Source organism: Coloeus monedula, assembly GCF_965178545.1.
Source record: "Coloeus monedula genome assembly, chromosome: 1".
NCBI classification, from domain to species: domain Eukaryota; kingdom Metazoa; phylum Chordata; class Aves; order Passeriformes; family Corvidae; genus Coloeus; species Coloeus monedula.
Genome location: NC_138781.1, coordinates 148,498,555 through 148,758,944, shown reverse-complemented (window position 1 = coordinate 148,758,944; position 260,390 = coordinate 148,498,555). Strand labels below are relative to the sequence as shown.

At 40.9% G+C, this 260,390-nt stretch overlaps 4 protein-coding genes and 1 long non-coding RNA gene across 6 annotated transcripts; 2 read left to right on the top strand and 3 right to left on the bottom strand.

Annotated features, from left to right (window-relative positions):
- Nucleotides 1-32,029: 32,029 nt before the first annotated feature.
- Nucleotides 32,030-37,304, bottom strand: TRIB1 (tribbles pseudokinase 1). The gene is made up of 3 exons (XM_082282666.1): nucleotides 36,899-37,304; nucleotides 36,212-36,504; nucleotides 32,030-34,194 (listed from the first exon to the last, which is right to left on the bottom strand). The coding sequence occupies exons 1-3, from the start codon at nucleotides 37,202-37,204 to the stop codon at nucleotides 33,726-33,728; spliced, it is 1,068 nt and encodes a 355-aa protein (XP_082138792.1). The 5' UTR covers nucleotides 37,205-37,304; the 3' UTR covers nucleotides 32,030-33,725.
- On the top strand, nucleotides 36,625-41,142 carry LOC309573603. Its single transcript, XR_014226441.1, has 3 exons — nucleotides 36,625-36,733; nucleotides 38,170-38,241; nucleotides 40,840-41,142. It is a non-coding gene; the product is annotated as an uncharacterized lncRNA (long non-coding RNA).
- A 5,388-nt stretch (nucleotides 41,143-46,530) lies between these two features.
- Nucleotides 46,531-177,434, bottom strand: NSMCE2 (NSE2 (MMS21) homolog, SMC5-SMC6 complex SUMO ligase; the record flags this gene model as incomplete). The annotated part of the gene is made up of 7 exons (XM_082295016.1): nucleotides 46,531-46,934; nucleotides 50,130-50,236; nucleotides 50,575-50,660; nucleotides 114,617-114,770; nucleotides 149,941-150,047; nucleotides 173,636-173,783; nucleotides 177,231-177,434. 7 exons carry the CDS (start codon nucleotides 177,432-177,434, stop codon nucleotides 46,814-46,816), a joined length of 927 nt encoding a protein of 308 aa, XP_082151142.1. The 3' UTR covers nucleotides 46,531-46,813.
- On the top strand, nucleotides 177,413-202,421 carry WASHC5 (WASH complex subunit 5). 2 transcript variants are annotated; one of them, XM_082294810.1, is made up of 29 exons: nucleotides 177,413-177,550; nucleotides 178,390-178,690; nucleotides 180,572-180,717; nucleotides 181,777-181,861; nucleotides 182,129-182,229; nucleotides 183,150-183,342; nucleotides 183,922-184,074; nucleotides 186,616-186,729; nucleotides 187,284-187,455; nucleotides 188,283-188,410; nucleotides 188,721-188,850; nucleotides 189,673-189,785; nucleotides 190,412-190,578; nucleotides 191,213-191,288; nucleotides 191,983-192,093; nucleotides 192,208-192,348; nucleotides 193,741-193,821; nucleotides 194,460-194,561; nucleotides 195,188-195,367; nucleotides 195,786-195,910; nucleotides 196,296-196,458; nucleotides 197,169-197,271; nucleotides 197,382-197,461; nucleotides 198,780-198,883; nucleotides 199,340-199,469; nucleotides 199,582-199,678; nucleotides 200,079-200,232; nucleotides 200,833-200,920; nucleotides 202,003-202,421. In XM_082294810.1, the coding sequence occupies exons 2-29, from the start codon at nucleotides 178,505-178,507 to the stop codon at nucleotides 202,057-202,059; spliced, it is 3,480 nt and encodes a 1,159-aa protein (XP_082150936.1). In that variant the 5' UTR covers nucleotides 177,413-177,550; nucleotides 178,390-178,504; the 3' UTR covers nucleotides 202,060-202,421. The 2 variants fall into 2 exon arrangements, with proteins under 2 accessions (XP_082150936.1, XP_082150937.1); XM_082294811.1 differs by lacking the exon at nucleotides 183,922-184,074.
- A 19,756-nt stretch (nucleotides 202,422-222,177) lies between these two features.
- Nucleotides 222,178-235,409, bottom strand: SQLE (squalene epoxidase; the record flags this gene model as incomplete). The annotated part of the gene is made up of 11 exons (XM_082286097.1): nucleotides 222,178-222,370; nucleotides 223,161-223,248; nucleotides 223,720-223,816; nucleotides 224,875-225,017; nucleotides 225,571-225,666; nucleotides 226,466-226,637; nucleotides 228,271-228,384; nucleotides 229,587-229,683; nucleotides 232,319-232,499; nucleotides 232,790-233,042; nucleotides 235,116-235,409. The coding sequence occupies 11 exons, from the start codon at nucleotides 235,407-235,409 to the stop codon at nucleotides 222,178-222,180; spliced, it is 1,728 nt and encodes a 575-aa protein (XP_082142223.1).
- Between the last annotated feature and the right edge of the window lie 24,981 nt (nucleotides 235,410-260,390).

The window sequence follows — 260,390 nt, the reverse complement described above, 5'->3', positions numbered from 1 at the left end:
AACACAGCAATCTAGCACATATACACAAGGCACTGGAAGAAACTTCAGCTGTAATCTGAGGTCTTCAACCTGTTAGACCTGCAGGTGTTATAAAAAGGAGCATTTAAACAGAGATACACAGTCAGGACAGAGCTCTGCGTTGAAATGCAAACAGTGAAAGATTCTTTGCACCATCACATCGGGCTGGGTACCTTTAACATGAGCAGTGTTTTAAAACAATTTACAAGATTAGATCACAGCCTCTCAGAGTGCTTGATCAGACAGCAGTGTAAAAAGCATAGCCCCTGGATCTCAGGAACCTGCTGAAACAAGGAGCAACAGCAGAGAGCATTCAGGTGTGAAAGAGGTAAGTAGGACCTGGGGAAAAAAGCTCTTCTCTAGCGTTTCCTGTCCTTTCTAGCAATGTGATGCTAGTTAAGGACACTGGCATAATCTAGCTCCAAAATGCATATTTGCAAAATGCTCTCCACAGAGACAAGAACTGTAGCAGTGTTCTTGTTACTCATCTGTCTCCTGATACTGAGAAATGTCCACCAGAGAGATGTCCCCTGTATCCATTCAATCTGGTCTCTAACGCCAACAGAGGTGATGATTTGCATATAGACAGCTTTCTACTAGAAAACTGCTGTTCATTCTAGAGCAGAGAGCAGCCTTCTATTGGTAATTAACGATTCATGTTATTTAGTCAGCCAGCACTCAATGCAGTGGTGCCATACACACCATTCAGATGTGGCACAACCATTCAGAGGTCATGCTTTTCTGGACTTCTGCAAGCAAGGCCCCTCATTTTAAAAAAAAGAGTCTCAGGATTGCATAAGAAAAAGAGAAGACCATGAAGAAAAACAGGATGGATGACATGGAACAATACAGATTAAGAAACATCTGGAGAGTTTCCTGTGAAAGTTTTCCTACATGTGAGACAAAGTAACAAAAAGGATAAATCTCATTTGTGCTCCACCTGATTCTCAGTGGAACAGCCTGACTGAGCTCTCTCTTGTCCAGAGTACAATCATGGACACCTAGTTCATGGCAATCAAAAAGTCAAAAGTATACAGAAATAATCAAAAACTGAAGTAGCAGAAGAAATTACAAGATACTGGATTTTCTCTGCACACAGGTAAGCTTAGGTAAGGAGCAGACATTCGCTGAAGAATACATTGCCCCACATGTACGGACTCATCTCAATGCCAAGTATTTCCTTTCCAGTCTGCTCCCAAGAAGGGTTCCCACTGACTCACCACTCAGAACAAGCATGGAATTTCCATGTGGTTTGGGTCCTCATTGCATGAGCTTCTTGCTCCAAAACTCATTGTCAGAAAGCTTTCTCCTGAAATCCATCTTCATATTCCCTTTCTCTGTCTGCCATCCTCCCATGCTGCATATTTTCCTTTGGTCAGAGGAACCAAAAAACTATGTTTGCCCACCAACCATATTAGCTCTCCTTTAAAGCTGCAGTTATCACTCTCACTAAGCAACACAGGCATGGGGAGCTCAGGGCAGGGGGGAAGAGCTGAGGTGTTCATGGCACAGCAGTGAGCAGTACCACTGGGAACCACACAGTACTGGAGAGCCCTAATGAAATACGTTGGCACCAGTATAAACCATTGTCTCTTTGATTACAAAATGGCTGTGTTGAAATGACTGCCAGGCCCTGCTAAAACACCAAGCTCTTATATACCACTTGTCAGCCATCATTTTCAAAGCACTTTCAGAGGGTGGGAAATGATTTATGCAAGGTCACTGAATAGAAGCAAAATTAAACCCCTCTGTGTCTGAGTCATCTGCCAGCATCCTAACCACTGAGATACTCCAGGAAACCCTGGCTTCTTTGTCATGTTAGCCATCTACAGTACAGGATATAGTAACAACTACAGCTACAGCTATACAGCCGGCATTTTCCCAGAGTTATCAGGACAGCTTTAGTGGTGCAGCTCTGAAGCACTACATGTGAGAAACAGATCTTCTCATATGCAGCAAAACAATGCAAATCACAGCATATATTTTCTCTGAAATCTATGGGACAGAGGTGCTCAGTAAGGCCACACTAATTTAACATTTAATCTTAAAGTCATCGAAGTAGGAAACTAATAATTTGCGTGGTAGAAGAAAAACTGCAAACTCTACAGTTCCATGTGGTTAATGATCTTTCTATGACCTTTCAGTTTTGCACCTCATCTTTTATTTAAACTGTTCAGAGCCATAGGGTTTTATATGAAGCATACATCTGTATTTCTTTTCTTAAAGCATTTCAAGATTAAAGTGAGATGTTTTGGTAAGGAAGTCAGAGAAAGTGACACTTAATGTTTGTCTCTAAGCAATTTTACAGAGCTAAGCAGGGATTCTGCACAATAAGGCACAAAGGAAGCTGAGGAATAAGGCTGCAGTTTTGGGCCTGCCGAGTAATGTCAGGTTAGCCATTTCACCACTCAGCTTGTGGTACTTTGGTAGGCTAGGGAAATGGTTATCTCAGCTCCCTGTACTGTGAATGGAAAGAGGTAACAGTGCCAAATTACAACCTAAACTCAGAGGCAGAGCTATGGAGAACTTAGGGTAACATCTCTATCTATAGGTAACTAGATGTAGTGATAGAGATGTAGTGAGGACACTCACTACTGAAGTTGGGTGGCCTGGCTTCACTCCTTTGTTCAAGGTCACCCCTCTTGAATATGTCCATTTGTTTGACAAAAGAATTAGGAACCATAAACTAGTTCTCAAGATACCAAAAGGTATTTTCTTAGAGGAATAGACTGAAGGACTGAATGGGACAGGATTAAAAAAAAAAAAAGTAAACTAAACTTTCAGTCAATACACAGAGTATTCAGAAGCGGGGAGATCTGGAAAGCTCACTTTAATCTGCAGGGTATTTGTACATCACATTGCTTAGCAGAAGCCAGAAACTCAGGCTGAGGACATCACTTTGAATATCTCCTTGGGAAGCAGCTTCACCCAGCATCCTAACATGCTCACTCCCACTGCACAGCCTCCACTGAAGTACTGTGTGTCACTCCTTCGGTTTTCTGGAACTGTAAACTCATCCCATTCAGTCTTCTGGGAACTGTAATTGCCATTAAAAAATGTAAATAATAGTAGCTAAAAAACTAACCCATAAAAAGCTTTGAAGTTTGCTTACAAATAAAATGCCTTCATAAATTCTCCCAATCATGTTTGTGCTAAAATATTGACTTTTCAGGGAGGTAAATATTTCTCCATTGCTTATTTCATAGAAGCTCATTCCTGCTGTTTATTCACATGCCAAGGCCAGTTAGTACTGCTGCAGAGCATATAATCCCAGGCTAGAGGCTTCAGTACAGTTCCCAGCTTGTTCCCCTGAAGTTAGCCAGTGGCAATACTTTCATTAACTTTGGGGAGAGCCAGGTTTTATTTGCCTGCCTGTAGTGCTTCAGTCTTTATATGCCTTACAGAGTGCTTCAAAGGCTGTTGTGGTCTTCAGAAAGACGTTTTTTGCAATCAGAGCTGATCTCTCTTATGTCCTGTTGCCGGACTGTGGTGCCTTGCACAAGCCATTCTACAAAGTTCCAATCATTTGTTTTTCCAGGGTAACAATCAATTGTGGAGGATATTTGCAGCTGAGTCACTTCTAGCAAGGGCAAAAGGTAACGCCTGTTTGTGCAAGTGTAAGCCATATCCCTTCTTGGGACTGTGCCATTTGACTGTGGAGGATAATTTTGCCCATCCTTCTCTCCCTTATATCTTGTTCAGGTTTTATTTTTCATGTCTTATTTGCAGAGCAAGGGAATTCTGACTTCTTTTTTTATTTTTATTCCTGTGGCTACATCTCAGAGAAACCATCTCAAACACTGGACAAGTTTAGATAAAATACAGCTATTGATGCAGAAGAATAACCTCTCCTATCTGTCCTAGCAGAAAAGAAAATATTTCCCCAGAAACAGAAAAATAAACCAACCTATTGTATTTCCCTGACAAAGTCACTTCCATATCCTCCAACTCACCTCACTCATTTCTAGCTTCCTAAACATCCTCCCTCTCTGCTACACCAGGAAAAGAAAGAACACCAAAAACACTGAACTTGGGCCATTCCCAGGCATGGAGAAGATGGACCAAAACCAGTCTTCTCAATCCAGGGCTCAGCCAGAAGATTGTTGGTGCCTGAGGTCACAACCCTATTGCGAGAATGAGGAAAAACTCCTGCAACTGATGAGCTTCTGCATCAGGTTGAGGCAGGGAGAGAAGAGAGCTACACAGCCACGTAACTGCTGACCTCATGATGGGAGACATATGCTTACTGTGTGCAGGCTTGGCAGAGTGGAGGCAAAGATAGATCTTCCTCAGCCAAACCCTTCCTCTTCCCTTTCCTGCCCTCAACATTTCTTCAGCTGAAGGGAGGGGATCGAACAGCCCAAAGAAACAACAGAACTTAACTAAAGGTATGTTGTAAGTCAGTAGTGGACATATGACTTGAATCAGCCTTCTGAATATCCATGTTCTACACACAGAAAGGTTTACTTGTCATGCTTTTTCTTCTTTTTCATTTCTACCTTCTTTTTGCCTGTTTCCCCTTATTCATGTCCTCTGCAATCCCCATCCTCACAATTTTACCAGACATTACCTCCCTTTACAACCCCAGCAGGAGTTTCTGATGATTCTCCTTACCAAGCTGAGATGGAGGATTTTGGGAAAGGTGAGTCAGTTTGACTGTGGTGGACTGAACTCAAAAGTTCAATGCAACACCTGCACAACTCTGCTGGCTTTCCTGCCAAATAGAAAAATTAATTCAGGTACAACCCCTGTGTGGATGCAGTGGCAGATGTGTGGGATGGACAGATGGACTGAAAATAAGGAGAGCCATACCCTAATTCTCTATTTTTTTCAGACCACAGTCGGGACGTTATTCTGACTGCTGAATTTCCCCACATTGCAATGTCCCCCTTCCCCACACACTGACACACCTTTACGTAGTGTCAAACTTCATCCTTGCAAAAAAGGAAAGACTGACCTGGGATATGAAAGTCAGGCACAGCCTTGACTACAGTGAACATAAAATGGTGGAGTACAGGATCACAACCTGGACTTCAGAGTTTCTGCACTTACGTCAGCAGCAAAAGGAAAACTGGGGAAAACATACACCAGGTGCTGAATGGGGCAGGAGGCCTGATGAAAAGGACATGGAAAATGCTAAGGTACTTGATGCCCATTTCACTTCACTTTTTATTGGTGAGACCTGCCATCAGGAATTGCAGGGCCCTGAGATTAGAGGGAAAGTCTGGACCATGAAAGACTTACCATTGGTGGGTGAGGAGCGAGTTAGGGAATTTAAGGAAAACATGCACAGGTCAATGGAACCTGAACTCCAAGAGCTGAGGGTGCTGGCAGATGTCATCATTAGGCCATATTCAGTTATCTTTGAAAGGTCAGGGCAAACTGGCACATTCCTGTGGGTCGGAAAAAAGTAAATGTCACTACTATCTTCTACAAGAGCAAGGAGGAAGAGCTGGGCAACTACAAGTCTCACTTCTGTCACTGGGGTGGTGATAGAAGAAATAATCCTGGAAAATATTGCCAAACATATGAAGAAGATGAATAGACGTGTTCAGCATGGATTTATGAAGGGGAAATTATGCTTAAACCAAATAGACTTGTGTGATGAGATACCTGGCTTGGTAGATGAAGGGACAGTAATGGATGCTATTTATGTTCACTTTGGCGAGACTCTTGGTACAGTCTCCTATGAAGTCCTCGTAGATTAACTGATAAATACAGATCAATTAACTGGATAGTGATATAGACTGACAGTTTGCTAAATTGCCAGATTTAGTAAGTTGTGATCACTGTCACAAACCCAGCTGGAGGCCAATCACTAGTGGTTTACCCCAGGGATTGATACTGCAGCCAAAACTCCAAGATATTCATTGATGACCTGGAGGATAAAGCATCATCAAGAGTTGACCCTACCACTCTGCTCAGCTCTGGTGGGACATACTTAGAGTGTTGTGCTGGGTGTACACTGAAATGAATCCAGAGAAAGGTCAGGAGGTTGATTAAGGAATTGGAGCATAAGCTGTATGAGAAGAGGCTGAGAGAACTGGGACTGTTCAGCCTGGAGAAAGCCCGGAAGCATCTTATTCTGAATGAATCTTATCAAGAATGAATTCCTGATGGGGGGTTGTTAAGAAGATGGAGCCAAACTCTTCTCAGTGGCATCCAAGGACAGCACAAGAGGCAATGCAGTAAATTCCAATAACTGAAAATAAAAAAGTGTGGTCAAACACCAGGGAAAGTCACGCAGAGGCATTGTGGCATCTAAATATCTGGATATATTAAAAACCTGACTCGACATGGCTGAACTATTTCTAGTTGTCCCCACTTTAGCAGAGGGTTAGCCTAAGCCATCTCTAGGTGCTCATTCCAGCCTCAGCCACGATGTGATGTTGTGATACTGGATTGCCTACTATATGCCATCCCATACAGCCCAAGTAAACCAAAGCAGAAGGATCTCTAAAAATGATCCTTCTTGTTTCAAAACAAGGCCCTCTAAAAACAATAAATGGTATCTGTGTAATTTGTGTCCTGTTTTCCTAGCTTGTCCTTCAAGCTCTGCTATTGATTCCAGTGTTTCATTGTCTTTATTCATTAGGTTGCATGGGTTTTTTCCCAATGGCTAAACTGAATCTTTTCTAATAAAAGTTAAGCCACTCTTTAAGTGCACTATACATTTAAGAAAGATTACTATTCTTTCTGTATTTGAGGAATGCTGTTGTTCTCCCTTTCAGTCTTCTCCAAGTTGAGTACAATTTTTTCTGTCTCAGCATGACAACACAACTCTTTCCAGATCTCTGATCATTCCTGTTTCCCCCTTCTGGCCTCTCCCCAGCTGACCTGAATCTTTACTGAAGTGCCCCAGACTCAACATAATACTGAACCCAAGGCCTCACCAATGATAAGTGGAGCAGAAGGATGACTTCATCTGTCTCACAAGCTGCATTCCTCTCACCAGAACCCAATACAATGTCTGCCTTTTTTTGCAATCCCATGACACAGCTGATTCATGTTCAGCATGTGATCTACTATAACCCTAGAGTCTTCTCTAAAGAGAACTGCCAGCTAAACAATTGTTCCCTGTCCCAAATTGGTCCAGTTGCTCTATTTCTGCTTGGGTGTAGCATTTTGCACCTGCACCACTGAGCTCTTCCTTTTTCAACCTATCTCTACAATTTGTCATAAACATTTTTAATTCTGACCATGGCTTCTCACATACACTCAGCTTTGTCATCACCCATCTGGTTATAGAAGAGGGTGAACCAGCACAGCCCTTTGCAGAACTCCACCAGCTACAGTTTTCTATATAGATGGTGATTAATTTGTAGTTAAAATAATAGTGTACTGCACAAGCACAAGCCAACAGTCACTGTTACATAGTGACTTATTCTAGAGAGAATTTGTCTGTTGTGTCAGATGACATCAAGACAAAAATCAAGATGGAAGACCCTTACCTTCTCCCCATCCCCTAAACCACTTGACCTACTGTAAAAGGAAAGATCTGCTTTACACGGCTTGCTTTTGATAAATCCATGTTGACTGCTGCCCATCTCAGGCTTGCAAACAACTTGTTCGATACTTTTTCTGGAGTTTTCTAGGGTCTGGAAAATGGACATCAGTCCACCTCTTCCTTCTCCTCTGTTCCCCATTTTAAATGAATAACCAGTCAATATTGCTCAAGATTACCTACTTTACGGAAGAGTCTAGAGGAAAAGTATTCAGGAATTTGTGTCAGAGCTTCAAGCTGGAACCTCAGGGCTGGCCAGGTCTGTGAGACTTTTATTCCAGGTCCAAGTCTCTGATCCATGAGTTGGTCCTCCTGCCTGGCATAAGGCAGAGGACGTTGACCTACTTATGCATGGGTAAACTTGAATACAACTTTCAAAATTCCCACCTCTAAATGTCAGTGCTTGAAGAATAACGTCTGACTTGCAGAAACTGATAGTTCCTGTGCCAAAACCTGGAAAGATCAAGAATTTTAAGATGCAGGTATCTTAGACTTAGTACTAGAGAGTAATTGGTTTTAAAATAATATATGTATGTCCTGGCATTTAATTATGAATCTTACTACTGCTCTGCTTTATTACTTTCTTGAGATAAACTGGTACATTTTATCATAGGTTTCATTTATCAGATATAGTCTTAAAAATAAATTATGTGTGATCCTGCAGAGCATGTGCACTTCCAGGCTGGGCTGCCTTAAGCAGTCAAACCAAATCAAGCTGCTCCAGGCTCTGCACTGGATCTAATCAGTTACAGAAAAGAGCAAAATCTCCCACTAAACTTTTCCCCTCTCTCACCTTTCCCCTGACTAGCAGATTTCTCTCCAGTTTTATACTTGATGGCTCCCTGACAGGTTTTGTTTTCCAGCAGCCCAACAGTCACTGTCCCTGTTTTCCCAGAGATACCATTTCAGTGCGTCAATGTTCACTATCTATCCATGTCACATTTAGCTTTAATCCTTCCTTAGATTTTTGTTCCAGACCTTTGCAGTCAGTACCTGTTGCAATGGGGGGTCTTGCAAACTTAGTTAAGCAACCTGATTGTGTTTGATGGAAGTATCTTGAGTAAACAGTTCGTTATGTACATGGCCACTTGCTCAAGAGGTTGAAAAGTTGCATTACTCATTTACACATGGGATGTTTTGAAAATAAAACCCAAAACACTGCCTTCTTATCAGATAGCATTTAACTCATTCATGTTTGCAAAGGATGATTCTGAAATTCCCTTTCTATAGTTCCTTTCCTCTTATGACTGTTTATAAAAGGTGACCAAGTCTATGACTACCCCCAGAAGGTAGCTGTAATTAATCAAAGCACAATTGAGGTACTAACATCCCACCTATCTGAAATCTCCCTCTAGTTTCAATTGAACAAGGCTTTCCCTTCCACTTCTTAGCCTAAATTGTTGCTCTGGAATGTTAAATATTTGCCACAGATCACTCCAAAGCTGGCAGTACTTCAGCAGGAGATAAAGTGACCTCTGGGAATTATTTGCAACATTTTCAAGAAGTTCTGAAATCCTACAAGGAGGTTAAAAAAAGGATCTTTACAGAGAATAAGATTTTCTTCATGATTAATTAATAAGCATTATATTCATTTTGCAAACAGAAAACCCTCAAACTTACCTGCATACCTAAACTAGAGCAAACTGGAACTGAAGAACACTTTCAAAAAAATTATACTAACATCATGATGCCCAAATAAAGGGCTCAAAACCCCAACTGGGCTGTCTGCAATTACAAGTGAGGTCATGAGTCTGACAGAAATTCACTGTAATCCAGGATATATCCTGGTCCTGGGGGTTGTGCTGAGTGACCAGCACAGCAGGAAAGAGTCTAAGGAATGTAGTCCCCAAGTAACCATGCTGATCAAGAGAGAACACGCTAAAATGAATTAAGTTGCATTTGAAATCTTCCTTGCTATTAATCTGACATGAATTAATGGGCAGTAAGGAATGTAATAAGCTGAAAAATATGAAAAAGGCATATTTTGCTAATAGAAAAAAAAATCCTATTATGATACTCTATGGGAAAAAAATAAGTTTTTTGTTATAGTGCTAATTCGCACTATTCAAATAATCAGTTTAAATCACCTGCTGCTATGTTTTTAGTGCTGTGGATCAAAGATAAATAGGCCCAGCCACAGTCCTCCATTTTTAACCATTCCTGTTCTTTTTCCCTCCTGGACTTTCAAGGATTCCACTTTCTAGCTTGGCAATGTTGTCTGAAAAAAAGTTGAGTAGCCAATTTTCTTCACTCTCACATCCATCTGGCCAGGCAAAATGAGCCACAAATTTCAGAAACTGCAATAAATATGAAACAAACAAACAAAAAAACCCCAACCCAAACCACCATGGAAATAGCAAATACAACTACTCCTATTGAATTCTGCCAGCTTTAAACAGACCCCTGGAGCCAGGTTTTCAAGTGTTTATTATGCACAATTACTGCTGGTTTGGTTTTTTTTTTTAAAGGTACATATTGAGTGAGCACCCACCCTCTTGTAAAGACCTGGCATATGCAATTAGTCCAAGCAACAATTGCGCAATCCTAATTACCTGTTTACACACACTTATATAAGTGGTCACCACCAAAGGCCATGTCTATACTGGTAAAATAAATGTTCCTGGGACCACTTCTGGCCCTGAGGCCAACCAGCATGTCTGTACAGTTAAATTCCCATATCCATCAAGACAGAGCAGCTATATCCAACCTGTTCATTGAGAGCTGAGTAGCCTGTATGGACTCCCAATGCTTTGGAATTGTTTGGAAGCCTGCTGGTTAACACCATCCAGCATTGCACAATGGAACATTTTAACTATTCAGTACCATGGATGATTGTGTATCAGAGCCCAGGAATGTGTGCTGTTTAATACACTAATATGGACATAGCCTGAGAGTCAACTATGACCTGAACATTTCATGTTAGATGACAATTTTTTTTTTATTCAGAGCAAAAATAAATGTCCCACTGTAAAACCAGTGAAGACTATGCCTCTCTATGGATTTCATTCAATTTTGGCTTGGCTGCTAGAAAATATATGTATTTATAGTGCATATTGTTAGTATTTTTGTTGCAGATTTGCCAAGGAATACCAGTCAGGGACAAGGACCCTTGCAGGAGCTGCAAATGCAAAACAAGGAGTGCCTACTTCAAAGGTTGCAAATTCAGGATATATTATCAACATGTATGGGACTGACTGCATTGGCTGATGCAGATGCTGATGCAGATAGATGGGAGCTCTCACTACCCCTGCTAATCCCAGGGTTCAACACGTGGGAAGCACAGTGTTGAAAGATTCATTTGAGCTGGCCAGGAGCCAGCTGAAGTCCAGATGTAGTCTAGACAAATCAGGCTGTAGCTGCCAAGAGCCAGAGCTTGGGAGCTCGTAGGCAGCACTGTGTAAATACAGCCTGGCTTCTCCAACCTGGAGCTAGACAGACCCTGGCTGTGCCATGTGGCTGTGCCAGCTGGGTCTGCCCCACACTGAACCCTGTGTCATGGCACAGATGTGCTCCCGCCCCACATCGATCTCCTGCTGCAGCTCCTGGCCACTGTGGGCTGGACATGTCCACGTTAGAGCAACTGGGTCAGTGTGTAACCACCTGCCTTCAGCTAGAGCTGAGTGCAGGCTGCCAAACTCACCCATGGAGCTCCCCCAGCTATTTCTGTTCTAAGGGCAGCACTACAGGACTGCCCAGGGCATGAAGATGTGTCACTGGTGGGGAGAGCCCATGGCTAATGCATGTGACTGAGGCAGAGAGTGACAAGTTTGCAGCTGCACAAACCTAAACTAATCTTAGTGCTTGGGCATAAATGAGGTAAATTTGTGCCTGACCCATGCATGAATGAGAATGTTATTTTGCCATAGGCATTAGTTTTAATATTGCAAATTATATATTTTATAAAAGAAAAAAGGGAAGGTATTTGCTCTTTGTCATGCCCTTTGAAAATTATTGATTTTTTTTCTCTCTATGATAAACAAAAAAAAAGCAGCAACGAACAATCTGGAAAAATGACACAACTTGGTAGCAGCAGTAATAGAGCTTCCTGCTTTCAGCATCACAGCCTTGGCTGCTGCCGGCCTGCTCACAGCCTCCCCACGCACTGATTACATTCTCTATATCAATTCATGGATTTCATTGAGCTACTGCTCCTGAGAAACTCTTGATCCTGTAGCTCAGCTGGGGAGCCCACATCCATGTGAGACCGTTCCTATGGCTGCAATGTTGGGAGATGCTGTTGGCTCCAGGGCTGCTCATTCTGAAGCCTCACCAAGAGCATCTGCTGCCCACGGCTTCTTCACTAGAAAAACCCTTTTAAAATCTTAACTCCTCATCTGAGTTCAGAACTGGGCATTTTGATGTCCTCCTCTACTGCTGAAGAGCTTTAGGGAGGTCTGAGCCCAGGTGAGGGCTTCCAGCTCTGCCCTGCTGGCACAGCTGCATTTTGTGTTCAGAGTTTTGTAGCACTGCTGCAGCTGCTGAGTTTCTGTGCTCAGTAACACCATGATGAACCCAGGCTTGCAGTACCTCAGAAGAACAGCTTTAGAATTGGTTCCTTATTCCCTCTAATTCTAGTGCTTCTGAAGGAGCTCAAAGAAATTAGTATTATTTACAAATATGGCAGGAGATGTCTTAGCATGCAGCACACTTGGGTGTCTGTGCACCAGATGGAGATAGAGAAATGCTGCCACTCCAGGACTCTCCCATCAATCTGGTGCTCTTGAAATTTGTGTTAAATTCTGCTTGGAGGAAAAATATTAGTCAGGACCCCCACCTACTCTCACAGTGAATTATCTCAGTCAGGAGCCAGTACTGAGATGTACGTTGATTGTTTTTAAATTTAGTTTCAGGTTCAGTAGGGTGCCAGGGGCTGTGGTGTACTGCTTCCAGGAAAGGGTGATTCCCACTCAAACAGGTACCTGAGAGGAGGGAGGAAAATTGGCCATCCACATGTGAAGGACACTATGTGAGTGTTCATTAGACAGGGGCAGAGATGAGCCCCAAGGAGGTACAGAGGGGTTTTAGTCAACCAAGAGCTATCAGCCCAACCTCTGAAAAAAGAAGCAATTTCTGGGAAAATGGGTAAACACTGCCACGCCCTCTTAGTTGATGTCCAGGGGCAAGCAGACTTTGAAACTGTCTGGATCCACTAGGATGAATATCTCAGGAGTCTGAGAAGAATGGCAGTCCCTCTTTCTCCTCCACCTCACAAGAGGCAGCAGATGGTCATTATGTCGGGGACAAATTCTGCAGTTCATACTAATGTAAGCAAGGGTGGTCTTCATCTCTACCCTTTAGAAATGAGTCCTGGTTATTTTTTCCCACTGTACATCTGTGCTTTTTTTCCGCATCTCCTGCCACACTGGCTGGGGCTCCAGCTGGGGGTGATTTTGAGATAACTGGAAACAATAAGGCTTTCCTCACCCTAAGGTGTGGTGAGTGAACAAAGAGGGTATTGAGACACCTCAGCAAGTGCCCTGGTCTGATGCCACGACCAGCAAACCTCCTTGCCCAGTCACCACACCTCCACAGGGGTGTCTCCAATGACCAGGAAAAGAGACTCACAATGCTGCAGCAACACTCCAGCCCCAGCGTCCCCAGGGCTCTCCCAGCCCAGCCACATCTCCTTTAGCTGTTACCATGCTCAGATGCCAGGGCCTCCAGAAAATCTGACCATTGCCACTGCAAGAGATGTCCGCGGGCTCAGCCCTGTGCTGGGACCTCAGGAGGCCGCAGCGGCCTGCGCCAGCTCCATACCTGGGCTTTGCTGCAGTCGTATCACTGGAGGGGTTAGAGTTTCTGCTGATTTTCCTGGGCAATTGGCTGTAATTACAGCATGGAGAGTTACTGATGAAAACAAATGCTGGCACATATTGTTACAGGGCTGCAGCCAGGAGGGCTTCCCAATTGCCATCCAAGGTTGTCATCTCAGCCTCCGTGTGGGAAAGTGCTGAGTTTCAGCTCCCCTGCCCCTGAGGACCCCAGCACTCAGGGGGGACTTCTATCCACATCTTCACTGCCTCTGCTCCTGCCGTTGTCCCCAGTGGCACCAGTGACAGCCCTGCCTCAGAGGGACTTGCTTTCCTCGGGGGGAGGGGGGGGGTGGAAAATGGCCTCTTCATCAGTGGGGTAGGCACAGGAGCCCAGCTCTGAACCCTGTCCTTCCAGAGCATCCCCAGCATGACACTTTCTGCCCTGTGTTTTGGTTATTAATCACAGGTTTTAGTGGGTTTTTTTAATTAAAGGCCCAAGCAGGTCCAGCTGTCGGCTGTTCCTGGGTTCTCTGGGTTGTTGAGCCTGGGGGAGATGTCATAGCTGGCAGCTATCCTACATCAAGCACAGGCACTGCAGAGGAAATAAAATGAATCTTGCTGCTTTCCAACAGATAATTAAATATTTGCAAGCCTGTTATTTTACCTCTTTTACCGCTTCTTTTTTTAATAAAGACTTCTTCACCATCACCTTCAGAACAGCTATTGCTTCCCTCCCTGACATGCACTGGCCTGGCAGAGAGCAGCACTTGGAAGGAGAGTGCAGAGCAGCTCTGCCACAACCATCGTATCCCTGAGAGATTTCTCATTTCCTCTCCAGCCTCCCCAGGACAACACAGGATTCTGCTTGCAGCCTCACAGACAGCCCACAGCATTAAACCAGGTATCAGCTGTTGCTGACAGGGTACTAGGAAACTTTGAGACACAAGCTTCCCTCTGCCAACTGCAGAAACAAAAAACTAATGCATATAATAAATTTTGCCTTATCTAGCTTTTCCCTAGACTGTGTATAACAGTCACATCATGATATCCTGCAAGGTGATGTTTCCTGTGAATAGTCAAGTTGTCAGGAAAGAAAACAAAGCAAGTGAAGTGATAAATTAGGAGCAAATACTTGATGAGCACATTAGCATACAAGAACTTGTTTCTTTAATCTTCTATCAAACATTTAGTAACAGGGCGTGGAGGTGTTAAATGAAGTGCTGTTCCAGTTATTTGATGGTGGAAGTTGATGCATGTGCTGGGAGGAGAGCAAAGTCAGTGCTGGCCAGCAGGAGTAGATCTTTTCAGCCCTGCTGATGTCAATGCCTGCTCCCTGCATGGAAAAGATGCAACATGTGTTAGATAAGTGAGTCATCCCAGGTCATGCCTGAAGCCAGCAACTGCTGAGCTCTTTTCCAAGCTCTGCTACTGATTTGCTTGATGGCCCTTGTGGGTTTGTCAGGCCAGAAGTTTGTTATTGCACACTCAAACTACCCCTTAAGAAAGCAACTGGTTTCTTGGCATCCACTGCTACTCACAGCTTCCTAAAATAGCAGCCCGTCTCTGTTACCTCCTTGCTTTCCTCCGTGGATAATGGAGACAATTGCTCCAATGCATCCTAGTGGTGTGCAAACAGACAAGATCTTGCCAAGACAAATGTGTAACGTTAGGATCTCTAACCCTTTGCTGTAGGATGGAGATGTTTGAGTCACACAGACAGAAGCTACAGAAACACTGAACTCCCTGTGGCTGGCTTCACCCCCTCAAGCATCCCTGGGCTGTTGCTTCCCCATTAATTCCCCATTAATAACTACGTTTTTACATCTGTCACTTGGCCAACTCTTAGCTTATACCCTATTCATCCTGTATAATATGAGCTCATTAATCAACCTGTCATGTGGTGGAGAAAGCCAAGAATACTGTGTGAACCAGATCTCTAATCTTGTCCAAAGGAAAAGGCAACAGGTTTCTTTGACAAGACTTACCTTCCACAAAACCCCACTGATTAGCATTGGTCTTATTTTTAACCTCTAATGGCTTGTTGTGGAAGGCCTGAATGAACTTTTGGTGATTGTGTTGAGGAATACTGTGCTACTCACCAACCTGTTGCTCCCGGTAGTGTCCCTTCTACACCTATTAAGTTCCAGAGCTACTCTGTCAGTTTCCCATGTCTTTAGAATTCCTCTAGATTTGTAAATATAAAACTTTACCACATATTTTAGTCTTCTCCTTTAAGACACAAAGATAGCCAAGCCAGATGATGTAAAAAATGTTTAATTTTAGCAGATGCTGCCTCACATCCTCCATTGTTCCAGATGGTAAATGATGTACTCACTCCATCTGCAATATCATAAGGGATGAACATCCATCTCCTTCCCAAATGCAGAATAGAAGTAGACTTTTTTTTTTCCTTCTTCTTTTTTTTTTTTTTATTTTTTTGGAACACAGTTTGTGATTTTACCATCTGCATTTGGCAATTAATCTATACAGCCATGGGGATGAGTTTGGGAGAGTTTGGGAGAAGAAGCAACATTGTTCCTGACATTATTATGTGAATGTTTTCCGCATTTCTTTCACTCTCTTGGCTGTTGATAGTCTATTAATCCTTTGGTTTCCTTCTATCAATCACTTACATTGTTTTAACTTGTAATTTATGATCACCGTTGTTCTATTTCCTGTGAGTTTTGCCTGATTTATACATAATTTCTTTATGTTATATTGCTCTTTCTACATCTCTTTTAAAACAGGCTATTTCTTACCCCACATATCTGTTTTTCATCTCCATGATATCATGGTTTGTTGAACAATCAGTAGAATAGTCTTGGATATTTTCCAGTTTTCATTAACACTTCACATTTTATATTTATGTTTCCAGTCAAATATGCCAGCAACAGCTTTAAATATGAGCAAACACACACACACAAATGAACACATAAACACAGCACAACCTTGACCTCTTAGACATAAGGGGCCCACAAAAAAAAAGGTCCTGTTAGCAATAATTTGTTAGAAGTGGGAACACCAAAGAACAGACTTGGCAATGTGTTGTAATGACATCAAAGTGAGAGAGTGCATTTAACCCACTGTCAATATGGTGAACAGGCCTTCAGTCATGTCATTACTAAAAAAATTTTGTGATCTTTGTTTCCTGGATGGTGCTCTCTGCTGCTCCACAGAGGTCTCAGTGAAGTCATGTGATATACCCGCCTATGTCTCATTGAAGTGACAAAGTCTGTCAGTGTGTGCTTGGACTTCTGACAATGACACACATTCCTCAGGTCCGCTGACTTCACCAAGGGCACCAGCATCACTTGGATTTTCTCCTGAAGAGGCCACAGCTAGAAATTTGATCACAAGTTCACAAGGGCTTAACTTGCCCGATGGCTACTAATGTTTCATTGGCAGAAACCCAGTCTTCGATGCAGTCTCTTCCAGTCTTACCGGGCCATACACTTCTCTATGGCTTAACTGTTGTTCCACCACAAGCTTTGCCAAATCCTCCACCTCCAAGATGCCATCTTCATGGACAAGCCCAGATGTCTGAAGCATTAAAAGCCATTGATGAAGTGAAGATTCTCAAGCATCGTAGATGTGGAGGTCCTCCTCCCCACACAAGGCAGCAATAATATCCCCTTGGGTTTTGGGTTCAACTTTGTTTGTATTTCTGAATACAGAAACATATGGGTGTTTACATTCACAGATATGTCTGTGCACACTGCATACATAGGCTGATAATTAGTGCTCTAATCTACTTGAATGAGATAAATCTAATTTGATTATGGTCTGTGGTACAAAAACAACTTCTAATTTTTAGATTGAGTGATTAGTCCATCCATTTCTGTCAGAAGGAGGCTCTCTTTTGAGCTAGCCAGAGCTCTTTGAAGTTTAAGCAATGAACCCCTACTTTTTGAAACTCTGGGGAACTGCTGTTGGCTGTATGAAATGATCCAACTAACAGTGAATTAAAATCCTGGTGTGGTTTCCTCCTCTGAGCTGTGAAGAGGTGATTGGAGGACTGAACGCCCTGTTCTCTTGTGCAGTGTGGTGGTCTTTTCAGCCACCCATCAGTATCTCATTTCCAGTTTTATTAAGTGGAACTTCACTCCATAAATCACATCTCATTACTTGCAATACCAGAAGGAAGACATTTCCTGCTGGTACTGGGCACAAATGCTGTGCAGGCTTTTAGAGCCTGGCAGCTATACAGAGCCCATCCTGGTGCGGGAGCACAGAGGTCCTGGATTTCTGAGAGCATCAAAATGCTTTTGACTCTGCCCCTTTACAACTGACCTGAGTAGAATGCATGTGTCCACGTGGATGCTATTCAGTTGATTCAAATCAGGAAGGTAGGACAAACTAACAGCAGTATGAGGGGAGGACAGCAGACAAGCTGCTCCAACATGCGTCTGCAGGGCACTTGCCCCAATGCCCAGAACACCTATGTGCAGTTTGGGGTTTAGTTTCTGTGTGCTTTTCAGGTTGAACATTTACCTGTACTTAACAACTATGTGTCAGTATCTGCTGCATTCCCCCCTGAGTGTCCCAAACAGTCCCCTCAATAGTACAGTAAACAGTTGCTTTGTCTTTTGTCTTTATTAGTCCCACAGGAGACAATATTGCCTTTTCTTATGACCCTGTGCTCTTGCTGGCACAGCTGTGTTCCTGCCAGAGCACGTATTAGTTCCTGAGCTCAGGGTGCTTACAATGTGTTTTGTTACGTGTTGACACAGACACACACGCTGGTTTACCCTAATGACGTGGGTCTCTCAGAAAATGGAGAGCTAAATTCTAGGTGGCCATGGGGGCTACACAGGATCCAAAATACTGCAGGATGTCTCCCTACATCTCAGAGTCGATTTCAAAGGGACAGGGAGGCTAGAGCAGGGGCAGGGGAAGAAAGAAAATGAAAAAGGTGATTTACAGGCCTAAACAGTCTTCTGGAACTGGTGGTCATGATCTGGCTTTCCCTTGCCAGAGAATGGTCTTTGCCTAGCTGAGCTGCCCATCCTGAGAGCATGAGAGTATCCGAGCTGTTCTCAGGTCCTGCTCCAAATCCCCAGTCATGGTGACACGGGCCCTGCACTCTGCTAGCTTCAGTTTCATCATTCCACACATCTCCTGGCACAGGCAGGCATGGGAAGCAATTCTTGGCAGCTGCCTCTGGAACCACATTAGTACTGTACTATAGGAGTTAGTGCCACCAAGATGTCCTCATCTTCATCAGAGTCTGTCAAAGGGAACTGTTGCCCTTCCTCCAGGAGAGACCGCAGTAGTCAGCAGCACAGCAGGTACAGAAAGCAAAGCCTAGCATCGAGAAGGGATAGACATCTGCTTCAGCTAGGAAGCCTGGCTGTCTACAAAGCAGCTTAAAAGGTTATCCTAGGTAAAAGCAGGCAAACAAAGCAAATTTGTGGGCTTGTTTCCGTGGATACTTGCCTGGAAGTGGAGGCATCCTTTAGAAGTTCATAGCCGCAGTGCCATGGATTGTTATGAATCACTTGGGACAAATACATCCTCAAAGCAACAATGACTTTTTAGTCCATTGTAAGTAGCTCATGTGTTGATGTTTTAGAGAATAACATTGCTTAATGTGTTTATACTTTCTGAAGGATGATGCAAGAATGTCTCTTTATAAGGTAACCAGTTCTTGTGGAAAGATCCATATGGCAGGTAGAGCATTCACGGCACTATTATCCAGAGAATCCTGTTGTCATTTGCACAGTTTTTCTTTCAGGTGTTTGGACACACACTTCGTCACTGTTACTTTTTTTAGTCCAGCAGATACATGCATGGCATCCTTTTATAGCCCATTCCAATTTTGCTTGCCGCAGAGGCAAAACATTTTTCAGAACTTCCAAAAAAATTTAGTAAGCTCCCTTATGTGTGTTTATGTAGCCTTTCATCAAAGACTATAGAAAGAGGCCATGTGGTCTTGTGGCTAGATCAAAGCTAGAAAGCTCCTGAGATCTAATCTGGGCTGAGCCAGTGACTCACTGGGTGGTTTTGGCAAGTCACATGATCTGTTTGCTCAAGTTCTATCCAGCTGAAAAAAGCAGGCAAGAAATATATGCAGAATCCAACCTGAGCTTTCCAGCACACATGTATTTACAGGAAATAATCTAAATTGATATACCACACATGCAGACTGGAGTTAATACTCTGTAACAAAGATACCAGGCTCCTGGCAATACATACTGACTTTTGGCCTGTGGCTCTTACATCTGCAGTTCTCAAACAATCTCAACACATGCAGGACTACCTGAACAAGAGCCTGCTTACATTGGGGAATCCTTAGAATCTCGCTCTGCAGTCATGCTTTTCACTCCATTCTTTAACCCACATCCAATAGTGGGTATCACACATTGTCCACTGCACTGGCAAAGGAGTGTGTTCAGTTCTCTTTCCAGGCTGACAAGTTGAGAGTTGAGGCTGTTCAGCCTGGAGAAGAGAAGTGTCTGGAGAGACCTTATAGCACCTACCAGTACGTAAAGGGGCAACGAGTGAGCTGGAGAGAAAATTCTTGCAATGGCATGTAGTGATAGGATAAGGGGGAACGATTTTAAACTGAAAGAGGGTATATTTAGATTGGACATAAGGAAGAAATTCTTTACTGTAAGTGTGGTGAGACAGTGGAATGTGTTGGTCAGAGTAACTGTGGATGCCTCATCCCTGGTAGTTTTCACGGCCAGGTCGGATGGGGCTTTGAGCCACCTGGTCTAGTGGAAGGTGTCCCTGCCCATGTTGGAACTAGATGATATTTAAGATCCCTGCCAACCCAAACCATTCTGTGCTTCTATGATTCTATTATTTTATTACCCTTTTACCAGAGTCTCTCAGGACTCAGCATGCGAGTGCACAGGTCCTTCATGTATGCGTACAACAGCGTTTTTGCTTTGCACGGGCCTGCAGCCTGTAACCCTGCTCTCAGGCTACCTCTGAGTGGGAAAAGCCCAACTCAGCAGCTGCCTGATCCCAATCTCCAGTTAGTATTTATCCAACAATTCCTCCTGGAGAGATTCTCCACTGGCAAATTATTTCCCTCATGTGTTTTTCCCTTACACCTGTTTTGAGGCCGAGAACGTTAGGAAGGCAATCCTGATCCTAATCAGGATTGTAATCCTTTCAGCCCAGCACAGGATGGTGTGAGCAATCTGTTTGCCTGACAGTTATAATACCTGGAGGATGATTGTGTGCCTGGGGTTATGCTGTCGTGTGCAATGGTGTTGAGTCACAGGCCAGGAGGTAGGAAGGGGAGTAAAAGGCTAAAAGTAAAAAGTTCCTACACAAATCCAAGATTTTCACTATTACAGAACCCCTCCCATTGTCTGCTCATGCTTGAAAGCCCAATGAGTGAGTCCTAGGGTGCTTCTTTGCTTTCATTAGACTGGGTGCACCCTCAGAGTCATGAGACCATGTGCCTCACCACCCCTTTTTCTCCCTTCCCCAGTCTGAATAATCCAGGAGGCTGAGCTGCAGTCACTTATTAAGGCAAGGGACAGCAGGAGCAAAGTGGCCAATGGCCTGGCATCACCACACAGTTATAAAACACAACCAGCATTCCAGGCACTCCTGGCATCACCTAGAAAATTTCCACCTTCAGTTGCCCCAGTCCCAGGTCTCCCCTCCACATCCTCACTCTTCCTCTCCCTGCCAATGCACCAGCGGGTTCTCAAGCACATCTTGTGCCAACACACACCCTAACACAATGCAACATTTCCACTGCCAGAACATCTCATGCTGAACATGGGTGTTCCCATGACTCTTAAACCTCCATGGGCTGGTTTTACTTTCAAAAATGGCCATTTTCTCTTATTTTCACAGTTATTTGCAAGTGAAGCTGCAGCTGAAGAGCCCAGAGGATGTTTCATTGCTGGAAGTAAGCTTTGAAGATGTTTTTGGGAGCAAAAAGAGATTCAGACCCTAAGTCTAAATCTCAGAAGCTGTTTTGAAGTACTAAGGAGCCATCCAGATTCATCTGCAGGGAAGGGAGTTTTGAACCAAAACTAATCAAAGCTCTTAAATGGATTAAAACCCACTCCTACTTAATACCCTGCCACTGGCCATCCTGCTGATTTTATTCTAAACCCAAAAGAAATTCATATGCTTGCCCCAGGGGAAATAAAACCAGTTTTCTGTGAAAATAAGCTTGTATTTGCCTGATGGGCTGTGACCAGGTTTTGGTAGTAGGAGGGCAGGCTTCAGGAATGGCTACTGTGAGAAGCTGCCAGAAGTTTTTCCAATGTCAAGCAGAGCCAATGCCAGACAGCTCCAGGATGGACTCACTGCTGGCCAAGGCCAAGACATTCAGGAATGATAGTAACACCTCTGATATAACATTTTAAAGAAGGAAAAAGAGTTTTTGCACAGATATAACTGCAGCCAGAGATGAGCAAGGTGGGAACATGTGAGAGGAACAGCCCTGCAGACACCCAGGTCACTGCAGAAGGAGGGGCAGAAGGAGGTCCAGGCACCAGAGCTGAGATTCCTCTACAGCCCATGGTGCAGCCCATGCTGAGGCAGCTGTGACCCTGCAGCCCATGGAGGACCACAGGGATGCAGAGATCCACCTGCAACCCGTGGAGGTGACCTAGGCTGGAACAGGGGAATACCTGTTAAAGGTTTCCCATGGGAAACCTGTGACCTGTGGGCAGGGACCTATGGACCCATGGAGAGAGGAGTCATGTTCCTGGTAGGACTTGTGACCCTGTGGGGGGCCCATGCTGGAGCAGCCTGTCCCTGAAGGACTGCATCCTGTAGAAGAGTGACCTGTAGAAGAGTGACCCACATTTCAGCAGGTTGTGGAGGACTGTTACCCATGGGATGGACTCATGCTGGAGAAGTTCATGGAGGACTGTCTCCCATGGGAGAGACTGCACACTGGAGCAGGGGAACGACTCTCCCTGAGCAGTGGCAGAAACAACCTGTGATGAACTGACCATAACCCCCATTCCCATCTCCCTGTGCCACTGAGGGGGAGGAGGTAGAACTTGGGATGGAGGTAGGGGTGGGGGTAAGGTGTTTTTAAGATTTATTTTACTTCTCATTATCTTGTTCTGATTTTGTTAGTAGTAAATTCAATTAATATCTCCAATTTGAGTCTGCTTTGCCCATGACAGTATTTGATGAATGATCTTTCCCAGTCCTTCCATGGACACAACAGGACTGCAGGGACTCCTCAGTGCAGGGCTCATCCTTCCCATCGCAGCAGCCACAGCCAACCATCCCCACTGCCCTAGGTGGATCCAGAGCCACAGGACTGCCGGGTGCAGGTTTACAAGTCAGGGTCTGAAACTAGAAACAAAACATCATCAAATTCCAGTACTGTTGTCATCCCCTGAACTCTACTAAATATATTAACAAGCAGTAGCACAGTAAATTCCAAGATGCAGTGGAGTAATTAAAACAATAAAATCTTCAAGATTGAGATAATGTCTTTTGTAGTCCACCCACAAGGTGAACAGAAAAAGAGATCTTTACATCTGTATCAGCTCTTCAAAAGAGTTTCCTGGAAACAGCCTGGGAAACAGCACCCTTTCCCTGCACAGAAACAAGAAGGGACAGAAAGGACAGAAAGTTCTGTCTTCTGCAGGGTTGTAATCCTGTCCTGCTTCTTCCCATCTTCTTATCTCATCCCCTGGTTCCCCCAAAGCCTCTCCAATAAACCTTCCATACTGGGACTCCTTGGATCTGACATGAGCAATTCTTGCATTTTGCACGTGGCTGAATTTCACTCCAGTGAGTAAAAAAAACCCAGCGGTTGAATTCGGTAAAAGGAACTTCCCATCTCTGTGTCAAGTATGGCAAGAGTCACAACTTCTGCCCCCAGCTCAAATGGCTCTGCCCTGGACAGAGAGCCCAGAGCGGTGCTTTACTTTGCACAAAATGCTGACACCAACAAATACCATAGTAGTGGAAGTAACTTTAACAAAACCCTGCTGGCTAGCACAGCACTTCTGAACCCCAGCTGCCTCTTTTTTTTTTTTTTTTTTTAAGTTGTTTTGAAAGTTAATTGTTGAGCCTCACAGAAAAAAATAAAAAATTGGAGTTGGGCAACTATGCCAAGGTTAAATTGGGTCAAATCCTGAAATCCTGACTTCAGGCCAGACTCTACAGTTCCCATTGATTTACACAGGAATGTTGCATGCACTGGAGAATTTCTCCCTGGTTTGCTCCTCCAGCTCTGCTGAGTGAATGCTGAGTTTGAATCTCTAGGTTTGACCCAGTAGAATGGCATTACAGATTGCAGGCCAAACCTGATTTGCTTCAGATTACAGTGGTTGTGTTATAACTTATGCCAGAGCAAAACTCCTGAGTATATCCTAAATGTAGCTGCATTATAGTACATGTCAGAGCAAAACTTCTAGATACACCCTTACGATCTGGGTGGGGATTTTCTGCATGTGGGATCCATGGAACCAGATACCCCAAGCATGGAAACTGGATCATCCCTGAAAAAGGCTTGGTGGGGCTGCCAGGGTTTAATTGCAGCTCTCTGCTTGCTCAGAGGCATCTGGTTTGAGTGAAGGCTCTCGAACTCGCACCAATGGGGTAGGACCCACACAGGCTCACAGCAGAGAGCTCAGTGCCCTGCTGATTGCTCCCATCCCTGGCTGTCTTTGCTTCCATAACTTCTTGGCATTTTTTTGCAATTGACACTTTGCTAGCAAAGGAGGAGCAACTGAGATTTGAGATGACTCCATTGGTACCATGCGGTGTGTCCTTGTCACCAGGAGCATCCTCAGCTGGCCCATAAAGGAAAGATCCAGCTCCCCCAGGCTGCCCAGCATAGAGGAAGATAAGAGATGAGAAGTTGTTTTTGCATGATTTCTGAGCATGCATTTTCTATACATACTCAGAGTGATTTATTTCTCCTTTTTTGAATGGCTGCAGTAGTTCAAAGGATCCAGGCTGTATCACTAATCACATACTTTTTATTGATTTGGTTGATTGCTTCTCAACTTAACTCCTCCCTATTAGATCTTGAACAGAAGAATTTCTCCCATTGTTTTTGTGGACAACCCACATCCTTTGGTAGCTGCAAACATATATAAGGAAAGTGAATTATCCAGTCCATTGGTGGCTTATCCCGTTGAGTGTTTTATGTTATGATCACTGGAAGAATCACAGTGCTGACCTGTACATTTTCTATGTTTGGCATGTGGTGAGACTAAATAATCCTGTCTGTTGCAAAGTCACTCATGCTAGTTGTTTCCAAATGAATCAATAACCCTTTTAAAGCCACAGCTGTGAGAACATCTACTGCTGTGATCCATCTACCACTGGCTTTTTTACTGCCTACAGTCATACCCAGCATCTGTTACTCTGTGCAAGTCATCCCATTGACTCTGAGAAGAGCTGGGGGTGTTCGGGGCTTTGTGTTTAAGTGGCAAACCATGGACACGCTTCCACTTCCCCAGTGCTGGGAGTCCATGGCAGCTGGTGTGCTTTCCAAAATGATTCATCCTGACCTTTGCTTGAGACATACAATGGCTTCCTAGCAAAGATGAACCAGATTTCTGGAAGAAACACTACAAAACCATAGTGGAAAATTTCCAGAAATAATTAAATGCAATCATTTGCAAGGGTCAAAAGATCTGGACACCTGTTTCCTGGAAAAGCAGTGAGAAGGGAGGGGGTGGCTTGACCATCGCTCAGCTGTCCCAGTGCCCAAGGAAGATTAGCACCTGAGTAAAGGGCAGGTGGCAGGTGCTGAAGACAGCAAGACTGAGGTCAAACTGATGGGAAGAAGAGACATGAAGATTTTATTGCTTTACTAGAGGCCTCTGCACAGCATAGATTAATGGAATAGCTTGTGTTGATAGGGACCTTAAGTATCATCTTGTTCCAACCCCCCTGACATGGGTAGGGACACCTTCCACTAGACCAGGTTGCTCAAAGCCCCATCCAACCTGGCCTTGAACACTGCCAGGGATGGGGCATCCACAGTTACTCTGAGCAATCTGTTCCAATGCTTCCTGAGCTTCACAGTAAAGATTTTCTCCCTAAAATCTAATCTAAATCTACCCTTCTTCCATTTAGAACCATTGCCCCCTCTCCTATCACTACACTCCATGACAAAGAGTCCCTCCCCATATTTCCTGTAAGGCCCCCCGTAGGTAGAAGAAGGTGCTGAAAGGTCTCTCCAGAACCCTCTCTTCTGCAGGCTGAACAGCCCCAGCTCTCTCAGCCTGGAGAAGTGCTCCAGCCCTCTGGTCATTTTCATAACCATCCTCTGGAATTGCTCAGCAGGTCCATGTCCTTCTTATATTGGGGGCACCAAAGCTGAATATAGTATTTGAGGTGGGGTCTCACGAGAGCAGAAGTGAATGGATGTGGTTCTGATCAATCTTGCTGTGCCTTCTTACTGTGGAGAGACTTCCAGCAGCTTGGGATGTGTGTGCTGGGAGTCCCCAGCAGCTCCTTCAGCTCTAAGGTCACAGATGCTGAAGGCAGACACAGAGCCACTTCGACAAACCCATCCTGTAGTGGTTCCACTGAACCTCTGACTATGAGGTGGGAGACCTGATTAGCTCCAAACCCCTTTCCCCATGTCACAGCTGCAGGGATTTTGCCGAGGGAGGCTGTAAGCCGTAATAAGCAATCTCTTCTATCAGCACACAGCCTGAGCTCCCTGCACCACTCTGCCTGTCACTGGGTGAGGCCTTTTCCTCTCAGGCTCTGACTCATGCCCACATGCGTGAGCAGGATGTGCATCACGGGCCAGTCCCAGGTCAGCAGCTCAGCCCACAGTGCCCTGCGGAGCAGCCCTGCCTGGGCCCAGCAGCCAAAACGCTGCCAGCGATCCAGAGCCTTGCCCAGGGCTGGGAACAAGCTGGATGCAACTCCAGCATCTTATCTCCAGCACACCTAGGCATCCCAGGATGGACCACCTCCTGCCAGTGGCTAATACTGGCGGTACTGTCTGTCTACAGGCAGCAAGGCTTGCCTGAGGAGCCTGCAGGCAGGGGAGTACCTCCTATCTGGAGTCCAGGTCCCATCCTGACACGACAAAAAGCACTCTCCCTGCAAAGCCACCCCTGCCCCTTGCTGGAGGGAGATTGCTCAGGGCTTTGGCTGTGGTTGGTACACACACATGAAGAGCTTGGGCCACAGCACAGCATGTAAAGTTGCTCCCTCTCCACCCGAAACACAAATCCTGCTTTTCCCCATGTGCCCAGAAAGAAAGAAGAAGAGGAGATTCAGAAAAATGCTATTAAGTCAGGAAATCATTCTGGAGGAGGGGGAGTAGTTCCTCTAACCTTGCACATGGGGAAAGAAAACTATTTGCTGACTTTGCCTTATTTTTTAATTTATTGTTTTGCTAGCTGCTCAGATGAAAGGACAAAACTGCCTGCTGTAATGAGGCAGCCAGTCAAGCATGCCTTTGCAGCACGGAGCATCTGGCTGGGACACTAGTAACAAGTAGTGAATAGTCCAAAGGGTTCACAGGACACATCCTTTCAAATCCCTCTTTGCAACAGAGAAACCAGGCATTTGCTTCTTCTTCCTCACATGAAAATCCAAAATCTCCTGGAGATCATTGCCTTCGGCAGACAGGGCCCTTACATATCAAGGATCACAAGACCCATGATAAAAAATCCCATGAGTTCACTGATTAAGCCTTTCTGTCCACTGGGCTCATGTCCTCACCACTCTGGGTGCTGCGGCTGCCTCTGAAGGCTATTGATGTGCACAGAGAGAACAGTGTCACCTCCAGTCCCCATGGGGAGTGAGGGCAGCAAAAGATCCTTCAAAACTGGGCCAGCTGCTCCTCTTCAGTCATTCCAGTCATATTGCTGTTGTTTGAAGCATATTCACCTTCCAAGAAAGGTAATTTATTGAAGCAGTGGAATTCATTGCTGCAGGATTTTGAGACCTCAAGGTACAGATTGAGTCAAAGCAAGGGCCAAGCAAGGCTTCCAATCATAGGAAGGTCCTTGGAAGATACTTAAATACAAAGGTGGGTATCAGTGGGCCACAGTGTCATAGAATCATGCAATGCTTTGGGTTAGAAGGGACCTTAAAGACCCTCTAGTTCCAAACCCCCCACCGTGGGCAGGGATACCTTCCACTAGACCATGGAGCTCAAAGCCTAATCCAGCCTGGCCTTGAACACTTCCATGGTTGGGGCGTCCACAGCTTCTATGGGCAACCTGTTCCAGTGTCTCACTATGTTCCCAGTAAAGAATTTCTTCCCAACCTAAATCAACCCTCTTTCAGCTTAAAACTGTTACCCGTTGTCTTATCACTCCAGTCCCTGATAGCAAGTCCCTCTCCATTTTTCCTGCAGATTCCCTTTAGGTACTGGGTCCCTGTGCTGCAGGAGTGCCTGCCATACTCCCATGCACATCTGTGCATCAGATGCATCAGGCATCTGTAGTGCTTCTCCTGAGGCCAGATAGACCTGTTGGCCTGAGAGCATCCTGCCTTCCCCCAGATCCAGGCAGCTTGGACATAGGCATGAGGGCAGGGAGGAGCAGGGTTCCCCACCATTCTTGTCAGCCAACTATTTCACACATACAAAAACCAGGTGGGTTTTACACTTTTGAGTGATGTTTGAGGGTCATTGCCCCCTGCTTTGCAACAGAGGCTGCTGGCTGAACTTTGTGAACCTAGTTCTGCTGCCATTGCTCACTGGAGGAAACACTTGGTCATACCAGGTATCCCATTACCCATCTGCAAAGTTATTGCCATTGGGTGTGCAAGTCTTGCACAGGCTTTTGCCCCAAATTGTGCGGGTATTGTCTCCAGTTGTTACTACAGCAAAGGAAACTCACAGTATTTGAGCCTCACTGAGACTACGAATCTAACAAGTTGAGACTTGCCAGGGATGTTATCACAGGGCCCAACAATGGCTTTACACTCAATTACATTTATGGTTTCTGTGATTCATCTAAATGTTTATGGCTTTTTCACTACCAGAAAGTTAAGAAAAAAAAATTTTTTTTAATGAAAAGGAAAATAAAGTTCTGTAATAAACAATTTGCTGGTGCAAGGCTCCATGTGAGACAGGAAAGAAACTGAGCAACTACCTTGGGTGGTGGGGAAGAGCCATTTTCTGTGGTGACCAGAGCTATATTTGATTTCTTAGGCAATGTCAGCTTTTGCATGCTACATTCTTTGGCTAATTGCCAGCACAATGTGTAATACTTTAGCCACACTGTTGTTACTTAATCCTTTCCTAATCTGCAATTTGCGCAAGAGGAGTAAAATCTAAGCAAAGCCACTGAGAACATCTCCACTAATAATTTATCAAACTCAACTTTTGTTGTTGGCAGGAGATGGTAGTTGGTGGAGGTGAATGTTTTCCCACAACAGCGCCGTATCATAAACACAGGGCAGCTGATTCATGCCACACTTATTTTCTGTCATCCACCCTTCGTGTCACCCTGATATTTCTTCGAATGATAAGCCCGTGTGTGTGCTCACAACACACCGCCAAGGTCCCAGTTTCATCTCTTTCTGCAAATTACACATTAATTAACCATTAATAACAGTGGGAGTTGCATGCAGAAATCCACACCCACCATGATGAGACCGTGCCCTTGGTGAGCAAGTGCCTTTTTAATCACCTCCACCTCAGTGCTGGAGCTGCCTCCACAGCCCTGCGAAACAAACGGCCCCAGAGAGGGAAGCACCCGGGCGCTCGCCAGCTCTAATCCTGCCTTAAAGAAAAGTGTTACCTCTTGCTCTATGAATTTTATTTATTTTGGTCCTCTGGGCAGTGCTTGCTGTTGTTAGAAACATGATTGCTTCATACAGTTATGTTAATGTTTGCATTTGACAGAATGTAATTGATACTTCGGCTGCTCCAGTTTCAAAGCCAAATTAGGAAATGAAGTGCTGCACATTAGCTTGTTTAGCTGGTTAAATACTGTAAATAAATACATGCAGGGCAATGAAAACTAATGAGTTTTCTTTAAGGCATTTTCTAAATAGCTGGCTTCACATAAAGAAAAAAAAAGATGCTGCTACAAACTCATATCCTGAAGGATCTGTCATTTTGCAGCAACAAAAGTTGATTCTGTCTGAAATCTGAACTCTGGATTTCACTTGGAGAAAAGGATTTTGCAAGTTATGAAGGAATCATGGCAAGAGCTGTTTCAAATTTCATGGTACTTTTATCAACAGTACTTCTGAGACACGTTGCATTTAACACAGCCTTTTTTTGCAAGGGATTAATTGAGACCATGGTTATATGTCAAGTTATTCTTCTCAATGCTTACCACAAAAACATCTTTGTAAGAAGTATTTGCATAGGATATTTCTTTGTGCTGCTAAATCTGTGCACTGCCATAATGCTGAATGTTAGGCTTTTTTCCCTGACAGAATGCAATAGTATAAAAAAGTAGGGAAAAAATCTGGTTTTGTATAAAGAGATAATCTGTAGAAAATTCCTTGACAGAATGCACTCAGCACTGCTGGGATAAAATGTGTTTCTCAGGTTTTCTGTCAGGCCTGCCCTCAGTGCATTAAAGCAGAACTAGAGGAGAGCACTGCGCTGGCTTTGTGATCCAGCCAAGGGCAATGAATTTTCCTCTTGTACATCAGTAAAATGACCCTGTTCTTTCACCCCTTTCCTTTCATAAATACTACACTGATGCAGAAGTGCCTTTGCCTGAATTGAAGGTGTTCTCCTAAAATCAGGGCACTGTTTAGATTAGGTAGATCTGAATGTCCAGCAGTCCTTTTTAACTGCAAATAACCTCAGCAGTATCACCTGCTTGGCAGAGATATTGACCTTAAACTTGAGCTTGCTGAGCTGGCTGTTTTACACGGCCCTTTCAGAGGAAGCTGGTTTACAAATTCTGCTGTGCTACTTCAAAAGAAAATTACTGAACTGGTGCTTAAAATGCAGCTGAAGTATTGAGAGTTGATAAAAATACATATTTAGGAGGTAAGATTTATCCTGACTGGGAGGTGGTTAGATGCCGGCTTCGGATGGAGACCAGGATGTTGTGAAAAAACCTCAACTTTTCCTGTGTTTTTAGCAACAACAGAGAAGGACTGAAGGCTTCCAGCACTTTTCAGAGAGGGCAATTTCAAGGTGAAAATGGTGACCAGGTCTGCAAAATACATAAGAGATTCATATGGTCCTCAGACAAAAGGACCATTTAAAAATAGACAAATTATGACTCCCACAAAAAGAAATGTGTGCATTGCATAAATCAAAGTTCTCACACCCACCATCAAAGTTTAATCACTTAATATGCTGGTTCTTTCAACACGCTCTGAAACTTTGTATACAATAATACAAACGATGGGGTAACAAAGCAATAGCAATTTATTCTGCTGTACAAACGGATGTTGCATTATAATCCCTAAAGCAATATAGAGGCTGGTTGCAGATGTTACTACCATTTGGCATTTAGTTTAATTGCTCTGCAGCACAGCTCATGTGAAACAAAGTCACAGGATGACCTACACATTCACCTACTAAGGGTGGCTTAACTGCAAGGGATGTTTTGAAAGTTTTCAAGGTTTTGCTAAAATACGAACCTCCTGCAGTTGTTTTGAAAGGATGCATCAGGGCTTCTATCCAAGCCTGAAAGCATGGTAGGGCAGGGGGTAATTTAATCAGCCAGGCTATGCAGTGCACATATTTTTACAAGTCTTGCAAGAATAACATCAGTAAAGTAACTTGAGATATTTTGGTGTCTGACATTCACTCAGCAAGTGCTAAGAAAATATGCTTACTGCACAGATCACTGGCTTCTCAGAGTGGGAGTCAAGGTACCTAATGAAAGCCATTGCACTTTGCTTTATCACTGACCAGGTCCCTACTCCCTCCTTTTCACTTTCCACTCCCCTTCTAAAAGCAAAACTGTTTTTGAAGTTGCTCCTGCTCAAGAAGCTGCCTGGAAGCAGTTGCTCCGCTGAACAGATTTCAAGCAAAAGGACAAAGTTAAACATGAGGCAAAGTATAAATAAAAATCAAGACTCTCTTCCTCCTCCTTTCCACTTGTGAGCGATGATCTCACCGCTCCGGGTGGATTGCAAGGGTGGCTTGATCTCTTTCAGGAACGCACATTCTCTAACCTTGATACTGCAGCTATTTATACTTCTCCCTTCTCACCACAAAGAAAAGCAGCTTTAATAATCTTTCCACTCGTTTTTGATGAGAGCACTGTGTGGCCTCTGCGCTGCTTCCCAGCAGCGGGGTCAAGCCTCTGCCCACAAGCTCCAGCTCCCTGTAACACCAATGCTCTTGGTTGCTGCCGCTCCCAGCTGCTCACTTTTAGACATCCGAGATCTGATTTTCCACTGGCTGGAGCATCACATTGCCAGGCACACAGGTGCAGGATGACAGCCCTGCTGCACCACAGCATCTTCTGCTCACAGGGCACAGAGGGAAACAAATGCATGGGCTGAAAGGCAAGAGGGTTTCTAAAGTTCAGAGGCAGAGCTGTAACTCCTGTTCCCCTTGTTTATCAGAGGAGTAGGATACCCCATTTCACATAACCCTGGGAATGTCCCAAGCCCTTTCCACCTCACAAGAGGCAGGATCCATCCCCTGTCCCCACTCTCCCTGGGGATTCAACCCCAGGCTGAGTTACGGGAGCTCAGGCTAAGGCATGATGGAACACACACAGACTGTAGAAGAGCTGACAGTCTCTGAGGCCAAACCCCATTTTTTCAGATAAAACCAAACTGAAACTGAACTGCATTCCTCTTGAGACACCACAAGAAATGAGGACAAACATTATGAAACCAAGTTTATTAAAACTTTCTACAAGTCAGACTTTATCATCCAGGTTTCCACAAACATATACATATGTACAAATTGGACATAGTGTTTTTAGCTTTTCTGGCAGAATTTTCTACCAATATATACAAATGTACTGTTTTTATAGAAGGGTTAAACTGTATCACAGATACAAATGTCAAGCAATCATGAGAGGTTTAGTGCAACGGAGAGCTGGAGCGCTCTGCTCTTAATGCTCATGATTCTGTCAAGTTAGTATTGCCAACATTAATTCACATTAAATTGCTCTTCGACACCTCTTATTAGGACAAAGTACAACAAAACAAGAAAACAAAACCCCAAACAATAAGGTATGTACAAAGTACACAGTCCATGAGGTATACATGGTATTCTCGCAACGTGTGGTGGAACTGCAGCTTGCCAGGGTTAACCCTTAAAATGACTTCACTCAAACTGGGTGGTGTTGGGAATGTGCATCACCCACCTCAAGGCCATTTCAGAAGCCGCACTCTTGCCTAAGGGTGAATGGACATCCCTGCATAAACCACTGGACACATGTGAAATAAAGCAGAAATTTTAGGCAAGACTAAGCTTTACTTACCCCCAACCCAGGAAGCTAATGATTTAGATATATTCATTATCCACACATATTGAAAAGACTATAAATAATCATGCAAAACGGAACAAAACAAAAAGAAAAAAGGTGGGGGGAAGGGCTGGAGGCAAACAGCATACCTGAATAATCAGCTAGGGGTGTAAGGAGATTTTACTCTTAAGACTAACTTTTTGGAGGATGAAGGGGAAAGAGGAGGTGATGTGGTATTTTTATGAGTTGAGCCGGTTGGAAAACATGGCCATGTTTACAGATACTGTACAAGACACCCCAGATCCTTTTCCAGGGGAAGGCGCCCCAGCTGATAGTGTTACAGTTTGGTAAACGGATACATTTTGGCACTCGAGCTAACAAGACCTGCTATTTGACAAGCTCGCTGAGGGCACAAATTTATATAGGCTACACCGTGGTAACATGAGGCTTAAGTCTATTTAAAATGCTTTCCTGGTCAGTGAATGGAATTGGAGGGGATCTGGCTGAGAGATCCACTGGTTTCTGCTTCAGAAAGAGCCACAGCAGTGATTTGTCTTACAGGTGGATCTAGGAGCTTCACACCTCTGAAAGCAGGATCAGCTGGAGGACCAGCAGCGAGCAGAGAGCTGGCCATGGTGGGCGAAGATCTCCCTCCCTCATTAATGAGTGCTTACAGTCACAGAGCTGATTTGTGAGCTGGCTGCTGGGGCACGCCAAGTTGATTCCCCTTTTAATCATTTCTGTCAGATTTGTTTAGGTAGAGGCGCACCTTGTGCCCCTCTGCCCCTACACATCGTGGCCAGGGCTCCACACCTCTGCAGCTGCTGCAGGAAAGCAGAAGGAGCTGCCTTTCCATCCCACACCTTGCCAGATGTAGGACTCTGCAGCCAAGATGCGACCAGTTACACCGGAGGAGATGCGGGAGGCAGAAGACTCAAGACAGTTCTCCGGGGCTGGTGGGACCGACCAGCAGAGCAAGAGGATGGAACTCTGAGTACACTTAGGGAGTGGAGATCTCCAGGTTGGCATTCATTTAGACAAGGTCACTTTTCTGACCATACTGGCACTTTAAGATGCTGCTGAGTTTGCAGACATGGAAAAATGAAACCCTACGAAGATGCCGGAGGTAAGAACTGACGAGGTTTTTGAGATTCGGGGTTAGCAGAAGAAGGAACTAATATCATCACTGTCTCCATGATATTCTGGGACAATCTGATCTGAAGTTCCCGTCTCCTGGTCTGTATATCCAGGCTCCAAGACTGCGTCAAACCAAGGGTGAAGCAAGATCTCTGGAGCAGTGAGTCTTTCAGAAGGCTCCCGCCGCAGGAGGCTGCGGATGAGGCAGCGGGCTTTGGGGGAGACGTGGTCAGGAATACAGAACTGTCCACGCCGGATTTTGGAAAACAGAGTGCTAGGGTCCGAGTCATGGAAGGGATAGCGTCCCACCAGCAGGGTATAGAGCATCACTCCCAAACTCCACACATCTGCTGATTTTCCAGAGTAAGTCCCTGTTGTGTTTAGGATCTCAGGACTGACGTATGCTGGGCAGCCGTGCTTGTCTGAGAGTGCATCGTCTTCGCCTTTGATGATGTGCGTGTCTTCCAGGCTCTCCAGACGCAGCTGAGTCCTAGGGAGGCAGGAGAGGAAGCCACAGGTGAGAAACACACAGTCATGAGCAAGCACAGCAAGCCCCTGCCATGGCCCCATGCTCTCTTGCATTGGCACTGAGAAAGGAAACACTTCTTAACTTGCAGCAGAGAAGTTGCCCAGACTCCTGGCCATGTATACGTGCTGCTGTGTACGTCGCACCAGCATTCAGTGACACTCACTTTTTTAAGTGAGGACTTAAACAACACAGAGGGCTCTTGAGGAACACCAAGCCACCTTCTACCCACACAGTTGCAGCGCCACTGCAGGGGGTTAATTGGTGACATGGCACCACACCATGTGCCGTTCAGGCTTTCAGGAAACAGCATCCAGTTGCATGATTCCCCAAACCACAAAGCCCAGCTCCCCTCTGCACTGGTGAGGATCATTGCCTTTCCTGAGCTTTTGTTTTTTCATTTTAGTTTGTAATTTATTATTTTTGCCTTTCTGGAGAGTATCACTGCACCCACCATATCCCAGGCGGGGATAGGTCCACCCCAGCCTCCTATTTTGGAGGGTAAAGGGAGCTCCATCAGCAGGGAAGCCATCAGCCAGCCCTGGAAGGGCTCTGCACTGCCTGGCAGCCTGCTGGGGTGTAGATATGTTGGCTGCAGCCTGTCCTCAGCCTGACCTCGGCAAATACCCATTGGTTCTGCAAACGGAAAATATGACTCAACGAGAACCGTGGGCCCGGGATTGGCTGCGGGAGCCCTGAAACTGCACCTGTGCGAGAGCCTGCGTCGCCTGCCATTGCTTAACCCTCTTCTTGCCAAATGTGATGCACATGACATCGCCTGTGCAACACGTTATTTCCAAATGAGCGAGACTGTGTGCAACGTAACATTTCAACAAATGTTTCATCTTCTTATGGGAGGGAAAAGCTGCAATAGTTTCCTTCAAAGGAATAGCTTTACGTGTCAACATATGGCTGTTTCTGTTTCAGAGGGGCAGTGCTAGTTAACTTTCTTATCACATCCGTAAAAGGTATCCTGAAGAATCATTAGCCCAGTTTGACAAAACAAATAAAATCCCTTTTCTTCTCCATCACTAATATCACCTTACACTATTATGATAATAAGCACAACTCCATTACAGCTTTTATTTAATTTTTTAACATTCCTTGGGATAAGCAGCTAGTCAAGGGGCAATTTTGCTGATTAAAAATGTATTTCTGACTCTGCCATGTGCAGTGAAGCACTGCAAGAGAAGCAAACACTCCAGGGGAATACTGCATTATTTCCCTAATCTAAATTTAACAACTAGATTCTATGATCTCCTCTATGAACCTATGCTTTAGGCTAAGTTTTACTAAAGTGATTTTCTTTGATGCAGGATTTCCAAAGCGTTATTTAACCATGTCCCACCTTCCCTGCTGTGTGTGCCCACATGCACGGGTACAGGAGGAATGGAAAGCACGGCAGTGGAGCAGGGATAAAAGCCTCGAAGGACACAGCAGCATCACCCTGATCAGCAGAGTGGTTCAGCAAGGAGACCCTTCCCAAGTACTGTGGCTCCCCTGTGGGTCACAAGGCAACTCTTCCGAGGAGGGGCCAGCGCTCCAGTTCTTCACACCTCCTGCTCCCCCAGCCGGGCTGCTTCCTCTTCCCGGCACAACACCTCAGCATCACCCCTCTCCCCCTCTGCCTTTTATTCATTTGACACTGAATGAGTGGCACACACGACATCTTCTGGCGCTAACAAGCATCCGAACTATCATCCCTTTGTCTGCCAGCGGGTTTCACTGAACTTCTGCTGAATGAGAGGAAGCTCCCGGCCAGCTTCCTCCCTTTCACCAGTCAAGATCTAACTAAGAGGGAGTGCGCACCGGTTAGATCCGTGACCTACTACACACACATGATGGGGACCTACGCGGATTGCTTGCAGGTGATGCCCGGCTGACAGGGCTGTTTCCACTCCCTGGGACGCTTTTTGTGTCTCTGGATGTGGCATTCCTCCCTCCCCACTCACCCCAGGGCTGGCTGCTGACAGCCACTCACCTTTCTTCATTAGAGAAGACAAATTTCCTGAGCTTGAGGTCACCAAGTACGATGGCTGACTGGTGGCAGTGAGCTACAGCGGAGACAATCTGCTTGAACAGTCGGGCAGCCTCCTCTTCCCGCAGCCTCTTGCAGCTCCTCACGTAGGAGTGCATGTCCCCAAAGTCCTTTTCAAAGAACACATAGGCCTTGGTGTCCCCGAGAATGACTTCAACAACCCCGGTGATGTTTCTGTGTGACGGCAGCTGAATGTAAGGTCGAATCTTGTCCTGGTAGTGTTTGAGGGGGAACACCTGTATAGAGGAAATTAAACCCAAATTCACTCTCAAGGGCGTTGAAAGCTGCAGCTCGCGTAGCAACTCTCCCCAAACAATGACGAGGGAGCTGGAGGGGAGCCAGGGCTCGGCAGGACTGGCAGAAGCGGCTACCAGGACTCTTCCTGTTCGTTTTATATTGCAAGGCTGGGGGGGAAACTAAAACAAACCACCATTCCCACAGCCTTTGGGGGGAAGGCGCTCCGAGGTAAGTCGGAGTCCCAGCTCACTCTCAGCGTGTGCAAACCTCACCGGGGGCCGGCCGGGCGTTCCCAGCCGGGGAGCAGCGGGAGGATGTTCGGCAGGGCTGTCCCCGGCCGGGCGCTCGAACGCGCCGCCAGGACCCGCTCCCACCCACTCCGCTCCCGCTCACCTTGCAGCGCAGCTCCCGGCCCGAGCTGACGCTCAGCGCCCTGGACACCTGCTCCCGCTCGGCCAGCGGCAGCAGCAGGTACGAGGCGATCAGGCTGGGACCCGCCGCGCCGCCGCCGCCGGCGGGAGAAGCGGGGGCACACGGCGACCCGGGAGCGCTCAGGCAGTCCGGGGGGCCGCATTCGGCGAGCCGAGGGCACTTAGCGGCCGGCGCTTCCTCGGCGGGGCCGTCGTGCAGGGGCTGGAGGCGCTTGGCCGGGGCGCTGCGGCAGCGGGCGGCCGGCAGCAGGGACGCGGGGCGGCTCATGGGGGGAGCGGAGCGGGCGCGGAGCTACAGGCGGGCGCTGCGCGCTGGGCGCATCCCTTCGCTTTCCCCGCCGAAACCTCGGGCCGTGTCCACCATCTGCTGCCGAGTCCGCGCTAAAGTAGTTGGAGGCTTTAAAAAAAAAAACTAAAAAAAAAAAAAAAAAAAGAGGTGATTCTCCTCCTCCTCCCGGCCCTGACGCACGGGGAAATGGGAGGAGGGAGGCTGGGACACGCCTGCTCCGCTCCGCCCGCTGCGCGCCGCGCCCTGGCCGTGTCGCGCAGCCGGGCGGGGCGGCGGGGGAGCGGCCGCGGGTCTCGCTAGGGTCGGGCGGGGCGGCGGAGATCCTCTTCGACCTTAAATAATTGTGGCGAGAAAGCGAAGCCACCTTCCTTTCCACAGTCTTCTCGTCCATACAGTTGCAGGTTCCCAGTCCCAGTTCTTGCTTTTCACTAATCAGTAAATAACCATTCCTCAGCCCAAGGTTTGCATCACGACGCGGTTGTGTGAGCATAAGCGTTTGCTCATAAGCGTAGACGTAATGTGCACCATCAGAAATACTTGGCACTGGGTGTTTCCCATGTTAAAACTATCTGCTGTCCGAAAAAGGAATAGCTCAGAGAGCCAGGCAGCAGCCAGCAGCTGAAGTGACCTGTGAGGAGCAAACAGAAGAGCTCCACAAGGCTCAAAAGTGTGGGTTTAAACAAGTAAATAGACCTGCAGCCGGGACTTGTAGTAAATGGAAGAAAAAATGAGACAAAACCAGACAACAAATCATCCCTGGAAAAAAAGCAGACAGCTGTAGTTTTGACAAGAGTGCTTCAGGAGGAAACTCTCCAATTTTCTGTTTACATATATGCAAATTTTCTGTAATTCAGTTCTGAGGCTTCCCTAATATTAACACATGGACCCTGTGTTTGTTACTCAGTTGGATCAATTCCTATTCCGTTTTGGTGTCCCCTACCCAGGTCTGTACGAGCAGCAGAGAGGGCTGAGGATGGGCCCCCCCAGCTCTGAAGCCCGTGATGCCACGCGTGCAGGTATTTGCTCAGATTCCTGATAGATAACTGCACAGCAAACCCGTGCATGCCTTCAGCTACTTCTAGTGTATTTTAAGAAACACATGAAACTCTTGTGCAGGATGACTCATAGCATAGCAGTCCCATTAATGCATTTAAACATAAAACGCATATGCCATAAAGGGATATCCCAGGGCCTGCATTTCTTTCTTTTTTTTTTTTTCCCCCAGAAATACAATTCCGTTAATGCGTCCAGATTGTTTCTGAGTGATTCACCACAACCCTCAAAGCACACTATTTTATTTGGTTCCTCTTATAGGTAAAACACACGCAAGTATCCATCAGACCTTTTGTTTTACTTTTCCCTTCCTGGAAGCTTAATGATTGAAATGCTGCTGCTGGGTGAACTTACCTGGTAGGATGCTGCATGTGTGGGCTGCTTCCTACATCTGAGATAGCACAAGGTGTGTGTGTGGGGGAGTGTCAGTACCTTTGGGGACAGGGGAAGGGTGCAGACACATCAAAATAACAGTGGACCTGGAAAAAGGTACTCATGGGCAGTATTAATGTGTCCCAGTGTCCCCTGTAGCTTTCGCAGAAGTGAGATGCAGTGTGAGCAGGAATGAAGGTGTCAGTGTCATCACCCTCCCAAAGATCCCCCTCTCTCAGCTCCCGTGTCAGATCACTGTCTCTGCTGAGGAGAAGGGCCATACTGAGGATCTAATGCACACATTGTTGGAAGCTGTGTCCTTCATCTGCCCAGCCTCCCATCCATTTAAAACTTCCTAGGTCTATGCCATGGGGACACAGTGGCACCTGAGCACAGTGCTTGGTTCAAGCTACTGGCAGCCAAATGGGGGATGGCACCCACTGGTCCTGAAGAAGGGGAAAAAAGCACATCTTGTCATCCTGGCTCCCCCCAGAAACACCCAGTGTGTGAGAGGAGAGCGGAGGTACACACAGAATTGCACCCCACAGTCCTGCCACGTTCTCCTGGTGCCTGGGCAGCCTTTTCTCACAATTGCCTTTTCCAGCAATTTTGTGCTCTGTATGGGTGCCCTGCTAACTGGAGCACAGAAACTGGGCATGCAGTCCCCAAAGGCCAGGAAAATATAACCCCTGGGGAATTTATCCCAGAAGTGCTGGTGGGTGCCCTCTTCTAGTTGACTGTATAGAATAAACTACAGTTATCTGTCTACATATGACTGAGACAAACCAAAGCTTAAATCTCCCAGGTCTTTGCAAAATGGGTGCAGTTCTTGAGAGAAGGAAACCTTTGTTGCTTCTTCAAAATGCCTGGCATGCTGTCAGGTACTCAAAGCATTAATGTCATGACTAAACATACAGTAAAAATTACTACTCAAGTTAGTCTTATGTTTCAGGTACAGAATATAAGAAAAGGTCCATACCCAGACTCCCCTCTATCCTCACCAAATTAATTTCAAGATGCAGAGCAGAGAAGTGATTCCGCTTTGGCTTTTCTTCTTTTTCTAATTTTGGCCAATCCCCAAAATGCCAAAAAAAAAAAAAAAAAAAGAGATACCAAGGATGGTATCTGATGGCTTGCATGGCATGCTCTTTCTCAAAGGGCTGAAACCTGTCCTCCTTGCCCATCTCTGCCAGTGCTTGCATGCAAGCCTGGTTTGGTTAGGAATCAGTAATGAGAACAGGAGGAATTCCAGGAAGAAGTCTGTGAAGAACTGTTGCAACATTTCAGTATTCGATTTTTGCAGAATATGGGGCTACCACACAGCCTTGTGTTTGTTGCAGGTCATGCCACTGGCTTTTAAGCATCCAAGCTTATCTCCTGCATTAGTCTCCTCCTGAAATCAAAAGCTATCTTTTGGGGTCTTCCTTCCACTCCTTGCACAAGCCGTCATCATTCCATCTCCCCCTTCCCCAAAAAAGACTTTTCAGGGTCTACCTGCTTAGCATATATGATGAATACTATCATGGCAATTCCCAGTTGTGCCTGTGGTGAATTTGAGCTTGAATGGCTTTACAGCCCTTCAAAATGAACCAGGGCAGTGTTAAATATCTCCAGTGGACAGCACTGAAAATCACTATGGAGCACAGATCAGCGCAGTTACAGACCTCATGCTGGGATAAAACACTGACTCTGTGGATGAGTCCCACTATCCAAGTGCCATATAAAATAAACTGCTGTGAGCCAGCAGAATACAAGGAACCATCACTCAGCCCTGATGCTCCAAAGGGACTTGGTACCTGTGAGGTGGGCAGGGATGACCTTTGTGAAGTACAATTCAGTAGTCTTCATGCTTGGCAAAGGACAACAGTGTGCCAACAGGCATCTTCCAAATACTAACAAAGTCTGAGGAGCTCTCAGTCAAAGGACATTGCAAAATCATTACAAAATGTAGATCCTTCCTTGGAAAAGGCCAGTCAAAGCAAGCAGGACTGTTCGCTGTCTCCTCACTTCCTGGAGTCCCAGCTGCTAGGCAAGGATGTGGGACTGCAGCAGAAAAAAGAGCATGTGGGATGTGTATCACAGAATGGGCACATCCTAGCAGAGGGAAGGGTCTTGTCCAGCACAGAACTGCCAGAACTGTGGCTAGGTGAATATTGCTCTTCATGTATTTTTTCTCTTTCTTGAAACAGACAAGCAGCTTAGTGCATCTGTGAGATGAAGATGGAAGAATCCAGAATTCCTGGTGTTCAGGCATGGACCTTCCCTTTCCTGTTATTTTATTTAAGGGAATTTTTGTTGCGTGGTTTTCAAGCATCTACCTGTCTCACCCTCAGCCAGTGCTTATACTCACCTGAGCAGCTGCTTTTCCTTAGATGCTCACAAAATTATTTCTGTTGCTCCAGTTCTCTGACCCTTTATAACTGGAGCAGCCAGAGGCAATGAGAATTGTGTAACCATACCCCACTTCCCAAATGCTTGGGACAGGTCTGGTAACTTTGATAGTATGTCTCATGGGACACACAGAATAAATCTCTATTAGATTAGGGCACTTATAAATAAACTGGCTGCTTGCTACAAAAAAAAGTGAAAAAGTCATTATTTTAGTTACCAGATGAGAGAGGCAAGGCAGACAAATATTTTGCCTAATATTAATCTATCAGGCAAATTATGAAAAATAAATATCCTTATTTTACAAGTTATCTCAAGCCATATGATGAAACTTAAACTCCTGCTGGATTGAAAGCCAGCAATTTAAAACCAGCATGTCATCTAAAATCTACTGGTGTATAGAATTACCCTGCACAGATGGGGCTCAAAGAGTAGTCATATGGCCAGGTGATAAAGAACTAAAAGTAATGTTTTTTATAGCAGAACGGCATCTGTGATAACCCACAGCCATCCTCAGACACTGTGGAACTTGGCGGCAGATTCACTGCTAAGACATAAAACACATGATGAGCACGTAGTGACATCAAAAGGAGTGCAATGTAATGGTGTTCAGATGTCTCCCCTCAAGCCCACACAAAAGCTGCTCTGAGGGCTGCTGTAGCTCGGAACTCTCAACAATTCCCTTTTGATAAGCCTGTTATTATCAAATCCAAGGAGTCTTATGAGCAGCACCTCCTGACTTTGTTCCTCTGTGAACTAAAGAGCATGAAGGCTTCTTCTGTTGCCTGAAAGACGTGTGAAGGTTCAGGTTTTAAACCTCAAATCCTGTTTTTACTTCAGAAGTTGATTGCACAAGCGGACAGTGAATGAGTGTCTCCGTTTCCCTTGCGGTCAGAGAAGATCCTATTCATACTGAGTTTACAAGCAAACACTTCCTTTGGTAAACTTCCCATGCAATTCAATTGATGTGCGTGCTTTCAGGCTCTTCTTTGGGTCTGGACTAACATCAGAACAAGCAGGCAGGCTCTCTTCTCAGCCCACCACAGCCTTTTCTGCAGTGCTTTGAAATGATGAAACACACTGTGTTTTCTGCACACGGCTGCAGTCCTGTCAAGTCACTGGGATTATTCATGCATCAAGAGGCTAAGCACATACATGGGTATCTACTGGATGATGTACATCCATCCCAGAATTTTACTTCCTTAACAATCAATCTGATGTTTTTCCTCTTTATAGTTACTGGCTAGGAGCCTAGAATCTGCTGGCACCTACACATAGGATTCTCCTCTGAGCATTCTGTGACCATATCGGGTGTTTGAAATATTATGTATTAACAGTAAGTACTTTATGACCAGAAAATAAAATATTATTTATGGAAGACTTGGAATTCGAAGTCAGTACTAGTCTGTACCTGTAGTGAGGAGTCATCAGCTTAAGGCTTTGGCTCTAGTAACAGAAAAGAAGACCTGTCCTTGGGATGTTCTAACATTTTTCATTCCAGGAAGCCCTTTTCTAAGTGCATCTTTTTCACTGTATAACAGAGCACTATCCATTATGCAAATGTTTAGTTAATGGACACAGCAGGAACCATACATGCAGATTTTCAGGGAAGGTGAAGATTAAGATTCACATGAAATGGCAGTGAAACTTTATTAGTTGTGCAGTGAATTCTAAGCTAGTTCTGGCCACAATACTAGAACTATTCCTGAGAAAAATGTCATGAGGTACTTGTGACCACAGGTAGGTAAAACCTTTGTCATCAGCCACTCATGAGGAAACATGAGTATCCAAGAGGACATTGTCTAAAATAAGGCAGTGTGTTGGCCTTGGCTGTTGAGTCATCAGTATCACTTCCTGCAGCCCCTGCTTTTGCTCCGGGTATTTCTCAAGGGAGCACTCTGACTTAGACTTTTGATTCTTCTAGAATGAATAAGATCACAGCTCCAGAGCAGTAATGATAAATATGTTCTTGATTCAGAGGAATGTGCACTCCTTTTAGCACAAGTGTGCTAAATCTTCCATGAGATGCCTGCCTAATTAGTTTTTATCTTTATTCGTCATGGCTTCACTGATTTGAAAATTTCAGAGTCTCTAGTTGTAAAATGGAGAATTCACAGGAAGAATCTGTTCAAGTGAGAGAGCAAGCTGTGTCAATGGCTCATGCCTTGGGGTACCACTGAAAGCTGTTTTATGTGATTCTCTCTTGCCTTTTCTTTAATTCAGTATTTGCCTAGACATTTCTTTAATCACTCAAAATACTATGTCAAACTTCTCTAGCAGAGACAGATTCTCACCAGTTTTCAGTGGCAGATCCTTCTCAGCTATGCTGAGGTTTGCTGCATTTGTAAAGCACACCTTACGGAAAAAGAAAAAAAAAACACCTGACCTCTGAATTTCTTTTTTTAAATATCATTGCAAAATTTCTGACGTCAGGCAATGAGACACAAATTACCCTGTGAACTGTTAACATATGCCTGTTTACATATGATATCTTATAGCCAAAGCAGATTAAGATTTGAAGGTTTAACTGCTGTTGAGTTTCCACTTCTGTGAATCATGCAGATCATACAGCTTATTCATCACAGGCACTTATTTTTATTCTTTAACTCTTTCAAGCTACTTCTCTCCAGAGCGGAGTTTAGGGGGAACATGGGGTGAGTGGGAACAGAGAGGTCACAACTGCTTAACAAACCCCAAACTTTGCCAGTGAAAGAGCAAAGAGCTGCCATTAACTGCAGCCACCCCAGTGAATCAGTAGTGGTTTTTAACTTGCACCAGGTGAGCTGACAGGCACAGAAGCCTTCCCCAGTTGCCAAGGTTAGTTTGTCCTTCCACCTAGTTAAGTGCCAGCTGCAATGGATGCTGATTCCCAACCCTGGAATATTCCCATTTAAGGAGGAAAATTACTTGTAAGAACCAATAAGAGAGAACTAGCCATGAAAAATTCAACAGGATGGCTCAAGTTCCAGGTTCAAAGGAAAAAAAATCCTTCATCATACTAGGATTCTTTGGATGCTATGTTATCGTTTAAATTCAGAAATGCCAAATGTTTTGGTGAGAACTTCATTGATTTCAGTAAACACAGGCAGTTCATTCTAGCACTTGAATCAATGTGATGCATCACTGATTCTAATGGGACTCAAGTACTCTCACCAGCAACCCTGTCACAAGTGAATGAGTGTCTGTCTTTTTCTGGGTAAGATGGCCATATTTGAGAAGAGAAATCTCTGCTGGTAAAAGAAAGAAATCTACCTCTATTTAAATACGCACACCTCTTCACCTCGGATGTGATTGTTATTAAAGCTAGGCAGGTGAGTGCTGCCAAAAATCAGTCCATTTCTTTCAGGTGAAAGCAAGAAGGATTTCAGAACTTAGACTACACTTCACTTGCTGTTCAGGTTCTCTGATTCACTGACACCACCTGGCTCAAGCTAGCAAAGGAGAGAAGGTATTTTGAAGCAGGAATATGAACATCCAAAAATACCTTTCCTCTTAGATTGGCAATAAGTGACTGTTTGACTATTTGTTCTTTTCATTTAAAGTGTTGCTTCAGATTTGTTTGGGTTTTTTTTTCTCCCAGCTGCATCATCTTAAGCAGGCAGTTCACCTTATTACCTCTGGATTAGCTAACACAGGCTGAGTGCAGCACTATGATGGGTCAAGCCTCTCTTTTTCACGTAGGACAAGGTGTAACCAAGACAGCAATCTCCCTCACAGCATTACTCACTGGAACATGAGGGCAATGAGCCATATCAGGAACTGCAGCAATCCAAGGCTATACTGGTACAAATGCCACAGGTAGCAAACCAAACCTGCTGCCACCAGTTTGTTGGCAGGAATTAATCTGGGTATAATTTACCATTTATAATGTTATGTGTTATTGGAAGGCACACTCAAGCAACCCAGACACCTACACAAACCAAATTTGATGTGCAACACTTGTGGCCATGGAAAATGTATGTAAATCTTTGCATCTGAAAACTTGGGAGGCTGGTTATCACTAGGGATTGAGTTAGATCCAAGAGGACAATGTTAATGCACCTCTGCCAGAAACTGCAGAGCTTGTTTAACCAATGGAAGTTTCTGTTTCTGATTGTTCTGCTTAGAAATGGTCTGAGAATAAATTTAACCACAAACTTAAAGATAAAACAAAAAGGACGTTCCCGCCCCCCCCCCCCCCCCTTTTTTTTTTTAATGCTACTGTTAACATCCTCCCTTGTGGTATTTAACTGAAAATTGGTGACCCACCTTAAAAACTATAGGTTTGAGACCTGAGGTGTCTTAAAAAGGACCTGATTTTACACATAAAAATACAAACAAGTACATACTGCTCAACCACTCCCAGTCTCTTTCAGCTGTTTCAGCTGGGCTTCCATGGCAGAAGCACCCACGCTCACTGCTGAGCTGTGAAAAGATGGACCTCGAGGGTTAGACCTCATAATGAAAATTACCCATTAAGTGTTTTGAACACAAAAGCCCAGTGCAAGTAATAATGGTTCAGTTCTCTTTTTCAGCTATGAAATCAACAGATTAATATTCTTCAATTACAAAATAACTATTTTCAGCTTGAAGTGGTTTGTACTCTTAAGTGCAGTTGTAGTTAATAATGGTTTGTGAAAGGAGAGCTGTTAGCAAACAGTAACCCAGAGTGAAAACCTTAGCATATGGGTACCTCAGCTATATTTTACATGAAATGTCAGATTGTAAATTCAGAAAAATTACATAGGAAAATACCATCTAGTCCACTAAGGATTCCAAAGCTCAAAGAAACCTGTATTTTCTGCTTACATATGCCAAGAGATAATTGCCACCTGACTGCCAAGGCAGCTCCTTTTACCTATGGCTATTTCTAACTCATGTATATAGTGCCTTATCTGCTAGATGTGTTCAGATCAGTTGAGGCAATAAATAGTGTCACAAAGTTTAAGTTCTTTTCTGGATCTGTGCCCAAAAGCATAGATGCCTGAATCTTATATAAAATGAGATTAACTGCTTTTCAATCCAAGGCATATGGTTACAATATATTTGTACTATTTACAATTTAGTTATTGGAATACCTCTGTAAATAACTGTAGTCTTCCAGCCTACAATATTAAGGTAAAGCCTTCTGGGACTCCCAAATGCAAAAAGCCTGAATCAAATGCTTCTGAATTTCAAAAGAAAAGCCTAGGTTAGGGCAGAGAGTTCAAAAATTGTAAGAACAAGGCCAAGATCCTCAAAGCTGAGTGGTTGTTTTCTGTGTCCACAAACAAGGTATAAGTGTACAACACTTTCTGAAAATTCATCTTTGAGGTTTGTGTTAAAACATGGGCATAGTCCCAAGCACTGAAAATCCTTGGTCACAGTGCCCTACTCCAAGTAGTCCCAGTAGTTACAGAGACAGTAACAGAACTATCTGCAATACAGAGCAACACATTCACCATTACATGCTGGCAGAATCTGCATCTCTAATATGCTGAAGAAACTAGCACATTGACAAGTTTAAATGCTGCAAAACATGCTTTATTTACCAAATGCAAGCTTTTAGAAATTCAGAAAGGTAGAAAAAAGCCAAACAAGTTAAACTGGAATTCCTTATATTCCTGAGTTAAAAAAATGCTTTCGATTACAGTAGAGACCTACAACTTTGCTTATAAATGAAACATTTAACGATGATTTACCTATAAATGAAACACTTAACAAATAACAATCAGTTACACAACCTATGTAGAATCAACAACTTATCTCACAAGACCTCTAATAACAAATTTTCTTTGTGGCAGTAGCATATCCAGCTCACGTGTCCAGTGTTGACCAGCTTTGTTTGTTCTGACTGTCAATCACTCTTTTAAGTGCTTCATCTAGCACAAGATCTGATCCTTTTACATCAACATGGCTACAGCCCATTTTAGGGCATCTGTTAAAAAGAAAAGAGAGACTTCATTAAATTGGAAGAATTGTATTTGTCAGATATAGGATTTTGCATAACATCTGCTAGCTAATCTTTTTACGTGGGATTCACTCTCTCTGTCAGTTCCTTGTTACCTCTTGTCCTGTTCACTGGCTTTGTGTGGGAAAAAATAAATCTATCTCAACTGGTGGGAATCATCAGCTGAAGGAAGGAAAGCAGGAGCACAGTGAGAGATGGAGCCTCTCACCTGTAGATCACTCTCTTGCTTCATGCACACAAGCTGCCTGCATCAGCAATGATATCAGCACTGCACAGACACCTTTCTGTGTTGCTTTCTCTCTTTGCAGTCCTCTACAAACTGCAGGTAAATACCTCTTCCCTTACTAATCTGCAATGGAGAAGTATAATCTTCACTGGCAGATAAATGGGGAAATTATTTTCTAGGGAAACAGATAAAAGGGAATAAGTCTTGCAACAACTGACTGGTGATTCAGTGGACTATCTAGTTGGTGTAAAAATCAACCTGACATTTTATGAGCTGTGAAAGCTCAGAAAGGAGAAATGGGGTCAAATTAACAGCCTCTAGATGATAATCAAATACAAAATGTCTTACAACTACTTGGAACAGCCAGATAAAGACAGCAGGGTGAAAGACATTCAGAGACCAAAGGTCATTTTCCTTTGGCAGTGGCCCAAACATGCACAGATGGTACCTATAGTCAGAAGTAACACTTTTCCTGAATTTTTCCTCTCATAGGAGTAACTTTTCTCTGAGGTGCTGAACTTATTTACACTCAGTACTCATAACTTTTACTCCAGATTTGTCCACAGCTTACTGTGTTTGTCAGAGATCAGTCATTTAATTGCTCTGTGCCTCAGTTTTCCCATTTATCACCTTAATACAGCAATAGCTTGCCAGATTAATGAATAACAAGTGCTCAGAAAGCTTCCCACATTTCCTGTAAGCATTAGTATGTCCTTCCAGGCAGTGGAAAATACTGAGCAAACCAAGAGACGTAAGAGTTGCCTCAAGGAGTGTGTGACAAGTCTATCAGCACAGGGCTGTGTGTACGTCAGCTGACGGGCTGGCAGGCAGGCACTGCACTGCCCAGGGCACTGAAGGGATCCTGTGGATTCAAACTGGGAAGGACTTGGAGGAAACAGCCACTCTGTGTCTCCAGAGTGAGCAACAGCTCTGATTCCAGAGTCAGGATGGTGAGGATCCCATAGCAATGCCCTGCTCTGCCAGGACACCTGCTCCCACAGGAATATCCCTGGCAGGAGCACAGCCCAGCACCAATGCCTTGAGAATGGGATAATCAAATAGGGAACTTCTTGCAACAGCTGGCCTGTCTTACCACCACAGTAGATGATGGGTTTTCAAAAGTAACTGCATTTTCATGAGAAAGTTTAAAATTACAGTAGGTTGGTCAGACTGGGCAGAGAAAACCAAGGAGTCCTTCTTAATTTAGTTACAGTGAAGCTGTGGCATTGCTGTGTGTGTGCTTTTCTAGCACACTGGAATAACTGCTGTAAAAATGGTAAGGCTGCAAGCTAAAAGCTCCATATTAAGAACTGCCAGTGTTCAGACCGCACAAATAACTTCAATTTGGGTATAATAGCATTTAAAGCGATCTTGTATGTGTTGTACAGCTGATAAGATTTTTTTAACTCCAGAGTTCCTCTAATCTTCCATTTCTTAAAAGGTAAAATAAAATTCATGTGACTCTATTTGTTTTTCAGCAGTGCTGAAACTTTTGATCCACTACAACGATTTCTCCTAAATTGACATTCTTTTGATGGATTTAACAACACAAAGAAATATTTAGATGTGAACATCCTAAATTCAGTTCCATATCAGAGAAGGTATTCTTGTCATGGTTTTGGGCTGCTGAGCACATGCTTTTTAGCCTCTCCCTATCCTCCAGAACACTCACTTTCCTCCAACTTGAGAGCTATTTCCCAGCTCCTGTTCATTTTTCCAGCCAAGTCTCTGTCCATCCATGTTGCTGGTTTTGTTGTTATTCCCAGGATATTGCACCCATTCCACATTTTCCCCTAGACTTCGTAACACAAGTAAGGTACTTCCATCTTGTTCTTCAAGCTGCCTTGACACTGAGGTAGTGGCTGGGTTTCCCAGCTGATGCTTGGTTTTATAGCAGTGCTTTCCTGTAGCAGGGAAGGAGCATGGAATAAAACCTCCTGCTCCACTTTTGTAATCCCCAAGGAGGACTGTGTAGAGCCTAAGAGAAATGCCAGAGCAACAGATGGAGGAAATAAGCTGCCTGTGGCATTATCTTTAGGGAAATCAGGTTGCTGGTCCCTGACAGACCTTCCTGAGAAAACTGCACATTTATTAAGAAGCCCACAACTGGTAAGTTTCCATGAAATCATCAGCCCCAGAACATGAGGCTCTAGCATAAATGGTGTAAAAACAAATGTGAAATCAATGATGAAATTATATGTCCTCTCAACTTGCTCTAAAAAGCGTTAGTGTTTGAGCCTCTTCTCTTTTTCGTCTTTTTTTTTAAATTTTTTCTTGAAATCATTCTAATTTTCAAATTTACTGTGGAGAATTTGAGGTTTAAAAATTCAACTGTTACATCTTTTCATTCAAAAAAATATGTCCCATGTGGAAAAGTGACAGACTGCTTTGGTGATATAAGGAAAGAATTATTTAACTGCATCACAGTGGAAACTGAACTGCACTATCTGATCACATTCTTAAATTCTGTTCTACCTAAAATTTTGTGGTTTATTATTTCTCACTTTAACACTCAGTTGGTTTCATATTTCTTAGCTGTATTGGAATATAATTGCAAAAAAAGGTGCACGGAGGAAATTTTTTTTCATTAACTTCAAGGCTTGCTACATAAGCAGTGGGAACAAAATCAACAACTAGATTTTAGGAAACTGAAGTCTCTCTTTGTTGGTCATGGCTATATGAAATCTTACTTCTGTTGTGCAGTTACAAGTAGCTGTAACTTACCCACACAATTCCTGAATATTTCCTTACACATTGTTTTCATTAAAAAGAAAAGCTCCTTCATGTGTCTAGTACTAATGAGGAGACTTGGGCAGACACTGAGGTTTTACTTCCTGCATCCTTGCCAATCCAAATACATTTCCTAGAACAAGTGGAGTAAAATTCCACTTACACAGCAAAGCAAACAGCTTTTCCACACATTCTTTTTCACTTACCGGACGTTTTTCTTTTTCTGCTTTTGAGTCTGGATCATTTCTAGAATGGCATCTTCTTCATAACTATGTCCACAGACTTTGTTTCGCACTGGCCTCTTCATTGTCATCTGTATTCAGTAAGAATTGATTTAAAGGAACGGATAATGCCCATGAAAATGCTGCTTCTGAGATTTTATGTGAAACAGTGGGAAGTGTGTTTGCCATTCATACATGGCATTCCATGTATGGAATTAACAGGATGAGGTCCTGCATGGTAAGATGCATTCCTACTTACATGGGTTTTTTTCCCAAGCAATAATGTTCTTCTCTGATAATGCTTAAAATTTATACTATTTTGTTGTTAAATATATTGTTGTTTAACAGGTACTGCATATTTGTAATAAAAAAACAATGAAGAATATGAAATAACTATTTCCTTATTAGTTACTGTAGCAGTGATACATACCTGGGTAATGGGACAAATAAAGTTCATCTGACTCCGAGTCACAGCTATATCTTCATCAATTTCTTCAATGGTGTCATTACCATGATCTGATTTATGACAAAGTAGAATGGAAAAAAAGAAAAAAAAATTATTTCATATTTAACATAGATTGCCAATACTTAAAATAAGCTAATAAAATCCAACATTTGCCAAGGACTATCTCACAGTGATATATAAAATGCCACAGCACATTTCTGCACCAGTCCATGAACAAGACTGCAAAAAATACTGTACGATAATGTCTTGTAGAAAATGTGGATTTTTATATTGTAACCACTTTGTGGTTTTGTGTGGCTATGAACAGCCAGTGCTACAAAGAAAGGCTGGGAAGGAGAGTAGTCTGGCCTGAAGATATGCATAACCTTTGGTATTTACTATTCAACTTCACCAAAGCCCAGCAACACACAGATGAGTCCCCAAAACCTAAGAAAGGATGAGGTAGAGCAGATCTGGCAGTCCTCCCCTCAATATCAGTTTGTGTTTGAGTGTCGTAAGTGGGCTTGCTGTATAGCCTGTACATACTGTATACACTTTAAAAGGAATTTGTACTGTTTATCATAATGCATCATTTATAAAGTGATGCTGCTGTATTTTGGTAAGACTATAATTAGTGAAAAACAAAAGCCAAAAGTGTTATGGACAATAGAAATGCTATTGAAGCAACCTTAAGGAGGAGGGGCAGAATGAAATACTGACAATTCCCAGAAAACACCCAATGGCCCAATGCCAGGGAATGAAGGGCAGACAAACAAGAATAAATCCACCTAGAGCTGGAGGAGGTGCAGGCCCCCACCTTTACCAGAAGAAGAAAGCAAGGTATAAGCAACTCTGTGCTCCCAGGGGCACACCAACTAGTGTTCCATGCAGAAATTAATTAGCCAGAGTCGAAAGCTGAGATGCAGGAGCAGCTAACGAAGAGACAAATATATATATATTTATATATATTTATCTAGAGAGAGGGAGCTAAGTATAGCCATAATGAAATGTATACATGTTGTTTTATTTTCTAGGTCTGCTCTGTTATTGTAAATCTAGGCTTTTAGTTGAATGCATTTGTTTATCTTTTAATCTTATCTGGTAATAACAGCAAACTTAACACCTGCCATAGCTTTCCATTCCTTTGGGGTACTTCTGCAATGCCTTTGCAGCAGGGCCCTGGGGTGCAGTCCTCAAGGTGTCCCAAGCAAAGAGAACATTTTTCTCTCTAGCTGCACTCCAAGGGAGGAGTGAGAAACACAAGTGAACACAGAGAGTTTAGAATTAGTTCATGATTTGCTTTCTACAACATCTCAGCTTGGTTCCCTGTGCTGCTGTTGCACACTATCAGCCAATCTTTGCGTCCCTGGTATTCAGTCTTCCACATCTATTAAGGACCAGTGTTTCCTAACTTATGGTCAGTCCTGCGTGCCTGTGTGATACCATCACCTTCCGGATGATACCAGCAGACATCACCCATGGAGCAACCAAAACCTCTCACACCCAACCTAGACTGAGCTCACTGCCCTGTGAGCCAGCACAGCTCTGGCTGGGGGACTCTTGGCATTGATGTTGCAGCCATTGATCCACCACAGCACCTCTTGGTATGCCAGGCCTATTTCCAGATCTTTCCTTCCTTCTTAAAAGAGTTTGCTCTTCTTTCTATTTCAATATTCCAAGCATTCAGGAATGTTTCTGACCCAGGTACTGGGGTTGGAACTAGATGACCTGTAAGGTCCCTTCCAACCCAAACCATCTTATGATTCTACTCCTGTGAATACCACGGGAATACTCAGGCAACTGTCAAGAATATTTCTTTGTCTTCTACTAAGGTCTCATTCAATCAACAGGGTGTGGATTCTGGGGAAAAGGAGCTCAAATGTCCAATGTCAATCATAATTTCACAGCTTTGATCTCCAAGAATATTAACATATCTTCATCAAATACTGACCACTTAACAAAGGCAAACACTTGCAAATCAGAAGGAAAAAGTGGGCACAATTTAACTGTAAATACCAAAACTGCAATGATATGGACACCAGAAATGCACTTGCATTGGTCACCAGTTTTCAGAAAAAAACTCTGTCACATATTATTCTTAGATTGCTCATAAATATGGTTTATTCTATCATAAGCACACAATAGTTGAAGACAGTAAAACTTTTGGAGGGAAAAAGGTTTTTTTAATTAAGCTTTTGAAACACAAAGCAACGGGTGAAATCCCACTAAGACAGCAAGGCTAAGCAATATTGAAATTATTGGTAGGTGGCAGCTTTGACATGGGCTGTTTTACTTAAATATCATAGTGATTTTTTTTTCTGTAAGTAATGCCAACAAAGAACAAGAGATTCAGAATGTCCTTAAATTCATGTATCTGCAAATTTTGACATACTGCAGCTCTAATCTTTCCTGTGGAAAACATCTAATTTTTCTATGTTGTACTTTGTTTCAACCCATGAACTTGGCATGTAATTCCAGTGTAGCAGGGCATAACGTCAGTCAATGACATTAGAAAGAATCAGTAATAGCAAGATCTAGGACATGCAATTGCTTACAAAAGATGATTTTTTAAAAAAATCAATATGTAGGTACCAAGGAAGGTGGCTGAAGTTTTAAAATGTGGGGCTTGTGCCTGTGACTTTACTTCTCAAGCCCAGCACTGTAAGTTATGCATGTAAGTGGCTTTTTCTGGAAGAGTATTCACCTGTGCAGCACCTTCTGACTTTGCTAGAGTCACCACTTCCCTCATCACTTCTGTGTATGCTTACTTAGGTACAGACACAAAAATTTAGCAGACTGTGGTGAAGCATCCAAGTTCAAAAATATGAGCTCAAGCTTGGGTACTGGTGCTTGAGCTGCCCCTGAAGGCCTCAGGTCTCAAAATTATGTGAGCTAAATCCGAGGCTGGGGTAATTTTTTTCCCATACTGGCTTTGGAGGTGATTCAGATGCCTCATTTAAAGGCTGAAATTTCTTGAGTTGAGACCTAGTCCTTGTAGGTGGGGTATATTAATCTTCTTGGATTCAAACTGTCCTCTTGCTGCAAGCTTATCTTAAATACTTCAGCTTGCACTTCATTTGCAATGATTTTGTATACAGTCTATCATAGTGGGGCCCTGGCTTCTAGAGGTGATCACTGTCCAAATGAATCATTATTTAAAGTATTTCCTTTTCATAAGCAGCAATATTTTTTAAAACAAATATGCAAGACGGGGATGATGCAAGTAATACCTCAAGCATGTCAATAGCAAATTAGCATAAATCAGATAAACCACCCACGGATTTGTTGTTATTGCTTGATGTTCTACATTACAGGAGAAGAAAAGAAAGTAACTTTTTTCAATAACAGTAAATTTTGCAGAGATTACACAAGACACATATACATCCTAAACTGGTCACTAAGATGCTCTAAACTGTAGATCTACATCTATCTGTAGACTCATATTGGAAGATGTTTTCATTAAGGTCAAAGGGATTTTTTTACCAAATGAAATGTATAAAAATTTGGAGGATCTAAATTGCAAGCCTGACTATTCTACAGAAAGAAATAAAAACACTGAATCATACATATTTCAGCTAAGTTTAGGTTATATTTTTAAAAAATTGAATTTTCCTCGCAAATTAAAAGCAGATGCAGAAACACTAAGTTATTGTTCCCGAAATTGAGATGTTGTCTTAAGTAACAGAAGTGCATACATCTATTTTGGTAGTCTGAGAGATCACATTTTAAGTGCCTTAACAGTTTCTAGTTTTCCATTCCAGCCAACTGAAACATGTTATGAGTATTAGTAACACATTTTCTATCTGGCTATCCCAGCAATGATGTTTACAGCTGTTGCAATGAAACTGCATTCTTATAAAGATATCTATTTTTGGTAACATATCATAATGAATTTTGCAACTACCAACTGTTTGTTTTACTTATTCAATTTTAATTAAAAGCTGGTATTAATTTATATCTCTATCACTTTCATCTCTTGATAATATTGTGACTAACATGCCTTAGCTCAGTTTTTACTTACTCTGCTGAGAGAGACTGAGAACTTTTAGGCCAACTTTTAAAAATAGGAAAACCATAGTGCAGAGACATTAACTGCTGAATTGTGAATGATACTAAGCATAGATAATACACATCTTAAAAAAAACAGGAGAGGAAAGATCCTCTCCATTGCCATTGTTATTTCTACAACCAAGAGACCACTGTCTGCTCACTGCTCCCAGTGTCAGCAATGCCCTCTCCCCAATTTCTGTTTCTCTAACCTGATTCTCAGTGAGTACATCTTGCAATGTAAACTCAGTTGACTTCTTTCCTTTTGTGCTGGGCTGTTCTGCCTTCTCACCTGCCACAGTCAGACACTAATCCTGGGTATCAAAGGGTAACGTTAAGCATGTGGGATTGAGTCTTTGTAAGCCTGAGCCACCAGACAGACAAGGTCTTGGCTCCCAAGAGTGTCTATTGTACTGCTGACTCCATAGAAATAACAGCAACTCATCCAGGCTGGGAAAAATCCTATCTCTGAGAGCTCCAAGAAAAACATGAATGTTATGAGGGCAAGTCGGATGCCAAGTGTTTCTGCCAGCAGGGCACAGAAAATAATGAAAGGGGGAGGTGAAGGACATCATCACATCCAAAAGCTGTGCTCTAAGAGTCAGAGCCATTTGGGGTGAGGAAGGGCCAGGTCCAAGTCCAAAGGAAGGACCATGGCAATTCCCAGTTGTGAGACCACCATGGGTAATGCTTGAAAGTGGGTCAGCATGCCCATCGCTGCTCTGAATTTGGGATAGCCTTCAGTCCAGAGAAGCAGACCAAAACAACTGTCCAATGTCCTTCCTGAGGGATGGATCTGCAGTAAATGCTGTAGGACAAGTGAAAGAAGAGGGGAAGCAGAGAGTAATACCTTCCTGGCAAACTCTCCCAGTCTAGCAATTTGTGACCAAGGACTTCCTGAGTCAGAGTTAGTATCTTCACGCTTAATAAGCCCTGGAGTTTTCCTTCAATTAATTTGTCTAAACTTGGAGAGGGGAATTTCAGCCTGGACCTTTCAGCTTGATTAGAGACGGTTATCTTTGCTAGAAAGATTAGCAACAGTTTAATTTTCCTTGAAAATTACCGCAGAGGCTGCAGGTTACAGTTTAATTTGATTTTTAAGAGGGAAAATAAGGTGTGCAAGCTACAGCTGCAGTCAAACAGTTCAAAGGCTTTCTGCTTTTTGCCAGAGGCATGTGATAGTTTAATTTGCCAACCAAGTCAAACTAGGCTTTCCATTGAAGTACATTACAATTTGATTACTTGCTGGTGTTGCAATACAAAGTTGATCTAAGGAAGGTGGCCTCTAACACATTGCTCTAGATTGCAATTGCAAATTTACTTGCTCCTGCCCAGGCCAAGCAACTTGCTGGTAATTTACTGCCAAGTTCTTTGTATGTGCCCTGTTTGACAGATACTTGTGTAAAAAGCACATGGACGTGCATCTGGTCAATCAAAAACAAGATGACAATCCTGTAAATATAAGCCACTCTTAATTTTCCTGGAGAGTGAAATACAAATTAGGTGAATGAATTAGCAAATTTTTAGTTCCTTTACGTAATAGTGGGGAAGGAAAGGATAGTGTCTTGCACCAGGCAGCAATCCTCTAAAAACTCCTATAATGCCATCAAATTCACAGCACTTGTGTATTTTAAAGTATTTTGTCCCACTAAGCTACAGGTCTTTTAAAATACACTATTCTAAATGGAAGTACTATTCCCATTTTACCCTTTCACTACTGGGTAGAGCTGCTTGATGCCAGTTTTCCAGAATGGCCTTAAAATTAAGAGAAACTGTGATTTGATGGAAATGTTATTGGACAACTCTTACAGAAACGTAAGTGAAGGAGATTGAAAGACGCAGCTAGATAAAATTTGCTGTTTAATATATTAATAATAAAATGTGATTTCAAATCCTAGGGGGAAAAAACCAACAAAAACTCCAGAGGTGCCCTGCGAAACCTTCAACTCACACTTATCAATGTGAGGAAGAGATCAACTTTGCCTTTAGATTCTGGGAAATTCAGACTGTTGTGCAGTGGGAGCTGCGTCTCTAGAATAGAAAGGATATCTTTGATTATAAACCACACAGCTCAAACAATCTGGTAGGCAAACAGAGAGGCAGCTTTCTTGCTCCCTCTGTTATTGCAAAGAAATGTGAGAAATCCACACTTCAAGGACCTTGGACGACATTTTAAACTGCAGTTTCCTCATTGCTGCTGCCTGGACTCAATCTGAAGAAGCTGCTGGGGGAGATGAAGATTATCTAAAAAGATGTCATGAAGGTTCATCAGTAAGCTCAGAGGAGCTGCTATTTCTGGAAAACCTAAGGTGGTCATATTCTTCCATCTTAACTACTATCACCCACGATGACATGTAAACTTAGGAAGCAAGTTAAGCACCAAAGACTTGCTGAATTAAACCAAACTTATAAACAGACTGCTTAAATGACCAGGAAGCTCTAGGTATACATAAAAGTGTGCCAGGCATGTGACAATGGAGCACCAATACTAAGGATGCCACAGTATAAGCAAAGCAAGATGAAAACTGGAATATCTTATGAGGAAAAAATATATCAGACACAAGCTACTAAATTGCAAATATATGTAAAAAACATTTTTATTACTTGGGCTTTCTCCTGCTCTTCAGAAGAAAAAAGGCAGAGCAATCACTGCTTCATGCAGTATAATTTCCATGCTTAGAGAGAGAGCATCATTTCATGTATCAGAGATGAGAAGAGTATCACATACATTTAAAAAATGAAGAAATTCACTCCAGGCACATGAAAGAAAAAGTTGCAAAAGATGCACCAGGAAAAAAAAGCCTACCATTTCATTAGAAGATGAACCACTTTCCATTACTAACATTGTGGTCAGAATCTGGAATGTCACTGATGCAATGCTAACCATCAAATGACATGAACGTGTAGGGCTTGCCTACACAGGGAAGTTGTTGCAAAATAAGCGAGGGTGTGAATACAGAATGCATTAACTACTTGGCACTAACTCAGTGTGTGGACACTCCTATTCTGCTAGGAGTGCCTTTTGGCTGTTTAGCCTAATCCACTTCCACACTGGACTTGAGGAAGGCACTGTTAATCCTGGGCTGAAGTAGTGAGAGGACAGCTGTTGGTATTGACAGCAGAGGGGAGCCCCATCCATTTATGCACAAGTCCCTAGCAGTCCCTGGATGGTCTATTCTGTAAATTTAACTCGTATTTTCTCAGAACAATCCATGCCAAATATTCTCTACAAGCAGAAGTCATGTCTATGACATCTCTGAACAAAAGGTAACATCATGTCTCTTGTAACCCCCGTGGCTGGGAGTCACTTTGCCTATTTCAGTATGTCACTTGTGCATTCTTGTAGACATTCACTTCAGAAAAGGTGAACTGGTGACGGATTTTCAGGTGGAACAAGCTTCTGCTAGAATATGCTCCTGAACAGAACTGTTCCAGGGTAACAGAAGGACAGAAAACAAAAAGAGCAGTGATGGGGCAAGCACACCAGGCAGCAGTGGTCCCTAGCAGTCCATCCAACAGGCTGCTATGGAACCAGTGAGCAGAAAACCCCCCAGCTACCCCAAATGATCATACCCCTAGAAGATTATCATTCAGATTACCATTTCAATCTGTCTCTTCACAAGACTTTTTGACAAAGACTTCACTGTTTTCCTATTCTAAACAGCTCTCTGAAAACATTAAAAAACACCTCAGAATAATGTGCCCTGGTGCCAGGAGAGTTGTGAATACAGACACATGGAGTTTGTCATGTGTTGGGGCACAGGTAGGAATATTTATGAGCTATACAGTGAGAGGGATAAAGCTGTAATCCCTGAACACTAACCTGTTGATTTTTTGATTGGCAATAATGACACCAACTCAGCAGCTCTGAAACTGCACAGAAAGCACAGGAAAGAGCACTCTGTCACCTTTGAGAATGGGAAGGTTTATAGTACAGAAAACCAGCTCCACTACCCCCTTCACCCAAAGGAAGGTGGGAAGGCACATGTGCTTCTCTTTATCAGGAGAAGACTGATGTATAATATTGCTCTTGAATGACAACATGAGTACAAATAAGAAAATGTGAAAACAAAATGGTGGGAACAAAATACTCTTTTTTCCACCCCCTAAATGCTGAAGCACTTAAAAGAATTTTTCAGGTGATATATTTTATTTTAAAATTAGTGTTAATGAAGATAGCATTTGCAATTCTCTTCTTGGTGATGCATTTCAATTCTTCACCGTGCTTTCTAAAATTCTTGCTTACTTCCAAAATGAATTCACTTAATTTTAAAATGTAACACCAAGTGAATATAATTCAATGTGCAGTGAAGCACTATATATATCCAAATAACCTTTTGAGCTTTATTACTAGGATGTATAAAAAGAGAAGTTGTGTTCATCTCCCAAGCTTTTCTAATAGAAATATTTTTTTCCCCAGTATTTTGCATATAAACTTTACCATTCCAGTTATTCTGAATTCTGCAGCTTTGCACTGCCTGGAGTACCTCTGGGATGGCCTGTCACTGCTTCAGGCACTGGCTAGGTACTTGCTTGGGGCTGCATCTCCTGCTCTGCTCCTGCCTTGGTTGCCAGCCCATAGTCCTGACAACCCCCTTAAAAGAGGAATTTTTCTAAAGCCACAAATCGTTTGTAGAAGTACTAACACCCAATTCCTTCTTCTCTTGAACAAAAAGCACTATAGAAAGAGGTCAATTACACTACTGTGACCATTTCATTGGTGGAAAACTGAGGCACAGGGCAGGAATACATCCAGAACCACCAGCACATTATGTGTTAGACCATTGTCTTTCCCATTAGACCACACTGTCTTACCCTGAGTAACTAAGGCTACGAACAATTTCCAAATACAATCTCAGTGAATGCATTAAAAGCATTAAAAGCAAAAAATACATCACGGAAAAAAACCAATAGTATCTTCTAGTAATTGCACAGTATCTGGTTGTTTATTCTAAGAACACCAACACTTGCACTAGAGAACGCATGATAATTTTCTACTGTCATATTTATAAAATAATACTTCTTTGCTAAGCTACATGAAAAAAAAGAGAAAAATAATTTATCAAAACAAAATAAGAAATAAAACTGAGTTGTCGTTTAGGGGGTTTTTAAAAGGGACTTACAGATCGGCCATTACTCAATCATAAACCATGCATGGTTTTCATTTAGATTAAAGCAGATAATGCATGTGTGTGTATGAAGACATTCTGCATGAACTATGCTGTGCACACTGAGCAGATCTTTATTGTAATAATCCTCAGTAAATGTTCCCTAAAAGAAAGAAAAAAAAAAGTTCCTAATCCAAATATACAGAGCATCCTCCAAAACAATGTCATGGTGGGCTTGTGCAGACAAACATAATGTTGTCATTGATTAGGAACAGCGCAGCAATGATTTTTCTCAAGCTGTCCTGTGATGTAGGATTAGGCTTCTTGAGTGGTAGTCAGTAGAAAAAAATCTAATGTTAGAGCCCTGAGCTGTAAGTAGTCATGCATTAGAACTGCAGAAGCCTAGTAATTTCTGATGGTAATTAGTAATTAATTTTAAGTCTGATTGATATTTATTTTAAATGCCTTTCTGCAGATTCTCATTTGCCAGGAGTGTAACTGGCAGAGTGCATCTTCCTTAATGCTACATGCATCAGAAAACTATTATCATTCTATCACTGTCACTTTTATCAAAAAACATGCACTTCTGACTTCACCTTGACATTCTGCATGGTGCAGACAACAATCTAGAAATGACTGTGCTTCGTGGCAAACATGCTGGGATGACTGTGAGGGGCTTAACTGACTAGGCAAAGTCTTTTAAACCCTCAAGGTCTCTCCATGCCTACACTTTCTTCTCCAGATCAGCTTTAATAGGGGAGTGAATTGGGACAGAGAAAGGACTTAAACAGCCTCAGCACAGATGCACACAGCAGCAGAAACAAGAATGGCAGAGCAGGACAAGCAGAACAAGGGAAGCTCATGTTGAATTGATGGGACAGCAGTTGCAGTGTCACTGGTGCTTTGTAATAGGGATAACAAGCACATAGCTAAATCACAGGTCATCCTGCACAGTCTTCATCTTTCTAGCAAAGGAGGTAACATTACACTTGTTGTTTTAGTCTTATAGTCGTTACCAGAATGGAATAACATTATAGTTGTCCTCTTAAGAACTATTAACTTCCCTTGCACTCTTTGGTTGGCACATCAGCCCTTGCAGAAACACATACAATCTCAACACATATGCTGAGGAAGATTGAGGGTTTATATCTCAAAATAAACAGTTTAATATAAGTGAAACAATCAAACTGCACTAATTACAGAAGGAAACCAAAACTGAATACAAATGAGGAATCACCTTTTTGTCAGTGCTTCTTTCACATCAGAAATCAAGTACAGCCTTAAAACTCAGAATTTAGGTTAGCTGTGTTGTACAGGTAATTTAAGATTCCTCCTTTTTTACACATTTGGCTACAGCTAGTAAAAATATGGGGGAACTGGGTTCAGTAACTGGAAGGAATGGAAAACTTTCAAGGACTAAATCAATAAATAAAAGGGGTTGGAAGAAAGTTGGAGAGAGACTTTTTACCAGGGCCTGCAGCAACAGGACAAGGAGCAGAGCTTTTAAATGGAAAGAGGATAGATTAGATTGGGTGTGAGGAAGACATTCTTTACTATGAGTGTGGTGAGACACTGGAACAGAGAAGCTGTGGACGGATAACAGCTTACCAACCCCACACCTGAAAGTGTTGGACAGGTCTTTGAGCAGCCTGATTTTGCGGAGGATGTCCATGGGAGAGGGCTGGAACTAGAAGATCTCTAAAGGTCTCTTAAACCCAAACCATCTGTAGTATTTCCCTGATTCCAAGCATTTTATTTACAGATACCAGCCATGGCAGATAACAGCTCTTTGAAATCAAATACCACCTTGGCATGGCATGCATGCCAATACTAGAACATGTAACACAATTTAGAACACTATTTGTTAGATCAAGAAAATGAAAAGCATTTGTAGTAAAAACCATAAAAGGAGTCTATCCTTTTAAAAATGCAACAATAGAAAATGCTAGTCACAGACAATTGGCACAGTTAAGCTCCTCCCACGACAAAGCACACTCAGCTTTAACTGAAAAACTGCTGAGATCATACACTTCCTAGAGCTGTCCTGCTGATCAAGGAACAGCACCCCATTTCACATAAAGGAAAACATATAAAGTATCGAAAGGACTCTTCAGAGGGCACATACTTGAATAATAACTATTTCTAGCCAGGGAGTACAGGGGAATCTGGAAAACAGCAGCAAGTGCATGCTGCTTTTGTAAACATAGGAAATGATCACTTCCAAACTTTCAGCTGCTTGAGGTGCTGGCCACCCATACATGACAAACCTAGCAGGGAAGAGTCACCGTGTTAGTGACACCCACAGGTATGTGGAAAGGGCAGTCATTTAGCAGTAAGCAGAGTTCCTTGGGAAGTGACAGTCTTTGCAATCACGCATTCCTGGGTTACTACATTTGGCCTCTGGCTTGTACAGCACAGAGCTTGAAACCAGGAGCTCGATTATCACTGACAATGCTGATCTGGAATTTCAGGAATGGGTTGTAGTGGGTCCCAGGAAGCAAACAGCACTTACGAAGCGAAGAAGCACTCTATGCCTTTGCCAAGAGAGAATGTTATGTTGCTCTGAGATGTTGCAAGAGCATGAAAGCAGTGTGGGAAAAGTGCAAACAGAGCTGGTGCAGTAGGAACTACACACGGAATCACATTATTAACCAGGGAGGCAGGAAGGTGTATGGAAATTCACACCACTCAGTGCCTGAAAATTTTCTTCAGCAAATTATTTAACAATTGGACTCTAAGCAGCTAAAGGATAACAAGGTAATAGGAGGCAGTCAATAAGTTTCTTGACAAATCAAATCACGCTGAACTGACCTAACCGGCTGCTCTGATAGATTAACTGTCCCTGCTGGACGAGTGAAGTCAGCTAACCTACATATCCTGATCTTAAATACAGCTTTTGGTGTTTTCCACATGACATCCTCCCAAGTAAAAAGAAATCAGTATACATCTTCACCCAGATCCAAGAAACAACACAATAATTAGGCTTTCTTCTGATTACCGTTTCTTTCTTTGCTAAAACAGAACACTTGGCATAACAATCATTACAGTAATGCCTAAAAACCATAATAGAGATTAAACAAGATTGTACAAGACACTATGCACATTCATGAAAAGACAATTCTGGCATTGCAGAGCTACAGTCTAAAACAATCAGGACAGACAAGGGAAGTATTTCACCAGCACTGTCAGAGATGGGAAACTGAGGCAGAAAAAGATTAGGAGCCTGATTTTCAAATGAGCTCAGCGTATTAATTGCTGAGCTTGCTTGAAATTCTGGCCATCATCAACATCATGGAAATCACTAGATACTGAGCTCCTTTGAAAACCAAACTTCAATATGAAAATTTGGCCCCAGAGGTCTTTTGAAAATCAACATCAAGAGGCTTACCCAAGGTCACCCAGGAAGTCAGTGGCAGGGCTGGGAACTGAACTCACATCTTCTGACTCCCACTCTGGTGCATAACTAATGTTGCCCTGTGTTCTTGTTTTAATTAGCTATGGGGAGATCTCAAACCAGAGATGCTTTTGAAATGAAAGAAAAGAAAATCCTCACAACTGCATTCAGTTCCCTTTCAGAAGCATCAGCACAATGGGCTTCCAGCAACTCACAAGCAGGAGGGATTTCTAGCTTCTTCCACAAGTTTCTGTTTTCCTCAGAGAACATATATCATTTGTTGTTTATTTTTCATATATAAAGGTATTAATTGGCAAACATTTATTCTCTAATATTTTTTTTTTTTAATTGCAGTATGCCTGTGACCCATACAAATACTTTTCCAGTGACAAACGAGGATAGCAAAAGGAAGCCTGCAGAGTGCAAAGGTTCCTAAGGATTAGTAGACAACCTCTGGGGCAAGGAGTGGAGACTTATGCTATTGCCTATTATTACTACTTTTTCCCTAGGTAGAGAGAGTTGTTTGAAGTGGTTTCCTTGCTAATGCAGTGGCAGAGAAAACTATTTACTTTGCATGTATATGCGGTTGCTTCAGTACCTCTCCTGCTGTTCCTGTGGAACACCTAAGATGCACTGCAGCAGTGCACAAGTTCTTTCTGGAACATCTAGGTTTTCCATATTTTCCCTGGCTTTGGCATCACCCATAGGTCTCTAAGTATCTTCCCTGACAAGACTTGGCTGGAGAACTACTGCAGCCATCTCAAGAACAATGAAATATATAAAATTATTGCAAAGGTAGAAAATAAGCCAAGTTTATAACAACTCCTTTAGTCCAACATATTTAGCTAAATCCTAGATGTGGAATTATTTTGTCAAAGACAGAATAAGAGGTTAGTATTTCTGTTCTTATTTTTTCCATCGAAAGCTTCAGCCTACTTTTCAGCAGAAGACTATAGAGGTTGATCTGTCAGAAGAGCTCTTCAAATGGAGGAGCAGGACATTTCCTCAACTCTCTGACTTTTATATGCTCTCTGTGATCACAGGTGACTCTGCATTCAGTGGGAATCTCACTCATAAAAGCCAATGAATTTTGTCCAGTGTTCCTCAGACAGAAAGCTACTTGGTGGATAGAAATGGAAACTATGGCCTGCTGATGGCTGGAGATTTCATAAAAGAAGAGCTGCTGGGTTCATTATTCCCAGATTTCTGTCAAAAGAAGAAAAATGCCTTTCTTCTTTCCGACTTTCAGTCTTGTACCTCTTTAGTGCTATTTTCAAATCTGCTGTCTCCTTTGGGATAGGTTTGACTTAGGTTCAGAACAGAATCTTACTTCTTTGTCAAAAGCTAATTTTCTACTTTTCTTCTTTGTAATTTTCACTGCCACAAGTTTATGTGTCCAGCTGCAGAGTTGTGCAAGTTTAAAAACAACTTTATCTAGAAAAGCCAAGAAACACTTCACTAAAGACAAAGCAATAGTTATGGGAATCAAACAGATGGTGGAGTGAGAGTGATTGTGTACAAGCAGCATGTTTGTTTCTACAGATTAGCTGAGCATACGGCTTTTACTTACAGAGCATTTTTAGTTTCTTTTAATCAGTAAAAAGATATTATTAGGGTTAGTTTAGTGCTGGCTCAGGGATTACTAGTGTTTCTACAACAGAAGTCATTGAAGGGGGAGTTTGAGGGGAGGCAAATTTATTTTACAGGGCTCTCTTCCTACTGGAGAGTGTTTCTCATGAAGGGGTGGCACGACAAAAAGCAAAGGGACACTTTGGAGTAAACAAGTGAAGCTGAGAACTAAGGTTGGCAGCACTGGCCCAGCAGAGGGGAAGTGGGTGACTCCAGGCAGCACTACCACAGCTTGGTGCGGCAACACTTGGAAGGTCCTTGCAGGCAAAGGGCTCCCAGAGCCTGCTCCTGCAAGAGGCCTATCTTTCAGGTTCTTTTTTGCCATCTTATCTGTCTCTTGTTTCACTCCACACCCTCCTCTACTTGTACGGCTTTCTCATTGTCTCCTCTCACTTATCTTGGATCTCAAGCATTCTGGGGGAGGGAGTACATCTTTGTATAGTAAACAGGCAGTGCTTATGGCACTATACACAGAATTAATAATAACTCATGCAGTATATAAAGTGAAACTTCTTAAATAAGCTCAGTTGTCTAGAAGAAGGGATCTCTTCAGTTAATGAAAAATATTACTGAAAATCTTGGCGTTTAAGGTTTAACTGCATGCTTAAATAAACCACGACCGCTGCTAAACACACAAGTTGCACATTCTGGAATGCCGACTGAGCAGGCTTATGTGGGATCATCCAAAATCTTTGCAAGCTGATAAATCTGAATAATTAAACTATCCCTCATTACAGGTCTCCAAAGCACATTAATCAGGTCTCCACAAGAGTAAAGTTCACTCTGGAGACAGAAATTGGTTATTTTGATTGGCTGGATTTGGTAAACTGAGGCTGCATTTGAGACATTGGTATTGACCATATACACTGTTACATGCTGCCATATAAGTTATGCATTCTGCTGTCTGCATACTGACCCAGCAACAGATCTAAGAATGTACATTACTTTATCTCTTTTCACTTTTGACAAGCGTGAATTTCCAAGGACCTTACGAAATACTTTCTCCTCCAACAGAATCACAAATGGAGTGGGTTCTTTTTGTTTTGGTTTAGTTTTGAACTAGGGAATTTGACTCTATATTACAATAGTGACTATGAAGTGAGTTCCACGAGGGCAGTAGCAGCAGTCTTGCGAATTGTGTTTCACAGTCATCTTGTCCCTAAATTCACTGAAGGATGGAAATCGCTCTTTACATATACTGCTGTCATGGCCAACATCTTGAGAAAAAATTTTCTAGTCTGTTGATCGTATAAAATTTAGAATTTAAGTAACACTTAGACAAAGCATATACATTCATGAAAAATCAAATACAATTACAAATACCAAATAATACAATGCTTTTGAAGATGCAGGGGAAGTTTTATTTGAAAGAATATAATTAGAACCCTGCTCACACTGATCTAAAACCCTGAAAAAAAGGATAAAAAAACTGGTATAAACCAGTAGCATTAGCACCACCCTACTGCACTCTCACTTTAATCCTGCAAACATGTCTGGCATAGGTAGCCACAGGCATCTTTTCTCATGTGCAACATCATAAAGATCTAGTTATTGGATATTTGAATGTTTAAAGTGGGTTAAGGATTTTACTGTTGTAAAACCAAGTCTCTAACTGAAATCTTAAGTTAGCAGTACAACATCACAAACTTATTTCCAAAAGTAATTAACTATCTTGAGATAATACACAACTTTTTAATGCTCTATGTAAATTTTTTTGGAATAGAGCACTTAACAATATTAGAAACTTATATTCAAATATGATTGAAAATGATGGTAACATTCTTATCAGAGGCCAACAGAAGATTTAATCCACTGAACACTACTTGTCATTAGTACCAAGTAGATGGGTGAAAATGCAGAGTTATTAACACTTGAGAAATTAAGAAACCTTATAATCAAAACATTATTTTACAAATTGATTTGAATACAGAAGAGAAATATGTTCAGGCAGGTCTTCTATTTCAGAAATTTTATTTCCCTTTGAAACTCAAGAAAAAGAAGAAGCAAAAGAAGACAACAGACATGTCAATGGCTGAATGGGTGGGTCAGTCTTCCTGGGAAATGAATCATACTTTTCATTCAGTTTTATGAAAGCCTTGCTTCGAGCATGCCTGTAATTACTATTTGTTGCACACCAGTCAGCCACGCAGTCAAGTTTACAAGGATTTGGTAGTTTTCTGAGAGTCTCTTTTGGGACACAAATTACAATGTGGTTCCTTTCCTCAGTATGCAAACAAAGGCTGGGAAAGCTGATAAATTTTAGTACAGGATGGTCAGGAAGGTTCTTATATTAGAACCTATTATATTATTATAATAGTCCAACTTGCTAATTGAAAATGTACAGCAATCATCAGTATAGACTGAGATAACGAAATCCTGTGGCCAAAGTTATCTCTGCCTCAGAATCTGATACTACAAGGACACACAAACTAACCCAAATTATGAGCTGTCTTTGTCAGTTTTGGTGTTTTATACAACTTTCTATTACTGCCTCGCTTGAGTACCTGCTATGTAAAACTGAAAGGGATTCTTCTGTGGGTGACTCCAGCAAGGGTGCCCAGCCACTGTGCTAGCAGAGAGAGCACCAAGTCAGGTGCTGAAGAGTCTTACAGAGTGCCTCAGGAAAGTCAGCTAAGCAAAGGGATCTGCCACTGACCTTGTAACTGAATAGACTCACACAACACATGTTGATGACAGCACTTCGGATCTCTTGTATTTGGGGGTTTGGTACTTTTATCTGCAAAAGCCTCCTACCATCAGATGTTTAGAGTTCTAAGGCTTTTCTAGAGTCCAAAACTCTTTCTTTCAAAATACCAGGAGACAATATTGTTTCTTTCAAAATATGCCAGGAAGAGAAAGCAATAGCAGCAGTCTTTCGCCTTCCTTAGTAACTAAGAAGTAGGAAAAAAGTTCAGCTACTCTTGGATAGTTTGCAGCCCTACAAAGGAAAAAGAAGGGGCCACTCTGACATCTGCTGAAGCTAGACCATTGTGCAGCTGAAGCAACAGATTGAAAACAAGAGCCAAAAACCTTGAGAATTACTTTGCAGCTCCAAGAGCAGGGCATTCAACAGGCAGGGATAAGGTTTTAAGCTTTTCCCTTTACATCCTGGGTTCTTCCTAGTCATATGCTGTCTAACATAAGATGGAGTTCCTCAGTACCTTGAAAGCAGTACCAGTGCCAATACCTGGCTGCAGACCACAACCACTAACCTTTTAGCACAGATTTGTGTATTCTGTGGCAATCTCATTTGACGTGTAGACTTTGTCTGCTCATTACAATGAAAGAAATTGTAACAAGGGGAAAAAATAAGAAAAGACCTAGAAAAACTACACTTGCTGAGAAACTAACTGTGAAAAATATACAGCTGAACTCTACTATGTTGACCGATTCATTTAAGCAACCTTTTCTCTTTTCTGCAGCTACAAATGCTAGAACATACTTGTTAAAAAGGATTTTTTTCATTTTCAGTTTAACTGTGTTTTATACATTTAAAATATAAAAGTCATTTGAGTAAAACTTGAATTACAATCTCATTTTAGGCTATTGCATTTGTATGCAAGCAATGATAGTTTCTTTAGAGGCAGCCTGAAAACAAAAATCAACATCAAACTTTTCACAGACTATATTTACAGAACTCTGTTGATTTAACATTTTTGTGTCATAGAGACAATACATATCTTTTAATCTGTCACTAGACTTTTATCAGTGAGTGATTTCAACCAGTCACAGCTTCAACTAGTATTTGCAGTTTATACACGTGTCTTTGCTCTTCTAACCTCCCTCTTTTCACCTGGCCATGTATCACAACATATTCAGGCTGGTTGGAGAGTGGGTTAAGAGCAGCCCTGAGGGGAAAGACTTGGGGGTGTTGGTTGATGTGAAGCTCAACATGACCCTGCAATGTGGTCCTGCAGCCCAGAAAACCAAGCATGTTCTGGGCTGCAGCAAAAACCCCATGGGCATCAGGTTGAGGGAGGTGATTCTGCCCCTCTGCTCTGCCCTGAACCAGGGCAGAGCACCCCACCAGGAGTGCTGTGCCAGCTCTGGGGCCCATAAGATAAGAAGGACATGGAACTGTTGGAGCAAGTCCAGAGGAGGTCAAAAGGATGCTCAGAAGGCTGGAACAACTCTCTTATGAAGACAAGCTGAGAGACTTGAGGTTGTTCAGCCTGGAAAAGAGAAGGGTCCAGGGTGACTTTATAGCACCTTCCAGTACTAAAGGGGCTACAAAAGAGCTGGAGAGGGAATTTTTACAAGGACATGGAGTGACAGGACAAGGAGTAATGGCTTAAAAATTCAAGGTTTAGACTAGATGTTATGAAGAAACTGTTAACCATGAGGGTGATGAGTCACTGAAACAGGTTGCCCAGAGAAGCTGTGGATGCGCCTTTTCAAGTGTTCACGGCCAGGCTGAATGTAGCTTTGAGTACCTGGTCTAGTAGAAGGTGTCCCTGTCCATGGCAGTGGGGTTTAAACTAGATGGTCTTTAAGGTCCCTTCCAATCCAAACCATTCCATGATTCTATGATTCTCCCCCTTTCACATACCTCAACAGTAAGACGGACATAGAAAGGGCTGAAATACAATTTTTAGGCCAGAATGTACCACTCAGATTTGCATAATAGCCTACAAAATGAGGAATAAGAAAAAATATTTAAGCTCTCTAGAATCCAACACCAAACATGAATTTGAGAAATCACATTGTCTGTCTGAACCTGAAGGGCTATTCTGGAACCTGCTGATGACAATAAATCAGGGATGCCTTTACAATGATGACCCTTACTTCTACGAAAGTCACAGAATCTTCTGTTTTGCTTCGGAGAACTGTGAGTTTAGTGAGTGAATACCTGTTTTACACCCCTATTCAACAAGCAACTCTTGAATGTAAACTCATGAGAGCCAGAAGATAAAGAAAAGTATATAAATAGAAAACCTATAGAAAAAAGACCAACAGCTTGAAATTTGTCTAACAGATTATTTGCAAACTAATTTTTAGGCACCTGAACAAAAATGTCCTTATTCACAGGGTGCTCATTATGCAGAATTCCTTTCACTTGGGCCTCTGTGTTTCTAAGAAATCAGGACACCTACTCCCATGTCTAAACACTGGGTCAGTTTATGCCAGTAAATGCTGTAAGAGTGAATCGGCATCTCTTCTAAGAAATGGTATTGCTGGTTACCTCATGTGTTGAATGAAACCTTATGGTAAAGCTGGCCCTCAGATTAGAACATTAGTTATCTACAAGCTCAAAAGTATCTAGCCATACATTATTTTCCTGTCTTCACACAAAATATTCCAACAAATTCCACATATGAATGCAATTATTTACACAGCCTCCTTCTGCAGACTTGTGTTAATGACAACAAAATCTTTAAAAATAAATAGTTACAGTTACCGAAGTATTTTTGGCATGCAAGGGCATATTAACACAAACTACTGATCTCAGATGGCTCAAGATCATTCCTGAAGTCCAAGGGAAAACTACAAAGAAAGTTCAGTATTCCTGCCATATTTCTAAAAGCCCAGTTAAAAATGTTTGAACTTCTTCCTAGCTTTTAAATATTTTTGTTCACAACACAAATTAGCATTGTTTGCTCTTAATGATTTTCTCTCAGAGGATTTGCTCTCTGCATCCTGCCAATCGTTCCTGGCAAAGCTCAGTAAAGCCATGGAACAACCTCTCTGCCATTTGTGGAGGCCTGCCAGAAGAGGCCAAACAGAAGTTAAGGCCTGATTTAAACAAGTCCCAGTTTCAGTACAGCTGTGATTAGATCCTTTGGTTAGTTACCACCATAAATCATATCAGAGAATTACATGCTGGGGTGGGCAGAATGAGAAAATGGGAGAGGGGAAGAATCACTATGTATTTTACCTGGTAGATACATGAAGAAGAATTTTAAATGGTGGACAAGAAAAGTGAATTCATTTGCCCTGCTCAATGGTGAAGGGCCACTTTTCTACAATTCCAGCAAATACAAAGACTCTCTAATACTCTCTGCCCCTCTAAACTCTCTGCCCTTCTAAAACTATAGAAGTAACATATGACTTTGTAAGGACTCCTGGACCTCCCTTAGACCAGAATAATTTTCAAGAATGATGCTTCATCTGAATTAATTAAACTTCACACTATCACTCTGAATTAGGTCCCTGTCTTCCCAAATTATGTTTCCAAAATTTCAAACTGTTACTCCTTTATACCACTTCCCAGCAGATTCATAGTGTGAATTTACCAGAAGAAATTATGGGCAGTATTAGAGCAATTTTCAGAAGATATAATACTGTGAAATTGTAGGGATTCAGACAGGAATTTTCTGAGCCAACTGCCTGACTGATATATGTTTTGATACCAAATACAGCAAATGTGATACAAGTCTATTCTGAGATTAAATTAGGCCAAGATACACAGTAAGAATGACAAAGGTTAGCAAAATTGTGTTGTAAATGATGATTTAAAGAATATCCAATATCACATATTTGGCAATGAAAGGGACACCATTATATCATGGGTTTGATACTCAGCATCTCCGCTCAAAACTAGACATGTTAAATGCTTAGCAAGAATTTAAAAAAATTAAAATTTACTCATATCTTACTAAATTATTATCACTTAGGAAGTTAATATTTCTAAGGATTTCCTCATAAGCAGGAACTGAGGTATAGGAGGTTCCACATCAAAGATTATGAAAAAAATATATTTCTGCAGGACTAAGGAAAGAGACTTTTATGTACTGAAATTGGAAAAGAATCAGCAATAGGGTCCATGATCCCTTCTGGGGATCTTTGTTGGAACCAATTTTATTCAATATTTTCAGTCATGACCCAGAGAAATGAGAAGGTGGTGACATCTCCAAGTGTGAGGATTCCATTAAACTCAGGTAGCCAAGTGCTGCCCTGATAATGATAAACTATATTAAGACTTAAGTAAGTGGTCAAAAAGGTGGCAGAAGAGCTTCAATGCAGACAAATGTAAAATTATTAGTTTAGGGAAAAATAATCTAAACCATGCCTGCACAGTGCTGAACTAAGACCTTGTAGTTACAAATTTGTAAAGAGATCCTGGAGCTGCCACTACCAGTCCTGAAGCAGCTCAGTGCACAGGACTAGGAAGCCAAGAAGCTGATGTGCATCACTGGAATGAGGAACTTGGCACCGAGCACTTTCCTGCCTGGACATCAATCACTGGTGTCCCCCAGTTAGGGTACTATGTGCAGTTCTGGTTTTTGCGACTCAAGTATGAAGGAGAGGGACAAAGTGCTTTACGTGCAGAGACTAAAAATGCTGAAACTTGTAGCCTAGAATTGAGTCTGCAGAGACTGTGAGTGAATGGAAACAGGGAACCAGGCATAGGATAAGAAAGGGGAAGGGAAGCAGATTCAGTAAACAAGTCAAGTGGCAGGAGTGCACATGGCAGATGAATTGGGCAAGAATTAGGATGGTAAGATGAAAAATATTGTAGCAGTTGGGTTGCAGAAGAGGTGGGAGTGACAGGCACAAGCAGAGGCTGAGCTGATTAATGCCGGGAAAATCTGGAAAGGGTAGCAGGAAGAAATACGGAGGGCTGCAATAGAAGATTTTCTACAAATACAATGTGTTTTTCCCTGAGTCTGAAATGAAACATGAAATTCCAGAACCTCAGCACTGGGAAAATCTCTCACTAATGGTGGTCAGAAAACAGAACCATAAACTGTTGCTTTGCTGGTATTTCTTTGTCTTAGTGGCAGGGAACATCTTATACTCAAATGTTCCACATCAGCTGATAACATGCAGGCTCAATACAATTTTAGCTTGTCATCTTTTCTGGATGGTTCCATGTGAATTAAATTGCCTGTAGTAACATATTGAAAAAAAATTTCTTTGACATTTCTTGACTCCACCCCTCCAGTGGGTTTGCAGGTATCTTCTCAAGAGGTGAAGAAGAGCCACCCGCACCATTCTGTTTTATTGGCTGGAATGGAATACAATTATTCAAACATTTCTGGCATTTCTGTTCACATACACATAGCACCCCACGCTCCCCTCCTGCATGAAAAAAAGTCAAGTTTGCTAGTTTTCATTCTGAGCCAGAATAAAAAGCTGGATTTTTTTTGTTCTCAACCAATTCTAATCTTAATATATCTGAGATGAAAATCAATAAAAACCCCACAAAACCCAACAAAACAACACAACACCAACAACCACCAAATTAAAAGCAATACCAGTTCTTCTGTTTCTTAAGTTTAAGTGCTAAAATTTACATCTTTCAAGTCTTGTACAAGTTTTGTCTTCTTCTGGCACAACAATACATATGAAATGGGGTAGTGGGCTAGCAGAAGGTTGGTAGGTGGAAAAGAAGGGAGGAGTAAGGCATAACAATGAGACATATTTCTTAAGTTTTATAAGGCTATTTCTGTTACATTTCAATGAATCATTTTCTAACACCAGCAAAACTTACAAAATACTCAAGCCTGTTTATTAGCCATTGCAATAATGGATAATAAACCAACAAGGGGTTCCTTACATACCTAAGAGAGAATTGTCTAAGTCCACATATGGTACTTAGTATACAGTCTTCATGGAAATACAATAGCTTTTTTTCCATTTAAAACAATTAAAGTACTAAGACCAAAAAAAAAACCCCATTTTGAAAATATCTTATTTTTCAGTTGAAATACTCATACCATTTGTGGTGAGCACTTTTTAACCCCTGTAGAAAAATGGGAAGCTCTGTATAATCCTGATAAGATCGGTTTTACAAAAGAATGTGTCTAAACACTGCTTACATGAAAGATTTCAGTTTACAGGAAAGAAAGGAAATCCCCACTGAAGGAATTGCACAAGATGTACCAATTACAAGGTATAACGTTATGACACAAGGATATGTCTTTATTTTGATTTCTGATGACCATATGAATCACAAAGACAAGACTTCATCAGGTTGAACCCTGAGCATGTAACGTGTCAGGAGGCAATAAACTCACTTCAGCCACTTTATACAGACAGGTAAGTTTATCATTTGTATAAGAAATAGGCATTTAAAAAGAGAAGTAACACTTGTAAGTATAAAATACAAAACTCCAGGCAGAACATTACAGAATCTATTGCTTTGTTCTCTCATGAGAAAACCAGAAATCAGATTTATGCTGATGAAATATGGGACAAATCTAGTTCTATGTGCTGCTTACATAATCTTTAATAAAAAATACTCCCAAATAGAAAATAACACTTTATTATAACATATATGGCTGATACTTTTACTGAAAGCAAAATAAAAAAAACATGGATGTTAAAAATGTTGAACTATGTAAATATATTTGTGGTTTCTCTAGCACTTAGAATGCACCCTTTTGACCTCATGGCTAAGTAAATAAATGTCCTTCTTCAATCTATTATCAAACTGAAAATATTCTAAGTTGATTTTTCACATCTAAATATAATTCCATTCATACTTATTCATATCTATAGTTTTGCCTTGAATAACAAAATATTTCATAACAGCAAGTGTGATTAAATACTTCCACCTTGAAGTGCTCAAATTGTGCAATATTCTTCTGGAACATCTTGCTAGAATACTCCTTGACACCACTTGTGTCATGTCCTTTGTTTTAAAAACATGCAATTTAAAAAGTATTCATCAAAATTTGCTGCTAGTCTTAAGTGCCCCTGTATGTTCACTTAGTAAGACATTATCTACCCAAGTCACCAACATAAACTATTTTCTGTATATATTCCCTCCTGAATTCATTATGATGGGGGGGTTTTGTGTTAGATTTTTATGAGTCTTGAAACCTAAAGAAGAGAGTAGGAGATGTCTTATCAAGACAGGATTTTAAAAGGATAAATTTCTAAAGTACATAATTTTTTCGTTAACAGTATTTCTACATATCATAAAACTCTCAGGAAGCAAGAGAAATCTATCCAGTTGCTACAAAGAGAACTAGAAACTCAATTAACTACTTCTTCGTAAGATTTTAATGACTACTCATCTAAAATTCAGTGATGTAAAATATCAAATAAATTTTAATAATAGCTACACTGGATTCACTACATGAGAGTCCTCCAGTCCTCCATTCCCATTACCATCCAAATATTTCACGATATTCGAATAGATGAGAGCTATCTAACTTTGACAAGGCTGTCATCTCCTAGGAGGATAGCTTCAGAGCTATTTAATAGTTTTGGTGTTCTAGATGCCTTAGACATAAGTTCATGTATCAGTTGTTTCCCAGCTATCCTCTCAGGTTTTGTTTTGTTTTGGCTTTTTTCATATTAAAAGCTTCTATGGAAGCTTAATTTTTTTTTTAATTAAGGCAATAATTTAACTTCTAGCCTTATTTTCTGACTTATTTTAGCTTATTCCTCTTATTTTACATTTCTTATTTATCTTTTCAGAAAAATGTATTTGTGTTGTTCTTGTGTAATGACCTCGTAATTTTTGTCTATTTCCTGCACTGATATTTTTAAAAAATAAAACACAATTACATTACACTACTTTAACACTATGAAAAAGAAACTCCCTGATTTTACCTCTTTTTTTTTTGCAGAATCTAAATTTGGGAGATTAGTGCTTGTCCATAAATTCTCCAGGAAGTTATGAGAAGAAGGAAAGCTAATGAGTCTCTAATACACATAATTTATGGCTTTTCTTTTAAAAACCAAGTGCATTTGACTTTTGTACTTGAAGCCAAATTAAGTTTGTATATTTGTTTTACAAATTTTGAATTGGTTTACTTGCATCTTCTGAAGGACCACAGTGGGGTACATGAATATTTTAAAAACATCACACTCTCCTGAAGATAACTTGTCATGTCCGTTATGAAATAGTCCTTTAATTATACAGTTTCATACTTTTACAAAAATACAACATGAAGTCTGTGTTATTGTCAGCACAAGAAGGCAGAGCAATAAATGGATCAGTCTAAGATTTCATTCTATCATTGTGACTCACTCAGTGTGTGGTTCAGTGTCTCATTCACTAGAGACACCAAAACCAGAATTACACAAAGACCCATTTCCTCCTAGACTCTTCCATGGCATTAATCTGAATTCTTGATGCTGCACTGATTGGTGGGGTGACCTTCAGAAAATCACTTTCCCTTCCGGTGTCTGAATTTCCTCATTTCAGATTACTTGTTGGTAAAACAGATGAAGACCTAGTGATTAAAAACAAGGTGTATATGCAATAGTAACTAAGTAAAAGCCAGTTATTTTGTACTTACAGTGCCCATAGAGACATCAGCACACTCACCAGTCTGGGCACAAGGACCCATGACAGTGACTACCAAAGAAGTTATCTTCTGTATAGATGCTGACAAACACCAGATTCGAGTGAGGAAATTCAATATGAGGTAAAGAGGAACACTAAAAGCAATGGACTCCTGAAAGATCAGAACACATCTACTATGTGTTCTGTGAACCTGCTGACAAGGAACTAATTTTACTCCGTTTTTTTCCTGTTTCCAGCTTTTAAAGAAACTCAAAAATATTTTCAACATATTTAATGGAGTTGTACGTACAACCTAAAGACAAAAATACAAACAGTAGTAGTGAAAGAAAATAACCAAGTAATGGGGCTTATTGCTGGTTCCCATCCTAAAAAGCCCAGCAGTGCATGAACTCTCACAGTGGCAATAGTGACGGACAAAGGTGAAAGAGGGAATAGAGCAGCAGGAACTTGCACTCTCGCCACCCACTAGACCCTTAGAGAAGATCATCTTTTTGCAATAAAATATGCTCTGTAGTGCTAACACTTTCTGAATAATAAAATGACAAAACTGCTGCTAGGAAAAGGGACTGCTGGATATTGAAGCACACCAAAGAGAGCTGGTATTACAAAAGACTCGGAAAGGATGTGAAACTTCACTTCCAAGTACTTACGAAATAAAGCATGCTTAAAGAAACTTCTGCTAAAAATGAGTAAATAGCACATGATTATGCTTTGCTTCTCTATTTTAATATAAACTCTCCAATCTAGCAAGTTGACTTCAATTGAGAAATTATTTCTGTGATGCTTACTGTTCTGCCGTACAATTTCTTACAGGATATTTTTGCTTATTTAATTTAGATTTGGACCTTCCATTCACTATTTTCCACCTTGTTTTCAGAACATGACTTCAAAATAGGACCCCAAGTGTGTAACAGAAATTACTTACAAAACCAAATAAAACCCTTTTATACTACACTCTCCTCTTTCAACCATTGCAAAGTAATAATAATGAAAACAAAACAAAAACAAAACAAACAAAACAAACAAACAAACAACAAAAAAAACCCACCAAACATAAATTAGTAGAGGCTGTCAATATTACTCCCAAGAAGTGTCCCAAAACAAGCATCAATCTTGTTGCAAAAGGAATAGGTTGGGACTTAGAAGATCTGAGCATTATCAAGTATAACTTTTGGGGTTGTGCTTGACAGAAATTAGGAAGATAACTGAATTTCTCACTGTTCTGCATCTAGACTATAGTTTATTCTGAGTAGGGATTATTTCCTACAAACATTTGTGTAGCACCCAGTCTGATGGGATAAGCATCTTAATTAAGATGGATAGAATTTATTCCTGTGAAAACTGTGAATGCATACATAAATACGAATAGCACAGCAATGGGAACAGATGGGTGGGGACAAACTTGAAAATGTATGCAACAAGAACAACAAAGCAATCACTCAAGAAATCCCTCCAAACAATACTGATTTGCCTAACTATGCTGACAGCAAAATACAGGTAGGGGGCCTTAGTTTCTACAACTGGAATTACAAACAGGCACACAAACAGTGCAGAACTCAGTGCTACTGACATTGGTCACAGCACTTCTACAGTACGAACACATGCAGCATTCATAGATTTCACAGCAGAAATCAAGATACTGAATTATTTTCCCTTACTTTTAATGTTCATTACACCCAACTTTTCCAAAGTACAACATTGTTTTTCTCTCTGTAACCCTCCTGTTCTCTTATTGCAGCAAACATCTACAAATGTCAGTTAAAGGTTCATTTATTTCCTTGCTGATTTCCTGTAAAACTTGTGACTCAGTATGTCATCTGAACCTGTTACTCTGTGTACTGAGAGGACATTGAACACTTTTGCAACTGTGCTCCAGCTGCACACTCTCCACCTCCTTTTTCTGTGAGCAATGCAGAAGTCATCGCTGAGCCCGGGCTGATCATTACCCTGTGACTAAATTGAGCCCTGCATGTGTGAGTGCACGCACACGCTCTGCTGGAGCTTTGGCCTTCTTATATTCACTAGAAATGCAGCTACTTCTACACTGATCACTACAGAAGAATGCTTTCTTTTCTCACAATAGTTCTGATGTTCATTACAGTCCTGAGTGATTCCCTTGCATCACTGTCCTGCAATAATTCTTTTTGAATGAGATCAACTTTTAAAAATGTAGATATCTCTTTAAATGCAGCCTGGAATGATTCAGATATTAATTTTTGAGTATTTATTAGAAATATTCATAAGACTCTCCTTTTCACATATTTATGATGAACCCCTTCAGTCCAAATGGCCAGCTATTTAGCATCACAGACCGAGGACTAAAATAATTTCGCTCTTAAATGAACCTTTCTCACATGACTTCCTCCCATTTGGTCTTTGAATTTCTAAAAAGGTTTGGCTTCTGGGTTTTCAGAATATCTTTTGCTTCCTAATGTAACAACGCTGTTTTCTGGAAGCTACTTATAAAGTTTTTTGGGGTTTATTTGAGAAGGCATTCAAAAGATATACTTTAATTTTTGGGTTCAATATTGAATTACCCTAAGTTTCTGCATTTAGGATAGAGTGCTTCACTCTGCAGGTTTAAGCAGAACTTACCTGAATACTGCAGAGCATATATCTCTATCCAAAATAAGAAGATTGTACTCTCTGATTTGTTTTCTTGGCACGATTTATCACTTTACAGGCCTCTCTTCTGTCTTTTCATTTCCAGTCAAGCTTTCTTCATATGGGAAAGTATTTTTGTGCTTTTAATAGTTTCTCCTGCCTCCCTCTGAACTCTAACTGTGTTCTCTTTGAAGATAAAATCTCTCCAGAGGAATACAACATTCATGGTGAGGATTCATAATTTGTATATAATCTCTCAGCTTTCTCTATTCATTTTTAATATGATACTTTTCCTCTTGCTGTACTATGATGAGCCTGATTTTGGGGACCCAGAAAAGAAAGTACTCATTATTTTGGGCCCTTCTTGTCCCTTTGTTAGTAACAAAACATCTTACTGGAGAGGTTTAGGCTGAAATGATTTCTGCTTCTAAAGAGCTTGGGAGAACAAGCCTGTGATCGAGACAGCTTTATACAAGGACCCTTGTGTATTGCTGGGATAAGTTCTTGGGAAGGTCAGAGCTCTCCTCCACAGAGTTATTCTAAAGAACACAAGTGCAGAACAACAAAACTATCTGACTGTAACATCTACTTGACCTCATGAGCAGAGTCTGTTTTCAAGTGTATTTTATACTGACTTAAGAAAATTTCTGGCAGAAAATAACTTAATTTCTCCTGTGATGCCTTGATTTTCTGTACCAAGTGCTTTGGAAGAGGAGACTGCTGGCTGCCAAGCAGAAGCCCCTTATTGTAACCCTCCTTGTGCTTGTGCCAGGCTGTGGGACCCAGCTGACACTTCCCAGATGTCCTGTGGGCAGACAGGAGGCTTTGAATTTAATCACACCTAGGCAGACTTGAAGTTCTCTTTTTTGTAGGCATTACCCCTAAACTTATCTCTGCTAGCTTGAACTGATCTACGGTAATGCTTACTATAGCTCTCACAGTTCTACTCTAGTCCAAGTGAATTTTTTTTTTTTTTATTTACTCAATAAAATAAGTTATTGTGTTACGACCTTTTTTCTGAATGGACTCCCAAGTCACCTGAAATTTACTCTCTTTCATGACAAAGTGTGTTAACACTTTGAAATGTATGCATTAAACACTTCTGTTTAATTTATCCTCTCTTGGTCCGTACGTAATTGCTTTTTGAAATAAAACACTTCTGGTGTGGCCCAGAAAGGGGCTTAATTTTTCCAAATCTGATAAAGACTTTATTAACCACAACAATTTTGGATTTCGTGCCATGGGTCAGGAGACCAGACTAATTCCGTAGTTCAATAGTATTCTATTGAAATTATTCTCATGCTTAGAAAATTCAACAATGTTAACTTGTTCACCACCTGAACAGAAATACTTTTAAGGCTTTCTGAAAGCTTTATGGGTTCTAGCACTCTTAATTCTGAAAATTATGTCTCTGTTGATTAGGGCTAAGGCTCCTTGAGGCCAAACTTACTGCGCAGCAAGCGCTCTCCAGGTGTATGTTCTGCTTTAAGGTGTGTATAGAGACAGTCTAACAGGGAAAATAAAGAAAGATTATGGTTAAAAAAAGGATGATTTGAAAGAAAAGGTATTAGCCTGTGACAGAAGAGAAGTGGATTCTGCCTCTGTTTGGTCACACTTTCTGAAAGCTACTGTACAAATCACTTCAATTTACATCCACAAGAGAATGATATGCCTAACTTCCAGTGAAAATCCTGAGAGTTAAGGCCTCCCAATTTTTTTTTTTTTTATTTTTTTTTTTTTTTTTGAAAGTAAGCTTTGTTTTTATGGGTCTCCAGTATCCATCCACAAAATTACTGTAAAACAGTGTTTCTTCTGAAGCAGCTCAATTAATATTCCAATTAATATCCACAGTACAGGAAAACCTAGACAGTACTGGCTGTGTGTGGCAACATAAATAGAGAGAAGGAAAAGAGACCTAGAGAAATACGTCAGTCCCAAAGCTGTACTTGTCTTTAAAATAAACAGTCCCAATGTCTCAGCAGTCACAGTTTCTCTGACACAAACTGCTGCACTAGGAAGATTCCAGAAGAACAAAAACCTTAGTGACTCTATTAGGATGGAAAAAGAAAAGACAACCAGCAAGGGTATAGGAACCTACCCTTCCTTTAAAAAAATTAATAGAAAGAAGAAGCATTTCTACATTTGAAACAGAGTCAAAGATTTTCTGCCAAAATATTGCTGTCATTAAGTTTTATGCATTTGATTTATTGCTGCTTCCTGCTGCTCCTATTTAAACTCTCCTTTCCAGCAGGCATGTAATCAAAAACATATTGTGTTCCACCAGCTTGCTTGTCATGGCTATTTATAGGAAATAATTACTGATAGGAACTTTAAGAGAAAAATAAAGTCCTACACATGAAAATTATTTGGAAAATACTGATCAAATTCAGTTGGATCAACACTTCACTACAGGATCTGAAGTTCAAGGCAGAATTGAGTCACATTTTGTTTATTTTTAGCACCTATTTCACATTGCCTCACTATGAATCTACAGTGCAGCTGCATCCTAGTATGTCACAGAGATGTGAAAGTGAGGGATGTTTTTGCTGCATCAAGTTATCTCGTTGGGTATGAAAAAAGTTTTCTGTTTATGAACTCTCACATTGGTGAGAGCAGTTGTCATTTGCTCAATTTATTTACAATCTATTCTAATAAACAGTGTAAAATGGGTTTCAGGTTTGATGACGGCAAAAGTTTTTGAGAAGATATACTTTGAAGTTCCTAGAGTTTGGAAATTTCATGTTGTGCTTGAAGATAAAATGTGCTTATTAAAAGGTTCAGTAACATAAAATGGAACAAATCACCACGTATGCTGTTCAACAGTCTACTGAACAGATGGAGATTTAAGGATGAAAGACTGCAAATTAAAGAGCACCCAAACATTTTCAAGAATTAATACAGCAAGCTTGTGACAGCACCAAACCCCCTTATTTTAAGGCTTTTCAAGACTTAAGCCTCTTGTTTCATGATGAAATTGTCAACTGTGTTTTTTCACGCTAACTGTGTCAGTACACTAAAATTGTAATGAGAGACAATGATTTAAGGAGACATGGCAGCAGACTGCCGGAGGTCAGGCACCACAAGTACATGTACCTACAGATGGAGCTAATTAAGGTTTCATGTATTAGATACCCTGATGTGAGGGAAGTGGATACCAGCATGAAGAACTCCAAAGAAACAGGTTGCCAGAATCCACTTCATTAATAAGAAATGGTGCAACCCTACAGTTAACCTGTTCCTCTGGTAACAGTTAGTATAAGGAATCCAAACCTGAGCCATATCCATAAAGGTGCATGGAAACTGGAGAGCAGCTGTGTTGGTGAATCAACAAATTACAGGCAACAGGAAAGTCCATCTGTCCATCACAGCTCTGATGCATAAGGTATATGCTGCTATTCTGTTACCAGCAAAATAAACCACAGAGAGTACAAACTGGGTAGTGAGAAAAAATATATCCTAACAATCCAACAGAAGATTTTCTGTTAATAGGGCAAGGTCCTAAGAAATTCTGGGATCTTTAGCTTGGCTTTGTTACCTGTGAACACACAGTTATTAGATAAACAGGGAGACAAAGAATAAACTTCCCTCTATCAATGACCTTCACTCAGCAGCAGTACTTTAGTTTTTCCAGGGTTGAAAATAAGGCATCTTTAACACAGACAGCTAGCAATATCCTCCAAGTATTACTTCATGGGAGATGATGAACTTACAGGTTCTTCTGAGTAAAGAGAGACACATCTGTATTTCACCAGCATACTGATGAGCTTCCTTTCTAAATTCTGAAGTGGTGGCTCTACAAAGCACCATAATAAACTACCTGTGAGACAGAATACGGCCTTAAGGACTGCTGCATTTCAAAACAGTTGATGATGACATACAGTTGTCTGCCAGCACCTGTTAAGCCTTTCTCAGAAGTGCATGAAGAGCAAGAAGTATAGCCTCCAACATATCAGCAATGTCCCTCAGTCACCAAAGCAATAAACCACAATCAAACGTTCTTTTAGCTATTCAGCAGAAATGCGATGATGAGGCAACCTAGATCTGAGAGTGAAGAAATTAAAGCACATACAAAGCACCTAGTACAAAATACACAACAAAGCCAAACTTGGCTCACAGCCTTTCCAAATGCCCTTGACAGGCAAATTCAAACTATTCTTTACCCCTTTTTTCCAAATGGAAGAAATCTTAGTATTGCTGAAGTCAAAAGCAATGCTCTCCATTTAACAGTGCCTGTAATTCATCTGCAGGAAATTAACTGCCAGGCTTTAAAGCATTTTTCCTCTTGGGTAATACTTGGAAGATGCATCGACTCTGTAGCAGGATCCCAGCATTTCTGTTTAGTTTTCCTCTTAGTAGTTAAACATTGCAGCAGCTTCTATGTTGCTGCATTTATTTACATTTTTAATAACAGAATAATCAACTTTTTACTTTCCTTATCTTGATGGCCCTTTTGCAGTCTGAGCTCTTCGTGTTTCCTTCATGTTTCTGCAGCTGTTAGTAAGTGAGAAGCTGCTTTGGATCATTTTGAGTATTCTACCACTTTCTGCTTAAGAAACATGATTCTAGGAACAGACAAGGCAGCTGTCAGGAGCTTATTTCACAGATGCACTTGGCATGATGTGAAACCATTTTCAGCTGGCAGTAGCTGAAATAAATATGTAATTCCACCATAGAAAAACAGCAGGCCTAGGAAAAAAATGATGATGAAATCAAGAGTAAGCAACGGGCAGTGCTGAACTGTATTTTGATGTTCATAATGCCCTTACAGAACTTAGCACATATCTCAATTTTGTTTAGCTCTACAAGTCCACACTCTCTTTCATGAGGCACCAAATGCAGAGGCAAAAGGAGACTTAAGAGACAAAGGCAGGGACTGACATAAGGCTATCGACAACCTAGACCAGTGGCACAGCAAGCTGTGCAGATTTAGTGCCTTGTTTTACCTATCAAATTCCACATTTTATAGAGCAATAAAAATATTTCCTTGATTACACAATAGGTGGACATTCAGTTTTGCTGTTTACATCAGGAATATGCTTACGCACCAGTTTCTGTTGTGTTAACAACTCTGAGACCCACAAGCCAAAGTGTAGAGAACACAGGGATTTTGATGTTAAACACTCTGTTAGCTTGCCACCCAGAGTCTACGCTGCAGAACGAGTTTGAGTAGAGACAGATAACAATTCTCACAAGCATGTTTAGTAAGATTAACTATTTTTGGATCACTTTGTGTAGCTGGAAGAGAATAAGTGAGTTTATTATTTGTTACTTTCCAGGTTTATCTGTATTCAGGCAGCACCCAGCTGTGCACACTGTTTCACCTGGAAGTTTCACTCATGTTCTCCCAGAGTAATTCCTAATCAAAGGAAACACAATAGAAGAAAGATCCAGCTTATATAAAAATTCAGTTAAGCACTTTTGCTTCAGATAAGAGGCTTATTCACAGTGCTGTAAGAAGAGGCTGAAAATGCATACTATATTGTGTGGATACAGAATCCATAGCTAATCCTATATAAATGCACCAAAGTGAAAATTCCAGAATTAACAAACAATGTGCATTTTCTCTTGCACATCACATTCCATAAAGTATTTGTACTGTAAGCTGCTTGGAGCCGAGATCTGTCACTGTTAATTAGTCTATAAGGACTATGTACATTAGGGACCACATTTAAAACTTTTTCTTCTTTTCAAAGTTCCGAGGAACAGATTTGATTTTACAGTTCTCCTATGAATTAGAGGCTAAGGAACAGAAAGCAAAATCTCATTTTAAATAATGTAACTGATTACTTGGGTTTTGTTTTCATTATTGTTTCAAAATTTGTGATTTACATAAACTTAAATTATAGGAAAGCAGTGTTTGGGGTTTGGGTTTAGTTTTCAAAAAGGTGTTCACACCAAAAAATCTCCATTCTCTTCCAGCTACACTACTTGCCTAGTATCTGGAAGAACATTCAGGATTACATGTTCAGGATGCATCCTGAGCTATAGCCAACATTCACAATTTCTACAGTCATTAAGGGGTAAAAATATCTCCTAGAGAAAAAGCTTTTGTTAAATCAAACACTTGGTTGGGGACAACAGAAACAATAATTACTGAAACACCACATTTTGGTGAACTTTGGGCCATATATTTTTTTTCTTAGAAAGAGAAGATAACATAATTACAAACTTCCTTAAAACTCAAGAAGACTAAATTAAAATCTTCCAGGTGCCCAAATTCATAATGAACTTTAAAAGTGATTTTTGAGAACAAACAATAAAAATCATGAACACATTATGCCCTTATTGTTCCTCCTATTCTGCTGACCACACTGCCTCTTTCAATACAACTCAAAAGAAGCCAATCCAAAAGAGAAAAAAAAAATTGAAATTAAATTGAAAAAAAAAAGAAGACCCAGACAGGGCACACATATTTCAAAAAATCTGACATTGTGTAAGTTTATAAATCAAAATTAGTTGTTAAGAATTTTCACATGAGTTACTTCCATACCCAGAGCAGAACACCCAACTGAAATGTTCCAACTACAATATGCCTTTGCCCAGATATTTTCTTCTGAGATTGTTAAGAGGATAAAATAGGATGTACCAAACGCAAAATTCTTTGATGTAAAGGTACATCTATGATTGCTTTTGAAATCAGCCTCTTCTGGAAATTTAGAGTTTCCATACAAATATAGTTGCAGCAAATCGGTCTCTTTTCTAATTTATGATTAGAAAGGGTGCCCACACCTGCAGCTTTGACCACATTCCCTTTACACTTTCCAATCCATTCCTTCTCAAGCCATTCCAGCATTATCTCTCCCCTGATATCACTTGTTTGCCTGAACTGCAGCATTTAAGATTCAAACCCAAACACTCCCTGAGGGAGTTGAATACCCTTTATTCCTACAAATATATATCATTATGAATACAAAACTATCATGAACAAAAGCATTTTTTAAGAGCAAGCTCAATTTTCAGTGTATTTTGCTACAGCAAATACAGAGCTATTGCAAAGGCAAGTATTTCAAACAATAGGTGCCTGCACACCTGGGAAGTTCACAGTCAAACCACAGGCAATTAGCAAGTACAGACTGTAATGTTCCTTTAAAAATCTCAAAATACTAATCCAGACAATTAAATATAATGGCCTTTTATGTAGATATATATGATCAGACTATGTAAAGCACTTGTGAATTTTTCAATTCTGAAAGTTCCATTTGTAGTTTAGTCCCATTTATAACACGAGTCCTGAAATGCTATTTACTACTGTGGTGCTTTGTGCATCCATGCTACTTTAAAAAAATTTTAAACTAACATATCTTTCTTCAAAGACTTCCAAAGTAGGACTCCATTCATCAACAGGCTGTAGGTCAGTGGTTTTCAGTCTGTGGTCTGTGAGGCTGTGGAGTTTAAGCAAACTAATCTTTGTAAAGCTTAGACTTGTTTTTCAACACCTACAGTGTGCAAAACCTGCATTTGAAATTGGTAACTACTGCATTAGCAAAAGACAAGTCACACCTGTATTAGCAGGCTGAGGATCTATAGACAAGCCCTCCCACAAAATGAAGCTGTTTAGAAGATGCCAAGTATCTTGGATTTCCCTTAATAGTCTCGTCAGTATTTAGTCCATATTATCTACTGGATTTACTAGCTTATCAGGCTGTCTTACGGGATGGTTCTAGACTTTTGCTTGTCAAAAAAAATGTCACTACCTTGCCTTTTTCTGCTTCAAAAAATGGGAAGATATCACTGTAATCTGAAATAGGACTAACTCTAACATTCTCTACTGTTAAAATAAGGATAAACTCTGACCTCTAATCTCTCCAAAGTGCCACAAGAGGATCATCACAAATCATCACAACTGTATTCTGTACCAGCCCCAAGACTTTGCCTGCAGATACTCAGGTTTTACTGCCACTTTTCTGTTGCACCTGTGAAGAAGAACCTAAAACACTCAACTGTATAGAATGCAATAAAATAGTAGCACTTTAATCAAGAAAGATTAATTACTAAAGAAAGAGAGATATAAATTTCTTTCATGTCCCCACGTAAAGCCATCTGACAAAGCTAGTATCAAATAAATTAAATTGATGGTACTTTGTTCTCAAACGTATGCACGAACAGATCACATTCAGCAGTTTCATCAGAAATAGCAATTTTAGTAATACAGTAAAATAGGGCTTATAATTTTCCTAAATGGTACCAACTTGGACTGAAACTGACTGAATTTCAGTCAAAAAAGCACATCCAGGCACCAAAATCACAAAGCCAAGGAAAATGATGCAATTTTACCTCCATGATTCTGACAACTTGTTCTTTGGACAGCTACATTATCCATTTGTGCTGAACCAGGGACCCGAAGTTGAGCCCAAGTGTAGGGAATAAATTTTTGTCTTTCTTATGAGGTCTGTTTGTTTTACTCAACATTAACTTTCTGAAAAGCCAACACATTTGCTTCTGGGCTTATTAATATTGAGATGTAATCTAGACTGGGCATGAGTCCAGAGAGAAGAAAGTAAGACGATCATTCCCCTGCCTAAACTAAGTGGACTAAGTGGAAAAAGAAACTTTCTGATCAAAGTGGGATAAGATGGAAGCCTTGAGGAGGAAAGAAGAAGATTGGGAAAAGCAGCTTGAGGGGGATGGAATGAATAGAAGATTGGTAGGGAAAGGAAAAGGGAAGTTAGGAAGGGAGTTTCCTTATTCCAAATTTAGAAAAGGAGTGATTTGAGATGACCTATGAAACATGATGCAAGACGGCAGTCTGCTTTGCATAAACGCTGAAGTCAGTGGGAACTATGTGCCACGTAACATAGTGATACCATGTCCTAGGCTTCTCAAAAGCTATCCAAAACATTTATGTTAATCTCTCTGAATTTCAGTTTCCCATCTGTCAAGTGGGAAAAATAATAATCCTCTCATATGGATAATGTAAAAACAAATTCATTAATGCTTGCAGATACCATAATAATGAGGATCATAAAAAAGCTCAACAGAAATACTAACTCTGCATTAGGAACAGGGTTTAATTAGTCTGTAACAAACAACAAATGGGCCTTTTGTTCTCTATGTTTATATCTTAACAGAATGAAATCTTGATACTTAATAAATCACAGATTGAAAGCAATATCTGTAAAGCAGTAAGTAAAAGGCACTGACCGTATAGCCAAGGTAGAGAATACAAAATACTGAACCAGAATTGAGAGGAAAAAGTAAACTGTGACTGTGTAACTTAAACGTTATCTGATTGGTTAGGTGAGGGAGAAGTAGGAATGGATAAAACAATAATTTAATTCAGACACTTTGTAAAATTGCCTTTGCAGCATTCGTAATTGCCTTTTAACTCCACACTATGTGTGTGCTCATACTGACGTTCATTTGGGCACTCACAAATCTTCCACACTGACACTGTGTGCACACCTGTATCTATATCTCAAGTAATTTTCAGTTAAACCAATAAAACACATCTAGAACTAATATATTCAGTGTTACTACATAATGACATTAACAACTTCCCTTGTAGCATAAATTATTCACGTACAATAGCAGCTTGAAAATATGTTTTTCAATTCTTTTGAACTTAGACTAATCTTAAAACAACAAATGATGAAAGTTCAAACAAAAGCTAATTTTGTTTAATGAACTAACCAAGGAGGTATTGTGAAAGTATTGTGCAACCAAATGCTAAGCTAATTATTGTGAGAACAAATAACTGTTGCCATAGTTACTGGACAGTGTTTTCCATAATCACTTTTATCTCTTCAATAAATCTTTGTGACGCAACAAATATAAAAAGTTGACCGTAAAATGACTATTAGGATTTGAACAGCATTTAGCTATGAATGATCTGTCATTGTACTTGTGTTCCCATGTTTGTCAGAGGATAACAGAAGACAGGTATTTGCTCAAGTTAACAGGAAAACAATTACAGCTATAGCTTGGCTTCTGGACTGCAGTCCAGGTTGTTGATTTTTAGCATAAGACATTTTCCGTTTTGTATCAAACACATTCATGTTGATTTGTTTGTCTTTACACTGTAAAGTATTGAGAAGACCAGGCTGTTCTCTCTTTTTCCCCCAGTAGTGTGTTATACTTTTATGTTAGTTCACATTAGGTGATGCAGTGATGAAAACTCTACAGTAACTGAAAGCTAAAACTAAAATCTGGGTCATAAACAAGTGAACATGAAAGCCAACATCAAAAGCATATACCACTGCAGAATGAAACAAAATCCCCTGCTCTGACTGAATGCCCCTGTAAGGGAGCCCATTGTGTATCATACTACAGATTCCACAACTGGCTTCTGCAAAAAGTGCCCTGGACTAATAAATATTCTATGTTTTCCATATTTTTGTGTCCCCAGTTACACCAATGGATTCATGACTAAATCTAATGCTTGGAATTAATCTCAGTTTGAAAGGTCTTGAGAAAATACTAGTTTTGACTGGGAAACTCCAGATAATAAAGACAAATAGGGATACCACATAACAGGCTATCAGCCTCTCTGTGGAATTTTCCAAATTCAGCATTTGAGCACAGACATTGAAATTAAATCCTCAATATTATAAATTAAATGTCTTTTAGACATTTGTATGAAATGGCATTTCTCTGCTTCTCTGATACCCTGCAATTTCACATAACTCCTGCCAGCTTACAGAGGATGCTGCAGGAAGTCCCACAAACCAGATGTGGCTTCAAATATGTTTGCCTTAAATTCATAAGTAATTGCTTATCAGCTAAAGCTAGCCACAAATGCTAAAATGAAAAACATAATGTTGACTGATTTCGTATGTTTAATAAAAACCCCTTGTGTATTTATACACCTTTTTTTTTTCATGTCACCAGTATGTTTCTGATTTTCTGATGAGTTCCTGGCAGGGAAAGGAACTTCTCAAACACAAAACAATTTCATTGTACAAGGTGTTCCAAATTTCCAGCTCCAGAGGCAGAAAGTCTGGCCACTTCAAGGTCCACAAGACTCAAAGCCGTGTTACATGAGAGAGGCTCTGTTGCCTCTATAGTTTCTCTGACTGTCCCAACAAGAGACTGTAGGTGTTCCAAGACTGGGAATATGGCAGCCCAGAGAGGCAAGAAGAAGGTGTCACAGAAGAGGTCATGTTAGAGTCGTCTTAGGTTCCCGAAGCTGAAAGTGCCATTCCTGACAGTTTCTTAATGTTTACATAAACAAGAATGCCACAGTTCAACACTGGGAGACTGTTTAGCATTTCAGAGCAACAACTTGTCTATTTTTCCCAGCAAGTATTTTTATGAATTTCAATGCATAAGAAATTTTCTATTTTAATCAGTTGAACAAACAAAAATCATATTTTTGTCTGTTTTCATCATTTCTGTCAAGCACAAGGACAAAAGAAATGAGATGGAATTTACAACCCAAAGAAATTTTAGTTCTAAAATAAGCCCTACATAAAGTTGCACTGGTTTCTATCAAGTTTAGATCTGTGCAGATTCCACAATGTCCTTTAAACTTTACAGGTCAGCTAATAAAGCTCAGAACACCACCACTGCTTCCTGAGGCACCAGCACAGCTCACAGAGGGGACGACTGGCACAGGCCATCTTCACATTTTACAGATTTTTGCTGCTCCTATTTAGCCCTCCAAAAGTCTTGTGGTACCTCTGCAGCTCAGGTCTGAGCTTAGAACTGGAAATCAAAACTCTGTGCTATTTATTTTCCTGCTTCTCAGCTGCATCAGAATCTAATGTATTGCATTAAGATAAAAAGCAAGATGCATAAAAAAGCATCTAATCACATGATTAACAGAGGAATCAGGTAACTGAGAAGGCCCAGCATGGAAAATAATCACTTATAAAATAAGATTTGAAAACAATACAGAACAAAGAGGAAATCAGTTCTACAGAACTACAGTAAAGAGTATTTTTAATAGTGCTACAATTAATGCTGAATTTTGGATCACATGTCAATGATTCATGCATTGCTGGGTATTTTTTTCTTCCTTTCTCATTTTTCCAGCCTGGTAAGAAGCTTCATTATTAATTTACCTAAGTCTGAATGCTCAACTAACCTTCAGCATGCTTTTCAGTGTTTCTGTAACAAAGCCACCATCTCGACATCCCTGCCTGCACTGTCACTTACTATAACTATTTCTCAGATAGAAAATAAAACACTATATGTGTTGCAAGGATAACTGCTCAAAGAGACAAATGGGTTAATGACATTCATGCCACCTTGTAGCAATTAAATTTTAGAAAGCTAAAAAGCCTTGAACAAATCAATAATACATGCTACCAGTAGCCTAAATAAATGCTCACAGTCCCTACTCATGGCAACTGTGTTTTGTTAGAGAAAGGAAGAATTGTATTGCAAGAACTGTATTCATAGGAATTACGGTATCAACTTATTATACAGTAATTCTCTATAGTAGCTGAGAACATTCATTGTTTTATTCCAGGGTATGCTGGAGATGGAGACACCTTAGCCAATAAAACTTTGGGTTTTCTTTTAATATTCTTCCACTTGTTTGGACTACTAGACTGTGCAGATCTCATGCTGTGATGGATTTTAGCTTTGCTGGTATTAAGCTGCAAAGTATTCAGTGTATTACACAGAAATTTCTTGAGGTGAAAAAATCCAGTCTGCACTCCCTGTGCATGGGAGCACATTTTGTGCTGTGAGCTGTGATGCAGTTCTCAAAATACTTTGATGCTTTTTGCTTCTTACAGCACTTAAGTGCACAAAGTTACACAGACTTACATAGTGCATCTCAGAGACAGCACCTCTTTCTCCATGCATCACAAAGACCTTGATTAAACTTTGAGCACCAGCTTTTAAGTCACATCAGAGCTTGTTTCTCCAATAACCTGACAGAACAAAATCCTTATGAACCCAGATGACAGGACTGCATAACACAAGCCATATCACAATCCAGATAGCACTAGGAAGCAGGAAGCCCATTCAGTGAGCAGAAGAGGTGAAGTGAGGAAGAAAAGTTGAATAGTAACTGAAAGAAGGAATTCAGACTTCAGTAGCTGGGAAGATTATTAGATTTAGGTCAAAAGCCTCACTGGAGTGATTCCTAAACTTTTCTTTCATAACCTCACTTCTAGGATTGCAGCCCTATTTTCACTGCAACTTTTGATAGTGTTCATACTTACAAATCTTATCTCTTAATAGTAATTTTGAAGTTTTCATAAAATTTCATGAAGTCATTCCAAAGTATTAGACACAGAGAAACAAAATACACAACTCCTAACTCTGCATTACTTGCATCTCTTGTTTAATGGAGTTTCCCTTGAATTCTACCAGTGTAAATGAAAAGGTGTACAAGGCTCTGCATCTCTTAGACAAATAGAAAACATTCTTTGTACCATTACATAAAACTAATTTTGTAAAAGACTTCTTCTAGAGCTTTTATACTATTTTACTTATTTCCTTGCCTGATTAGCTTTTAACCAAATGTAGATGTTTTCCTTGACCTATTTTCAAAGCTAACTAATCCCTAAATCCCCCAGTTATGCAATCCTGAAGGATTAAACGTTTGTCATTAAAGAGTCTGGATTTGTTTAGACTGAATAAATTTCAGTGGTTTACATACAGTTCATTGATTAAACTACATTCATAGAATGCTGGCTCTTGTCACAGGGAGTCTGCCAAAGCAGCTCTATTTAGATGTATATAAGCTTCTGCTCATAGTTAAATACACAAAATACTAGCATGTGGTGCACCTTGGAAGAGAATGAGGCTCTTTTTATATATAGCACTTGTTCCACCTCTGCAGAAGTATTACCATTATATAGTATCTATATTGCAGTACCACCCGAATGCCAGTCTGGTCAGAAAACCCCTGTATTAGGTAAAATGACAATCTCTGCTCCAAAGCATGCAACCTAAAGGGCAGGACAAACCAGGCAGAGGAGATAAACAAGTGGGTTGGTCTGGGGATGGTGGCAAGGACAGGGTAACAAATAATAGGATGCACAGGATTTGCAGCCAGTGAGGAAGAACAATCACAACGTGCCATCTGCCCACCCATAATTAGATTAGAGTTCTCTCTATGCAGTGCAGCAGAGCGGTTTTGAAGAGACACTTGGAGGAGAACAGGACCTTCTCCTATGTCTTAGAACTTCTCCTGTGCCTAGTAAGGTGTCATGAGACAAAGAATAAAGATGCCCAGGTGCCAAGGACCTAGTGAGGTAACAGGTCACAGACACAAAGGGCTAAATCATCACAAAGGTATATTCTGCTTGTTTTGCTCACACAAGAAGAACATTCTTTACAAGTCACCTTCATGGTGGTTTAAGCTAACCGGTTTTACTTCTCATTTACAATGGGCTGGGAAGGTCTATTTCCAGTTACACTATATTAGTTAAAAACGTAAAACCTCAATTTCTTGGCATTGAACAGTTGCTTTGTACTTCTTAGAACACACCAAGATCATCTGCAGAGAAATTAAGATGTCTTTATTCTAAGTGTAAACACCAAAAGAGTGATTTAGAAGAACTAAAAATGTATTCTTTTAGGGTATACATGAACCTCTCTAAATGAGAAGTCAATAATATTTTTCTTCCTTAGACATAATGATCCCTGCTTAAGTTTCTATTCTTTCTTCCAAAACAGTATGTCTGTCACTCTTGGGACAGGAAACCAGAATACATGACCTGCTTTCATCAATTGCTGTTTTCACCCACTGTAGCAATTGCTGTTTTAAACAGTTGAAATAAAATGGTCATATACAATTCACCTTCAAACCTTCTAATATGTAGAGTCAGAAATTATTTAATGCATCTAGATTAGTGCTCTTCAATTCTGAAGTGAAGAACTTGGAATTTCATTTTCAATTCATTCTGATAAGTAAAGCACTCTATGATGTGAGCATGGACTATGCAGTAAATAGCCACGAAATTCAAGTTTAACAAAAACAGTAATAGCATTGCAACATATCTACTGAATATAAAATGCAAAAATAGTACTTTCCACGTTCTGTAAATTTTCTGTAAATACAGGTTTTTGCACAACTACATGCTCCTTTCTGGAAATGTAAGTAATTTTCAGTTTCTACTAGGACAGGAAAAACAGCTCACTGAACTTGCAGCCTCAGTATTGCAAAATTCTGTATGGATATGCCAGTTCTTAAAAAGAAAGTCACGCTACTTGTTCACATTATGTGTGGCTGCAAAATATGACTGGAACCATTACCCTGCAGATAACCACAGCTTTACAATAGGTACTGACAGCTGCAGATTTGCTGTATTTAAGACAAAATCTGGGGGACATTCATAGCTGTCACAGCTGTGTGCCTGCATTTGTAGCATCCCAAAACAAAAATACTGATCAAGGATGAAAAATAGCTGAGTAAAACTGAAAGCAGAAAAATAAAGACAACAATTAAAAATAATGGAAATTAAGGAAATTAAATTTAAGGGAAACTAAGTATGTCTAAGACCTTGAGAAACAAAAGGAACTGTGCTAGTACATGTGCCTTGTGCTGGGCAGCCTTGTCATGCTAATACTCATCAGAATATGACTTAATCAAAACTTAAAAAAATCACAAGCAGTGGTGAGCAAGAAGATTAAAGCAAAATCTATTTCCTGAAAAATTAGTTCACCAAAGTAAACCAAGAATACAAGATTAATATAAAAGCAACAAAGGATTTTTTTGTGTTTTACTTTCCTAACTTTTAAAGCAGGTATTTTGAATCCTAGAAACTATGGGTTTTTTTCCTAAATCAATACAGTCACAATACACTGTCAAAGCAGTTAGATTTATTTACTATTACACAAACTAGACTGCACATTGAACAGCTTTTACTGTAGGCTTCACACCGAAGAGTTAAAAACCTTTGCTGGATTATCAGCAAAATTAGCAGAAATCACCTGGAGCACAAGTCCTGTCGTTCTTGCTTCAACAGCAGGCAGGATTTAGGAGTACATTTACAGGAATTGTCATTAGGGATTTCTCAGTGTAACTCCAGGCTGAGGTATAACCCTCCTTGTATCTGCTAACACACCACAGGGGCACTGTATATCCAGGTCCTCAGCAAGGACAAACCAGACTGAATGTACAGAGGGGGCTCTGGTACCAGGCTGTTTTACAAGGAAAGGCTCTTCTAAGAAGATCTCAAACTGGGATCTACGTAGAAGGCACTACCACTCTGGGAGCAAAACTTCAGAATACATCTATCAGCTATTGACCAGAAGAGGAAAGACTGTAGGGCTTATGTAAAGCAGGAAAGTGAGATACAGGCGCTGGAAGGAAGTGAATCCCCCAGGCTGGCACAATGCTCGACAGGAGTAAGTGGAAGACACAGCTACAGAAGTGGATGTATACACAGCATGTAACACACACATGCTGTTTGAAAAACTTCAGGAAAGAGGGAAAATTCCTGCTGAAACTGGTCTTACTGGTAGCTATAAAAGACCATAAATGCAAGTTTAAAAAATAAGGGTGCTGGGTCAAGTCCTGCAGTAGATGTGGGTACGTGCTTAGCTCATATATTTTGCATTCTTCAGTGTTTCTGGACAGATTTTGAATTAGTTGATAGTATACTCAAAACTTAATGCATGTAACTCCTAACACTTGTAACAGCTTTTCAAATACATTGGTATTTCCTTTGATGTGTGCTTAAAATACTTATTTCTGAATGTAAAATTCATATATCTCATCCAAGAAAAGCAAGCCATTTCTGTATTTACTCTCAAAACCTCAGTAGAATTACTGTACTTTGCTAGATTCCGGAGGAAGAGCAATCAAATAGCTTCCAGTTCTACTTCTGAAGAAAAGCGAACTGAGAAGTAAAAAAGACTGTCAATGTCAAGAGTTACAACAGGATCTGGGGAAATGACATTGTTAATGGTTACAAAAGAATGTCCACACACAATGTCTAACCAGATAGAAGATGCAATTTCTCAAAAAAAAAAAAAAAAGCGTGTTAACATTTCTTTGCCATGTTTAGGTCACCGGGTTTCACTTAAATATTATTTTTCACCTGAAATAATATTTAAACCAAATGCTAAGCCAAACATATGTGGAACTTTTGGAAGATCACTGTAGAGTAGGGATGATATTTACTTCACTGTTACCAGAATAAAATCTTGGCATATGTTATGATGGTATGAAGTGCTTGCTGTGCCACATATTTCCCATAATGTCTCAAAAGGCTTAGTCCATGCAATATGGTTGCAGATATGGTTTTCCAGATTGAACTCTAGTGTTCCATATATGAAACATCCCTTATTATTTAATTATTGTTTATGAATTAATTTCTAGACAGGTATTTTGTTTTAGGATTACACCAGTACCATCAATTTAAAGAGAACTTCTAGAAAAAGAGCAGGACAAAAAACATTATTTCAAGTTAGATCTTTTGTTCAAGACTTTGGTTATTTATTTTAAAGGCAGTAGCTTAAAACAATTTTTTGCCTAATGACTGCTTTTCTATTTTAAACCTTAAAAAATCTGTTCCATGAACTGCCTGGATAAAATGTATTGAAAAATAGTTGAAAATATCCTTTCATTATAATTCCTGGAAAACTGTGTCAGTCATTATCTATAATGAGACTTTTGTATTTACAAAGAGTTAACTTAAATATTATGCTGAACTCCCCTCTCCAAGCTGCACTGAACGATCAGAATTCATTATGTTGCTTGTTATAATGCCATTATTTCTTGTTATAATGAAGACAGCACAAAAAACATACCAGAACAGAAGAGATACATCTGGTAAACTGAAATGTCATTTTACACAAAAATCTTTTTTCTATTCCTCATACTTGGGTCAGACCTGCAATACAAAGCAGTGGCTGAACACTGACCACAGCTTTCTTGATCCACTCTCAAAGGCTGACTGACCCACAGAGATAATATCGGAGGTTCTATTACTCAGCCACACATCTTAATTAGAAACTTTCCCATTTCTGCACCACAACCACTTACAGGTTGGCTCATAGACACACCTGTATATGCCTCACCCAGGCAGGTCAGTGGTTTGTATGGGGTCTGAGACTACCAAGGCAGAGGAGCCAGGGAATGCCGCAGTGCCTTACGTTTCAACATGGAGGGTTCTGGGCTTTTATGCAACTGCATCTAAGGAGGTTAAGAAGCTGTAATTAGCACACATCACCTCTCTGTCACTGCAGCTAATCAGGCTGAAAAATCCCAAGCATCTCCACTCCTGAGCAGTCCTGCTTCTTGCAATGGAATTTTCAAGCTCTTCTTGCTAATTGCTTACACTGCTTTCAGACTCTCTGGCACCATGGAAAGCTTCCTTTTGGTGTGGAAACAGGGGGGTGGGGGGCCAAATTCTCACTATGGAAGTGACCTTTTCTCTCTGCTAGGAATCTCAGCAGAGGAATGGACTCTTCTGAAGACATCTATTGACAGTAACAATACATACCAATTTGAAGGTATATTCATTTTAATTTTCACTGAATTTCAGAGGTAATTCCAGGGCTCTGTCTATACTGTAACGTGAACAGCTGCTCAAAACAAAATATCCTAGGTGTCACATCTGGTACCACACTGCCAGCTGCCAACACAACTGTGGCTCAGGCTCAAAGCATCCAAATCATGATTACAAACAGCAGAGGTTATGTGATCTGCTGGTGAGTTGTGGTTGTTAGATGCTCAAATCTTACTTGCAGCCGATCAGATCCGACCACATGATTGACAGCTTGGGGTTAGGATAGCAGCCTCAAGCTTTCCTCATTGAGAGCATCTTCCAGAGTGAGACCTAAATGTGCACCTGAGCGCACCCAACATACACAAGGATGATGGGCAAGTCTGTAGCTGAGAATAGGCTTAATAGTTACTTTGTTATCTTGAACTGCCATTTGTTCAAACTTCAGAATCTATATCCTATTCACACTTGACACCTGCTCAGTCTAAATGTGACATTCCCATATCACGGACACGGATTATCTAAGACCAAGCTGTAGTAAGCAACTAACCAACTAAGTAAGCAATCCAACCAACTGCAGGAAAGCCTGGTTATGGCCAGTGTCTGTTGGGCTTCTCTCTTCCTTGCCTTCCCAGGACCAATGGTAAAATACTTTTCATTGCAGGTCTGGCCCTGTAAGCCTGCACTCTTCAGGCTGTTGTATATTGTCTTCATTTATCAGCTTCAGAGTAATTTTTTACTGAATAATTTTTAAGATTACATGACTGTTTCACAATATGAGGTACAAGTGTACTTGTAGCAGAGTCACTATGTAGGGAATGTCATAATCATAAAATAAATTCTAACAGCCAAGAACTAAATACTGTTTAGATGTTTATATCCTTCTCATATCATACCATGTTAACATGATTTTATTTTTGCTTTGTGGCTATTCTTTCAATTTTTAGAAATGAGGTTTCATTCAATCACCTTGGAAAAAAAGAACCCCTTATAAACTAAACAACAAATAATTTTGTTGTGTTGCTATGCTGGATGGATGATATGTAAGGAAAACATACTTTTAACGTCAGTCACTCAATATCAGATTTTTTTTTTTACTATTAGCTGTATTGCCAGCATAAATGCAAACGTTAAGTAGAGCTGCACAATAGAGATTAATAAAAGGGTAGAAAACACAAAAGCTTCTGAATGTTTTTCTAGAGGACATAGTTTAAAAATGTCAAGGACAAAATTTGCTATGTAAAAACAGGGCAGTGCACTATATAGTCACTGAGTTTTTAAGTTAAAAAACAAAAAAACAACCTGGCAATCTCCCTTTTTATTGAAAGGTCACTGTAATGCAATAGGACACAGTAAGCAGTTGTGAAATTAAGCCCTCCAGAACCTGGTTGCAGCTTTGGAATGTGACCATTGTTGTGCAATGGAGTTTGTCACCATCATATGAAAACCCCATTGGGAAATACATCTTTTGTTTACCTGCTCATCACAGATAACCATCAACTGATTCACATTCTGTAGTATTTTACTAAGGTCTAAAACAATACCTGGACTGCAAACACACTTTTTCACTAAACATCTCTATTCAAGCAATTTTAGAGCAAGCTTCATACATCCTATATACAGAATGTTTTCTCTCCTTTTTTGTGTTTCTCTTTAAACAGGCTCACAGACTATTAAATGCTTCTCTGTTCTTGCTACCTATTTTTACCCACCTAAAAAAAAAATACAATAATGATGCTCAGCTAGATATTCAGTGGAATATTAATCATGCTGATGTCTCAAGCAGAGGCTTGACCTCTGCTCAGGAGGCACAAGCAGTAAAAGCAAATTAACCCACACGTAGAGACACCTATATAAGCTGAAGTATGAGCACATTGTTCTAATTACAATCTCAGCTCTCTGGAATTCTGGTGAGTCTGAGGGCACATCTACACAGGTGGGTGTAAACAAAGCTCCTCTGCCCATTCCCTTGGTAGAACTGGGAGACTAGTGCTGATTCAGAATTTGTATAGCCACATTTGCATGGCACTGGCCTGACTAGATGTGGAGATAAGGCAGGCAGAGGAACTCAGTATGTCTGCACATGTCTGTAGACACTCATCCTGAGGTGCAGACTTTCCCCATCCTACAGAGGTCAACCTAACAAAGATGCTAATCAAATTCTCAATGAGGGAGCTAAAGAGATACTCCAAGTTTATATATAAACTAAAAATATGGCTCCAGACTTAACTTCTTAAATGTGAATTTAGGAAATTAACTTTGCAATATGCAGCATTGATGCAGGAAGTTTACCATCAGTATCTTAATTTTCTCAAATAGCACAACTGATCTGAAATACACAAGCTAGTTATGTCTTAAAGGATGAGTTTTAACTTGTTCAGTGAAAAGCCTGTGTCTTCACTCCCATCGTCTTTGGTGACTTGACTGCCCCAAGACTAAGGACTCTCTTGACTTGAAAGATCTCTTCAATTGCAAACATCTGTTTGTCGTTTCTGATCTGTAGTTCAAATCTGTCCACTAATACATCACAAATACACCTGCTACCATAAATATAAAAGGCTTGCCATAGATTTAATGTGTGTAAGAAACAACAGAGACAGTGAAATCTGCTAGCCTAATGGCTTTTGAAAAAGGAAAGCACTTGGCAGCTGTTTAGAAATGAGCACTTTAACAGTCAGACTCTTCTCAAACGGTGACAGTGATTAACAGTCAGTTCATTGATGCCACTGGATCTTGTACAGCTATGCTTGTGAATCAACCTCAGACAAACTGTAGCAAAAAAGGGCTATTTTTAAGATTAAAGGCTCACAGGACAACCTTAGTCAGAAAGGTTGGTTCTAACAAGGCACAGTCACATAAAAACAGTGCAACAGATAAAGAACAGTTTTTTCTGGCCATCTGTAGCTCATGCTGTGCAAGTAATTTAATGGCAAATTTGTTTAGTAATAACTATATTATTCACAACTCCATGGGAATAAGGAATTACACCCTAAGCATTCTATCCATTCATTATATATGAAAGAGTTCCTCAGGTTAGATGTACCTGATAAAATCAGTTTCAAGGGTAGGGAAAAAAAGCCTCCACTCTACTGTTGAAAGCAGTGCTGGACCTGGATATATCCACGGAACCCAATTTGTTAGTTAAAAATTCCTGTCACTTTTCTGTTGACAACTCACAGACACTGTGGTGCCTATACTGCACCTCAAGCATGCTTCAAGACCCAGGGAAAGAATGCAGCAAGATGTTCATCCTCACAGTGGTTAAGTGGATACGAATTCTTCTCAGCACTCTGCACGATTTACAGCTTTCTATAATGTGTTCTGTTTGCTCTATCATGTGAAAATATTAAAGAAAATCATCTTGGATTCATAACTGGAACAGCAAGTGATTTGAGAACTGAGAGTTTTCACCTATCGCTTTCGGATAAACACGTAACAGGATGTTGGTTTCACTTCAACAGAGTATTTCATATGTATTTATGGGGAAAAAAAATTAATACTTGTAATAAAGTTCCCATTAAGTGCTGGACTATGATGCTTCCATGTATTAATCTAGAGCTCAGTACGTGGTCTTCTGATCTCTCCTAGAGACTCCACATCACTGCCCTGCCCTTACTCTGTCAATGTATGAACGTGTACACGGAAACACCGCGTATGTGAGGGGAATAATTTGCTATAGCTTAATAGAGACATTACTTACACGACGTGTATAGAGATGCCCAAGAGATATCATGCCTTAGGCAGCTCCAATCTTTCTGATGATCCTCTGAGCAGAAAAACCTCCTACACAGAGCTGTCTTTTAAAAGACACAGTCTCACTCCTAACATAAATTCTCATGTCTATATTCTGCCTAACATGCCTGGAGGTGGGGCTGAGGCACAGCCTATTCAGTAGCTATGAAGAGATTGCTAAAGAGCATATACGATGAGTAACTACTGCAACCACTTTAATCACAGAGATTTGGGGGTCACTGTCCAAGAGGTAACACAGAAAAAAAATCAAAATCCTTTCCCACTTTATACTGTTTGATATACATGACCATTTTTTTATTCTAGGTTTAGGAAAATAACATGGTATCATTTTTCATATGATTGTTTGTCAGGAAAACAAAGAAAAAATACTTTAACCTTATTTAGTTAAATTTACTGAACAATTTTAAATTTTAAAGAGAAGTGTTCAGTGCAGTGATCACAAATTCATGTTGAAATGAGATAGAAGAGTGCATATCAGGACAATGCTTAGGATGTCACCGTTAAGCTTAATTAATCATTCTTATTCCTCTCTTGAGTCATCATAATGAGATTTTTTAATAGGGAAACCACTTCAAGAGAAATTTTTGAAGTTGATGTTCTAGCAGATTAGACAGAGAAAATGTTTCAGCTTACAAAGATCCTGCACAGCACATATTATTAAATGTACAGATGAATGTAACTTACAGACTCTAGTTCCATAATCTGTACTTACAGGAAGAGATACATAGCAAGCTTTTTCTCCATACCAAGGATGTGGGATTTTACATTTGTAGCTGTTTTGAGCTTACACTATTAATATTTTAGTTTGATTTTTGGTACCTCCTTTAAAGACATGCAGAAGGTGTATGCTGATAGCATAAGATTCTTCTTCAATTATCATAGTAATATTTCTAAAGTAGGAAAAAATACGGAAAATATTAAAGAATTTCATTATCTATTGTTCTAAGAAGTGGCTTTTAGTTAGAAATAACATTTAGGTGGAACCAAAATTTTAGCATCATGTGAAGAGTGATGTTTGGTCCTGCCAGTGTATTTCAGGATCTCATCACATGGTTGCCTCAGCAAGTTGCTTTTGGTTTCAGCCCTCTCTCGTTACCCCCTTCCCATCTGACTGAAATCAGCTGATCTTTTTAGGCATTCACAGAGTCAGCCAACAAGCTACTCACTGTCAGATACCCAGCACCATATTTAGGGTGTGCCTTTTTACATACAGAGGCCAATAGGAACACAGTTGCCTCATTTTGTCTGCCCCTTCAGAGCTGACTGCCCTCCCATCAAAAAACCCTTGCCAACCCAAGAGAAGACATTCTCAGCCTACAGGCTTAGCTTTCTGATTCCACATATGCCTTAGCTGAAAATGGAAATCAATAATAACAATACAGGTATTTTAACATATATAAAATATCTTATGTAATCTGAATAAAATGTAACTTTTAACATCCATGCAATCATTTCATTATTGCACCTAAAAAAAATAATTCTCAGAATCCATCTCTTCCAGAATCTCCAAGAAAAATACTCTTTGTTTCACCATTTTCTGATTCATTCGACTTTGGAAGAAAAATAAACACATTGCTGTGTTCAATATTGTTGCACAAGAGAATTCACAAGAATGAAATGTGTTCAAAGTTCCTAGAAAAAAATGCAGCAATGCAGGCTGCCAACTTGTTCAATGTCAAGCTCTAGGCAGTAGAGCAGCACTAGCAGTAAATGACTCATAGTGAGTCATGCTTCAGCTATTTTTGCTTTTAAAGTAATGCCAGGCACTGTGTTAATAGTCAACCCTGAGTAAATTTAGCAATGCAAGAAAACAAGTGTTTCCATGGTTGCTCCTTCACAATGTTTATGGTATATACACAGCCATTAGGCAAAGGAATTAAGCCAAATTAAGAATATGGAAATGTTCCTCTTTCATTTACAACTGAATTTCGCTACACTGGGTTTCATGACTCACTCAGCTACTAGTTTTTCCAACTCTTAACAAAAATGTAAAGCCATAGCTGGCACACCACCATACTGTTAGTGGTCAATAGCCACTACTTTCTTCTAAATTACAGCTTGTGCTGTGTACACTACTGAGCTGGAAGCATGATAATGAAGTGTTTTTTTCAGGACAAAACAAGACTGACAGGAAGGCCTCACTAGTGAATCTAAGTACATCCATCATGGGTAAAATGTTCTGTGTCACTTCTAAGGAGGAGCTGGCAAAGCTAAAGCCAAAGAGGAGGACTAAAGGGAGGAAGGAGGTTGTGGCATCATCTGAAAAGGGAAAGCAGCTCCAGAAAAAGGAGGAAGGATGCTGACTGAGGCTGGGGAGCAGTTGGGTAAAATGAGAAAAGTGGTGAAAAGCTGGAACAGAGCTGGAAAATATTTTTCCATGACACAGCTGTGATGTGACAAAACCCATATGCAGGCACAACTTCAATGCAGCAATCTACACAGCCGCGTTTTCTTAGGTGAGCAGGTATTTGTAGAATATGAGCCCAACTAATGCAGGCATCTGACAAAACAGATGTAGACATCAAAACAAAACTCCGCTGGAGACCAGAAAAGAAGACTTCAATCTGCATTGTCGGAAAAAAAAAAAGATCCACAAAAAACCCAAAGCAATGGATGCTGCAGCGAAGGTTAGGTGAATAGCTTACTTTGCCCACACTAATAACAGAGCTGCCAAATGATTACATATGATTGCTAGTTAAACTTTTGTGTTCCCATTTTAATGCAGTGATTTATTCATTAGTCTTAAATTCCAGTAATTACTATTTTTATTGTAGAAGTTGATAAAGCAATCAGAAAGCTTTTACATTTTTTCCCCTCAAAGGAAACTCTTCAGCTTTTTTGAAGTCTTCCATCCTGTGATAAGCAAGGATTGTTTTCCTCCATGTTTTCCTATCTGACTATAAACTAGCCACTTAGTTTATACTGGGAGTTTAGATAGATCATGATGAACAGCCTTCCTGCAAAAACTTCTTTTGATTTCACTAAGTCTTGGACTGACCCTTAAACCTTCAAACAGGGAGTGAGGGAGAATACCTAAGGCTGGGCCAGACCCAAAGAACTGAAGCAAACTACTGAAGTCCAAAATGATGAAAAATTCTGTTCGGTGGCCTCTTAACCCTAAAGGTATCTATCTCCAGTAAGTCTCTCCCAGGTTCTCCAGGGATCTGAAGATCTGAGTTCTGTACTTGTCCAGAGCTGCCCCAGCCTGAATATCTAAGAATACACTGTTTGTCTCACAACCTCTTTGGCTCTTGAAAGGAGGCACAGCTCCATTCAAGTGGAAGAAGAGAAGGTGATGATGGAGATGTACAGAATCCAGATTTCCATTTCTTGCTGCAAGAGTTAACTACTGGAGTACACTCCCTTCCAATCCTTCCCAGCCCCCTTCCACTTCCAGCTGCACATGGTGGCGTTTTGCTTCAACTGAAGGACTGCAGAGTGCCCTCTGCACACCTGCCTGCAGCCAAGGGGTTGCTGAAAAGCCTGTGAGCAATGGTGCGATGTCAGCTGTAAGTTCCATCCCATCCAGCATCCTTACTCTGATGATGAGTAATGAAAATTGCTACAGAGGACACAAGGCAGGGAAAGCCAACAGCAATGTTTTCCTGGTATCATCCAGTCTCCAGTAATCCAGTCAGGGGAGGATCCAGAGAGGAGTCAAACATGTCATCTTCCTCGTAAGGGCTTTTTTTAGGTGCTTATTTGTGAATTTATTGGCATCGCTTCCTGGGAAACTGCTGTAGTCGCAACCCTATGGTATAAAACATAAGCACTCTCACCACCACTCCATTAACTGCTTCTCTCCCTCAACAGGCATTTTTAGTGCCTGTTGGAACACCTGTTAAGCAACTTGTCTTTAATCCTAAAATCGTTCACTGCAAGTCTGGTAACACAGATCTACATCCACATTTGAGATAAGACATGATAAACCTATCCACACTTGTAAAGTCAAATGCTATGTCTGAAATCAGAGCTAATAACTGCTGAAAGGTGACAACTAAAACCTCAGACAACACTCCTCAGTTGTGACAGAACATCTGAATGCTCCAAGCCTGCTTAAGACTAAGTGCCAATAAAGGTGTTTGATTTCTTTGACTTTGTGCTAATGGTGATTGCAAGTAGCATCTCTTAGGTTACCCCTGAGAAACAGTACATAGAATTAGCACTTTAGCTCCGCGATGACATCAGTAATCATTTGAGAGTCTGAAATTCCTAAATCTACATCTACATAATACAAGCACAGGTGCTCAGTCTCACAGTAAAAGAGCATTACTTTATAGTAAAGTAAATACTTAATAGTTGGCACATTTTTAGTCAACTTATGCAATACTGTGATTCACATACAGATGTAAAGCACTCTGTGCTGACGGAACAGATTTGTCACTGAACAAAGCTGTTCAAGCAGGTGTGCCATAGCCCTCCTCCTGGGAGCCAAGGCACTTAACTCTAGGCTCTGGCATCCAGTCTGAGGTCCACAGACCTAATAGATGGGTTTTGCAGTCCTTTAGCGCTTCTCTAGCTTTCTTCCTCCATTTCAGCTCAACATTTAACAGGTTTGGGGAAGTGTGAACAAAATCTCCAGTATATTAATGGCATAAAATTCAATTTTACCATGCTGTACTGCATGCTCTACTGTGAGTTTATCAGTGCCTATGGCTTTTAAGACGGAAATGAAATAATATGGATATCAAAAATTACGGTAAGCAGCCAATGCACATGAATGTCTGATATGGAATTAGAGGATATTTATTAATCTTGCTGTACACTACTATTTTGCATGTTGCTAGTATAGATCAGGGAAACCCCACTGATTTCAGGCCTACACTGGCGCTTACCAAAGCAAGATCTACCTCAACCTGCCATACTTCTGAAGGACATACCAAAGAGCCACATGGCAAATAGTTCCAGGACCTATAAAAACACCAAGTGTTTTAATTTCTCTGGAGTATTCTGAAGTTACTGTGCAGTGTGATATGCATTGATGGATTATTATTTAGTCAGCATTATATCAGAACTACTTGCTTGTTTCTCCTCAAATGTTTTTTGTCCTGGCACTCAATACAAATGCATTACTTGGAGTAGTAGAGTTCTACTTGAATTAGTATTTCCACTGATCCTCGTGTATACTGATGGCACAAAGTCCCACATATAAATGACTGAAATGAACATATAGAAAGAGTAAAAAAGCCTACTGTCCCTCCAGATAAATATTCAAGTAACAGAAAAAAATGAGTAAATAAAACAAAGTTCTCTAATTTTAAAGCTTCACAAAGCTTCATTTTTCTCCTTTCTCCTCAATATCCTAACTTCAAAATGAAAGCATCTCATTTAAAAAATTTAACACTGTGATGTTCTCCCTTTCCTTGTTCTTTGATTTTTTCTCCTTGCACTGTTCTTCACCAGTTTTCTGGTGACCACACTTAAAATTTTAACTGTAAGATCATGGCAAAAGAATGGAATACCTGTATCCTCTGACTTTTAAATCTTTCTGAACAGCAGGCAACAGATATAATGGCAAGTAAACTTGTACTTAGCTGTCCTTGTATTTTCAGTGCTTAGATTTGCAAAATAGTTTGTATTATTACACCAGGAAAGAAGTGAATGAAAGCTCGAAGTGAAGTCACTGGTGTTTCATTACCAGAAAGTAAATTTCTCATAGGGTATAATCCATCTATTTAACATTTCCCCATTTTGGATACAGTCAAGGTTTGGTATCTATCCCTATACTTCTCACTCATCTGAAATTTATAAAACATTTCTAATGAGTTCAAGTATGGTCACAAGACATGAGATTTTATAAGTTTCCCTGTTGCATAACTGGATTACTATAGAGTCAAGAAATATAGGAACTGACTGAATTGAACTAAACTCCATTGAGGGAGAACGTTTCTATAAGCCAGGGTATAGAGCTAGAACAGAAACAATGAGCAAGAACTTGGTCACAGACTTATTTCGCTTGAAAAATTCCCACCATCTGAGCAAAGTCCTAAGGTTTTTCACCATCCTTCCAAGAGAAACAAAGGAGAAAAAAATTAATATATTTTAAGATGGCATTTTATTAGATATTGTGATTGAATGCAACATCAAGGGAACAGAAGCAGCATCTAGAAGCTCCTTCCTGACCTGTATATTCATATGAACAGTAAAAATGCCATGCTCGCAGCCATCAACATGCTCAGTTAAAAGAGAATTATCCCATGGCAGTACGGTAACAATAAATTAACCTAAGTATTATCCCTAAGTGTATAATAATAATAAAAAATTATTTCCATGTAACACTCCATTTCCTTTCTAGATTTTATAGACTCGGTGCTGAACTGAAAGCCAGGCTGATATAAAACCAAGAATTACATCCTGAAAAGACTTTTGCAATGGAATAAAATGTAGATCTTTTAAAAATATATGTATAGATTAGATGACAGACGTAGAGATAAGATCTTATCCTCAAGCATCTGCTGATTAGAAGGGCAAATATTTCTAACAGAAGAGACCTACATCTGGTGCTCTTTCTGATTTAGATATGTCCTCCCTCAGCTGAGTGCTTTACCATAGGGCTAAAGGGTCAGTGTCTCTCAGTATTTCCTTCTGCAGTTGTTGCCATTTTTATGTACAGTTAAATACACTGTGGACAGAGAGAGAGGGAGACTGATTCCAGAGTTACAGGTTAATCACTTAGTAGGCCAAGAGTCAGTCAAGTTCTGATTTTAAATCACCATGACTGAAACTCAGGTCTCTTATACTCCAGGTTACTCATAATAGAGAAGCAGTTGGGGAGGGGTGTCATGATTCCTCTTTCATTTTAACTCTGAATTACATGTCAGAGTGCTAAATGCCAAAGCAAGAAACTTCTTATTTTGATCAATCACATTAGAAAGGCAATCATTTCATCAAAGAAACCCTCGCCAGGTCTACTGGTAATTGCCGTTCTTCATTAATCCACTAACACAATTATTGCTAATGCAAGCTTCTGTATTTACAACATAGCCAATTTTTACCCTGGAAAAGTCATTCCAGATTGCAGAAGGAAAGTTCTGATGGTTTCATTCATTCTGGAGTTGGTCTTTCTTCACAAACTAGCAAGGACACTAGCTGTGATGGTAATTCTGCACTTTGGATATAGTTCTTAGGTACCATTACAGCTCCCACTGCTATACCACATGAGCATCCCATTTATCTAGTTTGTTTCTCTACCTGATCTTTCTAAAAACTCTGTGAATTAGAGTAACTTTAATTCATTCCATTGTCAGGCCCTCATCTCTTAATCCTTCAAAACGACAAGTGGGCAAATCCTGAGCAAATCAACTAGTTCCTTCCAGGAAATACCCAGACAGGACAGTCCCAAAAGGAAAAGCCATGCCAAGTTTCTTTTCTCAGGATAGTCCTTAAGCCCTACCGAAAAGTCAGCTCTCATTCACAAAAATGCCTCTTGACATACCCATTCCACTCCTCTGGGGATGCAGTCTGTCCCCTCAGCATCATGCCATAAAAACATTACTGTGGCACACTAAAACACACTTAGGTTATTATCTACAGTTCTTTGAACTGAAAAAAACACAAAAATGTAATAATGATATTTTAGTGCCACAAGAGAAGCAGGGTAATTGAATGTCTAGCACTCAATTGGACATGGCTGCTTTGCTCCATAAGGTACCAGACCAGAGCAGCACTGATATGAGCTAGTCCAGGTCTCTTCTTGCACAGTCCACAAACACAATATACACAGAACTGAATTCAAGACATGGGTGTAAGGCCCAGACCCACAAAGTTTTTAGGCACCTAACTCCCAGTGACCTGTTCTGAAACTAAATACTTGATCTAAGATGACAAGAGGGTAACAAAGTGAAGACCTAAACCGAGGTCGCCTAAACTTCAATTGACCTTCCTAAGTGCCAGATCCTCTTTCATTTCTTTACTAGTCAAGGGGCTGTCTGTAAGGAATTTTACGAAAATTAAAAGTACATCCCACACAGACCACTGAACTGTTATAACACCAATCCCACTTTCAGCTGGAATTTTCAACTCTTGTGCTGAAGTTGTTTTCTCATAGTTAGTCAGTAAGAGGATTTTAAATTTTTTTTACATTAAAAATATAAGGAAAAATACACTAATGTTATTTTTCTCTACCATCAGAGCTAAGCGTAGAGACAAAAATAGACCAACTAAGAAGTCAGCTACAACCGAAGAGAAACCCAGATCTGCAAATCAGTTATGTGAGTCCACAAAAGTAACTTCAACTATTTCCTCAAATTTCACCACTGCTGTGTGGTGAGAAGTAAAATTAACTTGCTTATCTCAGTATGATGTTTTGAGGATTAATTGGATGAAGCTTGTCAAGCACTATAATACACAGTATCTTACTGCAGCATGTTTTCTCATCCTAATAAAACCAAATCAAAGACCTTAGTCTTTCCTGGAACCTATGATAGACAGTTTTAAAAATTTAAAGATAATTCCTTTCACAGTGTCATTTTTTCTATCCCAAACTGTATCTAAAATGACATTTTTTCACATCATTATTTCTCAGCATATGCATAGCTTAAAATACATGTATCAACAGGGCATATGGCATCTACTTGAACATTAAATTTAAAATCTTCTCCTTTCAAAATATTTGCTTATTGGTAACGACTGTAAATCCATCCTAGCCAAATGATACATACTTTTTCCTTTCAAAGACTCAGAGACTTTTTTTTTCTCTGGTGGAGAAGGCAAGAAAGATCCTTACAACTGCAGTGTAGCTACTTTCCTAACTACGTGACAGTGACTGGTTTCCTGTGACAAAAAATTGCCTAAACTGCTATTGAGTCTCAAAATTATTTGTCCCCCATTAAAAAGTATTATCTTTCCTACATTTGCCAAATTCAAACTGTTTGGAACAACCAGAAATACTGTCATTCACCCAGATCTTAGCACTTTCCACAAAATCACTACTGAAGCGTGCATCTGTTGTGTGTTTGCAGAACCTGCAGTTATCAAGGATTCCAAAGTGCATGTTATCAGCTGCTACAAAAGGACTATGAAATCTGTCATTCTTTGTGCACCAAACGTGACACTAAATAACCCTCGACAAATACAGCAGTGGTAGCTAGGGTCACAGGAGTAGAGATCAAACCTCCTGATTAGTTCTCCATAGAGAGTATCACAAATTTAAACTGACAAAGGAAGAATAAAGACAGGTCTTAGTTTGATTCTGTGAAGACAAAATTCTCATATTTTCTGCCAGAAGACAGATGCCTTTGATATGTGTATATGTATGTGTGTATAAATATATATATATATTCTGGCATGAAATAAAAAGACTCAGTAATACAACTTCAAACAGAAGGTAGGATTTTAAACTTACAGAAGATACAAAATGCAAAGTTACAATTCCTGCAGTAATCATAGTTTAGTTCCTATGGGCTCACTCTAGCAAGGCTCTGTACTGTGGTTATGCTCCAATAAGGAAGTGAAACATGCCAGCAATCTCACTAATTTCAAAGGATCTACTCATAAAATTTAATTTAAGCAACTTAAGCTAAGCATTTCACTTAATCAAAAGGAGACCACTAAGCACTTTGCAGATCCAGGACCATTATGTCTAAGGACAGCATCAGTCATGTAGTGTTAAGGGCACAAAAAATTTTCCTTACCACACATGCAATCATTTAGAACTTTCTGGTGTTACCACATTTAGTGAATACCCCTCCAAGCACTCACTTATTTGGAAAAGATAATGTAGCCACTTGGGGGTACAAGAAATGGTTAAAAAAAGGAAAAATTAATCAACACTCTTTTCTACTGCTTACAGTCTGAGACGGTTTGAGTAGAAAAATGAAAATGTTTTCCATTAAAAATAAGAAGTGGGAATTTACGAAACTAAGATAGTTCTGAAAACAGACTTCAGAAAAATCACTTGCCGTTCACATAAAACCTGTCTGACAGTGTTTTGACACATATCAGAGGTGAAGATTTTTCATCACTGCACAAACTCCAGCTAAAGTAGCTGCATAATAAAGGCTCACAGATCTACAGAAAATGCCTGAAAACTGTCTGAAAGACGAGCAGAACAGAAACTGCTCTGAGGCATGATCTCATCGTTACTGCCACAGAGATGAACTTGCCCAATTTCACTTCTGCACCTTGACTGCTGCTGAAGTTCAAAGCTAAGAAGGTCTCCTTCCCACATAACTGCCAAGAGAAGACAAGCTGAAGGTGATACAGCACCGTTCTCCTCTTCTCCTGCCCAACTATTAGAGCTACCTATGGCACTGCCTGTCACCTGTCAGGGGTGCTTCCTTTCATCACTGTGGAAGCAAATATCAAAATAGAAAATATATTAGCTTAATTGTCTGTTAAAATAAGGTTGCATTTAACTGCTTCACACTTTGCACCATACCTAGAAACTGTGTTAAGAAATTTTTCTCCTTCAAATCCTAGTTAATTACTAAGTAGTAAGACAATGTGAGAATATAATATTTCCTTGTTCTGCTATTCTAGAATAGAAATATCAAACTCTGCATAAAAGATAAATGATCATTAATGGTAACTCATCCTGGAAGTCAAATCATTTTAGTATCTACCCTGTCTGCTCCTTAAAGATAGAAAAGATTGGAACAAAAGAAAAAAAAAAAAAAAAAACCCCAACAACGGAAAGCCTGGCAGGAGTATTTTGCGTTTTATCTAATTGAGCAATAAAACCGAATTCCAGAAAAGAGCTAAAAACTTAACCACAGCTGTATATGTGTTCTTGAAACAGGCCAGGAATTGTGAACTAAGTTGCGCCTGGCAAGACTAATAGTTGAAAACAAAGTATTAACCAATAGCTGTTGATGAAGTTATTGATACATGTAACTCACATCTAGCAGTTTTAAGTGTGTCCCAAAATCCACAGACACATTATAATATGCTGTAAAGATGAGGCCAGAATTGTAGGACTCATTTTGAAATCACAACTCATACAGGAGAAGATAAGAATGCAACGATTGGCTTAAGCATGAATGCTGAATATTTAACAGCATGACCTTAATTTCTTCTTACGAAACAACCCCACCAAAAACACACAGTATGTCTTAAGGTAAATCACCAGCTTATGGAAACTAGTAATGTCTTTTACAGATTTTATGAATCTTCAGTTCAGCTGGTATTGCAGCTCTGGAATTGCTGCCTTGGAGTCCAATCTTCCTTCACAGTAACACCATTTTCTTTCTACATGGCATATCACAGAATCACAATTAGGTTGGAAAAGACCCCTGAGATCATCCAGTCCAACCTGTGGCTGAACACCACCTTGTCAACTAGACCATGGCACTGAGCCACATCCAGTCTTTCCTTAAACACGTCCAGGGACAGGGACTCTGCCACCTCCCTGGGCAGTCCAGTCCAGCATCTAATTACTCCTTCCGTGAAGAAACTCCTCCTAATGTCCAATATAAACCTTCCCTGGCACACCTTAAAACTATACGCGGTACTTTAGATAATATTGACAGTGCTCAACTATACATCCAGGCATAATAATTTAGTGTGTAGAGCCCATCAGTGAGAAGAGGCTTTTTACACCAGATGGAGTACAGTTGTCACTTTAGTCTCTCACAAAGCTGTTAAGACCAGAGGCCCTCTAAGCATCCCTGTAAGAGTGTGGGTATCTGTCATTTTCAAGCTTGTGAATATATATGTGATATTCATTTCCACAGGTATTTTTAAGGGCTAGGTATGAGTGACAAAAACACACAAAAGGAGAGAGGGAGGATTAGGGCAATGGCAAGAAGATGACATAACAATATAAATAGATATAATAAATAGAGATATAATAATAATAATAAATAATAGATATAATAAATAGAGAAACGGCACAGTCTTACAGTTGCCAGGTCACTGTATCATAGAGAAGCAAATTTAAGTATGTGAATATAAACAGACTCCACTGATCTTCAGCTACCCATTATTACTCATTAATTTCTAGAAGCTTTCCTAGTAAAAGAGCCTTTTGAAGAGGAAGGGAAATAGGAAAATAACTTTATATTGGATCAATAGATTATTTAGGCAGGAAACACAACAGTAATGCAAGTTTAAGGCAGCAAAATTGTGCTAACTTTCAAAAATTTAACTTTGAATCTACCTGCAGACCTGAGGTGGCACTTAGTTATCCATTTCCAAAGAAGGTGGCTGCACCAGCCTGTTCACTTGTATGCATGTTCATTGTATTGCATCCAGGACTGATTGTGAAAGCAAAGTAACAATTTTCCATTCAACCTTTAAATTGCAATAAATATGGCAATGGGAGTAAATGGGATGGATTTATTTCATCAAAACCAACACGAATTCTTCAAATGTCAAGCTGACTCATCTGACCAAAAGTCCTTGCAGTGAACATAGCAGTCCACAAAACAGCCTCATGCATTTCATTTTGGGCACAGTTTGACCTCTATGCACAACAAAAAGTCAAGAGATTAGTAAGACAAATCTGGATTTCAGGCAGCAGTAGCACAATGATGCCCCCATATTTTCTTAAGAATAATTTTTATTGTGTTTATTTAATTCAGGATTTTTTCAACAGGTCTGCCAGTTAAAACTTAGTCCCATAGCTTGAACTGAATGTATCACTAGAGCAACACCCCTTCCTCAGGCAATTACAGGGTGGAAAGTAAATCCAAAGTCAGTTATCAAGATTTTTATCTTCTTAGTTACAAACACCTGGAAATTAGAAATTACAACATAATGGTGGGGCAGTAATAATTTTATGGTTATGTAGGGAGTGAAAATTACACTGTTTTGTGGTCTGCAACTCGGTATGTTCATTCTTAGAGTAGTGCCAAGAGCTCTGTCAAACTCAGAGATCAGTGCTAAAACCCATAAAGATGGGAAACAAATATATTAAGCCTTCAAGCTCTAATCCTAGTGAGTCCTGAGATACCAGACCCGAAATTCACCTTGGCAAGCATGTCCTCACACTCCATAAATCTCTATAGGGAAGCAATCCAAAGTGCAGTGGGAAAATTCTTTCCACCAGTTTCATTGGGTTTTGGATAGGACTCCAAAAAAACGCAAAACTCAAGGAGAGCTACACGAAAGCACCCAGAATATCATTTTCCAATGGTAAAAATCATTAATCTATGACTCCTGAAGTTCCTGAGATACCAGTTTACGTTGAAATCAAAATGCAGGATGGGAGGGAATAGGTACAGGGGTCAAGGGACAGCAAGCAGAACAATATGATTTCAGAACATAATCATGATAGGGGAAGAGCAACACAAATAGTGTCAGAGCCCATGACCTTTCCCAGCACCAGTAATCAGAGCAATATTTTAATGGCTGCTATATGTGTGGGGCAATAAAAGCAGACAATTTTGTTGTGTTGCATAAATAAGCAAACTGTTTACTCTCCAACTTTCCTGGTAATTTAAGCGCAAATAACATAAAATTTTAACACTTGAAAAATTACGTGAATAAAAAAAACCAGATTTTAGTAATCTGCAGTGTTACACGGTGCGTGCACAGAAGCTGTAAACCTGAGAACACGTACAGTAAGCATTTTCCAACAATACAGTTCTACGATTAAAGCAAAGGTCTTCTTAGAGTTGCAACACATCCTAAATTGTGAAACAGGAGCAATTTGTTTAAGTGACAAATGAAAACAGCTTACCTAATCCTTTTAGAAGATCCTATCAATTAAGAAAATAAATGCAAAAGGTCTTCAAATGAAAAAGCCCGCTTTACAAAAAAAAGATGTGATTTTCATTACATTTGTATTCCAACTCAGCAGAAGCTGCGGGAGTCTAAATAAAACTACCAAAGTAATTACACTGGCTTTTTTTCTACACAGATATCAATTTAAATAAGTTTATAAGAACACTCACATCAGTTTGAGCCGTAAGTGGCAGTTCTATATTTCAGAGCAGTCACATCTTACCATTTAGCATTCAAAGGATCTTTTTTTAAAAATTGGACTTACACTGTTTTTTCATCTCCTTAAGCTGATCCTTAAAATACATATATTTTTCATTCCTTTGTAAATCTGAGTCACTGTTTTTGCTCTCCATTTCAAGGAATTTTTCTTGGGCCAAGTTTTCTAAATCTGGTAAATTTTCTGGTTTTTCTCGTTTTACCTGTAAGGAAGAAGAAATAGAATGTATTCATTATGACACGTTTTACTACAAAGCAAAATACATCAAGCAAAAATTCATTAGCATAATCTCAGTTTCTTTTGACTACAGTTAGGCTTCCTGCTCTGAAGCTATAACCTCCAAGTAATTATTCATTTCAGTAAAAGTAACTATGAAATGTAGATATTAACTTCTCAGTGTCATTCAGCTCATTTTCTGGGTATTTCTGACACTAATAAAAGGGAAAACTGAACCTTGCAGTCCAATTTCCCTCCACAAGTGGTGAAGGCAAACATGTTAACAAGAACCAGCATAACACTGAATGTGAATGAAACCAAAGAATACAACTGTGTCCAGAAACTGAGAAGATAACAGAAAATCTGAAATAACTTTTGCTAAGAGTGCTATAAAAACCTCCACTCTCTCATCACTTTGGAATCAGGTTTACAGAAGCCTATAATCTACATGCAAGATTAGTGTGATAACACCAGCTAAAACAGTATAGCTAATGTGAAAGGAAACCACCTCAATTTATTTGTGCTGTGTGAACAAGAAGCACTATGCCATACAAGCAGGCAAAAATGCAGTTTCTTGAAAAGCACTTACTTACAGCAATTACATCTGGAAAGATCTGAAAAATAAATACCTAGAAAAGGGAAGTCATCATATAGACAATATTAAGATATTCTAAGAATGCAGAAAGCACTTTGGGAACACCCTAAAAACAATAATTGGAGTTTTCTGCTTCTCAAGGCAACAGTAAATTCTAGGGAAGTGTATCTTTGGCGGGTCTTCATAAGAACTAGCTTACAGGTAGTGGGAACTATGGTGTGCAATGAGGATCAGCAACAGCACAAAGTCAGAAAGAAGGTGGACATCTGCCAAATCCTTAATGCTAAGCATTTTCTGAACAAGAAAAAGGCCATTTCTATCCCAAAAATATGTCAAAACATGACAATCGGAAAAAAAGGAGGTAAGCACCATTTCCACTAAGCCACTCTACCACACACACTAAATTCTGGCCCTCACCAGATCATGCTACTATTCATTGTGAAAGACAGGAAAAAAAGGAGCCTACTGAGAAGAAAAACATTTCACTTCATCAAATCATTTACAGGTTTAAAAGTTTACAGAGACTTTGGCAATCCTATAGAATATACTTTATTTCAGGAGCCAAAGAAATAATAACTGTTCATGTAAAAATGGACTTTGCAGATACGTAAAATGCAAAAAAACCTTTACTATCCCTTAAGCAAAGCAAAGTAATCCATAGAACTATTACTTCTTCCAAGAGCAAAGCCAGTTTACCACATTTACTTTAGGCAGATGCAAGTTGTGGCAAGAAGAAAAATAAGAAAAAAACATGCACTGCCGGGTGATAGCATGAAGTTTTCAAAGGCCCCTGGAGATAAAAGATCAACTACCACAACATCCAGCTGTAAATGGGAAAGACTCAGGAATACCTTGGTACCAAAGGAGTACAGTGACTATGAAAGACCAACAGCATGTCATCAGAGATGCTTAGACTGCTGCATAAAGCCAGGCAGGAGTGTAGAGTCCTTATTCTATGAAACCTGACCAAAGGAGCAAAGGAAAACAGAGCATCCTGTGCCCACTGCAGTGAGGACAATCGTACACACTCAAATGGTTTGCATGTGCCAGTATCACAGTACACTGCTGCAACAGAAAGCCTATCACAACCCCAACCAGCGTAATTCAGTACTCAGCTGGAGAAGAAACTTGACCATCAAGTGTATGCAAGCACAAGAAGGCAGTTACTAAATCAAAATTCATTTAAAATCCAAGACATTATAAAAAAATGCTTTGATCTGGACTCATGTAGTGCAAACATATTCCTTTCTGCAACATCAGGCTGTTTTTACAGACATTCTCTCTTCAACATAAAAATAGCGTGTAGACACACACAAGAATAGTCCAAATAACAACACACCACTAAGATCTGCCCTCATCACAAATGAGAGTACTAGAATCCATATAGAAGATCCAGCTGTGTATACTAAAAATAACCCTGAAATGCTTCTAAGTTGCTGATTCTGACACAAAGAGTAAAATACATTATGTGAACATTCATCACAGGCAGCCATCAGCAGCAAAGACAATGTCAATAATCTTTTCCTCTCCACAGGGACCACATTACATGATGATGTAAGTTACATCAGGATCTCTTTATCTTTTTTTTGACTCATGGAAGATTTGAGTACAGATATGCATCAACATAGCATCTTCAATCATACCATCAGACTGAGAGGTGAAAAGAAGGGCACAGTCAATGTTAGTCCAAACAGGGGTGCTCTCAACTCCAACTTCCAGAATTAAAAGACTTTACACATATGAGCAGAAAAAAAGGCAGGAACTGTAACTTACAGCGTTATGCTCCCTGAAAGGACACGTTTGAGAAGCTGCATTACATCACTCTGCGCTGGTGCCACCTCACCTCAAGCCCTGTGTGCAGTTTTGGGCACCACAATATAAGAAAGACTTAAATCTATTAGCTAGCACCCAAAGGGGGGCCACAAATATGGTAAACAGTTTAGAGGAGGAACCGTATGAGAAATGGCCGAGGTCAGCCCAGAGAAGAGGAGACTGAGGGGAGACCCCATTGCAGTGGGCAACTTCCTCACGAGGGGAAGTGGAGGGGCAAGTACCGACCTCTGCTCTTTGGTGACCAGCAGTAGGACCCAAAGGAACAACATGAAGCTCTGTCAGGGGGATTTAGGTTGGATATTAGGAAAAGTTTCCTCACCCAGAGGCTGGCTGGGCACTGGAACAGGCTCCCCAGGGAAGTGGTTACAGCATCAAGCCTGACAGAGTTCAAGAAGTGTTTGAACAATGCTCTCAGACACATGGTCAGCTTCTTGGGGGTGTCCTGTGCAGGGCCAGGAGCTGGGCTCCATTAACCTTGTGGCTCTCTTCTAGCTCAGGATACTCTTGTGATTCTATGACATGCACACAAATAAACTTTGCCTGTGCAACTTTGGAGCTACAAAAATTTGCATGAAGACATCCTACTAACCTCAAGAGAATGCTTATATAAAATCCTCCCTCAGCTACCTACCTGTAATCACACAGCTTGCTGCCATAGGTCTATCAAAGTAAGAGCTAGCCTGCTATTTGCTAAGGGCAACATGAACAATTCCACCAGCTATCAAGAGAAAAAAAAAAAGTCATTCACACCAGCTATATTCCCAATAGCCATACATTATTACATTGTGAGGACAGCCCAGCAATGCAGCACATATGACAAAGGCTCAGACAACCATCTAATACAGAAACCTGAAGAGTCAGATGTGAGAGATGCTCAAAGAATGCACTTTCTTGTAGTTTAACTTCTTTCATGTTTACCATTTAAATTCAGTTTCTGTTCACCTCCACATGATTGCTTTCATTAAAATGATTAGTAGAGACACCATTCCTGACCACACTCAATACTTTACCACACATATGCTATTACTGAAATGCCAGGTAGACCTTCTGGAAGGTCAGGACATCACAGGTGAATAATAAGGCATGTCTACCTACTGTAATAACAAACAAATACATTTTGCTGTGCACAAGCAATTTCTCTTTGGTGCTGCATACCCTATGCCTTGAAGAGGGTTGAGAATGGTCTAACACAACAACATAAATGAAAACAAATGAAAGAAAATGTCCCATCAGTCCTAGATCCTCACAATGCAACAGAATCACAACATCTTATACACTGCATCAGCACAACACCTTTACAGGTATATTACAGTTTTCTTTAGTTCTTGCCACCTACCCACTCCTACTCTACAGATTCTTGATGAATGTAGGAATGATGAGATCAGCATAACAAAATGTATGAGGACAACACAAACAGGGTATGGCTATGGGACACGGCAAAATTATCAGTATTCAGGGCACCAAGTTGGGGTCATGATCCTTTTTGGTCTCAGCAGCATGTCAGATAAATGCTTACCAGCAGACCTGAAGTCACTGGCATGTTCAATTCCTCAGAAAAAGTTACTTCACATGAGAACCATGAAAGACATGTTAAGCAAACAACTGTTCGTTTAGCAGCACTGTCAGCCAAAACCAGCATGCTAAGTAACACCTTGCAGTCATTAGTCAATCCATTGAGAGCTACATTGATTTTGAAATGGGGTGGAGGCATACACACCCTACAAAGCATCCTGGAAATTACATGTAACGATGAACTGGGAGTGTTCAGGACATACGGTGAAAAGAAGTATCAGCCACAACAGCTTGTTTACAGCAATAGAAAAAGCAAAAGCATCTGCTGTGCCATACCAGTAAAGAACCACATGGGTATTTACATGGGAGCTAAGCAATAAGAACAGACATGTTATATATAACATACATATACATACATGATCTACCAGCAGTCCTGATAGCACAACACATTTGCAAACACTAAACACACAATTGTTTAGAAAAACGTAGCTGTGGTTTAACTACTGAAAGATACATTTACTCATGACCTCACACCAAACCACCTGGTCAGAGCGATATGTGCAAAGGGGTTTCTGTGTTGGTCACTTCATGACAGGTCTTCTGCCAATAACTGTCTGTAAGGATATGTCTTCCTCTCATGGATTCTTCCACTGCGAGTGTGTCTATTCTATGCTTAAACTGTTAAAACTATGCCTCTAAAAATCAGACTTTTTGAAAGGCCAGCTTGCAGAGCCAAAGGGAACAGTAAACACAGGGTATTCTAAAGGACAGTCCAGGGAATTTTTATTTCATCAATTACCATAACCACCAAATCAGAAATAAATTATTCTGTTCCAGACCATTCTCAGAACAAGTAAGGTCAAAGGTACCATAGACTAAAATTGGACCAGTTTGCGGTATTAGTCTCCATACAGTAAGGGATCGGCGTCTAAAAAGTTACTAATTAGCACAACCCTGCATGTTGCACTGCAGCATTTAATAATCGTCCTGCCCAGACCCAAAACACTTCACAAACATTAAAGAATTTAGCCTCAAATACCCATTGTGACATGTAATCTGTATTTTACAAATAGAAAGACTGTGGAATTAAGAGATTAATAACTTGGCCTAAGGTTGCACAAGGAGACTGCGGCAGAACCAAGAATATATAAATCCCAGTTCTGTGCTTGGAGCACAAAGCCATCCTTTTACCTTCTCCTTTAGCTGAGGGAAAGTTCAAATTAACATGTGCATTTGGTTCACTCTCTATAAAGAAGCCTGAAACAGCTTGTGGCTGCTTGGCAAACCTTGTGATAAAAGTGCAGTATTTTGCCTGTCACAGAAATGCTCCACTGGTCTTTGCATTGCAGTGGTTCAGCATGTGACACTCCATGGTTATTTTTCAGCCTTTTTGTTCTTCTCTCTCTAGTTCAGAAGTCCTTTAAGCTGCATGTTTTTATCCTGTCACTGTTCTGAGGTACTCTTTCTCAGGGCTATCCTTTATGTCCCCGGTATTTGGGAGTTTGCCAGTACCATCCATTTTATTTCTCAGAAATTTCTTGCCATACCTGAACCATGTTGCAGTTTCTTCATATCTGTGATACAATCTACAAAAGAACTATCTTTTCAAAGAATTCAGAATTCTCACCATAATCTTCCAAACCATGCATTATTTGTTCCCTGTAATTTAATTCCTGCAAAATATGGACTTCTGAAGTTTAATTTATGGATATTACTGACATTTGAGTTTTGTGAGGTATAAAAACATTCCTGCTTACTAATGAACTTTTAAAATACCAAGTCAGCTGACAGGGCAGAATTTCTTCATTTTCCAAATTCTTTGTTGTTTCATTTATGAAAGGGAGGGTGATTAGTCACTCAGTGCTACAAAGCCCAGAGGTATGTAGTTATTTAGGTATTTATATTCTTTTGGGACAGCACAAAAAAGGATATGGTGATGTTTCCACCTAACTCCAAAGTCATAGTAATTTAGACTGTATTTACACTACAGCCATGTGCCTCTCTGCATGTGGTTATGAAACACTGACAGCAGCTGCATCTTTTGAAGAAAAACTTCTTATAGCTCCTGCTGGGACAGAATTTCTTACCTTTATGAATTTGATATTGTAAAGGAACTCAGTCAAGATATTTCAGACAGCCAATTTCAGGTCCTTCAGGATTAGGTGAGCCAGCCAACTGCATCCTACAAAGACCCAGGTCAGAACCTATGAACCTCACATTTTCTGAACTGGCATCACTTTAAAATGCCTGAACCAGACACAGGCATATCTAAATCTGCTTATTTCAGAGAACAGATGCCAAGAATCAGCTGGCTACAACACTAAATATGGACATTGTCAAAACAGCCCCTCTGAGCATCTTGTATCACAGGGAAAATAACTATTCTTCCTTTATTTATCTCAGCTATGCAACAAAAGCAAACAGAAATGCATGTCACCTTTCCCTCATGTTTAACAATTCCGACATCCCATTATTTCATCCTTACCTCACTAAATAATTTATTATTACAAATATGCAGCCTTTCAACACACATATTTATTTTACCTCAGGGTAAGTCAAAGTTTGCTGTGATTATTTATTATAACCAATTTTTTTTTCACTGAGAGGGAAAATAACATGGGAGCTAAGTAAATTTGTGGGTTGAGTCACCCATACACTTGGTGAATCATGTGAGAACCAACTCAAAGTGAGTCACCACTGTAACTGAATCAGGCTGCAAAATTTCAGCTCAACCTAAACAGTCATTTATTATTCTTCAATGGCTGGATTCAAACCCTTAGCAAATATCAGATCATTTGTTGATGCACAAATAAAAACACTGCACTTGGAAACATCTGCAAGTACAGTCAAAAAGGATATCATCATTCAGCAGCAGGAGCTGCAGTAGTTTGAACACGGCTCAGCTGCAGCCAGGATTGCCTAAGGGCCCACATCTGATTCAGGAGATTCAACACCTCTGTACATCATGGCTGCAGGGCTGGGACTCTGGTTGAGCAACACCTTTGCAGACTATTGTGAAATACCAAGAGAGGCAGACTTGTAAGGGCTGACCCACACTTATGACACATACTGCCTATTAAACCGGGCCAGCACAACAGAAAATCACTGTCAGCATGTTTCAAATATCCCCAAACTCTGCTAGAGTAACAGTGTGAAGGTGAGGCAGGGTTGCCATGGTTCCAAAACAGCACATCAATGCAGTGGTTGTAGCTAGGGTGTCCCCATAATAAAATTTCCTGTACCTTCCACAGTTTCCTTTCCCTACTTTAAACACAGCTGCACAGGTTCAACCCTTAAAAAGAAAGCAAGCATGGAGGGACACACACTGCCTCCAGGTACAGCGGGGTGTATCCAAGTGAGCTCTCACAACTCCTGGCACTCAACAGTCATTTCAGTGAGGCTATTAATGGACTTTGGCCACCCTGGTTGCTTTCTGTCTCCTATTTAGAAAGGAACCATATATATAGGGTAGGATTAATGTAAATGAGCACCAGGGGAAGAAACAAAACTGCCTGTGTGCATGCAAAGTTTAGAGCCTGAACAGCATCTCTTGGCATTCCCATATGTTAGAAGTTTCACCTCAAGCAAAATGCTCTACACACATTTTAACAGAAAAAAACCCCACCCCTGTTTGTATTTTTCCCAATTACCGACTATGGTAGAGAGAAGATGAACATCCTTTTGTTTCTTTCCAAGACCCCTGTGCAATGCTTTTCAAAGTGCAAAAGGGTAAAAATAAGCAACTAAAGAGAATCTTACTGAAATACCAGTATTAAAACTACCTGTTACCAATAATGTAAAAATGGCTCACAAAAACAGCAGTAAATGTGAGGATTAAAGGCGAGGTTTTCCCAAGGTACCAAAGTGAAGAAAGCTCATGGATATTTAGTACCTTAATCCTTTTCAGCATTTCTGAAAGCCTGTTGTTTGCTGTAAGGGTTGGACTGAATATTCTTAATGACTTCAACAAAACAGAAGTCTGTCTCCATCTTGTTTTCTGATGTTTTTTTCAGCATATGAAGTATGAATTTGGAAAAGCAAAAACTTCTACAGTATTATGGTTCAAGGCATGGTGAAGGAGCAAGCCTATCTTCTCCTCATACCTAAAAGTTCCACCATAAACAGAGTTTATATGAAAGTTAATTTTGGTGCACTAGAGATACATAGCATCTTGCTCTAAGTAGTTTTGCCTGAGCACAAGGCATGTAACAGCAAAACCAACTTATAACTTTATTCTTATAAAACTGTTGCTTTGTTTTAACAGCGTGTTAGAAACTGTGAGGCAAATAGTGCATCTCTTTTGGCAAGGTTGATTCAGCAAATGCATCAGGCTGTTGAACCAGTTTACCAAGCTGCTGATTAATTTGCATTATTTAGCAAATATATTAACATGGATATTAGAGCTATTTTTCTTTTTTTTAATATCCCACTCAAACTGATGGGAATTTAGACATTGATTTCAGTGGGAGCAGAAGAAGGCCCTAAGGTGATTTTGGATTAACAACCTGTTGACTCTTGTATGGCTCTGCTTGCTTGACTAAGATCACTAAACCCCATGTTTTCTACAGTATGGAAATAAAGGGCTAAATCCTAAAACAAGTACAGTTCAGTGTTATCTTCAAAAGCTCCTACAAAACACTGATTTATGCCAGCTGTGAAGCTTACTCCTGTATAAATACAAAGTGTGACTTATCCTTTGAAAACCTTCATACAGTAATCATTGTTAAAATCTGTTGTTTTTCCAGAGGAACGTTTTCCATATTCTTTGGGTATACCTCCAGTGAAAGTCAGGCAGGCTTTTTCAATTTTTAACCCGCTTGGATTTTTTTCATTCATCTGATGAAATTCTTGTCCTTAAAAAGTTCTTCAGCACTGACAGCATTTCTTCTTCATACTCTCCAAAACAGCGATGTGAGTCATGTCATCATTTTTCATTAGGAGTAAATGTAACTTTTACACTTTCAGGAAACAGCAATAAGATATCTTAAGTACAGACTCATGCTTCATTCAAATTGACATTAGTTGAAAAACACAAATCCTGGAAGAAACTTGCAGCCTAGACTCACCAAATTAATATATCTTTATTAATATACAGATCAGGATGGCAGTAATTCCGTCAGGGTGAGAGCTCCACCTTTAACACAGAACAGTGAATTCAGTGACAGCACAGCGCTAAGCAAAACAAACAAAAAACCCAACCAGTGCAACTGTACTAAGCTCCCCAATTTCCTTATAAACTGGGAATACCTACCTTACTTATACTGCAGTGGGTACAAACACCTCGTCCCAGTCTGTGCCTGGTGGCAGAATTGCCTTTTATTTTGCACTTTACTGCAAATGCCACAGAGACAAGTCTCTCCTTTGACCCTTTCTACATATCACATTCTTCCATCCATATTAGTGATGTTTACTTATCCAGTTTCCTATTGGGACAGCCCTCAAAGGAGTTAGTTATTAGCCACTAAATCCCAGGTCCTACTTCCAGTCTTATCCTTCTTGATTTACCAGTTCTGGCTGATAGCTTGTGCCTCTTCCCTTGTCTTGCCAAATGCTACGTGCTCTCCTAGTACATGCTCAAGTGATTCTTTTCCCTTGCACTGCACACTCTGAAACAGTAATATACCCTTTTTGCAACACAGGTGTCACAGGATATCTCAGTTCCCTAACTTTCACAGGTTCCCTGCAGGCTGACAAAGAAGGATGTTTTCAACTGCAATTCTTCTCCTCCTCTTTGCTTATAGGTCCCATCTTCATTAGTAATGCAGTTTCAGCAAAGCTTCAGAAAAAGAATTGGATCAGAAAATGAGCATTTCAACCTAGCCTTTGCTCCTAGTATGCTAGATGAAGTTGCTGCTCCTCTGTAGCTACCAGTTTTTGCAAAGATAACATGCTGTGTGACAGCCGGGATTAATCTTGTTTACATTACCACCTTATGCATCCTTCCCACTGACCTTCCAAAATCCTTGGAGTCTATCCACACCTTTCCTGTTATCTATCACAGCATCAAGAGGCTGGTTCTTGCCATCAGATAACTGATGATGCCAGTCTCTGTCACTCTACCTGTTTGATTTTCAAAACAAACATATTTTCACTCTCTCTCTCTCTCTCCTGGTCCTACTGCTGTGAGAAAGCTCCTAACATACATTTGGGAATATATCTTTAAATCCTTCTTCAAAATCCTTGTTTTACACCATTTTCCTTTATTATGATGCCAACAAATGCTTTCACAACTGTCTGATTGTTTCTGTGCCAGCTGTGTGTCCTGCACAACTCAGACCAACTTCCTGATTCCAGTGCATCCCTTTTGTACAGAGCCTTACAAAACTGGGTCCTCAGAACTCTGACAAAACCTGAGCAGCTTTTTTGTTACAGGTCATTACATTAGCACTTGCATCTTAGTTCAAAACCACCTTGCTCCATACTCTCCACAATAAAGGAAACCTGAAGAACTGGGAACAGTGTAAGAAACTGCAATTAAGCACAATCCTAGCAATAGCAATACCTAACTGTAAAGTGGACTGGATTAAATCTAGTAGCTGACTCTAGAATAGGAAGCACACAAGAAGAGATTTTAAAAATTCAGGAATATTTGTTTTGCAACTCTATTGCAATTCATACACAATGCCTTTTTAAAAAGCCAAATGCAAATTATCAATGCAGGTTTAAAATTATGACTAGAAATTAAATCATATTCGAACTCTTCAGCATGTATAGACTCCCCCATTACACACGAGCCCTTGATTTTATTGTTGGAAGTAATTAAAATGCAACTTTAATTTTTAAATAGTTCATATTTAAAATAAGAATTTCTGTAAATGAGACTGTGTGACTGCAGTAGCAATTTACTCATGTCTTCAAAATATGACAGCAGGGTGAGAAGAAACAGGAAAAAAAGAGAGTCGTCATCTGCAGTTCTAAGGCTGAAGGAGTCTGCATGGCAATAGGAAAAACAGGTGCACGAATCAGAACAACTCCCAAGTGGAGTACTCTTCAGATACACTGTTAAAGTGCTGTTTGTAAAAGCAAAATAAATTAAAAAGCTTAGCCTCGAATTTATATACCCTTTTCTTAAAATTGATTTGGCTGACAAGAAAAGGTGTTAAGAGTAGAAATCTTATTTGTCTCTCCAAGAACTTACACAGGAAGCCTCACCACTATGAAAAAAAAATCAGTACTTTTTTGACTATCAAAAATATTCTCATTATGCTGTCTGATAATCACAGAAATTTTATGCTGTCCATGATTAGGAACTGTCATTTACCGCAGGATTTAAAAGCATAAAAAAGTAATTGTCTTCTAAATTTATCACTCTGTGCCTGCAGGTATTTCCTTTCTGTTATTTTTAAACTCAATAAATAGATTTTTTTTCTTATTCCTCAGTTTCTGCAACACTATCACAGTTGTCCCCCAAGTTCTTTCAGGCTGCTAGCATAAGCCCTATGCCAGCCAACCTCTTCTGCCATTTGAACTTCTCCCTACATCTTCCTTAATTTATAGCCCTCTCATATTTAGGTTTCGAACTCGTTCTTCTGCTTTCTCATATAACTTTGGTTTCCCAATTTAGCTTCTTCTGAAGCTCATCTCATCACCATACATCACAATTTTTAGTACTGCACTTTCCTTCTTATAACCCTTATCAAACTTGCTTCTCCTTCATTTTTCTGACTCACTGTATATCACATGCTAAACTGATTCCTTATTACTAGCCCTAATTATGGGATGCCTCCATTCATCCTTTTATATATTACATTCTCACCAAACACCTGCTGAGTCACTGGCAAAAGGTTTAGGGAGCAGATGCAGATGCAGGTTGCCTCCCCTGCACACAGGGGCTAGCAGTCTTGAAGGAACAGCAAGTTCCACTGACCTCTTCATGGGGTCTTGTAGTGCTTTCTTTCCCAAGTGCACCCACTGGTACGTAGGATTATTTTGCCCTGAGTGCTTCTGTTGCAGTTTCCTCACTGTTGGTGACCTCCTTAAGTTCACCTCATTATGAAGTGAAAATACACCATTCAAAGTGGAACAGTATAACTCAGTGTAAGTAATTAACCTTGTAACTGCACCTCACACTTCAACAGGGATCTTCCTTATGAGTACATGTCACAACAAAATACTTGATTTGATTCTACTCAGTAGTTATTTGCAATCAGATAAAATTTCAGCTACATCTCAGCCAATCACCTTCTATTTTGATCAGTTCCTGTAGTTTAACTATTATCAATTCCTATCATAGAATCATTACAGTTGGAAAAGACCTCTGAGATCATCAAGTCCAACTCCTGACAATCACCACCATGTCAACTAGACCATGGCACTAAGTGCCACATCCAGTCGTTTCTTGAACTCTCCCAGGGATGGTGACTCCATTGCCTCCTTGGGCAGCCCATTCCAATGCTTAACCACCCTTTCAGTGAAGAGATTCTTCCTGATATCCAACCTGAACCTCCCCTGGCACAGTCTGAAGCCTTTTTCTCTCATCTAATCACTGGTTTCCTGGGACAAGAGGCTGACCCCCACCTGGCTACAACCTCCTTTCAGGGAGTTGTAGAGAGTGATAAGGTTCCCCCCGAGCCTCCTTTTCTCCAGGCTAAACACCTCCAGCTCCCTCAGACACTCATCATACGACTGACTCTCTAGATTCTTCACCAGCTCCATTGTCCTTCTCTGGACTCGCTCCAGCACCTCAATGTCCTTCCTTAATGGAGGGACCTCAAACTGGACACAGTACTTGAGGTGCGGCCTCACCAGTGCAGGGGGACAATCCCATTCCCCTTAGTTTTTGTCTTCTGCTGTGCCATATAGAGTCATTATAATATTTCTTGCTTCGTGAATTTCTCTTCTTCCCCAACCTCAGCAGCCCATTTCCTTGTTCACGGGATTTTAGTTTTGACTGGAGACACAGATCATCTCTGAAAAATATAAGGCAGTTGATATATGACCTTGTTTGTCAAGTTCATGACAGAATCCCTGTGATGAGCAATGAGGAATCTCATCTTGTTATATAAAATACTACATGCAAAAGAACCCAAGAAGAACAGGACAAACAACTCCCTGAGGAAGTTATGGATTGCAATCAGTAAACAAATGGATCATTAACTGGTCATTGTTTTGCATGGCAAAGTAAGACATGCCTACTGCAATGCTGGGTAACAAATCTGCAGAGGAAAAAAAAGAACACCCTATTCACTGGCAGAAGAAAAAAAAAAACCTCTTTTGCAGAGTCACTAACTCAAAATGGAATAATTAAACTCCCACTTTAGAAGCTGACACTTTGAAGTGGAACTGCAGATCTCTATTTGCATATTAGGAACGCTTGTGTCGATTTCCATGCTCCATCTGGGCAAGAGATTGCAGATGAGGATGACAAGGCTCTGAATTAGGACAAATTAAATGGATGCGGACTCATGAAATCCTGTAGAGATAATTATCAGTCTCAAGATGATGTAATTAGTATATTAGCATGGTTTCCTCCTTTAGCAATAAATACATTTTAACAATATGTAATGTCTTTATGTCTGCTATTTAATATGTCAGCCTTGCTTAAAATCCTTTGCATCCTTCTGTTTGGTCTGTCAGCACTATTGTAACTCCCTACTCTGTCGCAGACAACTAGATACACAAAAAGACTAAGTTGTAGCAAAGATGCAAATTGTAGCACTGAAGCTTTAGAGATCTGGCTATCCAAAGTAATCCCCTCCCTAAATGAGACTTTCAGACCTTGTATAAAAAGGATGGAGAAAGCCAGTGTAAAAATCCAGGAATCACAAGAGCCAGCTATCGAAGCAAACTGTCTAAGAGACAGGAAGTTCTATTCCTCTAATGGCAATGGGTGCCTCCTCCACAAACCCTTTCCTTTAGTTAGTTGCTTAAGTCAAGCAAATCCTGCCTCATAAACAATGATGAGAGAAATCCACATACTATCAGATTTAATATCTCAGTGGTTAAAACAGTCATCAGTAAGGTGAGTGACCCGTTTTCAAATCTCTGCTCATCCCATATTAGTTGTCCTAGCCCATAGGCTATTGGGTATTCAGGAGTAAGACATCTCGATCTCTCCTGTTTGAAGTTGTTCCACTTTGTATAACTAATTAAAAGATAATTGCAGCAAGTATTTGAACCTGACTCTCCCACATCCCAGGTTATTGCCTAACCATTCAGCTGTGGATTCAGTTCCTCATTTTGTTTCTTTTATCATGTAAGCACTTTGGAAAATTCTGCTCTCTGTATTTTACATACAAATGTTTACAGAGCAGAAAGTTATTTTCATTTCAGAATTACCACTACAAATATCTCCCATTCTTCTCCTGTACAGTCCCAGCTCTCTTGCTTAGTGGTGAAAACTAGGTGGTTTGTTTTTGTTTGGTGGTGGTGGGTGTTCTTTTTCAAACCCTTTCTCACCATACAACCCCGTTGTGCAAGTACAAAACCAACTTTTTCTGTGGTTCTTAGCTTTGATTCTTTGCTTGAAGAAGGCAATGAGAAGCCTCAAGCAGTATTCATAGATAGCAGAATAAAAGGATATTGGTATTTCACAATGATTGATGATTGCTCCCCGGAGTCTAAAAATATGGTATGGGCTGCAGCAAGCACATGACGTGATAAGTAGCTCTCTGCCCTAAAGAGCTCATAGGGTAAATGATGGACCTGGCACACAAGCAAAGACACAGTATCAACCACACATAGGGAGAAACACAGATACAAATCCAGCATAATGATACACAAGTGAAAGCTTGCAAGGTGTTTCAAAGTAAGGAGAGCCCGGCAAAACAGGGACCTGTTCGCGGAATATAAGGGCATTGTGAGATGATAAGAGAAAGACATCAGACTAGGGAAAAAGTACTTCAAGAAGCAGTGCACAAGACAAAGTAATTCAAGGAAGGCTGAGGCTGTTCAACTTGTCTACACAAGCAAGACGGGTACATTTATTTTACAGTTATGCCAGTATAAAACTTGCAGATCCTTTTATTTCAGCTTACATGTCCTCTATAAGAATTTAAAATAACAAAATAAAGGAAAACCCTACCATTAAAAAAAAAAAAAAAAAAAAAAAAGAAGACAGCAGAGAACACTGATATAACTATTTTAATTCTGTTACTGGCAAAACCTCCCCTAGAAACAAAGCCTGAGTTTCAAAATGTGAAGTAACTATAGTCTGAGATGAGGGAAAATTTTAGAAATGTTGGGTGAACACTGAGTTAGGAAAAACTAAGAGTGCAACACCGGTATTGTGAAATGTTAAATGCAACAACATTACACAGCAAGTAGATGAAGAACAGATCTGAGAAAAAAAAAAACAAAAAAGCCAACAAAATTCTGGCTGTGCAAGGACATGCTGGCTCATTTATGGCTTCCCAAAATATTTCTGCGATACAGCATCCTCTTAGTTTTCAGCTCACAGGAGTTCTTCCCCTTAGCAGAGGCTTGTGGTGATACAGGCACAAACTCCTAGAACAAAATGTTAGTCTTTTACAATATTTAACTTTGGTAGAGATTTAAACATTTAAATATGTCATTACAAAATTAAATGACAGTATAGATGTAATTCAGATGTACGAAAATGTATTAGTCATTCAATGAAAGAGGCACTGAGGTTTTACTAAAAATACTTTACAGAACAAAATAACAACTTTACTGAATGGTTGTTGTGAAAAGCACATAAAACTAAATCCTGTGTAAATCACCCTAATTTGCCTATCCTGAAACTAGGACTGCTAGTTCTTGACCTGAAGCAGCATGGCAAACTCACATCCATCTTCCAACACCTGTTCTGAACAGCAGCGTAAGAGGAAGCAATGTTAGATGTGATCCCAAGGCAAACAAACTGGGGAGGTGTTACAGTGGGGATTACTGTAACACGCATATCAAACAAGGCGGCCTGTGGAAAAGAAATATATATAGGCTGATTCTTGATAGATGTTTCAGAGAGATGTTTATTTCTCCAGCCGCATGGCCGGGGCTCTACTGAGGAACTGTTACACTCACGGGACCCGAGGGTCCTTGCCCACACAGGGGAACACAAAACAACCGATGGGGAACGAGGCTGACCAGAGGCAGGGAAACCCTGTGCCTCCCCTCAGGGCCCCTCTCCCAGGCAGGGGGAGGAGACCCAACATTTCACCCGTTTTATTTTAATAAAAGGAGATTTAAAACTTAACATTGAAAACAACTGGATAAAAATAACAAGAACAGTTTTAAAACGAAACAAGCCACCCTCCTGAGCCTTTAAATGTCCAAACAGATTCTCTGGAACATCTTAAGGCTGACAGAAGGGAGACAGAACTCTCTGAGCATGCTTTGTGGGGAAACTGAGGCAGGAGAGGGTTTAATTTCTTCCCTCCCCCTTTTCATCCCCCCCTCAGCATCGGAGAGGAGTTGTAGGGAAAGGGAATTGTATAGGGAAGCCATGGGGTGAAAAACGGATTAGGAATAAACTGGGGATGGGGTAAACTTAGGAAAGGGTTCATATTGGGTATAGGGTAAAAGGGTAAAGTAGGTTGTGGGTAGGGAAGTTGCTGGGATGGATATTGTTTATAATTTTGTGCATAACGGCTGCCTTTGACTGGAATACCCCCAGGCCCAGTAACATTCGCTGCTTGTAAACCCTTCTTTCCTTGCACTATATCAAACTGTACAACTTCCCCATCTCCTACACTTTGCAGGTAATTTTTAGGGTTATTCCTTTTAATGGCAGTTCTATGGATGAATAAATCTTCCCCTGTATCATCTTGTGTTATAAATCCATAGTTGTTTTTGACATTGTACCATTTCACAGTTCCTGTGATTTTTGTTGCTACAACTTCTCCTATCATGTGCTTGCATGTTTGTTGTGGCTGTGTGTCCCGCGTGGCTGCTGCCTCACCGACCCCAATGTCTCGGTCAGGCCCTCGCATTGCAGCTGCTCCGCGCTGCTCCGGCGCGTTTCTGGGCTCTGCGCGGCCCCGCGTTGCCATCGCCGCCGGCCCCGCGCCCTGCGAGCAGTTCTGCTCCGCCAACTCCACGCTGCTTTGAGAGCGGCCTCGTTTCAGCTCAGCGCTGCGCGGCTTCTCGTGTCATTTTGGAAACCGCCGCTTCTCCCTCCACAGGGCTCTCCGAGCCGTGTGCTCAGAGCAGGCTTCCACGCCGACCCCCGGTCCCTGGCTGCTCGTGGGGGCCACCTCTCTGCTGCTCGTGGCCCACGGCACCTGCGGCACCTGTGGCGTCGCTCCCTCACTCACGGTCGTGCGGCCGGGGACCCCGAGACAGGGATGGGGTCCGTGACAAGGCGCGTGCTCCCAAGGGGGTCAGGCTCATCCAGTGCAGGCACCTCCGCTGGCACGGCTGCAGTCACGCGCTCCTGGGATGGCTGCCACGCGGTCTCGGCCACAGGATTACAGCCATCCTCTGCTCTAGGGGTAATGGGACCATACAAATGCTGCTCAAGAGCTTCACTGATTACAAGGGATCCACGGAGACATTCTATCACTAGTGCATGTTCTGTTTGATCCTTTATCTCACACAAGATCTCAGACCAAAAACACCCGTGATTAGTTCCAGGAGGATCAATATCAAAAAGTAAGTCTCGAGAAATATAAAAGAAATTTTTGAAAAGCCAGTTAAAAAATGTTCTAGATCTCCCAGAACAAATACTTTCTAGTTTTGTTGTTCAAGGATTCCTTTAACTTCTAGATATATTTCTTTCTGTGGTTCAGAGAGCCACATTTCCCACGATTCTTCCATAGTCCAGAGAGAATATCCAAACCAAGGTGAGAAGAGAGAGATCTAGAGTGGTTTTTACTCATGAATTTTCTGTTCTTAGGGATCGGTGTTCGCTCTGCTCGCAATAGTCACCATTTGTTACAGCGGGGATGCTGCAACATGTGTATCAGACAACGAGGCCTGTGGAAAAGAAATATATATGGACCGATTCTTGGTAGATGTTTCAGAGATGTTTACTTCTCCAGCCGCATGGCCGGGGCTCTGCCGAGGAACTGCTGCAATCACGGGACCTGAGGGTCCTTGCCCGCGCAGGGGAACACAAAACAACCAACGGGGAACGAGGCTGACCAGGGGCAGGGAAACCCCATGTCTCGCCCCCAGGGCCCCTCTCCCAGGGCTACATGGCAGGGGGGACAAACCCCAACAGGAGCCAACAAGGAAGGCACCTGCTGGACCTCCTCTTGTGAATAGAGAAAGACTTGTGGGTGATGTCACAGTTGAAGGCTATCATGGGCACGGGGACCAGGAAATGACACAGTGACAAAGGATAAAGAAAAGGCAGAGATACTTCATAACTTCTTTGCTTCAGTCTTTAATAGTCAGACTGTTTTTTCTCAGGGTACCCAGCTCCCTGAGCTGGAAGACAGGGAAAGTGAGCACGACGAAACCCCCATAATCCAAGGGCAATTGGTCAGTGACCTGCTACAGCACTTAAGACAAACACAAGCCCATGGGGCCAGATGGGATCCACCAAAGAGTAGTGGGGGAGCTGGTGCAAGAGCTGACCAAGCCACTCTCCATCATTTATCACCAGTCCTGGCTCAACAGGGAGGTCTCCGTTGACTGGAAGAGAATCAATGTAACACCCATCTACAAGAAGGGCACGAAGGAGGATGTGGGGAGCTACAGGCTTGTCAGCCTAACTTCAGTGCCAGAGAAGGTTACAGAGCAGATCACCTTGAGTGCCATCACATGGCACATACAGGATAACCAGGGGATCAGGCCCAGCCAACATGGGTTTGTGGTGAATGGAGCTAAATTCAGCTGGCAGCTGCTCACCAGTGGTGTTCTCCAGCGCTTCGTATTGGGGCCAGTCCCATTTAATCTCTTTATCTATGATATGGGTGAGGGAATCAAGGGCACCCTCAGTCAGTTTGCAAATGAATGTTGACACTGAGATACTGGTCCATGTCCAAAGAAGGGCAACAAAGCAGCTGGTGGAGCTGGGGGTGTTTAGCCTGCAGAAAAGAAGGCTCAGGGGGGACCTTATTGCTCTCTACAATTCCCTGCAAGGAGGTTGTAGCCAGAAGGGAGTTGCTCTCTTCTCCCAAGTGGCAGAACAAGACGAAACAGCCTAGAGTTGCACAAGGAAAGGTTTAGATTGGATATTAGGAAAAGTTTCTTCCCCAAAAATGTTATCAAGCATTGGAACAGGCCGCCCAGGGAAGTGGTTGAGTCAGTATTCCTGGAGGTATTTAAAAGACATGTCGATGCAGTACACATGAGTTAGTGGTGTAGTTCGCAGTGTGAGGTTTATGATCGCAGTCCAAGCTCTTAAAGGTATTTTCCAACCTTTATGATTCTATGATTCTATCCTATGGTTCCAAGACGAAAGGTATGACTGAAGGACCAAGAAGCAGATAAAAACTTGCATTGTTTGGAAGCTGGAATTCCATGACTTCAGGTAACAGGAATATAGGTCTGTTTTATCTTCTAGCTGTGCCTAGCTAAGAGTTTCAGAAACAGTTAGGGTGTTTGGTGATAAAATTCTGAGTGGGTATCTCAAGGCCATGGATTAGTATCAGTACTAAAGAAAGCACTGGTGTTAGTGGATTATGATGCTTCCCATGTGAAGCAGAAGAATCCATCCCTATTATCCATGTGAGTCTGCTGCTTGCCCAGAACCTAGATCACTGATGCTGCAGACAAATTGCCAACATTTACCCTGCCCTCCAAACTCTATCTCTTGCTGCCATCCCCTGTGGGACAGAAGTAACACAACCAAGGGAAACCTTGAGCAGCTCAAATGGAAGAGAGAGTTCAGAGCAAACATGAGATGGCAGAAATCCCAGTGGTGGTCTCCTCAACCCTTGTAGTCAATGGAGAGAGCTGGATAGAAGATATAACCAGAACACTGATGCCTGTCTGCACAGCTGCTGTCACCAGCAAGACTTTGGTTTCTTTGCCTACAATGCCCCATTCAATGCAGATGGACTGTTAAGAAGACATTAAAGCCACCTGACAAAAATAGCTCTGTGAAGAGATTACAATTCTAGTGAGGATGACTTTAAACTAAATTCACTGAACAATGGGGCCTTCACCCAGAGGTAAAGAAAGGAAGGATAAAAGTTTGTGTAAGAAAAGGCCACATGGGAAAGTTACACATTTCTGCTTGGAGGGAGGGCATGCGCAGGCTAACCTTGGGTGTCTGTGGACTAACACACAGAGCTTGGCCTACAAACAAGAAGAATTAGAAATTTATGCACAGTCAGAGTGTTCTGATCTCATCAGGATCACAAAGATTAAATGGTATAGGATCCGTCACTGGAACAGTGTCATGGAGGCTGTTCAAGGAGAACATGCAGTGGAGAAGAACGGCAGTTGTACTTTCTTACAAAGCATCTCCTTGTCTATGCTGAGGTCCAGTGTGAAACCAGAGGCTTATCTGATAGGAAACTTCTGGTCAAAAGCAAAGGCAAAAGAAACATGAGCCATGCAGCAGCCTGGGCCTGTCACACACCATCTGTTCAAGGGGACGATGAAGTGGATAATGATGTATACAAACGACCAAAAACAACCCAGTTACCAGACTTAGTCCTCATTAGGGCCACATGGCATTGTGCAAGCAATCCAGGGTGTTTCTAGGCTGCATCGGTGATAACTTTTTAATGCAAATGCTAGAGAGAACAAACAAAGGTAATATCCTATGTGACCTGTGTACACATACATGGAAGAAAAGTGGCAAATGTGGTCACAGATAGTAGCTTGGGAGCAGTGACCACAAGCTGGTTGTATTCAGGATCCAGAAGACAGGGAAGGTAAGAAGAAGAAATAGGACTAAGGATTTTATGCAAATGGCCTTTGCATTATACAGGAGATGGCTCAGCAGAATCTCCCAGGATGTTGAAGCAAAAGGTGCCAGCTTAGCTGGTAAATTTTTGTAGGAAACTTATTGCCAACTGAGGAATTAATAATAATCCTATTTTACAAGAAGATTGGTATTTAAGTAGAAGATTCACTGACTAAGCAAGGAGGTTATTAATGAACTGTAATGCAAAAGGACAGCATACAGCAAACAAAAAAAAGAGTACAAAAGCACTACTTTGGCATTTAGGAACAATATTGAGAAAACCAAAGCACATTTAGAATGAAAACAAGTGATGAATGTAAATAGCAGCAGGACATAGTTGTGTAAATTCGGAGGAAATGTGAGAATGTTACTGAATGGAGGAGACAACCTAGTGGTTGTGCAGATGGAAAAGGTTGAAGTACCTAATACATTTTTGCCTCCATCTTCACAGGCAAAGATTACTCCTAGATTTGCAGATGTACCAGGATGGTTTGAGAAGACACAGTTTAGGGACAAGTTAGGAATGAGTTAGAACAGCTAATGTATTCAAATATATGAGGACAGACACAATCTGTAAGTGCTGAAAGAGTCAGCTGATGTGTCACTAGACTGACTGTTACCTCCAAAAAAACATGATCATTGAGGCAGATGCCTGAAAACTGGAGAAAGGCTAGGACTGTGTCTGGCTTTAGAAAAGGCATAAGAAAGGCAACTGCAGGGCACTTAGCCTAACCCCAACCCCTGGAAGGATTACATACCACATCCTTTTGGAATCCACCTCCAAACATGCAGAGAACAAAAAGGTAATCAGCCACAATCAGCATGGACTCACAAAGGGCAGTTAATGCTTGATGAAACTGATAATTGCTTTCTGTGATGAACTGACCTGAAATGCAGATGTGGGGCGAGTGGTGGATGTAATCAAATGGTCTTTTGGGTAGAGTGATTACTGGGCCAGCCAGTTCAGAGGGTAATGCTCACAGCAAACACCAGTTTGCCATCCAACTGGTAGCCTGTACCAAGAGATATATTGTAGCGCTGAACAACAGAGATGAGTATGTTCAATATCCTCACCAAAGGCCTGGATGATGAAACCAAATGCACTCTCAGCAATCTTCTAGACATAACCAACCCAGTGGCGTTTGACACATCAAGCAGTAGATATTTAATCAAGAAGGACCTTGAGGAAAATCAGAACTGGTAGTGCCAAGTTCAAGAAGAAGAGTTCTACAGCTTCTCTAGGGGCAGGACAATCCCAGGCATCAGTAGATGCTAGGAACTGACTGTCCTTGTAGCAGCTCTGCCATGGTAGATGCCAAGTGAAATTTCAGGAAACGTTTTCACTGCTAATTAGCAAATTGGATATGGCTACATTTGGAGCAGCGTGGCCAGCAGGACAACAAAAGTTACTCTTCCCCTCTATGAAGCACTGATTAGGCAATAGCTGAAATACTGCATCCCATATCAGACTCCCCAGCTCAAGAGGCATGTGTAGAAACCCAAGCCTGGGAAGGGGCCATGGGCTCATGACTGACAGAAGCTGAAGCAGCTGGGTTTTTGCAGACCCATAAACGTGAGGCTAAGAGAGGCAAAAAACTATTTGAAGAGTTACAAAAATGGTGGAGCCAAGCTCTTCTCAAGTAATGAAAACACACATCAAATTTTGGGGTTTTTTTCTGACAGTGCTATCAATTTAATGCTTTCTTTTTTAAGAAATAAAACATGCTTTGTTGTCTCTTATCCAGTATCTCCAATAATAAGCAGCCCACAATCACAACTTAGCTGACCATTTATATATCCCAGTTGGACCACATATCTGTTCTATGACACTGGTGATGGGGATATAAAAGACATTTTTATATTCACCAATCCACAAATCTCAAGAACTGATCTTAAAACTTTCAGATTCTGGCCTACCAAAATAGTTAAAAAACCTACATTGTATTTTACCTAATTATCCAGGAAAACATTTTATCCCATTTGGTGTAGTTGAGATCAAAGCAGGTACTTCAGCTGAAATTTCAAGTTTATAGGAAGGGGTCCCAGCAAGTACTCACCCAGAGCTGTAGTTCACCTCCTCCCATCAGTACCACAAGATTTGTTATTTAGAACAAGTTATTAAGTTTTTGGGGGGCATTAAGGGAGAAAACTGACTGCAAAACAAGGATATAGCCAAAGATTCCTCCCTTTTTTGGTCCAAGTGGGTGTAGCTCTGCAAACTTCAAGCTGGATTTTATCTGCTAGTACCTAATTATTAAATGGTTTATGTGGTTTTGTATTATATGGATTTGAAGCAGGCTTTCAGATTAAGAATTTTTCAATTATATAACAATGCCGAGAGCAGGAGCTGTTCATTTACTTACTTTTTTAAATCATCAAATATATGAGTAAGAACAAAGAGAGAAATTATTAGATATCCTAAAAACTTTCCAAATACTAAAATTATGGAGGTGAAAGGTAGTTTTTAGATAGAATGATATTCCAAAATAGGGTTGAAACAGAAGATAAATGTCATTTATTTAAAGCTCCATAACCATTCAAGATAAATTTCAGGGTGCAGTAGTGCTTGTGGAGACTGGGTTTTCTATGCAGTTTATTTTCTGCTCCTTTCAGATATGGTACCTCAGATTAAAGACCCATCCAGCATATTCTCTTCTCTTTAACAGTGGCAGAAGCAAAAGGCTGGAGTAGGAATTTAATGAGCACCAAATAGAAAGATCTCTCCCTGTTTTTCACCATATACTTTCCCTATTACTAACAATTTGCAGTTTAGGGATTTACCAAGACAGTGACTGTATTTGAATCTTTGCATTTAACAGCTGTCAAGGATTTCTTCTTCTATTAATTTGTCTAGTACCTTTTTGAACTCATTAATGATTCTGGTCTCCATAACATCCTGTGGCAACTAATTCCACAATGTAATTATTTGCTGTGTAAAAAGTTACTTCCTTTTGTTGATTTAAAACCTGCTGCTGGATAATTTCATTAAATGGATCTTTATGTGACACATGGTGAACAAACACTTCTGTTCCATCCATGACTACACACTGCTATTAAAGTCACCTCTCACCCAAATTAACTGACAGTTTCTCCTTGAGCAGAAGCCACACCTGTGATCCTGTATAGGTGCTTTTTGCTTTAGCTGGATTTTTCCCTTACCATAAAACAATCTCTTCCTATTAAAAATTTACCAGGTAGATAACTGCTCAAATGAACTAGTATAAGGGTTTTGGGTCTGAGTTTTGTGGGGCTTGGAAATGGCCAAGTGTAAACTCATGCTGAGCTGTAACAACCATTACAACTACAGTGACCTATGCTGTGCACATAAACCTGGTTGATGGGATTTGTCTGATATTTGTTTATAAGCCTGACTGACGAAGGTGGCCAGGCATCTGCAAACCTAACTGATAGATTAAGGAGGATGACTCATTAAACTCAGGTCTAATTAGTTCATAGAGGGTTGGTAGAGACACACATAATGGCCAGATTCTCCCAAGACAGTGTTCAATGGTATTTCCATTTGCTCTGTCAGATTATATCTGCCTAGAGATACAATGTACTGCTGTCAGTGAGAGAAAAGGCAACACTGCTGAGCCTTCTCCCAAGGGCAAGTGACCAACCAACAACAGCCAACTCCGAGTTAGGCCAAAAGAAGGCAAGACAGTGATTCCAAAGCCTAAGCAGGATGTAAGAGTTCGGGAAGCAAGAGAAAAGGCAGAGAAGCTGCCCACCAGCACTCCATGGAGCGGAGATGGTGGTGAGGGCTATGGCTCATCATTAGTGGAATTTAGCAGAGCGCAGTGGGGAAAGGTGGGGTTGTTTTGTGAGGACTAAGGGCATACAGTGGGGTTCTTAATAGCTGCTCCAGAATCTCCCTCTTTCAACAGACAGTTTTACTGAAATGGACCAAACTGCCTCTAGCGCAGCCCAGCTTTTACCTGTATCCCTTGATCACCTCCAACTAAGCATAAAAATATCCATGGAGAAACATTTCATTTACAGCCCACACTTTCTATTACAACAATTATCACAACCCACAAAACCACACCCTGTAAGTTTTCCCTACCAGAGCTGCCATCTTCCCAGCAACTCTTGTAAACTCACCATTGCATCCAAGCCCTTGCTATCCAATCGTCTCCCCACAAAACAGACTGCAGGGGAAAAAACAGCATCATAACAGCTTTGAGCAGTGGATAAGTACCCAGTCGAACAAACACTGTGAATCGTTCACACAGAAGCAGTGGCAGTGCAGTGAGGCACTAACGTTTGAAGAGTGCCAGAAGAGCTAAGACTAGCAACATCACTGAGCTTTTAATTTCTCTGGTTTTGTAGAATTTATCTGGTGTCGTATGTGTGAATACATGTTAACATGGGAACTTTACACTTTTTAAGGAAGCTTGAAATGCATCTGATGTACGTATTTTCTTAAGTGTTTTATAGTATTTTTCATTCACTGTCAGTGTAAACACAAAAGTCTAAGGACAAAAGAAATACTTCAGCTTGTTAAATCAGCTTACTCAGGGTATGCACTTAGCTCAGATAAATAAGATGAGAAATTAGCTCAACTTGCCAATCTTTATTATCAAGCACACTGTTTGTAACTCACAGTAGGTTATCAACAGTGGGGCCACTTTTGGGAGACACTGTGACATCTGGTATTGATTTCTGGCAGGATTTAGGTATTTTTTGAAACCTCCTCTTCAAATTGGAAAGATAATAAATAAAATGCATACATACTACTAGGCAGATTTTTTTTTTTTATTTCATTAAGCATTAAAATGGGCATAGTTACATACTGCAGCACACCACAAACACAAAGAAGCCATGCTGCTACTTTTAAATCAAAGCACTACCTTCCCTCAACAGGAGCAATATGAAATGTGAGAGAGAAAAACTATTTGACATTTTCAGCACAGGTTGAGCATGTGTTAAAAATAATGAGAAACCCATTATTCGATTTAATGAAATAAATGTCAAAAAGTTGCTCTTAACTCCCAGCATCAAAAAATAAAACAAAGAAATGTTCTCCATTTTAACAAAGGGCCCAAATACACAGTTCTGTAAAAGTGAAGACATTCACAACAAACCATACTGCAAAGTCATACGACTTTGGTCTATTCTAAATGACATGCGACACATTGCATGCACACTCCTGTTTACACCCAGTATTGAACAGTTCAACAAGAAAAAGTCCCAAATAATATGACTTATGAGGAAACTGGGAATGAGAGTAGCACCTTCCACTAACTCCTTCTTTGCTGAAATTCTTTAATGAAAATATTAAAGAATTACATCACATTAAAGAATAACATTAAATTCTTTAATGTGGCAGTAGCAGCCACAAAAAAAAGTGTGATCTAGTTAATGCTGGAAGCAACATTGTATCTGTGATTCATTATAAATGCGCTAAGAATTTTGCTTAGGGAAAATCTGGGTAACTGGGTATTTTTATTGATAATATCAGTTTAAAAATACACTAGGAGAAAAAGTAAATGTTTTTAAATGAGTGACCTAACATTTAAAATTTTGGAGAAGGAATAGTAAAGTATCCAACACATACATATAATTTCTGGAAACAATTACAGTAATTAAAACAACACTCAATGTTTGGAGGGAGACATTTTATGGAAGGCATTCCAGAAACTGCCTCCCCACTGACACCGATCAACTTGGGTGTGTTCAATTAACAGGAGAAACTAATTTAAAGTAAAAACCCCCGCTGCTGAGAATCATCCAGCATTTACCACTCAACCTCCACCCCCTGGCTCCAAGGATTTAAATCCTTGGACTGTCAGCAGGAGCTTTCTAGAGGAGATGATTAATTTGAAAAACTATTTTCACTACTGAGCAACTGAAACTACAATGCCAGTGTTTCCAATAATAAATTTCACCTACAAAAAAAAAAAAAAAATCCACTATTTGAGATTAAGATAGCTTTTTAATCAGGCTATCTTACCTCAACACCTACCAGTTTCATTACATTTCAAAATTTTATCTTCTTTCTCTAGGCTAGGCTAAACCAGACAGAGTTAACTCACACTGACTCTGAAATGCCAACACTGCCTAGAAAAGTAGGGATCCAAATCACAGAGACTTATTTGCTCTATGTGTGACCTTCAGGAATTTCAGAAAAATTTCAGACTGCCAACTGCAATCTTCAGTTTTAAAATAAAATCATTAAAAATTGAATTCAAATAGCTTTGAATTCTTCAGGTAGAAAAAAAAATAAATCTCTTTACAGACAGTGATATGGGATGCTGTCCACACGACTGAGATCATGGTTGAGCGAGACAGTAAATTCAGTTTCAGTACGTCTCGTATGAGATCAAAACCACCACAGGTGCATGACACATCGGTTGAGTGTAACCCACTCTGCCAATTCTAATTTTGCAGAGTTATGCTCCATCAGGTAGTGTCTGTGCTTCTGCAGCAAGAATACAGACAGCATAAGCACTATCATGTGATCTGGCTTATTTGATGAGAATGTGCTACCAGGTGATTTGGTACTGCACAAATGCAGTGTTAATGAACACAGGACCACAGCCTAAAGTACAGAGTAAAACAATTTGTCAAGGTCAACCACATAAGCTGCGAGTAGACCTCAAAATTGCATCCAGTCTTCCTTAATCCTAGGCTAGTTTGCTACCTACTGGGCAGCACTGCTGCCCAACATAGCAAACACACTTTTCAAATTACGATGTGGTTCTCAGGACTTCTTTGGGCACATTTGTTCTTAATATTATCCCTGCTGCCACTGTATCTACAGAACTCCCAGTTCCATGTGATAGCCCTAGGTCCAGAACATTTCCTCTCATCCAAATCTTCACTGTAACCAGCTGTGGCCCCTGCTGCCCCACTCCTACCCACACAAGCCAAGGGCCATTTCAGCAACTACAGTGTTGACACTGCAAATATTTAGGAAAATGTTTAGCTTGACCAATGTAAGCAACCACAGTGAAGTCAAACAAACCTATGTCCATATGCAAGAGTTTCCAGGGCTTGTTCTCCAAAAAGCAGGACACATTTTTATGCTTGCTAGAAGACACTAAGACACATTACTGAGGATGCACTATATAACCCACATAAAATAAAACTCTACTCCTACTTCTTTATATGCTGCTCACTAAAAAAGTATTTTAATCGCAGCTCCCAAATGTTGACAACATATAACTGTAGAGAACTACACACACAGATCACTAATTCTCGGAAAATAAAAGAGCAGCTGCCATCAAATGCTTAGCCCGACACATAGAGACACACAAAAAAGTAAAGCAAATATTATAAAGTAAATATTAGAAATGTGTTGAAATGCATCTTTGTCCCAGTTTCTGCAGGAAGCAGAGTACATGCCTACAACAGTGCTGTATTGTTTGAATTACTGTTTGGAGATGGCAGTAGGACAGAGCAAGAAATACACTACTGATCAGAAATTATATCAAAGAAATTGCACTGAAGAAACTTTAAAATACTAAAGAACTCCATAGCTAGCTAATGCTAGAAGTAAGTTTGCCTGTAAAAGTTTTAGTAAGTCCTGTGACATCATATATATATAGATGCAGAGGCCTAACTACAGAGCCACATATTATTTTCCTCTACTATTCTGCCCAAGTCATTATAAGGATTTGATCCAATGTCCATATTTTGCTTATTCTGTAAGATGAATGATGAGTCTGAAGTGGCTTCAGTAGTCGATAGCAAGTAAACAGGCTCTAAAGAGGAATTCCAATTAGAATTCAAGGTACCAAAATAACGGCCAAGAAGACATCCATTGTTTAAAAACAAAACTCTAAAGATGAAACAAGATATCCAAAAATCTATTTACTATTCAGTGGAAGAGAAGACACTGGCACAGGTACAACATCTTTCACCAGGGTTTTGACTTGTTACTGCTGATGGTGCATTTCAGTACACTCTGAGTGAATTTCAAGATAGAACCATCTGCTTTTACAATTCTAGAGTCAGGATAAATGCAGCAAAAGACTACAAGAGTTCTTTTATTCTCCCAGCCAGCCCAAGAAAAGATATATCTATTCCACTAAACCCATTTTTCTGGTACTTCACAAAGACCTTCCTGAGCAATTTCTGTGCAGCAGAGGACTTTTTTGATAAAAAGAAGGTCTCAAAATTTTCATGGCTAGCAGACAATATTTCAGAATCAAGAAACACTGATGCACGGCACATGTCAGAGGAAATGCTCTGAGCTCAGCTGAACAGTGAAGGTCACAGTTGCAGATATGGGTATCATCAGTAATATCAGTTTGCCCTAAGACATGCTGTCATGACAGTGTAGCAAGAGGGAGAAAGAGGAGCAAAGCGCTTATTAAGAAACTGTCAGCACCAAACAAGGCTGTTTGTTCGATGAAACTAGGAAGTTCCATGTCAAAAATTGTTTCACTGACAACACTGTAATGGATATCATAGTGTCAGTCACTGTCAGAGAGTCCCAAATCAGCTAAAACACATGAATCCCTTGGGATTCACAGTCTTCCTGGTACTTATCCCAACAGAAAACTTAAGTTACAATCTGATTTTTAAGCACAGTCTTGTCTCTAACAGACAGCAGCAGTCACTGATGATCCTGCTGGCACTTGCCATGTACACTGGACTTGGTCATCACATTAGCTCTGCTGCCATAGCTGTGCCACAAGGATGGGAGCTGGCTGGAATCACATCCTCTGCTTGACCTTGCTGTTCCTTCAAAGACCACGCTGCAAGTGGAGCTACCACTGCAGAAGTGTTTTGTTGCTTTAGTTTGCTTTGTCAAAACTTGGACATATTGGCAGAACCTTCTCCAGTAGGACTCCTGGCCTACAAATCTATGCTGGCAGAGGCTGGTTAACAAAGGTAAGTCCCACTCATTTTTATGAGACCAAGGAAGACCATCCAAATCACTACAGCATTGTACTACGAGTTTTAAGTGAGGAAACTAGAATTCTGCTATATAGGTTACAAATCAAACAGGGACCATGGATTTAACTGTATAGCAGTTTTAAACAGGATTCTTTCCTTTTCTGCAGAGGCTTTTAGATCACTCACAAGCTGCACGCTTGGAATATGACCTACGTCACTGAAAGGAATTATCCCTCTGCAGGTTTGCCACTAAGGTAACAGACCCCAACACTAAGTAATCTGCTCTAAATTACCGAATGCAGTGAACAAGCATCCCCTCCTATTCATACTCCAATGAACTGACTGGTCTAAAGGAAAGAACTATTCTAAAAAATACAAAACTATTCTAAGAGTAGCTCCTGTATATCCTGTAGAAACAAAACCACTCTTGTACAAGGAACATGGTGCACCCCTCATCTTTGCAAAGGAAGAATGAACACTTGACAAGGTGTGAAGTCACACAGGCATGAATGACCAACACATCCAGACTTCAAATCCTCTCAAGACATACACTTACATCAGTTGTATGTAGTAGTTTTACAGACAAAACCCAACAAAGAACAATTTAATTTTACTTCCTGCATTCAAACTATGATTATCTTTGAATTAAATTACAATTATAATTGCTCAAATCAGTTTTCATGCAGGATAATCAGAAAACAAAGATGTCAGCAGCATGGTGATAGACATGATTCACCAAGAACAACGTGGGAAAGCTCTAGCAGAAGTAGGGATAAAACTCAAGCACCAACACAACATCTAGTATTTCCATCTTTTCTTCAACTCAACACCACCTCCTTTCTAGCACTCTTTCAACCAGTCTCTTGCCCATCTGTCTACATGATCTCAAGACTTACAAAGCCCATGTCCTTTAACTTTTTGTCTGCCTCTTCTCATTCTGAGTGCTTCCTTCTCTTAGTTTTTTTCTTAAATATGTCTCTTCTGTGTTTCTTCCACCTCACTAAGGTTTGGATTTCATCCTGTCACAGTGCTCAGGTTTAGCAAAAGGCAGACACGATTCAAGCAAGACAAACCAATGTTTGGCAAAGCAGTAACTTAAAAAAGGAAGCACTAAGCAATCTTTGCCAGAGATGCCATCACCACATTCAACAATTTCCTGTCACCTGCAAAAGAAACCAAATAGCCCAGGTTCCCTTTCCCTAAAGGAGAAGAAAAGAGAGGTGACAATAATGTAACATTAGAAGTTAGTTTTGTCTTCCTTGTTCTCTACTTTGATCTACAATACATTGTAATTCATTTTATCTAGAGAAGTCTGGGGACTTCAGAAAATATACCCCAGCTTCAGAAAATTTACAGTCCCAAAGAAACCAAATGCTTGAAAAGCTGAGAGACTGCTCAGTCCACCACCACCATCCCTGCTAATCCAGAGAGCAGAGTGGGAGTGAGGAAGCAGGCACAATTGTTGAAATGAAGTACCAGGAGACAGTACAGGAAAACTAAAAGAACTTATGAAAAATTAGGGCATAGCCAAACCTGCAGGAACCAAGAGCCATGACCCAAGAAGCACGAACAGGAGGACACAATAAATCAAATTACAATGCCAAGAACAACTTTGCTTGAACGTTGTGCTCATTAAATAAATTCAATAAAATACCTGTCCGTAGGCTATGATCACCCCCTGCTCACATTAGCCACTTCCTCACAGAGCATGCACAGTAAAATGAGTGCAAAATTACATGCAGAAGAGAGAATGCAAAGCCAATGACTACACAGTTAGGTTGTTACATATATGGGAAATGTCAATTTTTTATTGTTCACAGTGTATAAAAATGAGCACCTGGCATACTGTTCACTTTATGGATTTACCACCTAGAACCCATTCTCCACACAGATATGAAATATAATCAAATATCTTGACTCTGTGTGTGGATTGTCTTCCTGCACACTGGGTGAAAGAATCTATATTTGGGACAACACAATATGCTGGCATTCTGGCTATTTGAGAACTCTCTCAGAGTAGGGAACACTTGATTCTGGGTCCTAATCATTTGGGTCCATTTCAAGAGTATAAAAAATCCTGCAAGAGATACTGCAGCTCCATCAGTCATTTGTTGTTACACTAAAAATAAGAGTGCTGTCTGGACTTTGCATGGAAAGGACCTGAATATTGGCTAGTTTCTTTTTAAAATACCCATTAAAAACGAAAGAAGAAGAAGAAGCAGCAGAAGTCCAGTCATTACACAGGTACAAGAAAATCCAGTGGCACAGGGAGTTTCCACAGACAAAGGATTTCCCACAGCCTATTGTTGGAAACACTGTGATTCAATCGCTCAATTCTTGCTCAACAGGCTGCTGATTCAACCAGAAGAGGATGCTGGTATGTCTCGCCTTCTGCATTCCACCTACTACAGCCTAAATCAACAAAAAAACTGGCTTTGAGAAAACATGTGACTATATCTCATGCTAGTTTCTAGTTATTTACATTACAATCCTTTGGTTGTACAATATCATCTTTTTGTCAATGCCATTTAAAGGTACACATAGTAAAATAATATATCAGGAATTTTAACTGCTGCTGTCTCTTTATCTTGCTAAATTCCAGTTGGACATTTCACTAGAAGCAGCTGGTTAGAACATGAAACGCAGACTCTAACACACTTTCTGATTCACTGCTGTATGCCTAAACTAAAGAACAGAAAAATCATCAACATACAAACTTACAAAATAATCAGATAAAATGTGTTTTGCAGCTGGAGACAAATCCTGTTAACACTGCCTATGAAGGACAGTCTGCTTGTGAAAATTAATGACCTGCTGCAACTTCCCCAAAGCCCTCAGGTAAGGAATTCAGATGGAACCAGGGAGCAAGTCAGTGGAGGCTATTTTAAACCCAAGCCACTCTACAGCTACTTCCAGGTGCAGCGCTAAATTCAGCAACAGTATCTGTTTCCCAGAAGCAGATTTTAAGCTGTCTCTGACAGGTAACTGGAGATGGGCAGTGCAGTTCCAGAGGCATAGCATGAAGCTAGCCTCCAAAATAAAGCACAAGTTGTTATTTTTCAGAGAACAGACTGTAACTCTGTTCTGCAGCAAAAGTTATATACATTTCTTTTTCATACTCGCAAAGGTTTGTTCAGGATGCTGGCAGGGGAAAGTACAGACAATTCCCTAGAGTGAAGTAGGAAGCAGAGACAGGAGAAGTGTGGCTAGAGGCTAACAGATCAGCCATTACCAAATTTATAATCATGTAGACTCTAAAATATGTTAAATATCTTGGAGCTGCAATTTCAAAACCTTAGGACTGAAACAACAGGAAATGAGCTTGTTTCAACAACACAAATAAGCTACATTAGTGGAAAAAAGGGGAGAAAAGGAAAACAACTCTTCCAGGTGTATTTTTTTGCACACCAGCACAGATATGCACACAACAAATATTCAATCCTAAAAATCCCAAATGTATCACTGCCCTGCCAAAACTGACAAAAATACCTTCACTTCAGGGATGCAGTTACACCTGTGCTCAACCTAAAATACCACGAGTGATCTGAAATAAACAGGATTTGAGTGCTTTATTGGTGAAGGCATAGACTTGCTCTTTAAAGTCCTAAACTTGAAAAAAATGTGTTTTGCTGATAGATGGCAATAACAAAAGAAGTCAAAAAGTCATTGTTGAAAATTACTTGAAATTCCAATTATAACAATAAGACATCAAATATTTAACAGCTTATAATCAAAATATAAACCAACTACGTTTCACTTAAGTCTGGATATATATCATTAGTCTCTAACAATGAGGACTATGTTACGATGTACTAGGGAAGCTTTAAAAATCGCGAGTAGTCCAAATAAAAGGAAAAAGTTCTGAACCATCCAATATAAACTAGGAGGTCTGCAATTACAGTGACATCTGAAGTAAAACGTATATTTAAAGACTAAATGAGGAACAGTGCCTGTATGTATTTCTGTCCAACACTTGCTGATGTAGACATACTTTTGAACTCCTTTTAAACATGTATATTTAATTATTTGAATGAAGATTTTTCAGTTAAGCATCTCATCAGATGATTTTAAAAAGTATTAATGGAAAACCTTTCTACAACAGAAAAACCATGTAGGCATCTCAACAGCACTAGCGGGAAAAGCATTGCTTTGCTCTCCTTTTACTGCTTTTAAAAGAACAAAAAGCAATAGCAAAATAATAGCAAGGCAGGTTTAATCGAAAAGCTCTGCTACCTTAACATTTTGCTAAACAGATTTCCCACCCTGAACGGAAATCAGGGATGTGCTTTCGCCTTTTCTAGAGAAATCCATACAAAAGCGACACTGAGAAGTCTCTGTGCAGACACACAGAGCAGGTCTCTCAGGAAGTTGAGTTCTTCGGGCACAATGTGGCCTGAAACTGAGGTCCGGCCGCCCTGGACCTGCCCCCTCCCTGCCCGGCTCTGCCACGGAGCCGCCGCTCGCTCCCGCCGGGCCGGGAACGCGCCGAGTCCAGGCCGGAAACGCGCCGAGCCCGGGACGGGAACGCGCCGAGCCAAGCGCGGGAACGCGCCGAGCCAAGAGCGGGAACGCGCCGAGCCCGGGACGGGAACGCGCCGAGCCCGGGACGGGAACGCGCCAAACCAAGCGCGGGAACGCGCCGAGCCCGGGACGGGAACGCGCCGAGCCAAGCGCGGGAACGCGCCGAGCCCGGGACGGGAACGCGCCGAGCCAAGAGCGGGAACGCGCCGAGCCCGGGACGGGAACGCGCCGAGCCAAGCGCGGGAACGCGCCGAGCCAAGAGCGGGAACGCGCCGAGCCAAGAGCGGGAACGCGCCAAACCAAGCGCGGGAACGCGCCGAGCCCGGGACGGGAACGCGCCGAGCCCGGGACGGGAACGCGCCAAACCAAGCGCGGGAACGCGCCGAGCCCGGGACGGGAACGCGCCAAACCAAGCGCGGGAACGCGCCGAGCCCGGGATGGGACGGGACCGGACGGGACGGGACGGACAGCGCGCGGCCGCGGCGCACCCTGGCGGCCACTGCCAGCGCCGCCGCCGCCGCCACCGCGCCCGGAGTTCGTCCGTCCTTGGTCCGTCCTTGGTCCGTCCTTTGTCCGTCCTTTGTCCGGGGGCACAGCGAGACCCTGGTTCATTAAGCGAGCAATCCGCCAGCTCACCCTTTACAAGCACCAGCCAAGTCAGGTGGCAGGAAGGCAGTGGGAAGCAGGCTTTAAAATATCGGTTCTCTACAGCCACAGCCATCAGTCTGCTCCTGAAATCAGCTGCCTCACCCATGAGCACTTCCATCTTCCACAACACATGAGGTGGGATCACCTGAGAGTAGGGTGTCTTAACCACAGTGCCCTCAACCATTTCCAAAGCACTACTCATCCCATATTCCCAATGGTGTGAGTTTGGTGGGGAGAAATTATAAGTTCTGCCACCCTGTCGCAAGCTGGGGAAAAAAAATTATTAGTTGTACTGGTAACTTCAGTATTTTATACCTGCCAAAGAGCTGTCTTTCCAATTACGTATTGTTTAAATGCAACATTTGTGTCTTTTAAAAGATACTATTTAAATAAGGATATGTTTTCATAACTTCATGAGAAGACATAATTTACCTGACTTACGGTTTCTTCAAATGCTTTTATATAATGATTAAGTTCTCTGTCCATTGTAGCATATTCTAACATGACTTTTTCCACATTGTTAACATCTTCTTCATCATCTGCAAAATAAAATATGTGGGACATGGGTGATCAATTGTATTATTTTCAGGCAGCATTTTTTCTTTACAAATATTTTATTTACAAGAATTCATGTTCTGAATATCTAAAGCATTTTTAAGTCTCAGCAGGTGTTTTCAAGCTACTCAAACATATACTTTTTTTCCCATTTTGCAACTGTAATCTTTGACATTTCTTGGGTAACTTGAACAAACAGCTTACTCAGAAAGACACTTCCCTGGCTTCATGTGAACGAGAGAGAGTATGTGTAATTTCATCTACCAACACCTAGTCATTAGGCAATCAGGATATTTTCTGCAAAAGTTGTATTTCATGACTCATCACATTGCCTCAGAAATAGTCAGAAGAAACTTAAATGCCCTCTCAGTACAGTATAGTTCACAGCTATAATTAGACCCCTTATCCCCAATAAACACAGCTACAGGAAAATCAAAACAGAGCCAGCATTTTATAACACAGGAAGTAATGGAAGAATCAACAGCATTGGTGATTCAAGCAGTAAAATTCTAATTGCTAGGGAAAATCAATTAACACAAGTCATGTGATTAGTAATTCATATCCACTTTTATTCTCTTCTGCATTCCTCCTAATTCCACTCCTTTAATCTCGAACTACACCTTTGCTTTCCTCTTCTAATATTGCTGTGCATCTGCTTAGATAACAACCCTCTGTAGATGCTACAGGGCTGAACAGCCATAGCTGTATATTCCTGACACAGCTGCATGTACCACACCAAATACTTCCAACTGCGGGAGGACAGCCAGCCACAAGCCCTGAATCCATGCAGGAAATTAGGAAGTTAGGAAACCTAAGTTTAAACTTCTGCTACTTCCATTTATTCCTGCCCTGCAGTTTCCAGGTATAGAGAAAGCAGCTGGAAGCAGCTAGACTGTGAAAGAGCCCCAAGGTCTGCCATGCAGCTTTAGGGGTTGCAATTTCATGGAGCATTCTTTAAAAGCACTTAAGTAGCCAATCTGTGCTGCTACTTTTAGGAGGAAAATTGTAGTACAGCTTTGTAAATTACTTTTTTTGTGAAGAAAGGAAAATGTGTTCTGATCTGGCAAGCTGGTACATTGCTTAAGTTGCTAACTATGTTATTATGTTAGAACACAAAAATCCATCTCTGCAGAAAGCTGACACAAAGTATTGTACATGGCCATCAGTTTGGGAGCAAAATCTGAAACACATTGCTCAGGGACAAAAACATCACACCATATGAAACCGTGATGGATCAAGGAAACAAAGGAAAAGTGCTAAGATATATTTACACAAAAGAAGTTACATAATAAGCTATACTATTTTGTGAACATGGCAATTACAGTCATGATGTTTCCCTTAATTATATATAGGCTTGGTATGTATCCATTTTTCATTAAGTAGATGAATGGATACTGCAGACAGAATCTTGGCATTCCTGCAACTTTATTCTGAATAATCAGCATTTCCCTCTCCCCTTCCCCTTCCCTCCCACCCAGTTTCCATGCCCTAGCTGGTAACTATGATCATACTATTTTTCCTTCCTGCTAGGAAGCATATGAAGTGCCTCCTTCAAGGCTGACACAAAGGACACTCCATGAATCACAGGAAAGGTTTGTGTAGCAAGTAACTGTCATTCTCCTCCCATGGCCAAAATGAATCATATCCACAACATAAAGAAACTACAGCAGCCTAAATATTTTTTAAATTTTTTAGGGGAAGAGAAGTGCATTGTTAAATACCAAGAAAGCTGTATAAATGCTGTCATTCCTAATAGTTAAACTTTAGGTAAAGAGTAATAATGTTGCATGCAACTTGAGAAATGTATTAAAACAAAGCTCAAAGAGGTGGAACACAGCTTGGGCAAGAGGTACATTATCTCCAACTACATCCTGCTCCACATTCTTCCTGTACTGATTGTTCCACCCATCCACCAGTCTGCTTTAAGTCTCAGTACTGTTCACTGCTGTTTCCCTCTTGCTGTTCTTTCACACACGTTACACATCCTAGGAAATTGCTGACTAACACACAATCACAGCCTGCCCTTGGAGACACTATGGACATACAGACAGATCTGAAAGACACTGTACAGGTCAGCTGTTGTCCATACCCTATTTCTGCTCATTGACAGATGCTAAAGTCCATTTTCTGTCTGAAGTTCAATCCATAGTGCGCTGAGAGCTAAGAGGAAATCTCCTATGTTGTTCCTAGCCACTTACCCCCCCATCTCTCAAACAAGATTTGAAAGAAAACTTATATTACAAGCTATTCTATTTGCCTTTTAAAAACTCTCATTGTTCTACATTACACACAGAATAACCTGCTGTGCAAGGCTCCTCAGCTTTCCCTTCCCCTGAAGAGCCAAGAGCATTTCTGCTCGTCCCTAGTAGGGAGCAGATGCAGGGCAGAGCTTGGGTGCACATGGTAACTGTGGGTGACTGTATGGGGGCGTAAAGTTTTACAGCTCACCAAGGCAGGGATCCCAGCACCTTCAAGGTGCCTTTACAACAGACTCCATCATAGACTAATCAGAGCACACCAGCTGATGTAATCTTACTAAGGAACAAGAAATTAGAAAAGAAAATACTTTTCTCTCCTCAACACCATCCCACAACTCATTCTCACAAATCCCACCAACCCATTGGTTTAACAGCACTACAGTATCAAAAATAATTAAAATTTAATAATCACATCAGGCTTTTGAAAGATTCAAAAGGCATTGTCTGTCATTCACTCTGCAAGCCCTGCTGAAGCTTTTGTTTCATATATGAGTATGACAGTGGAGATTCACCATAAAGAGATTCAAGGCACTGGCTGACTCTCTTCCAGCAGACGAGGAACACACTGACTGCTGAATACCCTCCAGCCAGACTCCAGCTACAAAGCCAGACAACTCTCCAAAGTACTCAAACCTTGCACTCTGCAGGCCAACAATCTAGCTTAACACCAAAATCAAACACTTTGCAAGTGCTGGATGAGTGCCTTTCTGTTATCTAATCAAAAGTTATCCTAATCTTATTTCTAATTCATATCTAAGGAATGCATTCCAAACTCTGCATATGCTTTTAGCTACTGCCACGAAATACCATTGAAGCGCATATTGTAGTCTCCTTGTTATCTAGACTAAAGATGTTGAGTTTAGTAAGCATTTCTTCACAAGTCATTTCCCTCCCCACTCAGAGATTACACATTTTGCAATATTACATTTTTTAGTCACAGAAAGCCCAGTTCAAGGCCATCATTTCATTTTCAAAGGCCCACGTGCATCATGTTAAAATTAGCTGGCTGAATATGCACAGTGTGCAATTATGAATTCCAGCTCACACAACTTTATGATCTCTTATTATAATGGAAACAGGGATATTATTCTGAAAAGTCTCCCTAAAAATTAAAGAACAAAATTACATAAAGTGACTTGCAAGGTTTCAATTTCTCACTTCTAAAGAGACCAGTCATGCTTCAGTGCCTTAATGCTGATTTAAACCACAATCAGTCAAGACTAAGTTATGTATCATGAACCCACAGTGTGGAATACAGTCAAGTCAGCACTGATTTAATACATCCTATAGTAACACTCATCTAAAATTTATCCAAAACTTGCATTTCCTAACATCTGAGTTCATATTTACTTTAGTTTCCTGTACACATCCACAAGTTAGCAAAAATTCTAAAGATTTTTCACAACTACCACTTTCTGTGCGCAAGTTACCACATCAGTATTTGCTTATTTAGGGTATTTTGGCTGCCCTGCAGCCAGTACACAGCAATCTAAATAAGCATTCACTTCCACCACAGACTATCTTAAACACAAAATAGTCTGCAATACCATAAAATTACAGGAAGGCTCCAAACTTACAAATACAAATGTACTTAAAATGAATGCTTAAGCACAATGTGGACTAAAATGAATACATATATACTCTCCTATCTTGATAGTATTGGCTAATAAAAGTCAAAATTTCAATTTAAAGAAAGCAGGGTGTGTCAGTTCTGCCTCTGGCACTACATAATAGTCTGTTTTGAAATTTAAGGCTACACGCTGGTTTTCCCATGATTCAAGGCAGAAGAGGAATGGTACACCATTGCCCAGAAATTTTGACAATAAATTTCAGGCTTTTAAAACACTCGTAACACAAACACCCATCACTTGAGCCATCAGCAACAGTGGTAGTAGGCAGTTGTCTTCATATGCCCCAGCAGCAGATAAAATACACACTTTGCCAGCAGGTTTCAAGTTACTGCTGACAGCAGAGGAACACAAGCTCTCCAACTCCTTGATTTAGTTCCATCTTCTGGAGGATAAAATACGTCCTCAATTCAGGATAAAGCTAAGTATTTTTGCTGTCGTTTTCAGTAAGTCCTTCATTTACAAATCCAAGTGTTAAGACTCCCCTCTGCACCCCCAGTTCAGGTCTACGCAAAACTGTTGATAATTCAAGTTGGACAGTAGATCTTGAAAAAAACTCTCAACCAACCCACACTCTTTCAGAACAGATTCACAACACACTTGGAGACGACAGTAGTGATGCTCAGAAGTGAGAGGATACAGACCTACGTAGGAGAGCACTGTCTCATTTTCCCTGTCTGTCTAGACAGGAGTGAAGCCTGCCACAGCACTCCAGACTACAGAGACCAAGAGGTACCTAAACAGGACACTGATTGCTTCTGAAGCACTGAGGGTACATAGTCACTTTTTCTCCTGTAGATACATGGACAGCTACTCAGAAAACTCTAGTCAAAGAGCTCTTTTTAAATGTCATTTCCCTGACCTGCAACATATTTTATCTATTAGACTGCAGAAAGAGCAGAATGCTAATCCAGAAAATTCTAAACTAAAAGAAATGAGAAGCCATACAAAGGAACAGCAAAAAACTGGAGAAAATCAAATTCATCTCCTGAATGCAGGTGTCTTCACATAGAGAAATGATTGAAAGTAGAATGCCCAAAATATCTCCATGGAACTGTCTGGATAGAGAACTAACCACTGCAATTAGTAAGAGAAGAAAAATTACTGCTGATAAGAGGGGCAACAACCATACAGGGAATGGCAATTGGTGGAGTAAAGGGGAATTTGGGGCAGTAATCACAAAATTTCCCTCCATGTAACAGTCAGAAGCTACTTACTGCTGAGGCTAGTCATAATGAAACCTCCACCTTCTCAGGAAATGCCTTAACTGGGCTGTAGAGTATTTGAAGCCATATTTCTCTTGCTGTCCCCTAACGAAGCCACTCTTTTTTGCATAGAATGTTTTCATGCACACAGAGTTAGAGACTGAGCATGCATGAATGATTTTAGAGACCAATACTTTCACCTAGATACCAGACTCCAGTGAAGTGGAGGTGTGTCTCACTAAATTAAATTACATGAATGACAGAAAGAGAAACCTATGAGGTAAGTGGCCTGGCTTGAGCAAGGGGTTGGGCAAGATGACCTCCAGAGGTCCCTTACAGCCTCAGCCATTCTGGGTTTCCATGACATTCTTCAATATTCAACAACCTCACCTGAAAGCCATTTTTCTGGAAGATGGTGAAAAGTGAGTTCAAGCTCAAGTTCTCTCAAGCAAAGAAGGAGAGTTTCCAGTATTCTACCATGGAAAAAATCTGAGTAGAAGGAGGAAAATTGAGAGGAGCACTTGAGGCAGGACTAGGAGTACTTGTAAAGGAAAGACCAGAACAGAAAAACACAGGTTGCACCAGACTTATCACTTGTGAACGACATTTAAAGTTTCATCTTAATTTCTATTGGGCTTCTGTTAAGAAACTGCAAATTAAATTGCAATACTCGAATTTAGGTCAAGGATTTTCCCGTACCTGAATAAAGTCTTCTGAGGTTGTATTTTGGAAAAGAATGGGCTGTGCTTTTCAGTCTGGATTTAAACATTCAATTTATCCAGCAAGTAATGGGAAAAAAAATCTTCAATTATCCATTTCTCTCTGCTTCATTTTTTTTTTTTTTCAGTCAGTTGAGCCAAGAGTGTCTGTTAGATTACAAACTATGCCTGATGAAAAAACTCTTGTCTTGTATTACAAACCATTTCCTTGTAGGCTATGACTGTCTAAAATAGGAACAGATGAGAGTCAGTGGCCCAGGAGGCTCCTGCCAATCCCATGGAAGAGAAACCCAAGTACATTATATTGTAGAGAGTCAGAATTTCAACAGAAATGGACCATGCATGGTCTGAACACCCACCTTGAAACATCTCAGTTGCTGAGTGCCCAGTTTGAAACATCTCAAGGGGCCAGCCTTTCCAGCGAGTGGGTGTTGCACACATTCTGAAAACAGTCATCTCAGAGTGGGCACAGGGAAACTGAGGCACCCAGCATTACTAACCACTTTTGAAAATAGCTGTATTATTCTATAATAACCATGACACTTTTGCTCAATGTGAAACTGCCCTAAACTCCATCGCCAGCAGAACAAGGCCAACAGTGCTTTTGAAAGCAACTTCCTTACAGTACTTATTTTTCTCCAGACTACCAGGAGAAGGCTAAAAAGCTATAATGATCCCAGTTTAGACGTGAGAGCAGTAGCAAGGATCTATGAGACCAGGAATATCGGCCACAGTACCCAATCAGACTGCAATGTAAAGAACAGCATTATCTCTGAACACCAACTGACACTATACTGAGCTAATGAAATAAGCAGGGTTCTCACACAGAATTTGATTTAGCAAAACACTCCAACATGTGCTGACTTGCTTTGCTGTATAAAATCCAAAGTAAAATATTATTCAACACAAATAGTGATGGTTTAATTTAGGCAGAGGCACACAAACAATACAAAGACATAAACTAATCTCTCATAGCAGTAAGCATACTTTGCTATGAAACAGAAAAATAGTTTTTATATATATATACATATTTTTTGCTATTGTAAGCTCTGTACTTGATGACTGATGCAGCACCAAGACATGAAGACAGGCAGCATGCACACAAGTTCCCAAACAAATCTGAACTTTTGCTTGACCAAACTATAAGGCAAAAATGGGCTTTTGCTTGACTACACACTAAGGCCTGTACAATTCCCAGACTACTTCCCTCCCTTCAGACAAAAGAGACCAGCACTTGACCAGCACCTCTTTTCTCCTTACTAAATTCCAAGCACATGGTGAGGTTAATCTTTTTTTAACCAATAAATGCCTAGTTAATTTTACAGAAAGACTAATCTAAAGTTAACAAAGACAATATAACTGGTAAGCAGAAGCACTGAAAGGAGGATAAAGCATTCACAAGATGAAACAGTTTTGAGCAGCAACTTAAGCTCTGCACTATCATAATTCTACATCAGTTTCCTGTCATTACTGTGATATCCATCCAGAATTACAGTTCTGTCTTCAGCAAATGAGTACATCTGCATTCCTCCACACTATGTCCACAAGCTCAAGAACAGAAACAAAAGTTATGCTGTCAGACAAGCAGCAAGAAAACACCAAGGCTGAGGTTTGTGTACATTTTCTTTGGCAACAAAGTGAGTTTCACAGGTCATTTCCCTAGGCACTCATCCCTGCTGTTCCTCTTATGTTCGTCCTCTGCCGCTCACCAGCCAGGATAATATAGCCTTTCATAGGGTCATACTATAAATTGGATTAATGAAACAATTCAAGCTAAAAATAGCAATATGTCCTCCAAACCTAAACCTATGCTATTCCAGTAATGGAATCTGAAGTGCAGGTATTCAAATGGCTGTACCAGTACAATTAAGGGGGTAGCAAACTGCAGCAGGGTGGAAATGGGGGGGGAAACTTCCTAAATCAACTTATTTGCCAAGAAAAAGGTAAAAGAACCACACCTGTGTATTTTCAAAGTAAGCACAAGGCATACAATATCTTCTTAGAGAAATCTCAGCAATCTCTCATAAAATAAACAGCAAACCTCCCCAATGTTTTCCTAAAATATATATATATAAATCTAATATATAATATATATAATACATACATGCATACACACACACACACACACATACACATATCCTGCTCTTCCCAGTGGATTTCAACATATGATGAAATTAAGGCTGAAAACAACATTTACTATTTACTACTAATTTTAATGGAAAAGGATTTTCCTATGACTAACAAAATGTTTCATGCCTCTGGAGGCATGGACACATCTGCACCACACAACAGAGCCTGGTTCAGTGCCCCAAGCTGCTGCTGTCCTTGCCTTACTCAGAAGGAGAGATGGGAGGGCTGGGAATATTTTAAAATAAGGGGTTTAGTGCTGTCCTTCTACCCAATTCATCCTCTCAGAACTTGCTAAGGTAACACTGGAATTAGGGAAAAATTTTCTTGAAATATTTTCCCTTACAAGGAACAGGGAAGTATTTGTTAAGGTCTTGTAATTGGTACTCTTTGATCTCTCAGAATACTTAGTAAAACTGATATTTAAAATGAAGAATTTTATTTCAAGACTTTTAATGGGTCTTTACCGTTTTATAAAAGACTCACAGGCTGCTTTATCTATGATTCCTCTGGAAATGAATATCAGCAAAATAATTTTTTTTTTAATTCCAACAAGTTCATTTCTAACTTGTTAGATCTTTTTAAATCACAATTTCTTCTGTACTACTCAAGACCTCTACTGGCACATTATGAGTTCTACAGAGATAATCCATGCAGTTTTTATTTACAAGTCAACTGTATTAATGCTTTCTCTTGCCAAAAAACCAATTCTTCTCATATTTTAAATTGCACTGACAGGTGAAAAATAAGTATTTTGGTGTGAAGTGCAAGTCTGTCTCTAATAAAAGGCATGATTGTTATGAGCCAGAAGTAAATAATATCATCAGGTTTTTCACAAGAAAAACTTTGCTTGTGTTAATGAACCAATTATATTTCTCATCTCAGAGAAGCTCATTCAAAGAGTACCTTCATTAAACTAAATGCAGTAATTACTTAGAATTTCCTCCATTTAGGGGAAACGGGAAATGGGTTGGAAAGACTTTTCAGAAAAAAAAGTATCAGTAAGATACGAAAATAAGCCCTTTTCACCCAAGACCATCAAAATTCTCAGAAACATTACTTCTCTGTCCCAATGTGGAGGCAGCCTAGCTCAGAGCTAACAAGCCCTCATCACAGCTTATTTAGTCACTGTAATGTTTCAGTAAATGTAGCTGTCTTGGTTCTGGGCTCAAGCTAGTATAATATCTGAGTCTGATGAAGCTACTTCTGAGCTGAAAACTGCACAAACTGGACTTGTGGCACCACAGGAAACAGGAGCCACATGCTGCATCCGCACTGTCCTAGGCAGACGCGGGGCCATGACGTAGGACAGAGCATGGGACAGTGGCCTCCCAAAGCAGCTGAGGGCTGGATCGTGCACAGGTCTCACCCTCAGTCCCTTACTGCACACAGGTCAGTCCTGTTGCTGTGCACAAAGTGCTCAGCAAAGCTGAGTGACCACCAAAGTGCCCACCAAAGCTGAGTGACCTGCTCTCTGCAGGTGCAGCGCACACAAAGCCCCATGAGCAGACTGCAGTGTGCATGAGCTCTAGTACAAGGGAAAGCAACACAACACATATCAAACAGGAAGGTAAGACCAAGATAATCCCCTCACTCCAAGACAATCCATCACTGTCTTATTTCAGCACAGTTCAGTGGTCATAGTCACATTCACACACACAAAAACCCCACAGAATCCAAGCTAAGTTTCTGCAACCAACTGCAACAGCTTCATGCAGACACAAACAAACACTCATCAAGCACTCAAACGTTAACATTACCAACCCAAAATGAAACAGATGGGGGAGGAAAAATGCCAAAATATGTCTGGTTTTTAAATGCCCAGTATTTTGATTAGATGCTTAAAACATTTTTTTTTTTTTCTCTGAACCCACACAGCCTCCCAATCTAAGTTCTGATACTTCTGCTTCTACAACCCTTGGCATTCCTGACTTCAGAATTTAGAGAAGGTTATCAGTAGCCCCAGACAGAGCATGGCTGTTCTTTTGCTAACCAGCTGGGGCATTGGCTGTATTGCAGCTGAGCAGCAAGCTCAGGGTGGGAAAACAATCCAGTTTTATAGGCAGCTTTTGAGACAAATCTGGCTGGCAGGCAACTCCACATTTTACACCACTGTGAACAAAGTAGTGAAGTCTCTTAAAACAGAGCTGACCAGTACATAAAGGAATAAACAAAAGACAAATCAGATTCATAATATACAGCTGACAATAGAAAGGTTGAAGTTTTAAAATCAGAAACAGTCTGATCAGATTCTGTCAGATTCTCAGAAATGTGAAGGTTACTAGAAATTGATACGAGTATCATCTCCAAACTTAATTTTTGAGAACGCAGATACTTCCATGTGCTTTGGATATTCTCCAGTTTCTGCTGAAGAGAACTAACAGACAGAACACAACCAAGGTTAAACTAAAGCAATCTATAAAACCAGCGTCTCATGCAAGCAAAGGTCAGGTGATGTTCCTCATGCGAAACATCCAATTCAGCATGAATCACATATTGATATGACACTTGAAGTGCCAACCATGCCACAGTACTAAAGTTAGGGCTTTCAGAGCCCGTAATTTCTCAAAATGACCAAAAAAACCCCAAAACCCCAACACAAAAAAAAAACAACCCACATAATCCTCTTTACACAGACTAGGCAAAGGCAAAGACTGCACACAAACTTTAAGTGTAATGAAAACCAGCATTTTTTTCTGCCTCTAGCAGGCTTCCTTTGCATAAAACCTCTTCTGTGAATTGGCAGATCTCCCCTTTTTGGCCCAAATTGCTGGTATGTGGCATTCATTCTGCTGCTTGAATGCTGGTAACTGACAGAGCTAAATCTTTCCATTGCTGAAATTTCATTTCCCACAAAATTCATACAAAAAATTTGTCCTATTACAAGGAGCTGCTACTTTATTATCATGTGGAAAATGAACATCTCTGTCCAAAAAAAAGCCATGCAAGTCTGTATTGCCTGGGTCTCTCATACACACACAAATATTTATGATTTTGAGAGGAAACAGGAATTTGTTTGACGGCTTACAGTACACCTCGGATTATGGTCTCTCAGCGTGTTTTTTAGATAATGCTGTTATCTTTGTCCATAGTAGGAAAGAAGGAGCTTTGAGGGGCCTCGTGGCTTCTCAAGGGGTAGTTTTGAAAAAAACAGGAATATAAACTGAAAATGAATGTGGAAATGTTCTGTAACTAGATAAGAAGTAAAAGGCTGCCTGTTCCATACTTAAACAGAACTGGTAAAATATGACAGCTCTCAGTCATTGTGTTATTAAAATAAATTAAATTCAGAACCATAGGACTATGCTTGAGATTTGTATGGCTAACACACACTAGTTGAGAGAATTTTCTCTCCTTTATACTGATATGCTCTTGAATTTTTTCAATTTAAAATCTGTTTTTCTAAAAAAGTGATTGGGCCAAGTCTGTACACAAAAGTATATTCAGTGGAGAAATCTTGATTACGTTGAGACATGAGGCCAGACTACATACCTTTAACAAAGCATGGATAAAATCTAAAAATACCAAGAAAATACATAATTTGAATGAGTTATGGCATACCTAATTCTCTCAAAAACAGCTGTGAATTAGATCCACACCCGCAAGTAATGAACTTCAAAAAATGAAGTCTTGTGAAAATGTCACATTAATCTACCCATGCAGTAAAGAGTCTACTCACCCACTGCTTACTAAGATGATTAGTAAGGAAATCACAAGTTAAACTTTATTCATCTAAAGAAAAATAGGGAAGAGGTTGCAAGGTTGATTTAACTCAGAAGATATTATTGTCACTTGACATTTACATGCAATGTATAATTCCATTCCCACTTACAGTCTGGGGAAAGCCTGTTAAAATTACTTCCTTAATGTGTGAACACTTCTTTGAATTGTGTTCTTTTCATCTGCCACCTTCTCCTTAAGCCAGCTGGCTCCTTTTGTTAAGCCTTTTTAATAGGAAAGTTCATTACATGTAATTTAGAGAGCAGTTTGAGATTGCCACCTTCTATTGAGCCCTACTGCACATGCATATTTCAGAGCACTCTATAGTATATGTTCATAGTGTCAAAAAGGCAAAAGGTTCACATTCGTATGCTGAACAACTCTAGCATGGGACTAATTGGAATGACCACATCTATCTTCTCATTTTCATCCACATGGACCACTCCTCCTTCCATTTACATGCCAGACTACTCTTCCCCTTTGTAAAAGGTAACACCTTTGTGGCAACAACAGAAGTTGCTTACATGGAAACACCACTAGGAAGGCATTCAAGTTTCTTTTGCCATCTAGAGAATGATCAGCATACCGTCCTGCTTAATCCTGTTGCTGTGGCTTTCTTATTTCTTATTTTTCCTTGTCCTTCATTACACATTTCTTTACCACTTGCTCCTCTCCCTTTAGTCTTCCTTCTCATCCAGTTCCCCCATTCCCACTTTTTTTTCCTGAGCACTTGCTAGTCTACTTTTTGATTCTTTCTCTATGTCCAAGTGCTATCTTCCCAATGATTACAGTCTTTGGGGGTCACCTCTTACTTTCTCCCATCCTTTTATGTAATAGCAGCTCTAACAGACTCATAGCTGTTGGTTTTCTTTTATTGGCATAAAGGTCCATAAGCAAGAAAAAAAACACAAACTGAAACAACAATAACAAAAAAGGGCTTAAGTTCCCCAGTCATTAGTAGTAACTGCTGTGTACTGCACAGTTTGGGAACTAACCTAACATAAACACTGCCTGAGGGTGGCTGGGCAGTGTGAGTGACAGCAATTACTTGGTTACTACGTGCCCTACATAAAATGTGCTGTATGACGCTCACCAGTAATGTCAGACCCTTGTTCAATGTCTATGAGGGTACAGGGATTGTTCTGGTTTTTATTTTGTTTTAAGAAGGGGCTGACTGTATGCTGACAATTTTGCAGATGCATCCCTATCTTTAATGGCACATAGTGTATAATTCAGGCAAAGACTCTAAACAAAACAAGCATGAGACTAAATCCTGCTAATTGCATTTTACTTCAATAAGCTCTCTCAGTAATTCAAAGAGCGAGCAACACAAATTACTCATGCCTGGAAACTGGGACTTACACCCAGACTGACTAAAGTAGATCAACTTGTGAAGTTAAAAGATGTTAAAGGTGACTTGTTCACGATCTACCACTACCATCTTGAATATTTCTGAACATACTGGGCTCTTTGATTATCAGATAGAAATGTAAGATCCAGTGCCTGAAAACTGAAACAAGAAAGAAAACACAAGGTTGAACAGTTTATTCTGAGATAGGATGGATTCTTCAGTGGACCTATTGCTGAACTGTGGGTTTCACTGTGAATTTTCTTTCCGTAAGCAGTTCTAGTAGCACTTTTTTTGAATCAGCGTAAAACTTTCCCTCTTCCCATAGTATTATCCCACTAATTAACACCAGACTACCCTCCTGTAGACATGGTTGTGGATCCACTCATAAACTTCATCTAAGTGCAAATCCTCCTTTAGTGCCCTGAGTGTACTTTAGTGGTTCAAACCATTTCATATCACCTGTAATTGTTGGATCACACCTACAGTTGTGATACTTCCAATTTGTCAATTCACAAAAGGCAAGGACGATATCTTTGCCATGGTATCTTCTGCTGCCTTTTATTTCCCCTGTACATATTTTTTCCCTAGCTACCTATCTGCTACTCTTTCCAATCACCTACCACCATTACAGACAATTCGCATTATTTTACATTCTTGTAACATAATTTCCCCAGGTACAGATGACATAAGCAAAACCAAAAGTGAATACCTACACAGGAGTTTGAGATATTCATACATCATCCCAAAACACTCCTGATGCCTTTTTTTATAGAAAGGAAACGTGTTTTGTGAACTCCAGTGACTTCTTCAAGGCCACAGGGTGATGCCAGTTTGAAAGCACAGTTAGTCCCAGCCTTGAGGACTCAGAAAAATTAGACTCAAGAGCACCTCAGTTGTTTTATCTCATTCATATAATGCTATTATGTGTTCCTTGTTCTTCTTCTGAAAAAATGGGAAAGAAAATGAGAAGGGAAACAAAATAATCTATGAAAATCATAACTAAAAATGTTTTAAAGCTCCAGTTCAGACCACCAACCGTTGCCTATCCGCCAAAGGATAGTATTTTTCCTAGCTCTCAGTGTCAATAAGGAACACAAAAGTCTTGCACACAATTCTGACTGATAAAGCAAACATTCAACTTTAAATTCCTGGAATTTAATCAGTCCATATTACAATCTTTGTTCCTCAATGGAGCGTCAGAGCTATATAACATTGCTGTACATTTCATAAAACATGTCATAAAACCTGGCTATGAGTCAGAGTTGGTTTGGGGGTTTTTTTATCTGAAAGTATTAAAAAGCCTCTAGTAATTAATTCTATGTTCACTTACAAAAAAAAGTTATTTGAGCAGAAAAAAAAAAAGGTAAAAACTAGTAACAAGTTCTTGAATTCTTGAAGAGATGAGAAAAGAGACAGGAAAAGAAAGGAAAAAAAAATGAATTAAAAAAGTGCCCTGTATCTATTGGTACGGATCTGGAAGAAGTTTCAGAATGATCATGTCTACATAAGGGCTTCTTTCATGTTTTGACCAGACACTGAGAACATGTCAGCACAATGCTTACTTTTTACCCAGATAAATCTTTTGCTAGTAGAAAGAATCAAAATAAGAAATACAATTGCTTTATATTCTTAATCTTTCTGAATGCTGCCAACCCCAGAGTTTTTCCTACTTTTGTGGTTTCCTCTTCCCTCCCCAGTTATTTAGGCACACAATTAGATCACTGAGAGCTAAATACCTATCTACTTAAATTGATAAAAATTGAAGTCTTCAGAGTGGGTTCTTCAAAGCCCACACTACTTTCTATATATACCATATGCCTCTACATTGAAGCAGGAGTTAGTGGTATTTTCTTATTGCCACATTTCTGTAGCAGAAATACAATGATAAGAAAATGACAGATTTATATACTACAGAGAATATTTTCATACAGTAAATTACTCAGATAAAATATTCCTCTTTGGCTTTTGTTCAAAGAGGTTGATTTATCTTTGTGCTAAAGAGCCCACACAAGACCTCTGCAGTACTTCATAGTATTTCTAAGCTGGAACAGACCATCAGGATCATTCTTCTGATCTCATGCATAGCAGAGGCCAAAGAACCTCACCCAGCAATTTCAAGCCTATAACTTACAGCTGTAAGCTCACTCATTCTCTCAAGGTTATCACTAGCACACAGAGGGTCTCCAAAAAGGTCTACACAGCATTTAAATCCCGCTTATGATCTATTTTGAAGACTACTGAGATTTTATGAGGTCTAGGACAGAGAAATTTATAGTAACTACGGGTACATGAGGTAACCCACCAGGCGACCGCAAATCTCTCTGACTCATAATGACCTTTGGGGGAGAAAATTATCCACCGCCTTAGAAAAATACATAAGAAAATTGAATAAATATTCACACATACATATGCATGTATTTGACATCAGACACTGTGTAAATACCACCTACCAAAATCTGTAAAATAAAACTGTGCAGTATTCATCTGAGCATTCGTAAGTGTTTAGACAAAGCCCAGGACTGTTCAGCTCTGACCTTCTGCTCAGGCGCATGTTGTCAGTACATTTCCATGAGAACACACTAAGGACAGCTATTCAGCAAGCTAATTTCACTATGTATGATACTCTCTAGTTCAACCGCAACATACCACAGTCACATATTCAAGAATAAATGCATAAATGCAATGATCTGTATTGATCTGATAATACAAATTCTCTTTCTATTAATCTCAATCCTTCATTTATATTTTATTGTCACTACATGTAAGAGTACAGTGATATGACACCAACACCTGTATATCCATTCTACGAGTGACTTCCAGAGTGCCACAGCAGGTAAAAGAAAAAGGAAAGCCTCTGCTGCCACCTAAAGGGTTTCTCTTTCCTTCGAACCGCTAAAGTTGAGATCAAACATACTTGATGCACTCAGCTTAATGAGCACCCAAACTGAAAAAGAGCCATCAGAACAAAAGCATGCTGCTTAATATAATAATATAGCTGCTTAATATGGCTTTTTACAGCTTAATGTAGCTGCTTTCCCCTCACTGCACTGTGTTCTTGCAGGCAAAATTACAGCTAGGAAAGAGTAACAACACTACATATTTGTTTCTTCCCACTTTGTAAGATTACAGACTACAGTCAGAGTGGTTTTGGATAAATATAAAAGAACACAAGTCTTTCATTACAAGTAATATTTTTCTAGATTTTGAAACAAGGCACATTTCCAAATTCTCCTTTTTCGGACAACTTCTTTAAAGAACAGCTTCCAGAACCAATCAGAGTATTCCAGCAACAGGCTCATCAGTGCTGGATACAAACACTGTAAGTAAAGAGAGGTAGAACAAAAAATTAATCCAACCCTCTCCTCTCAAAATTTTTATATTGACTGCAGAGCATAGTGCAAAAAAATGTAACTTTTTTGTTTTCAGAAAAGCATTTCACAAGAACTCAACCAGTCTTTCTTGTTTCAAAGAATAAAATTACTTGAACAAATACTGCAAGTATTACATCATATATCTACCTACTTCAAGAAAACGTATTTTTCTCATTGTTAGTTGAAAGGTTAAATACATGTAAAACAATACAAGAAGCACAGCACAATAGAAGAGAAGGATAAGTCAAGATTAAAAGCACATCTTTCCTAAAATGATTAATCTTAAGCAAGGGATTTAAAGAAAAGCAAAATTAGTAATTTTGAGAAAAGGAATCTGGAACATTTTATTTCCCATACCACAAAATACAAGCTTACTTTAGACAACAGGAAATGAACTTCCCCAAGAAGAAAGATGTAATTTTGGTGCCTACATTGAGTTAGTGCATGTCACCAATTATCATCACAGACATTGGTGTAGCAACAAATCAGACCAGTGAACAAACAGCTTCAGGCAGAGAAAAACCTGGGGTTAGAATAAAACTGTGAACAGCATGGTATCATGAGGAAATTCTTGCAGCTTCACAGGAAGCATCTCACAGAGGTCAGCACAGAAGGATGAACTTCATGCATCATTGGCCTCTCTTCATTTTCTACAGTACCTTCTCATAATAAGAAAACATTTCTGTATAGCAACTGTCAGTGAAAAGTCATTTATCTCCAGGATGGACCTTGACATTCTACACTTACATTCTCCAACAAGAAAACAGAAAATCTACACTTAGGTTCTCCAATAAGAAAAAACCTGTATTCCTGCAGTGCATATAAAACTGTTTGCTACTTTCTTCTCACTAGCACCTTCACAGGTAATATGGACTTAAAAGTGAAAACCAAGGTCTGATTTCTCATGAAGAGTCCCTGCAACACAGGCCACAGCTTTGACCATTACGAAGCCACTGTGAGGTGGAGACTTGACCAAAACACCATTCATATAAGATGGAAGGCAAGATGTGCAAGAAAATATCTTGACATGGCTTATCTTGACTGGACAAGAACAGAGCAGCAAGGCAAAGTTTATCCTGCTCATTTCCTCAGTCAGACGACCTTCATGCTCACACCTTTTCCTCAAGCAAGTTGCAAAGTGTCATTCCAGCCTAGATGCTACAGCCTGTTCTCAGGACAAGTACCTTACGTTTGGATTATTTTTATGAAGCACAGTGACCTCTAACACCATGGAAACGAAGAGACAGTAAACATTTTAGAAGCACAGGTGTCAGCAGGTTAATTTCTGGATTCCAAAATAATCACATCATAGTCATTTCATGCACAAGAACTTTGCCAGTGCCAAGATTCATGGTACGATACTGCAGGAATCCTGCATTTGAATTTCCAAGGAAAAATAAGTTAGAAAAAAAAAAAAAGAACAAAGAAAACAAATTAACCAAATCATTTGATATTCAAACACAGCCACAGAGTCCATTTTTACACTGGAGTTTATACCATTCCAAGTAGAAGTTTTAGGTCAATGACAGAGAAACTTTCATGGAAAGGGTGCCTCTCTCAAGAATGAACAAACTTAGAATCTTCAAGAGGGACTGTTTTAGGCTGCTGCAATGGGTTTAGAAAGTCACTGCAAAGAATAGTGGATATTCCATATAAACTCATCCAACTGTCTATCAAAAGGCTGGCAATAATTTCATAAAACAAGGCTAACGACCATGTCTGTATGCTCCACACTTCTTCCTATGTCAACAACCCTCAGCAACATTTAGAGCTGTTCTTGTTAAAACCATTCTAAGTGAGCAGTGAGATAAATCAAAGTAATGTGGGTAATCCCACAGGGTTAAATCTACATGGAAAGATCCTACATTACCAATGACTGTTTAGCTAGTATTGAACAGGCATGATGACACAAGTGGATCTCAATCCATCTGGAGATGAGAAAGTAGTCAGAAAAGGAGGACATTGCACATCTGAGATGCAATGTAGTACACATGAAGAAAAGTGCAGAAGCAGCCCTGGGACAAGGGGAACACACAAATGGGATAAGCAGACAGAACTGAGGTAAACTCTACTGGCAGAAGGAGCAGGTTATGCAATGAGCAGACAAGAAGGAAAAGCCAGAGCTGTAACTCTAACTTAATCTGGGGAACATGCCAAAGAATCATATCACTAACAGTTTTAAGACCCCTGAGCATGTTCTCTACATACTGGTGAGCAGCAAAACCCTTCAAATGATGTTAAGAAGAGAGGAGGAATTCTCAAGCAGATCCTGATAGTGCTACAGGAAGATCACTGATACATACACATGGCAAACAGCCACGGGCAACAGATGACCATGACATTTTCAGCATGTTTTTGAAGAAAAAGTAGCTCTTTTCTTTTTCCTCAAGCAAGATTATAATTCACCTGCAGTAACTGCTTCCCAAACAGCTACTCCACACCTTAGGGCCTCTACACTTCATAGCGGGAATGTGATGTGTGGCTGGAAGGAAGTCCCAGACATCAAGGAAGCATCTTGCTTTCTACTAGAAAACCCATCCAGCTAATTAGACAAAACTCTAGCTGTTCACTCTTTAAAATGCTTTTCAAAAGTTTTATGCTAAGAAATTCTTATCTTGTCTGTAGTTAGCATACTCTCCAGACCTCCCAGTTATTTCCCATTTGTACTGGACAATCCTCCCAGCTTGGGCTCCAGCCCCTACAAAAGCAACACCCCATCTAAAGAGCAGCTGCTGTCTGGAAGCCTGGAGATAACCCTGAGTTAGATTTCTTCATTCCAATATCCACAGCTCTCCATACTTTACAATCCCGTATTCTTGAGAAAGTTCTGCTGCTTTCTCATGAAGAGTCACCTGAAACTGGCATCCTCAGTGAGCTGACCAAATTTACATCCAAAAACTCTGAGCAAAGCTGGGGATGGATGTCTGTCATGGATACACCAGATCTATCCTGGGCCAGCATTTGTACCATAATCAGCACATCAGTCAACACTGCATTGCAGGTTTCACTAATTCCAAAAACAGAGAATAAAACTTATCATTCAAGTATTTGACACAGATGTCCATCAGTGCTTTCTAACTCTATAGAACTACTTCAAGTAGTTAAGACAGTTCAGCAACCAAGAGAAGTTGAATTAGAAGTGCAAACAGCTGTTCCTCTGTGTGCAGAGGTGTCAACATAAGGCTTAAAGTTCAATACTCAGAGCATTACAATTCAGAGAAGTTGCCACACAAGTACTTGTGACAAGTGACTTAATGAATTCTCACTCTGCAACCACACTACTAAAGCTCAAAACCAGAATGAGGCAAGATTTAGAAAGATGCAAATTATAGTAGAACTGAGATGATTTTACTTGCATTATAATTGATTTTGAACAGTGTCATCTTCATATTCTTAAATCTATTAGGACTCCAATCCAGCAAAGGATATAGGCACACACTTTAGCTTTAAAATATACAGACCCTCAGAAGGTTGTGGGCCACTGATGAATATCAGCATGTCTTTTCCTTCAGTATTTTACTAGGCTGGGTCACAGAACATCCAAGAGTACTTTGAGCATAGACAGAACATATGAAATCAACTGCACAGTCTGGTTTTTTGCTTACATCATTTATTTATATAGTAACTTTTCAAAATGCTTCTATACAGCAACAGTGTACTTTAAATAAGAGAAAAATACAACCGTTAGATGATGTCAGTTTCTAAAAGATAATCAGCAGAAAGACTGAGGACAAAAGATTTATCTTTGTTTTTCATTCATTAAATAAAATGAGTTTTTAAATTGGCTGTTTCCCCTTCACATTCAGTTTGCTGAAACTAATTTTCACCTCTAGATACAGATCCTTAACCACTTACAGGATCCTTTAAAATTTTGTCTCTTTGCCAGCACATGCTCACAACAACAGTGTTCAATGCTAAAAGTCACCACGTTCTCAAATGACAAGGAGATCTTAATCAACAATTTTACTTCATGGACATCAACAAAATCCCTTAAAAAATAAAAGGTTTTCAGGATCAGGTACATTAAAATTATTCTGCACACAGTTAGCTATTAATAACAATAGCCTTATTAATAATAAATAGCCTTATTTTTCTAAAGATTGTACAAGTTCATGTATGAGCAATGCCTGACCCAAATATTTAACACAAGTAATTTCTTTTCATAAATCTATACAGGAGTAGAACAAAATAAACATTTAATAAATACACTTAACAGTAAATGTTTTTAGAATTTGGTTTGTGGAGAATAGGAATTAAGAGAGAAAAAATCACTCACTGAACTAACTTTGTTGTCTTATCAGTCATTTATCTTAAGAAGCAAATGTAATTTTTCTCATGTACTTGCTATGAAAAATTTTGTTACTATTCACAAAAAACAGCATAGTCCAATATGAAACACTAAAGGAACAAAATACATCCACAGAAAAACTGCTCATAAAATAAAATAAACAGTTGCAACAGAATTCCTTGCTTCCACAAAGCCTGGCAATGAAACCTGTCAGAAGCTGGACAGTCAGATTTCGCAAAGGAAATTAAAGCAAATTGCAAATGAGACAGGAAGAACACAGAAATATATTATCTAATGCTGTCTCAAAATTAAATTAGTATTTTGCCTCAGAACATGAAGGCAAAGTAGGACAGATGAGCAATAGCTCTAGAAACAGAAATTGCCACATATGAGCTGGAGGTAGGAGCTGAACAGTCAAGTCCAGCAGATCAGATGATGCTAATTCTAAAACACTGAGAGTTTAGCAAAGCATGTCATGCCACAGAAACCCAGCATCTCTCCTGATGGCATTCTGTAAGGAACACAAGAACTTGAAGTCCAAGCAGAGTAGTCAGGGGAATGAAAACCAAACCTTGTAAAAGTGACGACCTTCACTATTTGTTCATTCCAAGTACATACATCTGCAAGGAAAGGTGTAGGAGTAAAGAAGACAACTGTTGTAAGTAAAAACGTAATCTGGAACACCAGACCAAAGAAGTATGACCTACAAATCCTTCAAATCTGGAATACCTTCTCTGTAGAGCAATGGGATGGACTACGATAATAGATCATGCTTAATAATTTTATAACCATGATTCCACAGGAAAGTTGCCTCTGCTAAAATAAAATGTGTTATGGTCTAGGTAAGAGCTGTTTTCCAGTCACATGATGTAACTTAACTGTAACCAGGTATTTAATCAGGAGTAATCTCCTCCTCTCAGGATAGAACGCAAAAATGGTCCTTTTGGTTACTGAGTTAAATGAAAAAAAATAATTTCAAGCTTGTAATTAAAGACTAATGTGTCAGAAGCATGTAAATTAGGAAGAGACATTTCCTAGGAGTACAAGGCACAGACTTACACCTGCAAACCTGCACAGTTGAGCTTAGATGGCTTTACATTCCCAATAGGAATGCAACAGGAGCTTCTAGTAAAAGCGAAATTAATAAAAGCTTTTAATTTTTGTATAAATAATTAATTTCTGTGGTCTTGGGGATGAAAGAATTCAATATATTCAATGTATTTCCATGCATTGCTTATGACAAAGTAGGAGAGATGGTGACTGCTAAAGCAGAGGGGAAATGGAACTGGTTACATGAGTTTTATGTCAAAGGGAATCCCCAGCTGACTGCTCAGATGAGCTTTCCATTTCCTCTACCTGCTAGAAATGACATGTCAATTGTCTCTGAGAGCAAAAAGGTCAAAGGAGAGAGAGCTATCACACTAGACAATGAGAAAAACATTCATCTTCATTGTACATAATCCTTGGCTTAGGTGAATGCAAGATTTATAATGAACAGCTGAGCTTTTCTTTCAGAAGATTCTTGTTCTCCACCCTCTGCTCTTTATTAAAACTATCGGGGTTTGGAGCTTTAAAATTTTTATTTTTTCCTAGTGAAAACCCTATCACAGATCTAAGATGTGATGGGAAATGAGCCAGCTAATGCTGGTCTTTGAAAAGTGCAGTGTCTTTTGCCGTGCCCCTTTTACTGTGAAATAGCAATGACAAGACTGTTGGCAGTAATTATAGATTTGAAGTACCCCACCTTGTAAATGCCCAAACTGAAGCACCCCAAAAAAAGGCCTGATTTTCAGGACAGACGGCATTTAAAAACTGCATCCCCTAACAGGTGTCTCAAGCTTTGTATTCAAAAACCTTAGCACTATTTTAATACATTTTGCCCTAAATGTCAAATAAAACACACACAAAGAAGGAGCGTAAGAATGAAAACTCATTTTATTCACCCACTTAAGGGGCCTTCTCCATCTGATTCAGCAACGTTAAAGTTTCTACAAAGCTGTGGAGTAACAACCACTGGAACACAATTAGTCTTGGGTGCTACAAAAGCAGGGACAGTGTTTTTCTGGTATTTACGTTTTCACTGAATTTATCATTTAAATGAAATCTTTAAGTGAAATGATTTGTCTTGGGGTGACTTGATGTTGTATTCCCTATCACTGCACTATCCCCAGAAATTAGTATACATGCCTTTCTATGCCTTTAAACTGAGCCTGAGAGGGGAGAGAGAAAAGTGCACTTTTTCAAAGCAGTTTGTTTTCATGTTCCGAGTACACAGAGATAAAACCTGTCTGCTTCTGCCGAGAGAGGGTGAGGAAGCAGCCTGCTTGCTCTCCAGCCAGCTTTCAGCCAGTTTTTTTCCAGCTCCTTTTCCTCCAGAGAGTTGAACTTTTGTTTTCCTGGGACTTCGGGTTTTTTTTCCTTTTCTCTCTGCTGGACTGTTTCAACATCAAAATACATCAGGAGGAATTTCCACCAAGGCCTTGGCCCTGGAGGGGGGCCCACCACCCCGTCCCAGCTCCAAGGAGGGGGAGAGAGAGACTACGGACAGACTCTGAAATTTTCCCAGGTTTTTCTCTCCACAGCAAGAGATTGTATTATTTAGTATTATTATTCTTTTCCTGTGTGTTTGTTAACTAAATAGTTTTTATCTCTTTCACTTTCCTTCGAGGAAAATTCAATTTTTCCCGAACCTGGTAGGGAAGGGGTGGTTTGTGGCCTGCTTCTCTCAGGATGTATTTCTAAGTTTGGCCAAACAGGCACATGATTGTAATGAAAACACCCTGGCCAAGCCAGAAGAGCTACAGCTCCTATAATAAAGACAGATATTAAAAGTTACTAAGTCAAAATACATAGGTCTAGGACTCATCTGTCAGATTCAGGACACAATACAAGAGAATATACTTACTGAAACTTTCCACAAGGTCAAGGGCAACCTGAGTAGCCACATCCATTCCAGAGTTGATGTAGGACTGGCAGTTTTTCAAAGAAGAAAGAGCAGAATCAATTGCATTGAACGAGATTCTTGGACCACCTGACATCTCGAAATTGTCACTCTAGAAATAACAGGGAGAACATATTAAAAGCAGTTTACACACAGAGAATTTGAGAGAGAAGACGTAAGTTCTAATAGATAGCTAACCATAAAGCAGTGTCAACAGAACTACTGAAACATTAGGGAGCAGGGATGAAAGCTCCCTAGATGTCCGTAATTTCAGTGAAAGTGCAATTCATCACAGGTTTTCAATTCACCTCCTATTCAGTATTAAGCAAAATTACACCACTAAAAGCAACTGGCAGTATTCATCTGCTCATTCCTACTGCTAAGTCACAGTGAAGATCAAACTCCACGATTATGTCTGCTTGAAAACTACTGCTCTATTTACAATCCAGAGGAAGATCCAAAAAAGCCCATGTGCCCAAAAACCTGTCTGGGTTTTATAGGCATATTATCAATTAGGCTAGAAAGAAATATGATTTCTCACATTCAATTTAGCTTCATCAACAGTTGGCCCTTGGAAAAAATAATCTAACAAAGGGCCACTCTACTAAGAATGTACGTGGTGGTAAAACATCTAGCAATGTTTTTAAATAAAAGCCTGTCTTAAAAAAGCTCCCTCCTTCTGCCAAAGATGCTACGAACTTTTGGTAACCAGATTCCATTAGCACAAAATAAAGTCACACAGGTACCATTGTTTATCTGCCTTACCTCCCCCTGGCTTTGCAATACACACCCACAACCTACATCCTCATGGGGATTAGCTGCTCTGTCATTAATAGAACCTTTGGGTGGTTTTGCTTATGCTGTGCCTATCATCCTGCTCATATCTGTTGGTTTCTTCTCAAAAATCCCCAATTTCTGCTCTTCCTTCTTCATGCTTTGCCATAACCCACTCAGACAACATGCAGCTACTGTGAGAAACATGAACCTGGTGTGCAGAATTTTATACTTCAAGTTTCAGATTAAAAAAATTCTGGTTCGGCTTTAGATACACCAAAAAAGGAAAAATAAACACAACAAAGCAGAACTCTTAGATAGACAGAAATACTGCATTAGTCCACGTAAAGAGTAACTAGTATGTTCAAGGACTATATTCAGATGCCATTGGGAGAGATAGAGAGCAGAATCCACAAACAAATTTGGGGTATACCAGAAGGGGAAGAGTTGTTCTATCAAAAACAGCCTGTAACAGGCTATAATCCAACAGCAATCTGGAAAACATCTAAATAGAAAGTACAACGCTTTTCCCAAGCTTTGTATACCTAAGGTTGTATCTCCCTCTACTGCTTTCCCTGAGACTCCAGAACTACATCTTGTGCTTCCCTTAACCTAAACAACATTGCCACGTTCCTCACCAGTATCATGCAGACTATGAGACCTGAATACCTGCTGTCTCCTAATGTTTATTTCCTATCTTTTTCTTTTTTCCATTTATAAAATGTGCTTGGCCAGTCAATACTATCTTCTACTACACCATCTTTATGTCATGTGCTTCCAGCAACATTTTAACAACAGTTCAACCTCACCACAAACTGAACTTCTTAATGACAGGCAAATTGGCCTTCCTCTCTATCGCCTTCTAAAGGTGCATCTTTCCACAGATGCAGCAGGCTTAAACTACAGCTCCAGTTATGTCAGCTCATGCTCTCCCTGACAGAAGACTGTGACTGCTATCATTAGAGATCTTTAGAGGCTGTCAAACTGACAACAGATGACAACAGAAAAGTTCCTTATAGAACTCCCTGAAAGCAAAGAAAAAGAATGGTCTTGAAGATTTAATAACAAATTCCTTCAGCTAGTATGTTATGTTACTTTTTTCTAATGTAGTTGTTTGCCATCTTAGTAAGACTGTTTGTATAGAACCTCTGTGATCCAAACATACACTATTGAATAGTCACATAAAATCATGTTAGCAGCTTTATCTTTCTGAGCCCATCTTGAGTATCAAAGTTAACAGAGAGAGCCGAATTACCCTCTTGAACCTGGTAAATCTCACTGAGAAAGCCTGCTGAAATTTCTTTTGGAAATCGGCAGTCGGGAAAAAAAACCCAACAGTAAGAAGTTAAAAAGGCTTCTTCATTCTCAGCAAACTACACAGGAGCAGAAGTTACTGGTTATATTAAATCATATCATTGCACTGGTAGTTTAATCTCAATCTGTCTTTTGGAAAGTAATTTCTTTTGGATGAATTTTCCTTTTTTTGTTTTCTAATAAAAGATTATTTTTCTTAGAAACTGGTTACAATCCTGTAATGCCCCAGCCTGCTTGACAGGTTCAGGGGAAGGTAGTGGGATATACCCTGGGCAGTGCATGGGAAAAACAACCAAATTCTCATGAGACTCAATAACTTTTACTTGCAAGGTTTAGAACATTCAAGTAAAATAAGGTACTTCGCAAATTTTAAAACATCCAGACAAAATAAGGCACCTCCCAAACTTTAGCTTAGCAAACTTTAACTTTTCCAGACACAAGAAGACACTGGAAATTTTTTGGTCCAGCTTACAACATATTTTGAGAAGAAGGTATGAGAAGAACACCAGAGAGAGAAAGACAAAGCAAATGGAGAGAGAAAGGTAGATGGTCACCACCCCAAGGATCCAGCATTGTCTCAGCAGCTTCTAAACCCCTGGCAGTGGAGTGTGCTTGGCACATGTGCTGCTGTCCTTCTATCTTCTATGCTCTGTCACATCAGGGCTTACAGGCCCTGTTCCCCCACTATTTCCCACCCGGCTGTTTTGAGCCAGTCAACTGTTCCTCAGGTTTCCTATAGAACCCAAGGCAAAGATGTCACTCTTGAACTTTCTAAGTGAATTCTTCAACTTCAGCTTGGAGCTGTCCACTCAACTTCCAAGAGAGGGCCACATTCCTCACTGGAATTGGTTTCACCACCGTGTTTTTAAAGCACTCTTTTCTGCCAGGAAAGTCTTCAATGGGTGCATCAAAGCACTTAATATTTGCAACCCCCAGCCCCCTCACCTGTGGAAAACAACCAGCAACTCAGTGCTGAATGGGAGACTATCGAGGGTATTTTTTTCCTTTCAACAAGCGATCAAACGGTCAGACAGGATAAAGAACCAAAAAAACCTTACCGTTTCTATTCTGTTCCTTATTTTAAATATTTGAGGAAATGACCTCAGCCTTCTATGCTTCAATATCTCAAACTATGAAGCAGAGATAAGAAAACAAAAATTATTTGATTCTGTAACACCAGCTCTACAGGTGACAAGTGCTCTCCGAGCACCAGGATAAGTGCCTAACCCCAGGCACACTCGGTGATCAGCTGCCACAGGGAGACGACCCTTCCCTGCACGGGAGTCGGAGCAGCGCCCGCCGAGCAGGAAGCTCCGCTCTCCCAGGCCCTCTCGCCGCCTCACCCGGTCGGGGGCAGGCCGGGCAGCCCGGTCAGTCCCGCACTTGTCCCGCCGCCACTCCCGCGCTGCCCTCGCCCGCGGAGGGATGGGGCCGACGGGGACAGCCACCCTCGCCAGCGGCCGGTGCTCACCTCGTCCCCGAGGCCTGAGAGTGCGACTGTCCCGGGGGCGGTCCCACGCCGCCCTCCCGGCGGTAGAGGCAGGAGGGCGGTAGCGGCGGGCACTAGGGCAAGCGGAATCGCCTCATCAGCCGGCGCCGTCATGTGATGGGAGGGCGCGGCGACGTCGTAGGGAGCGCCGCCGCCTCCCTCCCATCCTTCCCACCCTCTTTCCATCCTTCTCTGCCCGCCGCCGTCCCCGCCGCAGGCGCTGCCGGGGCAGGGTGAGCGCGCTGGGCCGGGCGGGCACCGGCGGGAGGCGCTGAGGGAGCGAGGCCGCCTGGGTGCAAACCGTGAGTTCGGCGGTGGCGGAGCGGGACGGGACGGGACGGGACGGGACCGGACCGGACCGGACCGACTGGGGTTTGGAGCCCGTCCGGCCGTAGCCGGTCTGGGGCCCGCTGTGGAGCAGAGCCTGCGACGGCACTGGGGACCTGGGAGGGCTCCGGGCGCTCGTCCTGGGTCAGAACTGTTTTGGGAGAGCTCAGTGTCATCTTAAGTTTATGGCAGCGGTTCGGAAGGTTTTTGGTGAAAAGTCAAGCCCGGTCAAAACTTCCCATAAATGTTTCTGAAGCACAGGCGCTTGTTTTTGGTGCTGCACGCAGTAACCCCTAGGAAACGTGTTGAATGAATAAAACTGACCAGGAAGTGCAACGACAGCGTGGAAGCTCGTCCTTCAGAAAAAAAAAAAAAAAAAAAAACCACGGACCTATGTCGTTTCCATTTGCTATGAAAGTTTTCCTTATTGTTAAATGCGATTATAGTCACTTTGGTTGTATTTTCAAAGTGGCTCTTAAAAACACATTTTCTGAAGTGGTTTTGTTTTTCTTGCACCCGTTTCTTTGTATGGTCACAACTGCTTCCGTATTTGTGACTGTCATTCTTCAATAGTGTTCTTCAACTTTCTTGTTATAAAAGGTCACACTTCCCCTGCCTGCTCACACAGGTCACTTCTCAAATGCAGTGTATTTGCTGAAAATGAATTCAGTGCATTTCTTTCATTTTACAAAGCTGTGGATAATTTAGATTTCATAAATTGAGAGATTGGAGAGTATGCTTAAGCATTCACAAATTACAATATCAAAAACATGAGTACAAACCAGTCTAAATGTGTGCATGTTTGTTTTTACAGGTTATTAATGGCGCAGTTGGTTTCTTCATCAAGCTTTCTGCTTCCAGTAACCTGAAGAGTAAGGATTATAATCAGATTGCAGGACTTCTGCTGCTCTGTTACATGCAGCTCCACAATGGTGGATTTTCTGGCTGAAAACAATCTCTGTGGTCAGGCAATTCTTCGGATTGTTTCCTGTGGAAATGCCATTACTGCAGAACTTCTGAGGCTTTCCGAATTTATTCCTGGTGTTTTCAGGCTAAAGGATAAGGCTGATCAACAGAAGTATGGGGATATCATATTTGATTTCAGTTATTTTAAGGTAAATCCTTTTATTGTTAAACTTCTCCTTAAAGCACTGCTGTCCCACGTGAGGATGCTTCGGGTAGTGAAACAGTCATTCCTGACTGTTGTGTTTATTAATACTACATCTTCCACAATGTATGATGAGTCATCTGGCCTGTGAACTTTGATAGATACCGATTATATAAAACGTGAGTATTGGATTCTGGGGTGGTAACAGTAGTAGTAGTAGTAGTAATAGTAGTAATAGTAGTAGTAATTCCTGCAGGACCACTAATTTATACTTCCACCAGCAGGTTCTGAGCCTGCGTGGTTGGCTCTTGAGCAGTGCCGTGGGCAGTATGCCCATCTTTCTTCTGTTAATCTGTAGCTTTTTCTTTGCAGCCATGAAAACTGCTTTCTGTTTTCCTGTCTGACAGTGCTGTGATTGTTTTTTCACTGGACTTGTCACGTGCACTGAATAAATAAATAAATAAGTCAAGGAGAGGTATCCATGGAAAGCCCTTATTTCCCTTTCAAAATTAAGCTTGCAGTACCAGGTTCCCTCTGTCATTTTCCAGTATGATTAAAAAAGAACTACAGAGACTATCTAAATCGTGATTTTATTTGGGTTGTACAATACAAGAGATGGCAATAATAAAACAAGGGAGGGACTTCTAAAATTTAATTCAATTTTATTGTAGTAAGAGTTGTAAATTTTAGGCGCTAACTGTGAGCCTTGGATACTGAAAATCCTGAGCACAAATGATTTCACAGTTACCTTTAGATCTAAGTGCTTGGTGGAAGTCTTTTTTTTTACACAAATAACTTAAAAATTTTAAAGCAGATGGCTGTAATTGGTGAGAAATACAATAATCCTTAAAGCTGTAGTATTTTTGAATGCTAAGAAAGCATAACAGTGTGCTGTTTTTCAAAGTTAAAACCCAAAAAAATCCATAGAAGTCATACTTATAAAGCACAGATTAGGGAGCTTACAGATATTTTTACTGCGAATGCACTTTTTCAGTATTCACGATTCTCAGACTTACTTAAAGAGGAGAGATTTGAGATTTTAAAAGACTGTTTCCTTTGTGCATTTGCGCTTCATAGGCAGTCTAGGGCCTGGTTTTATCCTTTGTTTTATGTAGGTATTTTGCACAAAAAGAGAAGCAGAAGGCCATTTATAAAAACTCAGAAAATGTCAGCTTTTGAAAAACAGGTATTTTCAATTAAATGTTAATGATACTTTCAATTAAACTGTAGCAATATTTTCATTTAGATGGTGTTGATAAGACCAAATGGTGGTTATGAGAAATACAACAGTGGTAAAGTGTTAGAAAAGTTGTACTATTGCTTTAAGGAAGTCAAGTTCTTCATCCCAAGTCTATTTCCCCCATGATTGTTAATGACAAAGTTTCTGCATTAATTCAGGGGTCAAGTGCTGAGCTAGATGCAGAGTCTGTGGAAAAAACAGGTGTAATATTTTCAAGCAGTTTGAATGTATGAGAAGGTACTAAGCTTTGTGCACATTCAGTGTTATGGTTTCTACCTGTCAAATTAATCAGATGAAATGTGTAAAGGAAAAAATTCCATCAGGGAGATAGTTAGCACTACAAAAAGCACCCAATGCCTTCAGATGTACTGGGGCTTTACTGGAAGCATTGGCCATTCTTTTCCGTTGGTTACATTGGATAAATCATATTTTAAATTATTGCAGATCGTAACAGTGTGTAAAACTCAACTTTATGGAATCAATTTTTAATCATAAAGTAGGTTGGAAAGCTGCAGATCCTTGTTTTGGTAAGAAATGTTAACTCTGGTTTGCACACAGGTTGTTGTACATGATATGTGTCCTACTGAAGAGAAGTCGAGTAGAGATTGAAGCCAAGTACTGTCTCTAAAGATGAGTTTCTTTTTTCAGGGGCCTGAGACATGTGAAGGCAAACTGGAAGCCAAGCCTGAGTTACTGGATTTAGATGAAGAATTTCGTGAAAACAACATTGAAATTTTGACGAGGTTTTATTTAGCTTTTCAGAGTGTACATAAATACATTGTAGATTTAAACAGGTATGGTATTTTAAATATGTATGGATTTTCGAAGATGAGATTACTGGTTTTTGTATTATTGATGAAAAGCTTTTTCTGTAGAGACCCACTGTTGAAGCATATTCATGTGCATCAGGAAACCTGGATTGCTGGAGTGAACACTAACTTTTACTCCAACAGTTCCCTACCAGCTTCATATATGACTTGAAAACATTTTACCTCTCTACCTCATTTCCTCAATTGTAAACTTGAGTAAGTTCTTCTTTATCTTGGAGATTGTCCTGAAGATTTTTTTTTAATAAAAGGAGAATCCATATTAATAAGCTAATTTGTTTGTGGTCTTGCAAAACAGAATATCATATAAGGTTCTTTTTTCTTTAACTTCCATTGGCATTATTGTCCTGAACTTAATTTTTCAGTGGAGTTGCCATATTGTCAAGCTCACTGCTCTGACCTGTAAAAAACAAAATGAAAGGTTCATTAAATTCTCTAACAAAAAGTTCCTGAAAATCTTAAACATGAGAATTGGTTCTATTATTGATGTTATATTAAAAGATTAAATGCTTGATATTACTTATTAGCAAGTAATGTTACTGGAAAATTCTTTAATAGGAATGAATCTCATGTTACTTAAGGTGAACATACTCTATTTCTAGCTCTACCTTCCAAACTAAGGTGGAGATCAGTTTGTGGTGTTCCCAGGAGATAATTTGAGGCAACTTGAAAATATTACAGTTTTACTAAATTACTGTATGGCAGCCTTCCCAGGCTGTTATCCATCCATGACAAGATAAAGAGGATGAGCTGTAAGCTACCAGGTATCTGTCAGTGTCTTTAACGTTACACCATCAGGATACGGAAGGAGACTTTTGCCAACTGGTTGGCACTAGCTAGGGATTTCAGTCTCATTTTATAGTACAGTCTCTCTTCTTCTTTGTCTGAAAAACTCCATGCTGCTTGTACTAGGGAAATGTTCAGATGCATCTATGGACTTGGAGAGAAAATTGAACAATTGAGTTCTGAGGGTATATGGTTTGAGAGCAAAACAGTCAATGACCAAACTTTTTGTCATGATCCTAGATACTTAGATGACCTCAATGAAGGAATTTACATTCAGCAAACATTAGAAACAGTCCTCCTTAATGAAGATGGAAAACAGCTTCTAGTAAGTATTGGCTAGTTTTGTAATAGTAGAAAATTAACCCACTCAGTAAGTGCTAAACTAGACAAAAATTTAAGTTTACCAAACACATGGAAGTGCTGTGACTCACTTCAAGGAGGAAAAAGAGCAAAAATCCTCAGCCTACCATTTTTCATGTTGTGTTGACTACGTAGTTGACATTGGGTTAGTTTGCCAATACGTGTTTTTCTTTAAATGTTGCTACAAAATCATGTTTAAGTGATTTTCTTTCTTCATTCTCTTTCCAAACAGTGTGAAGCCCTGTATTTATATGGGGTCATGCTACTGGTCATTGATCAGAAGATTGAAGGAGAAGTCAGAGAAAGAATGTTGGTTTCCTACTACAGATACAGGTAGTGGATACAGGTGTGCAGAAGCACTCAAGGCTGAGAAGATACAACATGCAGTATATTCAGTAACCTAGGTTATTCAATTAAGATAAATGGAAATATTGTCACCTTTTTCTGACTTTATACGGATAATTGAGCAGAGCCCTCTGAATATCCTAAGAACTTCTTGCTTTAGCTGTGTTTGCAGATTCAGCTGCAAAATGAGCACCAGGTTTTTCATTCTGTTACAACAGACATTTTAAGTCCACAAGTAAACTTTCAGCTAAAGCTTTTAGGCTGCAAGTGCCAGCTATGAAAGTGTCACAAGTTCCCAAATGTGCAAGGAAACTTTCTGAAAAGTCTTGACTATCTAGGTGACAAATGTATTGCAAGTCAGACTTCTTGTAGTTACAGTGCTTGATTAGGTACTATCAGTTACAAGTTTTACAGGCTAGGTTGACAGCATCAGCGTATAACAGCTGGGGTCTTAAAGGGTATCAGTGTAAATCATTCCACACATATAAAATGCTGCTTTGACTATGTTTATGCCTCCTTGTATATAATGAGAGATTCTTTAATTTGGGAATGCAGAAGTGAATTGACAAGGGGAATTCAGAAATGGTGAGGAAAAAAAATGAAAATTAAAAAAAAAAAAAAAGGAAAAAAAAGGAACTAATTCCTCTCTGAATATAAAGCTCCTTTCTGTTCCTGAGCTCAATTTTCTGTTTGTGTTTTGTCTGCTTATCTGGAATTTCAGTATGGGCATTTATCAGTGTCCTGTAACATCATGACCATTATATTAAAGGAATAAACAATCAAAAATCTCCTAGACTTTAGTATTTGCTAATTTTCTTGTGAGTAGGGTGTGGTTACAAGGGGTAGGAAAAAAGGAAATTATTAGGTCATATAGCTCATATTATTGTTCCTCTTTTTTTGTAAAACAGTGCAGCCCGATCCTCTGCTGATTCCAATTTAGATGATATTTGTAAATTGCTTCGAAGCACTGGATACTCGAGCCAACCTGGAGCTAAAAGACCTCCAAACTACCCCGAGAGTTACTTCAGCAGGGTTCCCATTAGTGAAACATTCATTAGCATGGTTATTGGCCGCTTACGGTCAGATGACATTTACAACCAGGTAAGTAACTCTGAGATGAAAGAGGGCTCTAAAGGGGAACGTCAAAATGATTCTCAGGGTAATTACTTAATCATGAAGCGCTGAAAAAAATAAATGACAGAGGTTGTAAGGACTCTTGAGATCAGCTAGTCCAACCCCCTGGCACAAGCAGGGTCAGTTGGAGCAGGCTGTGCTGGGCTTCATCCTGTTGGATTTGGAATATCTCCAGAGGTACAAACCACAGAACCTCTCTGGGCAATTTGCTGCAAGTGCTTGGGCGGCCTTGCAGTAAAAACCAACATTTTTGATTAATGTCTTATGATTGGCCATGGCTTATTGACATGTCTTATTTGACTCATTTATGGCATAGTAAAATCTTACTGTAACCTGTTAAGTAACAGATATCTACAAAGTCAACTTTTACATTCTGGAAATGCATCTGGTAAATATGCTGCATGTGTAAGCATGTCCAGCTTATCTAAATATGCTTCTTGCCTCATTGTATCTATACACTGCACTCTTTAATGTGACCCGTGATATTTTCAGGGGGTTTAGGAGGCACTGTATTATGTTCAGCTTTGTTTTGTTACTTTTTTCTAGGTTTCAGCGTATCCATTACCAGAGCACCGCAGCACCGCCCTGGCTACACAGGCTGCTATGCTCTATGTGATACTGTATTTTGACCCTTCTATTCTTCACACTCAACAAGCAAAAATGAGAGAGATAGTGGATAAATACTTTCCAGATAATTGGGTAAAAATTAATTCTGTTTTAAAACTGTTCCCTGGTTTTAATGTTATAGGAACAATTTAAATTATTGTTACAGTATGTGTTATGGAAAAATAATAGTAACCTAAAACTAGAAGAGATTCTTCTCTGTGGAAATTTTACTTTGTTCAGAGTGAAGCAGTCAGAGTCAAACGCTCTGGATAAGCATGGAAGGCTGTCCTTTGAAAGTGTAATTTATCATCTTAAGTGCTTTAATCAACTACACTCTAATACCATCAGGATAAAGTGAGTGCCAGAAAAATGTGTGATGAAAGGCATTTTAGGCATCTTCTAGTTCAGCCTTCGCCTCAAAGCAGGGCTGACTTCAAAGCTAAATCAGGCTGCTCAGGCCTTGCCCAGTTAGTTTTGGAAATACCTAACATGAAGACTCTGCAGCCTCTGTGGACACCTGTGGCTGTGCTTTATCACTGCCATGGTGAAGAATTATTTCCTTCTGTACCACTGGAATTTCCCTTGTTATAGCTCTGCAACATTTGTGGCTGTTGCTTCTTGTCTTTTCACTGTGCACCTCTGAGATCGGTTTGGCTCTGTCCTAGTCATAACTTCCCTTTAGGTAGTGGAAGACCACAGTCAGATCCCTTGGTCATCTTTCTTCCAGCTTAAGCAAACCCCACTCTTAACATACTAGGTCCCCACAAGTGTGTTAGTGGCCTCCTGTTCACTTCATTCCAGTTTGTACATGCCTGTCTCATACTGAGGAGCCCAAATCTGGACCCATTACACTCAATGAGACCTCATGAGAGCTGAATAGAAGGAAGATTCACTTCCCTCAGTCTGCTGGCTGCAGTCTGGCATAGCCCAGTGTCTGATTACTCTTTGTTGTCATAAGGCTGCATGTCTGATTCATGTTTGGTTTTTCCAGCAGGACACCTAGGTCCTTTTCTGCGGAATTGTGACATTCCCCAGATTGTGATCGGTGTCCAGATTTTGTTGTTGCAAGGGTTTGGGTTTGTCCCAAGTACAGGACTTTGTATTTGTCATTTCTGACCTTCATGCAGTTTCAGCTGGTGAATTCTACCAGCATGTCAAGAATGCTGTAGAGGACAGTCTTGCTTCCCAACAAATCATCCCACGCTGATGTTATTTGAAAACTTGTTTAAGGATTAACTCTGTGCTATTGTCCAAATAACTTAGAAGCTAAAGCTGTCACTACATGTGATTCTATAGACTTTTTCAGATGTAGTGATTAAAATGGAACTATTACATGTTTCAGTACTGAGTTTTAGGATTTCCATTCAGAATCACTAGTCTGCAAAAACCTGCTACTGAAATAGGCTGGCATATAAGAATAGAGTCCCTAGGTTGTCTATATCAAAGGGAATCAGACTTAACAAAGAAACTGTATATTAATTTGTGTATCTCTGTTGGTGCCAAGTTGTATTCTGCTGTATCATAAGTGGAACAGTGAAGCAGGGAGGGAGGAAACTGCAAGAGCTGGCTATTTCAGTAGACATTAGAATCACTGTTTCTGGAGAACTACAAGCTTATTTTTAGAAATGAGAACTTGACATTGTGAATTTTTGATCATGCCAGCATTTTTATTAACTTGAGTTCATAGTACAGTTTGATATTTTTAGACAACACCTATCTTCTTGTGGTCAGGTGTGGATGAGTTAGCTGCATCAAATACGAAATACTCGACTCCTAGGCTGATTTCAAATTATTCTTAGCAGTTGAAGTGTAGCCTTTTGAGGATCTGCAGGAAATAATGAGCTTCACTTCAACAATATGAGAGAGATCTTCATATCAGCAGACCTGGGTCCCATTTGCCTTTACTTGACACTGCCAGAAGAGCTCAAAGGCTGACAGTGTTCCCCTCGATGTGATCATGCCTGGATCAAGGAATATTGGAGCATCAGTGTGACAAAGCTCATAATCCCACAGCTCTGTACATCCTTCATCTGTCAGTAAACCAAGTCTTCCATTTTTAATCAATTATCTTACAAATAAGATAATTGTTACTTAATCACGATTCTGTATTTTTAATCATGCTTAAACTTGTGCTAAGGGTCTGAAATCAGTTTGTCTTTGCTCCTTAAAAATCACACTATGTAGTCATAATTTCTGTGTCACTGTGAAAGATGCATTACAATTCAATTTGGTCCTTTGGGCATCCTAATATTAAGATTAATTCATCTGGTTTTTCCTGCCCTATCGTAGTTTTTTTCCCCAGTTGCTTGTATCAATGTTCTTCAGAGCATCATGGAAATGAAAAATAAGTCATAAGTTCATGGAAAAAACCCGGAGTATCATATATAGTGATTGAACAAACTGTCATCTTGTTTTCAGAACTGTGCTTCTAATTAATTGTGTGTCTTTTATTTCAAAGTCTTCTTCTTGATTTCCAAAGGTGGTACACCAAAAAGTACCACTACCAAAAAAGTTCAGTTATCTCTTATTTATACCCACAGCATATCCCTTTCTGTCATATTGTTAAATGAAAACTTTGTATTTTTCTTAATAATAACATAAATGCAACTTCTTGTTTTCTGCTTCCAATTTTAGGTCATTAGCATTTACATGGGAATCACTGTAAATCTGGCAGAAGCATGGGAACCCTACAAAGCTGCTAAAACTGCCCTCAACTACACACTGGATCTTTCAAATGTCAAAGAGCAGGTACATAAACCACCATTAAGTATTTTTAGCAAGATGCAAGATGTGTGGGCATCTGAAGTATATTATATGACATCAATAATGCATGGGTCTTTTCTTCTTGCATACAGTATCTGTACTGTATTGTCTGGCAAACTTCGGGAGTATGAGTAGAAATTTTTCCTTCATCTTTAGGGAAGAAGTTCACCAAGTGGAACTGACATTTAATTCATAATAAGTATCTCCATTCTGTGATAGATTTTGGTTGTTGTTCTTTCCCATTAGGCAATAAAATATTAGTACCACTTTTTAGGAATAATTCCTAGAGAGTACATGAGTGAATATATAGAAAGGCTGCAAGTCTGCATTTTTGAAACATTATGCTTCCTGTGTAGGCTCTTTGCTTTAAAGTTTATCTTGCATCCTTTGTCATGCAGTTGCAGTGTATAATATTGCCTACTAGTAATGATAATAATTTTTATAGAACTTTTGATCTGTGTGCCCTCTAAGCTCTAGGGAATACGGTGTATTCTATTTGAGGCAAGGATTTTACTGACGCAGGCTTTGTGTGTTTTAAGGCCAGCAGATACGCTGCAGTCACCGAGCGAGTGCACACGCAGGTGCAGCAGTTCCTCAAGGAGGGCTGTCTGAGGGAAGAGCTGGTGCTGGACAACATTCCCAAGCTGCTGAATTGCCTGCGAGACTGCAACGTGGCAATCCGCTGGCTGATGCTGCACACTGCAGACACAAGTAAGACTTCATGCTACACTCACTGCTGAGTCTAGGAGGACTGTCAGTCCTCCTCTACTGGGGCTTCATTTTGGGGCCTGAGGGAAGTTCAGTTCTGCTGCTGTTGAAGTCAGCAGTTTCCTCTACTGTTTGCAGGAAATTGTTGAGCTGTTGTTTTGCAAATAGTCTCCTAAAGCCTTGTCTGAAACAGCACATGCATTTCCTCAGTTCTTGTGAGCCAAACACAGGTGTAAGAATTAATAGAAGTCACTATCTTGTTGAATAGTATTCCTCAGAAAAACATAATTCTGAAAGTTTTACCTAGCTCCAAAAAGAAAGCAGTAGCCACCTTCTTAAAATCTTAATAATTAAAAGGTTGAAACTAAGGTTTTTGTTATGTTGAATTGAAATTCAAATGAAACTGTTGAGTAATGTCTCTGATGTGAGTTTGGGTGTGTGAAATGACTTACTTAGCCATTCCCCTGTTCGAATGCTTGTGCAGTCTTTGAGGCTTCTTGATATGCGAGAGGGCTTCTGTTACACCTCCATTCACTTTACTAGTGGTTTTAGAAATACTGATCTCTGGGCTTCTCAGTCAGATGGACTAAATTCACATTTAGTTTCAGAAGCCTGCAGAAGTTTTAAGGCTGAGGCACCACAGAGACCTTAATTATATCCTATTATAAGGAGGGGTTGTTCCATGTAAATGGAAGACAAGTAGGGATGTACATATCAGAGCAAAATGTTTTTGCCTTCATGCTATTAAAAAAAGAATGTATTTACAAAGATGGAAAAGCTTGGCCAAATTTCTGTGTAACAGTGGGGAAATGTTGTCTTTCCATTTTCAGCTTGTGATCCAAATAACAAACGTCTCCGCCAGATAAAGGATCAAATTTTAACAGACTCAAGGTACAATTCCAGGATCCTTTTCCAGCTTCTTCTGGATACAGCTCAGTTTGAATTCATTTTAAAAGAGGTAATGTGCTGCTGACCAGAGTCTTCTAAGATCACTAAGCTGAAAAAGTCACTGGATGTTTTTATAAGTGACTAAAAATCAAAAAATCTGCATTGTTCTGTTCTATAAAATTCAGTAAGCTTCTGTCACTGTAAGTCCATGACACCATCTGCATTTCTTAATATTTTTGATTTTGTTTTTAATATTCTGGCTAGATCTTGAAGTAATGTAGTAATCACTAAGTCAGTTCCATCTGTTTTCAGTATTATTTCACCTATTGTGATATGCCTCCTTGCCAGCTTTGTAAACCACATGCTTTGGGTTTCAATAGATGTTCAAGCAGATGCTGTCAGAAAAACAAGCTAAATGGGAGAACTATAAAAAAGAGGGATCTGAAAGGATGACTGAGCTTGCTGATGTCTTCTCAGGAGTTAAACCTCTTACTAGAGTGGAGAAAAACGGTAATTATTAAAAACTGTACTGTGGGGAGGAAAAAAGTGATTTCAATTTATATTTCTAAAGTGATACCAAAAGAAAATACATGAATCTAATAGTGATAATATAAAAACAATTTTCATGTCCCTCAGCTGCCAAAGAGGTCTCTTTAACTCTTGTCTTGTTTAGGTTTTCATCACATATTCCATATGCAAGCAATATTTAGGTACCTAATATTTAGATGGCCCTATTTTTAAAAGTATTTTTCATTCCTTTATTTGGATATGCCAGCTAAAGCTATAAAATGCCAGTTCACTTTTCTATGTATAATGAAGTTCACGTTACCATGTTCCGTGTAAAAAGGAGTGAGAAGATCATGCCCATTAAATTTAGGGGTGCTTTAACCTCTTCCCTTATTCTTTCCCTGGTTGTAACCTGGATTTGAATTGTATCAGCATCTTTTCAAACCTTCTCTCACTTCTCTACACTGAATGGTATTCTCTGAGTTCTCCAAGGACTTAAAAATCAAATCTGTACTTCTTTTCAAATTCCTTGCTCTTGTTTTTGAAACTTTTTTTTTTCTTGAACTGGCATAAAAATAAGATTTTTTTAATGCCCATTCATGTTGGTAGGTGTTTTTAATGTTGTGTATGAAATTTACCCGAGCATTTGCCACTTTACAAGTGTACACGTTGAAAGACTAGAAATGTACCAATGAAATAACAACTTGTAAAAATAATCTCCTACATGTATAGCTTGTTTGTTTCTTTTGACTAGCAAGTTCCCTGTATTTTTGCTGCCTATCATACATGCAGAGATTTCAATAAATTTTTTTTATTCTTTCATAGAAAATCTCCAAGCTTGGTTCAGAGAAATCTCCAAGCAAATAATGTCTCTGAACTATGAGGATTCCACTGCAGCAGGCAGAAAAACTGTGCAGCTAATACAGGCTTTGGAAGAGGTATGGCAAAGACATTTTGAGATATATGACCTTGTCCTTCTGGAACAGCAGCATTTTTTTGCACATGCACTGACTTCTAATAGCAGATATACAAGACAGATCTGCATTTTATATTGGATATTTGCAGTTACATATCTATAGTAAGCAGAAGTTTCATATAGACCTAGGTATTGTAAAATAAGGGATATAGTATGAAAGGTCATGCCCCCTGTACCTGAGGGTTTGTAGGTTTTCTCAAAGAAATTAATCCAGTATTTAACTTTATTTGGCAACATTACTCATTTTTTAGAAATTCTGAAAATAAATTCATTTGAAGCTAGAAAGGGTGATTTGAAAGGCAAAATTAAAATATCTGTATTTTTTCTATTCTATTTCTTCTATTTCCAGGATATAAAAGAGTACTCAGAATGATGTTTCACAGTACACCTCCTTGAGTAACTTTTTGAAATTTATTTTTAATACACTCCATAACAGGCCAGGATTTAAGTGTCTTACTGCTGCTAACATCCTAAAGTAATGTGTCAATTTACTGATTCTGTTTGTATTGCTGCACTTAAGATAAATAGAAAACGACAAAAAAAAAAAATCCCTTTATAGGTTTTGTTTGTTTGTTTTTTAAAATACAGGTCCAAGAGTTTCACCAGCTGGAAAGTAACCTGCAAGTTTGCCAGTTTCTCGCTGACACCCGCAAATTTCTCCATCAGATGATCCGAACTATCAACATTAAAGAAGAGGTCTTGATCACCATTCAGATAGTTGGTGATCTTTCTTATGCTTGGCAATTAATTGACAGGTATGTTAGCAGGATCTTTTTCTTCCAGTCAGTCACCATTTGCAAAACTTGTGGGAAATAACATGCATTAATGTTATTAAGACTATAAACTTTCCAATTTAAAACAGTCTTGAAGCTCAGTTCTGTGAATTATTTAGTATGCTGAACTCGCATCAGCTTGAATAGGAATTAACATCCATCCTTCTCAGGTTGTTAACTGCAGGTGAAGTGATAGTGTAACTTCTCATTGTCTATCCTGTTCTAACTACAACAGCTTTGTTAACCTCCCGTCTCCAGCCTTTAGTCTCATTAAGTGTTCTCCAAAATATGGAGTTCATTTTTCAACCAAAAACAAACAAGGAAAGACTAGTGCTCAAGAACTCTGTTTCCATGGTGGGATTTTGCTGAGCTGCTACTTCATTACCGTGGTGTTAACACTCCCTGATGCATCTTCTTTTGTCTCACCTACCCTTATCATATATGGTTTTTCAAACCAGTATCTCTTCAGACCAAAGTCCTCCTTCAGTGAAGTCTGTCAGTGATCTCCTGATCTCCGTTTCCACATTACACTGGTACTGTTGACATACAATTAAACAGTTGAAAATAAGAGTTTCAGGGGAAGAAGCTGATTTGTTTTGTTTGTTTCCTACCCCAGCTTTACGTCTATTATGCAGGACAGCATAAGAGTCAGTCCATCTATGGTAACTAAACTCAGAGCCACTTTCCTAAAGGTAAGTATGAACAACAGTGAATGTACTTGAACACTGCAGGTCAATCCAAGTAGTTTGTTAAAAAGGCCTTAAGGCTCTGAAATCACAGAAGAATCAAGACTTCCTTTTACCAGCATTTTCTATGCCCAGGTTTTTTTAGACAGTATTGAATTAGCTCAAGGTTCGTTTTAAGGAAAATAAAACCAAGTTATGCATGGGGTTTTTTATGCAACAATTATATTGCTGCTGTTAGGTAAATAAGTCTTATCATCCAGCCTCCACTCATTACAGCTATTTTCTGGAGACTTTGGTGCAGAGATGGGATCCTCTGCATATGAATCAGAACAGGCTGAAGGAATTTAAAAAGTTATGCTGGCTGTGCCTGTTGTCATCTTGAAGCTCTGGCATCAAATGAAAATATTTTCTGTAGAAATAAGAATGGGAATTAGCATGAGTGAGAATGTAAAATTACAACTGAAATATCCCATGCAGTTGTTAAGAGTTTAACAATCTTAGAGAAGGTAGCCTTATGTACTGTTGGAGTTTTTGACCTTTAACAATTTTTTTTTTCTCTTGGAAAGCCTGATACAGCACTGCTCCGTAGGAAGAATCCAGTACTTTGGGTTGTAGGATAAGAACCTGAGCAAGAGAATTCAAGCATATAATTTACATCAGAAAAAACACAATGGAGTTAAAATGTTAACTTTATTTGTAGCTTGCTTCTGCTCTTGATTTGCCACTTCTCCGTATCAATCAAGCGAACAGTCCCGACCTTCTCAGTGTGTCCCAGTATTACTCTGGCGAGTTGGTTTCTTATGTGAGAAAGGTGGGTGCTTAAAAGGCGTAATTGCCTTTTTCTCTAATTACCTTTTCTTAATTGAGGATTATTTTTTTAATGAGAATATACTGACTGTGTGTGTCTCTTCTGTCATTTACAAAGGTTCTACAGATAATTCCAGAAAGCATGTTTACATCTCTTCTCAAAATCATAAAGCTTCAGACTCACGATATTATTGAAGTGCCTACTCGCCTTGATAAGGATAAGCTACGAGATTATGCTCAGCTTGGACCACGATATGAGGTGCCGTTTAAACAGGAAATTCTGAAAAAGCAAACCTTATAGGTGGCAAACTTTAACCTAAGTTTAAATCTATACAGCTCCATAGAGTTATACTTTAACAGTGAAGTTGGATTTGTTGGCTAAAAGTTAACATTGACTGGTGTTGTTGTGAGCATACTTAGGTTTCATGAGGACAGATGAGTAACTTCTGCGCTTCTGTTTGTAGAAGTTTAAACTTCTGATCTTGTAGAGAAGGGGAGGAAAACCAAATAAATTTATAAAGGAGCATGAAGATATTTTTATTTATTGGAGGGGATGGAGCCCTGAAAACCTGAGTCTGAAATGAAGCCCTCCACATTTGGCCATTCTTGTTCCAAGTGGAGAAGGTTAAAGACTGAATAAGCCAGCAGGGTTAAGCTTTTTGCTGCCCTCAAATGAGGAGAGGATGGAGGCACATTGATGTGATCAGATAAGGCTGCTATTGCTCGTTTTGTCTGTGGTTGTTTTGCTGTACTGTTACCAGTCTGGAAGAGTGAGCAGACATTAAAATTGCTACGGTTTATTATCAGTAGAGGAAAATGAGACACAAAACCTGAGTAGATCTCACAAAGAATCTGATAATCACTTAAGATGCCAGCTTTTCTCTGGAGATTTTGCCGAAGTGCTCACTTGTTAGGTGTTTTCTGCAAACAAGCTGTGATTTCTGATTAAGCTGATGTTCAGACCTGAACATTACATTTAGACTCCCCCATGAGACTTTGTGAAGTCAGTCTGGTTTGTGGGTAGGAGTGGAGGAGGAGGCAGTGTTCAGTAATGTTTTATTTTGAGGAGGTAAAGGGAAAACACGTTTTACTAAAGCTTTTCATTTCATTTCTGTTGAACTGTAGGTCTGAACTGTTTTCTCTATTCTTTTCTATTGTAATCATCTGAAAGGCAAAAGACTGGCTTGTCTGAACTCTGAGCATAAGGATAATAATAATTGTACAGTTTAAAGTGAATGTGCTACTGTATTACATCAGTGGAAATACTGAGGTGGACTCATTGTGGCAGCAGGCTTTATTATGGAATAACTACTGTGAGCTGTTGTCTCCAGCCTGCTCAAAGGTATCAGCTGAGAGTTTTGTCCATGATGTTTTGTGCACACAAGACATAGCTGGTCTTCCCTTCCATAATCCCTCTGAAGCCTCTGAGAGGTGCCTCTTCTTTCCTACTGCTAGCACACTTATCTGACTAAAAGAAAGGTAATTATTTTACTATAAGTAAATCCAGAACAGTATCCAAAGTTGAAAGTGTATCAGTGCAAATTACTTTAATCTAAAACAGGAAGCTACCACTGGGAAACATGGATACCTTTTTAGAGAAATTATTTACATCTATTGAATCACTTCAATGAATTGTGTTTTTCTATTACAGGTTGCCAAGCTAACCCATGCAATTTCAATCTTCACTGAAGGTATTCTCATGATGAAAACTACTTTAGTTGGTATAATCAAGGTAATGATCCATATTTCAATAGGAAAAAGTCGTGGGGTGGCAATTAGCACTTTAGCACAATACGTGAGACCTCGAGGAAAGATAAGAAAATATAAGTTTGCATACAGATTTTCAAACAGTGATGCCTAAATTGGCAGACAGATAAGAACTGTATTTTTTAAAGGTTCTTAAGAAACCACAGTCCCAGTTCTAAATAGATTCATCCACCATAGTTGGTGTTCTCTGGGGGTTTTTCCTGCTGGAAAGCTTTTCTGAAGAGCTGTTTCTTCCATTGGTATAAACTGCCCTGCCTACATTAAGGCTACATTTATACATCTTGGAGAACCAGAAGCAAGTATTCTTGAAGATACACTCCCTAATGCATACTGGCTTAGAATTGTACAACATTCTCAGTGGATCATGAACAAAGGTTGAATATAGGAACTACAAACCTTTGCCATTCCACTTAAAGAAATCATTTATTCTGTAGCAGAGGTGTGTGAATTTTTATTCTTTGGACAAGTTCTGATGGTTAAGTGTATCTGTTAACAGTGCTTCCTATTTATCAAAAGTATTTAATATCTTTCTTGGTACAAAATAAATCCTTTATATTTTTTATACCTTTCTGACTTTAAGGGAAAGATGTTTCTTCTACTTAGGTGGACCCAAAACAGTTACTAGAGGATGGAATAAGGAAGGAGCTGGTAAAACGGGTGGCCCTGGCTCTTCACAGAGGCCTCATCTTTAACCCTAGAGCCAAGGTGTGTAAGAATTTGATTTGGTTTTAATTTTTTATGTATCTTGGGTGTGTAGGGACCTCTTTTATTATAACACCTTTTAGAAAATAGTTTGTGCTTTTCTGTGCAGATTTCCTTATTGTAAAAAAGTATACATTTTGAATTTTGGAAGGTTATTTGGAGTGCCTTATTTGATGTTCAAATAAGTTTTGTTTGTTTGTCTTTTAACATAAAATTAAGAAACATATTTTTGTTCTGTTCCAAACAGTCCTGTCAATTCCAAATTCACGGTTCTGCCTTTGTCTGTGATGACTGACAGGTCACATAAGCCAAGTAAACATAGATAGGCAATGATAAATACGAGTGACTCCTTGTTTTGATCCTGTCCAGACTGTTGAATCTCCCAGATCAATCAATAGTACGACTGAAGGCAAAAATAAATACTAGAAGTGCGGGGAAAAAATATTTAGTAAGAATTACTTCAGATACCAAATGTTGATAAATTTCTCAGTGCTTTTCAGATCTGGCTGGACCATAGTAAAATGCTCTAGAGGTTGTTCTGTAAGGGTATTTAGAAGCCTTTTACATTTTCTTTGAATTCTACCTGTTCACAGTTTTGGTTTTATCTTTTTGTTGTTCTTTTTCTCCAGCCAAGCGAACTTATGCCCAAACTGAAAGAAATGGCAGCTACAATGGATGGGTTCCATCGATCATTTGAATATATCCAGGATTACGTCAACATATATGGTTTAAAAATTTGGCAGGAGGAAGTGTCTCGTATTATTAACTACAATGTGGAACAGGAGTGCAATAACTTCTTAAGAACAAAGGTGCTACTCAGACCCAAAAACAACAAACAACTTGATAAATGTCTATATTTGGCTGTTAGAGCTTGTGACTGATGGAGTATATGTACCCCTTGTTCCTACCATTGTGACTTCGACTGAATGTGCTAACTACTGTGTAAAACATCTGCCCCCAGCTTATTCTGAAATATTTCAGCATCCCCCCCTGCATTAGTTGTACATAAGAAGAGAAAAGCACCCCAACCAGAATATTTTAATATCCTTTTGTAATAAGATTCATTCTTCTCTTTGCTTTATTCTGTTTTTATAGTGTTCTGCTATGTGTAATTTACAATATTGTGTTACAGTGTAGTCCTTTTAAATCAAACAAAAGGAAAATTTCTAAGCTAATTAAAAAGTTGCAATGGGAGCACTGCAAATTACTCTAAAACTTATTTTTCAGATTCAAGACTGGCAAAGTATATACCAGTCTACTCATATTCCTATACCAAAATTCACACCTGTGGATGAATCCGTAACATTTATTGGTCGGCTTTGCAGAGAAATCCTGAGGATCACAGACCCAAAGTAAGTACTGTGTGTCACAAGCACCATGCACTGGATAGCTCCAATTCCACCATACACAAACCAAAATACGAGAGATAGTTTTTCCTTAGCTGTCATATCTTTATATAAAACCAGATATACCCAGTCCATCCTGTAAATTTTAAATATTAGTCTAGAAAAGTTGTGATTTTAGTCTAAGAAGGAAAACAGTGTGTTAAACAAATGGAGGAGACAGAAATCGGGGAAGGGTGACAGAGCTGTGGTGGGGAGAGAAGTAACTAAACATCACCTGAGATACTTGGAGAATCTTTCTCATCTGTCTGATAAAGGTAACTCATTACTGAGAGTATCACAGGAACTGTCTGCAGCTTATTCTGAAGTAGTTGTTTGCTTATTTTTTCCTCAGAATCACGTGTTACATTGACCAGATGAATACCTGGTATGATACCAAAACTCACCAAGAAGTGACCAATAGTCGTCTCTTCTCAGAGATCCAAGATACTTTGGGTATCTTTGGTCTCAATGGCTTAGACAGGCTGCTGTGTTTCATGATTGTGAAGGAGCTGCAGGTAATTTTTAAACTTAAGTTTCTCTAGGCTACAATGCTTTTATTGTTTAATAATTTTTAATAAAATAAAAAAAATGTTAATTACTGAAATGGTAAACTGAAATCAAAACTATTTGAAAACTGGGTGTTCAGCCCCAAAAGTAAAAATTTCAGTTACAAATAAAATCAGGAGAGTTGGTGCCCATAAGTAAATGGTGCTGTGTAATTCCAGGTTGTGTGTTATGGGATGCTTTCTGAAGGTGTACACAGTGTGTGTACTTAAAAGTTGATCTCAGGTCAACTTCTATTTTTCTGACTAGACATCAACAAAGACTAGATTGAGTCTACCATGGTATAAGTAAGGTGTCAATTCTATGTGATGGCTGGTTCCCTAATGCCTCTCTGTGAAACCAAGTTGTTTTGTTTCCTGAGAAGAACCTAGTTCTAGCCTGGTGAAAGATTTTAAGGAAAATAAGTACCAATGAAGACAGTTCTTCCTGAAAAATTGAATTAATAGTTGTCCATAGTAGGTATTAGATACTGACAAGGGGGATCTTTTAATTGTCCTAACATCAATTAGCATAACTCCAAAAAGTGAAACTACAGAATTCCTCAACTCTTCATCTATGGAAATAGTCTTTTCCTGCTGTTAAAAAATGTGACTCCTGTGCCATCAAAATTAATCAGAGTGCATGTGTGATAATTTTACTTACTATTTCTTTCTTTTATTAGAATTTCCTCAGTATGTTTCAGAAAAATATATTGCGTGACAGGGCAGTACAGGATACCTTAAAAGCACTTATGAATGCTGTCAGTCCCCTCAAAGGAATCATAGGTACGTGCTTACTGGTTAAGATGGAAGAAAGCAATTGTCTTTGTACACTTGCATTTATTTCTCTTCTTACTTGTTCTTTTTTTAATGCCTCACCCTTCTTCTTTTCTCAGCAAATTCAAACAAGGTTTATTCCACAGCAATTGCAAAAACACAGAAGATCTGGACAGCTTATTTGGACTCCATAATGAAGGTGGGTTCATGTGACTTACTGTTACTCAGAATTCACTTGAGGCTCTTTGGTTATACTTGCCCCTCAGTTCAGGAGGGACATGGACGTGCTGGAGCATGTCCAGAGAAGGGCAGCAGAGCTGGTGCAGGGTCTAGAGGGTAAGTCCTGTGAGGAGCAGCTGAGGGGGCTGGGGGTGTTTAGTCTGGAGAAGAGGAGGCTCAGGGGGACCTTACAACGCTCTACAACTCCCTGGAGGGAGACTGTAGCCAAGTGGGGGTTGGCCTCTTCTCCCAGGCAGCCAGTGACAGGACAAGAGGACATGGCCTCAAACTGTGCCAGGGGAGGTTCATGTTGGACATTAGGAGGAATTTCTTTATAGAAAAGTTTGTTAAGCATTGAAACAGGCTGCCCAGGGAAGTGTGGAGTCACTGTCCCTGGAGGTGTTTAAGGACAGACTGGACATGGCACTCAGTGCCAAGGTGGTGGTCAGTCATTGGTTGGACTCAGTGATCTCAGATGTGTTTTGTTAATGATTCTGTGATTCTGTGATACTTTATTCTGTTTATTTTACAGTGTTTTATTATACTGACTTGGAATTGTGTAGCATCACAAGTGAAGCAGGCCTCGATTTGCAAGAGCTCCTGAGCCTCATTTGTGTGAGCACCTCACACTCCACAAAGTGCTTAGCACTGACATTCATAAGAAATAGCTCACCAAAACCAGAGTCTGGCACTAGAGATCTGATCTGGGCAGGCTAAGTTAGTGTTCAGTATCAGGAACTATTGAGACTCCTCACAGTGCCTTGTGACCATGATATCCCCAGGGATAAAGTTTGGAGCAGTAGCATTTCCCAGACTTGCCTTGTTCCCACAGAAGGCATTGTACTGTGCTGAAGATTTAAACAATCTGTCCCATTAACTTGGCTCTTTATCTTGTCTCTGTAATGATATATTGGGATCAGCGTTTTTCAGAGTGCTGTGAATGTTGGTTTGTTACTGGAGTGAAGAGTAAAGACCAGGGAAGGGGAAGGTTGATTACAATGGGCCTCTGATGTTTTTCCCTCCTGCCATGCTGACCCTAAGATTTACAGAGAGGTGGGAACCAGAGTACAGGCATTGTCACCAGTGTAAAAAAAGTAACAGGGATTTTATACCTGTTAACCCTTTTTGTGCTCTTTTTACATGGCCTGTACCTGCTACCGGGAACTGTGTAAACCTCAAGCACTGTGACTTACATCTCTGCTCTGAGTGCATTGTGCAGCTGGGGTCAGTCTTTGACTTCACTCTTCCTTCATTGCATTCAGTTTAACACACCACCCTTTTTGTGTTTGTTTCAACAGGTTGGTCAGATGCAGATTTTAAGACGACAGATTACCAATGAATTAAATTATTCCTGCAGGTTTGACTCCAAGCATTTGGCTGCTGCTTTGGAAAATCTCAATAAGTAAGAAGCAAAATGTGCTGAAGAGCTGCGTGTATGACTGTGATGTAATTGTTATCAGCTCAGCAATCCTTAAAATCTAAATTACAGCAAAATGTGGAGTCTGATTGCATGGAGGTTTTTGTTGATCTGTATTTGACTTTTAACCCAAGAAAAACATTAAAAATAAATACTTGGCAAGTAATTAGTTTAAACATGCAGTTTCTAATAGCATTTGGTTATATCTGGTTTTGAAGTCATATTTAGATGAGAAGAAGAAACAGAGTATGTGTCGTTCTGATTTTGAATCAATGTTTGTAAAAACATACTCCAGAAAAGGTGTTTTACTCTTGATTGTAACCATTCACAGGTTTTGTATCTCTGAAATTTTTACATTAATAAGACGTGTGGCATCATGTAAGGCTTATTTGGGGATAATTTAAAAAATTATTTAATATAATAAATGTATTTTCCTTTTAGAGCAATACTGGCTGACATTGAAGCACATTATCAGAACCCATCATTACCTTATCCTAAAGAAGACAACACTCTTCTGTATGAAATCACAGCTTATCTGGAAGCTGCTGGCATTCACAATCCATTAAATAAGGTCAGGCATACATTCTGGTGCTTGGTGCAGTTTGCTTTTTTCTATTTTTTTATTAACTGAGGGAAAAAAATGTAGAAGTCCTGTACTACTCTTTTTTTTTATTTCCCTTCAGATCTACATAACAACAAAACGTCTGCCATATTTTCCTACCGTCAACTTCCTATTCCTCATTTCCCAGTTTCCCAAACTTCAGTACAACAGAAATTTAGGTAATGTGTAATTTGCTGTTTGTCTGAATCTAATTAAAACCTATGTGAAATTATGTGCAGAGAAGATAGTAAAATTACCTGCATAGAAAATACAGAGTTCCTAACTTTAGTCCATCACATTCAGACAGTTTTGTTACACCATTTAGGCCAAATGCAATGGGGTAGGAAACAGAATCCAAACCCCTGTGTTTCTCATTCTATCCTGTGCCTCAGTTAATATCATTAAGCCATTTGCCATGAAAGACATGTAGTTGTTACATTAGGTTTGAATTTTCTTTTGTGGGCAAGCAGAAGGAGAGACAGAGCAAAAAAATCATGAAAAGTATATTACGTTAGTCTGTGCTATAAGAATATGTTCTGTTTTATAAACCTGTGTTGTTTTGGGGTTTTTTCTGTGCAGGAGTGCTGTGCAAGCGGCCAGCTGATCAAATTGACTGGCTTCCTTTGGTTCTGGGGCTCCTTACTCTGTTGAAACAGTTTCACTCAAGATACACAGAACAGTTTCTGGCTCTGATTGGTCAGTTTATTCGTTCAACGATGGAGCAGTGCACAAGGTATCCATGTTTTACTTTTTACCCAAGTATCACCTGTAGTAGTATTATCACTGCTTTGTCAGTTTTTTTTTCTAGCTGAATATCAGTGACATGGGCAGTCTTTCAGTAGTTGAAGGGACCTTATAAAAAAGATGGAGAGAGTCTCTTTATGTGGGCTGACAGGGACAGGAAAAGGGAAAATTATTTTAAGCTAAAAGAGGGGAGATTGAGATTAATGTTAGGAGGAAATTCTTTCCCGTGAGGGTGGTGAGGCACTGGAACAGGTTTCACAGAGAAATTGTGGGTGCTCCATGCCTGGAGGTGTTCAAGCCCAAGTTGGATGGGGCCATGAACACCCTGATCCAGTGGAAATTGTCCCTGCCCATGGCAGGGGCATTGGAACTAGATGATCTTTAAGGTCCCAAGCTATTCTATGATTGCATTACACAATAACAACAATGTATTTTACCAAATACAAGATTAAAACACTATTTCTATTTGTAATGGAATCACATGGCACCTAGTAGAAATGGTGTTATTTGAAGACTGGCATTTTCAGGTAATTTAATCCAAGTAACTAGTCAATTAGTAAGAGTGATCTCCATGGTGATCTAATTTTAGCCAGAAGATCCCAGAAATGCCTGCTGATGTAGTGGGTGCCCTCATGTTCCTGGAAGATTACATTCGCTACACCAAGTTACCAAGAAAGGTAAGAAAGAATTCCATGTCTCTAAATATGCCCCTAAACATTCCAACCATTTTCCCTGGAAAAAAGAACAGGGAATGTGTGGTCCCATTCTACTACAGCCAATGAAGGGATCTGGCCAGGAAGACACTGGCCACACCTTCCATTTGTACTACACTGGAGCCAACATAATAAATAACAGGTCAGGGCCCTGCTGATGCAGAAGCAGCCCTGATTCATAGAGATCAGTCCCATTACCACAGGAATAAATAGATGAATACTAATAAAGGATTTCAGCTTTGTGCCAATTTCAAACAAGTCTGTTAAATTTAATCTTCAGTGTACATTGCTGGGGGCTGTTGGGAAGGAAAGAAATAAAACAGAAGTTCTAAGATGTTTCCAAGTAATACTAAACAGTATTTAAAACACAGGGAAAAAAGCTAATTAACAAGTTTAAGTTTTGGTGAAACATTATATCCAGTCTTCCCTTCACTTCTGCCAAAGCCTGATTTCCCAGGCAGCTTCCTTGTCTCACATGCAAGGGAGGTGCTAAAAGTCTATGTTTGTAGAGAGACTTTATTTCAGGTTTAAATACAACTACATTTGAAGACGATCTATTACTTATACATAGTATTAAAAATAAGTCATAATCATGTTTGCTATATATAGGCTGTACCTCAGTGGTCCTTGAAGAAGCCATTTCCCAACTAATACTGACAAGAGAGTGAGATTCTTCCAGTCTCCTCTTCCCAGCCCACAGTACAGTGTGGTAGGAGGTCCCTGTGTCAGTCCTGCCCCTGTAGCTGCTGCCTGTCCAGCTCCCACTCCAGCCTGGTGCTGTGTGGAGACACAGCAGAGAGGGCAGCAGCATTCCTCCAGTCCTACATAGTCCTGTGCTCCTGGCACCTCATCACAGCCCAGGCTGTGCTGTTCCTTCCTTGCTCTGTGCACATCCAGGAGCACATCCAGGAGCACATCCTCATGCCAGGGTGCCTCAGGTCAATAGTGTGTGTGCTTGAGTCATAGATCAGATATGCTTGTTAGTGGATGAATGGACAACAAATGGATAATGCAAATGCCTAACTGTGCCTTCCTGTGTCCCTCAGGTTGTTGAAGCACATGTGCCAAGCTTCATTTTTGATGAATTCAGAACTGTTCTATGAATATGGAGAAGGATCGAGGCTTTTCTCCAAACCTGAAATGAGGAGTTGGGGCCTGAGGATGAGGCAACTACAGCTGTTCAGAACTGTGTCTTTTCTGTGCTTCAAGGCAGTGCCTACAGCTGTCTGTGAAATGTAACCATCAGCACTAGTCTATATAACCCTTGTTTAAATCTCGGCATGATACGCAGCGTCTCCTCTAAACAGCATACATTTTGTACTGAACATTATAAATGCTGCATGTAATTGTTTATGTATAAATCATTTAGGTTTTTTGTTCTGAAGAACTATTTGTGGAAGTTTGACTTTTGTATCAGAAATGAATAATGAAACTGGAAATAAAGGTGTTGGATAGTTTGCGAGGACTGTTGATTCCAAATACAATTTTCTTTTTAAAAGGACCATGAGTGAGAATGCATACACAGTGTAAAGAGGTTTGATGTCTCCCTATGTACTACAAACAGTTAGTTTAATTCTATAGAGGATATAATTAAATATTCACAGCTGAAAAGTCCTGTTAGGCTACTTAAAGGCACAAATATTAGTGCAACTGTAACATGACTAATGTCGGGAACAAGCTGTTTAGTCACATAATTTTCACTCATGGTACGTGTAATGTCCCAACGTTAAGGGGAAGGGAGCAGCCAAGATTTGTAGGTGCTCGTGGTCAAGAGGAATGACAAAAGTCAGAGGGTCCACAAAACCTCACAAAGTTTTATTAGTAAATTATACACTTGGCTTGGAAATTGATATGTTAGTCCCTGACCTCCTACCTAAGCACACAGCAGTGGGATTTGGATAAAGGGGTGGGGTGAAATGGGAGGGATGGGGGGGGTGGATACAGAGATAGAGCTGGATTAAAGAGGGGGAGAGAGAAAGGAAGACAGAGAGAAAAAGAGATCACCAGTCCTGGCTCTAGCATGGGCCCAGCTGATGGGGTGTCCTTGGGAGCATGCCCAGGCCTTGTGGGGGTATTTTTTTATAGATGAGTTTTTCCCACCCTAAAGATAAGTTTCTTGACTGTGTTGTGCTTATCTCCAGGAGCCAGAACAAGGACGTTTTTCTCAGACATGGCTTCCCTGCCTCCTATAGCCCCATTTCCAGCCACAACAATCCTTTGCTGTTTTTACCAACAATCCTTGGCTGGCTCCACTACTGAGTTTGCTACCTACACATGAGCCCCCTTAATCTTCCAAGCTTCCACAGTATGGAACATTGGTTGGTACACCTGGATTAATTATCTTGCATGGAGTTGCTGTGGAATTATCAGCAGGGGATATTACCCTATCACAGGGACAGCCTGGACAGGTGATTATCAGACTGAAAAAGAGGAGGCAGATGCCACAGCTAAAGGGATAGTCCCATGTTGGGGCTGTCCAGCCCACACTCCTGCATAGAGCAGGGTAGCTGGCACAGGACCACAGGCCACTGAGTTTTGAATATCCCTGGGATGGAGACTCCCCAGTCTCTGGGTGATCTGCCCAGGTGTTTAACCACCTAAACAGTGAAAGAAGTTCTGTCTTATGTTAAAATGGAATTTCCCATGTCTCAGTTCTTCCCAGCTGGCTCTTGTCTTGTCACTGGCCTCTTTCTTCTTTATTCCCTCCATCTATTGAATATTTATCCACATGAATTTGATTCCCCTTATCCTTCTCTTCTCCAGGCTGAGCAGTCCCAGCTCTCTCAGCCTCTCCTCATATGACAGGTGCTCCAAGCTATTAATCATCTCCATGGCCCTTCAGTGTGTCCATGTCAGCCATGGTGGGGAGCCCAGCACTGGACTCAGCACCCAGATGTGTCTCGCCAGGGCTTAGCCAAGGAAGGGTCATCTCCTCCACCTGCTGGCAGATGTGCCAGCAGCTCTGCCTGATGCAGCCCAGAAGGCTGGTGGCCACCGCTGCAGGAGTGAATTGGTTTTTCCCAGGATTCCAGGGAAATCCAGGGGAAAACAGCTTTTCCCCAGGAACAACTTTTCTGCCAAGTTGTTTTCCAGCAGTTGCTGGTCTTCATTAACTTTGTGTTGGACCATTTCTCCAGCCTGTCCAGGTCCCCCTGAATGGCAACACAACCCCCTGCTCTGTCAGCTGCTCCTCGTGGGTTTGTATCACCTACAAACTGGTGGGGATCCCTTGCCCTGGTCATTAGCAAAGCCATTAAACAGTACTGGCTCCAGTATCAACCCCTGGAGTGCAGCACTAGGAACTAGCCTCCAGCTGGACATCATGGTGCTGATCATGATCCCCTGGGCCCCACTGCTGAGCCAGCGTGTTAAGTTTGGTTTTCCCTTAGTCAATCCATGCTGAGCACCTTCTTGTTCTTTGTATGTTTGGGAATGGTTTCCAGGTCTATTTGTCTCATCACTTTCCCAAGGTTTATGGTGAGGCTGGCAGTCCCACAGCTTTCCTCATCCTTCTTCTTGCTTTTCCTGAAGACAGGAATGATGTTCAGGACCCAGGATCACCACCACCATCCACAGGGCATCAGGAGCAGCCTCTCTCTGACACCTGCCAGCTCTCCCCCCATCCAGGAATACATCCCAGAAGCTCCCATGGAGTCCTTTATGTCCACATTGTTTAAATATGTTCCCCAAACTGGTCCTCCTCTACTGCAGGACTGATTACTGATCTGTGGGGTTCAGTGTCGCCACTGTGTTGTTTTACCTGTTACCAAATCAGCCTTTGCAAAAGCTGAACCCATGCCACAGTAACCTGGTTTTCAGGGTGGGGAAGGATTTTACCTCCTGCATTCTGTGCCAGCAGCTGCTGTGTTGGGAGCACAGCCCTTCCCTCTCCAGCAGGCGGGGGCTTGCCCAGCACCTGGCTCCCTACCCATCCATGCAAGAGCTTTGATGCCAACTGAGACACAGCAGCTTACCCTGGCAGCCAGTGCCATCCTGGCCTCCACATCTTCCTCCAGGTGTGCTCTAGGTGGGAGAACAGCACAGTGGTTCAGGCAACACTGACAAGAGCCCTGACCGAGGTCAGCCCTGCTGTGCAGATCTGGAGAGTTGTGCTGGGTCACACATTTCCAGGAACGGAGGAGCCTGGGCCACATCTTTACCAGGAGTAAAGAATATCGGCTGAGCTGAGAATGGACATGATTAACACAGCAATGGCTGCACTCCTGCACGTACAGCAGAGGTGAGGCAGGCTATGAGTCAATCACTTTACCCAATAAAAATCTGTACAGCCCATTGCATTCCAGGCACAGCAGTGATCACCCTAAAGCACAAAATGACAGGATCAATTAGGTTGGAAAAAACCTCCAAGATTACCGAGTCCAACCTTTGACTGAACACTACTATGTCAATTAGACCATGGCACTGAGTTCCACATCCAGTCTTTTCTTAAACACCTCCAAGAATGGTGACTCCATCACCTCCGTTGTCAGCCCATTTCAATGTTTAATCACCCTTTCTGAGAAGAAATTCCTGCTGATGTCCAAGACCCAAACCTCCCCTGGCACAGTTTGAGACTTGGCACAGCTTCAGCAGGGACATCCCTCAAGGTTATTCCTCAAGACTCAGACCCCTTACCCAGCATCTGATATCCCCAGCAAGGTAAGTGACAGCTTTCCTTAGGCCCAAAGTTATACTGTATTCTAATGGCATTATCCAGCCATTGTTAGAAGTGTAGGAAGTAGCAATGTTCTACCTCTGTCTTACCACCATGTGAATCATCATTTAAGTCATCATCAAGTCACAAATTCAGTTATTGTCTGTGGTGGAGTTGACTTTGGCTGGAGGCCAGGTACCCGTCCAGCTTCTCTATCACTCCCCTCTGCAGCTGGAAAGGGAGAGAAAATAAGACGGAAAATGACTCATAGCTTGAGATAAGGCAGTTTACCAAACCAAAAGCAAAAGTTTGTGCATGCACAAGCAAAGAGGAAAAAAAAATTATTATTCTCTTCTTCCCAACAGCCACTTCCCAGGAAGCAGTGCCTCAGCACATAAAGCAGTCGCTAGGCCAGCCCTGTAAATAACAAATTCCCCCTCCTCCACCTTATTTTTGCAGCTTTTCTGTCTGAGCTGATGTCATATGGTATGGAATACCCCTCTGGTCAATTTGAGTCAGCTGTCCTAGCTTTGTGCCCTCCCAGGACCTTCGCTGCCTCCAGCACCTTGATGGGCAGGGAATGTTGGAGAGATAGCACTGGTGCTGTGCCAGCACTGCTCAGCTGTAGCCAAAACTCTAGGGTGTTATCAACACCTTTCAGCTACCAGTGCAGAGCACAGCGCTGTGAGGGCTGCTGTGGGGAAAATGAACTCCATCTCAGCCAGACCCAACACATACCCAATCACCCTTTGATTACCATTTGATTTTCATTTGGATGTCAATTAATCACCATTTGTTCATTGTTTGATCGCTAACAAATGCCTTTTAGTTAACTCCGTAATGATGATTGCTCTTATTGATTCACCTTTGAAGCCAGATAAGCAAACGGAGCTGTAGAGCAGAAGAAAGGGAGCACCACGGTAAGACTGCACAAAAAAAAATTAGAGAAAGGAGAAGGTGAAATGGGTGAAGTGGGAAGTCAGGTATCACCCAGCATTAACAACCTGAAGTCTTAAATGTTTAACCCACAAAAGAAATATGTATTTCCACTTTAACAGGTAAGAAAGCAAAGACCAACAGTGGCAGAATACAAATTGGGTTACACTATTTTTTCTCTATTTCAGTTCATTTTTAAGCTTTTCCTTTAGAAAGCTCTAAACTTTCCCCAAACAACTGCAAATATCCTGTCCCCACAGTAGCACAGTTTCCTAAAGATGGTTAAATTAAAACACACAGAAAACTCTTAATGCATTAAGACTTCTGTTATTAAGGCAATTATTTACAATGAAGCTTCAAATTTTAGGTCCTCTTTATGACTTACACTGAGCCCTGGCAGGAACAGCTACAAGGGGCATTCACTGGCAATGTACATTACTGCTGGGACTCAGCAAGCAGAAAAATCAATTATGATATTATTAAGGAAAACTAGGGTTCACAGGCAGACCAGAAAAAACTGGAAAAATAAATGTAATTAGTTTCTGCATCTGAAGTAGTAAACATCGGCGGGAATCTTTCCTGTGCACTAGATCATCACAGTATTCCTCAGCAGGGATTATACCCCTGCATTTCTTCTTCTATATTACACACACAGTCTTAATAATGATTGATGAAGATCTGACTGAACTAATCCACTTTAGGGTGTGTCCACGATGCCTGAGTTAACCAGCCTTCCACATTGTAAATTACCATATCTCATGCCTTATCTGGGTAAAAACCACCAGTTCAGGGAATCCTTTTCACTGCAAGCAGGTACAAACAGATCAATACATAGTGTGCCACAGAAGTCAAAATGTAATTAATGCAAATTTTAATTATGATGCTTAATTTTAACTCCTGTGGCTCTTCAGACAAAACTAGAAAAATTATTATTTAGAATAATTATAGAGGTGTGATTCTAGCAGACAGCAATTAGTTATACTCATGATTAATGTCTCATCTGTCCATAATTAAAATAAGTAGAAATCCATGAAAACAAGGCTTCCAGCCTTCAAAATCTGTACTTTTAAAAAAATAACAGCAAATAAGGCAATGAAAAGAGTGTTAGACAAATTAAGTAACATTGTGGTGGCCTGTTAACCCTCTGATTCTGTATGTTCCCCCTCTTCCCTCCCTTAGCCTTGGCCACTCCCTCGGTTTCTCCCTATTTGCTCCTGTACCCCAACCCCGCCCAGGGACCGCCCCATGGCCCCTGACAAAACCACCCCGCACCCAGACCACGTTGTCGCTCTACCTGTGAACATTGCAGGGACAAGATGTGATTAAAGCCATCTCAAACCCTCATGAGAGACCCTTCTCTGCCTTCTTTACCATTTACTGCGTTGTAACGCTGCTGGCTGCCGGAGCCAGATGGCAGGGCTGTCCGAAATGGACTCCGGGATGCGATTAATGGCATGGCCCCAGGAAACCCCCGCTGTGCTCACAGGGAGCAGCAGCCTGCTAGGCAGAGTCCAGCGGTTACAAAATAACATAAAACAACACTCTCCATCTTCAAATTCTCCATCTATAATATTTGTAATCAATTAAAAACTCAGTTCTCGTGTCCCACTGAAGCAGGGATGGGGGAATGATTTGACTATTTTGTGCCCCTGCAGTCACTGCTCTGCCTGTCAGTGGTGGCAGGAGCCTTCCTGAGAGGGGTCACGTCCTGTTGCTGCCCCAAAACCAGAGTTGCCATGGCTGTACCTCACCCTACAGCCAGCTCCACCCTGAGCTACCTTTTTCAATTAGCAGTGATGGGAATTAAGACCAAGTTACCAGCAGTATGTTTAAAATGTAACTCTCAGTTCACTCGGCATGTAACACAAGGCCCAGTCTATTGCATTTACTGGTAAGTTCAGCAGGGGCAGACAGTGGTGTCCAAGCACCATTATCCATTGCTTAACTGGTTAACCAGGCCCAGGAAAGCTCTTAGCTGGCTTGAGGCAATCTTGAAAGCCTCACACCCAGATCTGCCCAGGGGAAGCCTGTTTTATTTAGCCTGCATGTTAACTGGGAATTTGAAAGGCCATCCTAGGAAAAGGAGGAGTCTCAGGAAAACTTGAGTCTCCATTGTGCTGGATTTGGCTGGTGTAGGGTTAATTTTAATACAAAAATCTCTATCAACACCCTCCCAGATGTCAAAATCAAAGTGCCCCAGGGGTCCCCAGTGCTGAGCTGTCTGCACAGGATTAAAGATTGTGATGCCTCACGCTTCTCACTGGCTGAATCACACAGCTAATACAGATAAAATCTCATTTCTGCATGCTTGTGTCTTTTAAATTTTGTCATACTTTGAATACCGTGTCCATCTCTAATGCAGCGTTTGGTGCTCAAGGCACCAACTCTGGCGTGCCCCAGGTCAGAGACAGTCAACTGCGCTACTTTTGCGGATCACTGAAGCGACTTCAGCATCAGGAAAAGAACTGCTGGCTGAGCTAGCTCGCTGGCTTCTCAGCAGAGGAAACATGGCAGGAACAGATGGTATCGGCTCACGTTAGCTCGGAGACAAAGGAAGAGAGAGGCTGTCCAGGTCTGGCTTCTAACAGGTTTATTGTCAGAAGTTTCGCAACCCGAACAAGCTCGGAAGGCTGGAATCCGATGTGATGGGAATGATGGGATGGGATGGGATGGGATGGGATGGGATGGGATGGGATGGGATGGGATGGGATCCTCCCTTGAGACTTGTCCTCAGTTTTATAGGGAATTTGAAAACCCCGGTGAAAGGGGAAAACCACCAATGAGTTACAAGCTGGGGGGGGGGGGGGGGGGGGAACCGAGAGGCGGGAGTTATAACAGAGAACCAATGAACAACTGAGTAACCGAGAATTTTCCCGAACCAGGGGAGGCAGCTTGTACCCGGGCACAGCCCAGGGGGTGCAGCTTAGGCTTCTGAGCTGCCCCTCGACCCACCCTCTGAGTCTGCCTCTTCAGGAAACTCGATCCAGGGGATGGGCTGGGATTGATTGGCATCTCGCTGCCCGAGCCCTGCAGTAGGCTGGGTCACCCCAACACATCTCTATTTTGCATTTAGAAAATAAGCACCTTCACCAAATATTGAGCTAATGAATAATCAAGATTATTTACTTCTACAGGTATGCCATTCCTTAAAAGCAGATTATAGGGATATTTTGAAGCTGTGCAGCTCCCCACGGTATTGTTCTGGGGCATCAGATGAGTCTTCTTAGCAGCACTGAGCAGTGATGACTGGTAATTCAGAAGTTTGAGAGGAGAAACGCCTCCCTGTTACAGGCTTTAATTTATCTGGTTATAAAGATGGTATGTGTCAAATACAGCCGCTGGCAGGTAGTGTGTGTAGGCACTGTATGGAGCGAATGATGCTGGGTGATGCTGATGGGATCTGACACATGAAAACAAAGAGCTCTGATTCAATTGTCCCAAGCTGGGCTTGCAAATAACATCTATATGCACTGTTTCCAGATGTCATTTTCTGGAGAAACTAGCCTGTACAGAATAAAAAATGTGACCACCAAATACACTACAGAGAGATGGAGCAGCTCCACGTATGCTCTACAGCAACCAGCAAGTGCCCTTTGTATACAAAGGTGTGCTGGTCATCTTTTTTCCCAGTGGCTGGTCTGGGGCTGTGTTTTGGATTTGTGCTGAACACAGAGTTGAAAATAAGGAGATGTTTTTGTTATTGCTGAGCAGGGGCTTACACAGAGCTAAGGCCGTTTCTGATTTTCGTATGGCCATACTGGTGAGGAAGTTGGGGGCGCATGGGAGATTGGGAGGAGACACAGCCAGAGCAGGTGACCCAAACTGACCAAAGGGGTATTCCAGACCATGTAACATCATGCTCAGCATATAAAGGTGGGGGAAGAAGGAGGGAGGAGGGGACATTTGGAGTTATGGTGTTTGTCTTCCCAAGTCACTGTTGCATGTGATGGGCCCCTGCTCTCCTGGACATGACTGAACACCCGCCTGCCCATGGGAAACAGTGAATTAAATCTTGGTTTTGCTTTGCTTGTGTGCGCAGCTTTTGCTTTCCCTGTTAAGCTGTCTCTGTCTCAACCCACAAGTTTTCTGGCTTTTACTCTTCCAATCGTCTCCCTGATCTCAGTGGTGGGGGAGTGAGAGAGCAGCTGCCTGGGGCTTGGCTGGGGTTAAACCATGGCAACAGGAAACCACAGTAAGCTAACACTCAATTTCCACCCCCCTGTAATTACCTGTGAATGCTGAGTTACCACATGGCCAAACCCGAGCCACAGTGGTCCTGCTTTACAGCTCATCTTTGGCACAGAAAAACTCAGGTACTGGATCTGATTCCTTGCCTGAAGACCTTGGAGCAGAATGCTATATAGGCAGCAAGCATTAGTCAGGAAAGCTTTCTGGCATCAGAAAAGACACCAGGGAGCACAAGTGACACCCAGCATCCCAAGACAGACTTTTGCAAAAGTTTCTCTTACTTCCTGTTGATTCCAAGTTGAAGGAGAAAACTTGTCTAGAAAAAGCAGCGTAAGGCTCAAGGTTAACAGAATCCCTTCCACCCACTGAAGGTGTTGTTAAGGGCTCAAGAGCAGATGGAGGCAGGGGGTCTGGAGAAGGTTTCCAGCAGGTGACCCTATCTCATCGCAATTCTTGATTGGTTTATGTGTCTGCAACAGGTTGTGCATCAAGATGGTGTTATAAATAAAGTATGTAATTCATGCTATTATGTATAAAACTAAAATGTAATAAGACCATGCAGAGACAGAGTTTCAAAATCCCTCCACCAGCCTAGCTGAGAGAAAAATTTCACAACACTAAAAGAAGTTCTCTCACAGATGTAAACAATAAGTGAGGATTCCACCCAGGTGGGGTTGGATCTTATCACCGGGACATTGACACCATGACGACTTGATCACCACCTTCTGATATCTACATCTCATCTGATAAGGAATCGGACATTCCAGGAACTAAAAAAAACTGTTCCAGGAACCAGAGATGGCCCATTCATCACCCAGGATGGACAATTCATCAGACCCAGGAAAGGCTTTGTGCAGCCCAACTTCGGGACAAGAAAACATCATGAATATGCTAAATTGCGAGAAAATTAGAATTAATTCGGACTCTGCCCAAAAACTGTATAAGAAGGGACCAGCCGAAGCAGCACTCGTGAACTTGGGAGGTCTGGTGCGATAGAGATCAGATCTATGCCTGTTCACCCAGCTCCAACCCCCGGCTCGGGGCTGCTTTTCTCGATCGTGGCTTTTGAGACCAATATTTCGATCGCATAATAAATGTTATTTCTTAATAAATTTTGATTGGGCTATTCTGTTTATCATAATGGGATCCTCACCACCAAAATACATTTCAATCCACATTTTAAACAGCAAAGCAAAAATTAGCCAAGGTCAGTGCACATCCACCACATTCCCAAAATAGCAACCAATTTCTTGTTACTAATGTCCTCTTCTGCAAGAGTTTCCTCCAGCAGACATAAGAGCAAAGCACTTGATAAAATGACCACTGTTCTGGCATAGGAAATGCAGAGGCAGCAAATAAATCCAGTCCCAAGGAAGATGGTAAAGCTTTGTAACCTAAAACCTTAATAGCAGGGTTTTATTTATGTTGAAATATACGTGAGAGGTGCATTTATGTCATACATAAAAAGTATATGAACTAGTGCTCAGCACTGTGCCCAGGAGGTCCACATCGACCTTTGGATTCAGGATGTTGATTCACAACTGCACAAAACATGTCAGGACCCATCCTGTGGTACAGCAGGGCCCACACCCAAAACAGGGCAGCCTGGTTCACCCAGTGTTGGCAATGATCCCTATTCCACACTAATCCCCTTTCCCTGAAATCATACCCAGGAGGAGCCTGTGCTGAGGCCATCACAGGCAGAGCACCACTAGTGGAGGGGGGCAGTTTTTGGCCTTGGGCGTCTCCCAGTGTAGTAAAGCCTTCATGCTAACAAGCCACAGCTACGACCATGGACTCTTATCCCCCTGCAAGCTTCCTCTTTCTGTGCTGCCCTTAAATAATCCAGTCTCATAGCCTAGAAGCATCCATAAAGTCAAACTCACACCACCAGTACTGCCATGAGTGTACTGACACCAGTTAGAAGTCAATGCTTGTACGTACAATTCTGTATACTTTTACTAGGGAAGACAAATTTTTAGGACCATATATGTATCAGCCCCTATATCAGGGCTGTCAGAAAATACACCTCAGAAGAGAGTGTTAAGATGCCCTTGCCTAAATGAAGGGCATGATTTTGCATCCAAAGGAAACCAGCCTGCATCACAGAAACCTGAAAAATCTGTAGTTATGTAAGAATGGCTTCCAGTAAACAAGGCATCGAGCCAGAGCCAAAGAAAACTCGTGTGCTCCCATGAAAAGACAAATTAGCCCCTGTAACAGCATAGGTGGAACCATCTACAATTGTATGGGTATGCGACACACCCCACTGGGTGTTTCTCAGGAAATGCTGACTACTCATGTGCCTATTGCCTCAACGAGTATTTCAGCATTTGACCCATGGTTCTGCTGTTTGCCATTGGCTGGATTGGTAACCTGTGCTTGAAAATGGTTGTAAGCTCTAAAACCTGGATGCAGTACCAGAAGCCCCTTCTTCCATGGCCCTTCACCATCTCTGCCTTCTGAAAGTGATACCAGCAAAGGCCAAACGCTTCACTCTGCAGCTTCTCTTGACTCTGCCTGAAGCTCCTGCTCTGCCATACAGCAAATCAGTGCAAAGGCCCATTTCAAGCAGAATTGTCATTCGTTTGCTTTAGCCCTTCGCTAACGATTTCCACCATCCTGTTTACCTTTTTAACTGGTTCTGCCAACTGAGTGGAAGCATGGAGAGGACCAGTGATGGTGATTCCAGGACACTCTCAGTTGAGTTCCACCATTGTCACTGGTATTAGACAGCAGAACAAACAACAGCTGTGTGACCAGGTAGATGATCTGCTCAGCCTGGTGGCACAGCTAAAGAGAGGAAGCAGGATGGTTAAGGAGCATCAGGGAGACTCAGAAGGAGCCAGACTGGTGGAACCTGCCTCCCTAAGACAGGAACCACCACCAGAAAAAAACACACGATCAAGGGTCTCCTGTATCCTCCCCCCAGCAGGCAGAAAGCAGTAGCTCCACAGAAAGGAGAAAATTGATAAAAAGTGAAATCCTTGCTCAGGCAGCAGATGAAATCCCTTCCTGCCCACCTCCCTCTCCCAGTGAGGAGAGTGCATACTGCCTCTGTACAGTATGTATGAGGCTCTGGAGGTGGAATGCCAGTCAACACATGATGAGAATGAAGGTCCAGCTACACCAGAGGTGTTGACAGGGTCAGAAAGGCCTAAACCAGACATCACAACAACCTCCGTGAGGAAGAAAAGACGGGTTGTAGTTGTAGGTGATTCCTTTCTAAGGGGAACAGAGGGTCTAACATGCTGGATAAATGCTCCTCTTAGGGAAGTCTGATGCCTCCCTGGGGCCCAGGTTCAGGAGATCTCCAGGAAACTTCCTAGCCTGGGATAGCTCTATTACCCGTTACTGTGTCGTGGCGATAGAGCCACAATATCACAATCCAAGGGTCATCCAAAGAGACTTCAGCACCTTGGCTTGGTTGGTAAGGCAATGTGAAGCACATAACTTTTTCCTTTATCCTTCCAGTTGCTGGCAACAACAAGAAACAGATGGACCCAGTCTAATTCATGGCTCTGTGGCTGGTGTCACTGCCAGAATTTTGGTTTCTTTAACAATGGGATGGCCTGCAAGGCACCAGGCTTGCTGCCATCAGATGGGATTCACCTTTCTCAAAAGGAGAAGCGGTTCTTTGCTCAGGAGCCAGCAGGGCTCATTGACAGAGCTTTAAACTACACATGCCAGGGAAGAGGGATAGCATCAGGTTTGCCTCTAACAAGCTGTGGGAGGGCACACCAAGGTTAAAGGGACAGAGTGCTGATGAGAGCCCTCAGACAAGTGGCTCTAGAGGTGTTGACCACATTGGAGAACATTGCAAATCTTATGGACATGAGCCAGGGACACCTGGGATAATAGAAACAATCAGGGAAACACCAGTGAAATACCTCAAAGGAATTAAGGGATGCCCCCCTAAGAAGGTGACAGTCCAGCTGAAGGGCCTCTATACCAATGCACACAACAAACATGAGCTGGAAGCCACCGTGCTGCTGGAAAGCTGTGACCTACTTGCCATTGCTGAAACTTGGTGGGACAGATCCCATGACTGGAATGTGGCTACTGAGATGGGAACCTTGTGGTTGGTGTCACTAAAGGCCACTTGATCAAGGGGAGCCAACTGACAAAGCCTTCCTGCTCCAGCTGCAGGAGGCATCACACTCACGGGCTCTTGTCCTGCTGGGGACTTCAACCACCCCAACATCTACTGGGAAAGTAGCACAGTGAGCTGTAAGCAATGCAGGAGAATCCTGGAATGCATGGAGGGCAACTTCTTGAGCCAGGTAATGGACAGCCCTGCCAGAGAGGATATGATATGGACCTGATGGTCATGAATGCAGTGAGATAATCAGGGACATCAAGATTGGAGGCAGCCTGGGCCGCAGCGATCATGCAGTGGTGGAGTTCACACTCCTGAGGGATATGGGTCAGGCAAAGAGCAAAATCAAGACCCTGAATTTTAAGGACAATAGGACACCCTGGAAACTGCACTCTGGAACAAGGCAGCAGAACAAAGTAATTCCCACTTAAGAGAATATTAGGTTTGTGAGGAACCTGAGGAACCTGAACATACCTGAACAAGTTGGGTCTGTGGGACCCCACAAGATGCATCCCAGAGTCCTGAGGGAATTAGCTGATGTAGTTACCAAGCCACTCTCCATGATATCCAAGAAGTTATGGCAGTCAGGTGAAGTCCCATATGACTGGAAAAGGGGCAACACTGCACCATTTAAAAAGGGTAGAAAGGAGGACCCTGGGACCTATTGATCTGTTAGCCTGGGAAGATCGTGGAGCAGGTCCTCCTAGCAGCTGTGCTAAAGCACATGGAGAACAGGGTGGTGATTCAGGACAGCCAGTACACCTTCACCAAGGACAAGTCCTGACTAACCAACCCAGTGGCCCTCTGTGATGGGGTGAGTTCATCTGTGGACAAGGGAAGGGCTACAGATGTCAGCTCTCTGGACTTCTCTAAGGTCTTTGACAAGGTACTCCACTACATCCTTTCTAAATTGAGGAGATATGGATTTGGTGGGTGGACTGTTCTGTGAATAAGGAATTAGTTCAATGGTCACATCCAGAGGGAAGTGGTCAATGGCTCAATGTCCAGATGTAGATCAGTGATGAGTGGCATCTCTCAGGGGTCTGTATTGGTACCAATACTGTTTAATATCTTTATCAATGACACAGACACTCGGATCAAGTGCACCCTCAGCAAGTTTGCAGATGAGACCAAGCTGAGTGGTGCAGCTGACATGCCTGAGGGACAGGATGCCATCCACAGGGACCTTGACAGGCTTCAAGACTGGGCTCATGGAAAACTCATGAGGTTCAACAAGGCCAAATGCAAGGTCCTGCATATGTACTGAAGAAAGTCCCAGTATTTATAAAGGCTGGGGGACAAATGGCTTGAGAGCAGTCCTGCCAAGGACTTGGGGGTGCTGGTGGATGGGAGTCTGGCCATGACCCAGCAATGTGCATTCACAGCCAGAAAGCCAATTGTATCCTGTGCTGCATCAAAAGCAGCAGGGCCAGCAGGGTAAGGGAGGTGATTGTCCCCCTTTGCTTTGCTCTTGTGAGACCCCACCTGGAGACCTGCATCCACCTCTGGGGTGCCCAGCACAGGAAGGACAACACAGAACTATTAAAGCAGGACCAGAGGAGGGCCTTGAAGATGACTAGAGGATGAAGCAAGTCTCCTATGAAAACAGGCTAAGGGAGTTGTTCAGCCTGGAAAAGAGAAGGCTCCAGGGAGACCTTATTGAGGCCTTCCAGTAGTTTAAGAGGTTCTATAAGAAGGATGGGGACAAACCTTTTAGCAAGACCTGTTGCAATAGGACAATGGTTTTAAACTGAAAAAGGGTTGATTCATACTAGGAATGAGAAGAAGTTCTTGCAATGAGGGTGTTGAAACACTGGAACAGGTTGTCCACAGAGACAGATGGCAGATACCCAACCCTGCAAACTTTCAGGATCAGGCTGGACAGGGCTCTGGGCAACCTCATCTAGCTGAAAATGTCCTTGCTCATTGCAGTGGTGTTGGAGTAGATGAGATTTAAACATCCCTTCCAAAACAAATTATTCTATAATCAGGATTGTTTTTCCTATTTATGTTACTTTGCTTATATTAACAGTGGATTTCAGTTACCATTTAAAATACCCTGTCAGCTTTTATTGTCAGTACCTTGAATAATTTTGCCTCAGCAAACTGTGTCATGCCTCTGTTCACTCTGCATAGCACAGGAGCTTGTGCAGCTCTTTGAAGCTTCACAGGGAACAATTTAGGAACTGCTGACACTATTTTCCATGTAGTACTGTCATGCTGAGCAAGCCAGAATTTCGGGATGAATAATTTATCAACTGCCCATATTTATTCTGGATTGAACGGATGTCACTTTTGTCCAGAATACACAAGATGGTTTCAGAGAGCAGTATGTACAAGGACTACAAGTCAACAGTAAATTAAGGCTGTACTGACACAAAACAACCCATGAGCCCAACAGTATTACAGCAAACACCAACACATAGTGTTGCAGTGGGGATACTGCAACATGCATATATCAAACCAGGAGTCCCGTGGAAAGGAAATATATATGGACAGACAGATTCTTGATAGCTGTTTCAGAGATGTTTATTTCTCCAGCCGCATGGCCGGGGCTCTGCCCAGGAACTGTTCCAGTCACGGGACCGAGGGTCCTTCTGCCCGCGCAGGGAACACAAACCAACCCATGGGAACGAGGCTGAGCAGGGGCAGGGAAACCCCGTGCCTGTGCCCTCAGGGCCCCTCTGCCAGGGCCACACGGCAGGGGAGGGACCCCAACACCTCACCCGTTTTATTTTAATAAAAGGAGAATGAAAACAACTGGATAAACATAACGAGAACAGTTTCAAGACAAAACAAGCCACCCTCCTGAGTCTTTAAATGTCCAGTCAGATTCTGTGGAACATCTTAGGGCTGACAGAAGGGAGACAGAACTCTCTGAGCATGCTTTGTGGGGAAACTGAGGCAGGAGAGGGTTTAACTTCTTCCCTCCCCCTTTTCATCCCCCACTCGGCATTGGAAAGGGATTTTTGGGGAAACAATTGGCAAAAGCATGGTTTTGTGAGGGAAACCATGGATGAAAAAACAGATTAGGAATACACTGGGGGTAATAGGACATAGGGTAAAAGGGAAAGGTGGGATTAGGAAAGGGAGACTGTAGGGGGGGCTTACAATGGACATATTGTCTAACATGACTACGATTTTTTGCATATATACTGCCTTTTACAGGAACACCATCAGGCCCAGTGACCTGCGATGCTTGTAACCCTTTTCTACCTTGTATAATTTTGAATTGCACCACCTCTCCATCTCCCAAGCTTGGGATGCATTTTTCAGGGTTATTCTTTTTAATAGCAGTTCTATGCACGAAAATGTCTTGCTGGTTGTCACACCTTGTTATAAAACCATAATTTTGCTTAACATTATACCATTTTACTATTCCTAAGATCTTAGGTACTATGATCTTTTCCTTTTTCCGAGTGGCTGCTGTTTTCTGTCTCGCTGCGTCTTTGCTCTCTCCTTCGGTCGCTCCCGTGTTGGAATTGTCGGGGCTGCTGGTGCCTGCGCGCTCTTCCCGGGGTCGCGTTCGGGGCTGCGCGGGCCGGGCCGGGCTGCGCCGCTCAGTTCTCCGTGCGTCGCCTCCTCTGGTCGCAGCTTCGCTGCCGCTGCCAGGCGCTGCAGCCACATCTCGGCCGGGCCCCCGAGCGACGACTCCCCCGTGCCCTGCTCCAGCGCGCGTCTCGGCCGGGCGCGGCTCCGTTCCACCATCGCCGCCAGCCGCTGCCCGCACGCCGCCCCTCTCGGCCGGGCGTTCCCGGGGCTCGCTCCACCACGCGCTGTGCTGGGCCGGGCGGGCACCGCCGGGTCCCGCCGCTCCCGCCGCGCCTCGCTCCGCCACCGACACTGCGGCTCGCGTGGCTCCGCCCGCACGCGGGAACTGCCTCGCTGCTGCTCGCAGAGCGCTCGGTGCACGTGGCCTGGGCCGCACGGTCCCTGAGCCAGGCTTCCCTTCGCCAGGACACAGCTGACATTGCTCAACAGCCTCGGTAATTAAATAATATTCACGAAAATATTCTTCCATCGGCATATATTTTGACTCCAATATTAACTGTGTCCAAACGGTTTTCCAAAAGCCCTTGGTAATAATTAAATCCCAAGAAACATAGAAAAAGTTCTTAACCATGCCAGGAAGTGTTTCAGTTCTTTTTGTGCTTGAATCAAGCTAAAATTTACAAATCGTTGTTTAAGAATCATTTTAAGTTTGCGATAAATGTCCATATGCGGCTCTGAAAGCCAAGAGTCTTCCCACCGTTCCTCCATAGTTTAGATATGGAATAGCAAAACAAAACCAAGAAGAGGAATCCAAAGTTTCCAGGGTTTACTCACACAAATCAGTCGCTTAGGGATCGGGGATCGTTCTGCTCACAAATCTCCACCATTATGTTGCAGTGGGGATACTGCAACATGCATATATCAAACCAGGAGTCCCGTGGAAAGGAAATATATACGGACAGACAGATTCTTGATAGCTGTTTCAGGGATGTTTATTTCTCCAGCCGCATGGCCGGGGCTCTGCCCAGGAACTGTTCCAGTCACGGACCGAGGGTCCTTCTGCCCGCGCAGGGAACACAAACCAACCCATGGGAACGAGGCTGAGCAGGGGCAGGGAAACCCCGTGCCTGTGCCCTCAGGGCCCCTCTGCCAGGGCCACACGGCAGGGGAGGGACCCCAACAACATAGGTTTTAGGGGATGTGAGCAGCCTTTGAAGTAGCACAGGTCACAGCTTACACATGGGAGGCCAGGACAGGCAGCATGCTCCACACACTTTTCCTATCTAATCCTTCTGCAGTGCAGCAGCTGAATCCTGAGTCCAGTTCTGGGCCCCTCATCACAAGAAAGACACTGAGGTGCTGAAGCAAGTACAGAGAAGAGCAACGGAGCTGGGGAAGGGTCTAGAGCACAGACCTTGGGAGGAGCTGCTGAGGGTACAGGAGTTGTTTAGCCTGGAGAACAGGAGGCTCAGGAGGAGGGACCTTATTGCTCTCTAAAACTGCCTGCATATAGGTGTAGAAAATGAAAGTCAGGACTCTTACAGACCATCTGCTGCATGCTGTGGCTTAGCACTGGCTGCTGTTGGATTCCAGTTTTGGCCATTTTACCTATGGGCATTACTCACTCACTGACAGCTTTACTCTTCTTAGGCTCAGCTGACTCAAGAACTGTTTTTTTCATTACTTCTTCTCCACCCCCCAAAATCCCTCTGCATCCATGAGAAAATAACTGCAGTCAGGGACTGCAGAACACAGCTTGAAATTCTGCCCTGCAACTCTTCTTCTCTGGGGCAGAGCTGGTGGGCCACCAACCAGCGGGAGAAGGCACCCAGCCAACACTACTAAAGACCAACTCATCAGGAATCTCCGCCAGAAGCCCACATCCTGTGTTGCCCTGTGTCCCAACGATCCCACTCTGTTTGATACTTCAAAGTGAGCCCTTCCTCTTGTCCTGAGGACAAGGCACATAGCCATTTCATGGTCATATTTTCAGGTTGACCCTTCTTACATGCACACACACACAAGATTTGTCTCTCCCCCAGCAATTTCCAGTAAGTGAGGTCTACCCCGATCATCAAGACACTTAACCAGGCACTGAATTCAGGAAAAGAAAAGAAAAACTCCTTACGTATATGTGTAAATTTAAGCAGATAAATCAGAATTTACAAAACTCTTTAACCAGAGACACACAACAAAAATAATCTACAGATATAATAACTTTTTATTTACGTAAGCTGAGGATGTGTATTTGGCTCAGGACTTTTTATCCATGACTTTAAAGAGACTGACTGCAAATAATATTTAAAAAAAAGTAAAATTAATCAATATTTTCAAAATTGTCACAAATTTTGAAAACACTTGTATAAATTCAGAAAACTTTGTGTACCCTTAAAGGGGCATAATTTAGTTACCATTTATAATGATATTTGAAAACATTAGTTCTTTACCCCAAAGTTTCAACATAGACATATTCATGATGAGTGTAATTTCAAGAGGGTATCAAAAGTGATCATGGTTAGAAAAATATACATATTTTGCTTCTGGAAAAGAAAAGATAATTTGAAATATCCATCAAATAAAATACTAAATAAAGTCTCTCCACAGATTTTTTTCACAGTCCAAGATAAAATGTATGTTTATACACAGCTTATGCAGTCTGTCATTTTCAAGGTAGAGTCACAGTTTCACCAGTACAGAAGAACAAAATCTGTTGTTGCTCTCCAGACTGTTGGCTGCACCCACGTGTGATTGTTTAGGCAAGCCAAAAGAGTAGAGCCATACAGCGAAACCCAAACCAATCATAAGAAAGGTAGAGAAAATGCAGATGCACAAGAGCAAAGGAAATCACACTGATAACAAGAACATTGATAGGAATAGTGACCAATAGGAATAGACATGAACTCTTTAGTAGCATGCAGTAATTCCTACAGGAAAAATAATCCCACCACACTCCAAGTATTAAAAGGACACTTTCATGGTGCTGTTCATTAATTTTAGAAGTAATATTAAAGATTACTGTCTACTGGAAATAGCCTGGACTGAATTTGTTTCAGTGGATACAGTTTGTTGCTGTGCTTCAGTTCATGGCAGTGTTAAACTTCAGTTGCACACACACCAAGCAAAACAACCCTAAACTTTCAAGGTTTTAAAAGGAAGTGAGATAGGAAGAAATTTTCAAAAACATGCTTTCACTACCTGAGTGCACTGCAGTAGCCAACAAAGCAAAGGTTTAGTTATTACTTGTTAAAATGAAATCTGGTGAAAAGAAGGAATTCAGAAGAGCGACATGGCACTTGCAACAGAAACTGAAATTAGTGACACATCAAGATCTGACATCCTTTATAGTATCTTTTGAAGTGTCAATAGAGCAGTATCCTAGCTGCAACTGAAACAGAACAGAGGCAAATCCTAATGAAATAACCAAATCAAGAATGTTACAATATTTCACAGTAATTAAGTCTATGAAACTACAGAATAGAAAAAAGCATGAAGGATAATAGCAGCATATGGTTTACAGTTTTTACTTCTCAGTTTATTAATATTAGTGGTGCACTCAGCAATGCATAAAGCAAGGAAAGAAATTCTGTCAAAACTGGCAATTATCTACTATGTCAACACTTAATTATGGTCCTTGTAAACAGCTAACTCCTTTTTGAACTTAAATTGCAAAGAAAAGAATATTTACATATAATATATATGTATATAACCACAAAACCAAAATTAAGTTAAAACCTTATCAAGGAAATTGCATTTTGAGGAGAACATAATACAATATTAAATAGTACATGTCCAAAGATTTTGAAGGCATTGTGATCTTCATGCTTTCTCCCTCCAGTCATTTCTCCCTGGATTTTAATAGACTAAATACTTCATTTCAGAGTAAATAAGTGGAAATATTATAGAGCAGCTCCGGTAAAGAATAGCTCCACTACTGAAAATTGCTCGAGGCGTGGTGATCCAGGACTCTGACTTAAAGCAAAAATAAACAGCATATAAGGCCACAGCAAAGAAGTGGCCAATCAATACCATTGGTTTAGGAGATAACCTGCATTAAAAATAAACAGATAAAACTAGTAAATAAACAGAATCAGAAAGGACTTACAAATTTCCATTTTACAAATACAGATCTCCACTCAAGATCACACACCCCCTTCTGATTTAGGCAGATCTGGTCCTGCCAACTCAACTGAAAAATACAAACTTGGTTCTCTTGGGCTGCTCCACACTCTACATTTACTTCTACAGCACAGCCAACATACACTGCTGCTTTTCCTTCATTTCTAGGACTCTTTTTCTACCTTATCTTCCACCAGAAGAATATTTTAAACAGGCTTTTCAGTTTTAGCTCTCATTCCAAAGAGAGAAAAATATAAAACCACTCATTCTCATATGTTCAGAATAGTAGGATTTACTGTGCATTCACAAGTTTCAGAGGGGTCATTCAAACACCTTCATAGCTAGAGATTTCCCAGCTCCTTACAGCTTTTTATGGGAGGCCTCAACTTCACTACTCTCAGTTTGACAAGTAGGAAACATCTCCATCAACTGCTCTGCTGGTCTGGACCCCTCTACCTCATTCACATTCCTGTGCCAACTACACTAGCTGCCACTAGCTTTTAGTGGCCATTTTTACACGGAAAATAGTAATAAAAAAAATTAAAACCAAAACCAAACAATCTCAGCACTTAAAGACAGTTTCTAATAAAGCTCCAACCTTTAGTATAATCTTAATCTAGACTCATGTGGGCCATCCTCCCTGTGTTGAGCTGTCTGATGGGGAGCAAAGCAGATCTCACAGGGGCTCACAATAACCACTGCCAGCACAGTGAACTTACACTGAGAGCAATCCAACAGGACCTGAGACACATTCTCCTCCAAGTCTGAAGTAATGGAAACAGGCTTTCTTTAGCTGATGCAAGGAATCTACAAAATGAATTAAAATGAATAAAACAAATATAATCAACGCATACTGAAATATTTTTCTGCATACACAATACTGATACTAAGTCCAGGATTTTGGTAGCTGTTGTTCTGTTCTATTGAGCTGGACTTTAAGCTGCTTTTATTTATACAAAGGATAGTCTTACAGAATATCTATATATTTTTGTATTAACTGACTATTGTTTTCTTCGTTTTGGAGTTTTTCTTTGGTTTGTTATTTAATACTAACTCCAGACTTGCCTTCACATTGCTAAAATTCTGTCTAAAAAACTAGGCAGAGAACACAAGAAAACTTATTAAAATTCCTTGATTTATATATTTTTAATATATAACTATATATATATATACACACACATATACATACACACACACAGAGACATGCACATGCCCTTCCCAGTCATATTTATTTACCAAGTTGAAATCAGTCAGAGGTTATCTTTAAGATATATTTACCATCTGTGGCAGCAAATAGTTCATAAAGTGCCTGGGCAAGAACATTCACTACAAAAGAATGAGATTTTTTTCTCGACCAGTAAAATGTTCTTTTTGCCTGAGGAAAAAAAATAAAAAAAGTAGTATTTCTGTCAGTAAATACAAAGGAACATTCAAAAGATTCCCAAAGAGGTGGCAAGAGTCATGCTCATGAACATGTAGAAGGGATTTAGTGATATGCTAGATCGATTCCAAGCTAGGTCATTAAGGAAATTTGGAAACTCGTTGAACCAGTTATCCAGGTTCCTCTTGCAATAATATAGGGGAAAAAAGGTAGCTTCAGAGCATGCTTCATCTCATCCTAGGTGGGATACAGCTGAAACTTGAAGGATAATGCTCAGCTAGTTCCCTCAATTGACTGATAATAAGTAGGAAATAACTGGGAGTCCGAGGTGACTAGCTGAGATGGAGGTATCTGCATGTGGTCAGGTAAGTCCCAAACTGTCCTGACATTCAGGGCTCCTCAAAGTGCTTCTCAATTTTCAAATACACTTTTTGAATCATCTACTTGTAGTCTACAATTATACTATCTGTAATTTAGGCAATATGTCTAATCCCATTAAAAGCAGTAAGCAAATAAATAAGAAATCTTATTATCTATTCATCAGAATTTTGGGACTAAGTCTCACTGAAAAAATAAACCTTGCGTGAATACTGATTGTGTAGATCCTGGGAGAGAAGGATGCTTTCTAACTTACTACTCAGAATAATGCAGCAGGAAAGAGGCCAGCGGAGCACTGAGATGTCTCTTGAAAGACTGGGTACACAAGCTCATTATTGTCCAAGTTCCAGTCACACAAGTGTAATGGTCCAAACCCACCATGTTTAGGATCAATCTGGTTACAAATACATTATTAAAATGGGAGTATCAGGTTATCCTAGCAAAGCATCCTGACTAGACACAGCACACCAGTCTCCTTAAGTAAAACACAGCAGGTCAGTGTGCAAAGTTTTGAAACTGCCTCTTGCCACACAGCAGTCACAGCCCACAGCTCAACTGGCAAATGCCTGATGTCTGATTTCAAAGCCAAAGTTTTGAGAACTGCATAAAACTTAGAAGTGTGTCACTAAATTGCAGCAAAAGCTGTCTAAAATAAATCCAAAACAAAGAATCACCTTAAGAACGTCAGCATCTTCATAAAGGTCTGGGATATCCTGAAGCAAACTTCTCCATATTTTAACATCATTTAAAATAACACTCATTCCTCCACCAGTTAGAGGGTGTCTTATATTATATGCATCTCCTAAAAGAAGAACACCTAGGTAGAAGAGAAAAAAACAATAGGAGGCTGCACAACCATTACATAATCTTAAAATTCAAATCCTCTATAAAAAACATCAAACTTACTAAAAATTCATTCCCACTAGAAAATAAGATGAATAACAACTAGAAATTAAAAAACAAAACCAAGAAACCACGAAGTATGTCTTTAAATTAAAAGGCTTAAAATGGCTTTAAGATGATCAAGGTCAAACTATTTTTTTCCCTATACATATGCATGTGTCAAAGAACACGCTTTTTAAGTTAATTTCTTTACTTTTTTAATCATGTTTCTTAAAAAGACCACATTTGTTGAACAACTGAGTAAATTAAATTTACAGATAAAGCAGGCATTGATTTAATATCTGCTGTCAATATAAACATTCCAGTTAAATTATGCCCAAGGTACACATTTTCAAAATATTATAGTTCATAGAAGATTTATGAGACAGTTGTATTGAACAACAAATACCCATCTATGACAACAAAGTCCTATGCCCCAGAAGATGTTTATAATACCTTTTTCATTCCTTTTATTTCATAATACACACCTTTCTTGTTTACAGCTGAAGGAGGCAAGAAGCTGGCTGGCATAGTCCTTAAACGATCATTCTGAACTGCTATTAAGAATGGTTCCTTTAAGTGATCTGCAATAACCAAGTATTTTAGTTACAGCAGTTAGACAAAGTCACAAATAATTTGTACACAATCCATTTTAATCTCTTTTTAGAGTTATCACAGAATGGTCTGGGTTGGAATTGGACCTTGAAGATCATGTAGTGGCAACCCCCCTGCCATGGGCAGAGACACTTCCACAAGACCAGGCTGCTCAGAGCCCCATCCAAACTGGCCTTGGACATCTCCAGGGATGGAGCAGCCACAACTTCCCAGAGCAACTTGTTTTAATGCCTCACCACCCTCACAGAAAACAATTTGTTCCTAATATCTAATCTAAACCTACTGTCTTTCCATTTGAACCCATTCCCCCTTGTCCTGCCACTGGATGCCCTTGTCAATAGTCCTGTCCCGTCCTTCTTGTAGACACCCTTCAGGTACTGGAAGACCAAAATTAGGTCCCTCCACAGTCTTCTCTTTTCCAGACTGAACAAAACCAACTCTTGCAACCTCTCCTCATAGGAGGGGTGCTCCACCCCTCGGGTCTATTTAGTGACCTCCTCTGGACTCATTCCAACAAGTCAATGTCTTTCCTGTGCCAGGGGCCCCAGAGCTTTATATAATCCTTCTGAATTGCTAATCTCACAGATGTGATCTGAACAAACTTGTATGTGTTGTTGTGTAGTGTGGAACCAAAGAAGGGGAAATGGTTACTGAAACAGTGACCACACACATGGAAAAAGCGACATGGTTCTATGAATTCAATGAAATGTGTCTTCTTTTTTGACATATTTAAATGTGACAATTCTCTAGAAGTCTTTCTAGGCTTACCAGGTAGTTGTGGATAAATGTTCTCAATCATGTATTCCTTTAAATTTTTTGGCATTTCTCCTCGAATATCAACAAGAATCCGAGTTTCAGTTGAAGAAATCTTATAGATTAGCACTGGACTCGTTTTAGCTAAAACAAGTTCAGCATAATTAGCTTTAAACTGTGATGCATCCTTAAAAAGGAAAGAAGGGGAAGAAAGATTGATTAATGAAAGGATATTAAACATCAGACATACAAAATAATTTTCTAAAACACTTTTAAATAAAATCCTATATCATATTAAGTTCGTGTTATTATTCTCTTAAATGAAGAAATGTTTTCAAGAAGAAAGTTCTGAATTTTAGTGTAGCAACAATTCTTTTGCCAATACCTTTTAGTATTTACTAGAATCACTAACTTATCCATTTCATTTGAATACCTCATCAATATTTAGTATATGCCATTGAAAACCTGTAATGTAATAAATGTAGGGGTTTTCAGTAAGATCATTTTGTTCTCTTTTCATAAAGAAAGTGGTGGGAGGGAAAGAAAAACACCAGTCTAAATATAACTACTTGGAGATACCAACTGAAGAAAAATCACAGTGAGGTCTTAAAGGAGATTCCAAAAGTAGAGAAACTTAGGCAATACTAACTAGGTTAGAGACCCAAAAAGTGCTGAAGGTCCTACAAGTCAGTGTTCCCACTCAAGTGAAAATTCTGTTAGCTTCGTTTCATTCTCCCTTAATTACTTTTGCTGTTAATGCATCAATTAATGCAGCCAACACAAAGATCCAGACAGAATTTCTACCTGGATTCTCCAACCACCCAGCTACCAACTCAGATTCCAGTCCAAAACCAGGATACCACCTTCTCTCTTGAAGTTTATAGGTCCTGAAGGCAAATGTGTACCTGTTTACAAGGTATCCCACCTTCAGATATTTGGAGTATTCTACCTTCTGGAGTAGAAAACATAGGTGGTTTGACTCACAGTTGCTAGGATGATCTAAAATTCAAGATTTTTACTCCCTGAACAAATACTGTTATAAAATAAAAATAACTATTGTTAAAAAAAAAAAAAAAAAAAAAAGAAAAAAAGGAGTGTCACCACCTTAGGCACCAGTATCTTAACAAAAGCCTGTCAAGACACCTATGTCCAGGGAAACAATTTTACCAGCTGGGTTCCAGGTTTACAATGGTGCCTACTTTTGATCCAGAGCTTAGTGCTAACTAAGACACAGCACTAATATAAAGTAGTGGCTATGTGTGGTCTAAGATGCTGAAATGTTTTTTCTTAAAAAAAAATTCTATGAACTAGTCTAGTGAGTCCAGCGCTCAGTTTAAAGTAGTTATGCTGAATCACAGTCCATTATCTTAAAACACCCACTTGTTCAATGATATATATGCTTAAGGTTAACCCTATCCTCCACTCCTAAAATCAGAAATCTAACTTTTAACAACCATATCCACTTTAAAAAACAAAGCCGAAGCAGGCTCAGAGATACTAAAAGCGTTCTAAGAATTGAAAATCTGATCTGTAAGTGTAACTTACATGATGTTAAGTCTGACACAGTAAGTTCAACTATCTCCTAAAGCTGGGACAGAATATACATCAACACTTCAAGAGTTAAAAACATAGAACAAAATTTCCAAGCACTTCTCAAAGGGACACAGAAACTGACAGAACAGCTGGATAAATACCTAAAAGCACAGCTCTAATTGATTCTGTTGGAAAAGGAAATGAATAGCAACATACTCAGTGAAATTCAGACCCACATTAAGAAGCAGCAGGATAGTGGTTTATACAGTATTATACATAAAAGTTACCTTCAAAATGCAACCAACAAAATGGGATGAAACAGTAACTTTGTTGGATACCAAGTTTTTCCTGAACTTGGAGAAAAGTCCATCAGCTACAACTGTAAGTGGAGCATGAAGTTCCTGCAGCATAAATTAAAAATAAAGGTATGACACTGACAATTTTGCTTCAGAACAATGAGAAGCAATTCTCAAGCTCTCCTTTACAATTGTAAATGAGATGTTTAAAAAACAGTAAGCATCTAAGAGGATCACAGGCCATATTAACAACATATGTATCAAGAAATACTGTGGGTTTTGCCTTCCTTATATTCATACTTACCTGTTTGCTACACAAGCTGATCTAACAATATACTACCGCTTTTTTAGACATATTCAGAAAACACAGCTATGGGAACTGTGTAGGAAGTTGGCTTAAAAAAAGACAATAAAAAAGGAGTATTTGCTCCCTTCAGGCTCTAATGCTCTTCATAAGAAAAAAGAAAACAAAGAAGAATTTCAAATTAAAGAACTATGCATAAGCAACTAAAGAAAACCAAACCAAAGTGTAACAAACTGACAAGCAGTAAGCATATGGGCTCTTCTTTAAAAGACCAAGCAGGGAACTCTGAGCAGTTCCTAGTCTACTTTGGAACATAGGGCATAGGCTGGAGATTCCCATCTTCCCCATCAGAGCTCATCTCCATAACTTTAGGCAGCAAAGGAACTTCAAAGTCCACAAAGAAGATTACAGATTTGCTTTTCCTGAAGAATAGGCAGCATATCCAGAACTTCAGTACAGAGGTTCTACCCAAACTGGTCTTTTCTAAACTTATTAAGTTCACACAGTTTCATAGCATATAGCCAGCAGTTTAGCTTTAAAATGCCAGAATTCTCTTTCTGTCATCCAAGGAATGACCAGACAGAGCTGTCTCTATGAACAGGTAACTTTTTCATTTTCAGTAGCTCACTAGATGGTGGCAGTATATGTGGAAATGCAGACCACTATACACAGGCAAAGAACAAATCTTAATATTGTTTTTTTCATCAGGAACTCTCAAAAGATTTTAAATTCCAGACACATGACTAATGAAACAAATAATGAACTGAATTCTCCAGAGACACTGAAAGCAGAAGCCACATAAAAAGTTATAACAAGAATTCCCATATTCTAGTATGCGCTGGAAAATAATCTCCCTTTATTAAATCTTTCACTTCCTTAATAACTGCATTATTCCTGTACCAATGATCTGAAATACAAGGGTTTTTTAAATTATATATATATATATTAAGCAACCCTCAATTTTCTCAATAGTTTAACAAAGATTATAACAGAAAACTCTTACCTTAGTGTCTCCAGTTTCTTTGTCCTTGTACTGAACGCCCACAACACAGTCATCTTCCTCAAGTAACTGTAACACAGTCCCTTCAATGAATTTTGCACTGAAATGGAGGGATTTAAACAGAAGAGGATTCATGATGCCAACATTTCAAGGCACTAGATACAGAAAGAAAACCAAATTTTCGACGATCTTGTCTCTGCCAACATGGTTTAAATTTTGCAAAAAAAGTAATCGTGAGCACTTTCTGAAGTCACATTAAATGTCAAAATGTGTTGGTCATAAATTTCACTTTGACATTACCTTTGGTTTTATACCTGAATATTCTAAAAACCATACTGTTTATCATAAACACCATGCCACTTAGCAGAGTCCCCAGCTGTGCCCCACGGCCCGGTGAGAGATGCTGAGAGGAGTTTCACAGCTAATAATGGTCAGAAATCAGGCAGCTGACTGAGTCATCCCTGCTAAATGCTGGGAAGTGGCTGACAATGCAGGTGAGACCTAACTCCAAGGAGAATTAAAAAGCAGGATCAGCAGCACTTAAACCCTTAACATGTACACCAGATAAAAGTCTAATTCTCAGAGCAGTCCAAACTAACCTAACCTGTTTAGGACACAGATATCTAGCTAGTCGCCTCAGGAATTCAGGATAGGGTTTTGTTTTGGTTTGGTTTTTTTTCTGTTTATGCTTTTAAAGTTCTGCTAATGCTTATGCTCGTATGGAGCATCCCTTGCTTCTATTGACCAACCAGAGCTATTTTGGGTTCAGAAATTAAATCTCTGTAAACTTATATCCCTTGTTGGGTCTGAGCTGTTAGACCTCATCACAGCACTTCAGACTTAGCAGCTCGAAATGGGACACTCTTTCCCTCGCAAATATTCCACATCTTGAAGAACTGAGCTAAAGGTGCACATGAGAATACAACAGCTGCTATTTTAGGCTCTTAGAAGGAATATGAGCAGTTCAATTAATGTTTCTTTACATGTCATCCAGCATGGACATTTCAGAGCAGATCGTGACTGGCTTAATTTGCCAGGCAACAGGCATGTTGGCTGTATCAAAATATGAATGGTTATGAGTGAGCACACAACAGAAACCTCAACAGCAAAGGAGTGCAGCAGCATGCCAAGGAATCAGATTCCTGCAGATGCTATTGGCTTTAAGATTCTTTTATAGTTGTCAGTTCAGTTACCTATGTAAGTGCTTACTTCTTCTGGTTGTCATCCTCTATAAATCAGTTTATAATTATATATAATTAGTTTATTATTATAAACCAATGATGCCCTACTCTTTCTGTTGCAAAAAGAACTTTACTCATCTCAAATACATTCATATTGCCTAGTACTTATAAAGAGGATATACCAATCAGTAATAATTATCCCCTATATCTTCAAAAACTTCGTAATAAAAACCAAAATCTCCTGGCACTATTAAGAGTTCTTGATCTTTTACTGCACATAAACATGCAGTTTTCTATGCCACAAACTAAATGTCAAGCAAGCATAAGCATACACAAAACAAACATTAAAGAGTGTGTAGAAAATGGGAAAAAACTAATTTAAGTCACAAACAATTTTGCTTCAAAGACTGTGTACAGCTACTTGGGAGTTCTTCCCACAAGTTGAGAATCAGATGCCCAAATTTCATTGAACTTAGAGACTCAACAAGGCTTTAGCTTTCAGAGCTAGTGAACACAGTTACCATTAATTTTAACTGCACTACAGAGCTGCTATCTTTAGTACCACTTTTAGTAATTCATATGATATAATAAAAATGAAAGGAGAAAGCAATTTTACAGTTCAGAATAAAGATGTTCAGAAAAATATGATAATGCCATATTTCCCTTGTAAGGGGACATATGGTGTTATGATATTCTTAGGGGAAAAAATTATTTTGGGGGGAAGAAAAGACAACACAAAAAAAAATACCACACAGAAAACAGCACCTAGAATCTATTTTGTTTCAAAAAAAAGTTTACCTCTCATCTCTTGTATAAAAGAAAGAAAACAGCTAGGAGGAAATACCAAATACTATTTTTTCTCTTCATTATGAAAAGAAGCTGTCTTCAAGATTCTGAAACATACAAGTTAGTAACTGGAAAAAGCTACTTCCATTTAGTGCTTCTTATTAGTTATTTTGTCTCACTTCTTGTTGTCAAAAAAGAAAGCAAAACAACATGCAAATGTAAACACTTGATTTCTACCATCACTAATAACATCAGTGGAAAAGCTACATGCTACTGCCCAGTGCAGGAGGGTTGGACAACATGATCTTTAAAGGTCATCCCTTCTAATCCAAACCATTCTGTAATCTAAGAAATTGTGCCAGATTTGCCACTCATGTCTTGTCCAAAGTTCTGTGCACTGCTCACCAAGAAGAGGTCACTACTTCTGGTAAAATGCCAAACCCAAGAATCAGCAGAAGAGAATCAACCCATCTCTCACACAGATGGCCAAATACGTTGCCTAATATTTAAAGCACATACTCCTGCAGTTTAAAGATTAAGTTGCCCCAAAGGGTGATATATATGTGATATATATGATGTGTATGTAACTTATGAACTTGTCTACAGAGAGCAGAATGAATAACTGTAGCTGCTACTTTCTCTCACTCTTGTTGATCACAGCCCTCCGTGGTGGCACAGAGGGAAATGGTTTAGGAATCTCATGCAAATGATGGGAACAATGCTTCTGAATCTCTGGCTCCCAACTGCTCTATCCACAACATGACTCACTTGGGCTCTGCCATAGCTGCCCTTCGGAGACCCATGATAAACTGGCCATGATGAAAAGATCTTCCACTGGCCACATGTCCGTCTTCAGATGTTGGATAAGGAATCTCAACTTCCAACTTGCTCTCTAGGTCATGAATTATGTAACCATTTACTATTTGTGAATCAATACCTTCTACCGTATCTGCAAGATATAAGCCAACAGATGGGTTAAAACAAGTCTTTAAGAAAGCTTAATTATTTATGAAAGGCATTTCCTTACATAGGATCCAATTTTCTTAAGCACAATATACATTTTGAAAGAAGAGTATTTTCAAAACAGCAAGCTGGAAATAAGCAAGCAATTTTAATTCAAATGTAAAGTGCAGATAATGTTTTTCTTAATTTTTCCTGTAGGCATGCTTTTACTAAATACATCGTTGAGTGCAGTAACTCTTGTGTTACAGATCTATATACATTTTCAAATGTACTCACCTTCAAGACCCAAGTCTCGAAGAGCATTAAATCCTCCAGGTTGCAGCAGTTCTCCAACTATCCTGTCAGGTTCTTTCAGGTCCCTCTCTATCACAGTCACCTTCCTTCCATCCCTTGAAAGCACCGTGGCCAAGGAAGAACCAAGGACGCCTGACCCCACAATGATAATTTCTGGATCATACCGGGGTGACAATGCTGCATTTGGAGCGGTCTCTGTCAGATACACATCTGAGAAGTTCACTTCTCTTTTACCCTTTAGAAAACAAAGCCAACAAAGTTACATGTGCCTATGGATCTGTACCATAACCCTGTCAAGAGCTGACTTTGGAGCACTCTGAGCCAGTGGATTGAGGGTGCATTGGTAGTTGGAAGGCATCTTCCAGTTTAGTTTTGTCCAAAATTGAATCAGTCATACTCTACAAAGTAACAAAAGCACAACAAGCAGAGGAAAGAAAAACCAACACCCCTGCAAACAAAATCAAGACCCTGGTTCAACCTGCCCTGTTGATCAAAGACAAACCAAAACAAAGCTGTCAGGGAGACTGAAAGCTGCTATAAAAGGCAGTAAGAAAAGGCTGTCCCATATTCTTGTCCTGTGAAGTAAGACTGATACCTTCATGCCAGTGAACCAGCGCAGCATGAAGGCCTTAGCACTTTACAATGAAAAAGGTACTAGATTTACTGGAAAACATATTTTTCTAGAAAAAATATTCCTTTTTAATTACACTCTAAGTGAACCTACCTAACTAACAAAATAGCAACTTATGGTAATATTCAACAGGGAAAAGTGTCAGCAAAAGCAGGTGCCTGGGAAATATTATTAAGAAGTGGTCCTGAAATGAAAACTCATCTAACAATTAGAAGTATTACCAAAATCACCATTCATCTACATTTAAAGCTGTTAAGAATTGACATACATTGGATTGGGCATCATTTAATAAAGAAACTGGTATCTTAAACCAGCTATGTTATAGAACCTTCCAAACACCACCTAATACACTTCAAAGTAAAAAATAGTTTTAAGAGCAACTCCAGTGCAAAGCTGCAAGTCATTTGTCCAGCTGGTAGATGAGAGTTCAGTTCAGTCTTTCACAAATGCCTCAGCACTGCAGTGCTGACATTGGTAAAAATACGATTGCATCAGTGAAACAACACTGACATCAGAATTTCTAGTGCCACAATGTTTATATCTACAATACAGCAAGGGAGTGCAAAAGTATCTGAATTCAGGTAGCACAAGAAACGGGCAAAGGCAGGCTTTAACAGAAAAACAAAATAAAAATCAAAAACCTTTGACTTGCAGTCAAAACCAGTTTCATGTTCTTCTGTGCAAGGGGTCAGTGCTCATGTGAAAATGCCCAGAAGTACATAGGCAAGTAGCCAAATACTGCTGACCACAGATGTACTGGATATCTATGTCCAGTTCATAGCCTTGGACGGCAGGACTCCCGCTAAGCTCCAGGCACCACCTACAGCTCTCCACTGCCCCAGAGCAAGGCCAATGCTGGCCTCAAGGGAACAGACTGACTATCTGAGCAGGTTCCATACCAATTGTACAAGCAATAGGTCAGCAATAATTTCCCAGTAACTCTTATCTGCAGTTGTCTAAACAAATGTATTTTATCTATAAATATTAGTAAGCTCATTAGAGAGTTACAGAAAGGCAGAGGTTGGAAAAGGTCTTTGGATGTCTTTGGACATCATCTGGTCCCCTGTTCAGGCAGGGTCAGAGCAGACTGGCCTGGACCGTGTTTTGGATACCTTCAAGGATGGAGACTACCACCAAACGTTGCATTGCTCAGTCACCCTGACAGTAAATAGGGCTTCCTGATGCGAGCAAGCATCCTGTGTTTTGGTCTGTGCTCATCACCTCTCATCCTGTCACCTTGGCCCAGTCCTCTTTGCACCCTCCCTTCAGGTACTTACATACATTGATGAAATGATGAACCCCCTTAGCCTTCTCTTCTCCTGGCTGGACAGTCACTCAGCAACTTTCCTCATAAGAGAGATGCTCCAGTCCTTTATCACAGACTAGCAACTGAACATATTTTTCTGCTCCTATAATAATCCTTCACTCTGAATCTTTCTTCAAACATATTTGATTTGACGCTAGAAAATCCCTGGTCTACCACTTAAGTAAGTTTCACTCTTTCTTTTGCCATCCAAAACTAACACAAAATATGACAAAACAAACATCCAGCATCTAAAGACAAACCCTCTCCACCCCTTTCTTAGCTCTTTTCCCACACCAGGGCAGAGGGTCAGTGACCAGAGGGAAGAGCAGCAGGACCTTGCAGCCCATGTGCCGTGTCTGAATCGAACTTACCTTTCTGGATTTGGGTTGTTCAACTTGTTGAGATCCCGGGGTGGGTTTGGCCCAGAAGAAGCCAACCAGCGGCAAAGTTGAGAGCACACCAGAGAGCACCCCCAGGTGCGACTTCTGCTTCTGCTGCTGCCGCTGCCTGGGCCCCCTGAAGTGGTACCTGTACGACAGCACCAAGCCGAGCGAGAAAAACACCAGCACGGAGAGCAGCACCTCCTTATTAGCGTAAGTCATGAGGTCTCCACACTTCTTATACACGTAAATGAAAGAAGCGATACCCAGAAAGGTCCACATCATGAGGGTCACTGTTCTCGATTGTTGCTCCAAAGCTTCACCGTCGATAGATGCTGCCCAAAGTAGGGTTTCGTGCAAGGGATAAAAAAATGTATGTATTGAAAAGCGACGATTTCCTTTCCAGTGGAAGGTGGGGAGATCTCAATGGAAAAACAAGGAGGCCCGCAAGAGGAACAAGCCCCACCTCGCCAGGCTGCCACAGGAGCCTGGACGGAGGTTCCGAAACCGGAAAAAAAGAATATAAAACGTCTTCTCAGGAATTCCCTCCCGGACATGCGATGCCGGAGGAGCTGGAGCTCGTCCCACCGCCCCCCGGGTCACCCTTCCGCCGTGCCCAGCCCCGCTCGGCGCCGGGACTCTCCTCCGCTGGCGGCGGCGATGCGGCCGGAGCCTCACGCCCGGGGATGAGGCAGCGGCGCCGCGCGGGGCGGGGGGAGGACGGTGCACGCCCAGGGAGGCGCGGCTGATGCTCTGCTCTACCTGCCCGCGCCAGGGCACCCCGCAGCCGTCTCACGGAGAGAAGATGCGGTGCCGCTGCCTCCCTCCTTGACCCGGCTCCGGCGCCCGGCGGCGCCTCGCGGCAGGAATGGGGTGTGCGGGAGGGAACAAGGGGCAATAGGGGCGAATGGCGGGGGCGGCCCGCGGGAGGGGCGGCCCGCGGCCATGCTAATGAGTAACGGCCGCCACCGCCCCGCGGGTACCGCGCGCCCGTGCCTCAGCAGCGCCGGCCAATCGGCGGCGCTATGCCGAGATGGCGCTATGGCCGCCGACCAATCGGAACGCCGGGAAGGCGGGGCTTGCGCCCGCCGGGCGATGTGACGCGAAGGGCGGGGCGGGGTTGCCGTGGTGACAGGATGAGGGGCGGGGTCGCTGAGGGGCGGCGGGAGGCCGAGAGCACTGGGTTGCTGCCGTGTCCCCTGCTTGTTTGGGCCCGGAAAGCAACACCCATCGGAGAAATCATAGAATCATGGAGGAGCTGGGTTGGAAGGGACATTAAAGGTCATCTAGTTCCAACTCCCTGCCGTGGGCAGGGACACCTTCCACTAGACCGGGTTGCTCAAAGCCCCACCCTTGAGCACTATCAGGAACTGGGCATCCACAGCTTCTCTGGGCAGCCTCTTCCAGTGCCTCACCACCCTCACAGTAAAAAATTTCTTACTAATATCTAATCTAAACCTACTCTCCTTCAGTTTGAAGCCATTCCCCCTTGTCCTGTCACTCCCTGCCCTTGTGAAAAGTCACTCTCTGTCTCTGTTGTAGCCCCTTTACATACTGAGAGGCGCTGTAAGGTCTCCACAGAGTCTTCTCCAGGCTAAATAACCCCATCACTCTTAGCCTGTCTTCATAAGAGAGGTGCTGCATCTCCTTGGATAAACTTTGTGGCCCTTGTCTGGACTCATTCCAATGGATCCATGTCTGTCTTGTCTTGGGCTCCCCACCTCAACAGTGAGGTCTCACCAGAGCAGAGCAGAGGAGCAGAATCACTTCCTTCAGCCTGCTGGTCACACTTCTTTTGATGCTGCCCAGGATGCAGTGAGCTTCCTTTTTTAGCATTGAACTCCTCAAGGGCACTAAACTGTGGTCCTCTCATTTCTCCAAGAGAGACTTGGGCTGTGTACTTGTTGCAATGCAACAATATCTAACATGTCTGTCTCTCACAGTATAACAATACTTCAAAGTGAGGAAGCTGTGAAACATGACAGGACTCCAGGAAGAACTGGTGAAAGAATAATCAAACCAATCACATGCATATGGAACTAAAGGAGATGAGATTTTTGCAGTGGTAAAATGGAATAGATTTTGAAAAAAGGGAGAAACATCCGGTAGCTTCTCAGTAAAACAAGATGAAACCAGTTTGACCATTTTTTAATAAATATAGGTGAAATTGGAAGCCATTAAGAGACATGGCTTCGGTTCATACATCACATCAGTTAGTTCAGGCTAAAAGTAAAGATCCTGTGAGCTAAAGAGATCAAACACAGGTTTTTCTGCTTGATAATAACACAGGTCTCATCCAACAATGATGGTTATTCCCTCAACAATGAAATGAATTCTGGTGCAGCAGTAGCATCCAGAATCATAGACATCTATCTGTAAAAACATGTTCACAGCAAGAGCTGCTTTTTCCCAGTTTGAACAAGGGTTATTACAGCTGTCAACAAGTTTTATATTTAAACCACTGGAGACAGAACTTCTTAAATACATCTGCACTTGATTTCCTATGTTCAGTTTATAAATATTCCTTGAGCCTGCTAAAAATGTATTTTTCTTATGGTTCAGTCTCCACAGATTGAATTAAACTGTGTAACCCTCTGGGCATTTCATGCTAGAGACCAAACACAAGAAGAGCCATAGCCTTCAAGTTACTGGAAACAACACAAACCTTCTAAACACTAAGAAATGTAAATTGATATACATGAACCAACAATTGCTGAAAACTAATACCAGACTAATGCAAGTGCATAGTCAGAACTGTACCAAGGAGCAGAACAAGCTGAAGTGGCTAAGAGAAAGAAGAATGGTAGTTAAGGAAACAGACCAAAGCCGAATTCTGTGAATGAAGGTACTGGTATGATGATTTTAAGACTAGAGTAAAATTTCTTCTTCCCCTTTACTACCAACTACCAGAAACCCTTCACCCCCTGAGGATCCTGCTTGATGAAGTTGTAAGGTTATTTTGGTCACAACAGGTATGTGTAATCCACTGCAGAACATGAACTTTCTGTCTTGTCCAAGTCACCCTGTAGCCACTGTGCCTGAGCCAGAGCAGAGGGCAGCAACTCATGGAAGGTATGGGGAAAGAGTAAGTGTGGGTGTCTTTCTGGCTGCAGGCTATAATTAGATCTTATTAGGTGATCAACAAAACTGCATGCTTGTTCTCCTTTCACCCCAAGAAATTGCCTTCTCTTTATGAAATACTCATGCAAAATTTCTTTAAAGATTATGTAATTTGTGAGTCATTTGTATTGATACTTCTGTTCGGAGTGGTTAGTGCTGAGAACTGAAGCAATTACAGAATTCTGACAGATGCATCTGTTCGAGGCTCGGATGCTATCAGAACATTTCTGTATTTCCAGCCAAGACATTGAAAGTGGTGGCTCCCTGCTACTTCTTCATTTACTCTCACTCTCCTGGCCGTGGTGAAGAGCTTGGCATATTTACATTTCTTCAAATCTAAGTTCACAGTAAGAGCTACCCTTTTTTGCTTACATTATTGTAAATAAGGTGGGTAGCTAGATAGAGCTACTGATTTTATTGCCATTAAATGCCATGACCTTATTTTCCAACTTTCCATTTACAGGCATTCCTGAACATTTTTAATTTTGTTTCTGAAATGAGAAACTTCTGGTTTCATTTGCATTGTCTTGTCAAAATGACTACTGTGAAACATCTTTGAATGATTTAAATCTCACAGAAGCAAATACGAAAAGGCTGAAGCAGGAATTTCTAAAATTTTATAACATCTTCACAACCAGGAAATAAAGGATCCTGAGAAGAGGTTGAAGTTGAACAGACTTTTCTTTTAACCTTCCTCCAGATGCAGCTTCACTCAGCAAAATGCTGTTTTCAGACTTGGACAATCAGCAATTGGCAGGGCAGTGGTGTGATGTTGGAATAACCAGAAATGGTTGGCTGAACTCCAGGGTATAAAAAATAAATCACTTGATGAAGCCTGCCTCTTGTACAGAAGCAGGTATCATTCTGTGCCATCTTAAGCTGCAGAGCCATAAAACATGAGCCATGTTCTTGGTTCCTGGTCACAACTACCCCAGGAGCACAGGCATCAGGACCAATGTCTGCAGTGTCAGTGACAGTATGTGCAGCATGAGACTGACACTTGCTGTCCATGGACAGGCTACATGTGACAAAGAGCCTGGTCTCACTATGCATCCTTGTGATTAATTAATTAGTAATGGTCTTCTACCTGCACTGGTAGAGAGATGGAGAAAGTCTGGTGTGTAGACTGAAAGACAAAAGAAAAATACCTGTTCTTGTGTTTCACTCATCATCATGAGAAGCAGCAGAGCCTGGTAAATGTTTGGACGAGGGGTGGCAGGGGTCCCAAAGAATGAGAAGGATGATTATATGAAACTGCAATTACTCAGAATCAGAGATGCTCCAAGCTTTGAAGGAAGAGACCACTTGCGTAAAAAGATGTAATCATTGTGTTTATATCAGTTGGTGTGTGAAGGAAGAAAAAACTGCTGTCCTTTATGTGGGAATTTTATTGACAAGCTGGGTGGTTAATTTTTTTAACAAAGTAGTGCAGTGCAGCTGGATATTTTCAAGACTGATCACAATTAAGAACTCTACAAATGTTTTCAGAATGATTTTAATGAATGCGAAAAGAACAGCTTAGTGTCTGAACAACAGCAAAAACATTATCAAATATATATGTAATGCATGAACTGGAATTATACTAAGAAGTTTAAAATATTATGCAGCACATCATGAAAGTCCATCTTGATGACATATTGTATTTTTAAAATGTGCCAAGGGACGTTTAGCAATATTTTCTTTTTATTTATGCAGGAACATTGTGAAATAGTTTGTCTCTTATTAATGCATAATTAAGGAATTAAAGCCACTATCTATTATGTTCTTTGCAGTTAGATAGTACAGAATATTTAAAAGGGTACCTCTCTGGGGGCAAAGCTGTAATTCCTGGGAAATCCAGGCAGTAATTTAAAGTTATTTGGGTTTGAGGGACACAGGCAACATGCAGGGTGTGTGTAGCCAGTGGCAGCACCAACAGCTAAATCTATAAGCATTTGTCCCTTTCCTGGTTCTGTTTTCTGTGTAAGGCTGGGATTATGCTGTCCATTTTTCTACCAGTTTATCTCAGATTTCACATGGTGTTTTTTTAATATACTATCAACATGTTTACCTGTTTTTCTTACTCTATAGAGTCAGGGGGTGTTCAGCCAATGATATCCATAATTGCAAGTCAGATGACTGGGATGGAAGGATGGAAAGGGAGAGGCTAAGTCATTATTTTAAAAATTACAATCCTCACAACAGTTGTGACAGTGTTTTGTGTTTTTCTCTGATTTTGATGATATGTTTCACAGACATTTCCTAGTTGTTCCTTGCTGAAGACAGCAAAATGTTTTCACAAGGCACTACAGTCTTCAGGCTTATGCTGAGAAGATGGTGATGTAGGAGTAGGGTTAATAGATAGCAAACAGACTACAGATCATGAGAAAGGAAAAAGAGGTTGAAGAACCAGAAGACAGATGTAGGGTGTGAAAACATATCAGCATTGCAGCATAATTTTTAAAAAATGTTTTCCTTTTGAGCAGTAATGCAGCACTGAACAGAAATGCAGCCTCTGTACTGTTTGTCTCCACATGCAAGCCAAATGCATTCTCTTTATGGACCCCAGAGGCTGCTTCTCTCCATTGTTTGCTTGGTAAATAGTTTGTTTCTACATAGCTGGAGCTCAAGTTCACCCAGAAGACAATCACATCTTCAAGTTCAATATGCAGCAATGCTGAAGCAAGAGGTGCACTAGCTCTGTGAACAGAAGACCTGGGCGTATTTGTGCATTCCTATGAGGTAGAATTGCAAATTATGCATTGACTGTAATCCATCCATGCTCTATAAATTCAGAACAGGTGAGCTCTGGAGGGCAGATAGGAAGGACAAGCCAGACAACTAGAAGGGAACAGCAGAAAAAGCTTAGAAAATACTACAAAAAAAAAATTTACATGAATTAATCCTCATTGACTCTGCTTTGAGTGACTTTATCTGCTGAGCAAAGTTACGAGAGCACAAGTCTTGTGAGGGAGCTGGGGGTGTTTAGCCTAAAAAAAAGGAGGCTCAGGGGAGACCTTATCCCTCTCTGCAACTCCCTGAAAGGAGGTTTTAACTAGATGGGGGTCGGTCTCTTCTCCCAAGTAACAAGTGACAGGAGGAGAGGAAATGGTCTCAAGTTGTACTAGGGGAGGTTTGGATTGATTATTAGGAAAGAATTTCTTCACAGAAAGGGTTGTCAGGCTGGAACAGGCTGCCCAGGGAAGTGGTGGAGTCACCAAACATGGAAGTATTTAAAAGAAAAGTAGATGGGGTGCTTAGAGACATGGCTTTGTGGTGGACTTGGCAGTGCTGTTTTAATGGTTGGACTTGATGAACTTAAAGGTATTTTCCAATCTCAATGATTCCCAAAAGGGCTAATTGCCACATACTAAATTCCACATGACTTCATAACAAATAATACTGCTTGCCAATAAAAAAATAAATCATTTGGCATCTAACAGAGGTGAAGTTTATGACTTGAATATTATGGGTTGGAAATGTCAGTAAGAATGAGGACAGCCTGTAATTATAGACTCTAGAAGGGCACATTACAGCAAGATGTCTGACCTCCAAAACAAGGAGAGAATCCACACAGCTAGCCAATTCCATTTAGCAGGGTTTTTGGTTGTTGGCTGGTTGCTTTGTAAACTAAACATTGTCTCTTTAGACTGTAGGAACATGTGATAAAGCCTTCTGAAAATACATCATTTTGAGGTGCAGATAAGTTCTTCCACTCAGTTATGTGTATTTTCTCTGTCATCCAGCTTCCTTGTTTCTTTTCAGTCTCTTCTGCATCTACTCTGATTTTTCATTAGGGGGTGCAATTGCTTCTTAATCTTCAAAAACTGGAAGAAGTACTCCTAAACAAAATACACTTTTCAATTTACCTCTAAAGTCCAAGCCTAATTTAATTAAACTTAACATCCCTCCTTTCATGTCCTTGAAGATACTGATCTCTACAGTGATTCACCCTGACCAGATGAGGAGGTGAAACAAAGAAGCCACTTTGTTCAGGTGACTTTTATTTTCTAAACAAAAACTCTTCGGGCAGGATAAACACTATTGAAGAGCCAACCACCAAACCCAAACATATTTTGATGAAAATACATAACAAATACAGAGCTAGAACTAATAAGCTACTGGGCTCATTGGCCATGGTAAGATGCCCTAAGGCTCTTTGCTTGTCAGAAGAGAACCTCAGTCAGATGGGAAAGTGTGGGGTATGCCCAGTCCCTGCCCTGGAGGGAAAGCCTGCTGAGATAAGATTGCATAACCTCCCAGCAGGACTCCCTGGAAAGGCAACCACTTTGCAGCTGTGGTGAGAAGAAGACAGACCCAGAATCCTCTGGAAGACCCTATGCAGATCCTTTGTAACCCATTGGCCTTTACCCTCTGACACCCACCCCCTGTATCCCTATAAAGCCAGCCCTCTACCCCTGTGAGGGAGAGAGAAGCCCATCAATGGCCTCCCCTTCGCCGGCTATGGACTAATAAAGCTGCCTCGTGCGGAACTGCTATACGGGTCTCTTGTCTCTCTCTCCCTGGTCTGCCCTGGAGACTGCCCAGCAGAGGAAGAGCTGGAATCAAGAGCTGAAAATCACTAAGAGCTGACACCTTCTCTGCACGGGCACTCTGGCTAGCAGCTGAGGGAAGACACCGGGACCTGGGAAGATGATCCTCCACGGGACCATCTCTCCGAACCGGTCACAGCTTCCTGGGTCAGAGCTACTGACCCCACACCAGCTGCCTTAGGAAAGGGCTGACTTCCATTGCCCTGTGGAGCAGAGACATCCTCAGTACTACTGAGTTGCTGTCTTCTGATCTCCTGATTTGCTTTTTGTCTCTCATATCAGAATTCTCCTATAACCTTTATGCTCCTAAGTGTTACAATCTCAGCTGCTTCATTTATGCTACTTATTTGTCTTACCTGGTGAGGCTTTCATGTATTTTTTCACACCTGAATAATTTTCTCAATAAAAGTGACCAAAATTCACTCACCTGTGCTATATCAAACTTGGCTTTGAATGAGAGACAGTGGAACCCCTGGACGAAAGGTTGCAATGCCATCTCACATGCTGTTCCTTCACCAGAGGAATGTAACCGGTACTTCAGATGAAGCTCACTTAGCCTCTCTGTGATGACTACTCAGGTTGCCAGAACCATGGCCGAAGCCCACTTCACTGCTGCTGTTATAGACAGCTGCCCAAACTGCTGCCTGTCTCCACCCTTCATCTCTAGATAGTGACTGCTGAATGTCTTTCTCTAGTTCTGCCTCTGCTCAAGCATCTTCCACATGTTTTTGCCAATGCCAAGTCCATGTCCCATGCATTCTGCTTTCCCTAGCTTAGGGCAGGTCCCTGGCTCCCAATTTTGTCCTTCTGCATTTAAGACTGGGGTGGTTTTCAAGAATGCTGATGAGCAGAATCAGGCTTGCTGATGGCTCTTCCTGGCTTTCTTTCTTCCTCTAGGGCATGGCTGGGTGCCTCTCAAGTGATGTCCAGGACAGGTGATGGACATCCTCCGTACAGCCATTGAAGAAGCTGGGCTTTGTAGACCTGCTGCATACTACAACCAGCCATAAGCACTCATCCTGGTGGAAGGCCAAGAGGACTCACACTCAAGCTGGATAATTTCCCTTCCCTGACTTAGTCACTAAGAGTGAGGGAAAAACCTGGAGGTTGGCAGGTACACAGCAAGGACTGGTGGGATAAGCATTGTCTCCAAGAGTGCTCTACCCATGGTAGAGCATGGTCACTCTCTAGATGCACCAGAGCCCTGCTGTCAAAATGTAGATGAATATTCCTACATGAAACCCTTGTAGGAAGTGCTTTAACAGCATTTATGGCCTCCTACAGTACTCTCTCTTTATGTCTAATGAGCCAATAGTCACCACTAGAGGGAGAAGAGCCCATGTCCCTTTCCTCCAGGCCAGGAGTTTCAGCTACAATTACTGCATTTCCATTGCATACCCTTGTAATAGATCTAAGTTACAACAGGTGCCAGGTGCCCGAATCTCTAGGATGACAGCAGAAGTAAGCAGCAATCATCTACAGTTCAAAAGGAGAAAGGAGTGCGTAATGAGTGCAAAGGCATTTCAGGGGAAATGTAAACATCAAGAAACGTAAACATTGGATTTACCTGAAATTACACACATTTACCTAAAGTTACAAACTCAAGTTTGTTTTTCTTAGCTAAAACTGGGATGATTTTCAAGAACACTGGTTGCTTTCAGCTTTCATAAAGGCTGGAGAAATGCGTGCTGTATTGTTTGGAAATGTCAGGATCCTGGGGTTGACCTTTTAATTCTTCAGGCAAACAGCTATCAGTGTCCTGGTCACAAACGTACTTCTCTCCATAGCATTCAGCATTGGGAAAAAGAGAATGTAGATGCATTGAAAATCAACATCTAAAACAAATTTTGTAAGACTTGAGCTTTAGACTTTCTTGTTTCAAGCTCTCAAGTTTGGAAGAAAACCCACACAAAGTATCTACAGCCAAAATGTAAGAAAAAGGGTTAAATGTGGATTTAAGTACTGCTTTGTATGGTGCAATCATAGATGAGCAGTGCTGGCTTAAGTGAGATCTGCAGTTTTGATTCAGTAACCTCCCCTGTAAAAAAGGGATATCTGGGGGTTTTACCCTTCCTATAAAGGCATGGGAACAAATTCTATTGTTAGGTGCTGCTGTATTTTTTTCTAGAACCAGACTTTGTTTCCTATTATCTCAAAAGCTGAAGTGACTGACTGGATATTTTCAATTGTTTACTTCAATACATGTTATTATCAACTATTTTATGTAGAAACAATTTCAGTTACTTTAGAATCCTAAAAAAAACCAAGGTCGGGCTGTCTAAGTAAAAACTACTCCGGGGCTGGGTGTCCAACTCCCAAGGGTCCCCGGAAGCTCTAAGTAAGTACCATGCCATGAAAGTGAAACATCACTGCAAAACCTCCTGCAGACCTACCTAGGCAGATCCCATTTCCAGAGCAGGCTTTGCTTGTGGCTGGTACCCCCCTCTTGTGGATTTTTGCTAAATTACACACCATTTGTTACAGCGGGGATTCTGTAACACAATGCACCAAACCAGGAGTCCCGTGGAAAGGAAATATATATGGACGGATTCTTGATAGACGTTTCAGAGATGTTTATTTCTCCAGCTGCATGGCCGGGGCTCTACTGAGGAACTGTTACACTCACGGGACCCGAGGGTCCTTGCCCGTGCAGGGGAACACAAAACAACCAATGGGGAACGAGGCTGACCAGGGGCAGGGAAACCCCATCTCTGTCCCAGGGCCCCTCTCCCAGGACCACATGGTGGGGGGGGGGAGACCCCAACATTTCACCCGTTTTATTTTAATAAAAGGAGAATGAAAACAACTGGATAAAAATAACAAGAACAGTTTTAAAATAATACAAGCCACCCTCCTGAGCCTTTAAATGTCCAAACAGATTCTCTGGAACATCTTAAGGCTGACAGAAGGGAGACCAGACTCTCCGGGCATGCTTTGTGGGGAAACTGAGGCAGGAGAGGGTTTAATTTCTTCCCTCCCCCTTTTCATCCCTCCCTTGGCATCGGAGAGGAATTGTAGGGAAAGGGAATTGTATAGGGAAGCCATGGGGTGAAAAATGGATTAGGAATAAACTGGGGATAGGGTAAACTTAGGAAAGGGTTCATATTGGGTATAGGGTAAAAGGGGAAAGTAGGCTGTGGGTAGGGAAATTGCTGGGATGGATATTGTTTATAATTTTGTGCATAACGGCTGCCTTTGACTGGAATACCCCCAGGCCCAGTAACATTCGCTGCTTGTAAACCCTTCTTTCCTTGCACTATATCAAACTGTACAACTTCTCCATCTCCTACACTTTGCAGGTAATTTTTAGGGTTATTCCTTTTAATGGCAGTTCTATGGATGAATAAATCTTCCCCTGTATCATCTCGTGTTATAAATCCATAGTTGTTTTTGACATTGTACCATTTCACAGTTCCTGTGATTTTTGTTGCTACAACTTCTCCTATCACGTGCTTGCGTGTTCGTCGTGGGTGCCGGTCCCGCGTGGCCACTGCCTCACTGACTCCGACGTCTCGGCCAGGCCCTTGTGTTATGGCTGCTCCGCGCTCTCCAAGCGGTGCTGCTCTGGCGTGTCTGGGCTCTGCGCGGCCCCGTTCCGGCTCAGCGCTGCGCTGCTTCTCGTGTCGCTGTGGAAACCGCCGCTTCTCCCTCCACAGGGCTTTCCAAGCCGTGTGCTCGGAGCAGGCTTCCACGCCGACCCCTGGTTCCTGGCTGCTTGTGGCCCACGACCCCCGCAGCGCCTGCGGCATCACTCCCTCACTCACAGTCATGTGGCAGGGGACCCCAAGACAGTGATGGGGTCTGCAATAAGGTGCGGGCTCCCGAGGGTGCCGGGCACATCCAGCGCAGGCACCTCCGCTGACACGGCTGCAGTCACGCGCTCCTGGGATGGCGGCCGCGCGGCCTCGGCCATGGGATTATGGCCATCCTCTGCTTTAGGGGTAATGGGACCATACAAATGCTCCTCAAGAGCTTCACTGATTACAAGGGATGCATGGAGAGCTGCTGTTGCTAGTCCATGTTCTGTTTGATCCCTTACCTTATCCTAGATCTCATACCAAAAACACCCATGACAAGTTCCAGGAGGTTCAATATCAAAAAAGTAAGTCCCGAGAAATATAGAAGAGATTTTTGAAAAGCCAGTTAAAAAAATGTTCTAGATCTCCCGGTTCCAATACTTTCTTGTTTTGCTGTTCAAGGATTCCTTTAACTTCTAGATACATTTCTTTCTGTGGCTCAGAGAGCCGCATTTCCCACGATTCTTCCATAGTCCAGAGAGAATATCCAAACCAAGGTGAGAAGAGAGAGATCTAGAGTGGTTTTTACTCACGAATTTTCTGTCCTTAGGGATCAGTGTTCACTCTGCTCGCAATAGTCACCATTTGTTACAGCGGGGATTCTGTAACACAATTGCACCAAACCAGGAGTCCCGTGGAAAGGAAATATATATGGACGGATTCTTGGTAGATGCTTCAGAGATGTTTATTTCTCCAGCCGCATGGCCGGGGCTCTGCCGAGGAACTGCTCAATCCCGGGACCCAAGGGTCCTTGCCCGCGCAGGGAAACACAAAACAACCAATGGGGAATGAGGCTGACCAGGGTCAGGGAAACCCCGTGTCTCCCCTCAGGGCCCCTCTCCCAGGGCTACATGGCGGGGGGGGAGACCCCAACACCAGAACTCCTATATTTTGTCTCCGAAATTTGCACTGCTGCTGTGTCTGCTAGGTTGCAACAGAAACAGGCCAAAGCTAAATGGGAGGATTTCAGTAGAGAAATTTAACTTATTTTAAACTTAATCACTCATTTCAGTTTATTTGGAGTTCTCAATCTCTGCTTTCAGCTTTTTCTGCTTTTTTAGTTTTATTTTAAGTGGTTGATGCAGCATTTTTTGAAAAACTTACAGGTGCTTGAGGCTCAGCTCATGCTTTATACATTTTTAGCATCACAGGTCTTCAAAGCTCTCTTGACACTTCAGTCAATGCAAAATGAGGGACTGGTATGGAAAGAGGCAACTGTAAAATTCACTAAATATGCATATCCATGACATTACTGTAGCAAGAGGTATTAAAGTAGTAATTTTTGGATGTATAAATGAATGGAGCGAGTAGGAAAAGCAAAATTATTTCACTGTGGTATATGGTATTGCTGATGATGATGCCGGAATGGCCTGTGGGAATTTGTGTTCTCAAGGGCAAAAAGCAACCTTAAAAATTGAAAAAAAAGTATAAGAAAAAGAGCTCCATGCCTGATTTCTTAGGCTTGAGAAAATGCATTTCACTACAATATTTAAGATATTGATTGTGTTGGATTTGTCAAATAAATTACTAAGAAGTAACTGGATTATAAATAAATGATGGAGAAGTTAACAGAGAAACACCTTTGAATAAAAAAAATCCTGTGTGCCAATGGGTTTCTTACTCAAGCAGTAGTGGCTCAAAAGTAGTGGCTGCCAACTGATCCAGAGTCATTTAAATGAGGAATAAGGCCCAACTATTTAGTAGTAGTGTGATTAATGCCTGGAACTGATCTCTGGTGAGACGATAGAGCCATGGCCTTATGTCTGTAAATCAGATGTCATGTACATATATTAGTCAACCACAAGCTATGCTTTTGTTCAACACAAGTAATTGTGTTAAATACAGAGGTAACTGGTTGACACAAGATGGTTTGTATTACATGTGACAGTTTAAATTACTGTGTCCCCTCCTGGAACACAGTTCTATGAATTTGTATTCTCTTGTGGTTTCAAAACCAGCTGTTTATCACCTGGAAATGTGTGAGAGGAAACTAGAGCTAATGAATGAAGTAGTTCTCCTTGCACTCCTGAGATACCCTGTGAACATCTGTAATTAGCCATGGGTAGCTAATTAAATGAAATATTAGGAAAAGTACAAAATACAAAACCTAAATATGGGACTGTAGCAGAGACACCTGTAGATGTCAGATTTGATGGTAAAAACAGACTAGCATGTGAGTATTACAACATCCTATTTGAAAATGCTAGCTGAAAACCTTAAAGCAATATTCAGCTTTGCCTCACAGAGGGAAAAATTCGTTCCTTACTTCTTGAAAGCTGACATAATAAACTGAAGATTAATATGACTCTACCAGTGGAATGATTGGGAAAGGAGAGGGACTGCTTCCTCCATGAGCAAGTACCTGAACTGAGCTTGTAAAGAGAATTTCCAAAAATACAGGAACTGCAAGAAGAATTTAAAAAAAATGCAAGTCTGAAGCAAATGCATCAGAATGTCGTGGTGCATCCCATTTTCCCTGTCACAGTCTCACTATGATCTGAGAAATGTTCCTTAGGCCTTGACCTTGATGAGCAGAACCTGGGCTCAGCTCCTCTTGAGCTTGTCAGAAACACTGTCTGCTCCCAGGAACTAGTGCTGTCTAATGAGCTCCTGCTTTTTTAACAAACAGCATTGGAAATTTATTTTTCTTTCCTGAATAACAACCCAAGGGGAATAATATTTTCATTATCAAACTTTCAAAGAAAGTTGCTGACCTGAATTGCAGCCAGTATGGAAAATTACTATGACTAAAGCCAACTCTCTTGCAACCCTATACACAGTGGTTCAAAGTGAGACCCTTTGAGCTTTCCTGAATGGCAGCAGCTGCAACCAGAAAAATCCTTCTGAGTGGGGCCTCTAAGAGCCAGCGAACTCTCAAGTTTGCTCAAACCTGAAGTTTGCTAAACGTGGAGGACAGCTGAACCACATGGTTGATATCCCCGCACCTTAAGGCTCAACCCTTCACCTGTCGAGAAGATGCAAAGGCAAACACGAGTACTTCACTGGATTCAAGGGGAATGTTTCGCAGGTATGCCTTGTACAGACTCCTTTATGTCTGTGTGCATTCGAGTGTGAATATGCTCTAGCAAATGTACTAGGAATATTGCTCCCCTAGATTCTTGAGTACTTCAGATTTTAAGTAAGTGAGGTCTGTAAGTACGTTACTGTTGTTGTATAGTAAATTTTATATGAATACTTTGTCAAATCATTTAACTTATTGATTAAGTGATGTTAAGTGCTGTTACATGCTAAGTGCTGTCAAGGTTAACTGATGTTAAGGTTAAGTGTTTTTAAGATTTAATGCTGTTGGACCTTTAGGCATTACCTGTTGGTCAAGCCCAGGCTCAGTTTTGTGCAGGGACAGGAGGGTCTTCTGTATTCCTTTTTATCCTTACCCTTCCCTATGCTTTTCTCACCACCCCCACCCCTCCCTCAGCCTTCACATAGATAGCTTTGGGTTTATTTTGCTTTGGATTAATTGATTTCAGATTTTTGTATGCTATTTCTCTGTGTGCTTTAACCATCTAGTAAATAATAGAGTGAAACTTGCAAATGAACATTGTCATGCTTTTGCTTTTATATTAAACCTGTTTTTGCCAATATTTCACCTTTGAAGGTGATTCTTTCACTAACCTTAAAACAGTCATTTGCAACACTGAGGGACAAAGAAGAGCCTAGAAAAGGGGGCTTCTTCTGTTTTATCATCTACAGCATCTTTTCCATCTGCTCTCTATTTCCATAGTCGGGGTTTTGATTTGAAGACTCATAAAATCATAAAATGGTATGAGTTGTAAGGGACTTTGAAAGATCATCTAGTCAACATCCTATCTTGCACTGGGTCAGGTTGGTCAAAGCTCCATCCAACCTGACTTTAAGCACTTCCAGTGATAGAGCATCCACAACTCTCTGGATAACTTATTTTTCCAGCATTTCACCACCATTGTAAAAGAATTTCTTCCTTATGTCTAATCTAAATTTACCCTTTTTTAGTTTAAAACCCTTGCCTTTCGTCCTGTCACTACACTCCCAGTGAAAAGCACATCTCCCTTTTTCTTATAAACCCCTTAAAGTATGGAAATGCTGCAGTGAGGTCTCCTCAGAGTCTTCTTTAGGCTGAACAATCTCAACTCTCTCAGCCTTTCTTCATAGGAGGGGTGCTCCAGCCCCCTGAGTACCCTTGTGGCCCTCATCTTGACCTGTTCCAACAGTTTTGTGTCTTTCTTGTAGTACTAAGGACTCCAGAGCTGGATGCAGCTGGAGGTGGGACCTCACCAGAGTGGAGGTCGAAAAACCCCCTCTCTCACAACCTGCTGGACACACTTTTGATACAGACCAGGGTGCTGTCAGCTTTATGGGCTACAAGTGCATAGTGCCAATTCATTCAGAATTTTTTGTCTACCAGTATCCACAAGCGCTTCCCCACAGGGCTGCTCTCAATCCCTTCACCTCCAGCCTGTGTTGATTTTGGGGATTGCCCCAACCCAGGTGTGGGACCTTGCTCCTGGCCTTGTTGAACTTCATGAGGCTCACATGGGCCCACACCTCAAAGCTGCCAAAGTCAAGAAGATCTTCAGACTCAGTTGGACTAGATGATGATTGTAAATCCCTGTCAACTGAAATATTCTATTTTTGTTTTTAATGTTTTGTTATGCATGCCACCTCTATCCCTATTGGCTGGTGGCTGGGATGGTTCAAGAGTGAAAGCAAGTGATGTGTTGCTGGAGAACAGTTTCTGTGCCAAAGCTGAAATGCTTCTACTAAAAGTGATTATCAGTGACATGAGCCTCATTCTTCACTATTTACCAAAGAGCCAGATGCAGGCATCAGGATGGACTGAAAGATGAGCTCAGGGTGCTCTGACAGAAGAGCCAGTGGTAACAGATACTCTGCTCCTCAGGGAGCTGGACACAGAATGCTCCCTGCTGGCCAAGAAGCCCTCCCTTTTCAGCCTACTGTACTGCTGGCTGAACTTTCCCCATGGTCTTGGTTGTTCCTTGGTCTTGCCAGACCTTGATAAGCTGAGTTACTGCCAGCCTGAACACAGACCATGTTCTGGCATTTGAGGAATCCTGGTCTTAATTACCTAATGGGCTGTAGCAATTCAAATATTCCTGGGAGATCTGGTCTGAGAAAACAGTGCTGGGACTTTGCTGAGAGTAACAAAGACAAAACATGGTCATTAGAATCATGTCAAGTGAGGTCTGTCCATTAACTTTCTCTGTGTGGGACACTAGCAGGCATTCTTGTTATTTGGAGCCAGATCCCAAGAAAAGATCCCAGAGAAGTCCTGATTTCACATTCAAAACCATGCAAGGATTGTTATGACAAGTAGACTGTGCAAGGACGAGCATTTGAATGAGTGGGCAGTTCTGCTGTGAAAGAAACCATTAGCTAAGGTTGAAACGGTTTGGGGCATATTCATGCTACTGTGCTATAAAGGGATTGCTACATGAATAAGGGTATTTTTTGTCTCCTCTACATCCTGTTCCCAAATACAGTTGATGAGCTAAATAGTTAAAGATCAACTAATACCTTTAATAGAACTGATCTCACCCACAAAACTTCAGTTACTCTTGCTCCTGCTTTCAGTATGTTTTTTTTCTCCCAGATCAGACTGAACATTTTTGCTGAAGTTTGTCTTGTCCAATGACATTTCTTGGCTAAAGCTTCCTCTTCTCTGTCAGCAGCAGAACTGTACTTAATGCTAAAACACAATGTGATGGCAGATTAAAATTGATGGCAGATTCAGCCCACTCCATATATGTGCCTCACCCTTCCATGGAATAAGTACTGTGATAAGGCAAGTTGTATTTAAGGTTAGTCCATTTCTGGATTTTAGATTTAAAACACTTTAGCATTAGCTGTGCCTTAAAGGTTTGGTGGATAGCCAGAGTCAGAACAATTTCAGCCAACCAGATTTAATCTGTCACTGTATATGTGTCAAGGACCTAAAGGTGAATCTGCAGCTTTAGGAAAATTCTGTTTTAATCTGATTTATTGTCATCTATGAAAACTTGGTACCATTCCTTTTTTTCTAAAGTAAATTGATGTTTTATTTTGTTAGCTTCTCACAGATTGAAATTTTCCATCTGAAATAAACCATACAAATATATTTTTCCTCAAAAAACCAAAAAAACTCTCATTATCTCACAAGTGTCAAGTATTCCTATTTGTCAAGAATTCTGAAATTTTTTTTCTAACATTTTATTCTGCATTTCCAGCTAGCTCTGTAGAAGTTCCTATTATGTGAAGTCCTGCCTTTGCTGCAGCAGTACCAAATGTATTTGAGATTTCTGGTCCATTTCAGACTTTCTGCTGATTTGCATTTATTTCTTTCCCAAACCTTTTCAGTTCCCTTACTTGACTGCTGTGTCCAGATTTGCCTGCTCTGAAGATCTGAATTGATCAAAGGAGCAATTCTCCTTTCAGTCTTGTGTTACACAGCAGAATCATACACACTGCTCTTCAGTACTGGAGAAAAAGCAGAAATGTAATGTGATGTTTTAGTTTACTTTGTGACCTACTCCAGAGAAAAATGCTAATGAAAAGTCAAGTCTTCAAAGCCTTTCAAGGTTTATTGAAGAGTTTTGCATTTGAAATGCTATTGACTTGCGTTACCCTTTTCACTCAAGTAGGTCATCAAATTGCAAGGCCTTGCAAGCATTTTTTTTTACTGGAATAAAAATTGTTGATACAAATTGGATATGCTGTTAGTATGAAATCGTTTATTTGCAAACAATATGCATGAATCCCATTTCTACATTAGCAGAAGCAGCAAACTCTGGTGGGATGTTTCATTACCTGTAAAAGAGGGTGTATGTGACTCCAGGGCCTGGTCCCAGAAAGACCAGCTCTCAGCTCCTCCTCAAGGTCACACCCGCAAGTCTTTCCTCTGCCTTTCTGCTGTTCATATTCACAGTTTCCAGGCCATATCCCAGCCTCTCTTTTTCCAACCCCTTAAACCTTTCTGAATTGATCTTCCTTAGCTCTGGGTGTGTGCATTCCTGTGCATTTAAAAATAGGTCTGAACTGAGAGTCTATTGCACTGATCTTGATGCCTTTTCCTGGTCTTAAAATCAAGAGTCAAATGCAGTTAGAAGGGAAAAAGGGATTTTACCTTGGTATTTATTTTAAGGATCCTTCGGTGCACTACGTCCAGGTCGAATGCACCAAAATGCACACTGCAATGCACACCCCACACAAGATCTGGTATAACATTATAGGTCTTACTAATTAGCATATCTATCAAAAATTCCCCAATGAGAGGCTTGAATGAGCCCCTCCACTCCCCAAGGAACCTTCCCCTGGATGGTTCTGTCTTAGTTTACAGAATGTGTTCTGGAGAGGACCTTGGGGTCTGGGGCACACTAACCCCTTCCTACGAAGCTTCTAAAACGTTTAGTCTCCTAGCTGAACAAACAAGTCCAAGAATGTAGGCAAAAAGCACTAAGAATACAGAAGTTGTAAAAAGGTATAACAGGGGTATAAAAGAAAAGGAAAAAAATAATCATGGCATCAATCTTCTCAGGGAGGTAGTCTGGAATTTCTGATGCTTTAAATTCAAAACAGCATGGCAAAGACACTATTTGAGCTTAGCTTAGGAATTTTATAACCATGAATATTATTTAGAATCTTTCCTTTGTACCCACTGTCTTTTGATGAAACTTATGTTGGTAATGTTACCAAAATAATCATTGTACATTTTGGTAAACATTTCAGAAAGGTAAAAAAATTCAGTCTCTGGCTCTTACATAAATCCAAAAGCTGCCACTGGAAAGACAACCTTCTAATCAGATTTTTACATGCTTCTCTGACTGGCAGTCTTTCTAACCCTTAGATGAAAAATTAAAGCAAGTGTTACAATACTTCATGAGACAATAGAATAGCTGGCAGATCCTAAAAATTTCATCACCAATACATCAGACCAAAATAATGAAACATGCACAGTCAGTAAGGCTGTGCTGGCATGGGTGGTTCAAAACAGCAATCAAACATTAGGGAGAGAAATAAGAAGAAAATGTAAGCAGAAATCAAGCATCCTGATTTTATAAATTAGTTAGTAAGCCTCCTGATTTTATAAATTTTGGGGCTTTTTGTACAGATTATAGGGAAAAATACAGGTTGTTCCATAAGAATCGTTATCATTTTTTTTCCCCAGCTGTAAAACTATCTCAGTCTCAGCTGAAAAAATGGCAAGGTTCTCAATGTGGAAATAGTAGAAACCAAAATCCAATTTTAAAAGTTCCTTGGAAGTATTGAGTACATTTTTTCCCTTCGTAACAGCTGTGGTAGCCTTTTCTTACTGTATAGAGGCAACCTGAAAATTTTCTGAAGGTGGCAGAGCCCTGCTGAACAAGGTCAGCTCCCACATGAACTTCACTTGCCTTTGATTCTCACCCTCAACATGAGTCACATAAACAGCAGTGGGCAGAATTGTAACAAGGCTGAATGCTCCCTGGATAAAATCCCAAGGTGATGACCCTTCCCAGGAGTGGGAAAAAAATAATAAAGTAATGCTGCCTGGCTTTAATAAATGTGATGGAGAGCAGTGTAAGTATGGGCCAGGAGGTGCTGCACTTCATTACACAGGGGTGTTTGTGCCAGTAGTGCTGCTGCTCATCCCAGCCACCTCTCAGGAAGACATTGGTGCAGCTTGGCTGCTCTTCCTACACATTTGTGCCTTATCCTCAGCAACCTGAGGCAGGTGTCTCACGTGAGCCACTTCTGCAGTGGTCCATAAGTGAGCCAGAGGAGAGAAGATACATCATAAACAATTAAATTGTTAGATGATAAGGCCTAGCTACTACTTGGTACATTCATGGCTGTCCTGAATCACTGTCTTTTTTTTTTTTTTTTTTTTTTTTTTTTTTTTTTTAGGAACTGTGAGGTTTGTTTTAGCAAAACATGGGAGACTTCCCCTTGATGATCAGAATGAAACCACTCATTTTAAATAAGGTTTCAGCATTTTATCTTGCTTATTTTAACATTGCCTGGCCAAACAGGACAGCTTGATGACTTCAAAAACTACTTTTTCCTGGATGAAACTGAAAAAAAACACTCTTAACTTTGTCTTTTATACCTAATTACATCTACCTCAAGCATTTCCCGTTTGGTGTTTTGTAAACACTGCAGTGTCCCCTCCAGGCACTGGGGAAGGTAACTTTGAATTTGGCCCAGGTTTGATGGGGGAGTTGGACCAACCTACCTCCAGAGGTCCTTCCAAACCAAATTATCATATGACTTTAGATTTCTTATGTGCTGAAAAATCACTGTTGCATTTCTATCACTTTTACTTCAGCAGTTATTACCTCACGAGGATCATTATCCTCTTGTTCTTAACCTTGCTCATTGACACAAATTTTAGTCAACAAGGTGAACTTAGGAAAAATATGTCAGTGTTTTCTCTGCTAATCAGCAAATAAGATCACTATGACTTTCCCAGATAATTAGGTCCCTTATGAATATTAATATGCATTCAGTAACTAATGTCAAGCAGTTTTCTCACACTGAAACTTTCCTGCTTGTAGTTTTGCAGAGCTTTTAAAGCACCATGAGAAAAACTCTCCAGCTGAGTGACAGAGGCAACAACACAATTGCCACTCAATTTAATAGGCTTTGTATTATATTGTGAACAAAAACTGTGTAAGAAAAAGATGCAATACAGAACAAGCTATGGGTAACTTCACAGATAAATACTACACTCAAGCTGCTGGAAGAACCAATGAATTATATTTCTGCCAAATTTACAACTAAAATCAGTATAACTTGCATGTTTAACTATCCCCCCACCAAAGTCCTTGCTGGATAGTTCTAAGGAGCTAAAAGCAGCAGGTCCTCTCTGCAGCTTAATGATAACAGGTTCACAAACAAAAAAGGGCTAAGGGGCAAGACTAAAGGGGGAGGTTCTTACAGTTGTCCATGAAAGATTATTATCTATTTACAAGATTTTATCAACTGCAGCTTTACTCTACCTCCTGCTTTCTAACCATTTGCATTTGGGGTTCTGATTCTGCAGATACTGAGCTGTAATTGTCCTCTTAGGAAGAAAAGTAAGATGAAGGTCAACAGCCCTTTCAAAAGATAGCCAGGGCTTAACAATTTACCTAAAAGCTCAGGGCAATGATCTGGCTGCCCGTGTAAGGCACTCAGGATGTGGGACAACAAAGTCCAAGTGCCATTACTCTGGAGAAGGTTTTAATCCATAGCTCCCTCCTCTTTGCTGTCACTCTACCCATCTGCTGCAGGATATTCTGAGAAGTTCTGCTTTGTATGACACACCTGAATATTCAGTAGGACAAGGAAAGCAAATAAGTATACTACACTATGGTCGTTAAAGCATTCAAGAAGTGGGTGTTTTACCCAACCCTTCCTGGTATTTAATCATTTTATGGAATACACAATTTAGAACTTCTCACCTGAACAGCTGGGTGACTATAGCAATTACCTAGCCAGTTCCAATGCCCCAGGATAAAAACTGGAGGTGATTTAGGTCTAGGTAAATGCTTAACTTCTGAGCTATTATGGATAAAAAGCAGATGCCTCCAGCCATGGCTGTATAGAATTATATGTCAGCATATATATCATATAAAATCCTGCAGATGAAATAGGAGGGGCAAAAAAATTGCCCCCTGAATCTCAGTGGGATTTCTGTCTAAATTCAAAGTATCCAGGTCCTGTAAGGACATAGGTATTGGTATCATCAGGTTATGGCAACATCTAAGTAACTGTCACTAATTTTCCCTTTATAAAAAAATGTATTTACTGATTTATTACAACTAATAGCACCTATACTTTGGTCAAAACCATCCAAAATGACATAGAATCACTTGAATCCTATTCTGTAACTTCATCCTGTAATGTTTTAAAAAATTACAGATTTGAATACTAATAAACCCAGAGTACTCAACAGTCCCTCTCTGTGGGGATCTGTTAATCCACTGCTTTTCCTATTTCCCATGTTCTCCCTGTTCCCTGCCCCAGCCTTGGCCACTCCCTCGGCTTCTCCCTATTTGCTCCTGTACCCCAACCCCGCCCAGGGACCGCCCCATGGCCCCTGACAAAACCACCCCGCACCCAGACCACGTTGTCGCTCTACCTCTGGACATTGTGGTGACAAGATGTGATTAAAGTCATCTCAAACCCTCATGAGAGACCCTTCTCTACCTTCTTTACCATTTACTGCGTTGTAACGCTGCTGGCTGCCGGAGCCAGATGGCAGGGCTGTCCGAAATGGACTCCGGGATGCGATTAATGGCATGGCCCCAGGAAACCCCCGCTGTGCTCACAGGGAGCAGCAGCCTGCTAGGCAGAGTCCAGCGGTTACAACAGCGCTCAAAAGAGAAACTAGGAACCTCAATGAAAAAGAATTAATAAGTTAAGAAATATATGAAGGTAATACTTGCACAACTCTGAAATGTTGAAGTTTTCTGAAAAAAAAGCCATAAACTAACCTAGTTGAAGGATCCTACTGAGTCTAGCTGCCCGGCAACTTATTTCCTTCCTCTTGTTAAACCAAGACATTCAATGTGTGAAAAGCTCTAGTTTGATCTGCACTATGTCAAATCTGGGACCTAGAAGTACAACATTTTCAATCAGATAATACATCTGCCTCTGATCCCACATATCAGCATTGCAGATCTATAGACATACTGTACTGTTAGTAAACCACTTTTTTACTTCCCTGCAATTCTATTTAAAAAAAGCTATTAAAAACACATATTAATTTTCCAAGAAACCTTAAGATATGTCATGAACAATTAAAGATATTCCTTGACTAGAAGATTTGGTACAGCATAAAACCATACAGAGAGCAGAAAGAAGAGAGTGAAAACAAGAAAATCATCCCTTTAGCCAATTAGAGTGGCATTGATAGTTTACTCATTCCTATATTTTTGTTATTCAAAAATGTGAATTCCTGGGAAGTTTTGAGTGTTGCCCAGAGATGTCTGGTGAATAGCTTTGGGAATAATATTGTAAGCACACCTTCTGCCAAATGGTATCAGCAGCAAGAGGGAGCTAAATTTAAATATCAAAGGCATTTAAATTGACACACACACTGGCTGCTGGCCAGAGAGCTAAGGAAGGCTGTGTTGTTGGGTTTGTTTTTTAATGAGTTCCTTTTTTGGATCTCAGCGAGCTTGGTAGCAAGCTGTCTGTCAGGATGTAGCACTAGGAGGCAGTGACATGTGAAACCAATAGATAAGTATTTTAAAGGTAATTAGATAGAGGTAATAATTACATACACATCAGCAGGAGACGTCACCCAAGGACAGAGGACTGAGGGTGGAATACCTTTTGAGGAGGCTACACCTTGAGGTGGGAGGAAAAGCTTTGGGGAAAGACACTTGAGGGAGTCTAGACTAAAAGAAAAAGAGCATAGAAAAGTCCTCACACCCAATGCTACAAGGTATCAAAGGACAGGCATTTAATAGTGGTGTCAACGGCAACAAATACATCAGAGAGGATGATGTGCAGGCTTGAACCTTGGTTAGGAAATACGCTTTCAGTGATGGTAAAAGGAGGATGTCCGCGAAGAGGAGCCATCAGGAACAAACTGAAACTGGCCTAAGACTCAGATCACAACTGTTTATTTCCTTATTGCCCCACAGTCACTTCCTTCATCTACTTTGTTTTTTGTAACAGTTGTAAACATCAAGAGCTCTAGAACCAAGTGTTCTGTCTCTATTAATTTGGATAGCACCAAAGGTCAGAGATGTGAGGAGATGCACAATGGCCCAGGAAGATTTTATTTCCTAGGAAAAAATAAGTCAACAGGGTAACTGAAGGATTAATGCACTGAACAAGGGATTAAGGAAGAAATGGCACAGTCAGCAACACAGGAATGGAAAGAACAAAAGCTGTTGATTAGCATATTAAATTGCGGTTAGTGGGTCAAATTAACATTTGTTACCTTTACTGAGTTTGTTTATGAAACCTGCAACTATTACAGAAAGTTGCATGTTAATTTAAAAGAAATCAAGAAAGACAGATAATATTGTTTATTGCTAAAATCAAAGTAGTCACTTAGTAGCTTATCTCAATAAGGCCTCAGTGAAGTGGGGTGGCATCTTCTCCACAGACATCAAGCTGAAGAAACCTCTCAGGAACCACTTCCTTAAGCACACCTTCCACTGCCTTATTTTATTTAGTTTGCATATCATTTTCTAAGCACTTCTTAATTGATTAACATATTTTTAAGTACATTAGGATATAGCTAATACTGGCTATGCAAATTTGGTAAATCAAAGTACAACCCACAGCTCATCTGCAATACATTGAATTTGCATTGTGTTTTTCAGGCCTGTCTTTCCCTGCTTGCATTCTGCAAAGCTAAACTCAGCAGTAGGGAAGGACAGAGGGTGAAAAGATTTCCAGGGACTCCTCACATATCTTCTAACAAGGTGCAGCAGATCTTATCTCCCAGTCTCTCCTTCCTTGGGGCCAGCATCTCAAGAAACACCAGCAAGTATCAAACTGTGCAAGCAGGAATGGTCAGACAAGGGCCCCTACCAATGATGGTTCTGAGAGACCTTGGAGCTTCACCTGGCTTAATTCTCAGTACTCTCTGCTGCAAGATGGTCATAATTATACTCATCTGCTATGCAAACCGGCAATGTTTTCATTAGCTAAGATGTGCTAAGTGTCTGGAAGAAACTGGGCTCATGTACAATGAGGGAATGTATAGAAAAAGAGAAAGAACACAAAGGCAGTAAAAGTCTCAAAAGGTCTCTCCAGAATGAGAAGCCGTGCTCAGATTAAATAGGTGACATTTGTTTAAAAATACATTGGTGGTATGAAATACAGACACCCCGTCTTCT

What these genes read in the sequence shown, in the direction of transcription:
- TRIB1 (XM_082282666.1), bottom strand. Translation starts at nt 37,204, where the DNA reads ATGAGCCGCCCCGCGTCCCTGCTGCCGGCCGCCCGCTGCCGCAGCGCC. An exon ending in GCCGGGAGCTGCGCTGCAAG is followed by an intron (nt 36,505 to 36,898) that starts GTGAGCGGGAGC and finishes TCCTCTATACAG; the next exon opens with GTGTTCCCCCTCAAACACTA. An exon ending in GTCTTCTCTAATGAAGAAAG is followed by an intron (nt 34,195 to 36,211) that starts GTGAGTGGCTGT and finishes CTGCCTCCCTAG; the next exon opens with GACTCAGCTGCGTCTGGAGA.
- WASHC5 (XM_082294810.1), top strand. Translation starts at nt 178,505, where the DNA reads ATGGTGGATTTTCTGGCTGAAAACAATCTCTGTGGTCAGGCAATTCTT. An exon ending in TACTAGAGTGGAGAAAAACG is followed by an intron (nt 188,851 to 189,672) that starts GTAATTATTAAA and finishes ATTCTTTCATAG; the next exon opens with AAAATCTCCAAGCTTGGTTC. An exon ending in TAATACAGGCTTTGGAAGAG is followed by an intron (nt 189,786 to 190,411) that starts GTATGGCAAAGA and finishes TTTAAAATACAG; the next exon opens with GTCCAAGAGTTTCACCAGCT.